Below are 288358 nucleotides of genomic sequence, written 5' to 3' on the forward strand. Positions count from 1 at the left end.
AAGCATTGCCGCGTTAGCAGACTCCTCGCTGCCTCCGCCATTGCCCGCACAGGAGCAGCCGCGGCGGGGATGTTGCTTTATCTCACTGCGCCCACAGCGCTTGTCCAAACCTTTTCCAGCTTCGGTGGCCTAGATCCACGTAACATCTGCAGCCATTTTATCTGCTGAGATGCATTACACTGCTGTATGACACATGCCTCTTCGCAGGTGCCGGTACGTTGATGAAGGCGGCAGGCCGAGGAGGAAGGAATGAGGGGTACAGCAGGAAGGCAGCTGGTGAGGATGGCCTCGGTGCAGTTGAGCTCCGGGGTACTGCTGCATCTTCAGAGCTGAACAACTTTGCACAGTGCCACTCACTGGAGGGCCACAGGCTTCCAAGCAGAAGCGATGGCTGGTTTTAGCAAGGCTGCAGGACTCCATTCACAACTGGTGGAACGGAAGGCCATCCATGCTTCCCACGGCTGCCACCAGTGCACCTGCACAGCCTTCTGTTCCAGAGTGCAAGGCCAGGACTGGCCTCCCGCTTGCTGCTCCAACCAGTGAATGAAGATTGAGAATGCGAATGAACATGCGGAGTTATCTGCTATTAACGGCTTAATTAAAGGGGTTTCACATAGAGCTTCCCCAGCCCCAGCATACACGATGAAGTTTACATCACTGCCATTTTCACATCCTGATACATCTTTAGCAACTCATGCAAAATAAATGATTTATCATGATACCTACATTTCTTGAGGGAAATGAAGTAACTTCCTTGGAGTCACTCTTTGCCCAAAAAACATTCCCTTCAAGTAAATGCTCTACCTTCCGTGTTGGAATCTGTACAATCTTGCATTCTGTTTTATAGGTGTTACATGACTGCTTGCTGTTTGATCCACTGGCTGATGAGTGCCCATTAATTACTCTGAATCCTAGGTGATGGCTAGTACTCAGTCTATTTCATATGTGCTGCATTGATTTAGAAATCTGTAAAATTAAACATTACTAAATAAAAACAATTACTTTAAAAGAATTGTGTATCAATTGTTAAGAGACTTACTGAAGGGGACGGTAGACTTACTGAAGGGGAAGGTAGACATTTGATCATGAGTACCACAAGCATAAACTCTGTGGATTGTGAATACCACATATATGCACTGAAAGACTGTTCAATAATATTTTACAGATGAGAAACCTGAAATTAGTTGCTAAGTAAGACACTGGGAATCAGTAACATGCCCAGGAATCTAGCTTCTATCACATCTAGTAATGGTGGCTAGTTTGGACAATACAAGCAAGAGAAATTTGTGTCATGAAAGATAAAACAATTTTTCTGAATGTACATACCAGCTGTAAACATTTCTGGTTAACACTGAAAGTCTGAATTCAGGGTAGTTCAAGAAGAGTTACATAATCAAATAACATAATTGTGGTGTTCCTGATTTCAATTTTTAGCCCTCAGTTTGCAGGCACATTTTGGGAACTAAAACATTCAGGAATGATACAGGTTTGATAAAGTCTTGAGGCCACCCATTCAACATATAAAATGACTGTTCCTCAGGTCTCTGTGCCCATTCACAGTTATCAGAACACCTTTGCCCTTCTAATTGTCATAGGGAAACTACCAAAATCATGTGAAAAGATTAAAGAAAAATCTTCAGACTTCTTTTAAAAGATACTTTGTCCAAGACACCTCAACTTCTGATTTTCTGCTGCTTTTATATCATCCTTTTTTTTTTTTTCAAAGAGATGCCAATAGAAAAAAAGAGAACCCATACTCACAAACCAGAACACTCTTCATTAAGCACCATTAAGGGTACTAAAATAAAGAGTTTGGAAGCTCATTAATGAATTCCCTACACTAAGACCTGCACATTTCATTCATTCAGAAAGACAGCACACTGGAAAACTTTTCCTCTAAGAAAATAGACCGAAACATCATCAGGAGAGAAAGTCAGCAAAGAAGAAGAGTTAAGCAAGCTTTTCTAGTGGTTAAGTGGTTAAATCCCTGCTCTTTTCATTGGAGATTGCTGATGGCATGTGTATGATTCAAGCTTGCCATTCAAATATAGTAATCGCTGTAAATTTAGTTTTACTGAAACAGTAATGCAGGCAATTGGCTCTTAGTGAACAAAGCAATACATGGGTAATGTCAAGTTAAGAGGGGTGATGCTTGTCTCACTGCCGCAGCTACAGTAGCTGTGATCACCTAAACTCTCCCAGCTGTTTGACTGAGTTAGGATACAAGCTGAAAAAATGCAGCTATGTATGTAGTGTAGCTGGTAACGTTCCGACTTTTGTGAGAACTAGTGCTAGCTCTAGTATGGCAGATAAAGCATTAACCAGTACAGAATCTGAGGGAGCAAAAAAAAAAAAAAAAAAAAAAATCAATTGTTTTGCATCAAAGAAATAGTTCTCCCAATAATCTAAGCATACTTTTAACACTCTTACAAGCCTACCATCATCATATGCTCAAAACACTGATTAATCTTCACACCTCTGGAACATGTAGGCAAACCTTTTTATTGAAGTCTTCAGAAAAAGGAAAGGCGTGAAGCACTCAGTGGTGGAGCTCATGTTAGAATGCAAGACTGCCCGAGAGCCAAATGAGAATTGTTTTACTCTAGGTAGCACAAATTATTCAGCAGGACTTTAGAAAATAAAACTATTACTGAACCAGATATTCTGGGGAGGGCAACAGAAACAAGTATTTTACTAGAAACCAAACACTGACTGTTCTTTCTCAGCAGAGACAAGAAGCATAACAGTAAGAGCATATATAAAACAAGATTTAAAAACTCCAGTTTAAAAGCAAAAAACACCTCCACAGCCAGAACTCCAAAACATTACTTGGGGAGGGAGCTATAGGCAATGGGGTTCCACAGCATTCATTTGTAATTCTTCTATTTTCTTCAGTCACAGCAAGAATTATGACTTACACCCTTCTGCAGACCAAAAAAAAAAAATAGGGCAAAACCTTTACATGGTCAGTGTTTTTAAGAAACATTACATGTGGCATGCGTTTACATTATCACCTGCACTCAGACTGTAACAGTGAACAGGAATGGTAGAAACTGGTCAAATGCTAGGCAGCCCAAGTACACCTGAAGGCCACAGTTAGCGTTATTTACGTTCATTCTAACAGGCAGTTGAACTGCACTCTAACTGCTTGGCATCGCTGCTTTTAGAATTACCATTAAAGGGCCAGGAGAATTAGAAGTATCATAATAAGAATTGAATGTTAAATGCAAGACTTCCAAGATATTATTTAAAAAATTCCTGCATATACAGGATCTGAAGTATTAAAATCGCCAAGAAAATCTGGTTTGCAAAACAGTCTTTTATTGTATCCGTGCCACACATACTAGTGAAAAATAACACTCCTAAAAAAGGAAAAGAAAAAGAATGCTACCTTTCCACAACATTTCTTTAAATAAAACTTCAAGTACTCTTACATTAGTACAAAAAAAAAATAAAATCTGATCTATCTGCCCAACAGGCCACCACAACACACAGTAGATAAAACACAGTGGTTACAAATGTCTTTTTTGTTATTTCTGTGGCAAGGCAAATGGAGGGAAATGTTTCTATGAAAAAATACTGTGTGCGTAGGAAATTGTCACAATTTTATTCCACATGGATACAAATGATTATACTTGAATTTGAGGCCGTGGTGGCTTGAAATCATATAACAAAATAGAAAAATGGAAAACTAATATCCCCTACACCCTGTTTTAAAGGCAGGCACTACCAAGATTAAGGAGACTCCACAGTGTTGGTAGAGGATAATTACTGTACAACCCATATAGCCATAATTACCTTAAGACTAAAATAAAATGCTACCGTCCTCCTAAGGCATAAACAATAATGTCTGCAAACAATATGTACACATCATACATATTTAAAACAAGACTTAATATAAACAATAATGAACAGTATATACATGTCTCAATTCTTCTTCACTGTCTTGAAATACAATTTAACTACACAAGTGATGCAGCAACATATATATAAATGTACTTGTAACTCTACAGTAAAGTTTAATTTTTAGTGCTTTTACAGCACATCAGTGTAAACAGTTTCACTTGGCTTTGTTTTATATTTTAAAACATTCCTTGTTGTATTTTCAAGATTTAAAGCAATTTTCTAGTTCTTCCTTTTCACAGAAAACGAAGATTCTGAATGCTGTATAATCATAAATAATTCATAAAATTAAATACATTCACTAAAAAATAAACTACAAAGTAAAAAAATGAAAAATAGATATTTATTGAAAGGGAAAAGAACCATTTCCCCTAGTAGAGCTCTGGTGGTTGAATATTCAGTGCGTTTTGATATATTTTAAATTGCTATTGCACTATAACACCCCTTTCTTTGAAATTCTTTGGGTGTGCTTCCCTGTTCTACCTAAATTAGTTTGTTAAAACACACAAACCAATAACCAAGGGGCCATGGTTGCTGTAGGAGTGAAGCCTTTAGAACTAGTATCACAATTGTGATATTTTAAAGGAAAAAAACAGTCATTAGTTATGCATGTGCCTTGCACTTTCATGTAAATACAGTTCACATTGCTGGTCTCATCAGTCCTCATTTAATGACAAAAAAGCAATAGGGAAAAAAAGGAAGAAAAAGTTCTGGTAACTTCAGCTCACGTTGAAAATCTCTGTCCATTTTTTTTCAAAATACTTCCTCATGTTGTGGCCAGCCCTGCCTATGTCAGAATCATCTTCATTAAAGGTTTCACAGTTGTCAAAAACAAGCCTGACGTCTAGCGAAAATGCTTCAAGATTAGGGTACCTGAAAGAAGAAAAAGGTGAATGATTTCTGGAACACTGAGAATCAAAAGGAAAAAACACTGTAACTGCATGAGAATGAACTACCTTAACATCAGTGAATTTACAGCCAGCCACAGAATATTCAATGAATGCTTTACATGTTAAAGTTTTTAAATTATAATTTAAACAGGAAATATCCTACAGAATTTGCTTTGTGTGGAGCTGACAGACACTGAAGTGCGTCAGTCTTAACAATCAAGGACAGAATTTTCTGTGGTGGCAAGCTGTTGTTAGAGCACAGAGATGTAACCAGGAGGAAAGGGGAAGAGAGGCATATAGTGTCTTTTTCAAAAAGTTGTGCAGTCTAATTGTAGGACTATAAAATGATTAACCACCATTAGTGGAATATTACCTGGCCTCTCACAACCAATTAACTCCACAGCTACATTATTTACAGGGACTCCATCAGATTAAAGCCCACACAGTTGGTTCTTGCTTATATGTAATAACACTGAGATGTCTCGATGAGACAGGATGAGGAAAAGAAGTTTTTCCTGCTGATTGATTTTGTGCATTTAACCTGCCAACTTTATTGTTCTGCAACCAGTTCCACAGGTTCTCCCTCCTCACATGCTATTTCACTTAGATACGAAGTTTTATTTTGACTGTAAAAATAATCATAGAGGTGCCAGAGCAGGCAGGTAAAAACAGTTTAACTCATTTAAAAAAAAAAAAAAAAAGTATTTCAATGTTTAAATATTCTTTTAAATGTAAAGTAAAATTTACAACAGGTTTACTTACTGTCCACTACTTAGTTTGTCTCTAATGGTGGAAAAGTCCATAGGTTTTTTAATAACTTTCTTATAACCAGGAACCAGTTTCAAGTTCACAGGAAGTAAGAAAGGCCAGGCATCTTCATGAGTTTCCAATTCCGAGAGAATCATGCTGAATAAAATAAGGTTTTAAATCAGTATCTGAAGTTATTCACATATTTACAGAGGTTTTTCACTGTTCCATAAATTCATGAACCTATCCACTTTATAAAAGGAAAGCACTTTATTCTGTGCCCTGTGTAAGGCTGAGAGCAGACAGACAGCTGAGTATCTAAAATAGCATTAATTTCTCACCAGGCAACCTATGTGAGATGAAATTCTCAACATTCTAAAAGAAAAATTTGGCCCTGCAACTTGAATACTTTGAACCTCAATGTAAATCATTTGCAAACCTGTAAAACCGGGTTTACTGGGTTTCCAGTAAAATACTGGGATAAAACAATTTTCAGTGAAAAATACTGGCTTCCCAAAACTATGATAAGGCTAAAATGTGCCACTTTTGAGTGACCAGCAATACTACAAAGGAAGATGCATTCCTATTGCTGTGTCTTCCTCTGAAATGCAATGCCTTTTGGATATGGCATATAATCATCATTTGAACGCTGTCAGTGCTACCAAGTTTCACAGACAACATTCTAACATTTGGTACATTGCCTCTTGGGCTTCATTACCAAATACAGCAATTATTCCCATCATGCACACATTAATCCCTTATATATACACACAAATTATCGCAATCTGTATGGATACATGACAAAGAATAAGTTCCTATTCCCAGAACACAGACAAAAAAAATCAGGCAGTACTTATTTCAACAACACTTATCCAAGTTTAGAATTTTTACTTTACCTGCATATAGCCAGATCCTTAGAGTCATCTCTTTTAGCTTTCTTAATAGCAGTGAAATTTTCTTGCTTTAATTGGCTTACAGAAACATTTTCATCCATTTTTCTTTTTTTAGGTTCTGTTTTTCCTCTTTTTAAGGAGGCGCTTGTAGTTGCTGTGTCTTCATCCTCTGTATCTCCTGCTAATTTCCTGCTTCTCTTTTGTTCATTACTTTTTTTCCCTTTGATTTGAAGTTTTTTTATTTTAAGAGTTTGACCACTTGCCTGCAATAGAGAGAACTGAAATAAGCAATAACCAAAAAATTACAGAAATCTGTTATGACTGATAGCAATGAAGATCAGAGACAAACAGAAGCACCAAACCAGCTGGCAGAGACTATTCACTTTTTGCTCTTCTCTAAAGGCAAGTAATGGTGCTTTAGGCACCTGACCTTCAGACTGGTAAAAAAGGATCTCCTAACAAACCAGGCTGGCGTAGTTTTAGACAAATGTTTGTCTATTCCTAAAAGACTGATATAACTGCAGCTGTATTATTTGCAAGATACAGAAAACTGGAAAAGAGTTTTTTGAAAGTCTTGGATGGAATCAACTGATATAGAAAGTTTGATATTGAAGATATAGATAGCTTGGCTACAAGACAACTACAAACATAACCTGAGTATGACAACAGAAGAAACGGGGAAAAGGAACATTATTTAATAAAGTACCACATATAGGCAGTAAAATGAAACTAAAGGATACATTTAAAATGAAATTACGATTATGGGTACTGACAGCATCGTAAGACAGCACAGTGAAGTAATCCTAATTATTAGAATAGGAACTCTGCAGCATGTCAAGTCAAGCACATGATGGCACTGAAGACTCACTGACAATCAAAGAATGAAAATATAGAAACAAATTTCATGAAGAAAGAACAGCAGCGTCAAAAGCACTAAACTCTGCCTGTGCTACTAAGACTACATTAGATAGCTTGAACAATTTTTAAACTGTAACATTTTATATTCTCCTATCAAAATACTTTTTAGTTTTAAAGTTGTCTAAACCTGCATTTTTACATTGTATTTTTCCAGGTTAAGAATATGCAGATTTCACTACCTACTGTAAACCACGGCAACACAATTCCTTTATTTCACAATGTCGTCAGTAACTTTTTTAAGCATTTGGCACTGATTGTAATTAGCACCCAAGCTGAATTAAACTATTAATCTCTATTTAACGGCAGCCCAACATAAAACACACACAATTATTTTCATGGAAAAAAGCACTGGTAGACCTGTAACTACCATCTATACAAAGGTTATTGCACCTTTATGGTTAGTATTACCTTTGCTATGCAGGCAGGACAGAACCAGTCACCATCTGGTATGGTAGTTATCTTGGGTCTGTGGCAATAGGTGTGACAGCCTTTATCACAACCATCACAAAGGAGCAGCAGTTCCTCATTATCTCCCTTTCGACAAATTTGGCAGTACTGTATAATAAATTAAAAATAGCTTTAATTCAGTTTTTCACTCTCAAAATTATTTTCATTTTAGCAGTCTGCTAATGATCACATTTGTAAAAGAATACATGTAAGGAACTAATCTAAAGGCTACATTTGGGAACACATCTGAATATTGTATATGCAATATACAAGTTGCTATTTCATAAAAATAATTTGTATTTCATGACAGCATTTTAAAATAATAATCAGTAAGGATCTTATCCAAAGGCCACCATGAGCAAATTCCAAAAGGCAAAATAAATGGTCCTAGCACTTCCCAGAATTCACACTAATTTAAAAATATCTAACGACTTACTGATTTTCTTATATACACTGTGCTATTTTGATATGCTTCTATATCTGGATTTCTTTTTCAGGAACTTAAAGACCTCCATGTGTTTTCACCAAATATTTACATTTAATGTGTAATTAAATGCACGGAACATTTCATTCAAATTGAGCAACACACTGTACATTTTTTCTGGATAACAAAATACTACCTTGAAACATTCAAATGCCTTTTCAGTTGCTCCTACTAAATTCATAAACTTTTTGCTCTAAAGATAGAGCTTTAAACTTAGAGCTACATAAATTAAATGTACAGCCTTACACTACAGTTTTTATTTAAAACATCCTTTAATTGTCCAGACATAATTAGAAACTGTATAGGATTGGCAGAAATAAAAAATTAGGGAAAAGACCACTAATGGAAGAATCGCTTTAGCCACCCTGTATGTAGCACTGGCCATTCTTAACCATGTCAGAATCACTACTGCTGCAGTAAAATTTTTGTTTTCAGAAATTTGAGATTCAGAGGTCCATGAAAATTTTGATACATGCATTTTGCATTCCTTCTATGTATATACAGTTAACACAGATCTACATGTGAAGCGTACTAGGAAACGGGTATTTCAGCCTATTTGCACCCAGTTTGTATGTTCAGTTGCAAGAAGTGCACATGCAAAGAAGCCACACATTTGGAACATCTCAACTTTCTGAAAAAGTAAGTCCTTAACTGGGGTATGTGATGTTGAAACTCCATAAAGTTTATGTCACAGATGAGATCAGAAATATTCTATCAGATAGAGCCAGATATGACTTTTTTACCTAAATATTAACAATAAAGAGTAATTACCATCTTAAATAAAGTAACCAGTTACAGGGCTTTTTATCTTAAAAGGTCCAAGATGCTGAATTTGCTAAGCAAGAGACAATTTTTTCCATTAGGCTTACATTTTTCTATGCACAATATGGTTAAACTTAATAAAGTTTTACAAACAGTAATAAGAAATGCGTTAACAACTATGGTATCTTAATGCCTTAAGAGGGAAAACAGGATACAGCAAAATAGTTTAGTTACAGTATTATTTTTTTAAATTAAAAACACTTACAACTTTCATAATAGATTTTTCCCATGCTATTGATTTCTGTAGCTGCTGAATGCACAGAGCTACCTGCGCAGCACTGCGCGCTTCTGATAATGCCCTTCTCCATACTCTTAGCCCCGGAGCAATATCCTCTTCAGTTCTGCATTGAAATACACAGTAATTAAGTAGGTCACATTCGTGTTTGCTTATGTTTAAATGTGGAACAATCATTGTCACATTGAAAGCCAAGCAATGACAAAACATACACAGCCAATAAGTATAAGGTTTAAGCAACTAAATTTCATGTAGTGCACAGACTGTGGCTACGTGCCTCAAAGCTTAGTCACAACCAGTTAAATGTAAGATAACTTTGCGAGATTATCAACAAACGTAACAAAAAATATCTTTACAAAGCACCATGCAGAATAACAAGATCCGTATGGATCACAGACATACAAGAAAGTACATAGATAACAGGCAATGAGAAAATAGGCTCCAATTAGCAAAGAAGCACAATAATTTTTCAAGTTAATCTCAATAACCTACCCGTCACCATCACCACTAATGGATGGTGCAGGAGCAGGGACAGTAACTGTGCCCACATTATCCAGTTTGATCTGAATGGTGGTACTTAAGGGGCTCTTCAGATACCTTCGCTCTATGTTCCGCTCCAAGTCAGCAAGCCTGGTTACAGCTATATCTAGAGGGTTGTCACTCTTCCGCTCTAGAGAGCTTGTACTGCTTTCTCCGCCTCCAGCACAATCTCCATCGTGCTTCTTGTGCAATCTAGTAATTGACTTATGTTCACGATATACCAAGTCGTCTCTCTCTGATGCAGGTTCAGGACACAGCCAACCCTATGTTAATAGAAAGGTTTGTGCATTTATTGGTTGCTGTTAACTTAGTGTGTAAACAGAGGAACTGGTTTATGGAATCAAACTAAGTAACTGAAGCGCTGTTTCCAGTAGATCTTGGTTACTTGTAATCCATCTGTAGAGACAGTTTCCAAAATATCCAGAGAACTAAAATAATTAATCAAAAAATACAAGCATTACCAGACTTTCTGAAGGAACCTTTCTGCAACAGTCTGAATTTTTTTGTCCTTTTGAAGTATCCTGTTCTATTGGTCAAAACATCAGAATAGGTCTATCTGTCCAACAGGCTCAAGAAACAGTATCAACTGGTCACAGAAAAAACACCCACCCCTGGAACTCACTAGATCCCAGATGCTACTACATCTGTACTATGCATAAATACATGCAATTTGATATCCTTACACCACCAAAAAATTCCAAATCATAATGACAGCCAATGAATTCCTAACTTATTCACACTCACAACCATCCCATGTTCTCCATGACTTTACAGTACTCAAGCAAAGTATTACGATGTACTTGAAGGCTTTTCTGAAAACATTAACAGCAACAATCATGCAAGACAGGCAGAAATGTGGCAAAACTATCATTAAGCACTGTAATTAAGCAGTCTACATGCAATAAAATCTTAGCATTCACAGGTTAACAAAATGTGCAGGGAACTGCACACTGTACAAGAACTCTCCAGAACTGCCATTCTGAGCATCTTCAGCTGAAGATTGAAGCGCAGTAAAAATGTTTCAAACACAAACATCCGTGATACTGCTGCGGTGTATTTGGTTTATTTGCAGACAAGTAGAGATAGAATAAGAAGACACTTACCAAGAGCAAAAGGACTGCTACTATCTACTTTAAATTCTTACCACTTAAAGAGACATTTTACTAAAAGTTGGTTTTACCTTAACTTGTAAACTAGCTGATGCAACTCTCCTCTCTAGATCTTCCACCTGCTGAAGAATAGCAAGATCCGTCTCCATTGCTTGTTCTTCTACTGACCAGTTTTCCACAACATCTCGAGTTACCTGGTTATCTTCATTTTCATTGATATCAATAATTGCAACTGTATTTGAGAATCACATTATTTTTATTAGCATTATAACTTCTCAGAGTAAATTCAAACTGATTTTCCTGTCACTCCAGTCAAATGTTGAAGAACTGTTGTAAAAGTGTACTACTCTTAATATACCAAATAGGGATAACAAATTCTGCAAGTTTTCAAACTCGAAATTTAAAGGCAAGAAGGGGAAAGAGCTTAAAGAAGTTAATGACGCTTCTGCCGCTAACGCGATTTATATTAAACAGGATTTCTCCATTTCTATAACCTTCCAGAACAAGGCTGGTAAAAAAGCAGCTACAGACAATGAGACCTCTATCTTTCTTCTCCAGCCACTACTCTATATGTCTCTAAGAGCTCTATGCCAGTCGTCTCATGCCCCAACATGTGTAACATAAATATCAGTTACATACCATCCTTATTTTTGATGCAGGCCAGAGTGATATAATCCATGTGTTTCTGTATTTGCTTTTGTAAGGCCTTTTCTCTTATTCCCCTGAGATGCAGCACTTTAAGCAAAGATTTTAGGTCCTCTGGATCAGTAATCCTCCACCACCCATACTGCATTTCTAAATCAAGAGAAGCATATACATTGGAGGCATTTCTTATGTGATCACACACAATCAGATTAGAGAAATTACCCAGCCAAATTCAACAGGCAAATTATTTAAAAAAAATAAACTGAATTGTAACATTGTAGTGGTACTGTAGAGATTACATGTAATTCCATCTCACTGTTGTGTACTTACCTTCTGGTATAGGTTTTGGGTTAGGATAATCTACTGCCTTGGCTACTTCAGTTGTCATAGAAGGGGCAGAAGCTATTTTTTCAGTCTGTAGTGCTGGTGATTCACTTTTACTTGCAGGAACACTAGATGCCAAGAATGAGTTACCATTCACTTCTGATAATCCCAACCCTGATCCAAGAGCAGGTAAAGGAGATGGAAATGGAACATTTGAAGTAAGAACTCCTGTAGGCCATCCACAAAACTGAAGTCCCATCATAGGTAGTCCAGTCTTCACCTGCTATATAGAATATGTTGTTAACACAATCACAACTACTGTTATTATTACCAAGAAAGCTGAATTGTGATTAGGATGCTTTATGTTTAACGATAATCAAAACATAAAGGAAGCCATTACACAGTACTTTGATTAGTTTAATAAAAACTAATGTAACGCTAATGTATAATACTTTTTATGGTCCTGTTAATGATTAAAAAATAACAGCTGTTAAAGGGAGGGTGTGATGTGTCACATTTCTGAAAACTAGTCTGCTTTCAATTTAATACCAGTTGCCAACCTCCTAAAAGCAAAATTAGATTACTGAACCACAAATACAAAATATCATACATTGGCTCACCTAATTTTACCTATCGGAAACTTTTTTTAATCAAAAAAAATACAGTATTGTAAAACTTCTGTAACATGGAATTAGGTATTAGAAGAAAAAAAGAAATTTAAATAAAATTGTAACACTTCTGTGAAGTGATTTGTCTAAACAGAAATTCTGCCCAAATAAGCATAGCAAATTCAGACTGTTCAAAAATGTATTTATTTCCTTACCTGCAGTGGTGACAATGCAAAAGGACTTAATCCCATTGGACTCTGTGCAGAAGTTGAGCCCAGAAGAGGTGATGGAACAGGTGAAGGTGACTTTGATGGTGGATGTGATTGAGGAGTAACTGAAGTTGTAGTAGCTGGTGTATCTACATGGGTAACTGACATATCATCACAGGGTGTTCTCGGTAAAAGGCTGAACCACTGTCTGCTCTTTTCAGTAAGAGTCTTTAACAACTGATCATTTGGAATTAGTGGAGAACCATAAAACTTTCCTGTCCCACTTGCATGAGGACTGAAAAGATTATTAGCATCAGACTTCTCAATGGTGCTTTGTGATACAGTAGGCTGAAGACTGCAGAGAGAGTTCTTTGAGCTACCTGGATAAGATAACGTGCAGCCATTTGCTGCACTGCCATTAGGTTTAGGGGACATAATGTCAGATTCAGGTGGCATTTTTGCAACCTCTAACAGTTTGCTTAGTTTTGAAAAAGACCCAGGCTTCTGTAAAAACAAATTAGTGTTGTCCTTCTCTTTCAGATCTTCCTTTTGCTCACAGTGAGTTGTATTCAAACAGTGTAATTTTTCTTCTGCCTCAAATTCTTCTTCCTTGATATGCAGGCTTTCCTCCTTTTTTAACTTCTCTTTTTCCTTCGCAATTTCTTCTAGGCCTAAAAATATAAAAGAAACACAGATGAAATATAACAGACCAACTAATTTAGACCATTTTTATTACAATCATTAAAGAATTACTTCATTTTTGGCTCAACACATGCTAGATCAATTATTTCCTTTCTTTTTGGTCATGTCCCTTAACCTGCTGGCCATGCTGCTGGTGATGCAGCCCAGGACATGGTTGGCTTTCTCGCTGCAAGCACACACATTGCCAGGTCATGGTGAGCTTCTCATTGACAAAAACCCCAAGTCCTTCTCCTCTGGGCTGCTCTCAATCCATTCTCTCCCCAGCCTGTATTTGTGCTCGGGATTGCCCTGACCCAAGTGTTGGACCTTGCACTTGGCCTTGTTGAACGTCCATGAGGTTCACACTAGCCCACCTCTCAAGCCTGTCAAGGTCCCTCTGAACAGCCTGGGCCAGCTTCCATTAAAACTTCAGAATGTGCCCACAACTGTGGCATATGTCAAGATAGAAACAATTTGAGTATCAGCGCAAGAACCAAAATGACTACAAGATGAGGGAAGGAGAAGTATTTTTTTAAATGGACAGATCATCCAACATTTCATATCTCACAATTCCAATGTTTAGATAAAGAATTTAGGAGTGGATAAAGTGTAGAAAGGCAAACTAAGAGCTGAGGGGAAGAGGGAGTTAGTTGAGAGCTTAAGAGTATGTCCATTTTGTTATTCAGGGAAATTAAACTTTCATTAAAACGATACATTAAAAAATATGGGTTTCCACAAGTTTTTGGCTAAAACTTCTGTGTGTTCTTTCTTTCGTTTTTACTGTCTTAAGACAGAGTTGTATTTCAAAGATTCTTCTGTGCGTACAATTTCTGAAGCATTTGGGAATTCATTGGCTTGAAATAAGTAAAAAGTGAACAAAAGGAATGCAAGCAGCACAGCATATAACAATTTACCTTCTGTATCCAGCTATTCATGTGCAGAACAGTTCATAACATACAGCACAAAATAATGCAGAACAAAAGACAAATTCATTTTTATGTTGCCCATTTTTGAAAGTTAACTTGAAAATCAAGATTAGATCTAGGCAAAGTTCTATGGCTTACTTTGGAGGGGCCAAAATAGGGCTCAGATTTCATTCCATTCTGTTACAGTTATTTTAATTAAATAGCTCTCTAGAATTCTCATGAGATTACGTTATTCTGATGTGTATCAGATTTTATTTATTTTGTTATCCTGGTGAAATTCTAAGAGTAATGGAGCCTTGCTTCATTGGTACCAGAATTAGAAAGGATTTTTCTGTGACCAAATGCATGATTATGTTTAAAAATGTTAATACCTACTAAAAGGTCAGATTAATACATATTTTATGCATCTATCCAATTTAAAGTGTGTGAAAAAGTTCAATCACAGTTAGTATACAACTGTCACAACCACAAAATTACATATTAATTTTAGAAAACAAAAAACCAAAAAAAAAACAACAGACCTTCAGTATTTGCTGGATTGGAAGAAAGATCACTTGGTAAAATAAAAAGATTAAACCATACTGTTCATCAGAAAACACAGTACTCCAATGAGTGAAAATAATTTTCGTATTTTTTTCTAGACACATATCAAATCTTTAAGCACACAATAGCCTGTATATTTGCACAAAATACCACAATTGAAGATGAAAAGTTTTGGGGGTTTTTGCATTCTATGGCCATCCTAATTTTCATATGCATAGTTCACCACCATAAGGAAATGTAAATAGTTCAGAAAGAGCCAAAAAAGATCGCATGTTGATAAAAATTAAAAAGCATAACATATAGAACTGTAACAGCTGAAAACTTCCAAAATATTAATCTTCAATTTGAAAGATATTAGCTGATGTTTCATAATCAGAGAGAGCAGAAAGCACCACATGAACAGACACACCTACTGACATCAGCCTGTTTAGCCTCTGAAGTTGAAGCCTGAAGACCTTGCTACACAAAATTACAGCCTACACAGATGCACAGGATACCCTGCCAAAGTATGCCCTGGTGTGATATTATGCCTCTATGTTTCTTACCTTCACCGCTTTCCATGCCTTCTACAAAAATACCACCACACTGGGGCAGAATCCAGTATCGGCGCCTGTAACGATCTTGACCAAACATCATTGAACGCAAACAGTGCGAAGCTTCAAATAACTTCTTTCTGTACTGGCTCTGTTGCTGTTTTGAAAAAGGTAAAGTATTATAATTCAATGGGGGCAGAAGGGAAATTGGTATAACAGAAAACATGTCCTGGCTGCCAGACTGAACAGAAGTTCAAGAGTCACATGATGAAGCTCTCTTAGGAAATATTTTCTCTCTGTGTTATGTGAAATTCTACTCTAATTGCTGCCTTCATTTTACTTATAGAGCTCCCTTAAAAAACAAAAACAAACCAAACATCAGTTCAATCACTTCCTGGTTCAGCTTATCAGTCTTCCTTTAAAAATGTATTTTGCAATGTTGGCTATCTTATTAACACAGAGCACTGAAGACAGCTGACACTGCAGCTTCTGATGGGAAACTAATGAGATATTTCAACTGGTTCATCAAAGAGTGAGAACAATAATGTCTGAAAATAAATTCTGTATTCAAACACAAACAGTTCTCTGAAGGGGGCCAACAAGAATTTCAGTTTGTTTACTCAATTCTTGCTCTGCTAAATTGACACTGCTGGAAGTCAGATCTAAGTCTGAATTGTTAATTTATTGCAATTTGCAATGTGAAAGAAACCAGGAAACAAAGTCTTAAATGACAAATTTTCTAATAAGAAGAGTAAAAGCATGGGCCATGAGTACCCCATCTACTACATTCTCTTTCTCTCTCATTTACATTTCTCTTCCTATTGCACTGTTTCTTCCTTCAAAATCTGAAGCAAAGATAGCTCCCTGTGTCGGCTTGGAACATGGTTGCAGTAGTTAGCCAACTGTAGGAGGGAATGAGAACTGCAATCATTTGTATAACAAAAGTCATTGCTTCTAGTACACAAAATTTACCATCACTTTCTAAGATCAACTAATAAAAGTACATCAATAAGGTCTGGATAAAAATTATATTACTTTTTATTCTGAGTTGTGCAAATACATTATCAAGAGCTTTCTAATTGTCTTTTGAATCGTAACAACTTTGTGCTACTAGACTAAATTCACAATTCAGTAGCATTATTCATATTTTCATGAAACAAAAGCTGACCCTTATTAAATTGGAGCATTGAAAATTACTGGTAACATTCTAACTCACACCACCCAGTGATCAAAGCCATAGTGTAAAGACAAACGACCCCTCACCTTTGCCAATTTTTCAATCTGCTTCTCTAGTTCTTCAACACTTGCTGTCTGGTCCCCATCATCCTGTAAGCACCAAAAATATCGTCATGCCAAATTTATTTCAGGATAAAATCACACTGCCATGTCTTATTAATATTACAGTTAAAAGATGTAACAGAAAATGAGAGGTAAATTCTAAGGGTAAAAAACTTCAAATTTTGTACTTCTTCAACATATCTGACTAGGAACAACATAACTGGAAAAAGATTTATACTGAATCTTTCCAAACCATCCCACATGCATACAAAGGAGAAAGCTTGTGGCCAAATGTTCACTTGAAAACATTCATTTTCTGGAAGAAATAATTCAGTTTCTGCATGAACACTTAGGACTATCAAATCTAATCTTCAGTTTCTAGGAAGCTTTTTTGGATATTCAAATTAATTTGTACATGGTTTTCATGCATGAAATAACAGAATCTGTTAAAACCTTATTAGTCTTTGCTCATTTTATTCCAATGTCTACAAGAAACTGTAGAGCCATTTTAAATTACAAGTCTCCTATAGAAGTTCCAGTATTAATCTTGCTAATCTCTGAAGAGAAATGCACCCGTGATTAAGTCTATAATGTCCTCCTTCTTGACACAGTTTAAAAATTACAGTCATTTCCATAAAGAGAGTTTTAATTTAGTTCCAGAAAGTCTTTGGGGGTAACAGTAAGCTTCCAAAAGAATACAACCAAAATCCTAGGAGCTACCAGTCGCTTGCACCAGAAGATACTGGTGGTGTATTTTTTGGCTCTGTAAGAGTGTATCAGAGTGAAGTCTTCTGAAATAACATAAACGTACAGCATGAATGCAATGAACTTCTGTCTCCACTGGAGTTCCAGGACGTTTGTCTACAAAATGCCCAGTACACCAAAACAGGAGACTGTACTAAATGGAACCAAAATGTTATTTTTAATTTTGAAATATGAATTTTTAAGAGCTTTGTGTTATGCCTCTAAAGTATTCTCTTAAATTCATACACATTACAGTATGTAAAATAAATCCAGAAAGACAGCACGAAGGGCTGTTCCTAACCTAGAAATCAGTTGTGCCTAATGAAGAGTGTTCACGAAGACTGGAGTTCACATACTATACTGTATAGATGCACTGCTCAAGCAGCCGCATCCACCACACCCATAAAACCTTACTCTGAACTTCAGTAACCCTGCATAAATGGATTATTTTCTAAAAAAATAATCCAAAACTCAGTGCACTAAAATCTAGTGCTCAGTATTGCTTTACTCCTTTATCAGGTTTCAAGAATTCTAGAGTTCTACATTAGAGTGCATCTTACAGGCCTGTAACACTTCTATATTAAAAGAAACAAAATAAATACATTTTTGACTATTGTAGATAGAATTCAACTTAACAAGCTAAAAAAGTTTCAGGGATCCTTCCTGTATCTTATCCGATATTGACTAGTAAAATTTATCATCTTGTGATCAAATGCAGTTGGGCAGTGACTAAGCTATAAAAGTCATGGAAAAAAAACGACACAGGAAGGTCAAAGGTAAGCTTCATAATAGATAACTTTACACTTCTTTCATACTTTGTTAACTAGTCTAATAATAATAGACCTTTATTCTCCTAAGAGAAAGCAACAGTTACGCTTATCTCTTAACAAAAGTGTAGCTCTCTGAACATGCTACAATCCTTCAGAACTTCAACAAAATTAAGCCAAGTAAGCAGGAAAAAACAAACCACCATGACAAAAACACCATGACCCATACTACAATAGCTCCCCCAAAAAGGGGGGGGGGGGAAATATCTGGAATATAAACTTACTCCACAAACCAAAAGATACTGGAGATAAGTTATTCTTCCTTTTTAATTCTGAGATTTTTTGGGAAGCAGTGCCATACTGCAGAGAAGCAGAAGGAAGCTAAGTTTTAATTTACTAGGTGAAGTTTCACTATATTAAAAATCCCCCACCTCATCCTCACAAACTTCTGCCTTCTTTCCTTTTTTATCTTCTTTGTCCTCTTCATCCTCATCATCCTCATCTGCCTGATCATCACTGTCGTCATCATCATCATCATCATAATCACTGTCCCCTCCCTTTCGTCTGCGTTTGCGTCCTGCTGCTGGTGTTTCCAAAGAGTGCTGCTCCTCTCCTATGTCTCCACCTCCTGTAGCATCTCTTTTGCCAGTTTTTTTTGCATGAATGATTCTAAGCCTTGAAACACATGACAAGGGGTGAAATTATGGAGTATGTCTCTAGCATAAACATACCTTTCTTCCTACGTGACTGAAAGTAAATCATACATTTTAGATTCAAATTAGCTCTTCTGTTCTAATATGACATCATATTTTCTCGGTATTTATTGCCATTAGTCAGTAAGAAAAATTCACATAATGAAACCCCTTAAACCTTTTTACGCAGTTCTGAGTAGAATTTCTGTTTCTCCCAGGTGAATTTTACTGCACAACTGTTTAGAAGAAATGAAACAGAAGAGGGAGTTTGGATAGTCAGAAAGACAATTAGAAGGAAGAACCATTTCAACTTCTCTATCTTTGGTTTAATGCATTTAAGAATACGATCATAAAATATCTGTGCCTGGGGTGGGGAAAGGGAGAAAGGCAAGAATCCTCAACTGGAAAAATGAAATTGTTTACATCTGCACAGCAACAGCAAGGTTGGTTTAAACTATTTTTTTTTTCCTTTTCATAGTCTTACGCGTTTTTAATTTAGTATTATTTATTATTTGACTTTAGTCTCTTGGCTGACCTCTTCTTCTAGGACATACTTTCTTTTCTGAGACATCTGAGCTACCTGAACTACCAGGAGATTACTCAAACTCTCATTTTTCCTTTTATAAAAGAAAAGGGAAACTTACATACCAGTAATTATGGTTGTAGTAGACCTTCTTCTTCTATAAAACCCCTATAAGACAAGATTCCACACAGCAAAAATTACAGTTCCACCTATCGGGGAGCTAGCAGGCAAACATGCTGAACCACAGGAGGTGTAAGTAAATAGCCAGCCCTAGCCAGTCACTTGTAATGCAGACCAAAAATGCAACTGTCTCAGAAGAGATTCATAAACGTGTAGAAAAGACAAAGATTTTTGGAAGAGATGACTGGAAGAAGGCAGGATGGGAAAAGTAGAACGGTAACAACAAACACAATTACCAGTACGTAATTTTTCCTTGTCTTACTTCTATCTCTTCCCATCCTACAAAACAATATTCCATACAGCAAGTGGCTACAAGTATGGCAAGTGCTGTAGAAGTATTGGCTTCTGGACATACAGACAAACGTATCAGCCTTCTAAATACCAACATACAAAGCCAGTACTCAACAGCACAGACTTAAATGAAGCTGTCACTGCTCCATTGGTAGCAGCACTTCTTAAAAAGACTGGTAGCAAGAAATCATCAAGGGGACTTCGTTTGCTTGACACAGTTGCCCTGGGGCTTTTTTTTGTGTGTGTGGTTTGTTATTTTGGGGTTGGGTTTTTTTTTTGTGGTTTGGGTATTTTTTTGGTTGGTTGGTTGCTTGTTTTATATGCAGTGGCTAAGCCACTGGAGAATTTAGAAAGATTTACGTTATCTTTCTAATATAAACAAATTTTTAGCTATTTTAGCAGCCAATTTTTTGTTGCTGTTGTTTTTAATTAAAAAAAATAATTCTCAGGCCTTCTGGTGAATTTGAAGCAAGTAACATTTTCAGGTCTGGTGCAAAGAGCCTTAGTATGGCTGAGCATAAATACTACTTAGGCTTCCACTGAGTTAAGTTTCCTAGACAAAAATTTCCTTTTTATGAAGACAACTTCAAACCATCAAATCCACTTCATCTGGACTGGAAATTCCAGTCTATATACAGGAATTTACTCCCCAACAAAGTCACTAGTCAATGATTGGATTGTCTGCTGCAAGAAAATTTTGGAGACAAGTTACACTAAAATTATCTTGAAGACAATAATAAAGCTGGCAGGTGGAAGTGCAACAACTGGCAAACACAGCTTTCATATATCTAAAAGAAATGAAGAGGAAAAGGCTAGTTTTGCTGAAAGCAAAAATAAGAGACATAATGCTGTCAAGCACTAAAGGAAGCCTGCATGAGAAATTGCAAGGATGGAGATGAATCAAAGATGCTCTCTTTTAATAGCACCATAAGAAGGTAGCAGTCTGTATCCAAATGAGTGTAGAGGCAGAAGTCAGTAAGAGAGTAACTTAAGTACTCTCCAGGTATTTCAAGGGGTAGCATACTTTTCCTGCTCCTACTTAGACATATGGCTCATTGAGAGAAGAAAACCTTCACTCAGAAAACTGTTTCATCTTTCTCACTTTCACGAATACACTTAAGCCACACAAAAATTCAACTTTTGACTTCATTCTCATGCATTCCTTATAATTTTTGCACACAAATATTAAGCAACTTTAACTTCAGCCTGCATCTCAAAAAATAAAAGCTTCCCAACTCAACATTACCACTTCCTGCCCAAACTTGGGGTGTAAATTTGTCCCCTTATCATCATCACTTACAGTTGAGATGGTCTCATTGGAAAGAAATCAACTTACAAGGAGCATGCCATAATATTGGCATCTTAAAAAGATCACCACTGCAGTGAAAAACCTTGTTCTGCAGTATTGCAAGTCTTTTAAAGAAACCGTACCTAATCCTTCAAGTAGCTGTATTTCATTTTATCCCTTTTTATACTGATAAAATACGAAAAAAAATGCCAAGAAGAAGACATGTAATGGAAAAGGAGATGCTGAGATTATGATTACCTAGTTAAAAAAATAAATAAATAACTGAATCATCTCAGGTGAGCCTTCTGACTATAATTGTGATACAGAAAGCACAAAGAAAGAAGACTTGATTGTATGAGACAGGTGCCTTTACAAAAATGGTGATTAGTATCAAGATTCACGCCTAGAAGTGATAGAAAAGGAATAAGACGCAACCTATCACAGACCATCAAGTGTAGCAGAAACAGTCCTGGCAGCTCAGAATTCAGTTTCCAACCATATATATTACACTTATCAAAGAATGTTGGTTCGGTGTCCTCAAGAGGAACAAACCCCCCCCCAGAAAACTCAAAACCAGCAACAACCCCCCAGAAACAACATAAATAAAAAATAAACAAACAGAAAACCCAACAGAGTTGTTTGTTTAAAAAAAAGGCATCCCTATAGGCTTTTACACAATGATTCCTTTTTCCAATCTGGGGTTTTAACGTTGCTTTTTCTCTTACAAACACAGGTCCCTGAAATCCAGTTGAGGAACTTGTAAAAAAACTCATAAAGAGTTCAAGACAGTCTGGACACAGTGGTATGAAGATTTACCACAAAGAAACACTGGCAAACTGAGAAGAAATAAACCCATTCATCTGCATCCATTGTTCTACCACTATGCACTTCCTACACATGATGGGCTTGGTGCTGAGGGTCTTGTCAAGGTCTGTAGGTATGTGAAAAGAGCACACATCTGTTGAGCACATGGCAAGCAGTCCAGATACTCCTATGCAAAACTCTTTGAGACTTGGATGCTTAAAAACTAGACCGAGTTTTCAAATGGATGGGGATGATAACATGGGAAAGAATAAACTCTGGAAGCAATAAAAAAAAAAAGACCAAACAGAAGATTGAGATGGACAGATTCTTTTCAGAGAAGCCCCAGAACAGTTCTGAGAGCTCATGTCAAACACCAACTGATATAATAGGAAGAAAGCATTGTTTAAAACTGATCAAAGAAGGCTCTTCCAAAAAGATTCTTAGAGTTCATCAGAAAAACTGTGGAAAATCAGAAGATTTTCAACCAAAGGTGAAAGATGATTGAATCAAGTCCAGTGAATTCAAAGCAGCAGAAGAATAATGCTGCTGAGCACTTCTGCATTACTTACGCTTGAAAATAAAGACAGCACTACCACAACCTGAAATCCACACGCCTGGGGGAAACCCACAGACATGGAGAAATGACTTTTGGAAGGAAGAGTGGGGCTTGGGACTTCGGGGTATTTATGCCCACTCTTTGAAAGGGAAGAAAAGAGAGATCATGAGGAAAAGGGAGGATCCTACATCTACAAGTACTTACAGTTTGATGGAGGGAGAGAAAGACTAAGCAGTCCCTAAGGAGGCAGACAGGTAAGGGTTCCATTCCACTAATAGACAGTTGGCTACATTAGAACTTCAGAAACACTTTTTAAACTATACCCTTTAGAGGGGACATAGATGAAGATAGGAAAAGGTATTTGGATTCTCCTAAAAGGTAAAATACATTAACCCTGTGCAGATTGTGATCTCCAGTATTAGCAGAGAATTTCTTTTTACTGGTCTAATTTTTTTCTCTACCTCCCTCTTGTCCTTCTTCCTTACTTCTTTCCTTCTTCCTTTCGAGATATATTAAAGGAAAAAAAGGGAGACATGAGATTAGAAACACAAGTACCTAAAGCAAGGACTAAGAAAGGATTTACCATTCCTAGGAAGAAGTAAAGATGACTAAGTAAAAAAAAAAAAAAAAAGAAAGTAGAGTCTGGCCATATATTTTTACCCCCTGTGATTCATCAACTTTATGCCTTCTAGCTTCCTGGTAGCTGGAGCCAGTATGCTTGCTGTATGGAATTTTGTCTTGTAAGATTGGGGAACAGTGGGTATGAAACTGACAACCCTTTAAAAATTCCAATTTTACCTTAAACAGAAATATAAAAAAATATCTCAAAGTTTGCATTCTACATATGATCTCTAGTTATAGGGAACAACGCAACACTGACAGATGGGAAATACTATGATTACATAATATAAATTAACAAAATTTGATTGGTAACTGTTGCATGAAAATCACATCATCTTAAAATGCCTTATAGAATGAACATTGGTAATTATGGTAGCTACAAATAAACTCTGATAACATCAGCAGTGATTTGAGAGCTCCTGTAATACTCCAATTAAAAAATCTTTACCTTCTATCAAGGAATACAAAATGGACTTGACTTTGCTCCACTTCTGAGGGACACTAACCCCTGAGTCCCACAGATCTTTCACAGATTGTCAAAGACTGGCGCTGCACATTCTAAATCTGCATCCACCTTAATTAAACAGTTCAGTTACCAATTCCTTGGTGAACCTGTAATTGCATCAGTTAACTTCATCCTCTGAACCAATTGCCTATATAGCAGCATACCTAAATGCAAAAAAGCAATATATCGTAATATTTAAGGAAACAAAACTTACTTCCGAAGTTTGCCTTCAACCATCCATTTATCTCTCCTTAAGTTTGACATGTAATCAATGTTTTTATCAATTTCACTGTCAAAGACAAAATAATCCATCAATGGTGAACTTACATACCTTTTTCTGACAGACATTTATGTACAGATACTTTGTCTCAAAGAACTATGTCAGAGGAATGTTTAAAATTCAAAATAAGTATTTTTAAAGCCAGGAAATTCCAGTATTAGGAATGCAATGTAGTGTGCTGCTGTACCTATGTGAGGTGATCTTTATTCACAGTATCACATAAGCTTTCCTTCCATAAGAAGCATGTCATTCAAAGAATTTGATGTTTCTTTCAATAGCTCTAATTCAATGTCAAGCCTCCACAAAGCACTATTTGCTACCAAGCAGCTAGCCCTCATCTGCAAAGTTATCACTGGTACATCCATGGTATTCTAACCAGGATCCACATGATCTACAAACTAATGTTCACTTTTCACTGAAGACATTGAAGAACACAAAAAAGTGCTTCATTGCAGTGACCATCCACTTCTGAAACATCCCAGTCTCAACAACTTAACAGGTCACAGTTGCTTTTATGATTAAAATAAAGAAACAAAAGTTCTGAATAATTGTTTCTACAAATCTGACTTAACACTTCATAACATGTAATAAGACAAAGTTTCTTACTATGAGGGATTTGATTAATGCACATCAACCCTCTTGCACAGTACATGCACTGCACTTCCACTGCCAACTTCTGCTATTCTTCAACTTTGCAAAAAAATGAAGCACCTCTTTCACTTTTGATTATACAACAACCCTGATTGCTTTTGCAGCACAATATAACAAAAGCAGCAGAAATCACCAGGGAACAAAACAGCACAATTAAATGATAAAAGACGTAGGAAACTTCAGCTTTCCTTATAAGAACATCAAGAAACAGAACACAGTGTATACAGTGATTTTAAACTATAACGTTTTTATAGTTTCTACAGACCTTTTTTTGAAAAATCTTACCTTACTACACTTTTGCTGCATGCTAACTCATTGACAAGAAAAGCAAATACTGATGCTTTCTGAGCTGGAGTATGTGCCTGAAAAGATTTTGTCTTCAAGCTCTCCGTCAGCTCAGTTTGCCCACAGTGAGCCTCCATGAATATTTGCAGAATCTCGGACACATTATCTCGATTGATACCAACATTCAGTAAGTGTTCTCCAAGAATAGTTTTAGCCTAAAAAGAATAAAGACATTTTAAGCAATCACATCTTAAGATATTATCTTCCTCTGCAGGCTCTACTATTGCTTATAAAACAGTGGGGCGGGTTTGTTTGCATTTTCACATAAGGACTGTAAATCAGAATTTTTTCTTTAAAATTATTCAAATGTAAATCTTGATTACAGTAATAAACTAAAATGTCTTCACCACTAAGTTTTTAAGAACAGAGATAATATTAACAAAATAAGTTAAATGAAAAAAGGTGCACTGGAACCTGTTTTGTACAATCATGCTATGTAGCATTCTGGAGTAGACAAGAGCTATGTTGGCTCAAAAAAGTATGATAACAAAAAAAGAGAATCATGAATACATCAGAGTTTTGATGTAGACAGCAGACTTTGGAGAAAGAAACAGCAAGATTCACTGAGAATATAACACTAGGGTAAGAATGAAAGAGGGAAAAAATAGGGGGTGGAGGTGGCATAAAAGACGTGGCTTCAGATGTGATACTACCCTCCAAGAGGTCCAAGTAAAAATGGGGATGGGTAGAGAAAATGCCCAGAAATATGTAACTTCTGGGAAGGCTGACAGGGCACAGACAGTCTTTGAATAACATTAGAACAGCGACACCAAAGAGAAGAATTAGGAAAGAGAATCTAAATGCAAACAGGGGGGTGCCAAAGACACATTATGAAGAATGCATTCATAAATACAGGGTGTTTACTGCAGATTTTATATACTATTTTTTTTTACCTTATAACCTGTAATAAGTCCTGGATCACAAACAGCCGCAGAGACAAGCTTTACAAGCAAGTCTTGTACTTCTCCCATGCTGTCCCCTATGTTTAGCAAACCCTCTTGAAGAACGCTCAGGGACGGGACATCCACATTCACATCAAAGCCAAGAACTTTACCAAAGTTACGTAGGAACTGCACTACCATGAGACAATCGGAAAATGTGCTACCACTGAGAACAAGGCCTGGGATGCGAGGCAACTCTGGCAAAGGCTGAAAAGTAAAAAAAAAACTATGAAAGATTCAGTAACATTTTTTTCAACAGAAAACTTTTTTGATACTAGATAAGGAAATTGGCTGATACTTCCATATGACCTACAGCATGACAATGCTAGACGGCAAAGGCTATAGAGAAGCTGCTCCCTCACATTCCCATCAGTAAATTTAAGATAAAGCTGAAGCATGTTTACCTTTTAATAAATTACAGGAAGGAAGATATTAGTAAATACTTTTTGGCCAGGAGACACTCTCAGGCTCTATTCTGAGCTAAAATACTATGTAAGGTGGTATAAAAATACGTTGGGGACATAGGGAGAGGAATTCTCTGGAACGGAGAGAGCTCAAAGCTGAGGTATGTAAAGCCCTGACGGACAAGAACTAAGAACACAGAAGACCGGGATAGTAACTGTTTTGCGTAGCAGTTTAGAATAGTTGCATGTATGAGAAAAGCTCTATATAGTGCCTATGAACTGAGACATGATGCATGTTCCTGCTGTAAAAACAAGTCATAGTGTAATTGATTTATTTTTTAAGCAATTAGTGCAAGCACTTTTTGGGAAGCAGGTCACTTTTCAACAAATCACTTTTAATGAACAAAACATACTCTACTTCAGTGTTTGCAGTATCTTGTATTTGCATATATTTTAAATAGTTATCTAGAACAATACTTGAATGCTCTGAAGTGACTGCAAGAGAATAGAAGTTATTGTCACAATGGCGTAATACAAAAACAAGAAGCAAGAAAATAAGTTTACATTAATTCAATTACCTTCTGGTCTGCTAAGCACATATCTTCATTAGGTTTCTTTAGTTCCTTTGCCATTTCTAATTCCAACCTGCGTTGTTCCAGTTTGCGTTCTTTATTTAATCTTTTCTCATCACGTTTCTCTTGCTTTAACCGCTCTTTTTCCTTAAACAGAATTAATAGGGTAGAAAATAAAATACAAGTCTTGTACTTACAATGGAACAATTTAAGAATGTGAAAAGCACAACTTACGCAATCTTAATAATTACCACAGCATTAAGGAATCTGCATTCAAGTAAAGGAAAGGGGGAAAGTACAGAAATAGAACAAAATCATAGAATTTGTGAAAAAATCTAAGATTCACTTTTTTTTCCTCTCCTGTCCACATGGAAATAGGTATTATGCAAGACTCTGTGGAAAACCATTTCACAAAGATGACTGAGTAAAGAGCTGCCATACACTCAAGGCATCCAAATTCAAAGGCCCCACTTACACACTAGTATCATCAATACTCATCTGGCTAAAAGTAGAGACCACTTAAAAAAGCAGTAGCTGGAAAAACCCCTGCAGACAACACATGGTTTAAAAACTCCCATTAGACATATTCTGGATATGAACAGCTTACAAAACACAACTGATCTTTTCATGACACATAGCTTCCGGCCTTGAACTACCACACAATTTAGAGTTGCCTGCTCCTGCGCTCTTAAGCGATGGCTCTTAAAAAGTGACCAGCATCCATGTATCCCACTACCATCAAAAGTGGATTCCATGGGGACCTTCCTAACTAGCTCCTTCAGCGGCCATAAGTCTGCTATTCCCATATCTTGGGTTGAAGTCTTGCAGGTGGTTTTTCTCCTATCACTAATGATTTGAAACTTAACTAGTTTGTCATTGCTGTGACCAAGTGTCATTGTTTAAGCCCAGCTGGTAACTCAGAACCACTCAGCCGCTTACTCACTCCCCTCCCTTCTGCCTCCCTCCCCGCTCCCACTCCCAGAGAGACGAGGAGTAGAACCGAAAGAATGTGACTCCCATGGGTTGAGATAAAGACAGTCCAGTAACTAAGGTGTAACACAAACCCATTACTGCTACCACCAATGATAATAATAACGATAAGGGAAATAACAAGGAGAGAGAATACAAGTGCTCACCACCCGCTGACTGATACCCAGCCTGACCAGAGCAGAGACCTAGCCCTTCCGGGTAACTGCCCCCAGTTTATATTCCGGGCATGATGTGCTGTGGTATGGAATACCCCTTTGGCTAGTTTGGGTCAGATGTCCTGGCTCTGCTTCCTCCTGGCTTCCCCTCCTCCCTGGCACAGCATGAGACTCACAAAGTCCTTGGTCAGAGCAAACATTACTGAGCAACAATTAAAAACATCGGTGTTAGCAGCGTTGTTCCCAGGCTGAAAGCCAAAAACACAGCACTGCACCAACTACTAAGACAGAGTAAAATAACTGCTACTGCTGAACCCAGGACACCGAGACAGCCCCCAATCATCACTCACCCGTGAGTCCCTCTCTCTTTAAAAACAAGAAATCTAGGTGGGCACCTTTTTTTAGTCAGCTTAAGAATTAACCCTAAAATTCTTCCTTGCACTGAAGTATTTTTCTTTTTTTTCTTTTGGACTGTCACTTTCATTTAAAGTTAAACTAAGAAAAAAAGCTGTCAAAACAATTTCTTTGACAACTATATGCTGTAATGATGGTTATTTTATCTGAATTTCTTAGCTATCTTTATTTAGAAAAGTCTCAGGTTACAGAGATTAAAGGTGTTTCAGGATATAGAGATATGTATAAAGTAAGGTTGAAGAAGTGAGCAATTATGTTCTAGCACTGACAGACCCCCTAAAGATAATATCAGGGTTAAAAATTAAGACAGCCTCTGGATTAATTAAGATGTAAATCAGTTTATCATGGTCTAATGAAACTTTCATCAATCATACAGTACAGTTCTGGTTTTACCATCAATGCTATTCCATTATGTACTTTTTTTTCAGATAATCTGACAAGTCAGTATGATAAAGTCCTTACTCTATATACACATGAACAATATGAACAAAAGAAAATAAAGCTTTTTTTTCCAGGAAATCCTAAGGACTCTGAAGTGACTATGCAACTATCGGCTTCTTGCTCAGAATCAATGATGACAGAAGGGACCTCTTGAAATCACGCAGCTCCCATCCTCTTGTGTGTGCTGTCACATCATCCTCCTACCATCACCCCCCCCACCAGTAGCATCAGCTACAGCAGGTCGTGGCTCCACAACCTACCTGGGCAATCTGTGCCATTCAACCATTACCCTCAAAGTAAAAAAGGTTTTCTTAAGTTTAAACAGAATTTCATGTATTTCAGTTTATGCCTATTACTTCTCATCCAGCCACTGCCACGTATAGGAACGAAATTATATGTACAGGTGCACTGAAGACACTTCCACAGATCACAGCAGACTGAAACCAAAAAAAGTTGAAACTTGCAGAGGTTAATACTCACTTCAGCTTTTTTACGTGCTTCCATGGCTTTCATAAGCATCATATGCTGTCTTCTCCTTTCTCGCTCCTATTGAAGCAGGTAATATTAGAAAAAAAACTAATCCACATTTTCAAATCAGTAAAAAAGCTGAGTAACAAATTTAGCATTAATAGACAAGTCACAATAAATACTAAATATAGGACAAGAATGGCCAAGTCTGTGCATGTTTTAGTTCAGGTTTAGAAAGCAAATACAGGAACAATCAAAAGCAAAAAGGTAAAGCAATGAACATGGAGACAGTGTAAAAAAGAAGCATACAGATTTACTTATGGTCAGTTGTGATGCTCCTTCATAAGCTGGCAGAACAAAAAGCATAATGGTTGGCTGGAACAGGTCAGTTACTTTACATCTGCTATTAGGGAACTTGCAATTTATTCCTTCAATAGCCAATTCAGCAGAAATTTTAAACTGGTCATTTTCAAACACTGCAAATACTAACATTTTTGTAACTAGCAACATATTAATAGGATTAATTTTCTCAATCCTAGATCAGTTTCAACCAAGCCAGTGATGGTGCATATACATATGCAACAACACTTGCATTTACTGATGGCTGTCCCTCAATAAATTATGTCAGTAACTCCAAATGCATTAAGGAGCTGTACCATAGAGCATTAAGTATGGAGATTTTGCCTGAAAAACTGTGGAATAAATCTTGGCCCCAGTAAAGGCTAGCGAAATTTTATCATATAATTCAGTGAGGCTAGGATTACATTCTAATGTTTCATTGTATACTTATTATGAATTTACCACCGTCTGAAAGCTAATTTCCTCAGTACCTTACAAACTTCGGAAAGACATCATTCTGATTTCCAGAACAGGTTAATTCAAATTGTATTTAAAATGTTTGGATTCATTCCCAGTGAATGGGACAAGGCTTGCAAAAATTATCCAAATGCCTACCTATTAATTTTGTATTTATTAATCCCTGATTTTATACAGTAGTCCAATTCCTATTGGGACATCAGTAACATAGATTTCTGGTTACAAACCTCATTTATTTATTGCCATGTTCAATTTATATACATGTTCAAGACATGTCTTTTTTTTTTCCTTAACAGACAAGACAAGCAGATGTATGCAATGCACTGTGCTGTAAAGCCATGCAGCAGTATGTAATATGACAGCAGCCAGTGCTACATTTTATGCATTGCTATGACAACCATATCACAACCAAATCACAATGCGGTGTTAGATGTACAAAAATAAACATACCCATACCATATCTAGTCTATGCCTCTCCAACTCCTGGTAGAAAGAGTTGGCACAACATTATGAAACAGAAATTACAAAGTCACAAAACCACTTTATAATCCCCCAAAAGACCCCAATACCAAAGCAAAGCAACAAATCATAAGGTGAAAGAAAATTTGTGCAGGAATCAAACCCAGAAATTTAAAAAGGGCATATTTTGAAGATTCCACCACCCCCCCCATACAGCTTAAGCAGTATTTCACAACTGGCATTCCGTTGGTCAACCGAACGTATACGAACCTGGTGTTTCAGAAGAACAGCTTGTTGCCTCCGCATCTCTTTTTCCTTAAACAAAAGAACAAAAAAATATTTTAAATATCTATCAAAATTTACTTACCAAGTTGTATATTTCTACCACACTAAAACATGCACATCTGAATTAAAATTCTTAATTCCCAAACCCCCCCCCCAAACAGACCACAGAGAAGTACACATAGTATACATGAAAGCAATCTATTGAGTTGGGAGTTCCATGTTAAAATACACCAGGAATGCCAAAGCAGTAAAAGAAGTACATATACATATACTGTATTTTCCAACATTTGTAAGAGTTCTGTAGTCTTATACACATACAGCCTAGAAAAGACTACGCTTGTTAAGAAGCAACAATTTTTTTTTTAATATGGCATGCTTAAAAGAATACTGTGAATAATTTTATTGCGTAAGGACTGTAAGTTATGCAAACCAAGCATCATGAAAGCAAAACTCATCATAATGGCACATTAAAAATTACTGTCTCCCAACATACTGTATGTATGAATGTACGTATGTCACATGCACAAACTTCTCTTCATGCATGATTCACAAATTTCTACTATCATATGTACGTTATCATATTTCTAATGATTTCTATTATCATACATTATTCGTATGCTGTTTCAATTTATGTTTCATTATCTATTAATCATATTTCAAATTTACTGCTTTTATTCATGAATGCGTATTATGCACAGTAACACAGTTCTTGTTTTTAGAGCTTCTCTAAACTAACCTTTATTCGTTTTTCGGCCTCCAATAATTTGGCATTTGCTGCTTCTTCCTTCTTTTTCTTTTTTGCCTGTGCATGCAAAACAGGTCACACAACAGCACCATCACAATTTTAAAATAATCTGACTAGAAATACAGTTATGTGCCTTTAAAAGTTCAAAACATCATTACATATCATGTACATTGGAACAGATTTTTTCCTCAAAGCAGCTTTCATAATCAATCAATCCACAATCCACTTTTTAAAAATTAAGACAGAATTTCAAGTTCCACTCAAAATTAATACAACTGGCTATTAACTAAGTATAACGGAAACAATATAAATTGCAAAAAGATCACCATTAATCTTTCTGTGAATGGAGACTTGAAAATTAGCAATCTATCTTTACTAATACATTAGCAAACTAGAATAGTATATCAGTACATTCTAGCATATATATAAACGTAGTATTTTAAATCCACTGCACTTCACACAGAGAAGCACATGCTACTATTTTAATAACCTATTACTGAAGACTTGTTTTCCAACATAGGAATAGCTATGCTATTAACTTTAGCAAATACAAGACTACCTGTGTAGAAAGTTGGGAACTCAAGTGAGCACTTGCAAGTTTAAAGGTCACAGTTAATATAGATTTTTTTAAGAAAAATATCTTTAAGACACAGTTTTGAACTGGCCATTGGAAGTCCAGACTGTCAGCCTGTTATATTTAGTTACATTCCTAATTGCATGTGTGATTATTGAAATACAACATCCTTTCAAATGTCAACATCCTATTTGAGCCATTATTTTTACCTCTAAAATTTGCTGAGCTCGAAGTTCTTTCTCCATTCTGATTTGTTGGATTCGCTTTATTTTTTCCTGTAAGAGGAAGAAAGTTATTTTTAAAAAAAAAATTGATAAAGTAAATTTATATTTTTAAAAAATGACCAAGTTTATACATGTATTTTTTATCATCAGGTCTCACACCCTACATAGTCATTTGTTTTCATTTAATAATGTATGTTTAGCATTTTTACTAGTATTAGATGATGTCTGGTGTATCACTGAAGGAACCAACAGTTATGCACAGGCGCTCATGTTTCAGTTGCTGGAAATACTTGCTATGACAGCATTTAACCATACTTGTATGTTTAAAAGCATGTATTAATTCACTGGCACACAGAGATACAATCCTTCATGCACAACCTAAGACACTCACAGTGAGCCAGAATCGCCCAAGAAGCTAATTACACTATTTCAGTATTTACATAAACAGACTTAACACTGTTTTCACAGAATCAAACACAGGAAGACAGCATCACTGTGCTTCAGTAACAGCTTTTTAATTTCTTTCTTACTGATACTGGCAAGCAGTTATTTATGTTGGGTGGCTTAAATCCAGACAAGACAAAATTGGGATGTCCTGACACAACTATGGAGTTTAGAATTTTAAGTATATACACTGCGTGCTCTTTAAGACTAGATTTAAAACACTCACTTTGTAATTAGCATATTTAAGACCCGAGTTAGCAATCACAAAGTTTACCTGCTGCTTCATTATCTTAATCTGCTCCTTTTGCTTTCGCTTTTCTTCAGCTGCCATAATAGCTAACAAAAAAAAGCAAGCAAATTTTAGTATCAACAGAACATGACAAAAGCCAGGTAACTTTTCATTAATACTTTTCAAAATAATCTGCTAGCATGCGCAAACTTTCACAACTAATACTTACCCTGCTGTTTTTTCGCTTCTTTGGCAGCTCGAGCTTGTTCCTGCTTCTGGAGTTTTCTCAGTAGCTTTATTTGTGCTGCTTGCCTAGCTATTTCTGTTTAAAAAAAAAAAAATAAAAATGTAGAGTTCATAAGTAGAGTTCATAAAAACAGTGCCATCACACAATAAAGGTGCAGCTCATATTCCAGACATTTGCATGACATAAAGATATCAGAACAGCAGAAATTAACATGGGTATTTGCTACTTAAAAGAGTAGGAAAAAGGAGGAAAAAAATATCTAAGTGACAGCATCAGGGCAGTAATGCTGATTCATTCAAAATAAAAAATACAAGGTAGCTACCCAGATGTGTCCACAGTCAGCACATGAAAGACAGTCTTAAGTTAAAACAAAGATCCTGACTCCTGGGCTGTAAGAATTTTTCATATTGAATTAGATGCATTCAGAAAATCTGATACACTTATGGACTAAAGAACTGAAATTCAAAAGTCATGTACCTGATGTTTATTTAAAACCAGGCCCTCATGGCTTTGATATACAGCAGTACATGATAACATTGAAGTTCTACTCTCAGCATTGGTGCTACTTATTACAGGGATTTCCCCTGGAACAGCAAAAACCTTCACAGAAATGCTAACTTCAGTGTTCTCAATTTTTAAGTCCATTGTTGTTTGAGTTGATACAAGGAAAAATAAAGATCTGTTAATTTTTGCCAATTTGAAAATACATCAGTGGTAACCAGATTACTGGATGTCTGCTTTTATATATTTTACAAATCTAAATAAAGTAACTATAGAGTAAGCACTTAAGACACTTTTCCCTTTCTATCATATATACATCTACTGATCTCAAGAAAAAGATTTCAATAAAAGCATGTGATAAATTTCCAGCATAAAATGTTGTATACTAATATGCTAGTAAAACACACCGCTCCTCTTAGAAGAGGCATTAACTCTCTGTGTACTGATACCCTTTGTGAAAACAGTAACGTAATTACCTTGAGCCTGAAGCTTTCTTAAAAGCTTTGCATCAGTGTTGTCTAGAAATTCAGTGCTACCAACATTTGGAGGGCGGCCTTTGCGTCGTCTCATTCTTGACTCCTCTCTAGAGTGCTGTCTGTCTGGATTTGGTGGTCGTCCTCTACGCCCTTCCATAGCTCTGATACGGGGAACGACCTCCTCTTCCTTCAGAAGACACCACTGCACACCCTTTTAATGGACACATTTCACAAACAGGTATTATAAACATCAGTAAAAAAAAGGGAAAAACAAATCTAAGATTCTTGAGAACATATACAGAGAAAGAATTTTTTTTCAAAATTTTATATATAAATTGTGAGACCTGTGATGTACCTTTGTGTGGTACAATCACAGTAAATGCTCTGATGATCCACCGAAGCTTTATACTGAGAGCTTATCATTACGACCTTTTGTAAACTGTACTGCTATGCAAGATTTTTAAAACTACTCAGTGATGTACGCAGTTACTACCTAGCAAGTATGCCACTACTGCATTATTTTTGGTTATTTCTGACCGAATAAAATTGCTCAACCCTTCTTAAAAGGTGAAATTAAATTTTCCCATATTATGTAAACTAAAAAATAACTACTCTGCTTTCACACAACCCGCTGATCAACTTGAATGAAAAAACGTGTCAAGCTACAAGTCACTGTCTTCCAACTGTGTTTACAGAAATTTTGACATACACAGCAAGCAACTGCAGTAGTGTGTTTTCAGACACATAGAAGTGCTGTAGATCTCAACAACTGAGTTGAACAAACAGACTCATTTTAATCCTGAAGGTTTTTTAGTACAATTTAGTTCTCCATCATCCACTGCAAGAAAATTAATTTCTGCACTAACTTGATGCAATCAGAAGTTACACATTTAAAAAAAAAAAAAAAAGCTATCTAAACTCAAAATTATGTTAACTATGCTCTCTAACTAAACAAGTTATACAACAATACAGTCAGCTCTTTCTTCCACTGTTACTTCTGTTTTTTTGTGGAATATCAAAAACAGATACTGAAATACTTGGTTAATACAAATACCAAAGTTAGTCCTCACATGGAAATAGCTTTAATTTAACCGATAAAAAGTAGTTTCTGTTCCTACTGAGCCGAACAGGAGCATAGTCTGTCTGATCCTGTTTGACTGTACACAAGTATTTCAGAATTGTAATATCTCCTACCATTTTCCCAAGTTTTTTAAAAATGCAGAGGAAAAAAAAAAATATATAACCTTGGTGTCCTTCAGGACTACTTCACAATTTGCCTTAAAAGGTTTGCAAAAGATTTTCAAAATGTCCGCTAAAGCAAAAATGAAAATTGGTAACCTATAAAACGCACTAATTAAATAACTGTTCAGAAAAAAACACATTTTCATTACCAAAGTTTTCACATTTATATGTACATAGATATGGAAATAACATTTTCTGTACCATAAACCACATTCATATTTGCTTATTGTGACAATTTCTTTTAATTCTTTCTGCTCCTCCTTTATAATTACAAATGTTTCATAAGAATCAAAAAAAGAAATGGTGTTTTGCTATCAGGCGTTCAGATTCCAAAGAAGCTGTCTGTATCTGCAGAGTAGCCTTTTCTGAAGCCTGAATCACTCCCAGTTAAGACCATCCCAAGAGTACACCTCGCGCTTAGTTTACAGACATTCCAAAAGGCTCTGTTATTAGCGTTGTTCCTAAAAACAAGTTTTTCAGAATCATGACAGTATGTGTAGAGTGCATCATCACTAAGGACTTTTTAATGTAAACAGTTACCTCTACCCCTTCAACAGAGTGGGTGTGCACACACAGGTGAGCACTTTCGATTCACTAGGTTATGTCTTACAACTTACCACAGATTCAGTTTGTTGAGCAAAGTAAGCTAGATTGAATATAGTACTTATCACCTACACCAACTTTCAAATCTTATCACATAAACCACAAGTGCCGGAGGTGGGAGAAATAGGATTCCCCCATAGGGAGGAATAGGGAGAGGCCACTGTATCTCGAGAAGCACCTCAGAATGTGCAATGGCGATTGCGATTGCTCTGTACTGCCATAGTTAACAATATTAATGGTGACAAATACACGGCGAAAAAAATAGATCGAGGTCTACAAGACTGTTAGTGCCACAGAGACCATGGATGTATACTATGTAGTAGAAGGTTTAATAAGCAAAAGGAGTTGACATTTCAAGAAATGTGGAGAAGACTGCTTAATGTCCTGTCAAAGAACATTGTGATGCAACAAGTTTCCACAAGTTTAAGAGAGCACAAGACAGAAACAGTCCAGAACAGATCCATTAAGGATTATACAAGGGTTAATTGATCATCTGTATTTTGTGCTTAGGTACCTTTTAAAATGTGACCCAAAATACATTTCTACTAAAAGCATGTACAATCTGATACTCCATGGATTTTCAATATTCCTAAGAAAACATACAGGGATTGTGTCCCAACACAGGAAAATCAAGGGCTTCCATAAAAATCTATGCTTCACTATACAAACATAAGAGAAAAAATGGAACATTGTGAAATGTTGGGTTTTATTGCTGAAACTAATCAAAATAAAAACCAAATTCAATTTCTCACCTTCAGATGTCTACCATCTGTTGCAATACTGTACTGTACTTGGGACAATGCCCAAAAAGGGGACCAGATAACTCATGCAAGCATAATCAAGCTCAAAGTCTGTTAACCAAACTAATGAACAAAACCACAGCCACTTTGCAAGAAGCAGATATCCTCATTCTCATTAATTTCAGCTTAGATTTGTGACAAAAAAGGCTAACAACAAAGCTTTCTGAACTGCAGAAGTCAAAACATGATATTTTGAATTGCAGTTTCTAGAATAGGAAGCAAATAATTATTACTACATTACAAACACATATGACAGCTGATTTTATAGTTGGCTGTTCTGTATGGTGTTTCTTTGCATCTGTAATAAACATTTGAGACTTCTAAATACTTATTCACAGAATAAGTCTTACAAGTAAAGAACAGTAAGCTGAAGAAATTGGCTTAAAAGAACTACTTCACACCTTATAAAGATGCACTGTATTTGTTCTGAGGTAGCATCACAACTGCATACTCTGAGAAAGACTACCATACATTGGAGTTACTTCACACTAAGGAGATGCAAAAAAGTACTTCAAGCACTTTCTTCCTTTCCTGTTCCTGAATTCAGCTGCCTTTGTAGGCAAGCATTCAGACTCACTGGGAAAAAACGAAACCGAGAACCAACCAACCAACCAACCAAAATTACATTATTTTTCCCAGCTTTATGCAAAATCTTATTAGGAAAAAAAGTGCATGCCATGTTTACCATGACTGAATGATTACTCCCAGAGTTAAATCCAGGTTAAAAAATTCTGTATTTTGCCATTACTGATACTTCATCTTCAACTAAAATTAATCTGAATGGAGCTGCATTAAATCAAGTTTTCTCTAACTACATAATGTCCACAGAAAGGGAAGGTTGAGAAAGCGGGGCTTGCCTCAGCCTCGAGAAAGAAGACTCAGGGATCTCACCAATGCATATAAATACCTGAAGGGAGGGTACAAAGAGAACAGAGCCAGGCTCTTTTCAGAGGTGCCCAGTGACAGGATGAGAGGCAACTGGCACAAACTGAAACACAGGAAGTTCCCTCTGAAAATTAGGGAATGCTTTGTGACTGGCAGTGATGAAGAACTGGAACAGGTGGCCTAGGGAAGCTGTGGAGTCTCCTGCCTTAGAGATTTTCAACAGCTGTCTGGACATATTCATGGGTAACTGGCTCTTAGGTGATACTTCCTGAGCAGGGGGTTTGGACAACATGACCTCCAGAGGTCCCTTCCAACCTCAAACATTCTGTGATGGATACCCTTGCTGTTGTATATTAATCAAAGCCAGCAAGATGCAATCTGAGGGCACAGCTCAGTATCAATCCACACAACAATCTCCCACCTGTTACGTGGTTCAGTATTCGTATCCATATTACTCAAATTCATAAGGATCTGTGTACTCTCACCATCACCCCAAATCACATTCACACTAATCTTTGTAAACCACAGCAGGTTAAAGCCTCCAGGTCGGGTCACTGAATTTCCACATTTGCCAAACTTCAAACATTCCTCTAACCCTAATATTTCATGGCCCACTTGTGCCAGATATGCTGCTTCTTTAAAGCAGTTAATCACTGCTTTGAATAAACTATAATATCTGGTTGCTTTATTTAAGCACAAGCACTTTTTTACAGGCACTATCAGAAGTGGGTAATCCATACATTTTTGGCTTGCTATGGGTAAATTCTTCACTATAACTGATTCAACCCTCAAATAGTTTTCTTTGCATCTTGTTCCACCTTTGAGTTTTGTGAAACTTACCCAGTCAATTTGGATGCATGCTGCATGTCCCAAAAGATGACATAAATACATAACAAAGAAAGGGAACAGTAACCATGAAAGGCTATATGCAATAATTGAAATTACAACAAAAACAGAAATAAAACTCCTGGAATTACCTCCAGATATGAATGAAGATATTATTACCGCATAGTTTGGCAGCTGGACAATTAAAAAACTTTCAGTAAAAAGGGTGCAAATTCTCTTCATGAAGTATCAGTATCATATACTGTGCTACTAAGTGGGTACTGTCAGCCTGAGTGTAGTTCAACTGTTTACATTATAATATCCTCATTCGAAACCTCATACATACCATTTTTGCACATCTGAAACAGCTACCCTTAGGCTTTTTTTCTTTTAAAACAAAAAAAAAAAAAAAAAAAAGACAAAAAACCCCCACCAGCTTTTCCTTTGTCTAACCAAGTCTCAATGGAACCTACCACAAACTGGACAAGTAGAAACTCTAGTGAGTTGTACAGCAACTTAATATTCATATTGCCAACCCCATGTGCAGAAACCTGCCCTCCCAATGCCTTTATTCTGAAGTGTGTTAGTACTGAAGGGAAAAACCTGCAAATCAGCTCATGAATATAGCTAGAGAAGGGGACAAGACTAATGAAGTAATATGGGCAACAGACACAGAAAAGGTAACAAAGTAAAAAGCAGGCACCCTGACATTACATTATGTTCACAGTATAAGGAATTATTAATTATAATTAAAGGAATTATTTTTATCAAGCCATTCAGGTATATAATGAAGTTCACACCACATGAACTTGCAACTGTTGTATTATGAAGGCCAAACATGAAGAGGGTTTAGCAAGGTTTTACTCCTGGTAAAATCCAGGAATCACAAAACACTATCTAAGAAGTAGCTGCTTACTATGAACACAGCTTTCAAATTTTTACTATATAAATACCATGTATTTCTACAGAGCATCACAAGGACACATAAGGCTTAACTAGAGCCTGAATTCAAGCTTGCTGAGAGTGATGTCTGTCCACATTCCTGTAGTGACATATTCAAAATACTCATATTTTAAAGAAGCAAATATATTCACTGATAGAAGTACAAAAACTTTCATGCACATCCTGAAGTAACGGCAACGTGACCAAAACACAGTAACATAGTATGGCAGAAACTCAGTACTCATTTCCTTAAAATTCTTATTTTATTTATCCTTGTGTGGTTTATCTACACAAAGTGTAACAGTTCTACTAATGTAAAGAGTAACTGGCATAACCCAGCATTTTACTTCCTGTAAAAATATGCTTCAGGAAGCTCAGATGATACTAGCGATAAAAGGAAACACTTGTATTTAAACACGTATGTATACGCACACACACACACACACACATATATGTACTACGCACATGAACACATGAAAAGAGTATGATTTGAGGCATACACATAAATTACTATCAATATTAAGTTTATACAGTAAAGGAAGAAATAGTGTTTTAGTCAGAAAAATCTGACCACTATGATAAAATATGTAGCTCAGAGTTCTCTCATCCCAGATAAATTGAGGCTCAGAGCTGATCATAAGGCACGCCGAACTCCTGCAACCTCCTAATAAAATCACTGAAAGGCGTGGTTTTCAACACTGCCCAGGATCAAGCTCTTGGCATCTCAATGTAACTACTATTAAGAAATACACACAATTTTCAGAAAGAATTAGCTAAAAAACAGGTAATGCTTCAGACCGTGGCAAAAATTACTTCACCTAAATGTAAGTTAATGTTCCTTGGATCAAAGACTTTACTTTTTAAAAAGTGGATACCTGCGGTCCATCTCTGGCTTCATAGAAGTCACCCACTCCTATTTTTGCACTGAAGCTGAAATTGTCCCTTGAGATATCCATTATTCCATTTCTGCTGAGATACTGAAAAAATCACATATTTTTCCACTTCAGCTTGTAAATAATTACAACCCAGCTTTGATGTACAGCTAACTGTGATTGTAATGTTTTGAATATTCTATAAAAGGGATATGCATTTATAGGAGATCAAATCAGTAACAAACTGAGATACATTACACCTCTCATCACAGGATATTTTGAAATATTGGAGGGAAAAAAAGCATTTTTTTAATTGTAAGCATGCTTAGTAGCATTAGAACACAGAAGTTAAAAAAGGAATGTACCTTTACTACTTCTGGATACTGTCTCAGCTTCTTTCCACAAGGTGCAAAATAGGCTACTTCTCCTTGAAGACGACCACCGAGGTTTCTTATTCGGGTTTCTCTTTGCCAGCTACAGTAATATGAAATAGTTGCATACAACAATACACTTGTGGGTTTTTTTTTAATCAAGCAATTAATGTCAACTAAAATTTTTTACAAAGAAAGGAAAACGGCACATATGTAAAATGTGTCAAGCATATCATACATCAAATAGACAAAATGAGAAGTTATTATGTAGTTTGTCCAAACTGACTATATATGGATTTATTTACATCAAGCTACTTACATATTACTACATTTTAAGCAGCTTAGTACTACAATTCAGGGAGTTATGCAGAGTCTATAGTTCAGATCTAACCATCAGGATTAATTGCTGGTGGCAAAAATGCCAAAGGACAGGTCATGTTTGCAAAAGAGCAAATTTGATGCACAAAAATTAACACATGGAATATGTTTACACTTTAAAAAAATCCAGTCACTGTGAGCTGGAATCTAAATCACTGAAACCCTTCCCTTATTAAATAGCCTCAAAAATATTTAAACTGTCATTTCTTTATCAACTGACTTCTGAAGGTATTACCTTCTTTAAAGGAATATCAAGTACATACATACATAACCTACCCGTATTCGAGAGGAACACGCAGCTCCCGCTCATCTGCTACTTTTCGTCTTTTTGAAATACCTGAAACAGAATTTCTTATTAACACCTAAGAGAAGGTACAAAATGAAAATAACATATACCTAAAATATCCTTTTCATCCTTATATCCCCAACCCAAAAAGATAAATGTTTTCATTCTAGCCACTACATACCTCAAGCACCAAGAAAATTAATGTAACTATTCTCCTTCTGAAATGCATTTTCCTCTAAGTTTCTTTTAAACTCTTCTTCTAAAATTGTAAACAAACCTCCTAATTATGCCATACTTAACTGCTTGCCTTGTTTGGCACTCTATTTAGATATTGCTAAAATAGTCTCTTTAGACCTTGCCAAACTAATTCCTTGCACATCTGGTTTTCTTTACCAGAGTGTCTTAAATATGAGTTTCTTTAAAATCAATACAATAGGCTCAGCCTTCAAAGAGCACTGTGTACTGACTGCAGTCAACTGCCAATGCAGAAAGTTTTCAGAATTCCAGCTTTTCAAATAGATGTGTTTGGTGCTAGTCAGAAGACTGAATCAATAATATGATAAATGCCAAATGTGGGATTTTACCCAAATGTGGGTAACCCATGGGAGTGACAAAGGATGATGATTTTCTCAGGCCTCCAAGAACTGTAGGACAGGAACTATGAACAGAGACTTTTTGGAAGATGCCTTTCTCAAAAAGGTAGTTTGGACCTTGTGTAGTTTCTCTTCCCGTGGAAATGGACATGAGTATCATTATCAGACTGAATACTTGAAACTAGCTCCAAACTCCTACAGCCAGAGTAGTGCCCTATGATGCAATGGCACAGGTTTCCAACTGAGATGCCTGATGATCTGGATGCAACTGTTAATAATTCTCTACAGAAAGCACAGAAACTGCCCAGGCCTCGATGCCAAACTTGTTGGAAACCTCTGAAGTCTTAAACTAACATGACTGACTATTTTGCTACCTCTAATAGTCACAGTGGAGGGAGGAAAACTGCTTGTCCAAATAAAAAGAGGGTGGATGGAAGGGGGAGAAGTTGCCCAGTGAAAAAACAAATACAGAGAAGAGACACAAGACCTCTTCAGTGACTGCCTAGCTTTAGGCAAAACGGACACAAAACTATTTTAACTGTATTACAGTGATTCTTACTGGGAGGAAACACTACACCTAAAAAAGGACACAAAGTAAAATTCTACCTCCCACCTCCATAAACAGGCAAAATCAGCCTTTCCAAGGCATCATAAATCAACACAGATTCCTGAGCAAAAAATTAACTATTTCAACAATTTGGATTACAATCTACTTACTTGTATGTCCACTAAATATCATGGTTCTAAATCAAAGTAATAAATATACAACTTAATTACCATGCAAATTGAGGAGTGTTATTTCAAAAATGCATTCTTTTCTGCAGCAGCAGTGATTACTAAATCTTACAAACTAGCAACCAAGTGAAGGATAATAAATACTATATAACAGCAGGCAAATGCTAAATGTACAATAATTCCTTGCATGTAATCCATAAATTCTACTGAGATTTTTGAAAGAATAAAGTTATATTTTAACTAAATATAGTTATTAAATTTGTCAAGGAAGGGGCAGAAATAGAAGATTCAGAATGCAAACTACAATGCATAGAAATTAAAAATAAATAACTAGTTTACAATAAAATGGTAAATAACAAAGACTAAATAACAAAGAGTTTTTATGTAATAAGTATCAATTCTTGCTATTTCATCCTACCTTCTCTCAAATAATTACATGAGCTAAAATGTCCTGGACTAAGTGGAATGTTCAGGTCTTGAGAACTTGCATTTCTGCTTACTGATTTTAATGTCTCTCACAGAAGCCCATGAAAAGATCACAGAACAGCCCAGGCTGTTCTAGGTCCCCAGGAAGTGACCTAAAAAAAGACCACCTGGCCCAACCTTTCATGGGAAAAGAAGCCTAGATAAGATTATCTAGCACCTTGACCAACCACATCTTGAAAACCTCCAGTGACGGGGTACCAGATTCCTGGGGAGTTTGTCCCAGTGAATGCTTGTTCTTACTGTAAAAAATCTTCTTCTAATGTCTATCACTAATAACAGTGTCTAAACTACTTTTATAACTACTTTTACAACACATGCCAATTAGATGTTACACTATACTATAACAAAAGACATTCAGATACCACAGTGTGTACTTGGTGTAAGAGAAGATGGTGCTGTCCCAAGAAAAATTGCAGGCTGGGACTCGGGACATAAGGCAGCTGGTGCAGAGCTTGGGGCCTTTGCTACTTGGAGATTAAGCGGGGTAGAATGAGCTGCAAGACCAATGGAAGAGCTCTTCACAGAGGATGAAGTTTTGTTCAGTTTCAGTGGAGGTTTTTCTCCCTCAGTGTCGGTATCCGATTCATCTTGATCTTTATCATCCTCATCATCTTCATCCTCAGACCCTTCTGTATCTGACTCAGAATTAGTGTCAGACTCTGTTTAAAAAAAAGGGTGGCAAAAGGCACATTATGACTTGATAACTAATGGCAAATACATTTAAGTTCTAACACTTGCAAAGCCTTTTGTCTTTATTAAATAAGAAGCTTCTCTGACTGAAATTCTTTATTAATAACATCCCTTGGGTATAAATAGAAGGTTATAATTAACTAACTAAACTTTAAAATTACTACAAATATGACAGCATAAAGTAATTACGCATGATAATGCAATGTTGTTTCGGATGGAATTTTTTTTCATGAGGAGATGAGAGACAGACACTGCAGCATTTTCAGAGACTCTTTACCCTAGAATGAGCTACAGCTAAAATACTCCCTGTGATCCAGGAAGGGCACTTCACAGGATGTGAAATCTAGCATGAAGACGAAGCAAACAATGGAACTGGGTACAGACTGAAAGGTGTCAGAATTGGAAGTATGGCAATCTGGGCAAAGGAAAAGATAGAGAGTAAGGGGTAAACAGGATAAGGAACTGAAGATGGACTACAGCTGAGACAAAAAGGGGAATAGTACAGGGTGTGTGGATGAGAGAGGGGAAAGAGAAAGATGAAGGTGGAGCTGGACCCAAGGGATATCAGCACACAAAGGAGGAGAAGGGAGTGGATGGGCATACAATTGACTCTTTAAAGGCCTTGCCTTTCTGAATAGGTTAAGAGCCCTTGAAACAGTAGTCTGAATGCTAGCTATGAACACTGTAGCCCTTTAAACTGTCCTGGTACTTTTCTCTAATCTTGCTCATTGACTTACTGTGCTCCTGAATGAAGCCTAGAAACATGTTCTTGCCACTTGACAATTTGAAGGCCTTTACTTACTTAGTCCCTCTCTGGCTGGGGAAGCACACTTGCAGATGGGCTCTGCTTGCCAAATTAATTAAATATAAACCAGCCTATTATCTCATCCTCCTCCTGGGCACCTCGCCACACAAGCAGTATATGAGCTGCAGGCAGGGTGATTGATCTGGAAGGCAGGTCTCTTGACAGCCTTTCCAGAAGCCTGTGGAGCAGTCTTACCAGGACAGCTGAAAGTAAACATGATTTTGGATATGACACAGTGGGGGAGTGGGAGATATGTGCTACTTTCCATGATATCTGCAGGACACCCTGTGGGCCATGCTGCCCCAAAATTTCCTACCCCTATGATAAAATATGGTGGGAAATGCATGTTTTCAACACTCAAAAAATAAAAGTTTCTGCTTTTCCTATTAAAAAGGTTAAACCACCTGATTGGCTATCATCAGAATCATCATCTTCATCATCCTCATCTTCATCTTCATCATCGTCGTCATCATCATTTGAGTCGTCAGAGTCCTTACTGCTGGGGGCATCTGAGTCTACCCCTCTGAACTGCTCCACCACCAGTTTTGCAGAGTGAAGGCGGTGTTGTGTTTTTACTGCATTTACTGCATTATTGCTGACTGCTTTATCCTTTCCTGAACCAGGTAACACAGGAGAGGTAGAGGGCACAACAGGTGTCCGGTTACAAGTTGGTTTTTTCCCACAAGCACTCAAGTTTACTGGCAAAGAAAAGGGGGCACTACTAGAAATGGCTACACTTTCATTGATCTTGGTCTGGGATTTCAGTTTCGTAGTAAGTGCAAGAGGAACCTCCTGGATGACGCTCTGAGTAACTCCATTGGGTTGGTGATTACCTAAAAGTGCATTTGTCAGGAATGGATTAGAATGGTTGTTTTCCAGGGATGTGAGTTTTTGATGAGCTGGTGAATTAGATGTTGGTTTGGGGCTTGACAAAGCTGCAATAACTTTCTTCAGGTTCTTAGACGACTCCTGTTTCTTTAGCTGTACTGCTGGGAATGTCTGTTTATATTGTTCCTAAAGAAAGGAGAAGACAAAGGAATAAAATGTGGTGGGTGGGGATTATTTTGCTGTTTGGGCTTTTGTTTTTTTTTTTTTGATTCAGGCTGGTGAACTCTATGAGTCAAACATCTGCTAAGCTATTTTTAGTAGGTCAAAAGTAGGTGCTAGCTACAACAGAAGGGTTGAGTAACTACAAGTTATGCAAATCTTCTGATTTTCACTATAAATCAAGTAGGAAAAGACAAACTGAACCCAAGATGAAGCTGTTCTAAATTATGTAGGACAGCTTTTTCACTTGCTACATTGCTCTAGACTCATTTTCATAAAGATATTAAACATCTTGAAAAAAGAAATCTTTAAAAAGACTACGCATGTCTTGGTATAGCAAAAACCATCTTTTTACTCATTTCAGCATATAAAAATCTCATTAATGAATGTAAAAGTAGCGTTAATAATTTGTTCATACAACACAGTAATGGCTACAATACCAGCAGAAAACCAAGAGAAGGCTTTTGGCTTAGAAAAATTCTATCAAAAAAGCATGAGGAAAAAGGCATTACTCAGAAGTACTGTGATATGCTATGATTTAACTCTGAAGAAGTAGTACTTGAAAGTCCTTCTAGTAAAACTTATTCAGTAGTTGCACAGAAATCCATGTAAAGCTGACATTGTTTTTAGTTTCAAGACTCTTGCAAGGAAAAAGAAAATACATCATCTTTGATGGGGAAAAAAAAAAAAAAAAAAATCAAATGGATAGAGACAGTAAATTTAAAATCAATTTTTAAATACCACATCAAATACTAGTAATTTCAGAATTTTACTGTATTTAAAACTGAATATGAAATTATAAAAGCCTATAAAATATTCACACAGTACACGTCTCCAGTAAAAGTTTGAAAGAAATCAAACCACTAAACAGGTGATGTATCATTAGCCAGAGACTCATAACCTAAATTTGACAGCAGAAGCCTCTTCCAATGGCAAAGACTTATGTTTTCATAATTAAAACTTATTTAACCATTCCAGGTAAATTACTATCTTATTTGAATTTTACAAAGTAACTGGGAATCGAAAGTAAAAAATCATGTTTTCCATCTGGTCTAGGAATAAAAATCTATGTGATACGAGTATTTTACAATCCTCACTGAGGACTGCGAGTTAGCTGTGAATCAGAGTTCAATTTTCTCTTCACCAGTACTACTTAGTTTGAAACAGATTTTGTTTTCATAATGAACCTTACCTTGGTAAATTTACATATATAGATTTATATATGCATATATAAACACCAACATTTCTAAAACATTAGATTTTTATTCTCTTCCAATCCCCATTCAGATCTAACTGAATAGAAATTACAAACTACTGACCATAATCACTATTGACAAAATAAACTAAAAGAAATTTTTGTAAGGTACAGAATTATTAAGACAGACACATGTAAACATTGTAGATTCACAACTGGCAAAAAGGAAGATCAAATTTACTGCTGTGGTCATAGTGAGTTTTAATAGCTCAATGCATGAATATTCTTCTGTGTTTAAAAAGCAAACAAAACCCAAGATTAAGTTGAACATTTTTTTTAAAAAGGCTTTCAGCTACTTTGTTTAAAATCATGGTTAAAATAGGCAATTTTAATTACCTTGACTTACAATTAGCCAACTTGAAACAAAGTGGAGCCATGCTTATGTACCAGATACAGAAAGTATTAAATCAGCATTTTGACAAAAACTAAAAGCAAAGGAAAAATACCCCAATTTGCCCGTGAGTTCTTCTCTTATTTTGATATTGATTTTAGCTGCTTATTTTCCTTAAGCGATAGATGCATGAGAAAATTCTTTCTTTGTACCCATTACTCTCACCAGTACGCTGACTGCTTTCAGCAGAGCTGTAAAGTTCCACTATGCAATAAGCATGAAACTCAAATTTGGCATTATATGACATTAAGTTGTGTATAAAATTACGTCATGTATGCATCAGGGTATGCATACAGGCACATGCACCAACAACATGACTTTTCTCTGAGATAAAGCGTTCCTCTGAGATGAAGTGGAATAGTTCAAGACACTTGCAACATATAGTGAAACATCTTTAAAATTAAAGCATATATGCTGCTCTTTAAAACAAACTACCACACAATTTCATTTACATCATCCAGAAACCCCTATCAACTCTAAAAAAAGGTATGAAAATAAATATACATACAGTTTTAAAGCATTATGTTAAAAAGAGCTTGATAGCACAATATTGAGTCTTCTTAGGCAGACAATGCAGGTCACAAATAATAAAAAAAACCTGATTTTTTTCACTCACCCGTTTTGATCTGACATCGCTGGTCAAAGAAACAGATTCTTCAGAGGTATTTTTATTCCCTGCTTTGAGTAGATCAGGGGAAGGAACTATGAGTTTTAAATAGGTTTCCTTTTTGGCTTGATGTACCAGAGACAACGGTTTCACATTGGGAACCAATCCCGTAGACTGTATTACACTTGTGTGTTTGTTCACAGATTCCTCCTTTGCCTGAGAGCTTTGGAAAATAAATGGAAGCTGCTGTGACAAAACCTGAGGCTGCTTCTGCTGGGACTGGAATGACGAGTGAGTCTGGGAATCAGACACAAGAGGTATCTGCTGGTGTGTTCTTTTTTCTTGGGACTTTTCATGCGATTTTTGTCCATCGGTTTTCGTATCTGTTATGCCACTATGCATTAGCACCTGCAAAATACGTATTTTTGACTGTTTACATTAGATTAAAGATCCTTAAAAAAAAAAAAAAGTAGTGCATCATCAGTCCCCATGGAACAATTATACTATTCTTGGCAGAGGATGAACAATAATAATTATAAAATCAATCTTGTCATATATTTATTATTTTGAGGGGTTTTCTTTTGCTCCAGATAGTTTCAGCATGTCAAGACAACGCTTAATAGGAAGGAAAAAACCTAAACCATGGTTGTTTTTTTATGTATTTTTGACTGTAAACCTAACAGGACACCCAAGATTACAATCTTGTTCTTCTATTGGCAACTAGGGAAAGTAACCACTCTCCCAGGAAAAAAGCAACTGCCAAAATGATATCCATAGAAAGTTGTATTTCCAATACACTATCAAGCCACAGCACTTAATTTCTTTATATTTCCCACTTTATAACAAGATGAACAGTCTATCAACAGTTAAACTTCTAGCCCATAAAGAACAACTAAAAACACGCATGCACAGAAAGGAAGAAAAAAAACCAAAAACCACGAAAACCACCACCCCCCCCAACCCCCAGAAAACCCTGAAACAAAACTAGAGAGAGTATTTTTATCATTCATTAACATTAGTTAAATAATGGCTCACTGGTACAAACATGAACACGTCAATGTTTCATTAACAGCTTTCAGTGACAAGACTGTGAGTAGCAGAGCATGGTCTTATACCTTGTTCTTGTTTTTGTGATGTGCTTCATTTTCAGAATCTGATTCATCATCTTCACTCTCTTCAGCACTCTGGTCCTCCTCCTCTTCTTCATCTTCCTCTAAATCATCAGAGTCACTACTACTTATGCCTTCACTTGAGGTGTCTGAAGAGGAGCCTGAATCGCTGTCACTATTACTAGAGCTTTCCACTGCTTTTTTTCTGGGCTTCTACCAGGAAAAAGAATGCTCTATTAATGGTTTAGGCTTAATCTGTTATATCACCTTTTTACTATGCATAATATTTAAAACAAAAACCAGTGAGACTTTGGAGTAAAGTGCTCTGCAACCCTTGAACACAACCAACTCTATCTGCAGAAAAATTACCAGAAAGAAGAGCTTCTCTAGATTATGAAAATTAAAAACTGGACACAAGTCTCTGCCATTTTTCTGACTACACACACTGGCAGAACAGTTGGCATCACTGCCTTTCAAAGCAACAGAACAAATTCAGGCTTGGAAAACTGGCCTGGGATTCAGGTCTAGCAAAGTACACAGAATGTACTGCTTCAAAACAATTTAAAGCCAAAAGCTTTTTTGCAAACCAACACAGAAAGAACAACACAGATTCTTATAGAAAGAAAGGTGTAAAAAAACCACAGGAACTCCAAAACACTGACACTGCAAGACCAGATTTTGAAGGGCAATAGATGAAGAAAGTTGGCTTCTTAACTTTCTAACTAAAACAACTTAGCTAACTCAACTTCTAACATAGCTAACTAAAACAAACGTGTATTCTAGAAACACATCTGAGAGAGGTACAAGTGGACTCCAGTGTTATGATGCACTATGTGGGAGAGACATGGAAATATGTATTACTGCATTAAAGTATATTTAATCATTAAAGAGAGTATGCAGAATGATGTTGGAAGGCAGAGAAACATGTGAAACAGGATTACAGATGTCAGGCAGCAGCAGGAAAGTCTTACACAGCATCTAAAAAGGGAATGTGGAGTCACTGAGGGAACTGTAAGGTTTAAAATTAGTCAAAAGGAAGACAGGTATACAGAAACAGCAGGTAACTGTAGGGCAAAAAAGTTGCAGCAGTTCCAGATAACAACGCAGACAGGAGAAACAGAGAAACAGTTCTTTATAAATATAGGCTTTCTTAACAAAACTTTCCATAAAAGTTTACTTTTCAAATTTTCTTCCCATCCCATTGGAGGGGGGCAACTGATCAGCTGCCTTGGAATGGGATTCCATTTACTTTGTGAAATAGCTACAAAACATAGAATGTGTAGGTGGATTAAGTCTCATCTATTTATCAATTGGCTGGTATCTGTACCTTGTTTTTTTGAACTACGCTCTATCTGCTGTGATGAACACAGTAACACTTCACATCATCGTATTTTATGCGTAAGTCACGTACATTGCTCCAATATTAGGAAATCATAAGAATTAAGTTTTTATTGGGATTTATTGTTTCACTTCTCAATTCAGAGAGGTGTCAGTTAATACTTTACGTGAAAGACAACGATCTGAATGTATGCAGACACTTAAAAAATAACCAATCTAAATAACTGTGCCAGTCTATGGCATGTTTTACATGTTTTATTGCTGATGTGCTTTACATCATTTTTAAGCATCTTCCTGTCTAATATTTGGCACAGATGCAGAATAGTTCTTCATGAAGGTTGAGATTATAAAATGAAATACAAGACCATGATCTGAAGCAGTGAAATTAACAAAGCCTCTGAGAATCGCATCTCTAGGATTCTATTCTAATTTTTCCCCTTCATTGTTCTCTATTTACCTCTCTACGTGGAAAAGGAAACACCCAAAACACTACAGTAATTTTAAAATCGGAAATACCCTGTTTATTCACAATGCTAATGAAATACATATTTCTAACATCAGCTTCTTAAGAGATTAATGGAACGGTCTGGAAAAAGAAGAGTATGTCAGATAAGCTTATTAAGTGATAGTGTCTATTTCCACTCATCAACACTTAAAACTTTTGCTGTCCATCTCCTTTACAAAATCTTAAAAATCTATCTTTCCATACTGCAAACAAGAACATAAGAAATTTACAATGCAAAGAACAGAGTCAGGCATATTCTTGCGGAAAAAAAAAAAAAAATGCAGGCGGTGAGTGGCAAGCAAAATCTGACACGCAAGCCTGATTCACAAAGAACTACTTCAAGTAAGAAGAGGGACAGCTAATTTTGATATGAAATTTAGTGTAACTTGTAAGCAATCAAATGCTTCAAAACAAATCAGGTACTTAACTACACTGTGAAACACAACGGCTTCCTGGGGAGCTTTTACTTCATAAACAAATAAAATCTTTTGACACGGATAAAACCAATAGAAAGAAGTTGGATTAGTGGGATTCCACAAGCAGGGACGGCAAATTAGTAGCTTAGAGAAAATGTAGTAATGGAGAAAATTTAAACTCGCGCATTTAGTGGATATAAAAGGATTAATCTTGATGGATAAGCTTCTATCAAATCCAGCAAAAAAGATAAAGCACCTGGTGGGAAGGAAGTAAACTGCATAGAGGAGAAATAATTCAGACTAAATGAAATGATGTAAGACAGAATGAGAAAGAGAAGATTAAAGAAAAATCTCTCTGTAAAGACATCTGGAACAAAAAAAAAAAAAACTTGAAATTCTAATACCTTGTTGACACAAAATAAGAAAGAGAAGGAAAAGTACAGACCAAAAACTAGGTACTGTTTTACCCATATGAAATAGATTTTTGATGTAATATGTAAGACCAAACACATATAGAGTATTCAAAAAATGAATTATTTAGAAAGAGATAATAAAAGACTCTTCAAGAAACACAGTCCATTAAAAAAAAAAAAAAAAGCTGTATCAAAAGAGCAAATTTCACTTTGACTAGTTCCCTTACTGGCAACAACATAGTTATAAAAGTTGAAGTGAGTTCATAGAATCATAGAATAGTTAGGGTTGGAAAGGACCTTAAGATCATCTAGTTCCAATGCCCCTGCCATGGGCAGGGACACCTCACACTAAACCATATCACCCAAGGCCTCGTCCAACCTGGTCTTGAACACTGCCAGGGATGGAGCATTCACAGCCTCCCTGGGCAACCAATTCCAGTGCCTCACCACCCTAACAGGAAAGAATTTCCTCCTTATATCCAATCTAAACTTCCCCTGTTTAAGTTCAATTAAAATAAAGTTCATATTTGATTTTGGTTCACTGACTTCAGCAAATCTGCTGGATAGTTATGCTAATTGAAAATGTCCATAGTTCAGAAAGCAATAATCTAGACTAAATGTAAGTACCAACAGAAGACCTTAATGACCCAATGGGACAGTCAAGAAATAAAAGTATTTTAGCCTAGACAGCTGCCACTAGGCAAGTGACTCCCTTAGCTTCTATTCTAACAGTAATCAATTTCCCAGTATCCCATTTCCAATTTTGACAAAGTAGTTTTGACTATCAAAGTTCTTCAGGAGTGCTTGGGTCAACATACACTGAATCATTTTGTACTGGAAGAGAACATTTAGAAATGATGCTGCTGTGCACACAGGCACACACTTACCATGCCAATCTTTTGTTCGAACCTTAGTTTTTTTCCCCTGTATATTTACCTTATCTTTGATTTTATCAGCCCTGGTGTCCAAAAGCTGAACTTTGCTTTGCTCCTGGTTGTATTTGCGGCCTCCTGCTCCTGAGGTTATAGCTTTCACTTGTCCTGCAGATGTTGCAATGCTAGTGGATAGTACAGATGTGCTGATACCGGATACTGCAGTGGTACTGTTCCCATTCAGTGATCCATTTATACCTTATGATGACAGATTTAGAAAGCAACACTTAAAAAAGAAAAAGCTGAAGTAGCAGATACTTTCTTTGAGATGTTGCAGTCATAGTAACCCAGTTTCCATAAACACATTAGGAAGATATTTGACTATTTACAGGTTACTCTCCACATACATTAAAAATTTGCCATCCAAGAGTCACTTTGATGTGCTCATGGACTTACTTTAATTAAAACATATAGAGCTCCCATAATCTAAAGGACAAACACATTTAACACTGTAAGGAGAAAAATAAAAGGACAAAGCCAAAAAAATTAAATCTGAAGTTGCCCACTTTTAAGTCCAAACTATCCTTGAGTTTAGTCAGGGGCCAAAAAATAAGATATTGAAGGAAGAGGATATATACAAAAGGAATGCATAATGTATATAAAAATATACATTCCAGTAAATATTTCACAGAATAATTTGTTTACAATTTTGAAGTATCAATAAGCTATAAAGAAAACAACGTGAAGCCCAAGATATGAGTTTCGCAACGTGTAAAATGAGGCTGGGGGAAAGCTGGGGAATGCTATGTGAATTGACATCCATGTTCAAGCCTGCCTACGTATCTGTCATGACAACTGCTGTTTTCTAAGAAAATACCCCTAACCACAAAAATTTACTACTCTGCAATCCCAAGGCTATTATCAGATTGATTCTGAAACACACATCAGGTCCTAAACCATGCAAAAACTGTATTAAAAAAAACATACAACTAACAAACCAAACAAAAAAAACAGAAAAAAAAACCATCATAGAATAAAGAACAGAACATCCAAAGTTGGAAGGGATCCACAAGGATCATCAAACCCAACTTCTGATTTCGCAGTGCACAGGACAACCTAGAAGCTGAACCACAGCTCTAAGAGCACCGCCCAAACGGTTTTCCAGAGCACCGCCCAAACGGTTTTCCAACACAGACAGACTTGGGGCCATGAATGTTTCCCTGGCAAGCTTGCTCACCCCCTGAGTGAACATCATCCTTCTAATATCCAACATGAACTCCTCCAATGCAGCTTTACGCCACCCCCTTGTGTCCTGCCACAGGACCCCAGAGAGGAGAGACTAGCACCTCCCTCTCCACCCCCTTCATGAGGAAACCAGACAGTAACAAGGTCACCCCTCAGCCTCCTCTAAGCTGAACAAACCTAGTATCAAACAAATGTATCTTACATCTTCAAAAGGCGTGCAATGCCACCGCATAAAAATACAGTCTGAGATGCAGGAAAATTGTTCTAACATAACTGGGCTGTTTTCTCTGAGATCCTGTAGCTGTAGCCATCCCTCCCTCCATGCCTCCCAAAAACTACTGCCTTATGTCTTCTGCTTATATGGAGGAACAGCATTCACTAGAGAAGTAAAATGCCTCCTAAATCAAACCATAAACCTTAAATGAAAATTTTTCCCTACTGTTGTAGGAAAACTGTTGTCCCGGACAACTATGTTTTCCCTACTGTTGTCCCGGACAACTATGGAAGAAAAAAACAAAAGGGGGGGGGGGGGAAGGGGAGAACAGTTAGTGTTAGTAGAAAGAGCATTTTTATGGCCTTTATTGAAAGCCCATAACTGTATGGCTCATGACTCGCTAACAGAATCTATTTTGACAAAACTGTTTAGGAATGGGAAGAATGATGAGGTGTAAAACTCAAATTCCACATCTTTCTGCCTATGCAGAAGTTCAATGCTATTATTCCCTCCCCATTACCTTTTTCTGTACTGCTCCGACTATTTTTTCCTGTACCTCTTGAGTGGAATGAAGCAGAATCATGATTCTGTGAAGGAGGTGCAAACAGTGGTGGAACTCCCAAGAGAGGTGGGAAAAAAGCTGCCCCGGGACGAGAGTGCGTGTCTGCTGTTCGCCACCATTCTGCACAGCAAAGGAAATAAAAACAAACTTCAGTTGTTCTAATAATATATTTAAATACTTCTGTAAGCATGTTGCTGTGCAGAATCTAGAGCAGATTTACTAAATCCAGGAGTATGAAGAAAACACAACATTCAGGAACTTAAGTGACATGAATTTCCTGGAATTCTTGTCTTAAGCCACTGAAGTCACTCTGGTACAGATTTCAATGCATTTTTAATTTAAACAATCTGAAAATAAATACTGCATAGAAGGCTATGTGACAGTGATCACCCTAAAATAAAACTGCTTGTCATTAAACGGGATCAATATTCACAGGTCACTCTTGAACACTATTACCTCAGCAGCCTTTCTGTATCAGAACTATGAAAAAGTACAACAGGTTGAAATCACCTCTATAATCCCAGTCTTGGAATATTCCAAGACCTCCACCACAAATACATATCTGAAACAGTTCCCCAAGAAATGACGTATTTAATATCGGATTCTCTAGCTACAATACAGTAGTGGAAGTGGAAAAAAGCAGTCTGTATTTTTCTGTAACATCCCTATTAAAATGGTTGTTTCACAACAAGAAACAATGCTACTCTGTGCTGCTTGTTGCATAAATTCAAGTGGTTTAGTAAGAAATAGTTTCTTATTTAAAAAAAGCTAACATTCTTTTTTGTTTTGTCACTATTTTAAGCTTCCATCTTAAATGGTAATTTATTTCCTTTTCTCAGGAAAATGAACTCAAATGAGTTAACGCTGTCCCTACAACTTTGAACTTTTAACATTCTTGACTATAGCAGAAACTATTTAAAATATTTGTGCAACCCTCATGCAATCCTTTTTTAAAAATTCTTTAAGCTCTGCAAGACCAAACTGTTTTGGGGTTTTTGTTTTGTTTTTAATAAGGCACTGCTAAGCTTAAGCAGCCCCATAAGAGGCAAACATCCAATGCACTGCTCTTGTCATAATGGTTTCTGCGTGTAAACAAGGGCCCAGAAACAGTGTGCGTATCTGCACAGAGGAATCCCTTGTAAGTGTCTAGATCATCTTTTGTATCTGTTGAAATAACAGCTACAACATATTGTAACACATTTATTAGTCAACAACTGAAAAAAAACCCACAAAGCATAATTAAGGAAGAACCTTTCATATCCCTCTTATGGGAAAGAAACTTTAGAAAGAAGATCTTATGTTATATATATGAGAAAGGAAAATGTGTGTCTTTGAAAAAAGATGCAGTCATATTTTCTCAGGAAAGAAAAAATTCTTCCAAACTTCTCTCAAAACTACCCCTCTCCACCACCACTAATGAAAGCAGAAATGATGTCCCATTAAAGAAGCAGAAAAATCAGAAACATGACACATAAATGCCCTTGTGACAAGGGCTAGAAATGTAAAACCTAAACCTAACGAGCAAGTGCACATAAAATAATTCAACTCATGCAAGAGATGGTTATCTCTTAGCCAGGTCCTATACTAGACATGCAAATCTATGAAGGTGTTAAAAGGGCAGCAATGATAAGTGGTTTGGTACAGTTGATTTATACAAAAAAGCTGTTGAGACACAGTGCTTTTTTATACTTAAACTACCAGATCTGTGCATATACTTCCCAGTCTTATAGTGAAAACTTCCTTATGCAACACCAGGCAATAGAAATACATCAGAAGGTGCAATCTACACAAGTAATAGGATGGACTAAGTCTTTTCTGACTTCTGTGATTGACTGCTTTTCTTCTGCTTGAAAATTATTTCTTTAGGGCTTAAAGTGAAATTATAATTTATTTTTTAATTTTTAAACCCTGAAATATAGCTTAAGTTGGGGCATACATTCAGCACAAAACCAGTTTTGCATAATATCCCTGTGAAGAGCTGAGAGCAAAATCTGCGGTTTGGCTCACAGGCATGCTTCATTTCTTACCAAAAAAAAAAAAAAAAAAACAAAACACCAAAAAAACACCCACCAAAAATCTAGGGTTTTTATCATGCATTTCATGGATGATAACTGTGCTGTTATGTATAGAACTTCTGCCACTTTACACACATAAATTACCAGTGTAATTAAAGGAATTAAACCGTATAGCTGAGCAGGATTTAGACTAATGCATTTTTCAATTTTTTTTTTTCATATTGCTATGAAATACATTAAGTTGTTAAGGAAAGTAAGAAATAACTACCTAGGTAATTGAGACTCTCAATAAATATATAAATTAAATTTGAAAAACACTAATAAATTTTAACCTGCTAGTGTCAACAGACACTGAAACTGTAGTAAGAGCATACATCACAGCGATTTTAAAATGTTATAAAGATTTTAATTGCTAAAACCCCACAAAATATGGCTAGAACATCAGCAATGAAAAAACGGAAGACTGGACAGACCAGAACAACAATTCCAAAACTTTCAGCATGGTATGGTAAGCAGTCTGTAGCTGATCTGCAAAAACTTCACATTATCTTAAATTTGGAACTTGAGCATATATTGCTATATACAGTAGTTTTGCGTGCACTGAGTGGTCCCACAAATTTACAAAATTATTGCCTTGAAATGTACTAGCCGAAAAATGTAAAAACAATGGTCACTGGACAATATATGAGGCAGTACACATGAGACAAACTGCAACCACATTAATGACAAAGGTGCTGTGCAAGGGCTTAAGCAAGATTGTAATTACATACAGCCAGACTGCCTAAGGTAACTTCTGAGCTACTTATTAGATTATCATGATCTATGGACAGAATGAGACAGAAGAACCAAATTAAGATTATTCATTTTACCCACACACATGTATTTAACCAGGTACATGAAAATAAAAAGCTGCCTTTACAGACATGAGTGACCAACTTCAGTTAAAACTTCTAAGAGCATCAAGAGAAGATCAGAAAATTGTCTAAGGTTAAGTGCAGAGTTCTTTCATTCCTTCTTCAACAGAAATAAAATCTTTACAATGTAGAAAAGTCTCTTGCAAAATGGAATAAAGTCAATGGAAGCTATGATAAACAACTACCACCTCTTACAACAATGCTTAAAATGAGCACCTGTTAACTGCTGTACTAACATGTATTAGATGGCTGTTACAACTGAATGGATCTTTCATACAAATTAAAAAAAAATTACCAAATGAGAACATTACAAATGAGTCAGTATTCACTGCTTTGTAAAGTATTTTACCCCTCCTTATTTCACCTCTACATGCTTTTCTTTTTGCAGGTATATCAGCTTTTACTCCTCTGGCATTAATAACTAATTACTATTAATAACTAATTATTAGTAGTAATAATAATAAGCCAAAGCTGTCTTATTTATATCACACAAAATTTTTAAAATACCTCAAGATCTCTTTGCAGTATTTCCTGTGGGATTTTACCAGTATTTAATCTGACACTCCTAAACTCTACTGGTGGTGAAATCCCACAGTCCTGAATTCTACCAGGAGGCTACTGGAGGGATAAGATGAACATGCAGGGCCTGACCAGGCTAGAAAAGGAGAGGTCTCTTCAAGAGTCTCACTTCTTGGCAGATATATCTTTTCTTCAAACTACAGAAAAAAATAATTAATAAGCATTTTGACTTAACTGCACACTTTGGAGAATGCATTACGGTATTTCGTTTACTTTATTAAGCTTTATTCTCAGAGGTAAGATCTACAGAGTACGGAAAACACTAGCTAACTGACATCTTACAGTGGAAGTAAGATGTACCATTTTGTGTTCATCTCTCCTGTGCAATCTGTTAATATTCTAAAGGGCGGGAGACTACTGACTTCACAAGATGCCACCAAAAAACCTGACTTCTCAGTACTGCTTTCAGATTTCAGTATTGCTTTCAATTTCTGATTCTCTTCTTTGTGCATGTATTTGAAGTGGAACAGGTTGTCCCAAGCCAGTATGCAGTCCCAGTCTTGAAAGTTTCCAAGACCAAACCAGGTGAGGCCCTGCATGACATGGTCTGATCCCGTAGATGGATTCTGCTCTTCGGACTAGAGGCCTCCTGAAGAGGCCTAGACTAGAGGCCTTCAACCTGCACTTTCCTATGATCCTACAAACTTACGAGCGCTTCTCCATGTAAACTCAGGACAATATCCAAATGACCACGCATTCCGTGTTTTCCAAGCAACTCCCTTTATCACCAAAGGCATCTGCACAATGCACTTTTGGGGGACTTTGTACAAAGACACCATTACTTGACTGTGTCTGTTAATTCTTTTCCTCCTCCTAGATTTTTTGAATTATCTTATTGTGTTACTATATACAATGAGTAATTTTGGAGTGATCTCCTGACTCCAGTATCTCATCATGTTAATTGTTATGAACACAGGTGCATTCCCTATGATTTTTCATTTATTAGCACTTACAAGGCAACATAAGGCCTATATTGCATACACAATGTAGAGAAATTCCTCTTACCAATTTCAAATTTCTGGGGGGTTTGGGATGTATACAGGGAGTATTTCTTCATACTTTCAGCCCCAGTTTAAAAACACTGTATTTCACTTTGCTGAACTTAGTTCAAATGTCTTCAACCTCAGTTAATTAATTAGTGCATTTAAAGAAAAAAAAAGGCAAAACAGAAACAAACCCCATTTATGTACCTTCTTCCAAGGCACAAGTGATACATACGGAATACAAGTGATGTCCATACTGAACTAGTAATACTACATGTTAGTTGCCATCTGCTACACAGTTCAATTAGGAAACATGACAATGATGCTGATGAGCAGTAATGCACTGTAATGTTTCATAATACTTTTAAGACAAGTAATGTTAAAATATCCCTCGATCTTAAGTTTATCAACTTTCTTCATCATGCAAAAAAAAAAAAAAAAAAAGTAGGTGACTTTACACAATATTATGCATCACCTTGGCCTTTAAAAGAAAACAGCTGCATTGTGTGCTACCTAAGCCATTATCTAATACATCCAGAGAAGAGAAGCCATTAATTTTTAAATAAGCATTTAGAAACATGGAATAAAATAAAGGAAAAATGGAAACAAAGTTTTTTAACAATAAACTTACCTGTAATGAGATTTTTTCTCTTTCATACTGGTTAAAAACATCAACAGTCCATCTCGCAGTTAATTCTAGTATTTTCTATTTTAGTGTTCACTCTTCAAGTTACTAACTTACCATAAACACTTTCTGCCTTGCAAAATTTTGTATTAAACCACACTCCTTAACATTATTGACTTACTTCAAAATAGGTTAAATATTTTTGAACACAGCTTTTGAAATTCTGTTAACCACTAACACAAATAAATGATTGAAAGCATTACTCCAAAGGGCAACATACAGTTCAACAATGCTGGTCTCTTAGTAACAGGGAATGATAACTGTGAATACCTTTGTTAATATTAATGAACTTCACGGTGTTATATGAGGTTTTCAAAAGAGCTAAAAAGGAATAAATGCTTAAATAATGCCTTATAATACAAAGCACCAATGCACAACCAGCAGAAATACAAAAATAACATGGTATTTCTAACAATGCTAAGGACATTCCAACTTACACAGCAAATCTAGAGAACTGCTTAGGTTGACAGAAATTAATGTGTATTTTCCTCATTTCTGTGTTGTTCTTTAATCATTACAGTGCTAGCAAAGTTTGCCTTCTATGTTCCTCCCACCAACAGTAAGTCTTTCAAAGAACTTCTATGCACAATTTCATAGTAGCGGTGAATGTCCCTCAGTGTAAAATGCTATTACAATCACATTCTCCCTCAACATTTGCAACTGCTGTAAAATTCCACAAACCGTAAATCACCACTTTGTTTTTAAGTATCCATTTCAATTTTGCTATTGTCACTTAGCATTAAGAATCCTTAAAATTCAAGTCAATAAATATTTACAAGCCTCATATGAAAATTCTGATAAAACCAAGGACTACAAAAAAAAAACCACAAAAGACATTTGTTTACACAGTTTTACAATATAGGCACTAAATCTGATCTTTCTCAACATTTTTTCAGAAGCCAGAATGCCATTTTTATAGAAAGTCTGAAACATAAAATAATAGTTGGTATGTAAAAAAAACCTGAAAATTTAGTGGAAATTCAGAGACTTTTCTGATTAAAACAACCCTTTAGCTTTGTGCATTTATGTCCACAATTTTTAAATCCCTGTGGGTGAATTCAAGGGGAAATAGTGGACTACAAAAAACCTGAAGATTTTTGCTTTGATAGAAGCAGCATCTGGTTTGGGATTTTTTTATTTATTTTTAAATAAAAAGTTAATGAACTTCCTCCTCTTTGAAATTTTAAAATAAAAATCCCTTCAAGTCTGAAAATATCAAAGCAGTAAGACTTGATTGTTCAGCTTTGAACAGTTTCACACTTTGGTATTATCAATCCTCATGAAGACAAAACATTGAATTATGGTATCAATTACTCATGTGAGAAAAGGCTGTTCGATTTATATTTTTCCAAAGTTGCTAACACTCTCACGGGAATGAACTGAAATCTTTTTCCAGAGCCTATTTTCTTTTACAATGCACCTTCTTATTTTCAGCAATGGTTGAAAAAGACGAAAGCAAATAAAGTATCTCTTTACTTGACTGGAATGCTTTAATTATTCAGGAACTAGTGCTGTATTAAGCAATTATACTAACAGTATGTGATATATTTCATAATGGTTTCGCACAGGTGCTTTGTGTATTTGACCTGGGAATATGCCAAAATAATTTATTTGTAGTGTAATCTCCCTGGAAAGCATAAAGACTCCCAGTCCTAACCCACCGTGCATCGCTGGAACCTGACAGGGTATGCAAATCAAGTTTATTGTAGAGACTACTTAACAGACTATTGATTACTGAAAGGAAAATAAATAGATGAATTAGAATAGAAAGAACCTCTCTAATCTAATGCATGGATTAAGACGCCTTGTTCATTCTTAAACTATTTTATTAGATGATAGAAAATTTAAATGTGAATATAATTAAATTGACAGACATCAGGGTTGGGGCTTTTTTTTCCTTTTTAACATCACAGAAATGAATAACATTTCAGTTTAGGAACAGGCTATATACTGGTCTGTCTTGACTACACAGTATCTTGTACATTCAAGAAAGTTTTGACTCAGTGAAGTTGCTCTTCCAGTCACAGGTCATTCACTGATAAACAAGTCTGCGGGTGGTTGACAGCCTAACACTTCAGTCAAGTTTCTCTAGGACAGTGTATACCTTTTCAGAGTGGATGCAATAGTAACCATAGTGTACTGTGTCAGATAGAGAAATGGATATACTCATAAATAAAACTGATGGGAGCATACTGACAGTAAACTACAATCCAGCTTGTTTTTAGGAATCTGAAGTGTCCTTGAGAAAATATATACATTCTTAAAGATCAGATGCAGTCACGCAAAGAAGATGACATTAAAAAAAATCAAAAACGGAAACAACCCGTGAATACTGATAATTACTACGAGTCCCTATTAGCTATCAGACAGAAACTAAGCTTTTTAAGTAAAAGTTGAGAATAAAATTTTGAAAACTACTGAGTACCTGGATTTTGTAATGAAGAAACTGATGGTGTAGTATTTTTATTACATTATTCATCTGCTTTAGTCTTATTGTATTACAACAGATCAAATATACACCCTATCATATACAGGCAATGTTACAGGAGACACAAAATTACATGCTGTAATATCTACAAAGCAAACGCAGCAAGGACAGGTAAACTAGTCACATAAATCCTCACTTTGGGGCTGTACATCTATAGCCACATGTAAATGAACTACTGCATTCTGGGAACCACTATAAAGAACCAGTTTGAGTGGCAGAAGCTAATGAACGCAGACACGGAAGTCTTCTGGAGTCGAATCTGTAGCAAAGTAAAAATTTTATTTTTATTGAATAATAAACCACGCTGCTCACTCTGGAGCAGTTTTAGTTAAGAACTTTTCTGGCTGATTTGAAAGTAATTAAAATAAATAGTTGAGACATAATTCTAGGTATGCAGATGTTCTGAATTCTTTTTCTTTCCAAAGAAGTAGCAAATTAACAAATGCAAGCTGTAGTAGGGCACTCAGAATCCAGCGGTTCTATGGTATCAGGGCAGAATAGATTTTCAGTTTGGAGAATGCACACTTGCTCACTCTATTGAAAGAACCAAATTTGATCTGAAAGCAGTGGATTACCATGAATTTAAGACTATTTACTGTACACTTTATAAGAACCAGTAGCACTCAGACTAGGAAAAAAAAAAGAATATCTATGATCTGTTCTTCGAAGCGAAGAAAGAAACAGCAGGGAAGAGTTATTTCCTACTTCTTGTTCTGTTGATGAAATAATATGCAACCAAGCAATTGAAATGTGAGTTTAATTCACAAAAATAATATTCTTGCATAGAGAAATCTTCCATATAAGTTTCTGATTCGAGGCAAGATGTTTGACTCTAGTCAAGACTTATCTAAGACTATGACATTTTGAAATTCACCCTTTCAACCTCAAGTTCCATTAGAAGAAGCTGTTCTCCAGATACAAAAACACAATAGGGGTTGGGTTTGACTGCTGAGAACATGACATATATTCAAGAAGCTGATTGTTAGATCTTAATCTGAAAGTGGCACAAACTTTGACAGAGCAATCCTTAATTTTATCCTTGCTTCTGAGGATTACATCTGAAACATGCAATTTCAAATTAATTTCATTCCTTCAGTAAACAAGTACTATGTAAAATTTATTCACATGATATGTCACTTAGAAAACAAGGAAAACCAAAATGCAACATTTTTCTTCGATGTATCTTTGCAACCTCTTTACATTTCACTTGTAATAACAATTACAAGTGTTGACAAACACTAAAAATCATACTGCAATATAAAATTGAGTTTTTTACCGCATGTGTTGATTGTGGAACTGAGTGACGCAGCTCCAGTGGAAAGGCCACCTTTCGATACAGCTGAAGCTACAGATGTTGTAGAAGATGCTGGAGTCAAAGCAGCTGCAGTAGAGGAGACTGACGATGACGTTAACCGCTCTCCAGACTCCATATCTGTAAGAGAGAACATAAATATTTTCTATGGCAGGAAATTAAATTCAGTAATTTAATTTACAGGAGCACCTGTGCTGACCATGTCTCAGAATCTGCACTCGATTCTGGTGTAGTTCCTACAAGATGTTCACCTGAGAGGTGCATCACATGAACAGTACCCAGCCATTAGGGGAATCCAGCACAGTAAGGGAATCAGACAGTGCTATCAAGAGCTACATCGTATTTTGATTTGAACACAGCCTCACCTGTGATCATCACACCCACTGCTCAAGAGCTGCATTTCAGCTCAGGCTGGCATCTTCAGCCTTTGCCTGAATCAGGACATCCTGGGCCGTGCCCACGGCTCCTGGCTAGGCCGCAAGGCCTGCATCAGCTCCTACCTTCTCTACTCCTGATCAGACTAATGGATAGAACCCAGGCCTGACAGATTCCTTTGTTTTTTCTGGATCCTGTGACCAGCACAGCATTCACATCGAGAGAGACTGTGCCAGGGTCAGGAAAAGCACTGCCTGCATCATCCCTGACTGCAACCTTGTCCCTCCTTACAAAACAGTCCTGCTCTTGCTGCTCCCTGACAGAACCCAGCTTTACAGAACCTGCAATGCATCCCAAACGGCCCATATCTACTCTCTTCATTTAGGAAAAGACCCAGCAATTACGGTGAGATAGTATCAACATCAGAACTCCTGTAATCTGCTAGCTTTTTCTTCCTGGTAAGCTTTTTATATAAAATAAAACATCACAAGTTACCAGACTTACTTCACTGAACAAGCATCTGCACTTCAAAAATAAAATCACACAATAAAGTTGTTACTAAAAGTAATGCTACTTGTTGAGAAGTAGCTTCTCAAATACTTTAAAATTCCAGCCAGGCAAATGATGTCTAAGCACAGTGGTAGCAATGTCAAAAGACTATCTGGCTCAATCTGCCAGGACCACAGTTGACCTGAGTCAGTATCAGAGTATAAGGTGGAGAAGAAATCTACAAAAGAAACAAGACTAGGCATAGTTAAGTCTTAATAGGGAAGGTCCTGAGAAACTGGTCCTTGTCCTGCAGCTCCTCTTCAGCTACAGTCAACACCCTTTCTCAGCCCTATCACTGGAAATGTGACGAGGCCAGATGATACGCAGAAGTCAACTGCTGTAAAATCTCACTCCCCGACTCTATAAAACAGAATGCCAGCTACACAGGGACACATTTTCACAAACATTAGTCAATTCAGAAAACTGATGTGTTAAACAGCAGTTGTGATCCAAGTTATGTTAAAACAGCGACTTCCCAAATACTCGTTTGGAAAGCCAGCGTAAGAGCTGTTACCTACTTCTCAACAAAGATGCAGCACCCTTGCTTTCTCTCAGCCACAAAAAATGGCTGAAAGGCAGAGGAAGTAAAAAAGCAAAACTTACACAGAAACACACAAAATATATGGAAGATACATTGTGCCTATCTTAACTAAGTCATTAATTCCTTATCACAAATAGTTTTCTATGTGGCAATTTCTATGTACCAGCTAAAATCTCCAGACTCTTCCCTCTATCAAAAGTGACAATTCTGCTACAAGGGAACTATGGCTTACCGTACAGAACTGCCTACCCTTTACATAAACTACAACCAACGATCCTGCAGAAAACAGCACTGAAAGACTTCATTGCTTTTGTTCTTTACAGCTCCATTTATCACATACAATTTTCATGTAGAAGAAATACTTTTTTTTCTGCAAATACAGAAAAATCAACTACACAGATATAGTACAAAACAGCATCTACTGCTATACTGAATATGAGGGATATGTATTTTTTTCTTCAGAATAGTAGAAACTACAGAAACTGTTTCCTACAGAGAATTTATCACGGCAAAATATTATTAACCATTTTAAATTTTTAATTCAGGACTCCTAAATGCACACTTTTCTCCAATTAAACATTTTCTATTTGTGGCTAAGGAATACTTCATTGATTTTCAGTAATCTTTGACTATAATTCAGCTAAAATGCTACTCACTGGAAGCAGACCACTGAAAAACGCCACACATACTGTAGACTTTAGATGTTATATACGTCGAATCAATTTTGTAATTATTCCTATGGATAATAATTAATAGAAATCCCTTTCATAAGGGATTATGATTTAAATCTACCTACAGATTTCAGTCTATTTGCAAACACATGATTTCACACTACAAAAAAAAAAAATCTATCTTTAGTATACAGAGATCTACAAATTAATATAACAAAGTACATTTCATTTAGACATTATGAATGACTTAATGTAGGTGAGGCTAAAAAGCAGTTCTTGTATAAAAAAAAGTATGGTTTTGTTGTATTTTGGTATTCATTTTTGTAAGGTTGTCCACAGTGAATTTACTGCAGATATGGATGGTGTAAGAGAAATTATAAACACATCCTAATGGTATTATTACAGTAACCACTTTTAAAAGGGAACGTATTTCTAAGCTTTAATGCACTGCATTAAAAACTCAGGATTGAAATTTGGTATTTTACTTATGCTTCCTGACAAAACATTCAGAACTCTCCAATTTATTAAGAAAAAGAAAACGAAAAAGAAAACGGAAAAGGAAAAGGAAAAAGAAAAAAGAAAAAGAAAAAGGTATGCATTAAAATAAGTCTTTACCATCTGTAAATAAGCATAGTTAAAAACCACCTATAAGCAAGCCACACTGCTGTCATGAATGGGAAGATATCCTTGGTAGATCAATACCTTTTTAAATACAGAAAAGTAAATTTAGCTATACTTGCAAGCTTTTAACCAACCTAAGCCATCTGCTTGAACTGGTAATACAGCATCATCAAACAAGAACTGGGAGAATAGTAATAAACTGCCCTTTCAAGGCTCCCCTCTTCCCTCACCCCCTTCCCACTCTTTTTTTTTTCCTTTCAGTTTGCATGGGGTTGGAGGTTGGTTTGGGGGGGACTGCATTTTCAACCTTTCGTTCAGCTGCTTGTTTAAAGTCATAAATAGAAAACTAGAACACTGGTGTTTCTGAATGATTCTGAACTGAAGAAATCATATTCTTTTCCTAGAGACACACATACTTTTGCTGTTGAACTAAGTCAACCCTTAATTATGTTTAGTTAATTACTCTAACCACAGCAGATGGCTGACACCAAAAGAGATAATCCCCAAAACAGTCATTAGTCAGGATCAGCAATAATCACATTGTAGACCTAATGCTTCTGTGACTCAGAAAGTCTATTCCAGCTACAGCAGATTCACATTCTTTTTAACCTCAAATATATATTAGTTATTTGCTTCAATTTAGTGTATTTTACCACTCAATACTTATATAAAGTCTCAAGTTTGTAAAAGAAAAATTGAGGTGGGGAGGATATACTTTTTTTTATTTTCCATGTGTACTGATTTGTGTCAATGCTTTGCCTGAAAACTCCAGTTATATTCCCAGACTTTTCTATAGTGAATAATAATAATGAATGCAACTGAACACAATGAAAACAGAAAGCAATCTCTCATTAATGTGGAACAAAGCGGGAAGTATGTGCAGTTTTACAAAACCAAAAATTTTTTTTCTGGGGGGGGGTTGGGGGGGGGGAAGAAAAAGAGAAAGAGAAAAAGAGAGAAAAAGAGAAAGAGAAAAAGAAAAAAAGAGAGAAAGAGAAAGAGAAAGAGAAAGAGAAAGAGAAAGAGAAAGAGAAAGAGAAAGAGAAAGAGAAAGAGAAAGAGAAAGAGAAAGAGAAAGAGAAAGAGAAAGAGAAAGAGAAAGAGAGAAAGAGAAAAACTACTGATGTTTAATAAAAATAAGAACACTACAAATATGAGGGAGTTTACTAAAGGAAACAACATTCAAATCATTTTCACATTTTAAAAGGTAAGATTTCTTTAAATTACCTACCAAATCCATGCTCAAAACCTTCGCTGAAATGTATACTAACATAGAAAAAAAAACATGTGCTTAAACAGATAGTAACTCCCTTCATGGGGTATTATCACAGACATAATAGCATACCATCAATGTCAGTTGGGATGTGTGAATACTATAGTATATAGCATATACTATATACTATAGTATAAGGGGTCTTGAAAAAAATCTGAAGAGTACGTGTAACTCCAACTTCCAGTTTAACCTTTCCACTCGCATGTATTGCTTCATTATTGCAAAGATTACTTTTAACACAGTGAAAAAAGAAGTTGAAAGTGGAAGTGTAAAAACACGCTTCAGTCTTCCTCAGCGACAAAGTGAAAACTTGTAACAATTATTTGACTGTCAACTGGAGAAGAGCCCCACAGCATTTGGTGTTCTCTTGTCTTACAGCAAGTTATTTAATCGTACTGCACCTGAATGGAACCACACGATAGTATCTCAGAATTCAGAGTCCAGCACAGCAGAGTTCATTGAAAATCTGAAATGCAGGTTCATTTTAGGAAGTAAAACTAAAGATCTCGCTCTTTTCCTTCAAAGTGGGGCAGAGCCCAAAAAGGTCAGCACACAAAAAGTAAATGAAGACTCTGAGTGCTGGCCACGGAGGTTACCCAGCAGGCCAAGCAGCACTCATGGGTTCTGCACCATGATGTCACAGAGGCCGCGGAACCAAGGCAGAGTGGGTGTAAACGCAGTGGTATGCCCAAAAGTACACACAAGCAAGTACCCTGACCAAAGCCTCACAGGGAACTAAGCGCAGTGCTCACAGAAACTGGTGCAGTTCATTACAGACAAACTACGGTCACAGGAGGCTCCCAGAGATGCCCCCTGCTCTAGCGACAAAGTCTGGTCATACACCTTCCAACATGCAGTCTACTACTGCTACAATGTTTTAGACATCTGAGATTTTTAAACTCAAATAAAAGTCTCGATATAACTAATGAGATTCCCTTTATGTGTCTCAGATGCTGTACAAGCTTTAAAGGCCAGGTCAAGTGCTAAAAATTTCAAGTTTTGCAGAACCTCATTGTTATTATGTCACTTTTGATAATTTACTCTAAGCACTTCACATAAAACTCTCTAGGGAAAAAAGCCACCACAATAAAACTTTTTTTTTTTTAGTAAATCAGCAGCATTACTGGCTTGTGTTCTTGGGTGTCATACCAACTACAAAGACACTTCTATCCACAAATGACCTTAATATGTTACTGTCAGTTACTCTGTACAAAGCACCCGGTGCATTCCTGCACCATGCTCCAAGCCCTCCCTTTTCTCAGATCAGGCCATATTCAATTAGGTATAACAACACACTGTTGATTGCAACAGAATCCATAGCAGTGAAAATACTCATAAAATCACAAATGTATCACATCACAGTTCTACAAATTTTACTCGCATAAGGCGACTTACTGAAAACCACTTAAAAGTAGATCCAAGGCTTATGTTTGACATAACTGAGTCAGGACTCGCTGGGCAAAAAATGGAAACAAGGGAATCAGTTGCTCATCTACTGAAACCACAGAATAAGAGTGGTTTGGGTTGGAAGGGACCTTAAAGGTCATCTAATCCAACCCTCGGCTATGGGCAGGGTAACTTCCCACTAGACCAGGTTTCTCAAAACCCCATCCAACCTGGCCTTGAACACTTCCAGGGATGGGGCAGCCACAGTTTCTCTGGGCAGCCTGTGCCAGTGCCCCACCACCCTCACAGGGAAGCACATCTTCACAATTACCTAATCTCAATCTCCTCTCTATCAGTTTAAAGCTATTCCCCCTTGACCTAACCCTGCAAATCCTTGCAAAAAGTCCCTGCAATGGATGGCCATTTTAAGTAGCCTCAGGATAAAATATGACATTTTAAAAATGTGCATCTGTTTTGACTCCATCTAACAAGATAAACTCATCACTAAATGATACATGCAAATTAAACTGCAACTCAAGATCGCATTCTCTCCTACCTTGTAAGTAATTGTGTTATTTTTAGTTAGAAATAAACCTCACTTTGAATACTTCTGCATTTATATATTTCATGATTATGCTAAGGAAAAAAAACTTGGGCATGACAAACGACATGATTCAGTTGCTTTACATTCCATGCAAGGAGGATGGGCATACAGGTCAGGTTAAATTACAATCCCCCATGAACCTCACTTCTTGATAAACCTCAGAACACACTCCTGAAAGCTGCATAATGGTGGCATGGAATACGATCTATCTGATTTGTACCACAAAAAGTGAATGGCCACGCCAAGTACCTATCAGGCAACACAGCACTGCTGGAGTCAATGCTGAAATGACCCAAGTCTACTTAAAAGAAACACTTCAAACCCTAAATATCAATACTGAGAGCCTTATCTAAATAAATAAAAATAAAATAATAAAAAACCCACACACATATATCTATTATCTGTTATTCTGTATGGGATTAACAACTTTACACACGTATGTTTTGCAGTCGCCGCTTTTATTTTAAATAAGCACCCCTTCACCTTTTGTTGTTTTCACTTCTATGCTGGGTTAGGACAGGAAAAGCTGACACCACCAGCCTTAAAACACAAAAACAGATTACTGGAGATAGCTTCTTACACAGATGTAAACACAATCAGGATTGCTCACCCTGCAAAAGCAGCCTACTAATACAGTTAATCTGCACAAACCGCTCCTTGCAGAGCAGCAGATTTTAACCAGGTGACAAGAAAAGGACCCCATCATATAATTCACTTTGACCAATGCAAAGGTGTGCAATTCATCCAGCTGAAGGAGATGAGTGTTCATGCTTTAGATAGCAGGATGAGAATGGTACAGTACAATTCTGTGGAGACCACATTAAGGCTCACAGAGACTTAGCTCACAGAGTGGAGATTAACAGCGCTAGATACCTGTACTGTAACGCTTCCAAGCAGATTCTAAACAGCAAGTAAGTACTGGCACTGCATAAAATTGATGCAGAGCCTGGCCTCTGTCTTGACTGCACAGGCTGAAATAATAATATCTGTAGAACATTCAAATGTAAAGATTGGGCACTTACCCTGAGTTTGGGAAGTGCCTGAAAGAGTCAGTTCTGCCATTCTGTAATCAAATTAATGTTTCATCATTTCAGAAGTGACATTTCACAAACTCTTCCTGTTCTAAGGGCAGAGGGAAATAATAACAATTATAACAACAATAATAATTCAATCACTGAAATATTTTATACTGATTTAGGATGAATACCAGTTTTTAAGGATTGTATTTTTGTGCATGATGATTCAACTTAGGCAAGTTAAAAACCTGTTTCAAGTTCTCTGTAAAAAGTTGATCTTTCATTCTCTACACAACTACTTTTTTTATATACTGATTACAAGACTTTGATACTTTGTTCATCTGCACTAGATTCTAATACAACTACTACATCTTACTCTACAGAAGCAAGACTGATAGCATTTTATGCTATTACTTAAGTTTGCAAGGACACTGAGCAAACTGTATCTAAACCTACCTCTATGATTTCAAAAATCAAAGTATTACTCAATCTACTACTCAATATAACATTTTTTAAATACATTGCTGTCCTGGGTACAGCTGTAGCAGTCGTTTTTTCTCCTTCTTAGTAGCTGGTGCAGTGCTGTGATTTTGACTTCTGGCCTGGGAACAGCGCTGATAACATCAATGTTTTTAGTTACTACTCAAATGTTTTAGTCTGACCAAGGACTTTCTGAGCCTCATGCTCTGCCAGGGAGGAGGGGAAGCCAGGAGGAAGCAGAGACAGGACACCTGACCCAAACTGACCAAAGAAGTATTCCATACCATAGCACGTCATGCCCAGGATGTAACTAAGAGTTACCCAGAAGGGCTAGTTAGGTATCGGTCAGGCTGGGTATTATCGGTTGGCGGATGGTATTGTATTCTCTTCCCTTTTTATTTCCTTTATCATTATTATTATTGGTGGTAGCAGTAGTGATTTATGTTATACTTTAGTTACTGAACTGTTCTTATCTCAACCGATGGGAGTTACATTCTTTCGATTCTCCTTCCCATCCCTCCAGGAATGGGGGGAAGAAAAGGGGGGGGAGTGAGAGAGAGACTGCATGGCTGATTTATGGCTAACTGGGTTTAAACCACAACAATCGCGATTTTTTTTTTCTTAGGGTAACTCTGAAATGGCTACCAGAAACCCACATCAGAAATCCTACTCCAATAGTACTTTGAAAAATCAGTCATTAAATGTTGAAGGAACATGGAAAATAAAACTACAAGCATGTGATTTCACTAGCATGCTTTTTACAGAAATTACTATTTCGCTGTTTCACACAGAATCTCAAATTTTAAGGTTAGCTGCAAAAACAATCAGAATATTAAGATTAAGAAGTATAAAGATTATCTGTAGTACTTCAGGTATTCAAAAGCCCACATTTTTATTCCTTTTTTATTGTATTCAAGAATAAGATGTTAAACATTCTATTTCCTCTCAATCTGAGATACCCAATAGATTTGTTCCCAATTTATCCAGTCATTTTATAATCAGGTAATTTTTAACACTGAGCTAAAAAGACAATGCATTGCTTCCTTGTTGGCAATACTTTGTGAATATGCCTGTTTCATTGCAGCTTACAATACAGGAAACTGAACTATATCCATAAATAGACATGTAAGTAGGTTTCCTATAGGAAATCTCAAGAAAGTAACTGACAGGGAGGAGGGCTAAGCACCCTTACAAGGTATTCCTTGAGAAGATAGCATAATTTATGTTTAAGGACTCTAACGAATTACACTTTGTTCTACAGTCTTACAAACATAATTGTGTGCTAGGGCTCACAGTATTATGAACATCAGGCCCCCCATTTTCCAAACATTATTAAGAAGACTAGTTGGTAATACATTGTCTGGCCACTACCTAGTCTAGCGCTCTATGACTGTGATCAAGCTTCATCACCTACTTCTGCGGATACTTGTATCCTGTTCACCTCTTTAAATAATGGACTTCTTCAGGTTCTTTTCCTGAGAATCACTTGGTTGTCTTCCCTTCTCATATCTAAAGCTTTATGTTATATTTGGAGCAAGTATTCCTGCGTATAATTACCCAAACTATCCTGTTTACTCCTTAGTATGCATCCAAACTTTTTGCCTGCTGATATCTATCTATCAAGCTAATCTTTTCATTCAACTGTGCACTACTTCTGCACAAAATACCTAGATACTGCACAGAGGTAAAAAAATTAATTTAGAACTCATGAAAGTGTAAATGCACATTTATATTATCCTTTTCCTCATCAACCAAGAAGGGACAAAAAAGAGTAGCATCATTATAGAAACTAAGGTACTGTAACACTCAGTGAAGTGCAGCAGCAGAGCCTTTTCTGACACACTTCTTGAGAAGGTCTTTAAAGCAGGGAAACTTGAGTGCCAAAATAATACCACAAAGAATTGCTTTGCCTGGGCTGTAACAGGAAGGAAGAAGAAAACGGTGTCTGAACAGCCCTGTGGCAGACAAATCCATTAAAATCAGGAGTGTAAAATAAAAATGGATACTTTTATTTACCTGTTTCAAATTCTCACCACCCTTGCTTTAAAGACATCAGACGTTCTAACAGTAAAAGATAGACATGGTGTCCTGGCAGCTCTAGGTGAAAGCTCCTGGGTCTCACATAACTAAAGACCTGGACTTGCCACTGAGAACTGCATTAATGAGTCTTTTTTGCACTTTAACATGAAAACAGCTAACCAAACTCCTCTGCTACTGTTTTCCCTCCAACTTCAAGTATCCAATAAAATCATGGTCCAGGAAGAATAAAGGGAAGAACACTGCCCTGAGGTAAATGCTTTGTCTTGTTTCATTAACACCAGCAGAGGCTCCTGAAGTGTTAATTTTCCATAGGATACAACAGGCCAGCTGTGAAAAAAAAAAAAAGCCCAGCTGTCTGAACAGTAAAAACACCAACTTTTTCTGCAGCAAAGCAAGCCAGTTTAGCAAGGTCATATACTAGATTAAGATGTCTAACTTCTACTGAACTAATGCTATTTTAAAGTCATCGTGGTCCACTGTACTGGATCACAGTGACGCTACCTCCTTTCCTAACTTGCCAGAGGTTATGGGATCATTCATGTGCTAGAAAGCACAACAGCTGGATTTGGCTTTTGCAACTCCTCTCTATCGGCACATCATCTAACAAGATGCTACCTAAATAAGCAATGGTAATTTCTTGCACTGTCTAAACAGGTAGGAATGATTTCTAGTAGCTATTTTGTATCTGACTTTTCAAGAGAAACAGCTAACAAAAAACAACAACCCAAATCCAACCCCAAACAAGGAGAAAGTAAGATTCCAACATTTTGTTCCATTTTATTTTATTTCAGAGTATTTGTACAGCAAAAGAACAGCTGTCCAAGGACTGGGATTCTAAAGCAAGCCCGCTTCTTTCAGCAAAGCACTTCAATTAAACCTATCTTACAGGAATAAGCCATTTCTAAATAAACACAGAATTGACCACTGAAGTCTTCACATGTAATTCTAAATACTACTGACACCTGACTGAACCCTAAGTGTTTTATTTTTAAATGCAAGTAGAAACAAGTACTTAAGGTAGCTAGCTACCCTAAGTGATCTACTGAGCTGAATTAGTGCTCTTCTATTTTTAATTCTTCTTTTGTTCTCAGTGTTTATAAAGCTGTGTGCATGGTATACAACATTTATTACCTAATAGTCCATTATCCACACAAAAAGTTTAACAGGCAGTGAAAATATCCAAATGTTACATTGTTATGCTCAACTGAAAGGAGTTCAAATAACAGATAACTTAATGGGAACCTTCAAGAACACAAGTTTAGATTTCTCTTAATGAGTTCTGAAAGCCTATTGGCAAATGATTACACTAAGAAATGGCACGAAAGGAAAAACGTCACCTTTTAGACTAATACTCCAAAAGAGGATGGCGGCGCCACAGGATGCGGACTGGGAGGGATGGAGTGGCCAGTATATTCTCAAACATATTATTTTGATTAAACATGAATAAGATTCAAGTTTGAAACACAAAATACTGTCTCTTCCAATATTTTTAGAACTCCTACAATTATAAAAAACTTCCAGCTCAGCTATATTTAAATAAATTCTCTGAACAACTGCATATCAGCACCAAATCAACATGATAAAATAGACTGTTTTGTAAATCAACTCAGTAGTTATATTCTGAAACCAACTGTTTATGTATGTAGCTCTCAACATTAACTTCCTTTAGTATTATGCAATGGCATTTATTATTAAAGAGACAACAAACAGGATGAAGCAGTGTTGCTTTGCAGTTGGGTATTCTTGACCACTGCGCAATTAATCTACAGTTCTATTTCATTTCTGAATTCTTAATAAGCACTGTAGTTTATGAAAAACAGCAAGTCTCAAAAACATTATATTAATTGAATAGATAATGTTCAAAATATCTGTTAAAACTCAGCCTGCATTACAGAAAAATCCCTAAAAAAACCACGCTTTGACAGAAAGATGGTTGTATATTTATTTTAAAAATTTCTGCTTAATAGCTCAGGAAATCTTTTCAGTCACAGAACTTGTTCTTCATCTCCCACCAATAAACATAAAGCAATGCATTTGCACAAGACAGTAATTTCAAGCATTTTAATTCTCTAAGAAATGTATCAGAGAAGATACAGAACTAAATGGGAAATATAATACAAAATAGAAATACATGCTGTGGCCAAGAAGTTCAAAACTGGGACAGCTGAAGTCAATGCCTTTTTTTTTAATGCTTTTCCAAAACCTGACTTTCCATCTCAGCAGTACAGTTTCAGCTTTTTTGCTGACTTTTTGTCATTCAGACTTGGTGCCAGATTAGCCATCGTATTGTACACCTCTTCCCATGTTTCAAAAGCCAGAACTTCAACTCCTCAAGCTCAAAATCCAGGCTTAGCTCCAATTACAGGTACCAACAGAGCTTGAGAAAAAGAACCAACAGAGGAAGTGTCCTGCTGAACCTTTGATGGCAGAAGCTGGCACAGGTTTGTCTGGCAACTGTTCAAATTCTGAAGTCCTAAAATTCATGCTTGTGCCAAACATACTGGCCAGTATTTCCATAACTGAACTTTGCTTATTTTTGTGAAACTTAACATATCTGTTTTAACATACATATACAAAAAACTCACTACAAAACACTTTTTCCCATTTTGGTATTATTTTGGTACATGTTGAGGGGAAAAAAAAGCACATATTAAAAAAAAAATAGGCAGAGAAAACATGAAAATATCCATTGAAACAGTTAAACTTTAAAAGAATAACCTAAGGGGAAGATAATTTGGGGAAGAAGTAACTACAAGCCCAGGTATCTATGTGTATGTATGAACTCCACATTAATCAAAGTAACCAACTTGGAACTACTCCATGGGCACACTCCTGTAAATCTTTCAAACAATAAAGATGCAGAGAAAAGGATTCCTTTTTACCTTGCAGTCCTAAACTTGCAGACTACCATAACAACTCATGTATTTCAACATGTAGGAAGGGGCAAGGATGTCAATCAACTCTATAATAAACAGTCTGGAGTCTGCATTAGTTGCTACTTTTTTTAGAAGTTTTTCATCATTAACAATTTAAGATACTATTTTACACCTTCAAAATTGCTAAAATTAAAACAACCGGCATACTCTGATGAGAAATGAGTTCTTGGATACTAAATCAGAGTTCCAGAAAAGCACTCAGGAGAAAAAAATCTTTTGAATGTGTACCTGTACCAGTCCCACGCTTTGTGCTGGGTCCTGATTTTGTTTTACAGTAGCACCAAACTTCAGTCTCATTATTCTAATACTAATAGTTTTACATTTAAACAAATAGAAAAATCCAAACATCTGAATTGTACATTCAGTTCTCCAATGCCAGCAAAGACTACTTTTAGCCTATGTGATAGTGAAGAAGTGTATTAGCTTCTCATGTCATTAAGTGACTTCTGGCACCTTGATTAAAGAACTTTATCATGAGGAATGCTAACTCCTCAGCTTCAAACTCTTAAAGCATCTTGTGGTGTCATCTAGCAGGAATGCAATGGTTCCCACTAATAGTCTGAAGCAGCAAGTCTTGAGACAGAGATAAATGGTTTCCACATTAACACTGTTCCACTCACGTGGTTCTTTGGAAACCCAGAACCAGTTCTAGAAGAAACTGTTCTGTACTACCCATCGATTTACATCAGCTTCATCACTGGCATCCACCCTCATTTCCAAAATAGCTTTCTGATTTGTTCATTGTTTCTTTAAGGCATTATGATCTTTACAGTAACTGAGACATTTAAGTAAAACAAACCTAACAACAACAAGAAGGGAGAAGGGAGTCCACTGGAACTGAAGCTTACCTTAAAAGAGTAACTAGAAGGAATAATAATGGGGTTCTTGAGATACAATGAAATAAAACCGAGCCTCAACAGGAGCCACAACAGTTATTACCACGTCACAGAACACTATCCTCGCTGACTCCATTCACAATATTGTTCTTACAAACCAAGCAGATGCAGATCTGACATCTCAAAGTTATTTACACATGTGAAGGAAGTGGTTAGACATAAAGAACCTGACAGATTGCATTTTTATTTCCACATACTGGTGAGAAATGAGATAATAAACTGTCCATACTTCCATCTACAAAAACAAAAGTACTGTCAGAATACATATCTAGATCTCAGGCTTCTACCAAAGCCACTGGTAAACATTACATTTTCCTACATTATTAAAGAATACTAGATTAAATACCAGAGTCCGTTTCAGCTATATCAGGTGTTGTTTTCTTGGCAAAGCTTGGTAATAATTTAAAGATTAACAGTGGTACACAGTATTCCCATAAACCATTCTTTCAGAATTTAAAGGCACTCTGCAAAGGCAAGCTGGTACATCATCGTCATATTTGACTAAAAGTTAAAACCACAGCTTGCCTCTTTGGCAAGATGGGGAAGAAGAAGCCTAAGCAGCCCCCACTGCTGTAAAGAGCACTCACTTCTGAGGACAGCAACACCAAGTGCAGAAGCGACAGCTTTTGGCTGCACCCTGAAGTAGGATCTGCCCTTTCCTGTGCAGCAAGAGCAGCTGCATCCTCCACTTCAGCTGCCCCCACCACTTCCCTCTCTGCGGGACACAGAACTGACAGGCACAGAAAGGCAGCACCCATCAGGGCTGCCCCTCCTGTTTTACAGGAATCCAGTTTGGTTAAGTAAGCTAAGCTGAAGCTTTGAGCCAACACGTTCAGCTGTGACGCACTGAGCTTTGAGTTTAAGACACTTTATAGAGACAGAGCATGCAAAAAATAAAAATAGCAAGGGAAATGTTTTTAAAATGCCAGGATTGTATGTATTATGCTGGAAAAAACTGAAAGGGGTACAAGAAGCCAGTTACACAGTGACGGAGTGCAAGCCTGCCGGAAGACAACACGCATGTTTCACTGGCACCCAAATTAGGACATTTCTTAGACACTGTCAGTATAGAGCATTACTACTCACTTAGAACATGAAGTTATATAGAATTTTATCTAGTAACAGGAGAAGTTCAGTATTTTGTTAAAAGATTTAAGAGACTCTTGTTTTGTAGGAAAGTTTTGAAATACCAGGTCTTCACCATCACTTGAGAAGAGGAGCCCTTTCACAAGTTAATGTAGGCTGTATCCCTCTTCTTTTCTTCCCCATGACATTTTACTGCTTTGTTCCCCTCAAAGTAGACCTGTATTTACATGTTCTAGCCACTCTATTGTCCACACCCTTTTTTCTATATAGAACAGTCCACGTAAACTAATAGGTCAAGCATCACCAAAAACCTCTTTGTACACCAACCTGGATAAACACACTGTCTCCTCCTTACCTACTCATTCTTCTCAGTGTGAACAAACATTTATTTCTCATATCTACTGTCTACAAGCTCTTTAATAATGGCTATTCAATTTGAAAATATATTTTAACTATTACGAAAATACCTATTTGTTTTAACTGAATCATATTTTTCTTTAGATTTCATTTTCAGTTCCAGTATCTGTCAACACAGTGGATATCTCCTGTTACTAAATGAAACTATATAAGATCCTCTTTCCATAGTAAAATAAGATTCATAAGCTACGGTAATAGAAAAAGTGGACATTTTGAACAACAACGATTTTAGTTAAGAATTCAGTACAGGTTTTTTCGCACTTTAACTAGCTTACAAAAAAAAAAAGACACAATATTACTTTAATATGAATTTATATTGTTACTGAAAAATTTTACTTAGCACCTTCATAAATTTTCATGAAATAACCAAGAACATGCATTGGTTCTGTAACATTAATCACTGTGCATACAGTGCCACTTATTGTAAATTCTATGTCATTTCTAGTAGTGTATGATAAGACCAACATTTTAAAAAAAAAAAAAAATCATTGTAAACCCATTTAACCGAGCACAGTAAGACCAAAAATGCACTGCAACCATCAATTACAATAACAAATCTGTCAGACTGATACTATGGAGCAAAATAAAACCGGACTTGTGCACTGAGTGATAGCTGTCACACCCACCTAGTCCTCATCAGCAAGAGCCAACAGATTACTTGCAGTAAAAATAACACATCAACTGTAATAGAGGAAAAAGCACATTTCCTGTGCATATAAGGAAAGCTAACAAAAAGGCTGTTTTGTTTTGCTTGAAAAACAAGTTTGTCAGACATTAAACAATTCTGCAAGTGACAAAAATAAGCTATGAAATACCAGTACTTCAGCATGTGCACAAAACACATGCAATTTATGTCACTGTAATTGTCCAGTGAGTATTCATCAGAATTCTTCTTAAAGTTAATACCAGTTGTCTAGCACCTAATAGACTTTAATGGTTTGGGTTTTTTTACTCTCATGAAGATCAGATATATTTGCTCATCACTACATTACAAAGAAGCAGTATGTCTGTCTCAGAATACTGAAAAACTGAAAGTTGCAACTCTATATATTCTTCAATCTGTAAACATTTCAAACTATTAACCTGGGGAAGAGGGAGGGAGAGGGAAGGAAGCACAGAAGAAAAGCACTGAACACTTGGCATGACAGAAGAACAGATACAGAACATAAACAGCTTACTGTGGAGAGTGGTTTAATCAGGAAGTAGCCATTATCCTGTCGCTAGAGACAGCACTCCAAAACAAGAAGCCGGGGTTTTGGTGTTGGTTTGTTGCTTTTTTTCCTCCCTTCAAGAAAGAAGAAAGCACATGCTATCGTGCCGGAGCTTTGCTGAGCCCAAAGGTCGCCAGACGTTTATTGTCAAAAGCTACCCTGAGAACGAAACGCAAGCAAGCATTTCAAAGCTGTATTTGAAGAAGCATCTAAAATCCACCACAACCTCCCCTCTGCGTTACACACAAAACATGGCTGTCTTATTCAGAGATTAGCAATTATTGTAATGAGATACTGTCGGAGAGGGTCAAACAGTACTTCCTGCAGTTTACACATCTTGATTTCCTGGTAAACAAACTGCAAGGCAGGTGGAGCACTCAGATCACCAGTGAACGCTCCCGCACGCATCACCAAAGCCAGCGCAAGCAGGCAGGCAGCTTTAGCCGCTCTGTAATTACGTGGGGCAACAAGGTAACAAAAACCATAAAAACAACTGAACCGTGAAGGACATTCTTCCCATACTCATCAGTGCCGTACTTGGTTGTTTTCTTTTTTCAACCAAGCCCAAGAGAAATATTTTATTTTCTTTTAAATGATTCTTATGTACACACACACACACACCCACCCAGCCAGAGCAAACTGCTCTCAAAACTGTTTTGGTAGGAGAAAGTGCTAGGGTTGGTAACCTGAATCAACCCTTGAAAAACCTGAAACTGAAAAAAAACAAATGCTGTGCTCAGAATTTAAGCATCAATCTCCAAAAAGCACAGTTAAAGAAATGTACTAACAATATTCAGAAATTATAAAAACTGACTTACAGAACGTAATTTTTAAAGGGGACCAAAAAAAAGAGCGCCTTTTTTTAAAACTGCCTGACACTTTTCCCCCTCAAGAAAAATAATCACAGATGGACTAAATACACAGCAGTGAGAAAAGCTAGTTGTTTCCTACCTATAATCTTGCAACTCCTAAGCAACTAGAATAAAGCATATGGTCCACTGACAGAAGACAGAATTTCTTTACAGGATAAACACAATCAACTTATTACACAACAGGCTGATGCAAGTGAAAATGCTACAGTGCCCGTAGCAGAACAGCACAAGGGCTTGAACTTTAGCGTGAAGTAAGATGAAAGATTACTTGCATACTAGAGGGAATATGCAAAGACAGGGGAAGGGTGTGGATCAATCAACTGATTAATTCTCCCTCTCTCTGAAAAACAGCAGCATGAAACAAAGCGACCCAGGGAACACACCAAAGTAACATGTCTGAAGAAACAAACTTAGAAACAGAACATTAAAGGTTCTAAATAAGGATGACATAAATACATTGCAGCTATTTTTCACATTAAGCTTAAGAAAGGAGCAAAGGAAAGCTGTGAGAAAAAAATAAAGCATTAATGGAAAGATTATGAAATATGAAAAGATGTATCTCCATCAGCAAAGCCTGCTACTGAAGATGTAGCTTGTGCCACCAGAAACTCCCAAACAAGGTAAATATATTAACAAGAGGGATCTCTGCAACCAAAACAATACCCAAAGTGTAACTTTTGCAAGCTGTGCTTCTTACAAGTAGTACAGCCACAATTTCCTAATCAAACACCTGGATATCACGCATTCCCTTAAGTAAAACCACATCAAAACTTCAGCATTTCACTCATCTTGTTTTCTACTGCTACTCATCTTAACAAAAAAGAGAAAGCAGTCTTATCAAACAATATTCAGTGCTTCTGAAGAAAACAGTAAAAATCCAAACCACCAAATGAGAAGCCTTCTGCAAAGACAAGGAATATTAACAGACTCTTCTCAGTAGATTCAGTTTTAAGAAGCAATGTATGTTGTATATAATGAGGACAAGTTTGGTACTAGTATCACTGCAACCAAGCTCTCACAGCAAGATTTAGGAGATAATGATATAAAATCTCAATCTAGGAATTGCTTTTAATTCCAGAAACCTGCACACTGAAATACAGCCACCATGACTTGGAGTCTTATGAGACTCTGGGAGATTCATGTACAATAGTTAAAATACTAGCTTACAAATTCTAAAGTTATTTCAATCCATATGGCTCATAATGGGAAAAATATTTACTCTGGAACAGCTGTTTTGCATTGAGATAGCAGTGAAGGAAAGGGAAATAAAATATTACATTGGAAACAGCCAAGCAGAAGGCCCATACTTGGTTCCTGAACTCCAGGGTGAGTAAGACCCTAGCTGAACTATAATCTGTGCAAGATGTTAGAAGCAGGGGTTTGTTTTCTACCAGTACAACCATGAGAGAACCTAAATACACTGAACTACAACCCACTACTTCCATGTTAAGTCAGCAAGAGAGTAAGAAAAATGGTTCAGCAATTGATGCTCTCAGACAAATTCTACAGCAACAGGTGTCCAACACGTCAGGTCCATGAAAAAAATTATGTTTATAAAACAGGCCTAATGTAATACTGAAACATGAGATAAAAAAAAAAAAAAATCACTGCTCAAGCTATGCCTTAAACACTCATCAGCACCTGCCCTCATAAAATGTCAGTGTCAACCTGTGGAGCCAAACTGAACAGTTAGTGTCTTTCTGGGATTTTTTTTTACGATCATCAGTTTTCTATATAGCAAATTCTAACTATAAATACCTAATATGGGTCTAGGTGTAAATATGGGTACTGAAAAATAAATTGTAAAGTATTTTTTAAATAATACGTACAATAACTGTCAGTAAAATATTGAAGTGTTCTTTTATTAAGATTGCAAACATTGTCCAGGGGAACTAAATCTATGGTCATAAATACAAAATACTGAAAACTTTACTGTACTGTGAGTTGTTTGTTGGTGTTTTTTTAAACATCAACAGCTTCTTACAGATCCTGGTATGCTACGATTCCTGCAAAGAACTTTCAGAAAGAATCTCACCACACCAAGTATAAACAGCACCTCTACACCGAGCAGGAAAACAAGTACCAACCCCCAGAGAGAGATCTGAGCCTCTCTAGAGCTATCTATATCATTCAGGTCGCTCTATTCCAAATGAAGTTTTTGTTTAGAACTTCGTATCTTACCCTGTGATAAAGAAATATAAAACCAGCTAAGCCATGAATCTTGCTTACGCTCACCTGAGAACACATAATCTCTATGCAACCCCAAGTGAATACCAGCAAAGCCAGAGATCAGTATTTTGCATCACACCTTGATGAGATCACTTCACTGCAAAAATAGTCACTTAAAATAGTAAACATTTATGAATATAAACACAATACCTAAATCCAGCATCACCTGTGAATATAACCTGCAGCAATAGCTTGGGAGAGTATTAACTCCCTGCAGTCATCTTTGTAGTGCATTAAATAATAAATTTATTTCTAAATGTTTAACATGCAGACACTAGCTGCACGGATGAATAAGGAGGGGAAAAAATGGGTAATTCATTACTTACAGAAATAATGGGGGACACCAGAACTCCTGGGGTGGCACACTAGAAGTTCTAAATCATCTTTTTACTCAAGAAATGCTAACAAGTTGATAGAGATGAACTCCAACTAAACTACAAAGGGAGGGGAGGGCAGGGGGTAACATCAACCAACCAACTTTCCTCCTTATACTCAGCGTGTGCCAAAAGACTTTTTACTCCTGAGAGCCTTTTACACAACAGCATGCCAAAGCAAGTGCTATTTTTGTCCCCATAAATTAGATTCTGACAATATTTACAAGCCTCCGTATAATTTTTTCCCCACATATGTTATTGCACAGACCATTCTTGGGTTCCACTGTTACACAGAGAAACACTGGATGTTGAAACTGGACTCCACATCTGGAAAAATTAAGACACATAAAGAAACAGATTATCTCATTCCAGTTAGTTTCTCACCATCAAAAAACAACTAAACCAACTAATCTTCAAAAGCCATCAGCTGCCACTAAGTAATTTACATCCTTATAGTGATTATCGCCCTACCAAAGCAGAGGGAAGAGGCTTGCTTTCCCAACTGGAAAGAGAGGCAACTATCTTCAATTTGTTCTACTGCCTCTGTGGTCTGCTCACATATATTGGTCATACTGCTAATGATTTAGCTTCATTTTAAAGGCCCTTTGGTCCTCATTGAACTATCTCCCTAAAGCAAGGACCCTTCATCTATCAATCTGATCCTTAAAATGGTATCTTGGAAATGGAATAAAGACAGGAGCCACTACAGAAATATCACTGAGAAAGAGGCAGCCATAGTCACTCAAATGAATGTGACCAAAAAAACCCCAAAAAACTAGTGTGTTCTGTACATTACTACACTGCCCAGAAGCATTCTTCATGCTGGCTCATTAACTAGAACCAATCACAAAACTACTCAAAATCCTAAGTCATTATTTCTTTAGTAGCATTTCATACATTTGCTACTAGATTTTTGACCCCACACAGTTTATATAGGGAATATTCTGGAAGAGCATAGGAAAATTCCTGAGTTGTATAATTTCAGTGCATTTGCATTTTCCTGCATCAAAACCTTCTCATATGCTCCTTCTCATTTTGAACACTATTCATCAAAATGTCTTAATATTACTGAAACAGTAGTTTTAACTAGCAACTTGGAAACAAAAGAAACCAAGGCACTTCAGTATCTTAAGTACCCCACTGTTGTATGTACCAAAATACGTCATTTCATAATAAACTTCATAATAATTGTTATCTTACAATAAACAGGTTTTTAATATTTTTCAGTATATCCTAACTAAAGATTTGCGCTTGATGAGATTTGAGACCAAGGTGACATTTGTTTCGATGCTCTATATGCATTACTGACATCCATTTTAAAAAGCATTACAGAGACTAGTAGTCTTAAGAGTTAAATTTTAATTTTTGACATGGTGAATTCAGCATTAACTATTATTTAGTCAAACTGAAGGTTTGGAGGGAAAGATAACAAAGGTAGCAAGCATGGCAAAGAAATGCAGGGTAAAACTGCTTTTTTCCATAAAAATTTTCCATAAAAATAAACATTAATTTACCATTTTATCAGGAAATTGAAATATAACAATATTTTGAAAATATAAGGATTCTTCAGAAGTTTTGAAATGTTAGAACTATATATATTCTTTATCATCATAACACACATACACTCACAGACCCTCTGAGAATACAATATTCATTTTGCTGCAGAAGAACAGGCATTGCATAACAATGAGATTTGCTAATGAAATCAGCCATCAACCTGGAATACATATGTATCAAACCAAGACCTCAGTGTCATTTTCTTTTTGCGTCGTTTGTTCTTTTTCTCATTTTCTCTCGACCTTTCAGTGTCTTGTCCTCCTCCTGGTTTCACTGACTCAAGTACAGCAATATTGCAAAATATTTTGTTAGCACCATACATACAACACTTTATTTTACAAAATTTATTTCTCTGTTTATTGCTAAATGTAGATTCTAACTGCATGGGTTCTGCAGTATTGTTAACATAGCCTTGAAAGAAAAATCAATGGGTGCTAAGGAGACAAAGGAGTTTCATTCCTCTGCGGAAACAGAAGGAATATCTAATAACAATTGTGTGTCACTTGGACAAACTATACTTTCAGAGCACGCCAGTTAATACAAGGATTTAATATAGGAACAACACATTTAAAAAAATCTTCTCTACATTTATCTAATGATTATACAGAAACAGAATTTAAAACCATTACATGAATAAAAGTGTAACTGCTTTGCATAAACATGCAAAATCATCATGAAACCAAATAAAACAATCCAGCAAGTTCAGTAACAGTATGTATAAGTATGCAGTATATGCAGTTATACAAAACACTTCAGTGAAAAAGAGATGAATAGTGAATGGAATTACTTATTCTACTACTCAGAGCTGACCATAAAAATTAAAACATTACAAAAGTCTTTCAAAAACCCTTTTTTCTCATTATACTAATACCATATTTTGGCTTTTTGGGATATACGCTGCCTTAGGTTTCATAGAAAAAGCAACCTATTTACAGCCCTAGCTACATCAGCATCAAAACTATGTTTTGAATTCACCCCTAAACTATAAAAACTAATAATAAAACCCACTAGTTTTTTCCACTGTTCTCATTTTGAAGAGTTCATTACTATAATGCCACTATCAAGTTATCTTTATTGTTGGTAAGTTCCAAAGTCATACCAAAAAATACAAAACAGTAGAAAGTAAATCTTTGCTGGCTTCTTTGGTAGGGTTGTGTTGTTTGGTTTTTGTGTTTTTTCTTCTCTCTTTTTCAACTAACACTCCAAAACCCTAATTCCATGGAGACAAACCACCAATTTGTTAGTTTCAGTATAGCAAAACTGAACACAAAACTCCTTTGGAATAAATAAAAGTAATTTGTAATTTATTTTCCAATTTTATCTTGACAACATAAGGAAGTCATTCAGTCATTCATTCTATAGTTACGATGGCCATCGCAACAGGAAACAGAACAGGAGGCACAAGAGGCCATTTAAAAATAAGAGGAGAAAAATCACAAAATCTCTGAAAACGGATTTAAACATCCCCAGAGCCAGTCATATCAAATCATCAGTATACAACCATCAAGGTAGTGGATGTAATGAGCTACATAAGTAACTGAAAACATAAAAATTTCCATAAACTCTCTTCATATGTGCTCTGATTCTAAGTTAACAAGCACTTATGTCATCGAGAGCTTTGAAAGCTGAAAGCATGTAACACATGGCCTTATTTTTCATTCTATTTCTCTCACTTTTAAATATATGCAACTACATGATATAAACATTGAGGCATATGTCATATGAAGTGGTCTTACTCTCATTTGTGCATTACCAGGTCCTAATAAAAAGATGTAGGAAGACTATTTTTAATCACACGCTAACAAAAATGCTGCTGGTTCAATTACAAAGCATTTGTCCTTCTGTCAAAAAAGCCATCCATGTTACACCTCAAAATGACTGAAACTGAATAGATTGAGGCACAGTTAATTATAGTAGGCTCACCTGTAAAAGCAAAGACTATACAACCTCCAGGGTTTGGAAAAGAGACACTCTAATGCAACAACCTTGACCCTTGAAAGCGCTGGGTCATTTTCTTCTGTGATGAACAGTGATTGCTTTCTATAATTCTAACAATTGTCAAGTAGGCTAAAGAGTATGGCTGGCAGGTGATAGTTGTGAAATGCCTGCACTTTTAACAATGACTTATTACCCTGTGATACAGGTCAACTTTCCAATTGAGCATCTTCTGCAAGGTGCTATAGGCTCTTGATGCTATATACTACAAACAACTGACAACAATGGTTTTACTAGGGATCAAACTAGCATATGTGGTACCTATGAATATAGAGAATTGTTAAAGGATATAGCCTTAATTCAAATTATTAAACAAGAAAATCTCTAAGATATCCACACCTACTGTACATATGAAATATGTGATTTCTGGTACATAACTGTTGACATTAGGCAATCATGCATATATATCTTAAGTACAGGACATCAAATTTCATAACTTGACACAATCTGGCACAAACTGAGTTAACAGGAATGAGATTATAGAAAAGTGAACTCTCACTCTATAAATATAGCCTCAACCTCATAACAAAATACAGATGAAACCGTATCAACAGTACACAGAATTAGATGCTGCCAGGTACTAAAAGATGTACACTCAAATACTTATCAATAAAGAAAAAACATGAACCCAGAAGTGAGACTGAATTTATCAACCATATTTATCCTTTCTGAGCTAATCAGAAATAGCTTCTTCAATATATAGTCCAAAATGCTGCATTTTGCTGGAATAAAATAAATACAGATGTCCACAGTATGACCATATTCTAAAAATTAACACTCTCCATTTGACCATGTTTTTTTGTTGTGGCATAAAATCATATTCCAAAGTATTAACAGTTCAACTATACAGTTTTAGTATTGTGCTGCACTAGTAGTTGTATCTGTGCACATAAACACACATGCCTTCATTTTCAGTAACACACAATGCTTAGTTAAAAGCTATTTCTAGCACTTCATGCAGAAATTGCAAGCATCCTTCAAAGCTTACTTTAAAAAAAAACAGCAATCAGGTGTGCTTATGTTTTTTCATCATGAAATACCCCAAATTATGCTGAATTATGATGACTACTATTTATCTACTTTTAAGAAGAAAAGTGCAGGACAGTTTATTAAAGCACAGGAGGAACTCCTTAACACTGGAAGGTCACAGCCTATGTGCTGAGCTGCTAAGCAAAAACATCTATGATGTTCCAGAGCTGCCATTTTTCTTCCTTGACAAAGACTCCATCTGCCACAGAGCCATTTACAGCCTCAGAGTCAGAATATCAATGATTTCCAACCATTCTGCAAGTCTGCTTTCACCTTGACATCCCCTCTCTAATACATCTAAAACAGACGATACACAGAACCTCTCTACAAGCTCTAAGCCTATGCTTTATTCAACTGGTATGCATTTAAGCTGTGCTGTAACATACCATTTCTTTACTTCCTCTGAACAGTACAAGAATACTAAAAACTCTAAATTCTACATCTTTTTCATTGCTGTGCTTGCTTTAAACAAATTACCTTCAGAAAACCTATACAGAAAACCTTTCAAATATTAACAAAACATGTGAAAACAGTTAGAAAACATATGGTCATTCTAAAATCTCTATTTACATAATATACACACACACAAACCATTTTTTCTTTTCCAAATAAACATGCCTAGAAACATCCTTATTAGAGACCACCATGCAGAATAAACTATCACAGCTTCATTGAGACTAACAAAACTACATTCAGCTCTACCTTGCTTGATGTATATACTAACTGATTTTAAAAAATAAATAAATAAAAATTCCAGGTTAGAGGTGGGACAAAAAAGAAAAGAGAGTGTTGCCTTGCTGAATGAATACTTAAAGAATTAGGTTCTCGGGTTAAAAAGATTATACATGGATCAAGAAAACCAATTTTTACATATTTAAATATATATATTCATGTACATACACATATACGCGCATACATGCTCTCCTTCAAGTATGAGAACACAGTCCATCAAGCTCATAACAACAAGCCTTCAATTAACGTATTCCTTGATAGCAACTTCTGGGGTCTTGAAATTCAGGTAGATGTTGGTACTCCAGAATAATTTTTAAACATGCAAACTTGTGGCTTGATTTTAAAGTGAAACTGGATCACAGGAGGAACAATTCTGTGTTACAAGTATGTATGTAAACACATACATACATTGCATAGCTAGATGTCCAACTATTGCTGTACAAACCTCCATGATGTTAAATACATGGGAGGAAAATATTTGAACACTGAACAAAGCTTGCAACCAACTTTACGAAAATCTACTTCATGACACCTGTAAAGTAAGTATTTCACAACCTCAACTTTGCCTCCCATCCTTTCTTCTCATTGTCTATCTTTACTTCTTCCTGTTACAGAAGTAATAGTATCAGACATTTGATAAATTGAATCTGTTCCATTTTACATGCTCTCTGCCCACTATTCACTTTATTCAAGCTATTCTTCATATTCCAAACATAACCAGAATTTAAGCCAAGAATATTTTTCTAAATCCCTAGGGGGGAAAAAAAGTCTGCTCATCCCCCAAAATACACTGGCCCTTAGAATTTCTCTAGCTAAACCAAACCGGGGCTTGGGTAGACTGCAGTATAAGGTTGTACAAGTTCAGGCATTACCTTTGTGCTTGCCTTAGAAAGCGTAGGATCAAATATACACAGATACATATCCAACATGTTTATTTTACGACTTAGAGCTATCCACCTGACACTCTCATATAACATCTCTCACAAAAAAAAAACACAAAACCAAACAACAACAACAAAACAAAACCCACCAAACTAGTTCAATTTTACACCTATCAATATACATTTCAGTCATTTCTTATCTCACCTGCAATTCAACTACCTCTACCCATCTTCTCATTACCACTAGCTAATTACTTTGGAGTTTTAGTGGTGTTAAAGTGTTTGGCAAACTACAGAATACAAGGGAGCACCTGCACGAAACATAATTGTCTCAAGTCAGATACGGAACAGAAATTTCTTCACTGTTTTTTGCACCCAAGAATCAAACCTGAAGAGCAGCACCAATGTGCATCCAAATTTAAGACAATTTTTCCCAAACTGGGAAAAACCAGGCACAACAGAAAAGCAAACACATCTTGGACAGGATGTACTACAATGCAGCAGGGCTAAGGAGGTGACCAAGGTAAGGTATTCAGCATCAGATCTGGGAGACAACGCTGTAAGAAAGATCTCACCAAGGATGTGGAAGGACAGTGCAAAAAACAAGAGCCAATGACTCTTAGAAATCCAATACTCTCACAGTCTTAAAAAACAGCAGCTGTCTTATACCACATATTCCCAGCTATGGCATACTGACTTGATTCAGCAGTTCCTCGATGCTACTCTAATTCTACCTTTCTCCCTTAAAAATCCTTGGAACAAAAAGACAAAGTTGAAGAAAAAGATAAAATTTCTATTTAAGATAAAATAACATTGCTTATGTTGCAAGAATCTTACAGGGGTGATCTGGTCCCATCTCCTGCTCAAAGCCATCACTGCAAAGATTTTTTCCTTGTGTCCAATCTAAACCTACTGACTCTCTTCAAAACCACTGCCTCTTCTCCTGTCACTACAGACACTGATAAAAAGGCTCACTCCATCTTTCTTGTGATTCCACTTTATTGAAAGGCCACAACCAGGTCTCCCTGGAGCCTCTTCTTCTCCAGGCTGAACAACCCCAACTCTCTCAGCCTGTCTTCATAGGAGAGGAGTTCCAACCCTATGATCACTGTTGTGGTCTCTTGTGGACCCACTCTGATAGGACTATGTCTTTCTGGCACTGGGGATCCCAGAAGTGGATGCAGTGCTCCAGGGAGGATCTCAACAGAGCCGGTAAAAGGGAAGAATCGCCTCCTTTGACCTGACAGCCCCCCCCTCTTTTGATGCAGCCCAGGATACAACTCATGTTCTGCACTGGAAGTGCAAATTGCCAGTTCATGAAGTTTGATGACTCTCATTGTCAGGAAATTTTCCCTTTTATCAAATCAAATTTAACCTCTGAATAATTTGTGTCGTTTGCCTCTTCTTTTCATTGTACACTTCAAGAAGAATCTTACTTTTCTTCTAACACCTTTTAAGCGCCTCAAGATAACCACTAGCTTCCCTAAGCCTCCTCAAGGCTGATGATTCCAATTCGCTCACACATCTGAATTATGTCATGCACTCTTGCTCCCCATTCCCCTTGGTAGCCAACCACTGGACTCACTAAAGTATATCACTATCTTTCTTGTACTGAGGACCCCAAAAATTAGGATACAGCTCTCTAGATGTGGTCTCACAAAGGCTAAACAGGGCAGTGGGACTCAATTCCTTCACACTGCTGCCTACACTCTTGCTAATACTCTCCATAATGCAGTCAGCTTATTTTGCTGCAAGAGTGTATGGCTAATGTTCAGCTTGCTGTCTGCCAGAACCCCAAAGGCCCAATGGCTATTACTCCCAGTCTGTCCTGCTCTGCAAAAGTTTCCGAAAAAGTTATTTTATTCTATTCACTTACTGCTAAGATAAATTTGTAAACAGTTTATGGCCTACCAATACTACAAGAAATGAAAGAAGAGAGCTTGAACCACAAATCAAGAATAAACCAAGACCTTGTGCCTTTCACACATGGTTGAAGAGAGGTGCTGATCAATAGCTGCTCCATTACAAGCTGCTCCGTTTTCACATCAGTTTCTCACCTAACAGCCATCTAAGCTCTTCCCCTTGTCAAGTTTAAAATAAAAGAACTCTCATTGTTTGTTTAATTAAGGGTCCCAGTTGCCTGCTCAGTTTTGACTCTTTTGATTCCACTATTTCATCATTACCATACCAGGATTTACTACCTTCCTCAGAAAATAAAAAAAACTTAGTTTTGCCTAAGGATTTTTAAGACTTCAACAATATAATCAATTATCAAATGACTCACAGTAATATTACATATTCTGGTAACAGCAAAATAAAAATAAACCATGTACAATGCACCTCCCTCCTTGAGCCTGCAACCCTTACCCAAACCACACTTCCTGGAGTTTTCCTGCAGTGAAGTCATACCTAAAAGCAACTTTCTAGTTGAAAAAAGGAACACAGTGCTCAGACTAGCCACCAGCAGAAAAGCTCCTGAAGACTTAAATTCAAAAGGTAAGGTTGCAACAACCTACGTATGCAAAACTATCTTTTTGATGGCTGACTAGATATATCTTCTTAACCTGTGCATCTATATTATACAGCTACTTTATATTAAGACTGAAATTCAACTAGAAAAAATATTTATTTCCCCGTGAGTGGCCAAAGCTTTGTATTTAAATGCTAAGAACACTGCTTTCTGTAAGAAGTCCAAAGCAAAGTGAAAACTCTTATTTAATCATATGTACATTTCTGAGCTTTTAAACTTTTGAAGGAACTGTAAACAAAACCAACACTTTTTTTTGTGAAAACAGATCACTGCTATTGCAAAGATAGAATCAATTTGCCTTAACAACACAGTGATACTACCAAAAATTCAATTTACATCTGAGCTCCTCCAGTTGCCATCTGTACATCTGTACACTTATTCCTCCTAACAGATGCTAATCATGGATTGACAATACAAAATCAAAATCTGCTCTTTAACCCTTTCAATAAATAACCATTATTAAATCTGGTTTGCAGCAGCAGCACTGAAAGAGCTGGGAGTAACTCCTCCAGATGTTTTGTCAGTAGTGGCTGCTTTTTGGTTGGTTATTTTTTTAAACTGACTTCCTATTATAAAATGAAATACATCAAATGTAGTCTGTTATTTTAAAACAAAACTGCAATAAAACTAGGTATTTCACAGAGAAATACAGAGTTTATTATTTCCTTGAACCTTTCAGTTATTTTTGTAATTTCAATCCCATAATTGCTTTCTGTTGCATGTTAATTTGTTTTCGTTGATAAGTCCAAACACATACAAGCATATAGACCTACACATGCAATGACCATATTTGCAGACAAATCAGAAACATGCAGCCATAAACTACCTTTATTTCAATTTTTAATGAGATGATTTTCTCAAAATAACTGAGATGCAAAACTAAGACAAAAGCGTAATTGCCTTCTGTCTTTTATTTACACTCTGTATAATTACTGTAAGCACATAAAACTTAAAATAGTATTATTTTTAGTTTCTTAGTCAATGTTAATTGTTGCTATTATACTGAAGTAAAGATATAATTAAAACTGCAGGTGTTAGACATGTATGAACCAAGTAAATTCTCACGTTCTTTGGGTGATGGGCTCTTTTGGAAGCTTTTAGGTTTTTTCTGAGCTTGCTAAATGTACATCCACCTACACTGTCAAAAAAAATCAAACTGCTATTTTTCAAATATTGTTACTATAAGAAATTAAGAGAACGATTTCACGATTCCATAGAATTACAGAATGGTTCAGGATGGAAGGGACCTTAAAGATCATCTAATCTAACCCACGCTGCCATAGGCAGGGACACCTTCCACTAGACCAAGCTGCTCAAAGCCCTTGAACATTTCCAGGGATGGGGCAGCCACAGCTTCTCTGAGCAACCTGTGCCAGGGCCTCACCACCCTCACAGGGAAGAACTTCTTCCTAATATCTAGTCTAAATCTCTCCTCTGTCAGTTTAAAGTCATTCCCCCTCGTCCTATCACTACAGGCCCGGGTAAAAAAAAATATCTCTCCACCTTTCTTATGATCCTCCTTTATATTTTGAAAGGCCACAGTCAGGTCTCCCTGCAGTCTTCCCTTCTCCAGGGGGAAACGTGAATGTTCCTCAGCCTTTCTTCACAGGAGAGGGATTACAGCCCTCTGAGCACTGCTGTGGACTCCTCTGGACTTGCTCGTACAGGTCTTTGTCTTTCTTGTACTGTAGGCCCCAGAAGGTTTTGGGGAAGTATAAAAAGGTTCCTTTTCCATAACCAAATGCACCTTCACATTAAATCTCTGCATAATTAAAAAGGCAAGTACAACTATGTATCTAGATGCTTAACCTAAATTTTATCTTTACTGACTGTAAAGTTACCTCTGGGGTGAGGACATTAAGGTCCCTATGAAACATAAGACTCCAATATACCACACAGTATCCTGTCCCGGACCTACAAGGCTCTTGTTAATCAAAATATATATCATTACTGTACATAAACTTACAATATGTAATTACAAATTTAAGTATGTTATTTGCTATTTTCAGAGCAATATTATCGCACTTGTATAAAGAACGGATGGTTAATATGAGTAGCACCAATGCTAATAAACTTGAAAAAACATTTCAAATCTGTTTCAGATCTTCCTCCCTTATTTTATGTACCTGACAGACAGTAAATACAATAAACGTCAAAAAGTGTGCCTCTAAGTTGCATCTGTGAGCTAAGCAAAGCCAGTCAGGCTTTCTGTTTGAAATCCCTTATTTCAGTTTTCACTGTTAACTTTGTCCAAAACAAAGTACTGGAGTAAGACACAAACACTTTTTTTGTTTAGTTATCCTGAAAAATACCAAGCAGATTGATGTGAATCCAGAACTCTTCATTTCCTAACAGTCTAGGAAATGTAAATTCCTAAACTGTATTAATACAATACGGTATGCTCATCACATAGCAAAATATCACATATTCTCTGACTATTCAGAATACCTTTCAGAGCTGCTATTACTGCTTTTGGAATCAAAACCCCCTGCACAATCTCTTAGTTCATTTTAAATATTTCCTAAACTGTATAATGTCAGGCATCAAACTACTAACAGTATATTGAAAATGTGCAACACATTAAAACTACATTTTATAATATTTATATTTCAAGCCACCAAAGAAATCTAGAAATAATTACAATAGTATTAATTGTTACAGACCTACTCAAGAGTTGCACATGTGGACTAGGGAACCTAGAAGTCTTAGTTAGGACTGTGCTTAATGTCTTGCTGAAATCAGGACCTGGATGAAGAATTTAGCACTAAGTCATACAGCAGATAACATTTTCCCTTTCCCTATACAATTTATGCTTCTCACAAAATTATCAGAATGCTTATTGCTATGGCTTACTTACTGTGATGAATGTGGTCAGTTCTGTGACATTGCTGTTCTGCAAGCTGCAAACACAAAACAAAGTAATGATCACTTGAGCCATCTTTTCATCAAGTAATTTTTACAAGGCAAAGAGACTTCAAGCAGAACAGCAGCATTTCTCAAAAAGAAACCCCACCAAACACAGCAGTGAAGTATTTCTAGTGTAGTGAAACACTTTGTTTCCCACAGCCAGGTATGAAGCTATTAAAACAAGAATAGTTTAAGCCAAATGTTATATAATCACATTTTTGTTTCCAGCCAGCTGTTTAAATACACATACGCATTTTACCCTCACTAAATTGTGAACTGTGTTCCCCTTTGATGTACACAATAAATCAAAGGAATCTTTCTGTTAAAATGCAAAAAGAATTCTGACCTCCCAGAAATTAATGTGAATTTTCAATTTTTATTACACAGAACCAGAGTTTCATTCCTTACACATGCTCTCTAGCATGAGTATTTCAAATGCTCATGCTATGAGAATTCAGAAGCATCTCTATGTCAGTACAAAATCCCCATGTATTTCACTGAAAATTTAAAAGCTAAAAATAATTTTTGAACACTTGAGTGGATTGTCTTCTTCCAAGATCTTTTTTCCCTGAGAAGATCAAGTTTTTCTAAACACAGAGCTCACATACACTGTGTAGGAAGAAAACCAGCATAACAGATGTAACATTTGGAATACAACAATTTTCTTACTTGCTATAGTAGTAGAAATCTGATAATGCTGGGATTTTCTAATTCAATAAAGAGTCAGTGAAATTTCACAGTTTGATGTTTTAAAAATGTCTTTTGCAGCATTAAACATACATTTGCTATACAAAGTTTGTAAATGCTCTTTTCAGCTACATTGACAGACAATTTCAACTAAGCATAGTTCCTCCATAGCAGAAAATGCCACGGTAGAACGGGAAGGTAGAGAGGGACTTACTGGTTTGTTTGAGGCTTTTAGTTCACACTGAACAGTTTCATCCTTTTTTTTTTTTTTTTTTTTAGAAAAAAAAAGGCAAATGTGCAGAAACATGGATGGGTTTACTCTGGAATTTTTTCCTACAATATCACAGTTAAGGGAGCGTAAAGCTGGCTTATCTCACAGTGGAGCAGTGACAAAACTGCTTTCGTGACAAAAGCATACTAATAAACTCACACAAACAAAACTTCAGGCATCTACATGAGCAAGAACTTACAGAGTTCAGTAACTGGAGTAACAATTTAAATCTAGGTAGCTAATTACGTCAATAACAGCCATTATTTTTTAAATTAAAACCTGTAAACATGTGGGCATTAACACCAACAATTTTTTGTTTGTTACAGACACTACTGTCACACTAGACACACTTCCCAGGCCTACCAGGGAAAGTCATTTTTCGCCCTTGCCAAAGGGCAGCAAGGAAAAAAATCATTCCTCAAAATGGTCAGTGGCATTATCAACCTATACAGGAAAGGAATCACCTGTTTTCCCAAGGAGAAATCAAAACATTACTGTTTACCTTCTCTATCCTATTTCCATGCTTTGACAATACCAAAAGAAAACCCCAACCTGCTAGACCAGAAACAAGAAAGAAAAATCAATGGAAGGAGATGTGACACAGAAACTAGCCATTTAAAAAGTGGGAGCAAAGATTTTGAGAGGAAAAGCTTAAGGAAGTATGTATTTTGCTAATCTCTCAACAACCATTGTGCTGGCTAACTAGAACCCTGAACTGTCCTTCAGGAAGCAGAAGACAAAGTCCTATTTCTTCTTCTAATTTGGAAACATGCTATATCCTGTACTAGCTGAAGCTCAAATACTTGCTGCCTGTAGTAACTTCACATACACATTCTACTTGTAGCCTCATTTATAGCTGTGCCACTGCTAAGTTTTGGTTTTGGTATTAATCCTGAAGGCACTGAATAGCCTACCAAAACCTGTAAACCTGACTAAATAAATCCAGTTTTTAAGAACAAAAATGAAGTTGTCTATTATATTTATGCAAGATCAAATCTAAGTTCCCACTTCTTATTCAAGTAAACAAATGGACAGGTACAAAATGCATCACACACTGTTCTGGTTCCTTCTCCCATAAGCTGTATATGTTTACAATAAACAAACTGCCAAGTTAACTAAAGACCACTGTCTGTTCCTTATTAATAACATATATTTAACGCATGGTCTTAGATTACTGAGGTTGTTCTCCTCCCAAAGACCAAAGATTTAATTTTACAGAGTTTTATTCACTTACTACAGAAAGCTACCTCAATATATTAGGAGCACTCACCACAGTCAGTAAATGTCCAAGACATCTAAAATAGGCATAGCAACTAATTTTTCTTTTGAAAGGGAGAAAAAACTTGTATATTGAAGAAATCTCTCCCGCCACACCCCGTCCTCCCTGCCACCAAAGAAACGTTAAAATTTTGTGTTGGAATAGTTTGGAATTTGCCTCATGAATTTTTCTTAAATACAACGGCACTTTAAGTAGACATAGCTAACCTCCACTTTATCCTCAGAATAACTCTATACTTCTTTTTTTAAAATAAGATGGGTGCCATTCAAACCCTCCGAGTCCCACGATACAACAGTGTCATTTAGGCTGTATGTTCTGTATTTCTATCACAAGATTAAACCAATGTTACGCAAAATGCATTCATTACTTTGAAACTCTTCTTTCTGGTTTTAAACATACCATTCATTTCAAAATGGTTACAGTATTCTCTTAAACACACCATCATGAAAGCACAAAGAATGGCTTAAGCTGTGTCATCTAGTGTCACTTATCACTTCCTGTTAAGTTTCCCTGCGACTTCTGAATCTACCTTTATTACCTTAGCAAATCTCAGCCACACACTGCCCATTCCAATAACAGAATTTCACCTTCCTGTAACACATTAACAAAAAAACTGTACCTTCTCTCCCTTCACAGCAGCTGCAGAAAATAAACTTTTGCAACTCTAATAATTATTTTATTTTAAACAGAGGAACCTTACATTTGCCATCATCTGTACGTTCCACCTGTCTGCCAGATACACACGTAACACATTCAATTAGCTTGACTTCAAAAATTATCTGAAGGTTACATATGAAGCAGAATTCATGTCTTCCCCTTTTTCCAGCACTATGTATTTGGTGCTCCCAAGAGACTCAAATGATGATTATCAGTGGTGCAAACCCATTATTTCACACTTGATCTTGGAAATTTGCAAATAATAAACCTGCTTTGTTTGAAAGACATGACTACTCCAAGTAGATGTAGTTGTGCATTTCTTCCTAAAGCAAAGTAGCACTCAAGAGCAAGATAATTTTCTGGTTAACAAACTAACACCTAATTGGACATTTGCATATTATAAGCAAACACATGAGGAAGTGGTGAAGAAAAGGTCGAGGGCCTTAGTATAACGAAGTACATTAAATATGACAACATAAGAAATACATAGTGTGGGGCACTGTGAAACCCTCCAAGTCTGTACCCTATAAGCTTAAACTGGGCTACCAGAAACCAAATGTTCAGGCTGCTTTATTTGAAATTTAATTGTAGTGAGACTTCTAACTCATGAAATCAACGATAAAAAGAAACAGATCTACCACAGCACTTGATAGATTCTTGAGAGGCAAAAGACTCTCCTGTAAATAGGATATATGCACACTACTATCCCACTGTGACTGCGTAACAGGTTTTCAGCCAAGGTTAAGCTAAGCTAAACAATACAGCTATTTTCTTACAGCACACAACACAGTGCAGCTCATTTTCAAGTATTTACTGCTTTTCCCTTCAGTCCATGAGCAGCTGCATACTACTGCCTCTACACTGTTAACTAAGACATAAGTTAACCAGTCCAAAGCTGGTTCAGGATTCTGTGTGATCTACTTCCATTACGAATATGTTAGCCCCCAGAGAGGTGTACAAGTTTCCAGGAAAGAGATACTACATCTTCCAAAATTATTCCCTTGTCTATTTATAGTTTTTAACTGACAGTACTCCAGTTTCTCCTTCTCATCCCATTGCTTCTGGTTGCAACTCCTTCTAAATAAACCATCTATCCTGACACTATCAAAACCTGTCTCAAGGTACTTCTGAAATGCTCGGGATTTCAGCAATACTGCTCCTGAACAGCCTGTTGTAACAGAGTTTGAGATGTGCTGCAGCAAAGCAGCCTGCAGTCTACTGACACACACAGACATCTTCCAACAGATCAATTCACCTCACTGAGCAGAGCAAGCAGTACAAGCCAACGTAAAACAGGGTAAGGATGCAGCCACAGCAGTGGGACTGACTCCTCCTCACAGCAACACCTCAGCACAAGTTAAGACCAAGTAAGGCATGACAGAAAATTGTACCAACCACATGGTTGACTATAAATTGCTTTTTCTAATAAAAGTGTAAAACAAGAAAATTTTGATCATCACAACCAGAATGCATTAAACAGTGCAAACAAAGGTAAGCATTCACGTGGAAATAACAGCACATCCTTTCGATAGCTGTGGGCCTTCAGTACCTTACAGCTGCCTAGTGCACATTTCTACCATTCACTTTACAACTTACTGAGATCTGAGAGATCCAACTGGATCACCAACACAGATGAACTAACAACTAAAAGGCACACATATCACGGCAAATGTGATTCAGATTGTAAATTCCTCTAGAGTCCATCCTCATGACTGCTTTACTCAAAATTTCATCTGTATTAGCTATGTGAGGGTTTGCACTACAGGTATAAAATTTACACGTAAAAACTATTTTTAGAAGGAAGATCAAGGAATAATCCAGATTTCTATGCTTACTGAAAGTTTTTTAGAGACATAAAAGAAAAAACAAACATATACAAAAAAAAAAGAACAAATAAAAAGACATTATCTACAAAAAGATCCAACTTCAACTTATAGGGCAAAACTAGGGAAAACATGACTACAACAAGAGACTGTGAGATTTCAAAAATCATACTATTCCCTGCAGATATGTATATACAAAGACTAAAGCCTTCAAATTTTAAAACTGAAACCTAAGGAAGCATCTTCTTTTACAAGTAATATGTTCCTTACTCATTTCAGTATTTTTCTTCTCCCTGATTAGAAGCACGCAGACTAATTTTAGTCCAGCATCCAAAGTAGAGAGCAAACAGGTACTTTAGGTATACAAACACTGTACACTAAGTGGAAAACTAAGCTAGAACTCAACCTCAAAGATGATTTGACATGAACTTCAAGAAGTTACACAACACAAACTTCTCCATCCATAAAGAAAAAATAACAAGGACCAAAGAACATTGTTTTCACACTAAATATTCTATTTCTTGACAGAACTGCACATACACACAAGCACAGAAAGCTCCAGACTTACCATTAAATTGTGCAAAACCGCAAGTCCCTGCAAGTAGTTTCTTTTCACTTTCAGCACTCAGATATTCCAGTAATAAAGCCCAACAGCAAAGCATTTTATTGTGATTAAATTTTTTAGACTTTTTAGAACTAATTATTATGAAGCATAAAACAAAGTATCCTTAAATGCAAACAAAATCCCAATGCAATTTGAAACTAAAAAGCCAGAAACAGTGGACATTCCACATTCAATGGACACAGGTGGAAGCTGAATATTTAAAAGAACAGAAAGAACAGAAAACAGAGTGCCTGGAAGAGGAGACTGTAAGCTTTTTTATGTTTGTATTTCCCAGTATCAACACAGCATAGAACAGAATCATAGAATCATAGAATAGTTAGGGTTGGAAAGGACCTTTAGATCATCTAGTTCCAACCCCCCTGCCATGGGCAGGGACACCTCACACTAAACCATCTCACCCAAGGCTTCATCCAACCTGGCCTTGAATACTGCCAGGGATGGAGCATTCACAACCTCCCTGCGCAACCCATTCCAGTGCCTCACCACCCTTACGGTAAAGAACTTCTTCCTTATATCCAGTCTAAACTTTCCCTGTTTAAGTTTGAACCTGTTACCCCTCATCCTATCACTACAGTCAGTAATGAAAAGTCCCTCCCCAGCATCCTTACACACCCCTTCAGATACTGGAAGGCTGCTCTGAGGTCTCCACACAGCCTTCTCTTCTCCAGGCTGAACAGCCCCAACTTTCTCAGCCTATCTTCATACTGGAGGTGCTCCAGTCCCCCGATCATCCTCGTGGCCCTTCTCTGGACTTGTTCCAACAGTTCCATGTCCTTTTTATGTTGAGGACACCAGAACTGCACACAATACTCCAGGTGAGTTCTCACAAGAGCAGAGTAGAGGCACAGGCAAAGTGCTGAGTTGCACTGCATTATACAGGCACAGGGATGTCATGGTTGCTTCTCAGTTGGAGAACGGGACAGCTAATGTGGACACAAAAGACTGTATTCTTTTTATTTTCAGATTTCACTATCAATTATGTAATGCTAAGGTAACCTTATCTTTTCTTCCTGCATTATTTCCTTATTGTGTACAAAGTAAAGAAAAAGGAAGTTTCCTATACTTAGTATTAGCATATAAATGGAGCTAATGGAGCTATCTGAGGTTTGACTTAAGTGGGAAGACAGGGTGGGGTGAATTCCCACCTTTGTTACTGCTATCATTTTGCAAGATGTTTTTTTAAGCAAGACTAGAATAACTGGTTTACATTCTCGAAATGGCATCTTCTCAATTAAATCAAAACTTAGAATCTGAAAGCACTGCAGAATGCAGCAAAAACTGCACCATTTTCATAAAGCTATGAGGCAAGACAATTTCTTTCTTGACTGCAATCTGCTTCCTTCTCCAATGAAAACATGCTACAAAAGTACGCCTGTCTTTCAAAAAAACGACTTGGTGCCCTTTTTAATTATATTGCAAACAAAGGTTGAAGGAACATGAGACTTCAAGTTATATTCTTCCTGGTTTTCATTAGTAATTCAGGACTTGTCTGTTCTGGAAGTTTACTGAGATGGGAGAGCTAACAAAGTCATGGCATTATAAAAGACTGAAAAAGTGAGATTACGGAACTTTGCCCAACTGTTTCATACTTCTGTTAACATTTATAACTAGTAGTTCTCAAAAACCTGATAGAAAGAACATTTGATAAATTGGGGGCAGTAGTTCCCTAAAACTTACATAAATATTTGAAAAATCTGATGCAACTTTCTCTCTGAAAGACAAGATACACCATTAGTGATACTTTCAAAGGTTTTAGCAGAAAAGTCATTGAAGACTAACACATGACAATCTGCTTCTTGGAAAACCATTCAACCAGAATAGCTGAACAGAATTGAGAAGTCATGGCCCTAAAATACACAGTTTAGGAAAGCAAGGGTTTTACGTTCTTTGAGAAATTGATGTGTGGAGAACAAATTAAAAATGTGGATTTAGAACAAAAGATTGGTCAAAAAAAAAGGATCTCCACTGTGACCGTACAGTTCACATTAAAGCTTTGCGTAAATATGTGATGCACTTTCAGAAAAATTTTAATCTGCCAAAGCAAAATTATCACTTATGATTTTGGAAACTGGAAGCTCCCCAAGAGTTTAGTATTTCAGCAGCATATTTCAGCAGTGTGCATATTACTGCTAGTAAAGACTGGGCATCAGTCAGTATGTGTAATATTTAAGAACCAGTAATCACATGCTTTCCCCAAGAGTTTGGGTTCTGGGTTTAATTTCTTCTAGAAGACTTATGTAGTTGGGTTCTACCTGCTTGCAATTCTTCCCCCATACCCTGAGAACAACACACCATTGGAACAACCTCTACAGGGAAGCAGTGGCCTCACTAGCATTGAGCAATTTTAAGATTCTGCTGGACAAGATGCTGGGACATCTAGTCTAGGTCATGCTTTGCCAAGAAAGGTTGGACCAGATGATCCTTGAGGCTCCTTCCAACCTGGTGTTCTATAACCAAATGTACTAATACCAAAAAATGCACACAACTGGAAAGACTTCCCAGATCAAATCTCCTTCCTTCCCATCCCACATCATACAATCCTTCCCATAAAGGATCCTTCTCATAATGTCACCTTAAAATTTGGCTTCCTTCTCCCAACTTTACACTCCTCAGGTTTCCAGCCAAAACAAAACATGCTCTTTATCAGTTTAATCCCATTCACTTGAATCCCACAGTTTTTGTATTCTTTATGCTGGTTTCCTTGGAGTTTGCGGCCCTATAGGGCAGGACTATGTAAATTCTCAGGTTTTTCATTTCAGTAAACTAATCTAGTCCAAGTTCTTTCAGACCCTTCTGTAAATCCCCAGATTACCCTCAGGATCCTAGTTCTTCTCGCCTTAGTTTCAAGTTCCTTGAACATGAGTAATTGTTCTGGAACAAAACAGAAATACGCTGTATTTCAGATAAGACCTTAGCAGGAGATTCCCACTGAAACAATGATGTAAGAGAATCATTAATGCCACTGCACAAAATGCCTCCCACCCAGAGATGCCACATTCACCCCTGTGAATCACTAGACTATTGGCCAGCACAGATACAGCAGTAACCTGTATCAGTCACTCATCTGCTGCCATGCACAGCTGTTTATTGGTTAAGCTCTTTACAGCTTTTGCTGTACCTTCTAAACAGGAACAATGCAACTGGAGGAGGGGGGTGTACTAAAAAAAAACAAAACAAAACCCCAGAAACCCCCAAAACCAACACATTAACCTGTCTTGAATATTATCGAGCTTCACTGTGTCTCTTAATTTAAGCTTAAGACCAAAAATTTAAGTTCATTTTGTTTCTTCCACTCATTTGCAACTGTACATTCCTCACTCTATGAGGTATTTGAAAGGAGAAAACCAAATGGAACTTGTCTTCCCTCAAAATACCTGTTTTCTCACACTGTTACTTTATATCATTGCTCAAATAACTAACCGTTTTTCACTTACATTTAATAAAATTCTAGAGGTGGCAGGAAACTGAGATATTTAACATCTCAACTTTGTAAGAACAGAAGGAAGGTAAGAAATGTTCATTCAGTTTTACTGTACTAAGAAATCACCTTTTGAGCAGCAGAAAATGTGAGTTATCCATTTTTATGACAACTGTCCTAAATTCAGGAATTATTATTGTATGTCAGCACTGCTTCATGAAAGCACAAGCAACACATGATCACGATACCCTTCCCCCAAATCTTCATTAATTTAAATTTGATTTTTTGTCCATTTTCAAATATTTTTTAAAATACCATTACTCTCATACTAGATCACACATAATCCGATTTCCAAATGCTGAAAATCTCATACACACTGTGTGAACAGCAAAGTGTACCCTCCTTCATGCTTATTTCTCCTTCAGTACAACAGGCCACGTAAGCTTAAATACTGATCTGAGGCTTTATTTTTATTTCAGTAGTAGTAAAAAGGTATACTACTTCAAGTCATTTTTGGTTTTTTTCATGTGAAACATGCCAGTTTTGTAACATCATTTTCCTCCCACCAAAATCAAACTCAAGCTAAAAAGTGAAAGACTTCAGAACGCTGAGGCAGGGGGTTTTTCATTCACAACACTGACCATTTCACGCAGCTTGACAAGGTGAGATTCCTAGACTCAGCTACCACGTTAAAAAAAAAATCCTTTGGAAGAAACAAAAGCTGCACAGATCGCCAAAGCTCTGTCAGCACATCAGACACCTGCGCCATGAACCTTTCTACATCAGGACCTTTCACTGTTATGATGGATGAAAGCAGTGATGTCAGCAGTGACAAGAACATCTACATCATGATTAGGTATTCTGATCAAGATTCAAGACTTGTGAAAAAACAATCTTCTGGCAAAGCTTGACTAAAAGGGCTGAAAGGTTTTTGTATCACTTAATTAGTTTTCATCGACTCCCACGTTCTCAGACATGACAGAATTTTTCTCTGACTCAGCACTTTCAGGGATCAGCAAGCACATTTATGACTAAAAAGCACTGGCCATTCTATATAGCCTCCCCTGTGTGTCACTTCTGTACATTTGATAAACAAGAATGATGTCAAGAACATTCTCTAACAAGTGGGGACATGCTGATTAACAACTTTATCATGCCCATATAAATTGAGGAAAGGAACACTGACAGTAAAAATACAATACTGTTCCTCCTGCCATCATCATCAGTGGGAGATGAAAGAAAAATGTGAAAATTACTAAGCTTTCGTTCCAGCGAAGGTGGCACAATTTAATCCCTTAACAGCCATTCTGAGCTGAACAACAAGAGAAAGTCTGAACATTACTACATTGAATCTTCATCCTCTGTTTAGACTGACCATTACCTTGAGACTACGCATTTCTCTGTATGTTGTAACCTCTAGCAAAGGAGGGAGCAGCAAGATGTGACTTCAGCATTCTTATTGCTGCTCCTGTCTGCCAAAAATACACAGTAACTGTCTCACATATTGCCCTATCTGCCAGAAACCCCAGTCACAAATGAAACTCCACTGCATTTTGCATGACTTGGGGAAACATGCACAGTATGAAAGACAGACAAAACACAGCTGAGAAAAAGAGAAAATAAGGATTAAAAAGCCAATCAGGGGAAGAAAATAAGAAAAACACAAACCTATGAGAAAGGGGAAAAGGGGGGGGGGGAATTTTATTTTTTTTTTTTTTAATAAAAAAAAATCATCTAGTTCCACTCCACTGCCATGGGCAGGGACACCTTCCACTAGACCAGGTTGCTCCAAGCCCCATCCAACCTGGCCTTGAGCACTACCAGGGATTGGGCAGCCACAGCTTCTCTGGGCAACCTGTGCCAGTGCCTCATCACCCTCACAGGGAAGAACTTCCTAATAACTAGTCTAAACCTATCCTACCAGCCACCTGCCATTTAGAACCTGAGGTATCATAGGAGAAAAAGAACACCCATAATGTGTGACACTGAAGAGTTAATTTAGACCCAGGGTAGAAGTAGTATTTTAAATGCAGAAGCATGGGTACTTTCTACCATTAGTTGGAACTGTTCTCTTGATGTGCAACGCATTAAAAAAAATCATTTTGCAGATTAAAATACACAAGAAATCACATGACCTGAAGCAGGTAGGACATGTTTTCATAAAACAAGTCACAAGCAGAAATTTGGGAGGGGGAAGGGAATAAATCCTGTGCAGTGTATTTGAAAGCTTATTTGGCAGGGGACTACTGAAGAACCCAAGAACAAAAACACTTCCAGAAAAAACAATCTTATATAATGCTAAGATTATATTACTTACTATGTATCAATACGTATATTTTATAGATACATCACAAAAATTCCAAGAATAGATTTAACAGTAAGATCATTATAAAAATTGTAATTCTAATTCACTCCTGACCAAGATAACATTATCGTCTTTAAGCATAAATGTGTAATGCTTTTAGGCACTAGAATATTCTGCTCACAGGGACCAACAGTTTCCATCTACCCACAAACCAAGTCACCATAATACAGTGTGTTCGAACACACACACATACCCTTCAGTAGGCCAAACATCTACGGTTTAAAGCTCTTGCTTTTTGTTCCAAGATAACTACCATAGGCTCCTGTACTGGCATCTTGTCATAAAAACCAGATCAGAGAAATACTTATTTTACGCCTTTAGTAATATCACATCCCCTCTTCTGTATTTCACAATGCATGCTCCTCAATTCTGTCCTTGAGAATGACACAGTCTGCTGCTTTTAGGCTACTAGAGAAGCAGCACATATTCAAATCTGAGTTATATAGCCTTGTATTGCGAGATGCCATTAAAAAATACCTAGTAAAGTAAGGCAAGTAGCAGTAATACATAAAAAAAAATGCATCAGGGTATGAAGAAGCTGTGATAACAACGAACACCATTTCTGGTTCAAATACTGCATCTTCCTTCCCGTTTAATTGTGTTAGTAAAATATTTTAATTAAAAATCTTGTAGTAAACTTCATTGGTTTACATCACTCCCGTACATTTAGATTGGAACACTGTTCTTCCTAAGCACAGTGAAAATTACAAGATAATGGAACATAAAGTATGTTTCCTAGTTACATGTATAGTAAAGGCAGCATTACTTTTCTAAGTAACCAACAAAAGATGTAAAAATTAAAGTCTGTTATTATGGACAGGGGTTTTTTTGTTTGGGCTTTTTTTCAAGTATTTTTTTAATCTCTTAGGTTTACTGCCTTACCAAAAAAAGGCACTGAAGTTGGAAAGCTAACTTTAGCACAGCAAAGAACATGGGGAAAACACAGATTTTTCTAATTTTCAAAATCACAGTATGTTTACATATTACCCTTAACATCGTCATGTTTGCAGAAGTGGGGAGTGACTACTAAAAGGTCAACTTCTAACTGTAAAAAACTTAAGCTAGTGAACATACTTTAACAAATTAAAGCAGTTACTTTAAAGTAACTTATTACACTTCGGGAGCACTAAAAGTTCAATTGATCAACATGCAAATGATTATATTAAATGGCAATATAAAAGCCTGAATCATAGAAAAACAATTGTACAATGGACACTTTCATCTTTTTATCCCTCAACTGTCAATACACATTACATGAGCCATATGACAGGCATACATAGTTGATTTATCATATCACACGAGAAGTACAGGTATAAAACATGCTAGCAACCCACTGGTTGGATGAAGACTGTTCCACAGAGTTTCCTAAACACAGAACTACGGAAAGATCATTTCCCTGAAGCTGACACTACCACACAAATCTCCAGAATAGAAGTTTTGTTGCTCCCTACTAGCATGCAAAATAAAGGCACTGAGAAAGCCACAAAGCAGATATAAGACTGTCAGATGAAGGAGTCTTACACACTGCACAACTATATTCCCAGTAAGAGGAAAATATTTTCTCTCAAAGAGAAGGTAAGTACTGTTTTAATTTATACCCATAGTGTCATTTATACCACAGCTCTGTGATGCCGGGTTAAGGAAAAAAAAAACCAGATACAAGCGATTTACATGTAGTGGGACTTGGCAATTATTGTATTATAAGCATAGTAGCAATTTCTTCAGTTCTGTCTTTGATGGATTACTGCACATATTTAAATTGCACATTCTCCCTTACCCAAAACCTGAGGTGAGAGGGAGAAGGGTTGATTTTTTTAATTAAAATTAGCTCCTTTGTTTTCCCCTGAAAACAGATGATTAATTCTGTTCAACTTTATCTGTGCCTAAACTAAATACACAACTTTATTGTCTGTAGCTCCATTCTGTCAACCTACAACATTTTATTATTCTGTGGAAAAGCACAAAAAGAACAAAAAGGTTAACCTATAATGCTCAGGTTTCACTGTACTCACTCACACAGTTTATCACAAAGTTACTAAGATCACCTGTGTTGTGATCTCTCATACCACAATCTAACAACAGGGCAAGAAAAGCCATTTTGTAATTTCCACATATGTCCATTTTTTTTAAGGCACACTTTTATGAAGTTCTCAATTCTCGGAACACTGTGCATTAACTGTCAAAAGAGTATAAACTAAGAAATAACAGAACAACAAAGTTATTTTTTTAAAGATCACATTGGGTAGACTGTACTTCAATCCTCATGCATCTCATTCCAATGAAACTTAAAGACCTCTGAATTTTAGAAAACATTACTTCAAGACTGTAGCAATATCCTACTCTTCTAGCTAAAACCTGCAACTCTGCATGCACTCCTAGTATTATTCTGACACAAAACTAAATTCACCAAAACACCCTAAAATATAAAATAAGTGACACACAGAGTGGTGGAGATTGTAAGGGAGGTCATCTCACCTAATGCCCTTGCTCAAGCAGAGCCCACGACAGACAGATGTCCAGCACTGTGTCAGTACAGAACAGGCAACTCTGGAGTATCTCCAAGGGAGAAGACTTCACAAACCTCCCTGGGCAACCTATGTCAGCACTCAGTCAACCTCATGGTGAAAAAGTGTTTCCGGATGTTCAGGGGGAACCTCTTGTGTTTCAGTTTGTGCCAGTTGCCTCCTAGTACTGGGTACCTCCGAGAAGAGCCTGGCTCTGTCCTCTTTATCCTCTCTCCAGGTATTTATACACATCGGAAAGACCCCCTTGAGCCTCTTCTTCTCCCGGCCGAAGATTCCCAACTATCTCTGCCTTTCCTCATAGGAGAGATGCTACAATCCCTTCAACATCTTAACAGCCATTTAGTGGTTCTCGGTAGCTCCATCTCTTCCCCATAACGAGGGGCTCAGAACCCAACACAGAACTCTACACTTCTGACAAATTTCACTTCTATCCTTCAGCATGTATTTAACTGTATTTCAAACAGTGAAATGGGATAAAGAATTATGGTAACAGCTTATGAATTATGGTAATTCTTATGGGAGAAAGAATTATGATAGCAGCTAGTTCAAAGATACAATACAGATGTTTCTCCATACTACTGGAAAACACAGTTCTATTATATTAATGAAAGACTTGACAGTGTTGCAGTACCAAAACAACTGACTACAAGACATCACTGGAAGTTGAAGCATAAAGCAAGATGGCAATTTAACCTCTTACTAGTTAGAAGAAAATTGAGAATGAGGTAGGAGCGATGGATGCTGGTGCCAGGAGTGACAGTGTTTTCTCTATACTGCCCCTTCTTTCCTATGAGCCAAGTCTTGCTGTAGTGATGATGTAAATCTTGGCCATATATAAGGAGAACAAGAAAAAAAACTGAAATTAAAATTAAAATAAATATATGCACAGAAAGTAAGTCTAAAGAAAGTAACTAGTGGTAGTCATAACTTTTTTACTTCAAACCATTCATATGTATTAAATTCATTCTCCTAGCAATGAGCCTAGTACAACAGCTTCTGATGATGACAGTAAGTGAACAGTAGCATCAATTACATCAAGCATGAAGATTTTTTCAATAGCTACCTATTGAAAATAACTACAGCTTTGTGTTTCAGATTGTTTGCCTTCTGCTTCCCTTCTCTTTCTGGGCAAAAATAAGCTTCTGAGTTTTCAGGTTCAGGGTATCACAGTATCACAGTATGCTGGAGATTGGAAGGGACCTCAAAAGATCATCTAGTCCAATCCCCCTGCCGGAGCAGGAACACCTAGATAACGTTACACAGGAATGTGTCCAGGCAGGCTTTGAATGTCTCCAGGGAAGGAGACTCCACAACCTCCCTGGGCAGCCTGTTCCAGTGTTCTGTCACCCTCACTGAGAAGAAGTTCCTTCTCAAGTTTAAGTGGAACCTCTTGTGTTCCAGTTTGTACCCATTACCCCTTGTCCTATCATTGTTTGCCACTGAGTAGAGCCTGGCTCCATCCTCGTGACACTCCCCCTTTATATATTTATAGACACTTATAAGGTCACCCCTCAGTCTCCTCTTCTCTAAACTATAGAGACCCAGCTCCCTCAGTCTTTCCTCATAAGGGAGATGCTCCACTCCCTTAATCATCTTGGTTGCCCTGCGCTGGACTCTCTCCAGCAGCTCCCTGTCCTTGAACTGAGGGGCCCAGAACTGGACACAATATTCCAGATGGGGTCTCACCAGGGCAGAGTAGAGGGGAAGGAGGACCTCTCTCGACCTACTAACCACCGCCCTTCTAATACATCCCAGGATGCCATTGGCCTTCTTAGCCACAAGGGCACAGTGTTGGCTCATGGTCATCCTGTCGTCCACTAGGACCCCCAGGTCCCTCTCCCCTACACTGCTCTCTAGCAGGTCGTTCCCCAACCTATACTGGAACCTGGGGTTGTTCCTGCCCAGATGCAGGACTCTACACTTTCCCTTGTTATATTTCATCAAGTTATTCCCTGCCCAACTCTCCAGCCTGTCCAGGTCTCGCTGGATGGCAGCACAGCCTTCTGGCGTGTCAGCCACTCCTCCCAGCTTAGTGTCATCAGCAAACTTGCTGATAGTACACTCAATTCCCTCATCTAAATCATTGATGAATATATTAAATAATACCGGTCCCAGTACTGACCCTTGAGGCACTCCACTAGTTACAGGCCTCCAACTAGACTCAGCCCCATAGACTACAACTCTCTGGCTTCTCTCCTTCAGCCAGTTCGCAGTCCACCTCACTACCTGGTCATCCAGTCCACACTTCCTCAATTTAGCTGTGAGGATGCTGTGGGAGACTGTGTCAAAGGCTTTGCTGAAGTCAAGGTAGACCACATCCACCGCTCTGCCATCATCCATCCACCGTGTTATTTCCTCATAAAAGGCTAAGAGATTGGTCAAACATGATTTCCCCCTGGTGAAGCCATGTTGACTGCCCCTCATAACCCTCTTATCCTTGATATGCCTTAAGATGGCACCAAGGATAAGGCGTTCCATCACTTTCCCAGGGATGGAGGTGAGGCTGACCGGTCTATAGTTACCCGGGTCCTCCTTCTTGCCCTTTTTGAAGACCGGAGTGACATTTGCCTTCCTCCAGTCCTCAGGCACCTCTCCCGTTTCCCAAGACTTGGTAAAGATGATGGAGAGTGGTCTAGCAATGACTTCCGCCAGTTCCCTCAGCACCCGCGGGTGCATCCCATCTGGACCCATGGATTTATGGACGTCCAGATTGCTCAACTGGTCTCTAACCCATTCCTCATCGACTAAGGCAAGTCGCTCCGTCGACCTGACTTCATCTAAGGTCTCAGGGGTATAGGGCTCTTCAGGACTGCCTGCAGCAGAGTAGACAGAGACAAAGAAGGCATTCAGTAACTCTGCCATCTCTGCATCTTCTGTCACCAGGGCACCCATCCCGTTCATCAGTGGGCCTACATTGCCTCTGGTGTTAGTTTTGTCTGCCATGTACTTGAAAAAGCTCTTTTTGCTGTCCTTGACCCTTCTTGCCAGGTTTAATTCTAAGGAAGCCTTAGTCCTCCTAGCTGCCTTCCTACATCCCCTAGCAGCAGCCTTATATTCCTCCCAAGTGGCCAGCCCCTCCTTCCATGACCTGTAAACTCTCCTCTTCCACTTGAGCATACCCAGCAATTCCCTATTTAGCCACACAGGTCTCTTGGCCCTCTTCCTTGACTTCCTAAAGGGTAAGAACACAGGTTTGCCTTGGGTTTCTGCTAAGACAAAGGTTGACAAGGTAACTTATGAACCTGTAGGAGAAAGTTCTCTGCCCGATGATTGAAAGAGAAAATACCATAAAGAAAGGGCACTAAAACCCGGGTGGAAGGGACCACTGCAAATCACTATGGGGCAAGAGCCCACAAGCTAGCTGAAGTCTGAATATAGCAAGTGTTTCTTGTTACTAGAATATCCGTCTTTTCATTTCTTAAGGACTGGGGGAGCTTCAGCTAAAGAATTAAACTTCCACCACTTCTTAGCACTGATTTAACTCTGCTACTAATCAAGTCCAAAGAACATCTAGCCAGAGTATCCGTAGCTAAGAGAGATAAAAAAAAAACTAAGCTTTTTTAAATATTGCTTGAATTATCAATGAATATCTGAATACCTTGGGAGGGGGAAAACAAACAAAAAACCAACACTAAAGCAAATTAGTGTTAATCCAGTCTGGAACACTTTCATTAACAAACTATTGTTTATTTAAAAGAAAAGATGGTAAAGATATACATTTGTTGTAAACTTAACATACTTTCAGTTTGCAATTTACGGACCCCTGGTAACCTGACCCCTGACTGCTTCTTGATGGCCCATTAAAAGTAACAAGGAAAGCAAGCCACAGGGAAGTTGAAAATCAATCAATCAGAGACCACACTCTTTAAAAGATGTGTTTTCTGTGCAACACAGTCCATTAAAGAAAAAAAAAAGGAACTTAAATGTATTGCTAAAAAAAAAAAAAAAGTTCTCCAAGTCTCATAAAAATTGTCTTAAAGTTTTGCTGTTCAAAATCAGTTAAATTTATACTGGTCTAATGGCACCTAACTTGCTAGCCGAGAAAAAAAAAACATATTGAAACCTGTTTTTCAGCAATGACATGACAACTTCTTTTCTGACTTGAACAGAAGTTAATTACTGCCACATGCACAAACCAGTGTGATTTATGTAACAATAAAGCAGCCATTTGTGCAGGCTTTTTAATATCTGACAAACAAGTCTGACTCTTGGTAGTCTGGTTTACAGTATGGAAGTGAATCAGTGACCTAAGGCATCACTGAGATCCAATCCACAAGACTTTAAAAAAAAAAGGGAAAAAACCCTTCACTCACATTAAAAAATAGCTATGACTATACTTTTTGAAACCCTACGCTTTTCATTTACATTTGACTAAATAAAATGGCAAGTCCTGCTTTTACTGATGAAACTGCTATCAGTTCTCCATAAGCTAACCATCCACACAATCCATTTCACAGAACACTGTTAAGCACACAGACTTCGGTTCTGAAAAATCCCCCACTAAAATGAAAGCTCTGGAACACTGTCTCTTATGTGCACGTATTTCATAAGGACAAGGTTTTGTTTCATACATCAATGCAAATTTTCGTTCTCTCCTGTAATACTGGAATGAAAAGATGACAAATTAGCATGTCACACATTAGCATATCTGCACCCTCAGTAAGAAACACTTATGTGTGCACATGGGAATGATTCAAAGGTATTTTCACCAACAGAAATAACTGGACATCTTATTGTTCATAGTTACAGACGTAAACATTGTTCTATTCGTGTTACTTAAAAGCGACCAACATTTTCTAATTGAAATCATACCAAATTTAGTCTGAAAACATAATTTTGATCCAAAAATTAAACCTTAGTATCTGGAATCCACATTCAGTTTGTTATACCCACAACACATGTAAGAAGGTACCACACAAAAGCTTTTTACTATAGGTTTCCTTACGTTCATGCTACTTTTGAGATGGCAGAAAAAAAATTCTCTTGTAAGCAGCATTATGATGGTCTTTTTATTTTCCTACTGCCATAAACCAGATCCTCCCCAGGAAATAACAAGCCCACTTGAAAAAACCACTTCCCACTTGGCAAGGACAGTGACAACAGTGGAGATACACTTGCTGGACAGTGTGCACACACAGAGACACCTGAGAACTGCCTGTGGCAGTGGTGAGGTAATGCTAACACTGCCTACCATTTCCTCAGCTGGCAGCTCTAAACTGTCCATCTTCTTCAATGCTGTAATTGATTTTCACAAAATGTGGAAGTTTTTCTTTGAATGTCTAGCCTAGTCTCAATTATGGCTGAAAAATAATGGCAAACAAAAGTTACTGCATGGAATGGACAGGCACACGGACAAACAGGTGAACAGATATGGTGTGGTCATACTATTACAGGTGTTGACAACAGGTACTTAAAAGGGAAAGAGCCACAAAAGACCCTCCTTCATAATTAGCAGTAACCAGAAGCATTCTAGAAGCAGTTATCACTAATTACTTGTTCCATTTCATAAGCAGCATTTGAGTTCAATCTCTGTTTATAATAGTGTGCAAATATAAGTCAACCTGCAACTCCAAGGCTAACGAGGCTCTGTGTCCATGACAGTAACTATTTTAGGTTTCTCAAAAATCAACATTATGTAGAATCAGTATTCAAAGTATGTTTTGATTTTTAACTAATGCCACTCCATGCATCATGGGCAGCTTTTTAACTGGAATGGTACCACATCATTAAGAATCAAAACGTGAATAGCATACATGCACCCAAGCCAAACTTTTAAGTACAAAGCTTATTGGCTTTAGTACTACCCTGTTCAAAACACTGTCGTATTTACTGGATGTACAGCCACATATACTACTTTCCTTCTTTCTCTAACAATTGTGTCTGTAAAAGGTAGTTACATTTAAAACGCTTAACCAAACTTGGAACATGCCTAAAATTTTTTTTACAGCCTACATTCTTCTGACTGTGGCTCAGCTTAAGTAGGCTAAAACATTTGTCATAGTAAAGAAAATGTCAGCCAGTGATCTGACAAATAATCTGATAAATGGTTTTTAGTGAGAAAAGTGTAAGTATTATGTTTTGAAGACAAAAAAAAAATACCTTGAGTAATTAAAATAGCATTTGTGTTATTACTGAATCATGGAAAGAGCCCAGTCACTGACCAATTTTAGGCTGAAATTCTGCCAAACAATTTTACACGCTTAGCTCCTTTAAGTGTCACAGGTCAATGCCTGTTCATGAACACAAGCATGCACTTAAATTTTAAGAATTAAGATGTACTGGCTTAATCTAACTTCATCTGAGTTATGATAGGTGCACTACACCCAATGGTAAACTTGTGCAGTGGGGTCACCTGAGATCAATATATACTGCTTAAGTTTTCTTCTAGCAGATGCACACCCCAATTCAAGGAATATAAATGACAACTAAAAAAGCACCTTTAAGAGTCACAGAATAATTCAGGTTAGAAAAGACCCTTAAGATCACAGAGCTGAACCATTAACCCAGCACTGCCACATCCACACTAAACCATGTTCCTAAGCGCCACATGTACATGTCCTTCAAATTCCTCCAGGGATCGTAATTCCACCACTGCCCTCAGCAGCCTCCTCCAGCGCTGGGCAACCATTCTGGGGGAGACACTTTTCCTAATATCCCATCTAAACCTCCCCTGGAACAACTTGAGGCCATTTCCTCTTGTCCTATCACTTGTTACTTGGGAGAAGAGACCAACCCCCACCTCACTACAATCTCCTTTCTGGTAGCTGTACAGAGCGAGGTCTCCCCTAAGCCTCCTTTTCTCCAGGCTGAACAACCAGAGTTCCCTCAGCTGGTCCCCATAGGACTTGTGCTCCAGACCCTTCACCAGTTCCACTGCCCTTCTCTAGACCTGCTCCAGCACCTCAACACCTTTCTTGAAGTGAGGGGCCCAAAACTGAACACAGTATTCAAGGTGCAGAGAGGAAGACAATCACTACACTAGTCATGCTGGCCACACTATTTCTGACACAGGCCAGGATACCATTTACCTTCCTGGCCACATGGGCACAAGCTGGCTCATGTCCAGCCACTGCTGACCAACATCTCTAGGCCCTTTTCCACCAAGCAGCTTTCCAGCCACTCTTCCCCAAACACGGAGCACTGCATGGGGCTGTTGCATGGAGCTGTTACATGGGGATCTGGCACAGCCTTGTTGAACCTCCTACGACTGGCCTCAGCCCATAAACCCAGCCTGACCATATCCCTCTGTGAAGCCTTCCTACACTTACCAGATCAACACTCCTGCCTATCTTGGTGTCATCTGAAAACTGACTGTGGGTGCACTCAATCCCCTCATCCAGATCATCAATAAATACATTAAACAGAACTGACTGAGCCCTAGGGACCACCACTTATGTCTGACCAGCTGCCAATGGGAATGGGATTTAACTTCATTCACCAAAGTATACCTGACCAAGCTGTGAGCAGCCAGTTTCTCCAGAAGAATGCTGTGGGAAATGCTGCTGAAGACTTAACTGAAATCCAGGTAAACATCCACAAGTTTCCCTCATTCACAAAGCAGGTCACCCTGTTATGGAAGGCAGTCACGTTAGTCAAGCAGGACATGCCTTTCATAAACCTGTGCTGACTGGGTCTGATCACCTGGTTGTCCTGTACATGCTGCATGACGACACTCAGGTGCTCCATAACCAGCACCAAGGTCAGACTGACAGGCATGTAGGTCCCTGGATACTCTTTCCAGACATTCTTACAAACGGGCATCATATTTGCTAGGCTCTAGTCAACTGGGACCTCTCCAGTTAGCCAGGACTGCTGATAAATGATTGCAAGTGGCTCAGTGAGCACTTCTGCCAGTTCCTGGACAACACTCTGCCCTATAGACTTGTGTATGGTGTAGCAGGTCACTAACCATCTTCCCTTGGTCTACAGGGGGCTTCATTCTGCTCCCTGTCCCTGTCTTCCAGCTCAGGGGGCTGGATACTATTAAGGACTGAGGCAATGAAGGCATTAAGTACCTCAGCCTTTACAAGTATGTTTCCCCCCACATCCAGTAAAGGACGGAGACTGCCCTTAGCTTTCCTTTTGTTACTAACTTATTTATACAAACATTTCTAATTGTCTTTTACAGCAGTAGCCAGATTAAGGGCTTTGGTCCTTCCAATTTTCTCCCCGCATAAACTCGTGGCATCCTTGTAATCCTCCTGAATTACCTGCCCATTCTCCCAAAGGTCGTAAACTCGTATTTTTTTTGTCCCTGAGTTCCAGCCAAAGCTCTCTGTTCATCTGTTCAGCCAGGCCAGACATCTTCCCTGCTGGCTCATCTTTCAGCACATGGGGACAGCCTGCTCCTGCACTTCCTGGACTCCTATGTCTTTCAAGAGTGTTTCCCAATGGACTCTGTAAACCAGTCTCCTCAACAGGCCAAAGCCTGCCCTCTACAAGTCCAACTCAGCAATTCTGCTGACTGCCCATCCTTAGTTCTGCAAGAATTGAAAACTATCCATTACTCACAATTGCTATGCCCAAGATGGCCTCCAACCACCACATCACCCACAAATCCTTCTCTGTTCATGAACAACAGGTTCAGCAGGAGCCTTCCCTAGTTTATCTCCTTAACTAAAACACAATTTGGGAATAAATGCATAGCCTCTCGTTGAATCAAGGAGCAATGTCATAGCAAGTATAATTCTGAGGTATATTTCTTTTTAAAGCTGCATTTCAGAGAACAATTACCCCCAAAACATGGTTTGTTAGTACTGTGTCATTCACATTGACAGCACTGATAGGTTACCTGCCACACTAAAAAAAAAAAGACAACTAAGAGCAACATGTTTACACTAGTTTCTGACGCGTTTTAATGATCTCCTCTCAAAGGTGAACCAGAAGGAAAACAGGCTGAGAACCGTATATAGCAGGTGGCCTCTTTTAGCCTTTTCTTAAGGACAAGTTAGAACAGGCTTCCTCTAACCCAGATGCAAACTCTATGCCTCAGCTACTGTAAGCCCCATGGGACACAACTAGTTTCAACATTTTTATTTATTACTCCAGCCAAACACATTAGCAAATTTAACTCCAACTTACTAGCAATGTTGTGTAAAGTCTTTAGGATAGGACATTTTTCATTTCCATTTAATATAATGCTACCAGCATGCTCTTCGAGTTGACACCTATAGTGGTTTGTCTTTCGGGGATTTTCAGATCTACAGGAAATCGCTACTTCTCACCTAACAGTTCTGTTGTTTACTACACTGCTATCACAATGTTTTCCCATTGAAAATAACTTCTATTGGCCAAGTAACTAACCTGTATCATATAATCACAGAATAGTTAAGGTCGGAAACGACCTTAAGATCCAACCCCTCTGCCATGGGCACAGACACCTCACACTAAACCGTGTCACCCAAGGCTCTGTCCAACCTGGCCTTGAACATCACCAGGGATGGGGCATTCACAGCCTCCTTGGACAACCCATTCCAGTGCCTCACCACCCTAACAGTAAAGAACTTCTTCCTTATATCCAGTCTAAACTTCCCCTGTTTAAGTTTGAACCCATTACCCCTTGTCCTATCACTACAGTCCCTAATGAAGAGTCCCTCCCCAGCATCCCTATAGGCCCCCTTCAGATACTGGAAGGCTGCTATGAGGTCTCCACACAGCCTTCTCTTCCCCAGGCTGAACAGCCCCAACTTTCTCAGCCTGCTTCATACGGGAGGTGCTCCAGTCCCCTGATCATCCTCATGGTCCTCCTCTGGAATATGTACAATTTGTGATGTTTTTACTGGTAGTTTCACATTATTCCAATTTCTAAAATTCTGTTCAGTTTTGAAGACCTTTTCAGAAAGTTCATAAAGTTTGTTCACATAAAAACATATTTAACACACGTACAAGACATAAAGCCTTATTCTAAAAGAGCTTCTTACATATAAAAAAAACCCTCCTTTTTAAACCAAAATCCTAACATGCTGCAAAGTCTTAATGAAAATTCTCCTGTAAAAAATTCATTCCAGCACTTCTGACATTGTTTCAGATGAGACTTTAACTCTTGTGAGGAAAATTCAGGATTCCAAATCTACAGAAGAACTGGATTTTCTTGTTATTTTTCTAGTATGTGCTTTTAACTTCTACCTCTAATATGTAAATTGTTACATCACAGCTGTGATATGCATTACCTACACTGAAAATGTTGTATTTTGTAATTCTGTGGTCCAAATATTTAAATGTGTATATGTGGCAATACACAGACACAAACACCCACACACAATCCAAAGCTTAAATGAAGGCTAAGTTCCAGTTGTCAAAGAGAAATATTCAAATGTAACATCTATTCAAATGCACCAAAGCAAACAGTCTATACTTTCCAAAGTTCTCCAAAACAAAACAAACAAAAGAAGCCTACAACAGAACAGTGTAGTCAGTGCTCTTAGGAATTAATAAAATTAGTCTAGGGTTAACAGTTGAGGCCTGTAGGAACCCAGTCCATTCACAAGTGGTCTTTTTCCAAGTCAAATAAGTAACAAAAAGGTAAAGCAGAAGTTGCCAGAGTAATTTAAGTATTTACTTTATCCTTCCCTATAAATCATCTGTTCCCTTGGAAAGAGAAGGAGAAACTTAAGTCAGACAGTTCAGTTGCTGACTGCTAGCTCTCCAGTTCTGTCTTTGCTCCCATGGTAACTGATGTGGCATCAGGAAAAACAAATAAAATAAAAAGGATCAACAACAACAGAGGACAGAAGTGCTATTTCACAATAAAAAAAAATAAAAGCTAGCACATAAATTACAATGTTAGAGGTCCTGTGTTAGAAGTCAAAAACAAGTCTGTGAAAATACCCATAGAAGTATGCTCTGAAACATCAAACTCTTCATTTATAAAAGAGCCTGCACAGCATGAAAACTCTTCATCCAGCAAAATCCTTCTTCCTTCCTCCCCCTTTGTATGTAAGAACATATATATATATATATATATATATATATATGATCTTAAGGTCCTTTCCAACCCTAACAATTCTATGATTCTATGATATAGATATACATATACTGCCATACACATAGTTGCCACTTACTTGATCATGCACATCTGGCACCATAACAAATGAGCTTGTCCCACACTTACTTTAGAACAGAAATAGCTTCTGTTTTCTCCGGGTCTTTTTTTGTTTGTTTGTTTCTGGGAAGCTCAGCCCTGAATTGCCACAAGCAGCAGAGATTAAATCCAAAGTATTTTCAGCAAGTACTACCCAGTCACAGTTACACCTGGCCACCATCTCAGAGAAAACAGAGAGGTTGCTGATCAGGCAAAACTTTAATCATGTCTCTCTGCCAGCAAAATTAAGGGATCCCTTTGGTTTATGCATTTGGTCTAAAGCATTTTTTCTGAATGCTTTTCTCCTTTGACCCTGGAAATTCCAGCCTACAACCTTCGAGGATTCTATTTTTTTCCCACCATGTTTCCAGCTAGAAACTCTAGCTCTAGAGAGGATTACATATACCAATATTTACTTAATATTAGCAGTTCACGGCTGTTTCTGATCCGTGTAAAATATACACATTAGGGCTAAGGACTAGGTATGGAATGTGCTATCTTCATCCCTCCCCCTCCAATTTTGACAATATTTTGGGATCTAGACTATTTTAGAAACACATGGTTTAAACCACGACACTCATCAGCTATGGCGTTAGGAGAACTTCTTCAAGAAGCAGAACAAAAATACCTTCTTCCGCAGAATTTCCTAGAGCTGGAGAGAAGGTAAAGAAATACTTAAATGGCAGGGGTTAGGTAAAAACTGAATTTGCAAATATCACACATTATATACCCAAAGACTAAATGCACACACGCAGAGAGAGAGAAGGAAAAAGGGATATGGAAAAAAATCTGTAAGACTGAAAATAAGTACATAAAGTTATTCTCTACTGCATTATATTAATGGAAGAACACACATTAACAAACTCAATGCAAAAAGAGCACCGTAAGGATCCAAGAATAAAGGACAGGATAATCAGTGATGACTGAAAAAACTGTGGCAAACAATCACAAACTAAAGCTGATTACTTCTCAATCCCTCACATAACTCTGTATTAATTCAAGTCTTAGAAGAATGTTCGTATTTGGCATCCTTATTATTCCACCTACATATCAAAGATGCAAAACATCAAATATTAACAAAAATGAAATCAACAGCAACTAATTCAGAAAAAAGGACCATCTACACAAGTAATAAACATTTTGAGAAAGAACAGAGGTATATATCCTTCTCTAAGAAAGCAGAGATATGAAGATTTAATAAACTAACACTGCATTTCAATCACCACATTCAGCAGCCACTGATAAACACATCTTCTATTAATGTATCTAATCATTCGAAGTGTGTTGTAATTTTGCCCTCCACAGCATCCAAACATCATTCCACAATGCAGCCCACCAGAAAGTGAAAAGGGCTACTTCTTGCTTTATGTTAATAAACCAAATTGGTTTTGTTCGTTCCAGTGTTACATTTCAGTCACATCTGAGATGCAAGAAAAATTTGTTTTCTATTTACGTTACTATTCCAAACATGAATTCACAGCACTCGGTCATAGCCCAAGCTGAAGATTTCTATATACTCTCATCTCATAATGGAAAGTGTTCCAAAACTGATGATTCCTTTCAGTTTTATTTGCTTTTTATTCTACTTGACAAGGTGCCCTGAATTAATATGTCCTCAATATTTTCTGGTTTGTCTTTTTATTTTTCCTCCCCCAGTAATGTGTCAAACTTGCATTGCAACTGCTGCTGAACAGATGTTTTTAACAGAACTATGCATTATGACTCCAATATCTCTACGTGATGGCAGGTAATTAATTTAGAACCCATTACAGTGTATGTTTATTTCATGCTATTCTCCCTGCTCCTCTCTGCTCCATGTGCATTACTTCAAACTCATCAGTGATTAATTTCATACAGCCACTTAGTTTCCAAGACACTTCCAGTTCAGTTTGATCTTTTGTAAGCATGGTGGTTTTTCTTTAACAGATAAACTCAGCCTGTACCCTATAAGCTCCTGTCAAATCACATGCTATTAAAATAATTTTAAAAATCCCGCAACATAACCAAGCAATCAAAAAATGTGACATCACTCATTGTAAAGACAAACTACCCAACAGCAGAAATGAACATGTTCCATGAATTTGAAGTACACTGTTTGCAACAGCTCAAAAGGTCTTAACTAGTGTGAGATCTTAACTCACTTCTAATCTGCATGTGGTTGCTGCACTTTCGGAATAAAATTTACTAAGTCAAATTTTCAGTTAACCAAAATCTACACAGCATTTGGTGAAATGTTAATTTTTTTACAAAATTGCGCATATACATGAAGTAATCTGATGCCCTTCTGCCTACATAATGAAATATTTTAGAGTCAGTTTTGCATTTTTCTGTTCATAAACACTAATATGTATATTCAATAAACTTTTATTATTATACTGCAAGGTTACAGCCAATGGACTCAGGTCTAGACAGACCTGATCACCACACCAACTGCAAAAGAAATTGAAGAAACACAAAATGAAAGGCCCATTATGCCCTTTTTTCAGAGCAACAGGTTAAGTTTGAATACTTCTGACCTGAAAAATAGGCATTAACGGATTCTGTGAATGTCTTTCCACGGCGAGCAAGACAAGCAAACAACTCATAAGTACCAGTCATTTACTTGCTGTCACCCTACATTTTTTCTCCAAGCAGACCATCATCAAGTTTAGAATTAAAAAATACCAATTAAAAAATGTGACAGTAAGTCACATGAGCAACTACCCCTTCTTAACAAGCCAGAGAAACCTTTCAACACAGTACTAGATCACTGCACATCCAAAATGACACATGAATCTTGATTTCTACCATTAACATTCTGAGATCATAAGTAACATAACTAACACAGGTAACTTCTCCAAACTGTGGTTTTATTTCCATTAGGCTGGCAAGAACTACCTACCCATCTAACGCTGTACTCAAACAGGGGTCACTGTGCATCTCCAGGCTGGCTAAGTCCTAGCATAATAAAATGCAGCTTTTACATCTAAGCATCAACTACTGCATACCTCAAACATTCTTCTGAAACACCTCTGACCAAAAAAAAAAAACAAACAAAAAAACAACATAAAAAAAACAAATACATTTAAGAGTTTGTCACTGCTTTCCTCAATCAGCAGTTCTTGCTAAACAACATATTACAACTTGCAGCGCTATTTTTGACCAGGAATACTGATTTACTATTTCTGGATCACCTTCTCTGTCATGGGTCTCCCCCAAAAGTTAGCATATGGCATTTTCCTAAAAACTCTGAAGTGACTATTACAAAGAATCAGACTTGAAATCTGGCACTCAAATAGATCTTTAAATATTAAGCAAAATTTTGCAGAAAACTACAGGTTATTGAGCTATGAAGCACTCAAATTATATATAGAAACAGACATTTGTAAGGGTCTGTTAAACAAAAGAACAGGATTCTGTGTACAAATATAATATAATGAACATCAAGATTTACACATATCACCTCACTATCCTAGCACTCAAATTATCTGTATTATTGCTTATGCTGCTGGACGCAACAAGGATAACAAATACTGAAGAATGAACCATTCTTCAAGTTTTATAAAATTAACAGAATACAGGCCAGTTCTGTTGAGGGCAATAGACTAAGGAAAAAAAAAAAAACAACTTGGCTTTACCAAGCATATTGGGAAATGCCACTTGCCTGCATTCTAAATGTCTCCTACAACATTTTACAACTGCTTACAAAGGCCTGTAGTGATAAGACAAAGGGGAATGGCTTATAAACTCACAGAGGGGAAATTCAGACTAGGCATTGGGAGTTTTTTACTGTGAAGGTGATGAGACACTGGAACAGGCTGCCCAAGAAGCTGTGGCTGACCCATCCCTGGAATTATTCAAGGCCAGCTTGGATGAGCTTGGAGCAACCTGGTCTACTGGAAGGTGTCCTTGCCCATAGCAGAAAGGATGGAACTAAGATGGTGTTTAAGGTCCATTCCAACACAAACCATTCTCTCATTCTACGAACATATAACACAGATCATTTCATAAGATGATTGCTCATTTATTTAAAGCACTTCACAAGATACCAAAATTACAATAATTATATAAATTAAGCATTCAGAGGAAAAGAAAAAGTGACTGTCCCCCCTTCATGCCTGTTTTATTATGAAGTCTTTACACTATTAACAGATCTCTCACAATACATAATTCATTTCCATGACTGCAAAAAGACTGTAGGCTACATTTAAACGATACTCTGTATAAACCACTTATATCAACACAATAAACTTTGCAATATGCTGTGTATCCATTACATCACAATTGTTAACACTGAAAATTTATGGCAACTGTAAGAGTCAAAAGATTATAAATTTACCTCAAAGATAATCAGAAACAGCTTGACACACAGAAAACATCTCTCAAAAAAAAAAACAGGAAAGTATTTCAAGCTGCTCTGTATCATTATCACATACAAAAAAAAAATAAAAAAATATGACCTAGCGTAATCTGTTCCTTTCAGTTCCTAATGCCAGAAGGGGCATTTTATAACTGATTGCACTTAACACTAGTTCTACCCTAAAGTAAGTGAATTCCTTCTCAGGAACTTCTTCATGCAGCCATAAAAGACTAGTCCAAAACTAACCCTGTGGACAAGGCTCAACTATGGAATATTTCCCACTCCTGTTCAAAAACACATCGCGTTCAGTGAAGACAACTTTTAACATTTAAACCTTAGGGGGGAAAATAAGGCTTGAAAAGCACTTCTAGAAAAGAAAATAAAGATGACAACTACAGAAAAATATAGTGCTAATATCACACTTAAATGCCAAACAATAAAGCACCTTCAGTAACAGTCGTCATTTTAGAAATATATTCTTAGAATCATAGAATCAGCTAGTTTGGAAAAGACCTTTAAGATTATCAAGTCTAACTGTTATCCCAGGACTGCCAAGACCACCACTAAACCACGTTAAATGGTTTTTCAACACTTCCAGGACAGTGACTCTACCACTTCTCTGGGAAACCTGTTCTCCCCTTAAGCTTCTTTTTTTTTCCTAAAATGTACTTCTTCAAAGACTCTTACATGTATTAAGTAGCAAGTAAGTTATAAAAAAACAGTATTGGTTTTATTTGGTAGTAATTGGCAAGTGAAAAAAAAAATAATTAAAAACCAAACAAACAAACAAAACCTTAACCTCCAAATCCTTCTCCAACACATTCAAGGTATGACTATGACTAAATCCAAGTGTTTCCTCTACTAAGTTGCCAGAAAGATGAAGAACTGATGGAATGTTTTACTTTTCCCCCCAGTAATCTACACCCTTTGCCTTTTATCAAGACTCTGAATCTCAACTTTCTTCCTGTTTCTCAGGCTTTCTTTGGAACCGCAGCTTTTTAACATGGTCTATATTGTATATTGACAATACGATGGAAAAAAAAATATTCAATCACTGTCTGCTGTGGTCTGATGTTGTCAATGATTACTAAGCAGACTATTCCCCTTCAGTGCTGGGGGCATGGGGGTGTTAGCATTTACTTCTTTAGATTCTCACTTAAAAGTTGTTTCCCTGAAAGAGCTAAATAGGACTCTCTGTTGTTTCTAATATTAGCTTGGGAAGTGAAAACGAATTCTCCTTGCTTTGGAAGCTCCTGTAACTGTGATAAAGTGTATGTTTCTGGCATTGTAGCTGTTGTAGAGGTTGGGTCCTCAGAAGATCTAACTACTGAGCTCTCTTCTGCCTCACTTTTCTCCTAAACCATACAGTTGTAGCCTCAACTATCATCTCTGATCTAGCTCTTTCATCAACACTGAAAAGTAGCGAGGTGCTTACGGGTAACTCCAAGGATGAAAACTCATCAGAGCTGCAATGGAAAAATACTGGTTTGCATTTCTTAACAGTTGCTTAGAAAAGGCCACAGCTGTAGGGAGTGACAGTATCTTTTATTAAATCAACTGATACAACTTGGAGAAAAAAAAAAAAAATAACAAAACTTCACACATGCATGACTTATATTTTTAACTTGACAACTAACATAGTAAGGAACTTTCTTTAATGGCTTCCCATCTTCTGGATCCATATATATGACGTAAGAATTTATTTACAATTTTTCTTTTGCCAGGCTATGAGGTAATAACTTACAACATACTGGACCAAAAGATGTGCGAGAGTGGGCATTTTGGGCTTTCATTCCCACGGGATGTTCAGAAAGCTGATTTTTACAGTAAAAAGTATAATTCTCCTTTTAGAAGTTCCAGTCACTAGTGCAAACAAAGATACAGAAAAGTTACCAAAGTAAGTGTATAAACTAGTAGAAATGCTCACTTTATTTCTAACCTGGAAAAGCAAAACTGAAAAGGGGGATGGGAGGTGTCAACTTTAATAATACACCCTATATGTATTACTAACCAATATTTCCAAGTATGTATTTTTCACATTATAATGACAGATGACTTCGCCATGTAAGAGTACCGTCATTTCTAATACATCCACTATTTTCCCATATGATGCTCAGCAAGATTGTGCTTACTACTACTTTAATACACCATCTTTTCGTGTAATATAATCACATGCTACACCCAAGTTTTCTTCCAAAAGCACTGGGCATACAATACACAAAAAACCTACAAATTTCAGCAACTATTACAAGGCAACCCTGGGTAAACCTCAAAAATATTTCTTACTCAGAACAACAAAAGCTACCAAAAGACTACAAAGGTTGGTTGATGTTACTTTTTTAGGCTGCTTTACATAACCAGATTTTGTATTTAAGATGTATGTTGCTGCTCACCCTTACACTTTGTTTCTTCTAAGCCCGCAGTTTATCATTTTATTCAGCATTTAGTTAAAACTAAGTATTTAATACTGAAGCTGTTCCATGATGCCATTACAACTAAAATGAAAGGCCTGTGTGGCTGCAGTGACCAGATTTCAAATGCAGGTAGATCAATAAAAAAAACAAACGAAAAAAAGAACCTTAAGCACAGCCTCCATGTGTGAGTAGAATGGTTTATAATAGCTTGCAAATGACTGTGTGCTTGCTGTAAGCAGCTGTTCTTAAATTATGAATATGCAACCAATTCATGTTAAAGCCAAATCCCAGCACTATTTCTACAGGGAAATCCCAGTAGTTTTTGCTTGTTCTACATGTTAGCTCTGTTAAAGATACAAATAGCAGTAAGCTTCAGAACACACAGGACCAAACTATCGGCATTTCATGCACTCAGTCCATTAGCACAGCAGGGGTTGTCAATCTCTAGAACTTTCCTATAACAGCTCAAGCAATACAACAATGATCTCTCAGCCAAAAAAAAAGAAAAAGAAAGCCCTCTACAGCATAGATGAAAACCCCTCTGCCAAGCTAACGCTTTTTTGCTTCAGCCAATCAGATGGTCAGCCCTGACCCGCTTGAAGGCTTGCATCAAGCTTCAAACACTTAAAAGCATCCATCATAAAAACAAAGACAGGACATTGAATTATGCAGTATTAACCTCCAGGGTTTCCATGCAAAGACCTTAGATTTATTTATGTCCTAGCACGTTAAAAGCGTCAGTACACTCTTCCTTACACCAAACTGGCTGCCAATTTGATGAACCTCTCTGCCCTCAGCAGAAGTACAGTGTCTTTGATTAACGAGCGCATGCTTGTGGAAAAGTGTGAGAACAGAAAATGGGGCAAAATCCATACAATTATGTCCTTATCACAACAGACCACTGCGATAATTTTTGGCAAACTGGTTTTCTTTTGTACAAGAAAAGCCTGAGGAGGGGGTTGTGGGTTATCTTGCTGATTATATTTGGACAATACACACCACTGTTCTAACATAAGTTTCTGATAAAATGCAATGCATTGTTTATTAAATGATCTTTCAAGGATTAAAAAAAACATTAATTCACTAATACAAATTGATTAATAGGATCACAATCCAAAAAAACAGCTACGTATTCAAAGTAAACGAAAAAATACTCCCTAGAAGATTTCAAACTTTTACCTTCTTGTCCAACAGCATCACAACTCAGATTCTAGCTCAAAAACAGCTAGACATAGTACTTTGTATCTTAAAATCACCATACTTAATAGATACTCTAAACAAAATCTAGCTTACACTTCCTGTAAGTTGCAAGAAAACACTGGCAGAGTTCTCCATTATCAAAAAAGGAAATTCTTCATTATGCCTTCCAACAATTCCAAAGGAGAACCAAGTTCTGTGTAAGCCTCCAAAAGGAAGACCACATTATCTGATGGTTGCTGCATTATTTCTAAACCTAATGTTTTATACTGCAAACATTACCTGAGACAAGACTTTAAACCGCTGATTTCAATGAGACCATTACTAATGTAAACAGTCCATCAGGTAGACAGTTTTTCAGATGGTGCCTTTACATTTTTAGTAGCTTGAATGTGAATGTTTTGTGTGATTCCTCCTTCAGGGGCTGGAAAAATCTCTGCAACCTCTTTTTGCAAACTACCAAGGCTTAACCCATTCAGCTCTTTACAATGCCTGACCTACATCAAGTGAAAAGAGAGTCTTATGTCCTTTACACAGAGAAAACAAGACATTCGTGAGGCCCTGACTGGGCGTGAGTAGGAAGGCAATGGGAGAGATTTCACATTAATGGCAACAGGCATCATCCTGAAAGAAGGGAATGGACACTGACAAGCCCAGCACATCTTTTTGTAAGTCCATACTTTCACAGACTTGTATCTGAGAGCTCATCTGTCACTAGCCAAGGTTTAAAAAAGTATACTTGCTTTTATATTTGTCTTTTCTCCACCGAACTGAAAAACATTCACATAAATAAAGAAATTTGTATTACAAATTTTGTCAAATCCATAAATTAATTGTTAAACTAAGCATGGGAAAAAAAAAAACAAAAACACGCATCAGCTTTTCTTTGTTGCTACATTAAAAAAAAAACTGAAACGAGCACGATTTCCTCACTTGCTGAATGTGTTTCTTTCACTTGGTAATCTAACGAAATGCCAATACTCCAATAAAATAAATCACAATTTCTCCTCCCTCCCCTGAAAATAAACAAAAAAATCAAAATGTTACTGTAAAATTAGCACTTTTGTTGTTGTTATTTCCATTTAAATCTCAAAGGGACTTCTGTATAAGGCTTTTAAAACTGAATGGCTGAAGACCATGGCATTATGTAACTGTAAATTTAGGGCAGTAAAGAGATAAAAGAGTAAGCAAGAACTTAACACAGCTAATAATTGAAACCATGTACTAATTGGATTAAAATTTTAACTTTTTTTTTTTTTCTCTCCTTAAAATCCTATGATTAAGAAACAAAGTAACAGACAAACACTACATCTTGCTTAGCCTTTCTGCAGAGGCTGGCTGAAAACCTGGTCCCAATTTCTTTCAACAACAATGTACATTCAACTTACCTATTTGAGTAGTATTACTCTTTGCAGAACAATAAACCACACATTTCAGTTTTTAAGGAGACATTTACCGGGAATGCTACAAACTAAAGTCAGCATAGGCAGCTTTTCTTTCTACCACTACCATCAACTTCTTGTTATGTTGTTAAACGACTAAATCCCTCTGCACATCAGTCTTTATCTGTGTAAGAGCAAAACTAATATATTCTTACCTTCATAAAATTACCAAGAAATCACGCACACACACCCCCAAGAAAATTATGCAAACCTACTGTTTTCCTTATGCAAATCTTCTGGTTACTCCACATTAAATTGGTTTTGCCTTTTTCCTTCTTTTTTTTTTTTTTTTTTAAAGCAGGCTAAGATTGGGGGAGTAGGATGGGAAAGGATTTATTTTCTCTAATCTTACTAACACAGCATCCTTGTTTCTGTTCCTCATCAGCAAAGAGTAACCAGCAAAGAACTCCTTAAAGATGCACTTTCATTCTAGCACTGCACAGAAAGATTACAATGAAAATCACTTTAAAAGCAAAAAATGGAGTATTAGAAACAAAAATTTTTTCTAAGTGCAAATGACAGTCACAAAGAAGATGTTTCATTTCCTTCTTTGACGCGGTGGGGAAGATCATCTGTACCTAAATTCTGAATTCTGCACAATGTTATCTTCACCACAAGATTTCAATTTCTTGGAAATATGTTGACCAACACACATTTACAACATTCTGAGCACTGGCAAAATATAGTAAACTATACAACAATCACAAAACCACTGTTGCCCTTGATACCTGTGTGTTTCTTCTGATGCATTTTACAATCAGGAACTAGTTTATAATGTGGTATGACATAATTTGTACAGCATTAAACCAAAATTCACTCAAAAGTTGAACCACACTTGAGAGAAAACTGGCAGACTCCGGGAATCTTCATTGAACCAGATTTTCTAAGTGATAAAAACACAAAGTACCACTCTTCTGTGATTCTCTATTAGAATAAGAATATCCTATTAGAATACTCTATTCTATTAAAGAAAAAAAAACAAACTTATCTGATTTAAAGACACCCATATTAGGCACTGGGGGAGGACTCAGGGGTGGGCATCACAATGAAGTAATTTGGACTGTGGGACACTTACTGTGTCAGGGTGTGTGTAGCAAACTGCATTTTTGGTTACGCTAAGTCTACAGCCCAGCAGCCAAGATCTCTGAATCCCAAATATGCCATTCTAAGAATATTGCAAAATTAATGCCTCCTTTCCCTAATTCACAGAGATGAGACAGGGAACACAAACTTCCTTTTCTTTGCTGCTGTGATATTCCCCATCTTGTGTAGGAACAGAAAAGTAGCAACAAAGACATTAACAATTGCAGTTCAAGCTGGGAGTGACTGTTCTGTTTCAATTCAATGACACCACTAATGGCTTCTTAGCAGTTCCATGAAATCAGCCAGCTGTCAAGTCGATGCATCAGAAGGAACAGTTATGCACTCCCATAAGAAAAAACAACACATCAGGATGTTTTGCAAAACATCTGCTCCTTTACACTGTAGTTCTACAATAAACATTCAAACAAAGAAAATGAGAAGAAGGGCAACAGGACCTAAAAAGAAAGATTTCCATTACTTTGTTTGCATTTTCAGTGTCTCCTAAAAAGACTAAATAATAATAAAAAAAAAAAATCCAGTCTTGTAGCATTTTCTTTTCCTAAGGTCAGTATACAGATCAAATATATGTACAGTGGTAAGCCAATGCTTATTCCCTCCATAATATAAAAATATTGCTAATTTATCTTTTGAAAATGCATAGCATCTTATTGCATGAAATTAATATACACCTTCATGAAAATCAACCATTTACCACCAAAAGGTACAAAGCATGTATTTAGTTATCCTTTCCCTAACAGTATTCAAATAATTTTACAATGTTATTGACAGCCTACATTAATCTAAATGAGCAACTCTTTAAAAAAAATATTTTGTGGGAACACTGACTTGTACAGAATCCAGCACTGTGGCATTTAGATTAAAAAATAAAAATTAAAAAAAAAGAAAAAAGGAAGAGAAACACCAGTACCACGATTCCAGTGTATTTTCCATATCCATTTAATGTCAAAACCTTATTTAGTGCCATTCAAAACAGACTTCGGGTCAGTAGTGAAAAGGGAACATTGCCTAATCCTCTGAAAAAACATTTTTTACTCTCCAGAGAGTTCTATTTATGAAGAAATTCATCACAGCCTGATATTACTACTCCACTGCTTCCAAGGAATTGGTACGATCTATGATTAAACAAATACCCCCTGCTTGGAGTGAACATAAAATTTCTTGAACATCAAAGAGATCCCTTAAATTCTAATCTTCCCCTATACACACTTCACAAAAATTACCTTGGCTACCATTTTCTTAATACCATGCAGTTTACTGATTTTGCAGCATTGTGACAAAAACATGTATGTAGTTTATTATAGGTATGAGATATCAAGTGTACTATCATTTTCTGAAACTACTTATCCTCTGTTGCTCACCATTTATAATCTGTCAAATCTTCTAGACCTTTGTTGCATATATAATTTAGAACCATCTGTTGTATGTGTTTTCAACTATTTAAACATTTTCATCTACCTCATATTCAGTAGCTAGCAAATAATTCAACCACACTTTCTGATGCATTTAGGGGAAAACAAATACACAAAGCAAAAAAAAAAAAACAACCACCACCCCCCTTCGAGGTAAGTATCTGACATTTGTTCCAACATAACCTTAAGGACGCTTTAGATATCTCATTCGGTACTGACTTGGATAGCAGAAAGTCTTGATGTACTAACAGCTATTCCTATTACTTTCTGTGTTAACTGTTGTCAAAGTTTTTCCCAACCCTGAAGACAAAGAAAATGCTAATTAAATACAGGCAGTTTCATGTTCTCATCAGTGTGACTGTAAATATGCAGCAAGTAAGATGAGTACAGGAAAAAAGAATGGAAAAACAGAACCTTACCTACAATAGTTGTTCCTTATCAAGTACCCCGTGTTTCCCTAAGTCGTATCATGTGAACAGAAAAACTTCTATGAGATTAAAAAAAAAAAAAGTGCAATTGAGAAGTAAATTAACAGAACAGAACCTTTTATTGTTTCCTTTTCACAGCAGCTGACACCGAGCTTATAGCTAGAGGTGAAGACTTCTTTTTTTTTTTTTTAACGAGTTTAGCATAGTAACTGGGTTTTGCCACCCACATTATAGTATCTGGAACATAACCCGAACTACATGTAAGACACAAACAGGTACTTTCCAAGCGGAACCTTTTAACAGTATTGCTTAATAAATCTGTTGCTTCCAAATACGTCCCCCAAGCCTGTCATTCAAAAATGGAACAACTGTGTATTTCCATGTTCCTCATTCCAAACAGAAACTGTTTATTCCTCAGGGAAGATTCTGTACCTAGTGTTTCATGTACGCTTCACATTAGATTACTACTTTCTGTAAACAAAAATAATGCGAATCTCCAGATGATTCCTTATTTAACCTAAGGACTTTGGCATGTTGTTTTAAACGGCCAAACAGTTAAGCAAGCATTACGCAGTAAATGCTGGGGGGGGGGGGGGGGGGGGGGAATGGAAAAAAAAATTGCTGCCGGTGGAGGTGTAGAATAATCCAAAAGCACGATTATTTCCCTACCTGTTACAAGACCAGACACCAGATAAGCATATTCTCAATGTTCCCTAAACGTGCAGTCTCAGCTAGGAACCCTTCTCTTTTAAAGCACGGTTTTACAACGCGTTAGATCAGGAATTCCAGGGGAAAGCACACACTCTTGGAAAAATTCCCCTTAAACTTTACATGACGTCACTGTCCCTGTAACATTTCCTAAACTTTTGAGTCTTATCCAAAACGACTTTCAGGATTTCCACTCATCCCCTCCTAAACCAAGACGGACAGACTTCGGAATAAAAATTTGCCCAAGATGGCGAAAGGCTCGTTGTTTAGAGGGCAGAAAAATGGAGGATATTGTAATATACACAAAGGGATAAATTTCCACAACTCGGCCCAGGGCCGCAGCTGCTTGTTCCTCTTCACAAGGAAGCACAAAAGATGAAGGCAGAGGGCCCCGCTCCCGGCCCGCCCCGCCGCACACCGCGGAGCGACGCGCTCCTGCGCGCCCGCGCTCGGGGCCGCGGATCCAGGAGACGCCCGTGAGTAGCCGGCACCCACTCCGCGCAGCCCCGCCGAACGCCGCTCCGCGCCCGCGCACTGCCGGCTGGCGAGACCGGCCGCCCTGACAGCCCCGGCTGGCGCCGGACGAGGGGAAGGCGGCAGCTCGGCGGCGGAGCGAGAGGACAGCGGGGTGTGCAGGCGGGGGGACAAGCCGGGCGGGAGGGCCGGCGCGGAGCACACCGCACCGCGCCACGCCACACAAAAGAGCCGCCCAAAAGGCTGCGGGCGGCCGCCGGCAGAGACGTGACCGGCGTCGCCCGGCCAAGGGACGGGCTTGCGGCCATGAGTAAAGTTTAATACCGCTTGGGACCCGCGCCGTCCCGTCTGCAGACACCCCGGCCCCGTCCGCTTCCCCAGGAGTCGCTTCCCCGCGGCCCCTTCGCCTCCTACCCGGGCAGGGCCCCACCGCACGGCCAGCGCTCGCGCCGAGGGACGCGGCCGGCCCGCCACAACAAAGGGGCGACACGCACCGGCGGGGAAACGGTCAGCGCCGCAGACACAGGCTCCACTGGGAAACCCGGGCACGAGCTCAGCGCGGCACAACGCCGGAACGGTTCAGGCGCTCTTCCTGAGGGAAAACTAGCCCCCCCCCCCCCCCCCCCCCCGGCCCCCTTCCAGCTCTGTCCGCGCGGCTCGAGAGGAGCGGTTTAACTCACCTCCGCGGCTCAGCGAGAGCGCTGCCCACGGCTCAGGTGGCGGCGGGCGGGGTGGGTGTGCGTGCCGGCGGCCGGCCCTCCCCGCCGCTCGACAGGCTCCGACGCAGCTCGCCGAGGGGGCGGGGGCAGCGGCGGCGCTCGGTGCTCCGCGCCGGCCGAGCCGAGCCGAGCCGAGCCTATGGCTCCGCTCCTCTGGTTTGCTCGGTTTCGGCAGCTCGAGTGACGTCAGCCAGCCCGGCAGCGCACGTTCGTGTGAACGGGTGTCGTCCGTCTCGCTCCAGCCCCGGTGACAAATGGCCCGTGGGCTCGGGAAGCGCCGGGGCGGGTGGCGCCGCGGGCACAACCCTCGTTCGCTCTGCGCAGTCGTTCCGCGTCCGGGAAAGTTGCGAGCGGCCCCGGTCTGCCAAACAGCGACAGGGGTGTAGATTTGCGTTTGGCCGGTTCTAACCGTGGCGGGAGAGCAGGCAGTTGCCCATCTTAAGTATCTAATTCTTGGACTGCAGATTAAATTCAAGTAAAATAATAAATTGTAATATAGCAACAAAGAGTCTGTGATGCAAACGATATCCATCTAATAGGAAAAAATAGATAGAAAGAAAAGGTGAACCATTTCCAAAAAAAAAGCAGACATTTGAAAGAAGCCCAGCAAACCAGAAATTCCCAGTGGAAGCAACGTTCAACTTTTGAAGAACTAGATAAATTACATCTAAGTAAAAGGGGCAACAAGGGTGGGGGAATTAAGTGCAAGTTATGAGGAAGTATTTAATTTCACCAACTATTGACACAATATTTTTTTCAATACAGTTAATCTTTTAAATAACCACATTCTCGTCTTTCCTGAAATAATGTAGACAGGTTATTTGGAAAAACATAAAGCTGTGCTTCTCTACAGCAACCCTTCAGACTACGTGCATGGTATCCTCCTTTTTTTCTCTCTCTCTTTGGCATAGCCTCAGACTCAGGCAGGGTTAAAGTACACTTCAAGAGACAAACGATTACTCCCTATAAACCCTAACCCTATAAAGTTATACCACTGCACAGTGAAGAAAATCCACATGATTTCAGTGTGATCTAGTAAAAATCATACTTGTAGAATTCAAGAATATGTGCAGCTTGTTAAAGGTTACATATAAGCATTTTTAAAATCAACATTATTTCTAAATAAAGCTGATCTCAGCATAAAGGAATATGCATATGTAGAAAGATGCCATTGTTTTTTGTTTCCTCTTCAGCCACTGGCTGTGATTTTAATTGTGCTGGAGGATCTTCATTAGTATTAACACATGGGGAGATTTCACAAAGCTGCTTCATTAGGAAAAAAAAAAAAAAAAAAAGAAAAAAAAAACCACCCTTGGCAGACTAGCTCTTTTTGCATGCAATGAGAATGTCAGCCTTACCTCGGTCATTTGTAACATAATAAGTGCAAGCACAATGATTGCAGTGCAGGAACATGGGGGGAAGGGCAAAAATGCTGCCTAATACGGATATGAGAAAAAGAAAGCTTCTCATTACACAGTAAAATGTATGCTAAAAATTAGTGAAGATGATCTCTCAAGAGACTCATGCTAAATACATTAATGTGCCGATATGTTTTTAATTATTATTTTAGCACTAGTTTATTTCATTCCCAGGATTCATATCCAGCAGTAAAGGTTTGCTAGCATTTATTGATTTTTTTGTCCGCCACATTCCCGGAATACTGATTTTAATCATTTCACTACACCACATTCAGTAATTTCATTAAAAAATGGAACCTTCCATCCCCAGAAAGGCATTTAATTTCAATGACACACAATTTCTTTTAGCAGAAAACTGTCTCAACAGTAAAAGCTGGCCTAAGATTCAAAAGCATAATTTAGTCCTGAGTTCTCCATGCTCTGCATTCCTTTGAAGCTATAATTTGACTAACTACCTAATAACTGTAATAAGGACAATGATTTCCTTATGTTATTAACCCATATTTAATTAACTCAGAGGCCAAGCTCTGTACATGTTTGATTGGGTCAGTACCTCTCTAACCTCAAAATTTACTAATAATGGCCTTGAAAAAAGTGTGGGATAAGAACAAGTATGGGTGCAATAAAAAGATGTTTTGCTCAGAATGTTATGCATCAAAAACTCATGCATTTTCCAAGAAAACAATATTGTCACTCAGGAGATAACAGCATTTTATAAGGGAAAACAAACAATAGATTTAGATAATTCACTGTCAAATTTACTAGCTCTTATGTATATATTGCTGCTTGTAACATTTAAAATATCTCTGCTTGTAACATTTAAAATAAATTCTAGTACCTATTATTATTACAACTACTCTAAATAACCATTCTGAATATATTTCTTGCTGTTAATAAGCCAAACCATAGTACCTTGTGAAAAATAAAGAAGTGTGTATGTTTGGACAATGTTAAGTAATCTTTATTTTCTGTAGCATTCAGCAGGACAGAATTTGATGAACTTGAATACAAAACGACAAGCCCCAACACATACTTTTCCTCACAAAGTTCTGCATCTAAATTTAAACCACTGAGGTATACTTGTCATCAAAATATGAACATCTTTCTCATTGCCTTCAGTCAACCATTTGAAATAGTTTTATGTAACTATATTGTACTTTTTAGTCTACACCAAAATATGCTTTAAAAGTTAGTGTTTTTCTATTGGCCCCAAACAAATCAGTTCTACTACTGTAAAACTTACTAAGGTTTTAAAATTGTATTAAGAATTCCTTCATTTTAATATGCTTATTCAACAGAAGCTATTGTTAGTGGATGCTACTGATGCATTTAAAGTGATTAACTATTACATCGGAAGGATTCCTAGCTTTCAAATTTGGCTGTTCTCCTCTAGGCAATATTAAATCTGTAATTCTCAATTTTTAAAAATGCTAATTCAGACTGCAGTATGTGTACTACAAAAACAGGGGTCTTGTTTCTTTTGCTTTCTTTGTGTGATTCATTAATCCCAAATACAGTTAACCTTTTCTACAGTTAACAGCATTCTTATCAGGCTTCCAGTGTAAGTGGCAGAAAAAAAAATATATACCATGTCGGAGTATTGTTTTGTAGTTCTTTTTGTCTTTTCTGCTATGCTTATTGACCCTATCATTAATACTTCTTCAACTAGGTGCACCCACCAATGCATTCATAAACTTAATTGCCAAATTGGGAGAAAACAGAAATAAAATCAAATAAGCTCTGTATTTATAGACCTGTAACCTTCACATTTGAATAATCATAGTGATGTCACTAGGACCATTATGTACTATACATAAATGCCTAGAACATCAAGCCCAAAATTCCTATGGGACTATGTAGGTGGAGTTCACTGTAATGATCTCCCCAAAGGCAAAGCCATTTTAAGAGGTTCGTCTCTTCCCCACCCCTACTCACAGGTCAACAGCAGAGGTTTACAACCCTTCATTTGTAGCAATTCAGCTGTTTGTGGGGTTACGCTCTAAGGTCAGTGAGTAAAGTTAAAACTCACATAAACATTTCCAGACTCTGATCTTGTGACATGGTCTGTTCCAGACAGACCTTCTTTTCCAGTCTTTCACAGTGTTTTAAAACATTGCAGTATTCACTAGAGGCTAGAAACCGTACTATACACTTCAGTTATAGTGTCCTAGAATAGTGTTTGCAAAGCATGTATTTTCTTCTAATTAAATATATTAAGACAGATTTGACACACAGTAAGGACCAGAGGAACATTACCACCAAAGAAAAAATACCAGGCTTTGCAAGGTTAGTAGCACTAGTCAGTCCTCTGATCAAGGTTAGAAACAGGTAGCATTAAAGATGCTATTAGTAAAAAAAAATAAATAAATAAAGCCCAATTTTTGTTAAAAATTGATATATAATTCAATTGTAATGTGCAATCTATATTTTAAATCATTACATTCAAAAGTAGTAACAGTGTAAACCAGTTAAAAGCATAGTCTTTTTGCTGAATTTACTCTGTGTTTAGGAGACTTATTCTCTTCACAGATACCTGTTGGCATTGCAGAGGCTATAGAATCATAGCATCATAGAATAGTTAGGGTTGGAAATGACCTTAAGATCATCAGGTTCCAACTCCCCTGCCATGGACAGGAATGCCTCACACTAAACCATCTCACCCAAGGCTCTGTCCAACCTGGCCTTGAACACCACCAGGGATGGAGCATTCACAGCTTCCTTGGGCAACCCCTTCCAGTGAATCACCACCCTCACAGTAAAGAACTTCTACCTTATATCTAACCTAAACTTCCCCTGTTTAAGTTTGAACCCATTACCCCTTGTCCTATCACTACAGTCCCTAAATCCCTAATGCTACCACTCTGATGGCTATTTATACAAGTTAACATGTCTAAGTACTCCTGGCTTTATGCTGTTATACCCGTGGTTTTATTATGTCACCCTAGAGTGGTGAAACAAGGATCTACTTCCACTATAATGAAAGATGTTAAAAGTACAAAAGGATAAGCAATCTTTAAAAGCACAAGTGAGTTTATAAGCAATATAAAACAAATGTAACAGCTAGATTGATGTGTGTACCACTAAGTTGCTTCCATTAAGAAATGCTGTCTAATTGCTGAAAATCAGTATGTAGGTAGCTTTTCTTCCAAAGCTTTGTAAAGGTGCTGAGCCAAATGAAACCCCAGAAGAGCAACTCTAGCTCTTTGCAGAAAATACAGATTCAAAGTAAGATGATCTGAACAAGGGCCAAAATAAGAACTTCCAAAGGATGGGAAAGAATCTAGGCTGCAACTTCACACATACTATCAAAGCCTAAAAATCTTCACTAAAGACCTTCTGCATCAGCCTGTGTTACAGACAGCTTACAAATGCACTTACTAGAAAGTGCACTCCTCTTACCACACACCTCACTGTGAAAGAGACAAAATTAGGATTTTTTTTTCTATATTTTTTTAAGTCTCTAATAAGAAATAAGACAGGGAAATACTACCTTGCAAGTCCAGTTCATTTTTATCTTCTTCCAAAAATCAGACACTTTTAGCTACTTAGACATATTTGGCATTTCCCCTTCCATGTATAAATCTACAAAATACCTTATAAAATATTTTGCTTTATTTTCTTTATGCCTTTTTCTAGACCAAAATTAAAGCTGACTTTTCTCTGATCAAAGGATGTAGTGTCTTAGGGTTTTTCCCTGCCTGTTGCTTTTTTAACGGCAAGGTTTCAAAACAGCCCACTTCAGAATTTGGTGTGGATCTGTAGTAATTACGCCCACAAGTGAAAAGAAGCTCTTTTGGGGTGGAGTACAACAGCTGTTACACAGCAGACAAGACTACACAATAGTTTAGGACAGGAAGTGATGGCATCTCTTATTAAACTATAACTATGCAGGAAATAACCTTATGTAATTAGCCAGCTTGGAATCTGTCCAGGTCACAAAGATTAAGAACTCTTACAGAAAGTTCAGCAAAATCTCTAGTGCCTGCAAAACCTTTAGTTCTAAGGCTCAAACTTGCTCATGCAGTTCAGATACTTAGTCTTTTCTCTTAGTCTACCCTTCTTGTGTTGATAAATAATGTTGCTAAAGACATTATAAACACACTTTTATCTTTTAAGAACTTATTGATGCATCTGTAAGATAGAAAATATGTAAAACAGAATAACTGCAAGAATGCTAACCTGGAGGAAAAGTTGCATGAATTTACAAAACCATGTTCATAAAGAAAAAAAACAACATCCTAAAATAAGGTTCATCCAACATACACATGTATGTTTGATCAAATTAACCCCCAGTAACTTCCACTTACAGAAGTAACTATTAACTACTTTTTCCCAGAAAATTATTTAACTTACTCTGATACTGTATCATCGCAGATAGCTTTATTGATTTGATTAAATATGGCCGACAAAATAACTGGTGAGGTCATTTAAGACAAAGTACACAACATATCAAAGTGCTCTGACTCCTTTCTTGAGCCATTGGGATAATGGCTTTTCCAACAATACCATTAAATGAAAGAAATACAGATGTGTCTAATACTAGTCTAAAGAATGTCATTAGCATAACAGAATCAACCAATTAGTATATTTAATTTTTCCCCTATATCATAAGTTCTGTTCTTAGATGGCAGCTAGATTCAAAGGTAAATGTGATCTCTGTTACGTTTACTTGCTCTTTCTTCATTGCTTCACAAACAGTAACCCTTAAATTTGAAAAATGCTAATGATAGTGTCCTTTTTACAGATAATGGTTGAGGTGGACAGAACTGACAGCTGAAATTATAAGCTTGGGATTCTAAGTCTTACAAAGTTCCACCTTCCAAACACTAGGCAAAAACTTCTTAGGAAGAGTTTTGTACTAAGGTTAGCTGTTCATGTTGGTAAACTGTTTTCTGGGAATTTGGTTTATACAGTTTGTAGAAGAGTTGAGAGTATTCTTTCTGAATGCAATACTATTGCCTTTTTTTTTTTCTTTAATGTTTATCCTATCTCCAAGCCTTCAGGAACTCTTGCTAATCCACTATTTCTTAATCTGAGCACATTTTGTGCATCATCAGTTTGATTTCTCAACTCCTGACGCTCACTTGGAACCCTCAGAATATCATCACCATGCATGGCACAACATAACCCAAATACTGATCAGGCTTCTTTCAGGATGGCAGAGTTCTGCACTGCAGATCTAGAAATTACTATTGCAGCTCTCAGAACTTGAACGTTTTTCAAAAGTGCTTCTGAAAGGATGGAAACATGAAGTAAGGAAATTTTATGCTGTTTTGTACATCAGATAACTAGCATTTCTTGATATGAAAGCAAGCGTGGAAAGGGCCTTTTCCTTACTAGTGAAAATTCAAAACACCCTAGGTTTATTGTTATATGTTTGGGGGTATTTTAGGCAAACAATTGTAACAAAAAGCTACTTACTGTAACAAGAAAAGGAGAAAGCTGACCTACACATACTGATGACTCAAAATTTTTACAGTCTTGGCTTTCCTGCTACCTTTTCCCTTCTTCTTCCCCCTCCAGATTATACTGTCTTCCTTTGTTGTAAGTAAAAATGGCATAAATTCATTACTATCCCCTACAGAGAGCTTTTGGCAAAGCTCTACGACAAAACCTTGCCTGAAGCACTTGCTGGCATAGTAAAACAACTGATTTGTGGTTCTATGAAAACACATAAGAATTCTTATAAGTGGGAAAAGTGTATAATGTTTGAACTTTTTATGACTCTAATAGATACTGTTCTCAAATTAAGCATGTCAGTCCAAAGTTTAGCTTCTAAATATTATTTTTCTGGTCACATTTTGATGAAGGAAATCAGTAGAGATTCCTTTGATGCTTGTCATGCCATTATTTTTTTAACATAAACAGAGAAATTCTAAAAAAAACCCAACCCAAATCCAAAACATTCCAAGTGTCTAGTCTTGAATTTTAACATTAAATCTTACTCAGCAAATATAAATACAGATGCATAACAGATAATATAAAAGATTGCATACATTCATGAAATGCAAGAGTTAAAAATAACCTTGATGCTTTCCCCAGCATTTTTAATAACCTATATATACTAATTTTAATCTCCTTTTCTGTGGTACTTCAGCAGTTTATCAAAAGCTTTTAACAGCTATTAAAGAAAGAAGTTAGAGCAAATAGTGGAATCCCTATAGAGTTAAATGCTAGACACTGCACGTTTTCTCTGATTTTACCATATTAATAGCCATTCAGCCATGTTTTTGATTTCTAGTTCTTGAAGACAACACACAAACTAAAGCCAACCTGAGTTTCACAGTCCTACACCAGTACAAGGTGAAGCATCAAGCCAAGGAGCATCTCAGTACCTGAAGCCCCAAGGCTGTTTTCCAGTGTCCACCTCTTCCCTTACACTCATGCATATCCAAACAAGGCCTGCTCTAAGCTCACATAAAACAACAGGGGTTTCATGTAGTTGGTGATGTAAGGAAACAGGACCCTCACTGCACCTTACGCCCATAGTGTGGATATCTAACACCTGTGGTGCTGTGCAACTCTTGCATGGCAGCCCTTGCCTGTCCACTCATCCTCATAGCACACACTCTTCTTCTACCAGGTGTAGCATAGAGCCCTGTGGAGGGATTGGGATGGTGGGGCAGAGCTGCCTTGTATAGTTGGTTAGACATCCAGTAACGTTCACAGTGATTGGCAAAACTTCATTTAAAGTCGGAGAGCCATGCTGGCTGTCCCAGCTGTAAGTGGGGAGGCCTTGCTGCTTGGTTGTGCAGTGTGGCACAGCAGCACCATTGACTGACAGCTCTGGACTTGGCTCACCCTTGCTTTTCCAGACTTTGTATTCCAAACCAGCCACTGAGTGCCTGAAAACACTGGGTCTATGTCCCACCGTGTTATCAAACCAAATCTCTGCTTGAAGTTGGTTTTGCTAGAGTAAGATCAACAGGAGGTGACTTCATACTCAACTGGAGTGGTTTATTGCACAATTAAATTTTCTCAGCTACCTCACTCACTGGCAAGAATTCTTCCAAATACAGTGAAATCCAGTTTATGCTCTTCTGTTTAAAATGCGTGCAGGTGTCAAAAAGGGCAGTGCTTCTGAATGACTCAATTTAGGTACATGAAAAGTGTTAGGCAACAACGAGAAATGTTCAACGTAAAATAAGTGAGTGTTTAGAGCAGGCAAGAGCAGATTTGCACATGGAGGAAAGCAGGCAATGGAGGAAAGGAGTAGCCATCAGCACATAGTTTAGATGGAAATCAAAAGACTCAGTTATCTTCTTTAATTTTTCAAAGCACTTAAACATACAGGTGAGTAGGTGTACTTGCTTCTTAAAAGATGTTATCGTCTATGAAAGGAGTTTGAAAAAGCTTAACTAGGCATATTTATTAGCCTTTTTTCATACATAGCTCTAGCATGGAACTACAGTAAAAGTACTGAAGGTTATGGCAGGAAATTTTCTTAATCTTCATTAACGGTATATGAACAAGAGGCTAGGGAAGCATTTTTTGGGGGGCAAATACGTAAGCTTAAACTTGAAAAATGTCTATTTGGGTGTAGATGCAGTCTGAACTATGAAGCCAAGAACTCTGAGCCAGGTTTGGATCTTTTTCTCTTTTTTTTCTCAATACATACAGAAAGAGAAACAGTTCTCCCTGTGAGATACCAATGACAAAATTGAATGAAGAATCCCAAAGGCAAAGAAGTATAAAAAAGGCTTGAGACCTATTAGACATATTATCTGCTGTCAAAAGTCAGTGTTGGTAGTAGAGGCAGTTCAACAAGTTTGTCCAGTGTTGAACATTGTTTAAGAGTAAGGACAAATTGCCAACAACAGGCAATTTTCCCATTGCAGACTAACTTCAAATGATTTCATTCCAAATACTTCAGTACACATAGAAGACAGCCAAGAAATCTTTAGATACTGATGACTGCAAGAGAGAAGATCAAGGTAAATCTCAGACAACATTAATAGCTAACCTTCATAGTACCATTACATATTACCATTACAGCACTACTGTCAAGAGATCCAGGTGCTGGCAAGAAAACTGTTAGCAAAAAATTCCTGTAGTTATATCTGAAACTTACCACTGAGCAAGCCCTCAATAGTCTGTCTTTGTTTCCGTGGAGCACTTATTAAGAAAATGTGTTTACTAAGGAGACACTGAACTTCTGAACCACGTTCTTACCAACCATTAATTTTCCATCTTACAGGGTACAAAAGCATACACTTCTACTCTAAGACCTTGAGCTATGCATTTCTTTTTACTAATATTTTTCCATTCATCTACTGAAGAGTTCAGATAAAAATAGGGGGGTTTTATTTCTCCCAATGTTAATTCAGTTCTCTGAGACATCCTAACTTCCACCAATTTGTCTCAAGACAAATGAATTGACAAAAGTAATATGAATTTTGATTTCTTTGTCCTTCCATGAAAGTCCGAGTTCTGTAAGCACACCAGTAGGTATTTACTATTAGCCATTAAGTTACCTCTTAAGGTGGTCTGAGACTTACTTTGATTTTGTCCCTTGCAGTCATCAGCATTTATAGATTTCTTGGCTTTTATGTGCAATGAAGTATATGAAATCAAAATAACTGGGGGGGCATGTGCCTTGGTTTAACAAGCTTCATACACAATTTGAGAAAGCTGAGAAGTGAGGCTTTTTGCTCTCAGGTCTCACTAGTTGGATTTCAACTGGGGCTAGGTTGAAAGCACAGCAGAACTAGCCCACTAACAACAACTTATGCTTTGAAGTGCTGGCTTCATGGAGTCAGCCCTGGAAATTCTCTCTTCCGCACCTGCCCATATGTTCTTAATTTGAGTGGAATACAAATCGCGCTCATGAGAGCCCTTTCAATCTGATCTACAAGTGTAGCTATGCTGGCCTCACATTTTGTAGCTTCATTTATGTATTTATATAACAGATATATAAATATTCATATATTCATATATTTATATATTTAAATGTACTCAGAATAATAAATGCAACTGTCTGTCATTTTTTGAATTGTGGGGTTTTCTGACCCAAGAAAATCAAAATTCCAAATACCCCTCTTTCGTGGATGCTTGAAAATTCATACCAGAGGACAGTACTGAGATTGCTGATATGCACAAGATCTTCATCACAAAAGTCAACTATATATTGATCTGTATGTCTATAATAACACTCCAATGTAATAGAGATTTGGATGGCCAAGGAAGAAGTGTTTGGATTCCTAAAACCTGGGTGGCAACTGTAAAAGAAGAAAGAACAGACTTTGGAGGAGAGCACTGGGAACTGACAACTTTGATTCCTATTCCATCGGCTTAAATTTTTCTGTAAACTGCATAGGCAAAGATCTCAGATATAGCTTCCTGGCAGGGACTACAAAGTTGACAGCTATTACATGGCAATCATCGATAAACTGAGCAGGCCTAAGGACCAAAAATCTGCATATATTATAGAAATAATCCTGTACCTCTTCCCTGGCCTTACATTTTGCTGTTATGTAAAAAAGTATTGTCAAGACTCAAAAGACAAGCTCTCTGAGTTAAGAACAAACAGAACTAAATCTTCATGTGTGACATCAGTTTGGCCTCCTTGCGCTCATGAGCTTATTATTCTAGTGTGGTTTGGTAGGGTATCAGGGCTGTACACAAAGGAGGCAGTTGTCTATTGAATTCCTTACTCTTGCTACAGAAGTTGGAGGACAGGATTAGTAAAACACTGAGCTGCTGGTCTTTAAGTTAAGGCAGGAGAGCAGACTTTCTATCTCTACCTCTGACAAGAAATGTTAGTTCTTAAACAGAATTTTCAGAGCTGGTCAGTAATGAATCTTCATTACCTAAATATGCAGTTTGACGACTATTTTCTGAAAGTATAGCGAATTCACAACTTCAACTGACGTAAGTTTAGAGCTGTTGTTTGAGCAAAGATCTTCACAAAATACAGGTGCTTGATCTGAGTAACCAAACTGGTCAGGGAAAGTTAGGACATATGGATCTCAATACGTTACATATGAAAAATGGGGAAATGATTCCTAATACATATAAACTCATATGCCAAATCAGGACTACTTATTCCAGAATAAACTGTCATGTAAAAAAGGTCTCACTCATGGCCTAATCACCATATTATAAAGCATCTACTTAAATGTCTACACTTGTTCCAGATTAATTTTCACCAGTAAAAAAATTATTACTTGTAGCCTGCTTCTTGCCTCTGAACTGATAAATTCCTCATATGCCTTTCTGGTGTGTACATTGTTACAGTACAAGAAGTAGAAGCTTGTTATTCTTCTTCATTTTGTATACACAAGCAATTGCTGACATACCTGGCATTGTAGTTTGACTTTGGTTGCTTTCAAACAGGGCAATTGATACACAGTCAATGCATTAACATACAAACGTGTTTAAAATACTTTCTTCTAATTTGATGTGTACTGCCATTGCTAAAATTACACTGTAGCCATTTGAGACCTGTGACTGGAAAGGTAGTTTCATTGAAGATCCTGCTCTCAGAATGCTGGCATTTCTGACAGAATGATTTTACTCATGCCTCTCAATCCAAAGGTGATTTTTATTGCTGCTGCTTTGAAAGCATGGCAAGTTAAATAAAGTCTTCGCTTTGTGAAAAGGTGGCAAATTTATTTTGTCACTAATTTCAGGAATATTTTTGTCTCCATAAGCTAAACATCTGTTTTTCCATGAGCTTAGTCCTCATTTAAAAATTCAACTTATTCAAGGAAACTGAATAAAGAAATAGAGATTTTAGTCAAAAACTATGTAAATACCTACGCATTGACTCCATGTCCTATCTCCTATTAACATTTTGTTAACTACAGAGGAAGCTGTAATATGGCCTTCTGGAAGACGGAAAGGAAGCTAGGCTTTGCTAGTTTTGCTAGTCGTAGAGCTACTTTAATTTGTGTTTATTGGTGTTCTTAAAGCAAAACTGTTACATCCTTCCCAGAATAGGAGATAACACGTGTTATACTAATGTAAATACATATGAGTCTTGATGAGCTAGGAGGTTTGTTCTAACTAGAACATGCGGCATGTACATCCTGTCATTCTTTTCCTTTATGAAAGTATTAATTCATATTACTCTCCTTCATGCCTGGAAAGATCCAGCCACTGAGGCCTTGAGTAAGTTTTCTTGCTGATTATACCGCTTTCCCAGGATCTTCACTAAGCATCTCTGTCTCAGCAAGCAACTTCTCTCTCCCTCTGTCCACTACCAGATCTAGAAATCTCTGCTGCTGTGCATCCTGGGTTTATCACTAAATGGCTACTGTTATTTTGGCGGTCACCTTGGTACAGGCACTGATTTTTAGAAAACTTGCAGGAACGCAATTACCTTTGAGATTTCTATCCGTCTTTCAAAATGGGTTGAAATTGCTCAAGACATTGAACAATCTGACTAAGAGAGCATGTATATGGGCCTTCGAGAAAGCATGCTGGAGTTATGTCTCCCAACCATGCTGGTTAGAGTATGGAACTTATGCAGGGTTCAAAGTGGCTCCAGTTACAGGATAAGCAGAGATGCACAGTTGTCCCCTTTGAGAACACATCTCCATTATAGTTTATCCATCAGTCCTGAACACATCCACTCCTGTGATTCTACAAGAAGTCTCTAACAAAACATTGGAATACGTATGCTTAATACTTACATTAGACAGATATGTGTGAAAGAAAAAGCAACCAGTAAATGAATACACAATTATTCCTGTCTTTTTCAAGTCCAAAAGAAGGTGATAGCCAGGAATGGCAGAGGAGCAGAAAGTGAACCTTACTGGAAAGGCAGCAGGAGGCAACTGTGCAAGGAGAAAGGAAGAAGGGAGTCAAAACCACATGGGTATTTTTGGAGAGCTATGTGTTCCTGACATCTGCAAAAGATCAATATAAACCAGAGGCATGTTGAGGGAGAAAGATTAATGGCTTATGGCAATGAAAAGGAATCGCTATTAAAATTTCTTTCAGACAAATTTTTAAGACTGATTCTGACCTTCACCTTCAGCATGGGACTAGCTGTTTTGCTAGGTCCTTAATGGATGCATATGGTTGACTGCAGACTCCTCCAAGAATGTGTGTATATTGCTATCTGTATTTTTTTTATTGCAGAGGATTGGAGAAGATGCTGGAATAGATTTTTTTTTTTATATTAGTTTTAGTGCAAAATTGAGGACATTTCCTAAAAATAATACTACTCTTTTTCAGCTTTTTGCATTATTGCTATACTTTATTCCATTAGCTTTTTTTCCACATGATGAACGCAAGTGCCTCATGCTTGTTCTTTTTACTTTCACAACAGTGATGGTTTCTTATGAGTCTTTGGTTGTTGGCTCTTATAGGATGCTCCTTTTTCCCATTATAAAGTACTAGTGGAAAGAAGCATGTATTTGGCAAAAGTGGACAAATAGTTGGTCAAGTATAATGCTAAAAAAGCTACCTTAGTTCCTGTTTGGAGGACTCCCAATTTTACTAACTTCAGAAAGAGATGTGCAGCGGAAGTTGGGTGGAATAAGAAGACTAACATTAAGTGAATTACTGTATTAGTGGTTATTTTTATTCTGTGTTGTACGTCACCTTTTCCTCCATCATTCAGAAGCAGTCCTGACAGCACCATAAACATTAGCCTTCTACAGAGAGTGGACTTACCTCACATTGCAGGACTTGTTTCCAACTGCTGTTTCAGCCAAAACTGCCATGTCTTAGCATGTAATGACAGGTGAAGGTGAGCACAGGAAATCCCACTGATGAATGGTTTTTAGGGATCATTGTCATCGATATATCACACCAGATAATAACCACCCAGCTGATGAAAAGACACTGCAAAAAGCACTGAGCCTATTAGTAAACAGATCTTTGGAAAGCCACAATATAATTTTTATTTTAGTCTTAGAAAACAGCAATTTGGATTCTTGTAAAGCACTTGGTATTATACCAATCAAATAGGCACCTGTGAGCCCAAGGCTTTGAACATCAGTTTAATCCAGACTTAAAAATCCTGTGTGAATCTTCACATGGCTCTAGGCTTTTAAAATTCTAGAACTGTTGCCCAAATGGAACAAAATTGCTAGAAGGATGTAATGTGCAAACCCAGTTCCCCTGTTTTTTTGGGGTGTTTGGGTGGTTGGTTTGGTTTGGTTTATTGGTTGGTTTTGGGTTTGGTGTTTTTTTTTGGTTGGTTTGTTTTATTTCTTTTTCTTTTTTTTTTTAAGGTCAGTAACTATTCAGATTCAGGACCATAATCAACGTTAATTGCATGTATTTGTTTCGGATAATTGCTTGGATGACTGTTTATCATAAAGTAAACATTATCCTTAACTTGTTATGGTAGAGCTGACAATGATAAATACATACTGATTACTTTAACAGAGTATTTATTTTCACCTCTTGCAGCTCATAGAGCTTGGTGATGGAACTAAAATCATGTATTCTCTTTTCCTCTGCATTATCTCCTCATATGAAATTGCCAGTCATGCTTATATATTAAGGCAAACAAAAGAACCTATGGTTTTGATATCAAATAAAAGATATTAAGTGATTTAACAAATTCCATGAATGTGCCCTAAATTATGAGAAATTATGAGTATTTTGTACCATATTTGTTCTTTATATTATTAAGTGACAATAACACAGAGGCTAAATGACACCATCCACACACAACACATTCTAAACTGAATTACGTCAAGTGTAATGACAGAAATATATACACATCTTAGCATAAGAATATTATAATTTTGCACAGTAAATAGAAGTAGATGGAGTTATGTCATTAAAAAATAAGATGTAAGCTTTCTTTCTGTCAGATCCTTAGCTTGCTCTCTGGAGCTAGATTCAAGTCCAGGGTTTTTATCTTCATAGATCAGCAGTGATCCATAATTTGATCCATTCTTCCTCGAATGCAAATATTTTTCTGACTGGATCTACATTATTTAAATTCCAGACAATATTACTTGTTCAGCAATATCCTAAGCTGTTATTATAGCCTGAGCTAATAAGACAGATGATCTTGAAGATGAAGCAGGAGACAGTTAAAAATCCATGACTGATTTCAAAGATGACCAGTGCTTAATTGATTGACACTCAGAAGGCAAGAAGAAAATAATATAAACCCTCATGATTGTAACTGAATAGAAAGTCTCTCATATATTATAAAAAGAATCTTTAACATTGCTAATGACATATAAACAAACAAGATTGATGTGTTTGCATGCATTTACATGGATGCAAGCTTTATTTGTAAGGGAGACAAAGAAAAGGGGTAAATTTATTAAAAGATGCAATGGATATGCTAAAAAATTAGAGGATAGCTTATCCCCAGAATATACAGACTCAGCCATTTCAGTGATGTAATAAGTGACCTTGTCCTTCTCACATTACGTTCAAAAAGTATGCATAAATTACACAACAAAGCAGCAACAAAGCAATTTCTCAAAGGGTATTTAAAAGCAGTTTGAGAGTATTAGGATTGGGGTTTGTCTTGCTGTGTGGTCTTGTTCTCTTTGTACATCACTAAGATACAGTTAATCAATAAGAATTGAGTTATAAAATTGCTTCAGTGTGTAGCTTTTCAGAGCAAGATCTACTCATCTGAATGTTTTTCCTCACAAGGGGAAAAAGAAATAGGAAGATTACATGAAAATCAGTTTTTACTGCAACACAAGGTTTCTGATTTCACCAGTCATTGTTACTGTGTCAACTGGTGCTAATAAACTACTACAACAAAGGGGAAAAAAGCCTTCTGCATCAGTGAGGAAAATGGATACTGAGCTACAAAAAGGGGGGAAAAAAAGGCACAACATGATACCGTGTGATTACACAATAGAGTCATTGAGCCTAGAGTATGTTTTAGAATATGGAATTTGGTATTTTAAGGTAAATAAATTACTATGAAAGCCTTATTTCTGTTTTGTTGGTGTACTATTGCTTGCTTTATTTCCTAGAGATTACATTTTTTTGGCAGTGTATAGTTTCAGTGAAATCTAGCAAATCGAACAAATAACACCAACTCAATACTGTTTACAACCCCACCTAGCGGTCTTAAACCTGAAAGTTTCCAATGGATTTGTGTAGTTGACAGCCTGTATGTTTTAGAGTTCTCTCCTTATTTGGTGCTGGCTGTAGTCTTCTTATTTTTAATCTACTGAAATTTCAGTTAAAACAGAAATGCATTTTATTTACCCAGGCTTTGAAGTATCTCTTTTATAGCCATAATTATTTTACATATACGTAGCAATTTTCATTCTGAAGTGTCAAAATATTTTATAACTGCAACACAACAAGCCAAGATGCAAACTGCATATAAGGATCCTGTCACTCGGTGCTAACGTTGTTGAAGTGGAACTCAGCATCTATTTGACAATATATAGCAGCATTACAGACCATTTCAAACAAAGAGGAATAGTGTTAAATCTGAAAGTGCAAAAGGAAGACAGAGGTTCATGGTTCTTAAATGAGAATATAAGGAGTACACAAGTATCACTATTTTAGCTCTTGCAAATAATGATCTAGAATATGTGATTATAAATGCCAAGGACCTTGGCATTCTCCAAACTGAGAAACAAATAGCCTATCACCTGTAAAATAACACTGTCTCCCATTACAAAACAGGGTATCTGTACTTAAGCTCCTCAGGGGAAAGGGTGCCATCTGCTGAATTGCCATTGTACATAAGCAATTTATTTTCCAGGACAACCTGATAAAGAGAATCTTACACTTAGAAATCTTTAAGCACTTGCATGTTAATCGTCTTTACATCGGTCTCCTGTACATATGGTTTAGGATTCAGTCTTTAAATACATGATCACCTTTCGCTAAGACCACCATCTATCTAGTGAGAAATAAGCTTTCCTTGTCTAGTGTCCTGTTTCCTGTCTACTTACTTTACATGCTAATGGGGTTAAGATCATCTTTTTTTATTCCCCTCCCCCCAACCCTTTAATTTTTAAATGTCTCGGATGTGAAAATCTATATGTAAAAGAAAGATGCAATTCTTTATTGTATACCTAGCTCCTCTTATAGATCCAAGTCATAGTTTGCATTTTTGATGACTTGACATTATTTAAGACTGATCAGGCATTTTTCGGTTTAGCCTAAATAGCATGTTTCCTGAATTCATGACTGAGTATTTGCATTTGTTTTCTTCATTTACTTCTTGTATTCCAGCATGAATGTCTATGTTGTACTTTCAAAGCAATTCACAAAGGCCTTATGCAAACTGGAAGTGCTGATGAGCTGCAGCTCAGTGTGAGCCAGTAGTGTGCCCTGGCAGCTAAGAAGGCGAACTCCGTCCTGGAGTGCATGAAACACAGCAGAACCAGCTGGCCAGAGAGGTGATTATCCTGCTCTATTCAGCATTGCTGCGGCCTCAGCTTAAATACTGTGTGCAATGCTGGGCCCCACAGTTTAAGGAGGATGTGAAGGGTCTTGAATGTGTCCAGATGAGGCAACAAAGCAATGTCCTGTGAGAAGTGGCTGAGGACTTCAGGCTTGCATAGTTTGGAGAAAAGGAGGCTGAGTGGTGACCTCACTGTTAGATAATTGTGGGAGGGAGGTGCTGAGCTCTTCTCCCTGGTATACAACGATAGGAAGCCTGTGAATGGTTTAAAGCTGCGTCAAAGCATGTTCAGACTGGACATTATGAAGCATTTCTTTATTAAGAGGGTGATCAAACCCTGGAACAAGCTTCCTAGAGAGGTGGTCAATGCCCCAAGCTTGTCAGTGTTTAAGAGGTATTTGGACAATGCCCTTAATAACATGCTTTAGCTTGGTCAGCCCTGAATTGGTCAGTTGGTCTGGCGGTTGGACTAGATGATCACTGCAGGTCCCTTCCAACTGAAATATTCTATTCTATTCTAAACCTTTTAGCTGAGTTAGCTCTACAATATCTTTTGAAGATAACTACCATTTTATTACTACCTGGCTGATACTGTATCTCATCTGTTATTAAGTCCAATACTACTATGCAGAAGTTGGTAGATCAGAAAAACTGCATCAGTTGCCATGAACTGATCATCCTACTTGTTCTAGAGCAAAGGAATGTTAGCATCATCCACTGCTTCCCCATGCAGTCTTGAAAATTACCGTAAAGGAAAACTCAGCATAGGGGTGTGAATTTCTAGCTTGCTTAAACAAGTTTACATTCTGTAATTCTTTCATTGTATAGCTGTCTTAAACTAGAAAAGCTTCACTGGCATAAAACAACTTGTGGGCAATAAAAATTTCTTTCTTTCTATTTTGATTAATGTGAAAGCCCATTATGTTGCAGGTACAGGGAGCTTCATCGGAAGGGAAACATGAAACAGAATTCTAAGTTGCTGCAACACAGATGAAAATGGGTAAAATAGCCATGTACTAAAACATATCTATTCTGAAACAGCTTACATGATGAATTCTGTCTTCCCTGAAACACAAAATAAGCTATGTAATTTTGCTACCAGTAGATGTGATTGGCCTTTTATGCTAAATAATACGTTTACTGGCTGCTCTATAGGCAAGCAATATAAGCAGAAACGTTTGCAAGCCTTTCCGTGCATGCCCATATGTCACGTTCTTCTTGTGTACATTTTCAGTTAAAAAAAATATTTAAATTATGATCACAATCATAAGTTAATCTCATGCAGCTTGACTTTCTTTCAAAACATTTAAGATGCCTTAGAATCCTTGATTTTTCTTGATCATAAATATATTAGATGGATATTAATTAGAATGGTACATTTATACAAACACATTAAGACTATGTAGACTTGAAAAAAGGAAATTAAACCGCTTTCTGATTTTTTGCAGGTCTTACTGGAAAAGAGAAATGCAGTACACTTCTCAATCTTTGCAAGACAAAAAAAATGCTGTAGCTGGTCTAGTAGGGTGGCAAGACCTCAAGGTGACCAGTGAGTAAAAACAAGGCTACATTTCCAAACTAGTTAAAACTGCTGTCCCAAAACTGTTTCCAGAGAAAACCAGTATGTTTTCAATAAACTATAAAATACGCTTTTTAATATGAGGCAGTGGTGTCCAAGACCAAGTTCCTATTGCAAATTTATGAACACATTGCTGGTACAGCCAGTATCTCTGTATCAATAAAATTTTCTAGTTTGCTATCCTTAACCTCTAGCATTACAAAGATTTGTGTATGCTAACCTTTAGGGTCTGTGAGAAATTCCATAACACACACAGCATATAAGGGCAGCTCCTTGATCATCAAGCTACAGCTCTAAATATGAACATCCCAGGCTCTCATATAGAGGATGTCAGTAACATCTGTAAATACAAGTTTATTAGTGAATTGTCAGTTACATATACAAAGTTATTTATTTAAGTGAAGTCTGCAGGATCAATTACAATTTATCAGTAATTACTCCACTAGCAGATACTAGATATTAGTTTTTACTAGAAGAGCATGATAAGACGTCAATATGTGCACAAGTGTCCTGGTTTCAGCTGGACAGAGTTAATTTTCTTTCAATTACAGTGCTATGGTTTTGGCTTTCGTCTGAGAACAATGCTGATAACACACCAGTGTTTTAGTTTTTGCTAAGTAGCGCTTACCCTGATCAAGGACTTTTCAGTATCTCATGTCCTGCCAGTGAGAAGGGGCACAAGAAGCTGGGAGGGAGCACAGCCAGGACAACTCACCTGAACTAGGCAGAGAAACTGGGGAGAGCTGGGCATAAGGCACTGATCACTGCTCGGGAATGAGCTGGTCATCAGTCAGTGGGTGGTGAGCAATTGTATAGTGCATTGCTTGTTTTTCTTGGGTTTTATTTCTCTCTTTGTTGTCTCCCTTTTAATTAAAAATATTATTATGCTATAATAATTTATTTAATTTCAATTATTAAACTGGTTTTATCTCAGCCCAAGTTTTACCTCCTTTACTGATTCTCCTTGCCATCCCACTAGGTGCGGGGTTGTGAGCGGGCAGTTGCATGTACTTAGTTACTGGCTGGGGTTAAACCATGACAACAGGTCAAAACCAAAACACGTATCTGTGATTCATTGGAGGATATATGAATAACAAACAAACACGCAAACAAACCCAAACATAATTTATATTCATTTTTTAATAGATAAGATGATAAATATATTATGGTATATAGTAAGTGCTATCCCATTTCTGCAGCAGTGCGGGTAGGAAGGTTTAGACACACGTTTATAATAAAAGTAAATGGGATAGGTCTGTTAATACATATTAACGACAGTTTTTGTAACATTATTTCTATTTGTAAATGGTTACAACTAAAAATGAAGTTATAAATTCTAAGTATGAACTCATAAGAACAAGCTCCTACAACCAAGGGGAAACTTCCTAGAAAAAAAAAGACAAGATTATAACCTTTTCCTAGCAGCCAGCTGATGCAAGACAAATACTAGTCTGCATTTCTTTTCCAGCAGTTGTCTGTGTCTGAATTTCAAACCCATTTGTATGCTGGTCTTTGTTAGGAGCAGTAAATTCCTCCCGGTTGCCAAGAAAACCTTATTTTGCAGTGATTTGTCTAGAGTTTCGTATTGCACATCCCTCCTGTGCATAAAGGAAGTCAGAAATATTGCAGACAATCGTTTCTGGAGATCATGATCTCTGACCTTTATCTGCATTTAACAACAGCCTAAATTCCACATTTTGTTCAGCATAGTATTCACACAAAAGTCTTCTAAATAGGCCTCTACCAGCTGCTATTCAGTGTGTAAGAGCTGCTCCCATTGTAAAAGCCTTTTCTCCCACGTTTCATTGTTTTAGGAGTAAAATGCTACTGGTTGCATTTTTAGATTTTTTATTCTTCACATCTTTAATGAGAAGTAAAAATGCTAATATTCTGCCAGGCATTTTCTTTCTACGACTTTCTGCCAAGTACAGCTAAATCAGCAGTCAAAACACTTAAGGTTTTTATGGTAACAATAATGTGAATAGTAGTTCGAAAAATGTGATTGTTTCACAAATATTTTAGTTCCCATATACCCGACAAACATTTACAAAGAAAGCAGATACTCCTAGCTGTGATAATTTCTTATTTTCACACATTGTGGCCAAACCCACTCCTGGCTTCTTTAGGAAGCAATAGATTTGTTAGTAGTCTTAAACTCTAATAATGAAAACATTAAGAAGTGCTAAATAACTATATTTAGAATATGATTTAAAATGCAAGACCTAATTTTTCTCATTCTGTTTTATAAATGTGATGTTATATATTTGTTATTCAGGCTATAAAGCTTGGATAAAACAATTTTTTACAACACAAAAAAAATGTACAAGGCGTCAAAATGGAAGCTTTCTATATTGTATTTGACATTTAAAATTAAGAAAGAAACAAAAATAAATTACATTACAGTAAGGGAGACAAAGACATTCTTATTTTCCTGAAAAACAAATTATACAGTTAAGACACATGATGAAATAGGAGAAGCCTGCATTTAATTATTCCTGAATATTAGGTCCTGATTTCCAGGATGAACATAGACCTCCGAGGACTACCATGTGACTCTAAATGGAACACAATAAGCAATAAGCCCTGTATTCAGTAAAGACTGTATTTCTCCTAGGACTTTGGCCAAAAAAAAAAGCCTCCAAGAAAATGGCATCTGCAGGGTGGGAACATGCTACCTCACATGTAACAGCGCATCCCGGATAGCCCTGCTATCCTTCTCCCCTGTCTACCATTGGTCAGGCACTAGGTCAAATCTTTTAGGACCTCTCCAGATCACACACTTGTTCTGGCATGCCAGAGAGGACAAAAATCATATTTGAGATTGCACATAAAAAGAAAGAAGGGAAGGGTATTAACAGCTGCCACTTCCTTTATGCATGTGGATAAAGGCTAGATGTACTACAGTAACTGGAACAGAAATTAACACATATAAATTCATTTTTTTCTGGATCAAGGCAGTATGATACCACTACATATGAGATACCCAATGGTTTTAGATATAGTATTAGGAAGGAAATAATCTAATTAATTGGTTTCAGACTTTACAAAGTTCACACAAGCTTGCCTTAAATGGAAAAGCCGTATGTCACTAACTATAGGTCCTGGTTTTGGTTTCAGTCCTTCCAGGCAGATTCAGATTTATTTAGGGGCACATACCTGGCAGTAATAAAGTTAACTATTCATTTGTCTGTAGAGATCACTACCTTTCTCTCCAGCTGAATTAAATTGTTAATGTGCACTATGCTGAATGTATTGTTTGTGTGCTAGGTACGCTGTCAAATCTTCATCATTAGAGGACTTAAAAATGCCTATTTTGTGCACGCAAAGAGTCTTGGAGGTATGTGGCAATGTCTTTAGATACGTACAGTGGCAGAACAGCAAGTGTGTGTAAAAGGCCAGAGGAAAAGACAGACTCAACCACACACAGACGAAAGAGAGGTTAGCTGACTGGGTTTTTTTTTGTTTGTTTTTGCTTTTCTGAGTCCTACTCCCAGGTGTACAAAATTAAATTCCACTTCAGCACCTAAATGTTTCTATACATGGACCTGAGCAAAATTAGTTGCAATTTTGAGTTCACCATGTTCCATAGCTTATTACTTTCAACTTGCTGTACTGAAATATCCAACAGCCGTATAGCCTCAGACATAGTGAAAACAGTAAAAATATTTGCTCCGTGACAGCTATGTGTTATTTGTCTCTAACTCTCCTTCTGTCAAATAACTACCCAGTCTAATTAAGAGACCTCACCTCAAGTTGCTTTAGAGCCATCTTGCCAGTAAAGCTATCAAACTTGCACTGCAAGAAAGGAACAACTCAGTAATTGGCAGAGATTTAGTTTGACACCTTTCCTACTTACAGGACATTCAAAGAATGTGAATAAACACACAAATCTGCCTATCCAGGGTCAGAAAATGAGCATATCCAGGCCAGTATGGTAGGTTACCTTTGCTGGCTGCCAGACATCCACCAAGCTGCTCTCCCACTCCCCCTCCTCAGCAGCTCAAAGGGAGAAAATAAGAAGAAAAAGCTCATAGCTTGAGATAAGGACAGGGAGATCATTTCTTAATTACCATCAGGGCAACACAGAACTGACTGGGGGAAGATTAACTTTAATTTATTGCTGATTTAAAATTGAGCAGGATGGTGAGAAACAAAGACAATACCAAAATCACCCTCCATCCACCCCCATTCTTCCCACATTCAACTTTACTCTTTTGTTCTGACTATTCTATCTCCTCCCTTGTGAGCAGCGCAGGAGGGATGGGGAATGGGGATTGCACTATTCAGCAATAAACCATTCTTGTTATCAACGCTATTTTCATCACAAATCCAAAACATAGGACCATACATAGGACCTATGATAGAGCTGACAGCTAACATTTTATTAACACTAAATCAATAAGAAAATTATTTGCTAAATTATTTAGTCTTGCTTATACCCTTGGAAGATTTGTGTTTAGCATATTTTAAAAAGTGATTGATCACAGTATGTCAGCAGCCTAATATTCAATTTGCAGGAATCTTTCTTTCCCATCGTTCACACTCACATGCATTTCTTTCTCTGAGAAGAAAAAAAAGTGTAGAACATAAAAGAACAACAGCATTGGAAACATTACTTACAAGTGGTTCTCTACTGGAATTAGTGTAGAAATTTCTTGTGTATGCTCCATGTTGGGGTAATGCTGAAGAACTGCAAGATCTGCAAGCTTTTTTGCTTCTTAGTCATGCTTATTTTTAGGTGAAGACAGAGACAATAACCACCTCTGCTTTCTTCACACACTTAGTGACAAACTATTAAGAATAGTACAGCTGGAACACCATAAATATAAAAGAATGATAATAGAAGTAGCGCCAACTCCTGCATTTTTATCCTTGGAAATCCACTTATATGGAAAGTATCAAAAGCTTGCAAGGGGTGGGACAGACTATCTAACTATCCTTGTGTAATGTTAGATCCAGAGATAATGCTAAATCAGACTAGCAGTACACCTCTTTGTATGACCACATCCTTACCTAGAAGCTAATGCCCGTGAGGAGCTCTGATAGACTTTAGTACTAAGTCCGTTATTAGAGTATGCATGTGGAAACCTATGCCAGAGGCTGGTTTTGTTCAAAACTATCAGGTCAGCCCTGCAGCACAGTATGCCTAATTGTGCCAGGGCAAGGACACACACTGCATTTTTATTTCAGTCATACTCATTTTTAGAAACAGATAAAAGTACAGCCCTGCTCACATGCAAAGCATGCTGGGCTTTACCAGTCATGACAGGCAATATGGACTGTAATTGCACAGGTATGCTGCCGCTTAGTATTTCCCATTCATTAGTCACCATATTAACACTCACGTCTCTTATTTATAAATGTCCTTTCCAATACATGCACACACACACCCCCTCCTAGCTCCTTCTCCCTGAGATTTCTTTTAACAGTCATGCAGCAGTCCGCAGTTTTGGGCTCTGATGAGGAAGAGCGTGGGATTGTGGAAAGGAACAGAAAAGCTGATCTTTCTCACAAAGAATGATGAGTGCAGAAAACAGACAAATTATAAAGTATGAAAATATTTTAGAGTTGTATACTATGAAAACATTTTTTTTCTCCTACCAAATGCAAGCAAATTACATTGACCTCACATAAAGTACTGGCAAAAAGCAGATCCAGAAAGTCAGCATATAATAATAGCAGTATGCTATAGGCAGCCTGTTCCATTGGGAGACATAAAAATAAATGAGAACATTTATATGGAGGTCAGAACAGCTTAGTGTGATTCAGCACACTAAGAGTAGGAGAGTGCAGAAGGAAAGGCTGGACCTGCTTACTGGGACTGCACACTGAACTCGGGAGTACACAGCTTCGTGTGCTGTCTGAGAACCCCTTGAGTTCCTGCAAATTAGATGAATGCAGAACCTGCTTCAGGTAACTTGCCTATAGCATGTTCTCAGAAAAAAAAGGCATGAGGCATTAAAACTGGTTATGCTTTTTGCTTGACTTTTAATGGCACCTGAAAAAGAACAGATAGATATCTTGTAGCATCAGTCTGTATCTGTGAGGATAAAATAACCAGTCATCATAAAAATGAAGACTGAAGAGGTGGTTTTGATGCATAGCTCTGGGCTGCAAGCCTGATTTTTGGTGTCTCTTCCCACAGACACCATGAGTGTCCATTATCAGAGTCTGTGAACCACTGATAGTGTGTATCATCACATCAGAGGCAAACTCAACAAAAGGCAACAAAAATGCCTCAGTTGTCCAATATCCCACAAAGTCAAAAAGCACCTTTACTCCCTGATCTGTTTCCAGCATTGTCCATGTTGTCCTCTTGTTACTTCCAATCTTCTCTCTGGGAGGCAAAGGAGAAGATATGCTGTCTCAAGCCCACAGGGGCTTCCCCGATGAAAACCTCAAAAATAACTTACACTAAAAGCAGATGTGTGGCCTCAACTCCTCTCTTCTCTCTTCCTATCTCTCTGACTGGTGGTTCCCCATCCTTGGTCAAAACAAAAAAACCATATTCTTTTCTCCTTCAATTTCTTTATCTTAAGCTATCTTTAAACTTACGATTTATTTATCTCATAGAAAATATGGGGGGTGTGTGTTAGTGCAAGTCACTGGTTTCAGGTAAAGTCTAATGAGGCCTTTGTTGTATTTATGTATAAACCTTTTTGCTTTAAATCAATAATTACATGCTTTTTAAAAATTACATTATTTATCTACCACATCTGCACTGTAAAGCAGAAGAAAGTCAGGCAGTCAGGGAGTAGCTGAGTGGCTCTTCCACAGGTGAAATACACATTCTAGGTACATACAACAGTATGCACTACACTTGATTTATTAAGTCAAATCTTGATATTTATTTTCTTATATGTGTTAGGAACAAGAAAAAGAGATTTACTCTGTTCTTACTAAGTGTATGGAAAACCACAGTTATTCATTTTGACTTCTTCTTAGTTGAACATCAAAAAAGGGATATTTATCTTTTCAACCATATAGCAAGACTAACAGAGGTGTAGTTTCAGCAAGAGTTGAAAAAGTTTTCTGTTTTAATCAGTCATTTGTTCCTACCCATAAAAGTAATGGAGATAATATAAATTAAGAAAACAAGTAAATAAATAAATTCAAGTTGTTATTTTGAGAGGGAGAGAGAGAAAGAAAACCCTCCTGCCTGTATTTCAAATACAGGAAAAGCACAATGATTCCCATGTTGTGTGTACACACGACTAATAATTTGTTATGCTTTGCTCCTCCTACTTCCTTCTCTGCTTTAACACTAAATTAGTCACAGTAACACAATAACAATAATTATGCTGTTCCTGGATTCCAATACCTTCTCATCAGCACAGTAGTAAACCATACTGTACTCCCCCCTCACTTCATACTATCCTCAGTAACAGAGCTCAGATAGATGTCAATAAAACCTTACATCTTGTTCAAAAACTTTTTTAACCACATATGTTTTTGCATATATATGTGTTAGTTTTGTACAATTATTTGATTCTTATAACTTAGGCACATAGAAAGGTATCTTCTGGCTATCCAAGTTTTCAGTAGCAAAAAATTCTTCCTAAATGACAATTAGTAAAGACATTTTCATCTTCAAAGGAGAAATTTCCACTCCTTTAGTCTGGGTTAAGCAAAAAAAAATAACTGCCACCTAGGGTTTTCTGCATCTGCAGAGATCAGGTAATCTGAAATCTGCAAGCACTATCCCTAAACTGAAGACATCATTCTGGATAGGAATACAGAAGAGAACATTGCTGTCTAAACATTCTGATTTCTCTAAAATGATTTGTGACTTTTCACTATTAGCTTCATATATTAAAAAATGTGAATGTGATTTCAGATGAAGAATTCTTCCTATTTATTAGGATTTTTGTATACAAAGTATAAAAATACACAGGGATTTTTCATTTTGCTTTGTTGACATTTTGTTTGTTTGTTTTTTAAAGCATATCATAAAAGCTATTGGAAAGGGGATAAATAGTTGCGATTCCTGTTGTCTGCTGAAGAATATGTTAGTTCTGAATTATTTTTTTTTAAGTTTATATATCTCTGTTTAATATTTGCCTGGGCTTTAGAAAGAAGACTAGTTATTCCACATAAATGAATACGAATATAGGCTTTCTGTGAAGACAAACCATTAGAAGTGTTTTGATCAATGTTTTTAATTCAAATGAGCTGTAAGAATTCCTTGGTGAATAAAACATTACTAAAAGTTGAATTTTGTGACTCATAGAGCTTTAGAGTTTGTTCTGAGTTGCAGTATGCAGTGCAAGGAAGCAGACTTTATATAAAGATTTTAAAACATTTACACTTCCTGTAACATTAAAATTCCAGAAATATTAAGTGCAGTAAAAAAAACCTAACCACCTTTATAAAACAAAACTAAGTAATTTTTAACAAGTCTAAAATATTTCTGTAATTTTTTAAGATGCGTTATTTTACCTTGCAAAATGTACCTGTAGCCAAAAATGACAATTTTAAAAGAAGATATGGGTACAAACTTGGTCCATCTACCTCCAATATTATTACCTGACAAATTTAATCTATCAATATGCTCTAATTGGCTTCTATTTCGCACTCTTTTAAAGCAAGAACAAACACACAAAACCCTCTCGATTAAAATTAACTGGTAACAGAATGAAGTAAATATTTTTATGCAAAAAAAAAAAAAATATGAGGAACACTGGACAACGATTTTTTTTTTTCTGGATACTGAAAAGAAAGAATAGATTTATAAGAGGAATAGTAACAAGAAGAAATAGTAACAAGAGGAAAACTGGTTTAAAATGGGAATGTACCACAGTGTTTTATCTCACAAAACTGGCATCTGTTTGGGCCAGAATTATTTCAGTTTGATTTCAATAAAGTTAAAAAGTCTTTTAGTTTCAAAGTTTCCCATACCAAAATTAGCTTTTATTTATATGTTTCCTATATCGAATAGTTTAAAAGCAGTGATTTTGAACTTGCCTTAAAAAAAAAAAATACTATGTTTAAAATGCCTGTATTATAAAGGGTAGACATATATTTTGTTACATTATTTATTTCTTTAACAATCATACGGTGTTTCTCATTGGCAGTAATACAGTAGTCTTTTTATGGCCTTATCTGTTCTAAATTCTTTTGTCTCTACGATATATATATATATATTTTTTTTCATATCTCTACTGTGTACTTGGCATTTTGGGTGGTTAGAATGAGCTTTTCACAGTCACCATACTTACAAGGTTTGTTTAAGCTGTGTAATGCGATTTGGATTTGTCCTCTGAGGAGGAGTTCCTAATTCACAGTCCACTTTCAAAAATCTTTCATATACAATGTTTACCACAGACATTCTAACATGAACTCTGCTTTTCCTCACATCCCAGTTTTCTCTCTGTAACATGTTTTATAGTTACTTATAGGGTGCAGTGTTACTGTTTAGCAAGTCAAGTAGGGGCAACCCCCACAAGTCCTCCTGGCCAGCTGAAAGCCAGGGAACCTGAAGTACATTTAGTGTCATGCTCAGTAACTATAGTGCATGTGACAGCCTGTTGGTAAAGTACAATACAAAGACAAAAAGGCAGGGGTTATACAAACTGAATATAGCCCTCACAATCTGTATAGAGTAAACTACAGGAACCATCTCCATAGTACTTGTTTTAGTTGATACAATAGAAATAATAAGTTCATGTATAACCTAAAGTAACTCATCACTGCAGAAAAAAAAACAAACCACCATTAAAAGCATTATTTGAGATGGCCCTGATTTTGTCTGTGTGCAAGTTCATCAACCTATTCTTTTTCTGCAATCTAAGCTACACATACACTGCAGGTAATGTATTCCAAAACCTGTATTTCAGAGTGAGTGTTGAATGGACTGACTTTTGACTCAAGGATGCATTTTCCATTTTCTAGGTCACAAGTCTACCCTCCATGGAGGTCTTCCTCCCACCTATGCCCTGCTTTATAAATGTGAATGATTGCTGTAATATTTGTGACCATACGTGTGAAGACATGCCACATCCAAAAACCTTTTCTTGATTTGGGACCTTTTTGCTGTCATTTCTCACTAAAAGGAGAGGGTCACAATTCTTAGGATATTGCCTGAAGTTCTTCATAACAAATGAAAATTCAAGATGTAATCTAAATGGCGTTATAAAAAAAAATAGTGCTCTAATAAAATTCTTGCAGTGTGGTCAGAAATGTTATGAAAACTCTTTGGAAAGTGTCTATCTCCAGATGTTTTTTAGAAGTCAATTTTACTTAAGAATGACTTAGTAGATGGGTAGATTAAAACTAGACTATTTGACAACACGATTCCAAATCATGTTAAAATTTCAGACTATGATCTACTGAAGGTAAGGACACGCTGTATGAAAAGTTCAGTCATTTGTGGAAAAACAGCTTTTCTGCAAGGATGGTCAGTTAGGGATAGTAACTCTGTTAATAATTATCTGACTGGAATCTGCATATTTCCATGTTGTTGATGTGATTAAAGGACATGATGAAGCAGATGACCTCTAAACCTGCTGCTTTGCCATTTACAAGCACATTTCAGCAATGATTCACAATGCAGAGGTCTTTGTTCAATGTGGCAATATTGATCATTATATCTTGACCTTTACCCGTTTTCTATATTTGCAATTAAATTAATTTACTTATGTGGTATTGCATTACTGCAGGGTACATCTCTGATGACTATGCAGATTAAAAGAAAAAAGGAAGCCTATGAGCTCAGATGATAGTGGGGTTTTTATTCTAAGAGGAACAAAGTTGTGACAAGAGTATGGCCAGCAAACGGCTCATAGATTGCTAATAAAAGGGTATTGCATCGACCCTCAAATAATAAAAATTGTGCGTTGTATTGGACAGGGCTAATGTAGTGAATGGTATAACATCTTTCTTAGCACACCCAGTACATCCTCTTCTGATGACAGTGAGACTGAGTTGAAGAGCTCTGAAGTTTTGTATTAAATAGAGCTTACCTTACTTACCTTTCAACTTGTTTTTTTTTTTTTTAAAAAAGCATAATGGACTTGCTTAGTGGTGGCCATGATCTGTTCTGGCTGCAGGAGGGGTGTATGCTCTCTCCTCTACATTCACAAGTTTTACTTGATCTGTGAACTGCAGTTGTTTCGTGCACACATAAAAGACAGAAAGCCTCCTTTATGAATTTAATTTAATGTAGATCTAACTCTTTCTATAAGTGTTCTTGTTTGCTAACCAGGAAAAAGGGCAGCTGCTACTGCTGAAATCATTAATGAAGTCCATTCCCAGCTGTCCTCTTTCCCTGGAGACAGATATGCCAAATAAATGGTATTGGCAGGGGCAGCAGCCTGATTCTGGCTGCTATAGACAAGATTTTTCAAAGTCCAGTAAGCACTGCTTTGGGTATGCTGGTGAAAGGCAACATGCCCATCAGCCTTTCTCTCCTACCAGTTTTTGTTCAATTGCTTCTCTCTCTCTTTACAGCTCTTGCCAGCCCTTTGTCCTTTTCTCCCCTAGTACTTTGCCCATCATTTCTCTATGGAAGAGAACCAGTGAAGAAAACCTGTCACAATCCAAACACATATGGAAAAACACATTTAAAAGCATAAATGTGAAACAGAATCAAGGATACTGCTAAATACATGGCTGTCCTATAATTTAGAGATGCCACCTGGCTAGCTTCTAACTAGCCTGGCTGGTCTTACATGTGTCCCAGATCTGTCAGAGCTATTAGGCATGCACACATTGAATTTGTATCTGCTGTAGCCCTGTGCCAGGATGGCTGGTTGTGTTTTCTGGTTTTGGGGGGTTGTTTTCCTTCCTTTTTCTTTCCTCCCTGCTTCCTTAAAGAATGGCCAGCCTGCTACTACTGCACACCCCTTTATCTGACGTGCAACAATGCAATCCAGGGCACTCACTGTTATACTGGGATTTGGGAAAGCCCTGCTGTAGTGATGACAGATACTGGATCAGTGAAATACTGAGACTTGCGACTGCAGTGATAGAAGCCTAGACTCCATTGTAGTAACACAACTCATCTTACTCATAGCCTGGTTCAGAAAACACTTAACTGAGTGAAATCTCTGCTATGAGTGAGATCTGTGCCATACTGAGTAGGGACACTGGAAACTATCTTTGTTCAGGATTGATGGAAATTTTGCGAAGGTTCCTAATTTCAGAAGTCATGTAAAATTTTCCCATCAAGTAGAAATGTCTGCTAATATCCATTACTCTCAAAAGGACACAACTAGTATGAATATAATTGAAACGAACGAACGGCACTTCCACTGGTGTGCAGATGAGGCAGCTTCCTCCAACACCCTCATCCCACCGTGTCCTTCAGGGAACTGCAATCATACCCAGGCTACGTGCGGCTGCTCACGAGATACGGTGTATGTATTTATAAAACATTAATATTAATTAATAAAATATTAACACTAGGAAGAGTAGGTAGCATAGGAAGGAAACTCAAACCTCTACTTGTAGTCTTAAGGCTGAACGTTGAACTGTGGCTATTGGGGTGTTTCTTCACGAAAAGGAAGGAACTCTATCTTTAATGTAAAGATTGTTCAAACCGCCTTCATTTCACGACGTGCCTCAACTGCATCCTCTAACACCTGAGCTGAGGTAGGCTGAGGGAACCCCACAACACTTCAACACCGCTCACCCCAGGCCCGGGCGGACGACAAGACTGACCCCCACGCCGCCCCACGGCCCTCCCGCAGCATTTCTCGCGAGCGCTGAGCTCGGGCGGGGCGCGGGCGGTGACTGACGGCTGCGCAGCCTCGGCCCTGTCGCCATTGTGTTGCAGGGAGAGGCGGCTGGTTTGCCTTGCCTTGGTGCGGTGGCCTGTGGGCCCCGTCCGATTTGGCCCTTCCGGTGCATCCTTAGCTTCTGGGTGTCTGCGTCGCGAAGGCTGTGCTGTGAGAGTGAGTAGCGGCCGCTTACGGTGTTTGCGAGGGAAGGATGGCTCCATACGGCCCAGCCTGTGCCTGTGTGCGGGGCCGGGGCCGGCGGCTCCGCGCCAGGGTTGGGGGGAACCATTTTGTCTCCGGGCAGGCGCCTGGCTCCGCCGCCTTTCTTTGAGCAAAGCACCTCTGATGGCTTTACTCCTCCGCTCCTTCTCTGGCCGCGGAGCTGTATGATGCCCTGTGTCCTCCAGCGCCTTTCTTCCCGTTGAGGAGCTTTTTCCCCTGTGGGGCTGGGGCAGAGCGGTCGGTGCTTCCGTTCGGCCTGACGTGGGCCTGCAGCGCGGGTGCGGCCGTGGGCTTCGGTAGGGGCCTAAGCGTTTGTGGCAGAGCCTCTGCCTTCCAGCCCGGCGAGGAGGTGTATGGTGCCCTCTTCAGTGGCTCTGTGGAGCGCCCGTTGTCTTGATCCTACTAGCTCCAATATGGGGGAATAGCCCAGCCTTCATGGCATCAGCTGCAGAACCGTAGGCAGACGATCGGCATTTTTAAATATTTTTCTTGCTCTTGGCACTCCTGAGAGGCTGCTGAGTTGGTTTTTTTTTTTGTCAGCCTTCCTTGATTAAAGGTTGAGAAAATACCTCAACAAAGGATTGCACAGGCTGAGAGACTTGTCCCTGCATTCCATCTTGCTTGTCATAAGATCATGATTGTGAGTAAACACTGAGGAGGACACGTGATCTCAAGTTGCTCGGGGAGAAAGACTTGCCAACAGTTCTGTATCAAACCGTACGAAAATCTGTAAACGTAGAAGTGTAAGTCTTAGGTAAAGGTGCCATTGCATAGCTCTAAGATAGAAAACTTGAATTTACAAGCTGGGAGTGAAGTGTGTGCTTCTTTCTGATTTAGGGTACAAGAATACTGTCACCTGCTACTCGAAGAGTGGAAGTTAAAGCTCTCTTTACTGGTAGATGTAACTACTTCAGATTGCCCCTCAATTTTCGGTAGAAGGGGTCAAGGCAAAAGAGAGGAGGGGTGAGAGGTTTTTATTTTATGTATTTGCTGTCTGTGTTATTTTTTCCTTCTGAGATTACTGTGCTTTCCCACAAAGACCTCTTGGACTTTTTTCTCTTGTTATCTCTATCTGTGGCTATGTTAGGCCTAGTTGATCTTTTATGTCATATTTGGAGGGATGACAGATCAAGAAGGGTAGGACATTTGAGCTGTGTGCTCAAAATAGGCTGTTCAGCTCCGCCTCCTGTTACAACTTGGCAGTGTGTTTCCCAGGTACAACTTTAAATTTAAAAGGTTTGATTCCAGAACTCTGTTTTTTACCACTCTGGAGAGGCATCCTATATATTCGGTATTCCAGGAGACACAAGAATTGTTTCCATGAATTTTTGGTTGGTAAGTTGTGTAACATGGCATGAATGGGTGAAATAAATCACTTTGAGTGTTTCTCGCCCTGCTGTTCCCCTTCTCATTTGTTGGATGCTAGAGTGAGTAGCGTCAAAATGATGAAGCCAGAAGTGTGTTTTGTCAGGATTGTGTGTTAAGGTTGCTCAGTGAAGGGGACAGTAAGTGTGATATTTGAGTAATCTGTTCCTTTTTGTGGCAATAACAGGCTTTTAAATCAGTTAAGATTGAAATGTGATTTAGTTGTGTGGGTTTGTTTTGTTTTGTTTTTTTTTGTAGCTGTTAGTTTTGTTGCTCAGAAGTTATTTAAGGGTTGTGGGCTTTTCTTGTTGTTGGTTTTTGTTTGTTTTTTTTTTTTTTCTCACTAACTTTTGTGTAAATTGAGGTGGCTGCTTTGTTGTTATAGAATTCATTACAGCATGTTAATTACCGCTTGGGATTTTTTGAATTCCCGTGTGAGTAAACAAAATGTTCAAGGTTTTAATTTGTGTGTCTTTGTGATCATTCAAAAAAACCTCCTTAAGATGCTGATGCTGTAAAAGGGAACCGTTCTCATTCTGAAATACCCTATAAAAACAGTGTTCCCCTTGCAGACAAGTATTACTGTAGGTTTAATAATAGGATTTTATTTTCTTTTCTGAGACCACTCTTTTGTTTGGTGTTCTGTAATAGCTTAAGATTCTATGATTCTATGTTCACCTTGACCCGCCTCAGTGTGTTACCATGATCAGTGTAAGCCATATTTTTTTTTTTTTAATGAACTTGAATGGCATGCTTCATGCCCCTGAATCTTTGTTGAAATGCAAAGATAAAATCCAGTTTCCCTGAGCAGAAATTCTTTGATTAGACCATAAGGTTTCATCCCCCCCCCCCCGCCCCCTTCAGTTCGTTTCCACCTCTGCATCAAACAAGGCAGGTCTCCTCTTGTCAAATGTCTGTTCTTACCCAACTCTGATTCATCCTTTTAGCAGCTCTGTGTTATTTGCTGGCTGAGGCCAGGACTGCAGGAAAAGTGTATGGTTGTGTTAAAGAAATTAATCATAATATGCAAAATTTAATATGTTAGTTTATGTATGCATTTTCTAACATGCTGCCTTTAACTAAACATCTTTGTGTGTAGTTTCTGTAAGCTTTCTTTCCTTGGATAAAGAAAACAACGTATAGATGGTATCATCCTAACATACTCGGGTTAAAATAGGAACCTGTGCTAATGTAAAAGATTAAGCTGATTGATAGTATTGTCCTCTTGTGGTTACCTCTGGAGGAGAAAATTACTCTTGTGTCTTTTTATGTGTGTTTGTAGAAAATTCACTAACTTTGGACTCTATTTCAGCTTAGAGATAGTTTTCTGGTGTCCACAGTCTTCCACCTTGTCCTTTCCTATCTGAATGCTCTTATTTTGTCTCATCTGTGGATGGTTCATAAGCAATTTTGTTAGTACTAGATGATCTCTAAGTTAGTCTTGAAGTTCTTACAACTTTCTACATGTGTCTCTTCCCCTTGTTCATCTGGCCATGAATTTCTACTGGTAGGAGCTTTCATCCCTTCTAGAACCTTCGTGTATGCTACATGTCTGTGTCTCACGCTTTTTATCAGCGTTATTTAATTTATCTGGTTCCATACCTGTCTGAAGGAAAATGATGCAGAATGATATGTAACAAAAGTGGTCATGCTGCTGCTTTTTGTCAGGTACTTAAAAAATATGATCTATTATTCTGTGTGTCCATCCCTTATTTTTTTGTGTCAGGGTAAAATATAGATAAACAGTGCTTTGGGTGTCAGATCTCATCAAGACTGCTGTCCTGTCCAGCATACGCTTTGGTCTGTATTAGTGTGACGTTAATTTAGCTTCACAGTTTGTAACTTCAGTAGTTACTTTTTTCACAGAGCATCAGATGAATACTAGACTTCGCAGTGCATATTATGGCAGGTTATTCCAAAGATTCATTATAGTGTCTTATCTAATGTTACAAATGTGAAGAAGTATGTTTGTCACATTTTATTGCATGCATTTTATTGCACGCATGATCCACTTGAAGTGACGTGGCTTAGATTATTAGACTTGTCCTTACCAAATTTCTTTTAAACTTTCATGATGGAGCAGTGTTCTTCTGTACTTTGGAACACTGCTTAGAGCATTCTTATAAATACAGCTGTATTTACAACTTTGATAATTGCATACCGTTGCTCAATATTCGTTTAGAGGCTTAAATTTAATAAATTCATTATTTCAGGTTCCTAATCCAAAATTAGGCAAGTGAGAATTTCAGATTCCTGAATTGGTCTTGTTTAACTGATCGTAATAGAAACCAGCTTTTGTTGGTAGGACTATATTGAGTAAACTTGGGAATAGTGATCAAGAGCCTCAAGCATGTCTCTGGCAGAAGTGAATGGGTTGCTAATGTCTGAAGCATGGTGTAAAAGCTGGTGTGCTTCTCCATAATACAACCTAGTAGGTCTTTTGTACAAGAATATAAATGTTCACTTAAAGTTGGTATGGTTCATGTTCTCTTTGGGGATGAAGGTGGTGTTTATTTGACAAATAAAACAAGCAAAGAAATCCCAAACCCACAAAATTTCTACTTGCAAGAAAAATTGAGTATTAAGGCTACTTTGTTGGTAGCTCTATGACACAGCTCACAATGGAGCATGCACCAGAACAGTTGTTAAAAAAGCCTTCTGTTAAGGAAATTAACCTCAGCTGCCCAATCAATCGGGTTCTGTACAAACTATCTTTTACAGGTAGATTACGTAATGTAGTATGACTTTCAGCCAAGATTAAAAGCCCCAAGTATGTGAACTCAACTTGAAACTGCAATCAAACATGAGGTATGTCAGGATTGATGCAGCAGCTTTTCACAGATTGTATTACTGATGAGCATGGCTGATGCGTTGGAAAAAATGTGCTTTACTGAGTGATTTTCCCCCTCCCCCCCCCCCCCGATATAGCTTATTCCCATTCCCGGAAAGTTGAAGCCAGAATTAAAAGCAGTTAAATAAAACAGAATGTACCACTTCTGCAAATCACCTTGTACCAGTGGAGTTCTCTGCCATCTGTTTCAGAGTTGCTAGTTATTGTGCTACTCTTTCCACACCATACTACTGAGGATACTGCAGTTCTACTAAGCTTTTTATTTAAAAGCTACCTTTTGAGGTCTGATTCTGGCAATACCATGCTGAGGAGGAAGAATCTGGGGATGTTAGCAAGCCAGTTAGTGAACTATCTGGAGTTTCTGAGCAACAGTAAGTCAGAATATTCTTTCTAGGACAGGAATTTCTACAGGATCACTTCTCACAGAGAAAAGGTACCAGCATTTATCTCGAAATGCCTAGAGATAAGAAAAGAGCAAACAAACACTGTCTCAAAGGTAGGTTTACATATGCGTATGGGACACCAGGTGGTCTTTTGTATATGTTAATTTAATGGGAGTTGTCTCAGAAAAGTTAGATACTTCATTGAGTCAGGTAGACTGAGAATGTTGTTCTGTTGATATTTGTGTGTGTGTGTGTGTTTGTGTGACTCTTTTCACTGACTCCTGGCCCATTTTGTGTTAATACTAGTGTGGCAGAGTTCTTAAGGGCATTCCACTTCTCAGAGAATAGCAAGAATATGCTGTAACATAGCCCCTTTTGCTGTTTTTTATAAGTTTTCTAACATGGAATGGGACAACATGTAAAGAAAAGGTTACAAAAGCTAGAGTAAGAACTCCTTTCACCATTTTGGTGATGCATAGTCATACCAAAGGGCTGTGTAAATATTTGTATGTGTGCATCCTATTCATGATGCACTCAGAATGACTTGTGCATGTTTTGCATGTGGGTCCCTGTTTTAAAAATAAAATTAATTGGTGTGTCCTTTGACAGGATACAAAGAATGGAGTCAAAACCCTCAAGAATTCCTCGAAGGATCTCTCTTCAGGCCTCTGGCTCTTCACTAGGGTCTAGAACATTGACTGGAAACAGTTTAGCTGGTGCATACAGTGCAAGAGAACCTTCATGGAGATTAGAATCTGGATACCAGGTAATGTGTTATGTCTCTTCCTGTAAAGTATAAGTTAATTTAATGTCTGTTTTTCATCAAGAAAAACCCTAAACCCCAGACAAAACAAAAAAAGTGGAAAAAAAAAAAAAACACCCCAAAAAACCAAAGTTCCCCCCCCCCAGGAAAAAGTCCCATGCAGGGCCTTGCATTTAGTTTAATTCTAAAATGTAAGGATCTAATAACCAGACCAGTAACAGTATTCTGCTGTGTGAATTCGTAGTTCTAGGCTTGCCATTTGTGACTTTTGTAGCTGCACCTTTAAAAATGAGCTGTTTTATGAATGAAGGGCATTCTGATACCATGGATCTATTTTGCACTAGGCACTGCAGTCTTAAACCTGGATGAAGGGGGTTTTCTGTTGTGGGGAGGTAAGGATTTTGTTTGAACTTTGGTCTCTATAGGGTGTTACACTTTTGTGGATGATGCAAAAGTTCCAGTAATATGTTGTGGTTCTAAGAATTGGCAGTAGGCAAGAAGATGACCTTTAGGCTTTTATATCATGCTGTCACGTCAATCTGCTAATATAGCCAGGCTTTCTGTGCAATAAACAGGACTGGGGTAAAGGCATTTACTGTTCACATGCAACATTTTTCACTAACTAAATTGTTTTTGTGGGGGAGAACAGCCATGCTTAAGAGTAAGAGCTAACACTTTACAGATACATTCACATTGGAAGAGTATTATGGGAAGCAGAGGTTAAACTACTTGAAAAATTATTCTGGGTGCTGGGAAACAACAGATGGCTGTTTGGCTCAAATCTCTTATTCTGCTCTTGTCAGCAAGTTTCACCTCAATTTTGAGTCTGGAAATATAAGCCCATCTTGGTCTTAGAAATAGTAGAAACTTAACTCTATGATTAAATGTTCGTATTTTTTAATAAAATAGTTACAAGTTTGGTCCCCGCTGACAAGCTATCTGGGACATTGTATTATGTAATGCCTTTTCCAGAAATAGTTTTACAAGTAATAGAGCACTAATTATTTTTAGCACAGTTTATTTTGCCATACCAGGCATATATGTGGTCATTAGTAGAATGGGCAACAGAGAGTACGTAAGGGAAATCTTCAGTCATTTTTGCATTTTGGATTCCTGCATGTTTTTCACTGACTGTCTGCTTGGCAAAATTGACTCACAGAGTCCTACTCTTTTATAGTCTTTTATTGGTCCACACAGTGTACATATCATACTGAAAGCTGTTCATCAGAAGGTGAGCTGAATTGATGGTGTGAAGTTACATGTGTTGCTGCTGTTACCAAATTATAACACAGGAGACTTATGTACTTTACCTCTCTTATTACATGAACTGCAGTATGTTCACTGCACTGTGTATTCATTTCCTAATGAACAAAATATTTCTAATCTGAGAAATGATCTTTGTAACACTTTGGAGTTGAAACAGAGGAGAAAATGATTGTTCAGATTATGTTGTATCCCTTCTATTCTAATTCATAAAGTAGTCTGCGAGCTTGTTACACAAGACTAGTGCTTAGTGATAAATGCATAGGGAGGCTCCCTTCCTTGACTAACCTTTGGTACTTACAGAGCTGTTTAAGACTGCAGGTGGTGAGGGCAAGAAGATACAAATAGTCTAAATAAAGTTAAGTCCAGTCAGATAGGAGTGGAATGGTTGGTCCTTGTTGCTTGATTAATCCTTTAAGAAGCTACCTTAAAATGTTAAGAGCTGCTTCAGTTCCAAGCAATTTAAAATTTGTCATTTTGAAGAAAAAAAACTGTATGGCTTTCAGTAGTGCTTTGGTTATATAGAGGAAAGACAATGGAACTTGGCTTTTTAATGCAAAGTCATTTCTGCATCTGGAGACCATACCTGATAATTGCTTAACTGAAAACAATTCTTGAGACTGCTGTCAGACTTTTGAATATGTGTGTGTATGTCACACATTTTTGAGATAAGTCTAGGTGGTAGCCTCTCCTCATCTGAAGAGGCATAATAAGCAAGCTAATTGTAAATGAATCTGATGAATGCTGAATGACAGCATTTTTTCTGGGTGAGTTACAATACAAAAATAGTGTAATGGTATGTAGAAAAAAAATCTAAAATCCTGTGCTTGGTGATTCAATATTGTTAACCATTTCGCGAGACATCAAGGTGGTTTGTTGGCTGTTATTCTGTTTTCTTTTTCCCGTGTTTTTGTTTTTTTTGTTTTGTTTTGTTTTGTTTTTTAGATGGTGTGATAGGGTCAAATGTAATTTGTAAAAATGTTCTCCTGAACACATTTTTCTGCTACTGAAAGTAGACACCAAAAATACACTATCTGGTGTATTGCTTTAATAGTGAGGGTCTGACAAGGGATGTTAAATAGTGTTAAGATGAACTGAAAGAAAGCAAATGGAGAATTTTTTTTCTTTTTAAATTTCTTATGTATATATATACACACATATATATTTTAATTTTTTTTTTTTAGTTTCAGATATAGTTAGTTTGAGCTTTCCTGACACCATGCCAGATCATTTACTTTGTCTTAAAGCCACTTTTTTGATTCCCAGTATGTTGCTTGTTTTCTGTTTTGGCTTTGGGACATCTGTCAAAGAAACTATGAACACAGTGCAGAGGTGTCACAGCTACCAGACTCTATGCTGGTATTAGAACAGTAGATGGTGCAGTTCCGTTAACTGGCTTTCATTGCTGTGCTAGTGTAGGTATATTGTTCTTGGAGTCAAAGTCTTTACTGTGGTGATTCAGATGTGTAAAATTAAATGAAATTCTCAAATCTTCAGTATCTGACAGGTAGAGAAAAAGGAAAGTATTTCAAGAGCATGTAAGTGCAGGTATGGCTTGTATTAAGAGTGTTTTATGAGAGCTTTATTTTTATCTTAAAGTTGTGTAGTCTTGTACCCGTGGCAGTTTATCCGTATATGAAATAATTGAGAAACCTGATGAATACCACTGAGACTCTGAAATAGGACAGAACTTGCTGGCTGATACTTTATTTTCAGATTTAATTTTGCTTGTGAGAATGATGAGAATTACTATTTCTCCAACTTTTTAAATGGTGACAGAAACTGCTGTAGTTGTAGTATTAATAGTTCCTAGAAAGAGGATGGACAAGTAATCACTTTCTGTTGATGCGGGAGTCACGGACAACGCAGAGACGATCAATGTGATCAAGCGATTGCCAAATTTATTACAAAGCCTTAACTCCTTATATACTATTTCTTACATGCACTTACAGTGATTTGGCATATTATGATTGGATAAATGTCTTGAAGACCCTTAGTGACTAACATATAATTGGTTAAGCACAGGTGTGAGAACTTGACCTCGAAAGCTTGCCAACAGTCCACAGTTCTCATTAACTCAGTGAATTCCAGCTTCTTTTTATCTTGCTTGCTTAAGCTTCTTCAGGCCTCTCATGGCCTTGCTGTATCTTTCAGGATTATTCAGCGTTTATGTACCAATTATGCATTCTCCCGTGAGAGCACTGTCTCCACAGCTTACAAACTCTGCTTAGCTGTAAAAAAAAAATAAAAAGGTTTGATTTCTGTTAATTCCATTAATTTTACCAATTTTGGGGATTATTCTGTGGAGCAAATTAAATTGCAATCTCTTTCCTTAATTATCATCTGTTCATTGACTTTCAGTGAAACTAGTAGTGTAGAACCTCATTCCTTGAGGTTCTCTTAAGGACAGACAGATTTCTGTGTTAAACGGTTCCTGGTTTCATTAGTAGCCGCTTTTGCTTTCACAGAGAATTGTTTTCTACATGTGTAGGTTTTTTTTACTCAACACTTGGAAGTGAGGTCCTTAATTCTCTCCTGTTGCTAGAGTATCTTAAGTTGGGGTAATGCCTCAAAAGCCTTACACTTCAACTTTTTACTGTCCGCAGTCAAATGGGAGGATGGATAAAGGAGCTGATAATTGCTAGGAAGTAATTTAAAAAACCCCTTCTTTTGCCAGTGGTTGTCTCTTAAGACTTTCATTTCCTCTTGGGTATCCCTTGGGGTTTCTCATGAAGGGTTTCCAGATTTGTGATTACTTCCACTTCCCTGTGTTTTCAATATTCAAATTGGATATTAAGTTAGCTTTGAGTTATAAGTTGTGTATGACAGTTATGTTGTTCTTCAGGAATCCAGTGTATTGAATAGTTCCAGTAGAGACTGGGGTATTGGAGAAAGAGACACCCGTGAAACTCCTTGGAAGCTTACAACATCCTCTCCAACTCACTACTCAGGGACACTTGATCATCCACATTCTGGAAGATTTTTGGGAAGCAGGAGCAGATTGGTGAGAGTTGTTAATGTATTATGCTTTTTTTTTTTTTCTAATTCTTTTACAAGGATTTTACCTTGATGCTTTCTATCTGCAAACCTGCTAGCAGGGGCTCACTGTAATCTTTCTGGATAAGAGGGTATTACTAACTCATGTTATAGTCTGATGAATGGCAAAATTAATACCATTTATGCTCAGCTTGTTCTGTCGGGTATTTCTAGGAGGTGTGGGTTTGTTTTTTTTTTTCATGTTACCAGCTTTGTGAGTAAACATAAGTCCATGGTTTTAGAGATGTGATTTAGAAAACTTAGTTGTGGAGTTCATAGTGTTCACTGTGCTTATTTAGATGCTGCTTTTACAGCATATTGTGGAAGAAAATGGAGGCTTAACTGTCACCTGTGATCCAAGACTCGGGCCATAACAGCTTGTCTTAGCTAGGCTCTGGAAAGTACCTTTATAACTCCAAAAATAAATTAGTTTCCTTCTTTGACATGCTTAAGCACTGTAGAGCTTAAATCTACTTCCAATTGTAGGAGGAATACTAAAATGATAAAAGCAGACAACTGTGAAGATACTTGGTGGGAAGACTGGACAAGTGAAAATTCTGCTCACTTTCAAACTGCAAAAGATATTTGGGTACTTGCAAGTGCTACCACCTTAAATACCTGTTTGTTTTCTTACTGTCACTTAAAGGTGATAGTTTGAAATAAGCAGGGGAGGGAGGAACTAACGTGGAGATGATAGCCTTCAAGGGAGGAAGTCACAGTAGGTGTCTCTATTGATGAGATGCAGATGGAGTCTGTGGTTGCAAGTGGACTATGTATCTAGTTAAGTTAATGCTGTAGAATTTGCAAAATTATACTTTTTTTCCCATTAAGGTTAGTTTTTTTTTCTCTTCAATTCTAATGCAGATCAACATTGCTGAAGACACTCTGAAATCTCTGCTTATCAAACAGCAAATTATTAAAAGAGAAGTTGTGTGTTCAAGAGAGAAATGAACCTGGCTTTTTACTTGCTGTAGTTTCTCTGTCTTCCAATCTGTCTTTTATGATGAGATAAGAGAAATACTTTTTAGTTTTTAAAGACTAAAATGTTTTGGCATAAGCTTAGTAAAAAATGTAACAAAAGTAAGACACAACTATAACATTTAATCTGGCTGATCCTTAAAAGATCTTGGCTGTAGATACTATTTGGGAAGACAAACAGTTCAACTGAGCTTTTTGAGCTCAAATTTTATATATCAAAAAAAAAATTTCAAATAGAAAATAAATGTTCTCACTACAAGTAACCAGACAAACAGCCCATTTTTTTTAAATTTCTTTTTTATTTAGTAATAGTTACCGAAAAACTCTCTTTCAATGCTGTCAACTGCAAAAATTGCTTTGTACCCATTCTTTACCCTGAACCGTTTCAGTTACACTTGAGCTTGATATAATAGAAATATTTTTTAAACAGCTTACAAGAAGTTAGACCTGACTCCTTAGCTAAGTGTATTTTGGATTGGCAAAAAAATAAGCTTGATTAGTTAATCTGTTAAAAAAATGAAGGTGATCAGTTTTTGCTGTTTCTGGACAGCAAAATTATGGTTACTCAGAGATCTCCAAAGCTATATTTGATCATGTTTATGGCATCTTACAAGTCAGTAGTATCTTTTTCCCCTGCGACATCTATCTATAAAGGAAAAATAATGCTGATTATAATAGAAATGAGTTTGGTTTTGTTTTTTTTTTTTTGTAAGACTGTATTGCATAAACGTGGGGATAGTGATTTATGCTCAAGCATAAATCCTATGTAGTTATAGATAAAAAGGCTTTTAATCTTAAAATTGTTCTTTTTTGTGAATCTTGCATTATGTATGCTTTTGTTCAGTGGAAGTACATCTAAAATAATGTGTCAATTTTTTTATTTCAGTCTACATCATCTTCCTCTCATTTCACATCTGGGTGTTATGGTGACTCTGAGAGAACTCAGGGAGCATATTCAAGACTCCATGGCCAGCAGCGAGATAGTGATTCAAAGAGACCTAAGCTATCTTGTACATCTACCTCTTCTGTGAGAAATAATGGCTTGACTGCCTTTTCAGGTGAGAGGTTGCTTACTAGAGCTGAGTTACATAAAAATTGTCTTTAGTAAGATCAGGTTTTCTCAAGTTTTAAAAACTTGCTTTGAAATATGTTTTCAGTTTTCCTAAGTATTAAAAGACTGTGCCTAACAGAAGAGTATACTCACACTGATGGCAGTATCTGAAGTTCTGAGAATGCTGCTAATGTGGTCTTTTGAAAACCCAGTTGTACTCATGTTCCTTCAAAACTGTTAACTGTACCTATTCCATTTGCACTAAAGCTGAACTTCATGGTTTAAATGTATCTTAATGGGTTAAGATTTCGAGGAAAGAATGAGTGTAGCTACTGTTATTTCATGAGTAATATGAATAATGAGTAATAACTACGTGTGCCAGGGACAGCAGAAAGGGAATTTTAACTTTACTTAACTCTGTTTCAAGAAGCGCAGTGTCATGGCTGGTTAGAGCACTGTTGTTAGGGGTCAGGGAAGAAAGAACTCTTTTTTTTTTTTTTTTTTTTTTTTCCCCAAGAAGGCCTAAACTCATTCTGTAGGCTAGGTGAAAATAAGCATTCTACACCAGGAGCTCCTTCAGGAGAACGTGAGGTATTCATTAAAGCTCTAAATAAGTATGCTGTACTTGGATAGATATGGGTTAAACAATATGCAAATGAAAGCCTAAAGGTCAGGAAATAACAGTGAAAAACTTAATTGGAAATTCTAAGCAGACTGTTCAATTTGTTCAGATTACCCTTGCAAAGATGCAAGGATGTTCCTTTTTTATATTCACCTATGAAACCACACAGCCATCCCCCCAAAAAAGTAAAAAATTCTTGCTCAAAATCCAGTATTGCTGATGATGGTCATTCGCCAGAAGTAAGAAACCATTAACGTTTCTTGTAATGGTATAGGACCATAGTGTCTTTCCATTTTTAGATTGGTTGTTCGTTTTACTGCTGACCAATGAATGTTTAAATTTGGATTTATAAGTTAGTACAACAAAATCAAGGTGGATTTTTCAGAGCCATTGAAGAGCACAGGTTTTATTCACAGACGAAGTAAGTACAGGTCACTATTCAGTTGTTGGAGCTGTTGGGAAAAAAACAAGTGCCCCTTTGAAGTGTTTACTCTGCAATATGAGCAAAACCAGTATTAGTCATAGTTGTGTCTAAGCTGCATTTAAGCTGTCTTTCTGGAAAAAGAATTTTAAAAGCATCATTAGAATGGCAGCACTTACTAAGTTTCATGCTGCTGTTTTGCCATATTGCAAAGCCTATTAAATAACTAGCTGCCATTAGAAGCAAGATGCTATTTCTCTTCCTCCTCCTCTCCTGTATGAGTGTTAAATGGTCTGACTCTTCACAAAAGTGTTATTACTTTTTTCCTGTTTAGCTTTCAGAACTAACAGCAAGATTAAGTAAGTGCTGTTTACTCTTGTCCACTTGATCAGCTTAGTGGCATTGTAAATTTGCACCTGATATAGTATAACCAGTATGTGCGTCTAAGTTGCAGGTTTAATTGGTGTCTAAATGATTACAGAAACATAAGATTTGCTTACTTTATAGATTCTTCTTGGAGGTGCAGTAGGATTCCTAGATCTTCATCAGTGATGCTTGGTTCCCTTGGAACTGAGCTGGTGAGAGAACGAAGAGAGTTGGAAAGAAGAACAGATCTGTCTGTTAATAATCTGGTGGATCACAGCTACAGAAACAGTGACTTTTCATCTGCAACATGTATGTATTGTACAACTGTAAGCCTGTAAACCCATAGGTTGCATGCTCGTTAGCTTTTTTGTGCATTCTTTGAATTTTTTATTCAAAACACAAAGCCAAAATATCTATTTAATTTTAGGGTACTCTTTTAAATGAAGTTGGCTGGCTACTTTCAGTGGGTTGGCTGAACCATCAAAAGATACATGAATGTTGTAGCTTACAGATGCATTCAGTTATATGAAAATGCTGTTGGTGCTTGCCGCTGTAACAGTGTGAGTAGTCAGTAAGCTTCATGTTCATCTTAAGATTTCTTTAACATTTTTTTCCCCATATGTAAATACAATTTGACTCAGGAAGGGGTTTTAATAAAGGTGCCCATATTGTATGATCTTTTTTCATTTGGGTTCTCTTTGAGTAGTTAGGGGAAACTGCTAGAACACTGAAAATAATGAATAAGCACATACTTCACATTAGGTTAGAGGCTTGTTCCACAGTAACTGCTAGAACTAGTGTTGACTTCTGTACTGTCATTTTCACTTTCTATTCAGTACTGTGGCCTTTCAGAGCTGTCTTTGAGAAAGCTTGTTGTCTGTCTTGATCTGCTTCCTTTTGCAGATGCATTAGTGGTACTTAATAATGTGTAATTAAAAAAAAACAAAACCAAAATGACCGCAAACCAAACAATAAGCCACCAACAAGTAAAAGAAAAAACCCCCAGTGCAACTCGCCCCAAAAAACCAAACCAACAAAACCTACCTAACAAGAAAAAACACTCCCCCCACACCCCCCAAAATACAAAAAACATATGTACAATTATAGGAGATAAACAGAAAAGATAAAAACTAGTTCCACATTTCATCTTGCAGTCTTTCCTTACCACAAGGGTATGATTTAATGTTGTCATACTCTACGCCATTTTAATAAGTGGACAGTTGGGAGTTTACGTGGTAGAGCCTGATGGGAGAGATGGATGGGTGGAGACCCTTGCTTTGTGCTGTCCATGCTGCTTTTCTAGCAGTAGTGACACTGTTAAGTGCTATAAAAATAACTCCTAACTGTGTTCCCAGCTGTGTAATCAAAACCATATGGCAGATGCCTGGCATCTGTGCAGATGTTTCTTTAGTTAGAATCTGCCACATAGTTGCAACAATAGTGATTGCAATGCACAGCCCATTTAAAAAAAAAAAAAGGGAAAACCAAAAAAACCAAAGCCGAAAAAGGCCCAACCAAAAAACCCAAACGCAAACAACCCCTCCCTCCCGACCCAAAAAAGCAACGACATCAAAGCTATAAACATGAAAGGTTTAAATTTGAGAGTACATAGAGAAATCTTCTGCCTCCTGTCTTTATCTTTGCTTGTTACGTAGTTAAAATATTGGAAGTATTTTCCATTTCAGTGAGGTCAGTGGGCTTCAGCTTCTTTCTTCCCTCCCTGCCTTCCCCCTCCTCCTCCAATCTAGCCGTTTGAAGAAGGAGACTAGCTGATGTTAGCCTGCTCAGCTGCTTCATGTAATGTTGACTACAGTTCAGCTACAGTAGAGTTCTCAGTGTGTTGAGGTACTTAACAGAATTTATGGAAAATATGCTTATAACAATCATGGAATGGTTTAGGTTGGAAGGGATGTTCAAAGGTCATCTAGTTCCAAATGCCCTGCAATAAACAGGGCCTTCAACTACATCAAGTTATTTAGAGCCCTGTCCAACCTGACATTGAATGTTTCCAGGAATGGGACATCTACCACCTCTCCAGGAAACCTATTCCAGTGTTAAACAAGCTTCATTGTAAAATATTTCTTCCTTTCATCTAGTCTGAATCTACCCTCTTTAAGATGACAACCATTACACTTTGTCCTCTTGCTACAGGCCCTGTTGAAAGAAATCTATTCTCAATCTTTCTTACAAGTCCACGCTTAATAAGCAGGGGAGGACACAAAAGTGTGGTGATAGTTGTCTATTTGAGTATAGGTAATCAAAATTACTGGGAGAGCAGATGAGATTACTAATCCAGAATGGGTAACTCTGATTTTGCTTAAACCAGTTGCATAGCTGAGCAAGGGAGCTAACTTAGTTGTTGCATTTCTTTGCTAAAAGTTAGATAACCCTTTTAGACTGGAGCAATGGAATTACAGTATTCCTAGGGTATTCTTTTTATTTTTGCATTCTTGGTTTAAAACATTATTGTAGTAAGATACACATCTAATTTAGATACTATTCAGTTTCTTGTTATCCAAAGCCAATAATTTTCTGCTACCTTTAAGAAGTGTTTAACTGCAGCTGTTGATGATTTTATGGTGAGAAGAGTAAGGGTAGCTTGTTGTAATAGATGAGGAATATACTTGGCTTTATCCATGCATTTGTTTTGGGTGCTCTCATGTCTGCCTCATTGCTGAGATTTTGATTTATCTTTCTCAGTCTAAAGGCAGAATGGACCTTTAAGTTTTAAATAGTATTGTGTATAGTGTGCTGTTCTTAATTTGTATGCTATTCTGATATAACTTCTGACAGATGGTCAGAATTTCATATTTGCATATAAGAAAGTGAGATAATCTGAAGATTTGGGGGGATATTAAATTCCAAATGGATTTTCCAGACTAAAATAAGTCTAGGTTTCAGTTTAACTTCAGAATTCTGGTAAGTAAATGTAAACTTAGTATTACTCTGGAATCTTACTTGCCAAATTTGAAACAATTTTGATTAAGGAGCACAGAATCTTGCCTTTTGTGTTTATGCTTTAGAGTTACCCATCTGGAATGTAATAATTGGAACTCTGCAGTTATCCATCTAGAACGTAGCAATTAGAGCACATCTTGTTATACTATTTTCCTCTGCTTTTCTGTAACAGATCTTCAAGACAGGCCTGCCTCTTCGTATGCAGAGGGAGCAAGACCAAAAGAGAACTCAATAAGCACTTTGAGGCTGAATGCATCCATGAACCGCCAGTTGCCTTCTGATCATCAGCCATCTCTTTTCAACAGAGACTCTAACATGAGCTCTTCAAGATTCAGCTATTCCTCAAGGCAAAGGAGAAATGAATTGGAATCTCCCCAGAGGAGCATGCAGCCAGCATTTTCTCTTACTGCCATTAGAGATGAAACTCCTTCTTCAAGTGGTTCTGAAAGGGTTTTATCTTCTCAGAGGTCATTGAATGAGCCTGCAGCTGATGGTGAAGGGAGGCGCACAACCAGACAGCTTCTGTCTCGTTTAGCATCTAGTATGTCATCTACATTCTTCTCTCGAAGGTCTAGCCAAGACTCATTGCATACCAGATCATTAGGCTCTGAAGAGTCAACAGTAGTCCCGAGAGTTCAAGCTTCTGCTCTGTCGAGCAGTAATGGAGCTGCAACTCCAGAAGTTCCAGGACTTCAGACATCTGAAGCTTCTCAGGGATTTAGTTTTCTTAGACGAAGATGGGGTTTATCAGGAGTTTCACAAAATCATAGCTCTGATTCAGATGGGGAGAGTTACAGACGAGACTCTGAAAGCAGGAGTACAGGATCCTGGTTATCATCATCTTTGAGGAATAGATGTACACCGCTCTTTTCCAGAAGAAGAAGAGAAGGGAGAGATGAATCGGCAAGGATCTCGACCTCTGATACAACTGCTAGAGCACAGCATATCTTCAGAAGAAGAGAGTCAGGTGAGGAGACCTCTCTTCAAGCATCAGATATCCCTCCTTGGGCTTCTGTTAACAGACCACCAACACCTGCAGTATCTGGTATTCCTACAGCTACTGCCTCCCCACCAGATTCAACCCACAGTAGGAGAAGTTCTGGAATTCTGCCTGGTTCTCTCTTTCGCTTTGCAGTGCCTCCAACATTAGGAAACAGTCTGTCTGACAATCTTATGATAACTGTAGATATTATTCCCTCTGGCTGGAATCAGTCTGAAGGACAAGAAAGTAGCAAATCTAAAATACCACCATCAAGAGACCCAGAAAGACTCCAGAAAATTAAAGAGAGGTAAATTAGTATGTTCTTTTGAGATAATGAAATGTACCTGACTTAACATGAGTTTTCTGTAATCTTGTTAAGAGGAAACTTTAAGTGGCAGCTCAGTCCTGTGTCAGCTGTGTTCTCACTTGTCTTCAGAGAAATCTGTTTTAGTCCTTGTTGGTTTGAGAAAAGTTTGAATGGAACTGTGATTATAAAAAGTCTTACATACAGTGTGTCACGTTGTTTGTTGATACTCCTATTCAGCCTGCTTTTAGAAGATTCTGAAGATGAGGAGGGTGACTTATGCAGAATCTGTCAGATGTCCTCATCAAGTTCTGACAACCTTTTAATAGAGCCATGCAAGTGCACTGGAAGTCTGCAGTATGTTCACCAGGAGTGCATGAAAAAATGGCTGCAGTCCAAGATTAATTCAGGTAAAGCAGACTCAAGACCAGGATAGACTTCCAGTTACACTGGGGGGCTTATCAGGAGAATTACTCTTCTAGTATCAAGGTATTTATTTGAAAAACAAACAGCTGGGGACACACAAAAGAGTGGCACATACACGCTTATTGTATGTCTGTGCAGCTTCTCATGTGAGTAGATCCAATAACTGTCATGTAGACATTTGCATTTTTGGGATTGTCTACTAAGAAATTAGAATATAACATTGCAGAAGCGTAGCTCTAGAGCTATTCTACAACTTTGTGTGAGTTTGTTCCCTACTCTCTCGTGGATGTGGTTCTAGTTGTTTAGACTTGTAGCCAGGTGACTAGCAGAGTGGTGGGGATTTGACAATCCAAAAATGTTACTGCCTCCTGTTCAGGGCAGCTAAAAACTGTTTAAAAAAAACAAAAACAACTTCAAAGTGCAGTAGAATTTTAAGAAACTTCACAAATGGCACACAGTACAAATGTTTTTAATGTAAAGTTTGTAATGTAAGTTATCTGTAATAATAAGATTTAAAAAAAGTTAGCTTGGTCGAAGGCAGGAAGGTCATGGAATACTTTTTCCACAGGAAGGTGCTAGCATCTTTCTACTTTTTTACTTGTTATTAGAGGACCCACATCAGAGTAGGGATATACTGGAAGTCTCAGCCTGTAGAAGAAATTAGTTTGAGGTATTTATAAGACATGAAATCCACCATAAACTTCCTTTGTTCATCTTGTTGCCTATGGATCAGCTTGCTTTAAACCTGGTTCTTTGAAGACAAAATGCTACTCTGGCCATAACTTTAAGGTATTCCAGTATATTTATTATTACTTTTGTGTATTTTTGGATTACTCTGTAGAATTCAAACAGCTCAAGCAACAATTTTATGCCAGACTTTCAGTAAGAGGCATGAACATGAAACAAAATATGTGGAGCTGGGCAGAGAATAAACATGCTATAGCTTTTAAATTCTGATATTAGCAGATAGAAGCTCTATTTGTATTAGAAGCTTTCTTCTAACCTTGCTCTGCAAAATTAAGTCAAGATTTAATTAGAGTTTGTCATGCTTGTATAATTCTGTCATATGTCATAGATAGTTGTAACTTGATACTGACATTCCCCTGCTCCTCCCCACCAGGTTCTTCTTTGGAAGCAGTAACAACTTGTGAACTGTGCAAGGAGAAGTTGCATCTGAATCTGGAAGACTTTGACATTCATGAACTCTATAGGGCACATGCAAATGAACAAGTTAGTATATTTTGCCTAATTTGGTAAGTGTTGATTTAGTGCTGGGAGGGTGCTCTTTAGAGAGGGCAAATGCATCTCCTTTTCAGAAGGACCGTTATGCATATAGAGTAATGTCAACATGGAACAGATTTTTCTCCTTAATATTCAGACAAATTCTATCTTCCTGCTGTGCTTCCTATAGCTGAGCTTTCAGTAAGTGTAATATATCTTATCCTTTTCTTGGTTGCAGATCTGTCATCTAGTTTTGCAGTCCAGTGTGTCTGCCACATGGGTGCAGTGGGAGTACTAGTATGGTTAGATTTAATTTTAAATTAAGTCATTGTCTTTGTTTTTAGCTATTTTTAACACGCCTTAGTAATCATTTTAAACATACCACTTTTTAAACATAAAACTTTTTATTGTATTCATTAGAGTGGTAGAAACCAGTCTCTTTACTAACAGCTTCTTGGTGCTCCTTCAAGTACTTTCCTAAATTAAAAATAATCAAAGGCCCATTAGTTTTACTCTTGTCATATAAAATACATTCTCTTAGAACTACTGGGTTGTATAGTGTTTGAAAATGAACAAATAACAAAAAGCTGGTGTTATTTTAGTGAAGTTTATTCAGGGAGTTTTTCTTATTCTCTGAGTTATTCTATGAATACAGAAAGACTAATGAAATTTACCTGCCTCAGAAGTTGAAAGAAAATAGTGACACAAGTTTTGAGGGCAAACATCAATCTCTAATTTTTTTTTTTTTTTTTTACTGTTTAGCAGAAGCTGTAACCCTGCTACTCTAGTTTCCAGTACTTGGGCGAGACTGTGAAAAGTCTTTCTCAAGAGTGCCACCATCTTAATTTTTAGCACTGCTGACTGTTACAGTCACTGTATTTCAATAGAAATAAGAACCTTGAAACTTTTACTTAAAGAATTGATTCTAAATGATCAGTTCAGCAGTGGCATTTTCAAAGCTTATCTTAACACGGGAAATAATTTCTCAAAACATTTATAACATCATAAAGTTCTTACAGTATTTCCCTTAATTTGGCTTTCTGTAAAGTGTTGGGAACACTGAAAAGAAACCAGCAAAATTTGTTGCTGTTATCTTCCCCAGTGATACAATACTTGGATTTTCAGATTTCTTTCTGTGAACTTAATCATGCTAGTAAGACTTGAATAGAAAAAGTTCTACAAATAATCTTCAAGGATAACATTAGATCTGGGGTGGGTGGGAAGAACCAGAACTGTAAGTAGCTTTTCAGTAATATAATTTTAATTTTTTTTTTATATTTCCTGGAACAGCTTGATCAAATATATAAAGTTTCCTGTAAAATTTATTTCTTGTTCTACTTCTTGAATACTCTATGAAGACATCGCTGACATTCTGAATGTTTCTTTTTATCTCCTTTAAGGCAGACTATGAATTTATCAGCTCTGGTCTCTACCTTGTAGTGTTGTTACACTTATGTGAGCAGCGCTTTTCTGATATGCTAGGAACAGCAAGTGAGGCCAGCACACGTGTTAGAGTAAGTATGCAGTGTTTTCATGGGTGGAATTGCTTGTAAAGATAACTTGGAACTAGATTGTTACCTTGAGCAACCTAGGAACTAGATATCCAGGAAGCATGCTTATTCAACAAGTTTATGTCTGGGTTTGTTGATGCAGTAACACCGTGTTTTGATTTTAAACTGAGGGTACTACTTTACTGCAGTGTTGCAAAATTATTTTTGTCAAGGTTATTGGTAGTTCATTGCTTTGCTTGTAATCATGGTTATTGTGAATTTATGCAAAACTGGGAGGTTAACCTCCCTCTGTACAAAATATGCGGTTGAGAATGTTGGACTACCTTATTTGATTGATTTTTCTCATTATGCCAGTCTACATTGCAAAGGTCTAGGCCTTGCAGTGCTTCTCTGCTGAACTGTGCCTAACAATATATTCGTATATTACATTTTGAAACTGACTAGCTATAGTATGGTTTTCTGGTGTTAGGCAGTTCTTTTATTGATTGTATGTGATTGGATTCTTGTTACTTAAATGACTTGACTTATAAATACGGTAGGTACATATTTTACCAGTAAGAGATCATCATAGAAAGTTATTGTTGCATAGTGACTCATTCAGAAAGCCTGTATTATACATGTTTGTTTGACTCTAGGTAATTATTTGGTACCCTTTGCCAACTGAGCTCCTGAAAAGCTGGTGTGATTTTTTTTTTTTTTTTTAATTTTTTTTATTACATACAAAGTGACAATATTACCATTTAGCTTGTCCAAGGCTTATTGGAATGGCTGCTATCAGGTACTAGCCATCTAGGATAGAGGCAGGACTGTGCTCTAATCTCTTACTGTATTAGAACAGTGGTTCTCTTTTCCATACACATCTAACGTAGAGCTTGTATTCCATGATCCGCAAACAAAATGTCTAGTTTTACTCTGCTACAGGTTTAGAGATATAGAATATTAGCAAGCATTCTGTGCAGGTTATTAGCTTGAGTGTATTGCAGAAATAAGATGTTTTTACTGGTAGGAGGCAAAATTATGCAGTTGTGTGACACTGCATTTGTAAACTAGTGAGAACACCAACGTCTGATGCCAAGCATACAACTTGAGCTATGGGAACTGTAGCATTATATTCTTGTTTCATTTTGTTTGCTGTGTCTCAACATCTAGACTGTCACTGAAACTGTCATGTAGATTGTCACATACAAAAAAAAACCCCACCAAAACTAATGTGGCTGAGACATTCAAATTTGCCTGAAGAACTTGCGTTCCTAGGGATTTTGGCTTTGATTTTGATACTACATCCTTGTAAGATTAAGCTGCCACCATTGTCCAATAGTAATTGTGCTCTTAAACTTCTTATTTACAGTTAAAATCTTAAGTGTATTTATGTATTTTTCATTAATCTCATTCAGAGGCCTCTGTTTTGCCGTAGTAATAGTGAAGTAAATGAAATGGATCCAAATAATGCAGTCCTTACAGGTTATGTGATTAATTTTTTTTTTTACAATTTCTAGGAACAGTTTTCATAACACTGGCACTTGTTTATGTATTTTACTTTCAAAATTGATCTATTTTACAGACTGTAGACCATGAAGATGATGCCACTAACTGCTACCAGAAACATTTGACATACAGTGGAAACTGAAATAAATAGCAATTTGAAGCCTAATGTGTGGGATTTATATTAAATTTTGCATTGATTTTTTTTATTTTTTTTACAACTGGGATGAGGTTTTGGGATGTGAAAACTAAAGAAAAAGTGAAGAAAACTTTGTTAACTTGTTGCAAATTTCTGCAGATAACTTTGCAACTTTTAAACTACTTTCTCTCTGCCTTGTTTCTAGTTTATTAACCTTGCAAGAACTCTTCAGGCACATATGGAAGATATTGAAAGTAGGTGCTTCCCCTCTTCCTCTCCCCTCCCATTAGATCAACTCAGAGCTAAATGAGTACAATCCTCCTTGCCAAGATTCATAATACTGAACTTAATTACTGAAAACTTGATTTTACCCAGCAGTGCTTTTTCCATTATCAGTAGAATTATTCCAAGGTTTTAATTCTCCATGATTGATTTCCCAACAGCATTCTGTTTGGACCACAGAAGCGTTTTCTGCAAGTGTTAACAAGATTCCTCACTAGTTACAGTTTGGTTATTGTAATTCTAGGAATACACAGTTATGGAACTGGTGGTGACCTGCGGGTTGTAGCCATTTACACAAGTCCTAGTAGAAAAGAAATGTTTGAAGTTGAGTTTCACTGCACTTAAATTACCATACTTCTCTTGCCATTTCCTCTTCTCCCCCCCCACTTTTTTTTTTCTATCCACACTTAACAGCTGTATGTATTCCCTGGTCTGGCCTACCTACTTCAGGAATGAAATTTAACAGTTGCCAGTTTTGGCAAAGGACTAGCTTACTTTTTGCCAAATAGCTTCTTCAGTGTGTTTGAATTCAGAACTATATGCTGGGCACAATGAATATGCAGTAGAAGGGTAGCTAGTTGATCTGCCGTTGTTTGTTTGCTTGCTTGCTTTTTTTTTCTTTTTCCCTAGTGTGCATGTGAATGTTTGAAAACATACAAAGCTTGTATGTGAATTTTCAATGCACTGGATTTAGACTGTGATAAGGGATATTGTGTGTGTGTCTTCAGTTTTAGTTCAAGGAGCAGAAGATGATTTGAAGATTATTATTTCTGCATTCAGAGCAAAGGTGGACTTAAGTTTGGAATTTATTCCTGAGTTATGTACATCCTTGTTAGAGTAAAAATTAATGTTGTTATGTGCCATTTTACACAGTAATCTAATCTATGTTTGATTCAGGCCTTAACTTGCAGTTGAGGAATACTGAGGTTTAGATTTATCATTGATGGTACTTTGGTTACATTTCTCTTTGAAGAATTGGAGAAATGTTTTGTTTTGTGTACAGAGATGGAGCAAGTTACTTGAATATAAATACTTCATTGCCTGCAGAATTTGCAGTATGTGTTTGTTTTGAAGTATGTGTTTGTTTTATAAGTCACCTTGCAGCAACAAAATTCTGTGCATAGGTGGGCTTTATGTTCATTTTGCATATGCTGAAAGAATGGGGTTGGAGAGAGGAGCTGTTTGCAACTGGGCCCGACTTAATTGCATTAAGCAGTATATATACATTAAACAAAAAAAAGTTTGGTTGGACTGCTGAATCTTTGTAGGTATTTTAGTATCCAAATTACTAATTTCAAGTCATTTCTTTCCCTTGTGTTGGGTGCTGCTGTCATGGATTGAATATATTCTCCTCTACTGTTGGAATTAGCCACTGTAAACACTACACAAAACTTGAATCTCTGGCGTAATTAAGTTTTCTTCCTTCTATTTTGAGGAAGAACAGCAGGAGGACGCTGCATTTCATAATGTCAAGATTTGATTTGAAAATGCTGTAATTTTCAGATGAGATGCATTTAAAAATTAAGCGGTGTAATTACACAAGGTTTAGGCAGGTATTATAATCTGCTGTTTAATATTATAAAATTAATTTTTATCACTCAAAGTAGTGGAAAAAAAGTCACAGGCATTTGCCAAGGCTTCTGATTATACTGTGTTGTTCCGACAGCTTCTGAGGACGATTCTGAAGACTGATGCTGTTAGAACTTTAATACTGCAAGAGACAAATGGAATTGCTGCGGAAATGCTGAATTGGCAAGAACAACATCAACATGCATTTGCATTTTTCCTCTCCTTAGTAAAAAGTGTATTGAATATTACTGTAGGTTTTGAAGCATTGTTGAATTCAAAATCGACTGCTGCACAGTGGAACTCAGTGGACTTGAGGACTACTCAGCATGTGCAAGGATTAGATATAAAGCTTTGTTTTGGAAGACATCTGATTTTGAATATTTAAGGAAGCTATATCTCCCTCTGTTTCCTTCTTCCTGTAGTCAGATTTCTGGTTTTGTCTACCGAGTTTTGGTCCTCTCCAGGCAGTAAGTGGGTTTCAGGGTGAGGGTGGGCAGGGAGGGTGGGGATGTCCATGTACTTAAATAAGTTTTTGTTTGGTTTTGTTTTTTTTTTTTTTTGTTTTTTTAAATGCCTGTGTTGCTGCATCATATAATAACTGATTGCTTCCAGTGTTAATGAATGAACAGGAGGATGAGCAAGATACTGACGAGATTGTTTGTTTGATTTTGGTTTATTTGAAGATTATTTAACTCAAAAAGCAATAAGAACTTGCAGAGGTCTTCTCATACTTAGTGATGGTTTTTTTTCTTATGTATTGGTTTGGAAATTGGAGACTATATTTGATATTATGTGGCTGTTCCATTATGAAATATTGCAGGTGTAAACTCTTGCATTTCAGCATTCCTGGCAGATATGCAACTTGATAAAGACCTAAGGTTGTTTAGTTTAATCAGACTTTTTTAGATCCCACCTTCACTGTTCAAAGCACTGGCTATCAATGTGTTTTTTCTAGTGTTGTCACTTCTTTATAAATAAAGGTGATAGAGGTATGCATCTCTACTGGTATTGTCCATTTCATTTAAACATGGATATCTACCAGAACTTACACTTGAAAACTTAGAAAGCTATAGTCTGTGGTATATCTTTACTAATGTTTATAAATTCTTATGCAGGTGTTTAAGATTGTTTCTGACCATTTTGGATTGAAATGCTTTATATGAATAGTGGTACAATAAATTGTTGTGTATTGGGGTTGGTTTTGCTATGCATATTTGTTGGGGGTTTTTAATTACTACAGTAACAGTGTCTTTGTGAAGAGCACAGTATGTTGAAATAATCTTCAATTGTCGCAGCATATGAAACTAACTTATATGGAAGAAAGGATGTGCCTCAGCAGCTTAAATGAGCTCATGTGATTTTTAGTTTGGTAGCATTACATGAGATGGTCTGTCACTTTTAAACTTGAAAGAAAATGAAATGCTAAGGGAAGTGCACCTTTCTGTGCTCATTCTGGTAACCTTAGGCATTGGCTAAGTTTCAGTGCTAACATGTGCAAGTATAATTCTAGCAATTAGCTGAAATACAGCTCTCTTTCAGACCTTCATTTGAAAACTGAAGGTGTAGGTATATGTGAAGATATTTCTATTTCTGAAGGAAGTGAATTGGGTTTATAATAAAAATAAAATGTTTAATCCCTTGAGTCAGTTGGTATAGCTTAATAAAACCATACACTGAAGCAGACAGTATTTCATATGCACTTTCTAGATTTAGAGCTACACCATGAGCTCCCCTAGCCTAATGAATTGATGAGTTGGAGGATATTCCTGATTTTTTTCTGCCTTTATAACACATAGCATTCTGTGGATGTGTAAGCAACTGTGGTAGCCTTGTTGGGCTCCACTGTGAATGAAGGAGTAACACTGGGGAATAGTGTGGCGGAAGCAGTGAGGAGTAGAGCATGCTGTCTCCTTTTTGCACCATATTTCTCCCTGGGTTTGGAGACAGAGGGCATGGCTACAGTTCGTTGCTGATTCTAGCTGTGCTCAGATGTGCGTACCTGATCCTCGGGGCTGTGCCTAGAGCTGCAGGTGTAGCATCGTGATGCTGTTGGGAATGCTGCGGTGTGGATTGCCTTATCTCACCTTAGGGTTGGTATGGACCAAGGGTGGTGCTCGGTGCCTTTAGCCCTGTGGCTGTCTTTCGGATGTGTGCAAGCACGCATTATCGAGATGCAGAACCTCTTTCGCTTCAGTAAGAGCCGCCCGCAGCAGAGGCTCCTATCGCGAGACCTGTGTGAGAGCGCATGCACAGTGCCACGCTCGCCGCTGTCGCGAGGTTCGGTACTGCAGCTCGGTCTCCGCCCATGCGAGGTGTGACGCCAGCACCTGCTCACTGCTGCCGCCTGGCGAAAGAAAACTGGTACTGCAGTAGGCGCCGCGCCTAGCACGATGCTGCCGTGCCTGCGAGGTGATACCTCCCGGTGGTGAAACTCCGTTGTCGCACGATGTACGGGCTACCGGGGGCGTTCAGCGCGATAAGCTAAGTAACCGCGCCGGTGCTGCCGCCTCGTGGCCGAAGTGCGGTACTGCAGCGTCGGTTCCGCGTAGGAGCGCAGGTTGCCTGTGCTGCCGCAGCGTGACGGCCCTGGTTCCTAACAGGATTCTTCACCCTGCCGTCACTTTGCTGGCATTGACTGTTTTGCTCTTTATTCTGGTGATTGTAATGGTTGTTAGAGTCTGAATTATTATAAAACGATTTATTGACTTCCTCCCTTGAGTGTATATGTACGAGACGTTCCTACATCAGACGGAGCATTATGACCTTTAGTCACGGGGTGGAGTATGTGGAATAATGGGGGAAATCACAGACCACCGCTTTCGCCCCCGTCGCCAAACCACGCTCTGTGCACGGTGTTTGCGGTTGCACGGTGTTTGCGGTTGCCCGTGTCCGCACCGCCCATGGGCGGGGTACGTCCCCGGGTGGGGGCGTGGCGGTGCAGAGGTGACGGCCCCGGGCGTGCGGACCGGACCGGACCGGATCGAGCCAGGCCATGTCGCGGGTGCTGGTGGTGGGCGCGGGGCTGACGGGCGGTGCCTGCGCGTCGCTGCTGCGGGGGGCGGGGCTGGGCCGCGTCGAGATCTGGGACAAGGCGAGGGGCGCAGGTAGGTCCGGCAGGCGGCGGGACACGGGGGGGGGGGGCGAGCTCGGCGTGACGTAGCGGTTTCTGAGTGGCTGTCGCGCAGGGGGCCGCATGAGCACGAGCCGCGGTAGGCGGGAAGCTGCGAGCACCGCCGACCTGGGCGCGCAGTACATCACCTTCGAGGCGGAGCGTTCCGAGCCGCGCCGCAGGTGAGAGCCGGCCCGGCCCGGCCTTGGGCTGCCTCCCACCGCACCCCGCCCCTCTCAAGTGCGAAGTGGGGTAGGGGAGGTGGGGGCTGGTACGCGGGGTCGGGCGGGTTCGGTGGCCGGGCGCCCTGCCCGCAGGTGTCGCGGCTCGGCTGTTTTCAGCAGGGGTGCAGATCTGCGTTGTGGGGAACGCAGGTGCTGATGGTCCCGCTGCTTAAAACCAGAGATCTTTGCTTTCAAGAGCAAAGAGTAGCCTGAGCGTTATGTTGGAAAACTAGGTATGAAAGAAGCGTGATGTGTCTGCCCCAGAGAGCAGTGGTGGCTGGCTGCAGGGATAGGGAAAGGTTGCATTGGCGGGGCATGCTTGTGCTCGCTAGGTGTGTAGGCTTGTTTGCCTCAGGCTGGGGCAGGGGATGGTGATATAACAGTGTTACACTGTAAAACGGCAAAATTTCTGCGGAAATCAGGGGGAAAAGAGCTGGTTTTTAGGCACCTGCGTCCAGCTGCTGGACTATTCCTGCTTTCCATGGTGGCAGTGCAGTTTGTGCTGATACCCAGAGCTTTAAGTAATTGTCGCTTGTGCTCCTGCCTCGATTAGTCTTGAAAACCTTCACGTCGGAGTGCTAACAGTTTCCGTTACGGGCGGTAGGTAGCCTTGGTCTTGTGTAAAAGCTCAGCCACTAATAAAACAGCATGCTAGCTTGTTGTTTTATAGCTATGGTTCTTACTCTTGCATAGCCTCGCTTGAAATGCAGGTTGCATGGGATAGTTAAAAATTGTTCTCTAAATCTGAAAGTTAGGTTGTCCTTAACTTTAATTGTGAAAAATAATGACAGCTGCTATGGCTTTACATGCAGCATATCTTTATCTTTGTGTTATTTGCTCCATTTAAGCTTCTACGAGGAACTTCTGTCTCATGGCATCTTGCAGCAGCTGACTGCACCCATTGAAGGAATGGTAGTGAAAAAAGGCTCGTGCAATTATGTGGCACCCCAGGGGATCTCCTCAGTTGTCAAGTATTATTTAAAGCAGTCAGGTAACTTTTTAGATGCCATTGTATGAAATGAAAGGTTTTAATGGCTGTGGTTTTAATGGTATTCTTGAACATTCTCATTTGAGATTTAAATACAAAAAACAGTTCAAGTTCCTTTTTTGTTTATTATGTCTTGAAGTTGCTGATACGGACAAACATGTCTGGGAGCCCTGTAAATTTCTAAGGCCTGCAAGCTCTTCACTGACTTTGGCTGCACTGCTGGCATATAAGCATCCCTATACGGATTCTCTGGAATTCCCTGTTACATGTATTTAACTTATTCTTTCTCCAAGCAGGTGCAGATGTCTTCTATGAGCAGCATGTAACTCACATCTCTCTCCGAGATGGGAAATGGGAAGTCTCCAGGAAAATGGGACCACCAGAACTATTTGATATAGTTATTCTCACAATGCCTGTTCCACAAATTCTTCACCTGCAAGGTGACATTGTAAACAGTAAGTTAATACCTCAGAATCACAGGTATCTAACCTAAAATGGCAACTGAGCATCTTGTATAGCGAAGAAGCACTCATCAGTCTGTTAATAGGGTGAATCTGAAAATGATAGGAGGTGGATAATTTCAAGGTTGTACATCTAGTGTGTGAGCTTGATAGCAAAAATGTCTTAATAGATGGGTCAATTTTCAACCCAGTTTTTAATTTTTTTTACTTCTAAACCAGGACTTGTTTTTCTGTAACTTGAAAATATTTAGTGAATTGGACGAGGGCCTCAGCTGGTCCCCATGTGTTAATTTCCTTGTCACTATCCTTTTGTTGACATGTTATGCTGATTTTCAGTGCTCCCTTTGGTATGCCTGCAGTAGCGGTGACCCAGAAGAGTAGGACTTGAATAACAGCTGTGCTGTAGGGAAAATTGTGAGGGCATTGTAGTGAGTGAGCCTAAAAGCATATGAAATTCAGGGAAGTAAAAAGTTTGGTTTGAAGCTCTTGGTTTCTAGTTTATAGGATGAAAGTCTCTCAGACCCTCTGGCTTGTTTGCTGTTTTTGATTGTCCCATGAGGGTTGTATTCCTCAGATGTGAGTAAATTTCAGTTATCCTTTGGTGATTTATTGGGGTGTATATATAACAGTGCCTGATGTCTGATTGCAGTAATGGAGAGAAGCATTTTCATTACAGCCTTGTATTTTAAGCTTTGTGCCTAGATAGGTGAATATCCTGTAAAAACAGAACTTCTCTGCTATTCATTGTTTTCTGAGATCTCCCATTTTCCTTGTCCCTTTACGATGGAAAGTAAGAATATCACCACTGAATTTTCTTGGTTGGCAAGCGTGCTCTTTCACTTCATACTCTGAATCATGTGAGTGGGGTAAATGTATAGATACCCTTTCCATAATTACACATTTTCCTTTTGATAGCCACGTGTGTTCTGTTCTGCTACATAAAGATACAGTAAATTAATTTTGAAAACATTGGTCACTAACTGAAGCATGGTTTTGCAGGCGTTGGAAAGTAGGAGGAGAGTGGTGTATAACAACTACAATGGGTTGGGCCATTCCCCTGTTTGCAAGAGACATCAGCTCAGAGCAAATGGGAAACCTCAACAGCCCAAACTGTACAAGCATGTGGGGTCAGGTGTAATGAGGTGACTGATTGCTCACTGGTGTCATTACTGGAGTAAATGACTGAAGGAGTGGCTCTGTCCCATCCTGTCCTTTCTAGCAGTGGTTGATAGTGAATATCCTGGGAACAGAAGAAAATGAGAGGTAGTGTAGTACTGTTTTCTCCAAGTCTTCCTGAGGTTCCTGTAGTCTGCATCTCGAGGCCTTCTTCAGTCAGTTGACACCTTTGCAGATTATTTTATTTGGGCTGATTAAGTCCTTTCATGTTCAAGAAGTGGGCAGGTTCACTTCAGAAGATGTAATTAAGGTTAACAGTTCATTTCAGTTGCTTGTGGAGTGGTAGAACTAGCAGATGCTTTCCATGACATACTTTTCTTAATCTACTGTATAATTTCAGGGTTACCTTTTATCTGAGGGAACTGAGCAAGTTTTGTCTTTTCCTCCTCTCCTCCCATTTTCTCTCCCTCTTTCTGCCTGTACCATGTGTGAGACTGGCTTCCAGATTCCCAGCCAATTGTTAATTCTTTATCTTGGGCAACAGGGCTGACTCCCTAGTCATCCTAAAGGATTCCTTAGCATTGGAGCTATTGACTTCTTTACTACTGTTCCTTTGAGGGAAAAAGCAGTGGGACAGTAGGTGAGGAGAACATGAGGAAAATGTTTCAGAACTTGAATAGGGTGTAGATGTCTGGTCCTTTCTGACTTTCAGAGGGTCAGGGTACATCACTGTATCTCTAAATCTCAACCTTATATTGATTGCATGTTGAAGAGCTGAATTTTGCTGACAGAGAAGGGTGCTTTCCTGGATCCACCTCTTTCAGGATTTAAGATGCAATTTCACATTGAGCTTAAGGTAATTAGCTGTGGACAGCTACTGAAAGGAATAGTTGTCGGCTCCCCACCACAGTGACACTGTCCTTTTGCCTGTTCTGCCAGCAGTACTGTGTGGGTACCATGCTGGGAGTCAGATGTGCACCCTGTTTTGACGCAAAACTGACTCTGGTGCAGATGAAATGTTAGTTTTCCCTTGGCTATGCAAGTTGATCTGACTCGCCAGCTGACTCCCTGGTTGGTAGTATTAGCCTGCACATATGCTGAAGCTGCTTCCTTACTTTTAAAGCAATTTAGTCATCTGTATGCTTTGGTCTTCCAAATCCAGAGACAAAAATAACGTTTCTAATGAAAAACATATTTGTGCATTCCTTGTATGCAAACTAGCAATTCCAGCCGCTCCTGGAAGGAGAGGTTCCTGCTCCTTGTTGAAGACTTCCCCCTTGCTGTCACTCGGAGTGAGAGGAATCATTTTGCTGCTGTGCTCATGCTGCAGCTAAAATGAGGGATGTGCAGAGTTGGAGGAAGGGGAGGGCTTTCTCTATCTAGCAACAGCAGCCTGTGTGGCTAGCTCAGAGGTCACGTGTAACTAGCCTGAGGCTGTAGGTGAAGGGCTTAAAGTGAAGGAGGGGCAGGATTTAGGAGCACAGCTACCTTAATTGCTGATCTTGCAGGCCTTTATTATATAGAAGGCAGATGCTGAAGCTAAATGAAGTGCGACTTGGTGCCTTGTGGTAGTATTAATCTTGGTCACTGCTGTGGTTTGTGACGAGCAGTGTCAATGGAACAGGCTTTGTCTGTTTCCCTAGCAGTCTGTTTTTGACTGTGACATCTTTACTGCATACCCTCCTTTACTTCAGTGTATCATCCTTACTTTGACAGCTTCTTAATTAGAGGCAGCTAGTTTAAAGACATTCCATATCTGCCACAATTTTCCTCTGCTTTCTCTATGGGAGATTGTTCTCGGAGATGCATTTTCAGGTCAGTTTTGCTGCACACTAGAGATTGAACTGTAAACTGTGGACCTGTGCCAGGTTCCGTTTTAGCCACTTAGGTATAATTGGATCTCTCAGTTCAAAGCCAAATGAAGTTTTAAATGGATTATGATGAGGGATTGTTAGCATTAATGTATAGATAAAGGCTGTAAAATAAGGGAAGGTGCAAAGGAACAGCTGTGTGGAGTAGGTGATGCTTTGATCCATTGGCATTAGCCTCTGGTATTTTCACGTGAAAGAACCTGAGCTGGAGAGTTCAAATGACTAACCAGAAGTGGTAGTTCACCTCTTGCAGGAATTCACCATTTTCCTATTTGAGCCTTAAGATTAACTCTGTCATACTGGTACTGGTCCTTTGCTTGAGAATATTTAAATAGTTGAGTGTTTCTATGCAGTGGTCCCATAGATAATTGCCATAAACCCGCAGTATGTTCCTTCCACAGCAAACCAGTTTGGACACCTATGACTAAGTTTTCAGAGATGTCTCCTGAAATTTAGGCTCCTGTATTTGTAGTTAGATGCTTCAAGAAAAGCATTAAAGCAATTGAGTTTTCTTAATGTAGCTGCCTTTGGGTATGGTGGCTGATTTGCTCTTCCATTTGCAAATGCTAACTTGTATCTTCAGTGTCTTTAGGACATCTTATTATTATTGCCAGTCTTTTTAGATTTATTTATCTTTATTCTTCTTAATTTTCAACCTGTATTCATTTCTTCTATAGCTATTGTGCTCAAATAAACTCATCAGTTGCTGGAAGTCCTAAGCTTTGAAATATCTTAAACTAGTAAAGTTGTTGAACTGGTAGTCTGTGAAACAGGCATTCTTAGGGTCCTTTGACACTGGTATCTGGTGAAATTACCCTTCACTGGTTTGATTTGGTTGTTTTTCATTCAGAAATCATGTTTGCCCTGTGCTTACTTGAAGTTACAGCAGAATTACCAAACAAAATTAATAAAAAAAAATAGTCTTTTTGAAATGTATTAATTTTCCACCACTTTCATTTCTTTAGGTGACATGCTGCATGTGAAGAGTTAGTAAATTTTAAAGTTTTTAAAATAGCAGAGTATTGGTATAGGATAGAGGCAGAAGGGCAGAAGGGTGAGGGTTACCTCCTTGCAACATGTTTGGAACAGCAATAGGTGGCAGCAGTCAAATGACGTTTAGGACATCTAGCTTGAATAAATAAATTAGATTTAGTGTACTTGTTTGTATTTGGTAGTAAGTATTGTGATTGCACAGAAGGTTAAAGGAAAATGTTTGAGTTTTGTCATGCAAATTTCATTTTGGGAAAGGAGCAGGTTTGCTTCAAAGTAGGATCTTTGCAAATGGAAGGACTAGATTTTGCTAATGTTCATCATCTAGTAGTATTTCAGGCATACTGGACTGTTGGTTGCTGATGTTACAAAAATCCTAGATTTATATACCAGATTCCATACGATCATTAAGCAGTATATTTTCTGTGCATTTTGAAATCTGATTGACAAACTTTATTCTCTTTCTAGTATAACATTTGGCAACATGGCTAATAAAGATTGCAGCAATTTACAGTAGTTTTTATCTGTGTTCAGAATGTTTTCATTAAGTTGTTTTACTTAGAATTTAAAATAACAGTTCTGCATGTTTAATCTGCTAATGAAACAGAATGGCTTGGCTTCTGTTTCAAGCCTGACCTATTTTTTTTTCCATCTCTGTGAATGTCCCACATGTTTTAAATAATACAAGCTGACAAGAAGATAGGAGCAAAGCAGGCCTGTATTTGCATAGGGAGGCTTTATAATATGAATTAGGAAAGTACAACTGATAATTTTTCATGAGTCCAATGTGGTTGCTGAGTGTGTGTGTTTGGTTTTGGATAGCATGATGACAAATTCTGAATTTTGTAGTTCCATTTCCAATCTTAACAGGGCTTATCCAGGCTTTGAGTCTGCTCTCATTACATAGCATATCTGAAACATCTAGTGTAAGCATGTACACTGATTTGTTAGTTACTTATCAGACCTTAGGAGCTGAGGTCACACAGTGCAAATATTTGTGATTTCTGGAAACAGAAGTTATTAGCTTTGCATTAGACTAGCTGTTGATATTAATGTGGTCTTTAAAAACCCGTCACTCATTTGACATGGAAGCATCCTGGTACTGACTGAGGTTGTGATGTTGGAAGGCTCTGTGTTGGTAAATTTGGGCAATACACTCTGGATTATCAGCGCTGCAGCAGAAACCTAGGTTGTCTTTTGTAGTAGTGAAACCCTCTGTCCTTGCCCTTGGGAGAGCTGTTACAGTTATGATGAGCTGTTCTCTGTTTTGCTTCTAGCTGTGAATTTCACCTGTGATTCAGTGAATGGCATCCTATCCCTACCTCGCACTGCTGGTGTCTGCTCCACCTCTAACCTTCCACTGTGGTGTTTTGTACCTTCCTGCTAGTTGACTCGATGCACGGATCAACAAGGATCTCTCCTTCTCTCTCTCTCTCTGGGGGTGCTTTTGCTCAGTCAAGGAGTTGGATTAGCTTGTGGAATGATCTTGCAGGCATCTCTCAGGCAGAAAGGAGAGCTGGAACTCTCTCTCTCTCAGCAGCATGCTTGTCTGTTCAGCTGCACTGAAACCACTATGTCAGTCTTTAAAGCAGCTGCAGTTGTTACGTGTTCTCAGCCTTCTGCAGCTAAGGTATAGCCTTCCTTCTAAGGAAGTATTTTTCTAAATGGTTACTGGAGCTGAAACTGTAGAGAAAAGGTGAAGTAGGCATGTGTATTCATGAAAGTATGTTTGACTTACCCCATTTCTAGGTGTTTCTTTTTATCTGGAGTGCTTATAATAGACTCGTTCTGCAGTTGTTAGTTGAACACATTGAAAGCCTCTCAAAAATCAGGCTACCACACTGATTCCAGTGACTCTCTTTGTCTGAGAAGTGTGAGGATTAAATCTGGTGTGTGTGAGCATAAGAAGTTTGAAAAGGAGAATGAAATAGAACATTTATTATAAAAAGAGCTACTTTGCATTTTATTGTCAGTCAACACTTCTTGCCTTTGGTGGAAAGCTGAAACTTTGATTTGGCAGATCTCAGAGTAAAACAGGAGATAAAAAGCAAGATACATTGCTGGAAGACTAAAGTATTCTGCCTTGTCTCAAGACTTGGAGGGAGTGTGGCGACTGCTTCCCACTCCAGGGAGAACTTATATTAGATTCTTTGGCCAGACCAGGATGACCTTAAAAAGAAACCTTGTAGAGGGGGGGTCTCTCTCTATCACAGCCACTATTTTATTTTTTTTTCCCTTTTTTGTGCCTAGTGATGTTGCAGAAACATTTCTTCCAGCAGTCCCTATTACTTGCTCTACCCTATCTCCAGCAAGTGGGACAGCAATAATGCAGCTCCCCCTGTCCTCCCCAAAATGTGAAGGAATTATTTTTAGCAGTCGCGTGATCATCGGTTCACCATGTGGCCCACAGACATAATGGCACATTATACACTATTATGCATTTTTCAGCAAGGATAGGAGAGTAGCACAGGGGCTGTGCGAGTGAGCAAAGAAATGCTCATGAATCTGTGGTTTGAATTCTAAACTTACGTTTCCTGTGTAGTCCCAGGAGAGATTCAGAGCACCTGCACATTAAACTGGCAGAAGATTGTGCTGATTTAGTTAAACCATGTTTTAAGAAACATTAACTTCTGACATGTAAGGCAGTGCTGCTTTTCCGTGTTAACACGTTTAATTCAGCCTAATTTGGCTACCTGTAATTACGGTAACCTGCATGTGCTTTTCTTCCTGTCCCCAGTGCCTGTGCTGGTTGGCGGAGTGCTTCAATACCAGGGGACTTGATCACAGAACTTTAATGCTTATATTGTCTCATTACATTATTCCAGTAGTGTATCTCAAAATAGAGAATGGGACCACGGGAATATTGGATCAGCTAGACATGAGCCCATGTGTGTATGCACATGTTACATTCCTTTTCTAAATAATAAAGGTGATGGTATTTGAACACAGGACATACTTGGAACAGAACAAATAAATGTTCTAAAATTTGTTTATCTTAACAATAAGCACAGATACCTCTCAGTTTTTCCCAACAGCACAGTCTTTGGTACTGTCCAAGGATTGTATTTAGATGGAGAAATCTTTCCAAAGCTGCTTTTTGCCATGAGTCTAGAGGTGGGCGGTGGTGGTGGTGGTGTAAGTTCCCTGCCAAAAAATGTGACCAAACTGAGCAATTTTGAAACTTCTTTATTTGTGTCTCATGGGAAGAACATTTAATGAGCTGATGCTTTCTGTGTTCTAAGAAGCTTGGATGTGCTACTAAAAGCTTACTCTTCATGAAGTCTTAAGTCATTTGTTTCAGACTTGAATTTTTAGATCCAGAATCTAAACTAGTTTTGATGGTTCATCTTGGGGAAACAATAATAATCTACATTTTGCCTCTCCCTTTGAGTAAAATTCTTTTTTGTTTTAACTTCTGCCCTTGTGTTTTGGTATGTTTTGGGTTTGTTTTTTGTTTTGGGGGCAGGGAGAGAAGATGGGGAAAATGCATTTAGAAAAGCTCTTTGTCCTTTTCTGTTACCACACCTGCTCAGCATGCTTGGGAAAGAAACGTGTGAAGGTGACCATGGGTTGACTTTGACTTTATAGCCTTTGTTTTGATGTGAAATATGCAGCTATTGTTTTCATAGAGTTGAAAACCTTTAAGAAATCTGGTGCGGGTTTGCACACAGCTTTAACATTTCATTGCTTGCTTTGGGATTTATTTTTTTTTTTATTAGTGCTGCAATCAAATAGGCAGATACAAGTCTTCACTGGAATGCATTTTTTTATGCTATATTCTCATAGCTTAGGCGGTGCCTCTAGACTTGATGCAGTTTTGTGGATTTTTAGGTTTTTTTAATTGTTGCTGGCCACTGACATCACTGTAGTTGAGACTGTGCTTTATAAAGATTATCTTTACATCCCATGGATACATATGCAAACTTGTAAATTATTTTTGCAGTCCACAACTGGATTAGAGCAGGAAGAAGAAATTAATATTAATTTTAAACAATGAGATTTTGGCTCCATTTACTCAAACATAAAATATGCATTGATTTTGCAGTCAGCTTTTCATACTTGGCATCATAACTTCCAAGAATATATGGTATGCTCTTGTATCAAAAAAAACCTCGGCAATAATTTAGCCTCGGGCACTTTCTGTAGAAACTAAGATCTGTTTCTTTTCATGTGCCCCCAGGTGAGATGATGTAGATAGTAAACATTTTTACTTTGCAAAAGCCTTGTAGTGCACATTGTCAGCCTTAAAGGTGTCAGGTGTGTCAGCTCACTGATGTAGCTGAAAACTAGCACTAGGAGAAAAATTCCACAGCTAAAAGAGTTTGTGTTTGTATGAGCAGGTCAGTCAGGTTTAGTCTGTGGCTGTGGGGGCCTCTAAAGCTGAGCAAACCCGAGAGATGTGAACACCCTTCTATTTAGCAATTTGCATCAGTTGAAGCTGACTGTGAAATGTAGGATACAGGCATGTTTCCTTTGTCCCCTCTCTTTTTGGCTGCTCTTTGTTCCTTAACCAGTTTAAAATCTGGGTCAGATCCTTAATCCTCTTCCCTGTATGGCCAGCAAGCAGCTGTGTCAACCGAACTGAAATTAGGCTGGGGGTGTAGTAGCAGAAAAGACCAGACAGCGCTGGCAGTGGCTTATGTTGTCAGAGAAGCTGAGAACAGTGGCCCTTTCATAATTTCCATCTGGGATATTATCATAGGCTGTTAGTATTTTAGCTGTGTGGTGTTTTGGAATTACCTTCATTGCCTTAGAATCGCACTTGCTGCGGTTGTGTTTACTGTGGTCGCCTTGCTCTCTCTTATGATTTGAGTTCCCTGCTAGGTTAACTGTTGTTTCCAGTATCTTGTAACATGAGTTATCTTTAAAAAGTTGGTTCATGTTGGTGGTGTGTTTGACAGAATGAACCTTGTTCCAAGACTCGTAATCATAAGACCTGCTCTGCTGTTCTGACCCACATGGCTTTCCTGAAAGCTAGCAGATGACCAGGGGTGTTCACTTGTGCCTAAATTAGATGACCAAGAGTGGATGTTAAAGTCTCTGTGAATGAGCATGCTGTGTCAAATGGTGTGCCTTAAGGTCTTGTGTTTGTCATATACCTTAACAATGTGTTTGAAAACCATAAATATTGCCTGAGCTTTATAATAAACATCACATGTGAGACTTCCCAAAGATCTTTGGGTCTTAAGTGAGTTTATCTGAATTTCTGTTTTCTTTAGCAGGTGTTTTACTATCTGCCATAAGTTCTTCATCTCATGATTTTTTGAGGGGTTGAATGTTTTTCACATGGGGTTTGCAGAATGGCTCTAAGTATGGCTTAATTTTTTATTATTGTTGGGTTTTGTGGTGTTATTTTTGTGTGTGTGTGTGTGTGTTGTGTTTTTTTGTGTTTTTTTTTTGTTTGTTTGTTTTTAAATTCATATAGCTTGTAATGCCTGGACTGAATAATGAAAATATAGCAGTTGAATAGTAAACTTCAAAAATATCCTGTTTGCCCCAAGGATGTGTTAAGCTTTACTTTTGTACCTTATTTTATTGAACTGAAGTTGTAATCTTTGAAGTGCTGAGTTATCTCACTCCAGATGAGAAGTCTTCACATATGTAAAACTTGAGAGAAAGAAGATTTAAAACACTAGTTAGTAGCTTACTAGCAGCTGTCTGGTGAGTCATTGTAAGTGTTTGGATTTCACTGATCAGGATTTGCTGTTAGGGTGATTAGGGAGGGCTTGAATGTTGGTTATGTTTCAGGAAGCATCATGTGTGTAAGTGGATTTCCCATTCTACTGCTAACAGAGTAAGCAGGGCAGTCTTGCAGTCCCAGAGATTATTTAATTTAGGAAATGGAATGGGCTAGGTAAGAAACAAAGATGTGATTCGTTGACTTCATTAACTTAGTTGATAAAGCACCCTATAGTATAGCAATGGTCTCAATTGCTACAAATTATTAAAGATGTAAAGAACTCACCGCCTTATTTAAAGGGATCAAAGCTGTCCTTTCACTTTATTTATTTAAAAGAATAAGGGACATGCCAATAGTAGCCTCCAAGTCTATTTCCAAAAGTAATGCTTTAAAAATACAACTGGACTGATATGTGGGTGATTGGTGCTCCTCTGTGAAGACCAGGTAAAGAGGATAAGTATATACCTCTACATAAAGGATTACTTGACCTCTGTTCATTGGGATTTATTCTTGAAGTGAAACAGGGTAGCTGCTTGTGGAAATTTTAGCAAAGTAAATTTTACTAATTTAACTATATGCAGTTAGCAAGTGGTTCAAGCATCTTGCAGACAGTAAGTGACTGCAGAACAAGAAAGTGTTATATGACTTGGTAAAGCATAAAAGAAATAGATTTGCTGGCTGTTTGCATATCCTTTTCTCACCAGCACAGTAGAAAGTGTATTTTGGAACATTGGTCAAACCCCATTTCATCTATTCTCATTAAGGCATGCTTGTTGCAAACAAGTTTGAAACCAACATTGGCATTTTATAATGTGTTGTGCTTAAAGGCAAATTAGAAACAGGAAAAAAATAACTTTGAAACTTGTTTTCGGAATAGCTGAACTACTTTTAGAATTTAGAATGCCCAGCTCAATTGGAAAGGTTGGTTGTTTCTGTAAGATAGAATCATCCGAGTAAAAACTTAATATTCTACTCTGAAGGAAATGCTATGTAGTTCTTACTCAAACAGTGAAAGTTGCCTCAAATTTGGGTTTTGAATATTTTTAGTTTATCTGCAAAGGATCACTGGAAGAATTAAGTACTGACTGAATTGAGATTCCTAGGGTTTCAGTGTCTTTTCCCATACTTATATTTCAGCTTACGTAAATTTACCAAGTAAATCCTTGCTTAAACTTCAGAAATACAATTTTCTGGTAACTTTTAGTACTCTGTATATCAATATTCCCTTGCATTTACAGAGGGCTGTCTCTTTGGGATATGGTATGGAAACTTAAACTTTTTAAAGTATCTCATATTTGAAAGTGTAATTTCTCCTGGGTATAAGAATTAACATTTCTAAATCTCTGTATTGTTAGCACTATATAGGTACTTTACATAGCACTTCCCAAAAATATTTATGTGGCATCGCATAACAGATACCTTTAGATGTCAGTGTAAGTCTGTTTGCATCATGCTTGTGTTACAGTACCCAGGGATGGTTAGCATCTGTAAGATTGGGAAAAGGTAGACTAATAAATTATGTATTTATGGCGCTGTCAAAATGCTTCCAGGAAGGCATTTTAGTCTTAGTTAGTGTACTGCTTAAAACACTGTGAAAGGTCATATTCTGGCAAGCAAAGGACATAGCACTTTACAAACTTCAATCTCTCACAGTTTTTGTCCCTTCATTCTTTAGAAGTATGTGTGTTTTTTCTAGCTCTTTCCTCTCTGATGGTAACTCGCAATGCCATGTTTTCTGCTTTGGATGCAGTGGAAAAAGTAGAAGCACCATCAGATATTTGTTTTTTTGATTTTTTTTGGTTGTTTGTTTTTTTTTTCTCCTTTTTTTTTTTTTTTTAAACACGTAAGAGGTGGTAAAATGATATCGTAATCCCATGGGAAAGAAGTCTGGTAGTTCCTTATGAACAGCTTCAGTCTGAGGTTTGTTAAAGTAGCCTAGGGTTTTGGAACCCCTATAAGCAGGAATTTTGGGTGGCTTGCTGGCCTGAGCGATGTTTTGTATTGATACCAGTTTTAGGGGCTTTGGCTTTGTATGTTTTAAGCCCTCATAAATATGCTGGTAATAAAACTGCTGCTGATATGCATGTGCTTATAGGCAATGAGATGCATATTTGGTTTCTTTCAAATTAGTGTTTGTTCTTTTCTGTCATTTGCCTTTATCCGTAAATGTTACCTCCCTATTTAAATTTTTATTTGGTGCCACCCCAGCAGTACTTGTGTTTTGCTGTAAAGTCAAATGTAAGGATGCACTTTGTGGGGTTTAAGGTTCAATTTTCAGTGAGTACCTGCATTTTTTTTTTTTTTAAATGGGATTTGGAGGGAGATAAGTCTGGCCAGCAGTCTTTGTCCGATTTAGATGTTAGAATCGATAGTCACCATTAATAGTTGAAAAAGGTATGAACAATTTTCCAATCAATGGTTTGTTGTGGCAGCAGGATGGGAGAAATTGATTTTTCAATACAGCATTTGGTATGATGTAGTAATGGCAGGGATTTTATTTTATTTTAATTATTTTTAATTCCATCTGGTTTTGTGTGGATTTTTTTTTTTAATCCCCTTGTTGGTTGCAGCTGAACTGTCAGTAACTTTCACAGAGCCAGTTTCTTTTTTCCACTGTTACATTTTGAGCATTAATACTTTATAGCAGTAATAACCTTACAAGTAAAAGAAGAGACTGGGTAACCGGGTTTTTAAGTTGTATGCTTGATAGTATGTCTAAATCCTTTGAAAAGTCTTGAGATGAGACACAGGATGTAAAATAAAACAATGTGTGATAAAACAAAAGAAATAAAATGGGTAAGGCATCCAGAACGTGTGATATGGTTGAAGCCACATGAAACAATGTACTGGTTGTGGGTGAAGTGTTAGAATGTACACAGCTTTATTTTTTTTTTCCATTTCTTGCTCTTTTCTGTTAGTGATTATATTTTAGATATATTTGTCTACAAGTCATAGAATCATAGAATTGTTAGGGTTGGAAAGGACCTTAAGATAATCTTTGTTTAAGAAACAAACCACTTATTAATGGAACAGTATTCATAGGTCCATGTTCTGACAACACTTGTTAACTCTGTAGTGTGAATGTGGTTTGTATGCCAGTGCTGTTTGCAGCTTTGAGGAAAGCTTAACTTCTCTTTATCAGTATCTCAACCTGTGCAAGTGGAGGTTAATGCTTACCACACAGATGAACACAGAGGGTAGGATAGGAAGGTTCAATTAAGACTCAGTTTTGAGACAAGGAAGCCTGTCTGGTGCTTTTCCACTCTCTAGCTCTGCAGACAAACTCAGTTATAGATGGTAATGAACATAGATATGCAGCATAATGTTTAGTAAAATATACAGTGTTTTCTAAATTTATTTGTATTAATCTTTGCCCTGTATAATGCTGTGACTGTTTGTTGTCAGACTCGAGGTGTTTTCCGCTACCTCTCTCACATATTTGAATAATCTGATGTTTTAGGCTTGCCTGTTTGTGTTCCCAGTATTAATTTTTCCATCGCTAGACTGCAGCATTTATGAAGTGTTGCTTTTATTGTTGCCCCTTTTATTAAGGGCAACCTTAATAGTAGATGAGATTCAAAAGGGTAGAAGGAAACTCAACATGGTGGTAACACATAGATTTGTATGTCTGCATATTATGTAATATTAGCCAAAGAAAGAAAACTGCTGACAGGAGAGATAATTGTGTAACTCAAGAATTGAAAATTAAATAGATTGAAAGGAATTATGTGACTTCCCCTTTGGCATGTTTTGGGTCACTAAAAGAACTCATGTTGCAAGAGAGAAATGAGCTAGTTTATCTTCGTTGACCATGTTCTGTGTTTGCCTTCCTGTGTCACGAGAGCATGTATTTAAAAAAGGAAGGAAAAAGAAGAACATGGTTTCAGTAAAAGAAATCATTACCATGCCATGTCAGAGGCATATTTTGTGAAGTGCTACAATGAATTAACAAAATGGTTTGCTGGGTTCCATAGTTTTTCTGCAGAGTGCTACACAGGGCATCATTAAAGTTTGTGTCTGGTAGGTCAAACTACAAAACTTTCGAACCAGTTCTGGATTAAATCAGTTATTAATTCACTTATTTTAGCAAGCACAGTGGATTGATGCTTTTCTCTCCGCATCATCAGGTACGTGCTCTGAAAATCATTGAAGTACTAGATATTGAAACATCAGGCATCTATCACAGGTACCAGTTAACACCATTTCATAATTGTTTCAAGTGAGAAAATAAGAGGAAACCAAATCATATCATTCTTGTTAAAATTGTGTGACGTACTCACCCTGCAGAACAACTAGAGAAATTATTCTGTTGTCAGTTTCTCTGCAAAGCTTAGCATATGTGTGTTTGCAGGTCCTCACTCTTGCGTTGAGGTCTACTCCAGCACTTCCTTCAGCAGGCAGCAAAAGGGAGGATTGAAATTTCATCTAAGAGCATATGGTTTTAACATGTATCGCAAGTGTGACATTCATAGAGCTTTCTTGTGTACCAAACTCCCATTCGTTCACTTTGCAAGCAAACAAAAACTTCTAATACGGGCAGTCACATTTTTAAGAAAAACGGCAACAAAAAAAGTGCATGAAAGTAGATGGAACTTTATTGTATCAAACTGAGAGTGCACATTACTTCATTAAGGTAAGGAAAATTAACTTTTGTATAGTGGAAAAAACATGTGCTTAACTGACAGTATGCTGCTTTGTATTTTAGCAGGTAATTTCTGTCTGTGGAATAATGCTGTGTTTTCATCAGCAAATTCACTGATGACTGATATGGGAATGCTTAGAGAAGAAGGAAGAGTGATAGAGACTAGTCCAAACACAGATAATACAGTGTGTGTGTATGAATATAAAAAAATCTGTCCTTAAATTAACATATTGCTTGCTTGCATTTTCTGCCTTATGATGTTGACTTAAACACACTAATAAACTACAGCTTCTTTGTCTGATCACATCCAAGTGAATAACAACATCTCTTGGCACTTTTAAAGCAAGGTTTTTTTTTGTTTTGGTTTGGTTTTGTGGTTTTTTTGTTTTTTTTTAATTGATGATTTCAGAACTGTTTGATTTTCATGTTCCCATTTTAGCCTTCTTCAACATTTATGTCTGTGACAGATAGGATATAAAAAGGGAAGTACAAATATTTCAAATATAAGTGTTAGTCTTAAACCTGCTAGCAGTTTTTTCATGATGACTGTTAGCAGTATTGGATTGCAGTAACAGCACGGGCTTTGCCCTGTACCTGTGTCCTCTTTGGAGTCTTCTTTCTATTTTAATTTATAAATACAGGTATTTGCAGATTCATTAAGTGCAAGTAAGAAACTGAATTCTTTCAGCTATGACCATCACGCTCATCTTTTTTTCTACAAATTTCTATTTTTCTGTTGACTGCTTCTCCATGCTTACAGGAAAACTAGAGTTTTCTAGAGGACCTTATCATGATCTGATCAGCTCATGTAGAACAGGGTCATGGCATTGTTTCTATAAAGCTAGGGACTTTTTGTGATACGTCCCCATGAAAACAAATGGAACTGTGGTCACATTCCAGACAGCAGGTCTTGTTCCACTTCCTGTGCAATATGGACTCTTTCTAAAAGAAGACAAAAGGCTTTGTTCTGCTGAGTCACACTCCAGAAGAGTAGACAGCTACAGAAAATTGGCACACTTTGTTTCTAGTTCCAGTTTTGACCTTGAAGTTCTCCCCTGTACTTGCTTCTTGCTTCTCTCTTTTTTTGGTAGTGTGTTTTGATTTGTTTTTTTTTTTTTAATTTTTTTTTTTAATGCTAGAGTTGCAGTATTACTTAGCATGCATGTTCCTGCATGTATTTTCTCAGAACTCTGTTACTGTATTTCTCCCTTTTTGTTACAGCAATCCCATTGACTGTGAGCAGCCCGCAGGTTTTGTCTATTTCACATAAAGCTGCTTTATGAAAGAGGGAAGTGGAAGACAGTTATCAGCTTTCATGAGTCCAAAGCATATCCTCTCCCAAGGTGATGAGTAATAATAAATTGGTATGTTTGAGGTGCCTTGTTCACTCTTTGATTGCTTTGAAATGCAGCTGACAACTCGTTGAAACATATTGGAGGGAGGCAGGTTCACAGCCAATAGGGTGTTATAGTAATAACAGGATATGATCTATGAAAAAGGCTGTATAACATAGATGTTATAATATGCCTGGAGCCATCATGAGCAAATGCCATTTGAATATTTTGCAGTGCTGCTAGAAATCAGTCGTTAGAATGTCTAGCATTAAAGCCAGTGAAAATGACAGTAGGTTGGAAAAGTGTGTAAATGTGATATTGTGAAAAGGGATGGAAGTGAAGGAAGGCGAAAAGGAAGGCCCCTGTAGGTGTCATCTCACTTTTGCACCAAATAACAGTGAGATAGGAGGACCTGCCATCTGGTAAAGCAGCAGAGTCCGAACTTTGGTTTTAGAGAGCATGGTGCGGACTGATGCTATCAACAGGATTGCAGGCATTCGTGAAATTTGTGTGATGCTGTGATCAGTTAAATCCTTCTTCCTCAAAGTAACAGGGCTGCTGGTAGTGTGAAGAAAGTGCTTCTGCTGAATCACTTGAAATGGGAGGATTGAGGGGAAGGAAACACATAGTAAAATAAAATCCTAGATTATGTTTTACACTTAGATGCTTAATCCGGTGTTTGCATGAAGTAGAGCAGATTGCAGATTATTCCCAGGGGGGATTTTAATGGACTCTTGACGGTTTTATCAATTTCTTTTTGAAACTTCTGGCACCTCCCTTTTTGTTACAGCAGCTTTATTATAGTATATGTTTAGCTCTAGGAAAACCTATACTTTGAGAGTTTTTTTCCTCCATTAACATTATTGGTGGAGTTTAATAAGAGTGATCGCTAATTTTTCATGAGACCGATAGGCTAAAATGATTGAAGCACTTGGAATCAAAACACAAGGTGTATTTTAGACTGCAGTAAAGAACTGGGTTATGTATTCCTGTGGGAAGGTATTTTGAGTCTCTTCGTTATGTCTTTGTCACCTCTTCACACTTTATAGCATGTCCTTCACTGAAAAAGTGCACTGCCAGGTTTGGTACATGTGTATCTGCAATTCAGAGATATGTATTTGTTTTACTCAAAAAGTAATTTTAAACTGAATTGCCTTAATTGTACATGGAATGTTTGAGGTGAAATTGATAGGAGGCAATACTCACTGAGTATGAATTTCTGGGTTTAGGTAATTATCTTGGGGGAACTTTGGTAAATGTGAAAAGTAAAAAATTCAGGAACTGTCCACACAAAAAAAAGTCCCAACAGAAAGAAAAAGAGGAAATAAAATGTGGAATCTCTGAACTCAGGACAAGAAGGAAGAACTGAGCAGCAGTCAGCAGAAGAAATGTTGGTTATTAAAATTGATGGAAAATTTGAGCAGCTGAAAAAACCCAGAAGGAGTTACGAGCATGTGCTGGATATTTGTATGAATATGCAGTAATGCCTGCTTTCTCAGAACTGTGATAAATCAGGGGTAAGAAAATCCTGTAAAAGTACATAGAAAAACTAAATTTACTTTAAAAATAATACTGTGACAAATTAATAATGAGAAAAAAAGAGGATACTGGATCTGACAGTTTGTTCAACTCCTCCTGGTCATAGCTGATAGCGCAGTTTCTGTTGACTCTTTTATCGTTACAAGATTTTGCCTTTGTTGCATTCTTCAGTCATACTGAGTACTGAAGGATGCAATTGCCTCTTTTATCTAAAAAAGAAATTAAGAAGATGAGTTTTGCAGAACTGCTGAGAACAGGAAAGGGATAAATCCAGCTGAAGGTGGGGACAGCAAAAGGTTTTGATTTTTTCCTAGGAAACAAATGGCTAAATTATAGCCCAAAGGCTGTGTTATCCCATTCAGATGTGACTGAGGCACTTGGTGCCGTTTACAGGATTCATCCACCTTGCACTGTGGAAAGTATGTCTGAAATCCCCAGGCTGCCTTGAAGAACTTGGTTGTGCTTGTTACAGCAGAACACTAGAAAATTAAAACCAAACCTGTGTAACATCCTGCCTAAGGAGGCACAGCTGTATTTCAGTCAAACAATATGAAAGAAAAGGTAGTAGATGCCTGCGTAGTAAAAGGATGTTAGCGAAGAGGAAGATGATGCATGCATTAGTCTTGCAGAAAGGACAAATAATTATCTTTTTTTTTTTTAACCTAAACTGTTCCTAGATTAGCATAATCAAGTTACAATCAGAACAGTTGCTCTCAATTAGTACTTAGTTTGACAATTACAGCTTCTATTTCAGACTTGATAAAAGCAGGCAAGGTTAGTGAGCCTTGGAAGTATGTCTGCTTTTTATTGTGCTGTATCTGCTGAACTAATAAGAGGCTGTGACTTCTGTCTACAGCATGTGTCAAACTTATGCCCTTAAATGATCAAAGGCCCAGCGACAGTTATTTAAGACACTTCCATGTCTAAGAAGACTTGGCATTTTTATTTCTTGCCTCAGTTTTAAATCTTCCCTAAAAAGACACTTCAGAGTAAATAGAAAAAGCAAATTTAGTAGCCTGACAAAGTTGGTTCAAAAGATCATACAGCTGTGAACTGATTTTGAAAAATCCCTTAAAAAAGAATAGATGCACACTGTAATTCTGAATAATTATTAGAACAATGGGGTCCCTTCTATCTTTTTCCATAGGAAAACTCCTAATGTGTCACCTGCTGCTTATTGGCTTTTTTTATTTTTCACATTGGTTGAGTGAAGAGCTCCCCATCCATTTCATAATCTTATCATCAGTCTTCAGTGCAGCCTCACCCAATGGAAGACTGACTAAAACATCTCCAGCAAGATGTCTATCATCTTGGCTTTATGGAGTGCTATGGTTGACCGAGACTTCTCCAGGCTCATGAAGCTAGCCAGGAGTCTTATCCGTATGTCAGTCTTGCTTTCTCGGGCACCCCTCTGGTCAGGTCTAAAGTATAGCTCTGAAAGATCAAGCCATCTACATTTCATCTAGGAGTAAACTACTGCTGGGTGGTTGTGGTTGTTAAAACACCGTCCTTTCCAGGGTCAATTTGGTACTCTCACTGCTGCGGTACTATGACTTGATGTTTACAGAATGGTCTGGGATTTTCATCTGGTCTTCTGTCCATTCCTGCCAATGTTGGAAGCACAGTGTGGCACTTGTTCTGCAGATCTTCATCTCTGCCACCATTGCCTTGGCACCAAGAGATACGGTTCCCATGTAATTTGAGTTGTCTTTTGCAAAGCATAGTAATGAGAAGATGCATCTTCTGCACTTAGGTTTCCATAACGATAGTGATATTGCTGTTTTTCCTTTAGCCTGGCCTTGGCATTTTCAGTCACAGGACTTGTTTTTCTCTCCATGCAGAACCTGCTTCACCTTACCTTTAGTAAAGGTTTTTGTGTTTCTGGTAACTTTTACACCACCACAAGAGGAAGACAAATAATAATTCCATGGTTAGAAAATGTGATCAACTTTTGCTACTAACACTGTTGTTCAGTGTCCAAATTACAGTTAATGTTTCTGTGTCTGTACTAAATGTGCTGCACCTAAATGCTAGCCTGGGTCAAAACTGCTTTCTATTTCTGCTTATTAAACAGTCTCCAGCTTAATAACCAGTCTTTTAACTTGACCATAGTGCTTTTGTTTCTGTGCTAGGTCTCTTTACATGTCTTGCTCAACCAGCCATACTTCTGATTGTACATGCCACTTGATTTTGAGAAGTAGTATTCTTTGTCTCAGTTATTACTGCTACTTGTAGTACATGATTGGCAGAAGCTTATAGAATTTAATCAGAATTTAAAAATACTTCATATGACTGGGTTAGCACCTTCTACAGAGGAAACATTTGTGCTGTTCTGTAAATAGTTGTTTTTCAGAGTGAACCTGGAACTGAGATCTTTCAGTCAAATAGACCTGAAGTTCTGCAAAATCTGAGGGACTAAGATTTTTTTGCTAATACAATGCCTACTGTTTAGTGAAACGCCTGTGCCAAGAGAGTAGCACTTATCTGTCCTCAACAGCAAACAAAAAAAGTGGAGGTGGAAGAATGAAATGAAAAAATACATATTGTTCAGTCAAGTTAGATTAATAGTGTTACACGCAAGCCACACTTCCTTGTTGGTTATATCAGTTCTTTGTATTTTTGTACAAGCTAAAAATATCTTTCCTTGCTTTTTTTTTTCTGTTTGGGGAAATTGGAGTGAATGTTCCCTTTCTGTGGGAACCAGTTGGTACCAAAAATGCTTCATTTTGGCATGTTCATTTCAGTGTGGTGCAAATATTGCTTTCTGTGGCTTGACTAAGTTTTTGCACTTTATGAGAATTTTTTCAAAGGTGGTGATATTTATGATAGAGAACAGTGATCTCTAAGGCAGCATTAAACAGCTCACTGAAGTTTGCTGAATTTTGCACAGTGGCCGCTGTAACAAGCGCCTTTAGGAAATGAAAGGTTTTGCTTTTCCGTTATCTCTGCTGTCTGTGTATAAAATGAAGCTGTGCATGCAGGTGTCTGCAGGATGAGTCCTGGGTGGCTTGCCAGAAGTTTCTGCTTGAACAGTGTGATGGGAGAAATGGAAGGAAGGTGGGAGAAGTTCAGAGGAATAAGCATGATGGGAATATGGGGTGTGGAGCATGGGGGCATCAGCAGTGTGGGATGTAGAATGAGGAGACCATAAAGAGAGGGAACAGAGCTCTGAGTTAGAAGGCCTTTGTCCTGCTTAGACAGCAACATCTCATCTAGAGCACAAAGTGGAAACTGCTGCCTTGATGTTTCCCAAACTGGCTCATCCTAGAGCATCTGAAGATACTATAAAAAGCAGTGAAAATGACAGGTGATATCCAGCTATTGTAAGCCCGTATTATTGTTGTCCAAATCAGGCAGTAGCAGAAGAGATGTGGACTTTTGGAAATGGGAGTCCTGGGGATGTAAGAAAACTAAGGAGATTAAATTAAACATCTTTAATGCAGAAGGCTCCAATGCATAGATGCAAGATGAGGTCCTTGCTGAAGGAGTTAAGTTTGCATTTGTGTTGACCTCCAAGACTCATCTACATATGGGCTACAATTTTACATATTTACATACAATTCTGCACTTTCTTAGGATGCTTTCTAATAATGTAGGAAGTAATCCAGTACTGCACACATGTGGTAAAAGCATTTTCATAGTAATGGTTATGTGTAATCTGACCAGCACTAAATTTTAAATGTTTTTACAAATGCACGGTAATTAATAGTTCATTATCAGCTGAGGCTTACAGTGGGTTGTACTTCAAAAGCTCTCAGTACAGTTTATAGTATGTATCTTCTCTTTACAGATGTCTGATCATTGTGATCAGTGAATGAGATGTGCTTTAGTTGCAGTGCATCTCATTAAAGATAAAGTTAGTTGTAAATCTTCGACTCTGAACAAAGGACAGAACTGCCAGGCAGGAAGTTTTTCACAGGCTCAGTCATTAAATTGGAGTTTTAATACTCTGAACACTGTAAAGACAATAATTTACTAGCATGCTTGTAGTGGAGTAGAAACCTGCTGAGTTCTCCTCAATTATTTATTTATTAATTTGTTAATAATACAGGAACCCTGGTAATTCAGACACTTCTAATTAGACCTCATATCTCTGGTTCTATTTTTGGGAGGCATTTGGCTAGCTGACAGTTAAGTGAACATAATTATCTTGCCAGCTCACAGTTGGCAATGATCTTGATGTCAGCAGTTTCACTTACTGAGACTACAAATCATGAGTCATCAATTGTATTAGGATTAGAAATTTTGTGCAAGGCTTGAAGATGTTAACTGTGTGATTTGAAACTTTGCCTGTTTTTAGAATCGTGATGAAGAGAATGTTGTGTGTTCTTCATGTGCACAAGCATAATAGGGCGTTACGCATTCTGGAAGATAGGCAAATACAAATTTCTGGTTATTTCTTTCTTTTTTTCTTTTAATTTTTTTTTTTTGGTGGTAGTGGTTTTGTGTTGTTTTTTTTTTTTTTTTTCTTGTTTCGGGGATCATTTTCATGTGCTTGTGTCCAGGCAGTAGCATGTCGGGGTTTTGGGAATAAAGAAATGCTTCAGTAGTCTTTATTTGTGAGCATGGGAGTGGACATCTCTGTTCCTGTCTCTCAGTGTTTTCAGATGTTCTTTGAGTCTTGAGGGTTTGATTTGGTTTTTGGTTGTGTGTGTGGGTTTTGTGTTTGTTTGTTTGTTGGATTTTTTTGTGTTTGTTTTTTTTTTGTGGGGGGAGGGTAGTTTTATTTTTTATTGCATGTTCTGATATGGGAACTAATACTACTTTTTTGCAAGTGAGGCTTGCAATAACTTCAGCCCTCAGATGGGATGAGCTGTTTTGGCTACAGTGTTTTGCGTTTTGCTGTTCACTGTATCAGATAGATACTTACTGACTATTGCTTCTGATCTGTAGGCTATTTTAAATGAAGTCCTGCCTTAACATCCACCCTTATTACAATGAGCAACATTAGTGACTTTTGCTGGGTAGCACAAGAACAATACTGAGCTTAGATTTTGATATCTACCTGTGGCTTTAGTTTTTACTGGGCCTTTGTTTTCATTCTTTTAATCAAGTTGGTAAAACACAGCTGTAGGCTAAATCAGATGTGATTATAGCGAGCTTCAATTTAGATAATTTTGAACAGACTGCCTGAAATTTTGGAGTGAATCCAGTGTGACAGGTTAAACAATACAGTGATCAGATCACATCACGATGGAGGTTTCGTTTTAGAAGCAGCTAGTCACAGTACATATAATCAACATGAGACTTTTTTCATTCAGCCTTTAAATACAGGCCTGTTTGGGCAAGTGATTTGAACTGTAAACTGCCTCACTGTTCATCCATCATGTGTACGCAACTTGATTTTTAACTTGAAAATTGTCAGTATGTGTGTGATCTTTCAGATGAGATACTGCCAGCTGGCATGCTTAGTCTGATAGTACCAAAGCTGAGGTGCAGCAATGTTATCTGTGAGTGCAGGCCTTAAACTTAATTTTCAGTTGATGATAGTACCATCAGTTGCATGAAGAACTGTTGAGGGAAGCCCATGGTGTTTCAGGTAGCCTGGATCAACTTCCTAGTTACCTGGTTTTGTGCTTCTGCAGTCTTGTTCATAGCCAGTTTGAAAACTGCATCTTAAATGCCACCCCTTTTAAGGTAAAAGGAATTCTATTAAGTGGTTCATATTTGTTACTGGTTAATGTGAATGCATGAACTATTTGAGACTTTTCCCGCTGGCACCCTCCATGTGAGTATACATTTTACAAATCGAGGGACAGAGTACAAGTCTTTATAAAAACCTTAAAATCAGTGCGTGTGGGTTGTTTGTTTTGGTTTTTAATTTATAGCTCTTTAAATGCAGATATTTTATACAGCGTAAAAATAAGGGGGCATGTGGAAATACTTCAAGCCCTTCAAAACAATTAAGCAGAAAACTCATACATCTACCATGTTTTAAGGGAGCAGTGAAGTCGTGGCCTCCAAACTACAGTGAGGCTGGTGGTTTGACTTGACAGACAGCTTCTCTGTCTGGCAGACATCCTGGAGCTTCTGGAGGCTGGGGGTTGTTCAAACAGACCTTTGCGGGCCCATTGGGCTGAAATGCTTGTTAGAATAGACTGAGACATCCTCAAGCATCTGTGCAGGAAGCCAGTGATATCAGGGACTTGCCGGAATGAGTAGAATAATAGAATCATTTAGGTTATAAAAGACTAAGATCATCGAGTCCAACCGTTAACCAAAGATAGCTCTTTGCATCTTATCACTGATGCAGGACAGGTATTCTTGGAGTATCAATAACAATTTTCAAAAATTCAGTTACGATTAAAATGGAATGGCAGCGATAGAGAGTACTACAAGCAGTGATTTATTATTCAGCAGTAGTTTTATGGCTGGCTCTGTCCTGTGCCAACGGGTGTCACCAGCTAAAACTTAAACAATAAAGCAAGCAGAGAAAGCACATCTAACTTCAGGTACAGACTAGGTCCCTTGGAAATGATAATCACTGTAATTTCAACTGATGAAACAAAGGATGCAACACTATTTTAAGAGGTTCCTCTGCTGCCACAGGTAACTGTGGATCTTACAGAGATGCCACTGGGCATTTCTGTCAATGGTTTTATAAAAGTCAGCAGTTATGTTGTTTGGAGGTACATTTGATTTTGAAGCTGGTAACTATATCAGTTTAAAATTACTGAGCAGGTTTTGTACTTTTGTTCATTAGAGATACTTGGTTCAATTAGGAGCATATTAGGTATTACAGTAGCTGGATATGCATAAAGCTGTGAGTGTGCTCCCAGAGATGGCACAAAGGTGTGCACTAGGGGAAATGAAAATTAGCTTCTACTTTTCCCCATTTGCTTCTGTCATGGAGGCCCAGAGGATGTACTGTATTTTGGTGGTCCTTTTCCTTTGCAAATGTGGGGGAGTTTCATTACGCTTGCTCCTCCTGTGAAAAGTTCAGCCACCTACCTACCTATAGGGATGGCTTTAGTGGGTCAGCTTCTAAGGGCTGTTAAGAGATGCAGCTGGCACAAGGAGAGGGACGGTGAGGCCACCAGCAGGATTGTACTGCAGAAGTCTTTTTCAAAATCTCAGAAACATGAAGTCTGTGAAACAGAAGGACAAAACAAACCCTGACCAGCTGAGTTTCCCGTGGGGAGGTTGTTCAACATTTTAGCATAGTCTGATGGTGGAATCCCCCTCCAGGGTCTTTCCCAAATCCTGCAAACTGACAGCAAAAATACTCCCTTTTCAGCGAGGCTTCCAGGAAGCTGGGAACAGCAGGACCACCCCTGTGATGGCTTACCCAGGATGGGCCTGGCCCTGTGCACAAGTCCCAGGTTTTGGAGGTGCAGATATCCACAGTTCTCTCTGTGGGCTGACAACGCTGCCTGGTTTTCATGCTGACATGCTCCACACACACAGCACTCTGGAGGAAATGTAGTGAGGGTGATGCTGGCATTTTTACTTCCTTACTTAATGAAATAGACTTATTTTAAACAAGGCGTCAGAGTGGTTAAACAGCTACATTTGCACTTCTCTGTGTTGAGGAGTTATTAATTTTTTTCAAAACTCTGGAATTTCTAATATAATGTGAAACAGAGCCCATGAGCCTTAAATCTACTGCAGGCATGGAAGTGTGCTAAATGCATTGAGACTTAACCACAAAGCAGTCAGAGTGTTCCTGTTTCTCTCATGCTAAATGAAGTGAGAGAAAATAATTATGTAGAATTTAAACTACAGTGGAGTAATTATTTTCATTTTCCTTTTTCTCAGACAGATATGTGTGTTGGGGAGATATTTGCATAATTCTTGGTTTTAATTTCTCTTAGTTACAGTGGAGGAAGTTTGTCATATAGGGGAATCCCAGGTTGAGTGAGTAAAGGGTGGGTATTGTTGTCTGGTTACAGAGCTGCATGGGACTTAAACCTTTAGGGCAGACAAAAACATGGGACATCATGAACTTCAAGTTGGGTTATTATTCCAGTCCACTAAGCTATTGCTCCAAAGACTCGATGGTAATCAAGTCATAATGTATGTTTTCAGTTTGTTAAAAATGTGTGTGACTTTTTGAACTTTTAAATAACACACACACATGCTAGACAAGTCTTTGCTGTAATATCACAGTCTGACCTCATTGAGCTATTTATTGTTTGTCTGGCTGTGAATATGCTCTTTATGTGTGTATAGTTCTTTCATGTTAATTTTAAAGGAGCTCCCACTCATAAGCTCATAAAGTACAGACATCAGTGGATTAAAAGAATGACTGTCTGTTGAGAACACTCCAGTGCTGCCTTCCAGAAAAACTTAAAGTAATTGTATATACAACTCCTGTGAAATTAAAATTGGCTACTTGATATTTAATAAACAGGGATCTGCTTATCCTACAAGAAGTAGGAGGCTACTGATTTCAGAGCAGTAATGAATCATTTAAGTTATACACAAAAGATAAGTTGCTCAAGATTTGGAATTAAATTTTTTCCATGCTTATTTAGGCTGTGAAATGTACTCTTCAAATGTTCTTTAATATGTCTTTTCCGGAGCCCCATTGGATAAACAAAGCAAATGTTTATTTTTGTCTGTTTTTACAAATGACTTTGATCATTTCACTGTTCCTGCAGTTTTCCACTGGGCTAACTTTGTACCAGTTAAATTTCTTTCTAATTACAGACATTCTTTTCAAAGCGAAATGCAAGATAAGAGCGTTTTTTGTCTGTTTATCACGTTGAGAATTGGAGAAAGAATAGGGCACTTACTGAATAAAATGTATTCTTGGGCCAAGTAGACTTATTATTTATTGTAAAAATCTACCCAAGCGTTTGGCAGACCTGGCCCTGCCCCTGTTGTGCCAAGTGTGTTGAAATAGTGAGCAGCATAGCAGTCTTGCGCAGGTAGAAGAGCCACTTGGCCACTTCCGCTCTGGCAAATCCACAAAGAATTAAAAGTGATCAGAAGCAAGCTGGAGCTGGTTAAATGCTAAACATAAAGACTGTACTCAGATATGCGTATTTTTCAGTTCTGTTCTCGTTTCACACACCAAAATTTGTCAGTGTAATAGAGAATGTATATGTTCTTAAATGTGATGTCACTAAACCCAACATGAATAAATACCTATTTCAGTCCCAGGCTTTGGAGGGAAACTGATGAATGGAAAATGAAAATCTAGTGGCTGTCTGAGGGGCAGGCCATCTTTACTCCTAAACAACTAGAATTAGTGTATTTTCTCAGTAAATCTTAATTGTTTGATCCTGTTATGTGCCTTTTGCTGTGTTACCTGATGTATGTTGTGAATTAAACATAGTACATTCATTTAAATTGCCCACAAATAGTCTTTGCACCATATCTCATCCCAGCCAGGTTTAAAGATTAAGTGCTGTGTGTTTTTTTATTTACCACATCCTGCACTGCATGGCACTTCCAAGGATGGAGCCAACGAAGAGTATATAATAGTGCAGTTCTGTGACTGAAAATCAGATTACAGATTAGAAAGCCCAGAAGGACATCTATGACCAGATAAAACAGTCCCCTGAAGGCCATAATACTGTTTTAACTGGGGCCAGTCTAGAAACAAACATGCGATCTTGGCATAAACACTTTCAGTGATGGAGGATCCAAACAATGCTTGGTGTGTTTTAGTAGGGTTTTCTCTGGCTTGTGATTTTCCAGTTTTTGGGAACGGCAAGAGGTCTTCCTTTCCTTTCCTTTGATTGATTTATTTCTCCCTTTATGTCATGCTTTGAAATGAGTCTAGATTTAACTAGCCATTAGATCTTACTAGACTAGTGTATGGCAAAGTGTAAAGTCCTCTATTAAATGTTTGTTTCCCATACTTATGCAATCCCAGTGGGATTAAGTTATTCCTTGGCCTTCTCTTTGTGGGCTGGATAGAGCACAGTCTGTGAGCTTTTCATTAGCAGACATGGTTTTCAATCTCGTGTCTTCGTATATTCCTAAACAGGGCTTCTTTCATGTACTAGCACTGCATTTCTTTCACTGAATAACCTGAATGTCAAGGCATGCTTTATATGATTGTGGCGTCCTGCACACACCTAACACTTTTTTTTTGGGAAGACCAAATGCAAAAGGAATTTGGCCATGGGGACACTTGTACTGATGCCCAAGTACATTTGCAAAAATTGAGGGGAGACTGTGCCTGCATTGTACCCTGGAAAAAAAAAAACCCGGCAAACAAATAAAAAGCCTGTGTCTTGGGACACCATCTATTCAGACAACCTTCTGCATCCTCCTGAAACTAGTCAGCTTGTACAGCTAACAGCGTTAGTTAAGCCTGGAAGCAAAAGCCCTTCTTTCTCTCTCTTTCCCTGCAGTTTTATAGTGGTACTGAGGATGTGGCCAGAATCGCTGGCGTGGTGATGCAGTGATCTTCCCACAGTTTCCCTAGGGACAGACAAGTTCTTTTGCAATTAACATAATTGACTGGGAAAGAATCCTGTTTGCCTCAGGATAAGGAACTGTGGGATTAAACCTAGACACATGGTGCGCATGTTGCAATGAAGGCTGTAGTAGGATGGGAGGCACTGTGCTCTGGGAACATTCTTGCCTGGGACAGGCACACTTTTACAGTCAGACTCTGAAGTTCTTTGATAGAAGGATACTGAGGTTGTCTTTACATTTATCAGACTCTATCAGTCTTGATCTATTTCATCATCATGTTATGAATTTCTGTCATTAAGCATCATTTTTCTAAAAGCTTTTTTTTTTTTTTTAATGAGCAGGTGATTCTCTGGTTAACTTTGGGTAAAACTTGGGCTTTAAAGCCATTAGCAAAATTTCCTGTGACTTCAGTAAGGCCAGGATTTCACCCTTTATGAAAATTTAAGAAAACAAATATTGTTGACATGGGAGCACAATTCTTTGTGACCCATGCACCAGAATTGAGCCGAAGTTGAATTAAGTATCAGACCTGAAAGTGTGGTTTAAAGGTCCTTTTTCATTTTCCAGGCAACAGCGATCCCTTAGTTTGTTGTGGGAGACATATGCACATTCATGGTTTCAAACTGCTGCTAGTGACATTAGCAACCGTTTCATCTCTCTCGTTTCTGTCAAGTGCTCCATGGGCTGTGCAGTGGGATGTATGAATGATCTCATTCAGATGACTGTACCGACAGTGCCATTTGAAACGGTGGGCTGAAATAAAAGCACTTAGTGCAGCGGTCAGCATGTGCCAGATGTTCTTAGCAGCATCCATTTGTTGTGTAAGCAGCTCTACTGTTGTGGCGCCTACTTTTAATTACGGCTCTGACAGTATTTCCGTAATAAACCATATTTTAAAAGGGTTTATTACTCAACTGCAAAATCTGCTGCAGGCTGAGACTTGGACTAGGAAAGCTTCAACCTTAAAGTGTTTTCTTAACTTAAAAAGCTTTTTGTTTTTTTTTTAAGTATGGCTGTAAAGAAATGTCAATCATATAGGTAAACATTTTATTTATAAAAAGAAGAGTTTTCTGTTTTATAAACAATACATATTTAAGTGGCTGATACTGACTGTTGCTTAGGGTATTTCTTACCATGAAATACCATTATGGTCATTCTGTGATTTGATGTAATTTGAATACTGATGTCTCTTTTCTTATTTGTGTGATGGTATAAAAAGCCTCATTTAGGACTTGGACCTTATGTACTAGATTGATTTCAGACATCAGAAGAAATAATTCCTGTACTTTACTACCCTTCTCATAAATCAAAACAGAGCAAGGGTAGGAAGGGGCATGTGTTAATGCTAAGTGAATGAGCATGAGAGATAAATTGCAACATCTGCATGTTTAGGATCTACTTGCTCTGCTTTGTTTTTAGCCAAAGATATAAGCAGGAAACCTAGAATAATGTGTTTTAATTAAGCAGGTGCATTATGTATGAACTAACAGGCAGACCATCTGTTAATGTCCAAGATATGATTACATGATTTTTGGAAAGAAATGCTTCCACATAATGAGAGAGGTTTTCTTGTGGTGGCGTTGGTTTTGTTTGTTTGTCTTTCTGACTTCTGGTTAGTTAGGTGAGAAAATACTGGATCGGTTTCCAGTGGTAAGTTGGTTGTTCCAAGATTCTTGTTGGACAAGAACCTATGCCAGTTGGTTTTCATCAGAATGCTCTGAAACATAACAAAGTTTTCCTGGCTATTTATTCTTCAAAAAGAAGTTTCCTATTTTGGGTTGTCTGTTTAAATTGAAAAGCGCTGCTGTTATTTACTATTAATGTGATAACATTTAGCTGCTTATTCTGGATTACATTTGAACATACACAAGTTGATCCAGGAAAGGGACATAATACTCCACAAAGCCTGGACCACTCACATAGTGGGCTTTTGTTGCTTTTGTGGTAAGTCCATGTTCCACAGAATGAAGGGATTTGCCAAAAATAAGTCATTTCCAATCCTAGTGATTGAGAGCGAACCTTCTAAACAGTAGCCTGAAGATCTAGTGGCAGTTTTATTCAGCTTTAAGTGTGTTAATTGAAGGCCTTTTAACCTTTGTTCCTTACTAGATGTGAATTAACAATGATGCAACACATAATAAAAGGGCAGTGTTAAATGTTGCCCAGGAAATGATCAGTATCATATTTTCCAATGAAGTGGTGCATATTGCCACGGTTACTTTGCAACCTACATAGTTTTTCAGTAAACACTTTGGCCCAGATAGACTTCCCGTGGGCATCAGTGGTGTTTTTGCTGTGAGTCGAGATATTGGGTCCCAAGTTTGTATTGCTTGATCAAGAGCTTGCTCTTTGTTTTGAAATGTAATTCTACTCCACAGAAGATGTTATTTGGGGTTTGTTTGTTTTGTTTTGTTTTGTTTTTTAAATCTCACAATGTAGTTCTACTAACACTTTTAACTTTTTTTTTTTCTCCCTGAGTGTGTTGGGGGGAGCGTGGGGTGGCAGGAGTTTTCTCTCTGGCAGTTATTGGCAGAGAGCTTTGATTGTATCATACAACTATTGAGAAATAGAAATACTGTTTTTGCAGCTATCATGGTAGTACTTTTTTCATGTGGTTACAGCAGTATCAAGTTTATTCTGCAACATACAGAAAAAACAGGGGGGTTGGTTTTGGTTTGTTCTCTAAATCCAGAGTTAAAGAGTCACCTTACAGTCTAAACTACTTGGACCATGTCTGAAAATTTATTTTTATAAATTTATTTTTACACTTTGTGTAACTTGTGAGAGAAGTTTGAAATATGGAAGAACAAAAAAAACAACAACCCAACAAGCCCACAAAACAAGAAGAAGACTCAGAAAGCAAAGAGGCAGAGCCCTATACTTCATTTCAATGCCTGACTCGGGAGCTGGAGGTGCTGAAGTTCGATGCTTACATAATGCTTCACACGGCAAAGACGGTTGCCTTTAATACCTTCCTACGTGACCATTCATGCCTAAGGACGGAAGGTGCTTTGTACGGCTGTGTTGCAGCGATGCCTTTGGCTGACGTTCAGCTCTCTTGCAGCAGATGGCGGTGCTACCAGTGCTTTGTGCGCGGCTGTACGCGGGCCGAGGGACAGATCCTGCGTCCTGTTTTCTGAGCTCGAATGCCCGGCTCCTTGTGGGCTCTCGTCTTCCTCTCATAGCCACTCATCCAGGTCGCAAGTGGTAAGGCAGAAGGGCTATGTGAATCAGTCCCGGTGAAGAAGAGAGAACCATGCTGTCTGGGCAGTGAGGCTGCAGTAATGCCAGTGGGACAAGCTTAAGTTAAGTGGCAGGGCCACAACAGATTGATGCCAGTTGCTGTTCACCTCCACTCTTCGCATCCTAAGACATTTTCTTACCAAGCAGGCAATCTGAGATACACTTGGGTGTTTTGGTTTTTTTTTTAAAAGGTATTTCCTCCCATCTTTCTCCCTCCCCCTCCTTACAGAGTTTTATACAAACTTAAGATTTCTTTTCAGCTAAGGCTCTATTGCCAAAAATGGGAAGTTTCCTTGGCCTGTCCATTCATTAAGAATTATTCAGTTGTGCCAGACAGTTACTGTCTTGAAATGAGAGACTTTTTGATAACTGTTCTTGAAAGCTGTTTTGTTAAATAATAGCAGCTATTTGATCTAGTCAGTAATTGAGTACTGGGTTTCCTCTGTCAGACTGCATACAGTATGAAGAACCAGAATCACTAAGAACCATGTAATATCTTTGGTACAAAGTCAGTTGTTGTATGTGCAGAAGTCACGTTTTGATCTTGACTTACATGAGTCATATGGGCTGATGCAGTAGGGTGAAGGAGACAGCTCCTGTCTAAAGGTGTGGTTGAAAAGGCGCATGCAGCAAACTCCCCTTTGCTCCTCATCCGAGTTCCCTTTCTTTATGAGAGCACATTCTATATGTTTCCAGAGCATAAATCAACCAAGCCTTTGGAAGGAAAGCCAGACTTTGAGTGCTTGCCCTTCCGTAATTCATTCCCTGCTTTGATGAGGAGCAGGTTGTACCTAGGAATAAACATGAAATTGTTTTAAACTCATTGACAACTGTGGATTGACACCAGACAGGTCTCATGAATTGCTTAAAGTCTGAAGGATCAAGCAGATCATTCGATCAGTGCCTGTTTGCTGGTATGTCACAGACAATCATCTTTCATCTATATATTAAGCTCAGTAACATAGATGACAATAAAGCATACTTAGGTTTCCCTCTGGCACTTCAGCATTCTGGGTTTGCAGAAACCATCGAAGATGAAGCACCTGTTAGCTAACTGTGCTTTTGAAATCTTTTTTGTCTAGTTGTTGCCTCTTGAAGTGTTTTTTACGGGGCTGGCTGCAGATCTTCCTAGTGATGGCAATTCTCGTTCTAGAGAAGTGCTGAGCTTCTTTAGTTATCCCACCTAAGACATCTTCCAGATCCTTTTAAAGATCAAAATTGGACACAGCATTTCAGTATGCATCTGATAAGTATTATACACAAATTTAAGCTCTCCTCCTACTTGCGGCTTTAGCTTCCTGCATGGTGATACAGATCATGCATGGCTGCCCACTCAGACTTTGTGCCATTAGCAAATTTCATTGCCGTTAATTTTTCAACAATTAAATTGTTTGTATACTTTTAAGCTTCTTACCAGTCTCTGCAGAGATCCACTGACAGCTGCTTCTCAAGACCTGTCAAGCCCACCAGTTCCTAACCTGTTTAGCATGTGCTTTAACACTGTATTATGGTGCTCTCTTTTAAGCATTATGACATAAGGGCTAAGTTGTATACCTTACAGAGATTCATGTATTGCCTGCACGTACTTATTTTAATCAACCAAATGGGCAGTCTCTCCAAAGAGACATCAGGTTTGTTCAGGAAGACCTATTTTGGAATCATGTTGACCTTAATTCTGTTGTTTCTAATAAGTGAGCTCCTTATCAGATTTCACTCGCTGTGCTTGGGGACTGATGTCAGCTTTTGCACCCTACCTGAGTCACTTCTTTTTGGCATGATATTCAAACCCTTCCACATCTCTGATTTCCCTAGAATTCCAGGATAAGTTAAAAATCTGCATCAGAGGCCACTATTATTTGTTGCTAGTCAAGTCCTTGTAATAGTAACAGCTTTCTCAGTACTTCTATATTTCTATATTTGAAGATGCTTTGTCATCTGCCCTTATGTGATATAAGTCTTCTTCCTGTTCTGTATTTGGACAATAATACAAATGAACATTTCTGCATTTGTTGTATTTTAGTGTATTTTACCACTGCATCTACTGGTGGGCTTGAAACATTATTCAGGTTTATTTGTTTATTCTCTTAGCCTTTGGTTTGTTTTCTAAAATTGTAGAATGAAATTGAAACTTGTTGGGTCTGGTATTGGTACTGCACACTCAGTTACAGAATATAATTTTTTCAGGTACTTTATGATAGAGAGATCTATTCTGGCATGGTTCTGCAGTTCAGAAGAGTAAATAGCAACTCGTCACATATCTGGGGGAAGAAAAGCAGCTCCCTAGACTATTCTTTTCAGGAGTTACAGTGGAAATCATGAAAGAGGTGTCTTTAAGTTCTGACAATGTCTCCTGGAACCTGAGATATTCCCTGTTGGAGGATGGGTGGGTGGGTGGAAATTTTAATTTATATTTGGCAACTAAATGCTAAGTTATGGAGAGTAATCTTTAAAAGATTTAATCTTCTAAACTGGTAGCTGTCTTTGCTTCAGTGAAGTGTTGGTAACTGCAAAATGCAGGTTTCCTCTAAACTACATCAGTAAGCAGAGATATTTAATTTAAGACAATAACATCAGTTTTAACCCTGAACTCTAAAGGTAACTATGACAGCTGCTGCACTAAGCTGTGGTTGATAGGAGGCATCCAGTATAAAGCCCCATAAACTTATTTCCCATTTGAGCTCTAACACATGAAGTGGTGCAGGCAAAAGCTGTCTGGGGAAGCAGAGCAGTCCTCATCATACATACTGATGTTAGCAGCAGCAGCAGCATGGCTGCTGTGGTCCACTGAGAGCATGATGTGTAGTTTTCTGCAGTTGCAGGCAATCCTGCATTAAATGTTGAGTTCACTGTGGTCAAGTGAACTTGCCTGAATTGTGTGAGACATTTTAAAAGCAAATGCTATGGATTTTTTAGATTAAGTCAACTGCAAAAACAAAATAAGTTCCAATCATCCTTTTTTTTGTAACGAACCAGTGACATCTGTAAACCTCACTTAAATGTCTCCATTTGGATGGACTCCTACCGATAAGAATCTCAGGAGTGTTCAACAAACTAGATTTATTCCACCAGTGCATCTTTTGTGTCCCTTGTATCAACATTAAATTTATGTTTAAATTTCAGTGGGAAAGAGCTTACCTATTAATGTGGCTAAGGTCTGGACCTGAAGAAAGTATGCAGACCCTCTAACTGGTATGTGCTGCAAAACACTGGGCAGTTGAAGAAGAAAACAGTAAAATTAATTTAGCAGAAGCAGTATCTCCAAAACCCACATTGTCTACAGTGAAGGTACCAGAATATGGTTGAGGCTTTTAGACATTTAGTACCCGCCAAGGCAACTTTAATTCTTGAGCCACATAATTGAAAATGAAGTACCTTGCCAATTCGCAAAAGGATTCATCACATTGTCTCTTCTAAATTTAGGGAGATGAAACATCTGCCATGGAAATGCACAAAAGTGTCTGTTAACCTCAGCTGTGAGCCTTCATTCTGGTCTGCCTCTCTCTTAACTTCAGTTCTAAGTTTTTCTCATTTAGTTCACGTTTATCTTGGTTCATTCTTTGCTTGCTTTTTGAAAAGTGATATTCCTTAAATGTTTTTGTTTGTAAATGTTTTTGTCTTCTCAGACCCTATTGCCTTGTATTTCATGTTGTCTTACTTCTGTACATACTGCCTGGTACCTTGATTCTCATCTGCTCTTCTATATTTCTTTATTCAGCCCTGGTTTCTTCCCTTTTCTCTCCTTCATATCCCTTTCTATACACTGCATCAAATTCTTCCATTTGCAGTGCTGGAACACATCAGAAGCAATGTTTTCCTCACTCCCCTGCCCTTTTAGTTACTGAAATATGCACATAAGAATTCAAATATGCTTCTATAAATAGTAAAAGGATAAAACTGTTTCAGCTTTTCAGTCTTTGCTTTATTAGAACTTCTGGGAGGAAGGCCCCATAAACTTTATATATAACTAATTCAGCTGCAGGGGGGAAAAAAAGAAAGCAAAATAGAAACCAGAAAGAAATATAGCCACAATCTATGTGATTCTTCTTCCCAGCAAGTAGATTTTCTGTATCTTTCAAGACTGCTTAGCTATTTCTCAAATTAAAATAAATGGATTTGATGTTTTTTAACATTTTTTACACAATATTGTGAATATTAAGCTTTAAATTCTGTCAAAATTTGGATCTGTAGATATTAATGACATGGTTATATAAAGATCATCAGCCCTGTGACACTCCAGTATTATTTAGCTTTATCTCAGGATATGGATTCCTGAAACTGCTTGTCCCAGATTCTGTTGAACTAATTATTACAGTGCAGACAGGTTCTAAAAATAAACTTTCCCATTAGATATGTTTTATAATAAACTTGCTCTTCAGGAAAGTTTTGTTTTCCTTTAGAGAGAATAAAGTTTCAGCTTTTCTTTCCTTCCCCACAGTCCCCTAAAATCCTAGTAAGTTAGGCAGGTGCATTTATTGGCTGCTTTTAAAAAATATTTTGGGTGAATTAAAGGCTTCATAAAAGTCCTCTAATACAGGGAGCATTTGGATGTGATTAGGCAAAAGGCTGATAACTGGAAAGCTACTAGTGCTGCAGGTGTGTGCGTAAGGTGAGGTGAGAAACGAGTGTCTTTGACTTGTGTCATCTTTCTGTCTCTCACTTTCTACCTTATGTCTTCCTCTATTCCCGTGAAACCTATTGCATCTTCCTACCGTTTGTCTTATAAGTGTGATGACAAACCAAGCACAGTTCTCTCTGTCTTGTTGTAGTAGAATACAAGCCCATCCTTTGAAATAATTTGTATGCCTTTGAAAACATCGACTTGAAAGCCTCATTGGCAGCTTAAATTACATTTAAATGTATTCAGTGTTTAAGCTTGTGATGAGATTTATCCCAACAGTAGAAAATCACAGACTTCCGCCAAATATAATTTAGTCTTTTTTTTTTTTTTGCAAATATTTGTCTGTGATTTGCCATGAATTTTCTAGCACCTCAATACTTGCATTACTCTGTGCCAGTGCCATTCTTCTACTTCTCACTGGTAGCTTTCTGATCGTGATCCTTTTGCTTTTTAATTAGCGGACACTTTCCTCAGCATATGGTGACATGAACAGTAGGATTCAATATTTCTTGCTCACTGATTTTCAGCTCAACAATCTAAGGGAAAGGACAGAACCATCTAAGAAGTTTCAGGACTTGTCTTACTAAAACTAATTTCAGAATCCCTTTTCACTTTGGGATTGGTTCTATACTGCTTTTTGTTTGCTTCTTTGCATTAATACTGGTCTCAGCTTTGTTGTGGTGGAAGCAGAATAGATTAGGCAGCTGGTTCCTATTTGCTCCATAAGGGAATCATTCTTTGCAGATCAAAAAAACCAAAACAAACCCCAACCAGGCCCCCCCCCGAACACAAACCACCCACCCGTACCATGTGATGTTCATAGTTATGTACAAGTTTGACTGTACAATCATGGCTTATATCTCTTAGAGAAGTCAGGTGTCCAAATTCAAGGTATTGCAAAATCTGGATACAGTGCAATTCACATTTCTTCAGTGAAGTGACCACACAAGGTGAGTGTGGTTGGAGATGTGCCTAGGCATGTGTCAGGAGAGTAATTCTGCAGGAGCACTATTCTTGCTAGGTCCAACAGTCTCCTTTACAAGAGATGTATGCAGTGAGGTTCTTGTCAATAGGTCCAGGTTTATTGCAGTAGAAGAGAGTAGAAATTAGCAGAGGTGTTAGATGACTTATCTGAGGATTATAAAATACATAGGTAGCTTCAGGCCAAACTAATGAACTGAAGAGGAGCAGCTTGGAAACATTTAAGCTAAATGATGTGGCAGATGGAAATTCATGGCCATTAATAATATTAAAAAATTGTGACTATTTGTGATGAATTGAGAAAACAAAAATATAGAGAATTAATTCTAGTAAAAGATGTTCAAAGATTCCCTGCAGACAAGTAAGGTCATTTAGTTCCCCAATAACCATTTTTCTTAAATAGTTAAAACCATAGACGGATCCACCAGTATTTAACACAATTTTTCCTTACCAATATAAAACATGGAAACTATAGCTGTACTATTACAGGGGAAGGGACTGGCAGCAAACCACTTCTTGTCTACATCTACTTCAGTTCTACTACATCTGCTGTCAGTGAAGGAATTTGATTGATTAATTCCCACAACATTATGAAAAAGATCATTATAATTATTTTCATTTTAACACTAAAAAACCTCAGTGTAAGAAGGCTACATGATTTGCCCAAGACAGGTCATTGTCAGAGGCTGAGGATGTAGACCAAAGCTGAACACTCTGGCTACTGTTCAGGTTTCATTAGGCTGAGCACCTCCTGGTTTTGTATTCCTTACCTAAATGTGTGGAAATACAAGGTATTATTAAACTTGCAGTACCAAAATAACTTGCGGGAAAAGTGCTGATGGTGGGCTGGGATGCACTCAGACCTGACATTGGGTCTTCCTTGTGACAGAAAGCCAGGTAACTGTTAGCAGAAGGGATGGGAAGGGAGAGACTTCTTTCTCTAGTGTTTTTCTCTTGGTTGTGTAATTGTCTAGTTGGCCTGCTCAAGTAGGATGCAAGTTGATTGCAGCATCTTCTGGAGGTATTTCTCCACTCATTTCCAGGATTCGTGTCTGCACTGCTTCCAACGCTGCTGCTTCTCACCATAATCCACCATCTCCATTCAGATACTGGTTTAAGTTAATACAGGTGCGAGTCTCTATAATGTGTTCTGTTTTTATTTGCAAACGGCAGTGTTTTTTTTCTGTTCCCCTTTCATTTTATGATCAGAAATGTAAATGTTTAAAGTGATTGAAAAGAACAATCCTAACTTCCTGTATCTGATGTAGACACGTAATCTGACCAACTTCAGTGAGAACTTGAGATCTGATGAAAATATAAGCTTATCTCTCCTTAGGACTGTGAAAGAAAATGAATGTTAAATATGAATTAAATAGAAAACAGAAGAGGGGGATATCATGATGCTGCTAGATACGTTCTTTGTGTGTCTGCAAGTTTGATATTGTGTACAGTTGTGGTTTTTGCCTTTTGCCTTTTCCTGGTAACAAAGTAGATGTGTTCCAAAAGAGAAAAATATGTTAATTTTTTTGGTCTTAAGTAGAAATTTCCAGTGGTCAGCTGAATCCTTCCTCAGTAATTAATACAAGAGAGCATTTTATCTAGTACTTATTTAAATTGAAATAACTGTGTTGTCCCTTATTTAAAGCTGCGTTTTGATTCTGTGAGTGTGCATTACCACTGGGTAATACTGCAATACAGGTACTGACTTCAGTTTAGTAATAGGGAAGCATTGCAAGCAGTCTCTACCGAGGCCTTGTGGATGAGCCTCCAATTATCACGCTTTAGCTTTCCATGCCTTTAGTGTCTTCCACTGTAGTTAGTGGGGAGCTGCAGCCCAGTAGCCAGAAAGGTCAGGTAGATCTAATTCAGTTTATTTATGTGTTTATTCTGCCCGAGTCAAAACACAGAGCAGTAAGTCAACATCTTTCTTTGTTGTCTTGAAAAGCTTTTAATGCTGTTTTGGCAACTAGTGTCATATTTAAATAAAATATATCCTCTCAACTTCATTATTCAGCTCAGTGCTGTGTACAGTAGGTGCATAAGTTATTTGCTAAATGTTTTATGATGCTGATTATGTAAATAATGAGCTTTTTACATTTTGGCACCAGAGAGTAACAGAACTGTGTGTAGTACTTTGTAACTTGATGTAGGAAGGAAGCTCTTCTAAGTCCTAATTAATTTGCAAATTAATCCAGATTCATCTTCCTGCTGTGCCATGTCGTTACAGAGGACTTAGAAGAGCTTCCTTCCTACATCAAGTTACAAAGTAACTTTTGCAAATTAATTTGCAAATTAATCCAGAGGAAATGTGACAGTGAGCTTTAGTAATTTTTTTAGCTAAGATTTTCCAAGTCTCTTAGCTCAAAGATGGGATCTTAAGTCTATACAGAGGTCTCAGGATAAAATCAGATTTTGTCAAAGATGTCTTCAGCTTCTGTTGTCTTCAATCACAGAAACTATCAGGCTTTGCAAAAGAGTCACACATAATAAATGTTGCTCTGCCTATAGCATGAAAACTGTATTTGCAGTCATGCTACTGAGCATTATATGATAGCTGTCATACATATATATTCTATAGCATTACCTGTGAATGATTGCAGACTAGAAACTGGAGCGTACACGTGTGCTATATATTTTATTTGGACTTTTTTGACTAATTTGTTAGGGTTCTTTGTACGGGATTCTAATTTCCAAGCATGTCCAAAATCCCCTGGATGATCCTGGGTGGTTTCATTCCTTTGCTGGAAGGAGTCAGTCTGTCCTGACCTGTCCAGTCTGTCAGGTATCTCTTCTCACTCCCAGTCAAAACTGGAAGAAATTTCCCAGCTAAATCATAGGCATTTTGAACCATTACGAGACTTTCTTTCCCCAGTGGTGGTGTAAGTGTAAGAACAGTTTCGAATGTGAAAAATCAGTTATTGTCTTTTCCTTTAGTTTTATTTGCTTCTAATGTCATATCCTATTCTTTCCAAGGTGGAAGCTTAACAGAGATTCGTATTTTAAACCAAGATGTCATTAATTTTGAATCAAAACCATATATACAAAAACCAACAGTGAATGGAATTTCTGTGGTGTGTTGTGTGTGAACATTGCATGCTCTTCAAGTTTGTGAGGCTAAAAAAGTTATGTGCTGTCATTGTACACATCTTCAGGGGCTGTGTTGCTTCTGATGGCATCACCAAAGCAATTACTAGATTTCTGGTTGTCAGCTTCTGCACTTACAACCCAGTCATCCAAATAATGAGTCTGAAAAGTTCTCCATAAATAAAAACACAAAAATTGTGAATCTAATGTCAGTGCATTAAAGCCATCTGCAAATTGGACACCAAGAATATATGCTGAAGAGAACAGCATGGAGCTCCTCAGCTGTGTCTAATTGAGCATACAGGTTAAGAGGAAGCTATGGAATTGGGGAAAGAGGACAGAAGACTGTTAAATTTAAAAATTGAATTATATATTAAAAGTAAAAAACAAATACTGCTTTGGACCAAGGTTGGTTGTTTTTGTAAGAAGTATGACCTGAGCAGAAGTAATTAAAGGGAGAGAAAGCAATGATAGCTTTGCAGCATGCTCATATACCAGTCTCCTACAACAAAACTCCAAGTTATTTGCCAGTTTGGGCTGGAAGAGGCAGGCACTGGGCTTGGCCTTTAGGGTGATGGCAGGGTGCATGCACCCAAATGCATCAGCTCTTAGAGCAGGATGGCCCTTTCAGAACTGCTAAATGAATGTTAGCACAGCAGCTGCAGCACAGTCCAGTGTTTGGCCAAGATCTTCCCTGGTTCCTTATCTCTCCTGCTTTCTCATCTGCCCTTCATCCAGGAGGCTGGACGTGGTGGTAGCTTGCCAGCTTTGTCCCCAGTCCTAGTAATGGTGCAATTTCGTTTCTCTGATGACAGCAAAAGTTGACTCAAACAGAGTGTGTGGTGGTGTAGGAGACTACTGTAAATGTTTCATGTGAAAATTGATGGAGGTTTTAGTGTAGTAGTGAATTGTTAATCATCTTGTCAAAAGCTGCTGGTGGACAGGTATTCAAGCTTAGTTCTCAAAATCATAAACTTCATAAAAAAACTTGTCTTTTTTTCCCCAGCGTCTTTCTTTTCCATTTAATCATTTGTGTTTCTAAACACACCTTACCTTCATGTGCGACAAACTTTAGATAAAGATTTGTGTGAAGTCAGCCAGGACTGCAGTGATTTGAAATACATTTTAGTTTGAATGTTGCATACACGCAGGAGGGAGCATTGCGTTGCATCCAGGCAGGATTATTCAAACAAAAGTGAGCATAATAAGCAAAGGAAAAGTAACACATGGTGTATTAGTGAGTATTTTAATGCAGGTGTAGGCGTGGCTGCATTTAACTGTTATAGTGCTTTTTAAATACTCTTGAGCTGTTTGATAAGGAAGCTGGACTTAAAACTGAAGACTTTCTCATAACCTCTGCTCCCTCCTACGCAAAGGCAGAAGCAGGAACAGTCTGCATCTTGAAATGGACATTACGGTGGCAGAGGGCCAGCGTTGTGGCGCAGTGTCAGGGTTGATGACTGTGCAGAGGGGGATTGCCTGAGAAATCTGTCCTTTGTCACCACTCAACTAGAGAGAGCTCAGGGCAGTGCCTTCTTGCCCAAGAGAAAAGGCCTGCACAAGACAGCTAAGGAAAAAGAGGTTGTCATCCAAGGAGGCTTTGTTACATGAAGGTTATGATAATGTGCCATCCTGAATAATTCATCTCCTGAACAGAGCTATGGCAGCCCTCTGTCAGCTGTAACAGTAAACTGTATCTCCAGGTACTTAGCCGAGCTGCCTATTCTGCTGGGCAAGAGTTGTGTTAAAAATCTCTTGATATCTAGGCTAAAAATATCTTTGTTGCAGTTTAACCACAGTTTCCTCTTGAACTTTTAAATCGTGGTGATCACTAGCCACTTACAAATACTCTGTCACCAACATCATCTGGTTGATGCGTTTAGACTCGCTGTCAGCGTGTCGCTGTCAGTTGCTGCAAGTAAAATCTTAAGCAAAGCAGTCTAAGGAAATAATGAAACCTTTGGGAGGATAAAGTCAGTGGCAGGGTTACTGACAATGTAGCTGTGAGAGAAGCGTGCGGGCACAGAAATAAGGTATGTAAAAAATGAAGGAGGTGGAGAGAAACCTTCCTAGTCAAAGGCTGAGTTGAGCACTAGGCGTTAAAGGGGGCTTGTGCACCAGCTTATCCATTTGCTGGAAAATAAGCAACACCTACCACAATCCGTCATGAATTTGTTAGATTTTCTTAAATCTGTGTGTCTGACAGAATGTTCCAGAAGGTGGGAGAGAAAACAAGAGGAAATGGACAGGACATTTTCTTTCTCTTTGTGTCATCCCATGGCAGGTTGGCACTTGGAGTTGTACAGGGCTGATTTTGTTTTCAGAAGAGGAAGCAAAGGCCCTAAAAACTGGGGCGGCTGGGCAGTGATAAAAGCTGGTTTCCTCCCAGGTTGTAGGGACCTTTTGCCATCCAGCCTTGATGGTGAACATTTCTAGGGATGAAAGGAATATTTCCTTTTCAAATATGACAAAGCGGAAGCTGGTTCTGAGGCACTGCATAAGCTGTGGTCACTGGCAAAGCTTCAGCTGAAGTTTTTGCTTGCGAAAACTCAAGCAGGGAGGAAGCACGCAGGGTGACTAGAAGAATCTTTTCCCTCCTGTAGTCCTTGTGGACAGATACAGGGGGATGTGACATCCCTTGATACAAATCACAGTATCCTTCAGAGTATTTTCATTTTTTTCTGATTTCTTACAGCCCCAGCAGGGCTGTTGTGCTTAGCAGAAACTACTAGCACCATCATACACACCTGTGTCAGACTGCTTGCTAGGAATGTCTTAAGAAAGTGCTGAAAACAGGCCCACAAGGAGCTGGAGTTACACTGAACTGGGAGTATACTCTGGAAAACTCATGAAGCTCAAGCCAGGCTCTAATGCTATTACAACCAAAGCTGAAGCTGTCAGATTAGAAGATTAGGAGCTTCCAGTAAAAAAAGTTAAGACTAAAAAGGGCAATTTTTTCCTGAAAAAAAACTGCAAGTCCAGCATCCTCATATTTTGCTACTTTGATAGCACTATCATTCCTTTAAAGTACTGCTGTAAGTTTTATTTTTTCAGTGTTCAGTGGCTGGTAAAGTCTAGGTGGTTCTACCTTTACAGTTACCTTGGCATACCTAGTAAGTGATTTTGAACATATCAAGTGATAGGTGTGTGCATTAAAACACCAGCAGTATCTGGCTGTTTGTTGTCTTTTCTGGAGCTGCTGGTTGTCAGGATACAACATCCTCTGTACCATCAGGACTGGATGGTGGACCAATATAAGAACATTTTCCCTCTCCATTCCTGGAAGTCTTTCAAACCAGGATCTCAATTTGTTTACCCAAGTTTGCCTACAGATCCTTATGTGCATGCAAGGGCTGGATGCAGGCATCCCAGCTGAGCTCTGAAATCATGTGGTGGCTTGAGAGAGGTAAGTATCCACAAGCTTTTAGAAGTACTAAACTAGGAATAACAAAACTTTCCAAAGCAAGTATTATTTAAAATGCATCTTACATTGTAGCATCCGCCTTTACTTGCAATTCTGAACATGATTTCTCCCTGTACCCAGCATCTGTGACTTACAGTGACAAGTACATAGGACTTTGTGTGAAGTATGTGTAACCTGTCTGCTTCAGTTACCAGACTGACCTGAATCCTTTACTGACCCACCATGTCTCTTTACCCATCTCTGCTTGCTCAAAGTTGCAAGGCCAGTCCTTGCTAAAGCTTCTAACAACTGCTAGTGGTGAATGATAAAGGTGCTTTCTGGCTTCTGCAGTGCCTTTCTCCAGATAAAGGTGCATATTGCAGTACCCTCCCTTACTTGCTGGGAAATGACTAAACATTGAGGGTTAAACCTTGATCATCCTAGTTGGTTCTTAGCCATCAGAGCAGCTGGGTTTATTTTTGCTTCCCTGGCCTCAGTGATGGTAGGCAGGGCTCAGTTCTGGACTCCTGAATGACATGGTGCTTGTGCTCCCAGCCTGCCAGCTGAAGCCTCGGCTCTCTTGCTGGCTCTAATGGGATCTCTTGTCTTCTCCTTCACACACCATGAGTGAGGCAGCAAGGTGACATTAAAGTACAGGAACAGTAGATAAAAGGCCCTTACTGTATTTATTGCGTGTTACAGATAAGTAATCCACTCTGCTGTCAGTGTCTAGAGAAACAGCAAATAAAGTATACATGCCCCTTGCTTTGATGTGATGAAATCTCCAGAGGACATTTACTTCAGTGGCATTTGCAGTGCAGCTGTAGCTGAGTCTTTCAGTGGAAAATAAAAGATTTTCATGCCTTCATTCATTGCTTTAAAAATACCAGTATGGCTGATTCTTATGCAGACCACTTCTGTGGTCTGAGAGCTGGTTGGTTTTATTTTTCCAAAATGTTATTAAAATAATCTTAACCATTTCTGTTGGAAAGGGAAAAAATAATAGTTTTGTGGCTTCATACACAATATTAAAACAGCAGTCTGGTTTTCCAATAAAAGTATGGAAATTCAAAATGAAGGCTTACTTCATGTCCTGAGAGCAACTTGTTGGCCTTGCTAAAATGCATAATGGATGGAGTAGGGGAAAAACCTCAGTCTTACAGCTCTTAGCATACAGTTCAGCTTTTTTGTTGCTGGATTTCAAATTTGACATCACCATCTTACTTGTCTAATCAAGCTATAAAAACTTACTTGGTTTTATAACTTTGAAGCAGGTTAGAATCCAGTAAATCAGACATTACTTTAAAAAAACCTAAACAATAATTAAACAAGTTGTTTAGCAAAGGTACATCAGTAATTCTTGCACTTTTAAATTTTGAGATATAAACATGACTGTTTGGGACAATGGGTATTAGTCATTTCTGGTTTATTGTTTGGTCAGAAAGAGCCCAGAGGCATCAGCCAAGCTGCATCATGGGAAACTGTCCAGCCCCTGGGAAGCATGCTTTCCTGGTGTGAGCAGGGCATCCCTACGACAGGGCCAGAGCAGCTGGGGATCCCCATCCTCAGGAATGTCCTGACTTACCCTTATATAGTCCCCGATGACTTACTGCAGCTGCTTCAAACCTAAGGCTGACCATGAGTCCAATGCACTTGTGTGTGGGGTGGCCAGCACTGCGACGCTGCCCGTCTGTTTCTACCCTGCAGGTTTCCCTCCAGCTCTGGCTTACCCAACAACAGGGCAGGACTGAGTGTGGAGAGACTCCTCAGTGTTTCTGGGCTTCAGTTCTTGTCAGTGAGCAGCCTATCACTGTCACTGAGTTGCCTTCTGCCACTGACCAGTATAACCAGGTGTCATTACTCTGTACGTTATTCAGTCTCCCCAAGGCTTTGGAAAGGAACTTCTTCCCGAAGCTGTTCCTTCCCTCTCTGCTGTGAGCAGCCTACCCTAGCTGTTTACAGCCCTTTGATCCACTAAGTCACAGCTCTGTCAAGTCTGGCTGGTGCCCACACCCTCAAAGCGCCTGCCCTCCCTCTTCATCCCTCTCCTGGGAGGGAAGTTGCTCAGCTGGGATCGTTGACTTCCCTCGCCCACTTTCGCCAACATGCCCCAGCCGAGCTCCCTGTGTACCTGTGTACTTAAAGCTGATAAAATTGTAACTTATTTTTGATTACCACAGTGCTATTCAGCATCCATCTCCAGTGACCTGTAACACCTTCTGAAACTTTAGAGCTTGCAAAGATGGGTACATAAACCAATGTTAAGTCTTGAAAGAGGTACTTCAGAGCCAACTGGCTGGCTTGGCTTTGGTGACACTTAATGTTGTGAAGGTTGTACCTGCTGAAGTGCTCCATGTAACAAGCCAAACTGAAACCCGCCAGTCCCTTTCCCTGCAGCAGCCCATGTGTGCTGCGGAGCAGAGGCCACTCTCAGTCCCCCCGCCAGCTGGGCAGTTCATCTCAGATGCATTCCCACAGCGCAGAGGTTCCTGGATGTTGAGCTTTGCTGGGGGAATTTGCTTTGGAGGCTGGAGGAGTTCTTGTTTATTTTCTTTTCCCTGAGGGGAAATGAGTTGCCGAAGTAACCCGGACAAAGAGTAGTGTTTTAGATGGGATATTACAGCCTCATATTTATTTGCTTGTTTATAGGACTTTTATGTTCTTTTGAAGCACAGCAAGAATGCATAACACATTGTGATTATTTATTATAGCTGTAAGAAGGGGGCCTGGTGGTGATGAACATCTCAAAACCCAGCTGTGCAGAGCCCTTACCTGAAAGAGGACAGGGGGAGTTTCTGGATGAGATCTGCCCCTTCTGCCAGGCATTGTGTGTTTAGCAGCAGGTCTGTTCCCTGTCCAGACTCTTGTGATCTGCCAGGAGGAACTGGAACAAGCACTGCTGAAATCGCTAACATCATGTTCCGATTTGGCAGTAAGGATCCCTCGGGATGGTTCCTGGATGCTGGCACTGTATGCTTGTGGTTTTAAATTCATCGCTCGAGTAGGAAGTTAACACAGGCCAGGGAGCTTTTCTAGTGGGGTGGGATGTGTGACGTCCTGTCACGCTGGTATCCTTTCCTCCAGGACAGACCTTCAGCCTGCCCTGCATCCCTGCTTAATCACCTCCTCATCACAGGCTTTGCTAAGCAGTGGTGCCACACCATGAAATCTCACAGTCCTGGGTGCTTGCAGAAGCTGGAGAGAAGCTGTGCAAGAGGGTAAGAATGGAAGATAGAGATGACAGCTTGCAGGAGACTCATGGAGCTGGGGGAGTCCTGCCATTGCCCGGGTCAACACAAAACCTTTGAATGGCATGAAAAGCTGTGATGAAAGCACTGTCCTGACACAGCCTAGGGTGGCCACCCTGCCAGGCTGCTCTGGAGGTTTGGCATGTGGCCCTACACACCCAAGAGCCCTGTGCCCCAGGGGAGCAACCTGGCCCAGAGGAAGGCAGACGCAGGGGCTGTGAGAATGAAGACCTTAGGCCCACTGTAGGAGAGGACCTGGTTGGAGACCAACTTAAGAATCTGAATGTGCACAAGTCCATGGGACCAGATGAAATCCATCTGCAGGACCTGAAGGAGCTGTCAAATGAAATTGCTAAGCCACTGGCCATCATATTTGAAAAATCATGGTAGTCAAGTGAGGATCCCAACAATTGGAAAAAGGGAAATATAACCCCATTTTCAAGAAGGGGAAAATGGATGACCTGGGGAATTACAGACCAGTCAGTCTCAACTCTGTGCCTGGCAAAATCTTGGAGCAGATTCTCCTGGAAGGCATGCTAAGGTGCATGAAAAACAACAAGGTCCTTGGTGACAGCCAGCGTGGCTTCACTAAGGGGAAATCCTGCCTGACCAATTGGGTGGCCTTCTATGATGGGGCTACGGAACTGATGGACAGGGTTAGGGCAGTTGATGTCATCTACCTGGACTTGTGTAAAGCATTTGACACTGTCCCACACGACATCCTTGTCTCTAAATTTTAGAGACATCAATTTCATAGGTGGACCACTCAGTGGATAAAAAACTGTCTGGATGGCCGCAAGCAAAGAGTTGTGGTCAATGGCTCAATGTCCAGCTGGAGACCAGTAATGAGTGGTGTCCCTCAGGGATCAGTGTTGGGACCGATCTTGTTTAACATCTTTCTTGGTGACATGGACAGTGGGATTGGGTGTGCCCTCAGCAAGTTTGCCAACGACACCAACCTGTGTGGTTCGGTTGATACGCTGTCGGTGAGGAATGCCATCCAGAGGGGGCTTGACATGGTTGTGAGGTGGGCTGATGCCAACCTTATGAAGTTTAACCATGCCAAGTACAGGGTCCTACACCTGGGTGAGAGCAATCCCAGGCACAGCTACAGGTTGGGCAGGGAAGAGATTCAGAGCAGCCCTGCGGAGAAGGACTTGGGGGTGTTGGTTTATGAGAAAATGAACATGAGCCGGCTTCAGTGTGCGCTTGCAGCCCAGAAAGCCAACCGTATCCTGGGCTGCATCCAAAGGAGCGTGACCAGCAGGTTGAAGGAGGTGATCCTGCCCCTCTACTCTGCTCTTGCGAGACCTCACCTGGAGTATTGTGTGCAGTTCTGGTGTCCTCAACATAAAAAGGACATGGAACTGTTGGAACAAGTCCAGAGGAGGGCCACGAGGATGATCAGGGGACTGGAGCACCTCCTGTATGAAGACAGGATGAGAAAGTTGGGGCTGTTCAGCCTGGAGAAGAGAAGGCTGCGTGGAGACCTCAGAGCAGCCTTCCAGTATCTGAAGGGGGCTATAGGGATGCTGGGGAGGGACTATTCATTAGGGACTGTAGTGACAGGACAAGGAGTAACAGGTTCAAACTTAAACAGGGGAAGTTTAGACTGGATATAAGGAAGAACTTCTTTCCTGTAAGGGTGGTGAGGCATTGGAATGGCTTGTCCAGGGAGGTTGTGAATGCTCCATCTCTGACGGTGTTCAAGGCCAGGTTGGACAGAGCCTTTGGTGACATGGTTTAGTGTGAGGTGTCCCTGCCTATGTCAGGGGGGTTGGAACTAGATGATCTTGGGGTCCTTTCCAGTCCTAACTATTCTATGATCTATGAAGGCAGAGGGAGCCTGAGCAGTGTCCGTTGCACATTATGGTTTTCAGAGCCAGCCGTCCAGGTTACAGACACAGACAGAGGGTCTACATCATGTCTTGAATTCCTGGGGCAAGATGGGAACCAACAGTTCCTCATCTGGGACATGCTCAGGATGAAGCAAGAAGAGATGACCTTGAAGAGAAGTTCTTGCAATCGAAACTCTCTGGTTTTCTCTGGAACATGCTGTACAGGGTTGTTCTTCCATAGAGAGCATGTATGTGTGGTGCAAAAGCCTGTTCAAGGCAGTAGTGTACCACCAGCATTCTCCATGCTATACTGTTACTGGATCTTGGTTGCAGACCAGCAGTATAACAAACAGGAACCCTTCTGTGCTATAACTTACATGGAGGCAGCTTTGCCAAGGGAAGGTGACAGCAGAGGTCTAAGGGTCTTTGACCCAGTGCTTGGCAGAGTTCCTGAGGTCCCTGGAAAGGAGTTGATCTTCCTTGGAAAGATGCAAGGGCAAGGTGGGAGGCAGATGGCCTCAACACCTTCTCGGAGGGGTCATTGGACTGGAGAGGGAAAGGGAGCTTTTTCAAACCCCATCATGCTTGCTCAGCCAGTCCTGCTCTCCTGGGATGGCCTGTCCTCTGGCTTCCTCTGTCAGGCAGCTCCAGCACCACCCCCTAGTGCAAGATGTCTTATTTCTTCTTCTTTCTTCTCCCCAGCTTTTTATGACTTTTATGAGGCATTTCAAGCTTTATATCTGATGGGATTTGAGATGGAATCTAACTAGTGATCTTCTCATGTGCTGGTGATTAGGTAAGGCTGGTATGGGAGTGGATGTTATGTGGGGTGGGGGAGACCAGTCAGTAACCTCAGTTAGGAGAGCACTCTGTACCTGAGGTCACTGCTTCAGGGCAGGAGGCAAAAAGCAGCCTCTGAAATTGGTCTTCTCCATGAAGTACAGAGGAATAATGTGGAGAGACATCTTGGAAAAAATCCACAACTAGAGAAACAACAGGATGGGGCAGAGACCTAAGAGTAGACTGGTGGGTTTTTAGGTGAGAGATTGTGAGAGTCTGCAGACCACGCATCCTCCTTTCGAAGGCACCTGTCTGTGATGAGTGGCCTCAGTATCCTCAGTGAATCTTCTCTGGTGGTTCACCAAGGCTTCTGAGACATAGTAGACTTCATGGCTTACATAGTGAGACTGTCAGAGGTCCTTGAACAGGGACATGAGTTGTGTCCCTACATATGTTGGAAGGCCACATGGAAATGTTGCCTGACTGGACTAGTCATGGCAAAGACTTTGAACTCAGAACCTGTAGACTGAAATGGTCACCCACAGATTGGTAAGATCAGTGTTGACACCAGCCCTCCTCTCCACCAGGATGGACTCAGGGGTGACACTCTCCCCTGCTTGTTGTCATCGGTATGTAAATAGACTAATAATACATGCAGCCTTGGTGCTGTTTGAGAAAGCAGTATACCAGTAGTGATGGTGGGAATGGAGCTTGATGCATATTGGTGGTAGGTAGGTTTTACAGGTTTGTGGCAGTTGTTGAGGATTTCAGCATAACTGAATGTGCTCTCAAACGTGTATCCTGCTGGAAAATGCTCTGCCAGTGGTTCTGGGCTCCTGCCCCTTGCTGGCACTGCATGACTCAGGAGTGCCTGCATCCTGGCACCATGAACAGAGGTTTGATTTACAGCCCTGGTTCCCAGACTCTCACTTTGGCACAGCAGGAAATACCAGTTTCTGGGGAGAGAATGTGCTGGTGGAGTGACTGTGAGATGAAGATTCTGAGGAGCAGCATTAGTCATGACACGGTCACGTCACACCAGTGTTCTTCTTCAAAGCACATTAACTGCAATCAGATAGAGGTAACTGTTGTGTGGGTACGGTACACAGAATCGTCCAGTCCCACCAACTCTGACTGGAGACACCAGGGCAGGGGTCTTCAGCCTAACACTGCTCCCAGCAGGTGCAATGCTGCAGCTGCAGCAAGTTGTTTGGGGCCGTGTCTGGCTGATCTCCTGGGAGTGGACAACCCCTTTAGTGGACCCTGTTAGTGATCCTGCAGAGGATTTTATCCAGTTTGTTGTTGTCTCCTTGTACTGGGGGCACAACAAATTGCAGTGTGTCCAGGTGCCAGATGTGGCCTTACCTGAGGGGAATAATACTTTTCCCTTGACCTGCTGGATGCTCTTGCACTGGGCTAGTTGGCCTTCACTGCTGTGACTCCTGGCCAGCTTGGCGTGCATGAGTCTGCAGATGCCTCTCACCTGTGGAGCCTTGCATGGAGAGCTGCCCCCTCCAGCCCACCTCAGCCTGTCCCACTCATGAGGCTGGACTGTCTTGGGGCAGGACTTCTGCTGAAGTCTTTCTGAGGATACCACTCAACACCTGGCCTGCTGCCTGTGGGAAGTGCCATGGTAGATATAGCCGTCAGCTGCTCCTTTCTTCATACAAGCTATTCATCATGTCAGTTAAATTTTACATAAAACAAAGCACCTCAGTTATTGTTCTTTCACCTCTCAATATCAAATCTCCAAACAAGCCCAACTGAGCATGCAGTTTCACATACAAGTGGGACACCATTGTGATTTTTTGTCTTTGCGCATCCTGCTCCAGCTCACAGAAGCACTGGCCATCCATTCAGTAGGAAGAAGAGATGTGGTACCTAACTCCACAATTAATCAAACTGTTGTACTTCTCTTTGGCATGAAATAAAATTGGATTTGAACGTGCAGTGAGGCTAATGCTACTTTGTACAGCTTTTTATGAAGATTATAAAATTGAGGCAAAAAGCAGATCTTACTGTAATTAGAATATATAAGAGTTAATCATAGGGAGGAGTGGATTCGTATTTGCTCTGAAATGTTTTAAACTGCTGCAAAGTACCTTCAGCTGAAGGAACTGAACTTCACTATGAACCCTTTGTGTACTGAAGTGTTTTCTACATCCATTTGAGTTGCAACACAGAAGTTGCAGGGCTGTTTTCCCCAGAGGTTCAAGAGTCCCATGTGTTCATTTTGTTGATATGTGAAGTCATTTGAGGTTTTGAAGAGTTATACAATATTTTAGTTGATGTGCTAGAGGCAACCCAAGCCGCTTATTCCCATTTATTCACCCTTTGAGAAAAGATTTGGAAAAAAGTCACCCATAATTGAAATTTCAACTCAGAAGCAACTAGGGGAGAACTGGGAGATAAGCTGTCACCAGATGGGGGAGGGTTGCATGTGGAGGCCATACTCTGCATAATGCGCCATTAAAACTTCATGAAGAAGTGTCCCAGAAAAAATGTTACAAAGCACTAGGCTTAATATTAAATTCTTCGTAGCAGTCTGGTCATTTTCAGGAAGGAATAATCAGCTTAACCACAGCATTCACATATTTAATGTTCTGAGAGAAGAGAAATTGACTTACTTTTTTTTTTTTTTTCCCCCCAGTAATTAATGAAAGTCAAAAGCAGCAACTGGAATCTGTGAGCTACTCCTCCCGCTACGCTCTGGGACTTTTCTATGAAGCCGGTACACGGATTGATGTCCCCTGGGCTGCACAGTACATCACTGATAATCCCTGCATACGCTTCATCTCCATCGACAATAAGAAACGCAATATAGGTCAGTGCTCCCATTATTTCCCCTAAACACAGTGACAATAGAGGGTGTAGATCATGAAAAATGCTGTTTAATTGAGTGTTGCTATTCTCAACAGAGCAATTATTTAACTCCGCCACAGTGGATAGCATTTCATGTCACATTTGGCCTATAATAAAATACACAATGAAAGTGGGAAGGTCCTCAGAAAATCACCACCCAGCACATGGTTTACATTACTGCATTTATAAAACCAGTGCCAGGGGATTTGAGACATCAAAATATTGCTATTCCAAGAAAGAGCTGGAGTTCCTTTTTTTAAACATTGATTCACACACATGCCAATTTATCTCCCATTATCTATTACAGTACAACTCCTGTCTGTTCTTTCCACAGAGCATGCTTGCAAGTAGTAATAAGTTATATAATTGAGGCTATTCAGTCTAATTTAGAGTTAGCCAGTGTGCTTTAATAATCACGGAGAACCCTTGGAATGGTTGCACCATTACAAGTGCAGCTTCTCAGTAAAGCTTGGAGACCAGCCCACAAGGCAGACACATCTCATCTGTTTCTGGAAGATGGCACTTGAGAAAGTATATGTTTTATTTATTAAATGTATTTCATATACCATGAATGCGTTGGCACAAAATAGCTAAAGAAAAAAACACTAGCATTTGAGTTTAATCAAGTTCATTAGGAGCTGAAACTGCTTCCCAGTTCTGTTACTTGCTCATGTTGCAATGATGCCCAGATTTAACCACATCCGTGAAGTAGGGGTAAAAGCCTACCCACCTTTGTGGTGACCTACAAAGCACTGTTACTCACTGTCCCAGAATAAGGAAGGATTTTCATAATCGACTGCTGCTAAATATGTAATTATTGCGTATTACCAAATTCACCGTGCTAAAGCATGTTGAGGTTCAGACCTGGAAGACTTCTGTTTGTAGTCTTCCGTGTTCAGCTGGGATTCGTTGTTTTCTGGCCAGTCTGCAGACATCAGTTATGTTAGAACCGTCTGGGCAGGGCACTGAAAACCTTGCCCATCACCCTTATATCTACACACTGTCACCGTGCTAGAGAACAGCTATAAGGTTGAGCATGCCTTCCCTCTTTTTACCGTAAACATGCAATTTGATGTAATAAGCTATCATAAGGATGTATCACAGTATAGCAGCAGTCTAGTGGCCAGGACCTCCGAAGATCTCTGCTTCAGCTCCCATTCACAGCAGGCTGTGCTAGCACAAGGTCGGGGCAGCTGTTCTTTAGTCTATCTGAGCTTAAAAATAAAAAAAACAGAACGGAGATCCCCCACATTGCTGGTGACGTGTCCCATGGTTGCACCTCTGCTGGAAGAAGGGATGCTTCTTGATCTTCAATCTGAACTTCCCAAGGTTCAGCCTGTGGATATCGCCCCCTGTTCCATTGCCTGCCTCTACCAGTTGAAGACTCACAGTTCTTCAGGTTGGAAAGGACGACTAGAGGTTGTCTGGTCCTATCCCCATGCAAAGTTTGAATTTAGATCCAGCTGCAAAATTCTGTCATGTTGTTCAAGGTCCTGATGTGATGTGATTTGCCGCCTTCGTACTGCTGGCTTATATTCAATGGTTGATCCACCAATAACCAGCAGGATCTTTTCAGAAAGGTCTGTTGCTTAGCACAGTTAATGCATAGGGTTGTCCTGTGTCAGACACAGGACCTTGCAGTCCTTGTTGTGGTGATTGCAAAGTTCAAGTTGGCTCTTTCAAATATGTCCTTCTTTGCACCAAAGCCAGCTGGGTAGCAATAGCTCTTGAATTGCCTCCAGAGACAGTAGTTTATGCTGGGAGCAAAGGTGTTGGAGAGATGAATCAAGTCACCAGTGTGGAAGCCCAGTTTTATTATTTTTCTTAAGAATTTAGCCTGTTGGTCTGAAAAGAAGGAAAAGGTTTTGAAACAAAAGAACGGCTGAACTGGGCAAAATAAAGATGCAGCTACCCTGATATGCTTTCTCCAGGAGGGACCAATAGTGAATATGTAAAAAAAAGTCTAAGAAAAGCCAAATACAGAGTGATTTTATTTTTTCTCTGGCATTGTTTCCTTGTAACTGACAATACGCAGCTGGAGATTTTCTTGCATGTAAGATTATATTGCCATTGTTGTGTTTGATGATAAGTACTTGATAGTTGATAGCACCTACTGGTGTTGTCAGTCCCTGCTGCCTGATTCTAGCTGTGCCGAAGAAGACAGCCCAAGGGAGAAATTCACCTGTCCTTTCCTCAACTGCTTGCATATATTAGCTCAAAGTGCCACCAACAAATATGGAATTATAATGGAATTATTGAATACCGAATATGGTGTCTTTGCTGTCTCCAAATGCAGTTTAACCAAATAGAAAGTGTATTATTTGTGCCATATTGTTAATATATAGAAACAACCAGAACGTAAGTGTTGACACATACCTTTCTCACTGCAATTTCCCTCGTATTGTGGAGGGATCTGTTTATATGAACAAAATTTTCCAAGAAGAACAAATTATATGCCTTCACAGGGCTGAAACAAGCTGGGGGCCAGCAACTGAAGATGGGTTCTTTCTGGAAGGTCTCTCCTTCTGAAATATAAACAGTCAACCAGCTGCCTTGACTGTGCTCTCTTCCAATGAACTTGCATTTTGCAGATTTACACTTTGTTCCAGGAAAAGTAGTACTTGGGAGACAGCAGTACATGTTAGCTGCAGCAGTATTTCTGGCTGTGAGCTCTTGAGTGGAGCACATGAGGGTTGGAAGGCATGCCTGTATTGTGTTCAGTAATGCTGACATAAAGAAGTATAAAAATCAGAAGTGATCACCAAGCGATTCACTTTAAATGCATGCACAGCTCTGCTGAAAGTAGAGATACACACACACATACATACTTCAAGAAGTCATGGGCAAGAGGAGCTGAGTGTGAAATTTATTTACATATGTGGAGTGCTGCAGCCAAAACACTTGAATATGAAGTTCCTTTATGCTTGTTCTAGCACATATGCAAATATTTTGCATTTGTATTTTTCTTTCCATGCTCGTGACCTCCAGAACATTTCAGTGGGGGGTACAGCAGCACCTTGCTGTCCTTTGTTCACCCTTTTTTTTTTTCTTTTTGGTGGGGGAGGGGGGGTCCCATTGCCCCACTCATCATACTTCCCATTCTTCCATTCTTCAACCTTGATTGGTTGTGATTCATCTGAAGAATATGGTGGTGAAAATGAAAATGTAAGCATTCAGAGAGAGACAGCAGAAATGCTCAGGCTAAGATTTATGTTGGATCTCCTGGGTGAAGCAGCTGAGATCTTTCAGGGTAGTCATCCTTCCCAAAAAGCCATCACCTTCTCCAGCTGATTTCTTGTCCTGGGTTCAGCAGTAGCAGTCATTTTTCTCCTTCTTGGTAGCTGGTGTAGTGCAGTGTTTTGACTTTCGGCCTGGGAACAGAGCTGATAACAAGAATGTTTTGGTTTGGCCAAGGACTTTGTGAGCCTCATGCTCTGCCAGGGAGGAGGGGAAGCCAGGAGGAAGCAGAGACAGGACACCTGACCCAAGCTAGCCAAAGAGGTATTCCATACCGCAGCATGTCATGGCCAGGATGTAACTGGGAGTTAGCCAGAAGGGCTGGGAGACTGCAGGGTTGGAGGAGGTATGGGTCGGTGCTTGGTCGGGCCTGGGGAGTGAGTTATCGGTTGGCTGGTGGTGAGATGTTGTATTCTCTTCCCTTGTTATTTCCTTTATCATTGTTATTATTGGTGGCAGCAGTAGTGATTTGTGTTATACCTTAGTTACTAAACTGTTCTTATCTCAACCCGTGGGAGTTGCATTCTTTTCAATTCTTCTCTCCGTCCCTCCGGGAGTAGGGGGAGGGAAAGAAGGGGGAGAGTGAGTGAACGAGTTGCCTGACTGGGTTTAAACCACATGTCTGAATGGTCCCACTTCCACCATTCCTCCCCTGTGCCATATACACTGCCCCTGTGTATATTCAGTTGTATATTATTTCTCAAGCACCTGCATGCATGCATCCCTCCATTGCAATAATCTTAAGAGGGAAGATTGCTTTGCTGCCCATCAGATGGGGCTGCAATGCCTATCACATGGTGTACATCCTCAACAGATAGAGGAGCATGGCTGCAGTTCTCTAAGCACAAGTAAAACTGACTAATGGATCAGACACAAACTGAAATTTGATTTTTCTGGTGTTTCTACACATACTTTGATGTATCTGCAGTTAAGGAGATTTATTTAACCCTTGTTACCACCTCAAATACTAACATTTTAGTTAACAGCTTTGAACTATAGAAATCCAAATGAAATAGCTGTAGCTTTCTGATAAGGGACTCTTCATTAAACACGTAACTATCCAGAAAAATAGCTCCATCTATATGGAATCTACCTAAAGGCAAGTAGTGTAGCCCTCAAAGAATAAAAGGGAAAGTCTAGCCCTCACTGTGAAAGTCCCAACTGTCCTTTTCATTTCTGTGAGATACCGTAGTCCGTTTTGACTCATTTGTTAAAGCAGAGAATAAAACTTTCTCTTACACAAGTTTCACGTTTTATCAGTGAAATACCTGAAACAGCCTTGTTGATATAATTATACAATAGAATGGGTTTGTTAGCAGAGCTGGTGAGTTGCAGTCTAATTCTGTAGAAATCTCAGCCTTTGCTTGCTCTTAGAGTTGCACACTTCCCCCAGGACCACTGGCACCTTGCTGTGTTGTGATGAGCTGCAGAGCTCTGAATCGCTGCTTGTTGCATGGCACTTGCAGACTCATAAGACCTCTTCTGGCTAGGATATATGGCAGCATCCCCTCTATTTTTCTTTTCCCCTTGATTTCTTTATGCAGACTGCTCAAGGGCTGCTGGTTCTTCAGACATCTAATGTGTAATGGTATTCTTTAAATCATAAGTTCGCATTGAACGTAACTCTCATCAGCATGTCCTATGAACTTCTGTAATGGAGAACAAGCCATCTTTCTGATAGTCCAGGGGGGTGAAACAGAGCAGCCTGACTTCTCAGAGTTTTGTCTTTGTTTACACTGTTAGAGAGGAATTGAATCTTCTGTGATGGACTAACCCTTGCTGTGATGGGGAGGAGGTAGTGTGCCTGACCCTGGCACAGCTTAGTCTGCTGGGTGGGGAAGGCACCCAGGGAAGTCCCTGGCAGCTCTTCTTGGCAGCACATTACCACCATTAGTTGGCTTCATTGTGACACAGCCTAGTTCCTTACAGATAACTATGGGTGACATCTGTTTTCTTCTCAATTTACGTGGAAGTATCAATAGTGAAGCTGTTGTTTCTGTTTTCTGTACTGCTGTTACCACTGTAATCTGGAGCGTGTTGATCCTCTGAGAAGGAAGGCTTTTTGCATCAGCTGAGGATCTCAGCTGCTGTTCTTAAAACTGCGTCTCTGTCTGCAGAGGTAATGTGCTTAAGCATTACTTAAGAAAGAGCCTACAAGAGCTGTATGTTGAATTCCCTGTGTGGTATGAATGAATAGTAAATATTTGTGTGATTGGCTGCCTCAAACACCCCATAAATATTTATAGCTGGTCATTGGGACAGTGGGAATTCTTCAGTATAAAATATTTCAAGCCATATCTAAGTAATACTGCAGTCTCTGCATCTCTTTACATTCTGGAGACTAAAGATAGATGACAGATAAAGACGGAATATTTTGCTTCAGGATTGCAAAGTTATATAATTTAAAGGGAAGATTCGTCTTGCAGGTTTTCAGGATCAGTGTAATTCTTGAGTATCCTTTTTAATTTTAAAATACACATGCCTTTATCTTCTCAGTACTGACATGAGAACTTTTAGGAAGATGGAAGAGTTATAGAGTTATTTAGGTTTTCACCTCATTACATGGCCAGTTTCTTCATAATCCCCTGCCTGCACTGCCTTCCTTTTAGAAAGCTAATAATGAAGCTGCCTGTAAGGATAATGGAATACCCAATTTGTGAATATAAAAAAGTTAGTGCCGTTCTTTACATGGAGTCTTCCAAAATGTGCTTTGCAAGACAGAGCAGATTTTATTCCAGGGAGAATACAGGACCTTATGAACCGCAAGAATTTCTGAGGATAACTTGGAAAGCTTGCTAACTGTTTTGCTGAATAGCAGTATGGCATTTTGAAAGCAAACCTCTATCTCGCTTGCTTGCTTGCTAGGTGTGGTAAAGTTAATCCTGTTCTTTCTTTTATTTTAGATACAGTTTTATAAGGCCTACATGCATGTCTTTTGGCAGCTTGCTGACCCCTTCCAGGGAGTAAGGATACAGTTCCAGCATCTATGCTGCCCTCCCTATTAACCCATCAGTATTTCCTTTACAGCCTAGCTTCGAGGGTTTGTTTGATGTGGCAGTGATGAAGCCCTTCCCCTTCTCTTCATGCTACCCAGGACCAGAATGGGTTTTGGATGGCAAAACACATCTCCCCAGTAAGATTCAAAAATCCTGAGGGGCAGGAAGCAAAACTATCTCTTGTTTTTTTGTCAATATCTGTTCTGACTTCAGGTTTTCACAGAACCATAGAACAGTTTGGGTTGGAAGGGACCTTCAAAGGTCATCTAGTCCAACCCTCCTGACCTTGGCATAGATTCACCAGGGAAGAGTAGCTTTTACATTTTGCAAGGGCAAAGATTTTTGTGGACAGAAGTTATGTTTTGTTTTATTGAGGTGTTTATCCTTTGGTGATCTTTCCTTCCCCTTCCTTCCCTTAGACTGATGGTAAGGAGGACATGGCCACCACAGAAGCTGACTTTAAACTGACTTTAAACATCTGAGAACTTCCCAGGACAGAAGAAGGTCCTCATGGGAGAACTTGGCACCAGGGGCTGTTCACATTGTCACTGTCCTGCAATACAGAGTGTGTGGAGGAATTTGCCCACAAGTCTTTTTATCTCACCATAACAGTGACAGCTGCACTTTTAGCCCAAGCACCTTTGCTGAGCAGCTTCACCCAGGACACTGTGCTCTTCTATCCTACCTATTATCCTACAATAAATGTGTTATTCAAAGCTAGGAGCCACCTTTCTGATGCCAGATGCTCTTGAGCCACAAGCCACTATGCTGAAGATGCGGCCCTGGGCTTTGTTCTCTATGCTTTTCCTCAGGACATCTTTTAGTAGCCCCATCCTTTTCCTGAAAGCTAATACTCCTAACAGGCTTAATCCTGCATAAATTCTTGCTGTCAGCAGTGTGTCCTCTTTTTTACCCAGGCTGTGTGATTCTTCTAGCTGGGATTTAATGACGAGTGTTGAGACAGTCCCAAAACATTAAGAAGCTGATGGCCACCTTCTGCTTACAGTCCAAACAGCTTTCCCCTCATTTCCAGGTTGTAGGTTAAAATTCAGTTTCCCCAGAGAGTTCAACATGGGGAGACTTTGCCAGTACTTAATTCAGTTATAACTGGCTGAAGTGCAGTGTATGGTGAACTCTAATTGCTTTCTTGCTTTGTGTCCTTGACACCCCTTCCAGATAGTTCATACGTCTTCTACCTGTGACAGCTTCTCCTTCACAGTACTCAGTGTTGGAAGTCTTCCTTGTCTGTTTTCATGGGCTTATACAAACCTACCAGGCCCCAGTTGGAGGCAGCAGGGTTGGGGCTTCTGGTCTGACCCTGCTCCCAGCAGAGCAAACATCACAGCTATAGCAGGTGTCCAGCTGAATCAGAGTAGACCTCAAGGATGGAGACCCCACCACCACTCAAGGCCCCATCCTAGGAATGCCCCACTCCCATGGGAAAGGGCTGGATCCTCATGTCCAGTTGGGATTTTCTGTTGTTGCAGTTGTGCCTATTGGCTCTTGTCCTGTTGCTTTGCACTTCTAAGAAAAGTCTGGCTGTGTCATCTCTGTCACCTTCCCTTTAGGATGTGGAAGATGTGGTTAGAACCTCACTTTTCAATTCCCCACTTACTTAATTCTGCATTTGTTTTATTTCCTGTATTTTCAATTCATCCATTTCCTTTTCCATGTATGTGGTTTCAGACTTGCTAAGAGGGGAAGACACTGCTGATCAGACTGACAGTGCAGCTGGACTTTTGCCCTAAGGTGCTTCAGCATCTCCCATAAGGTCTTTGTGAACTAGACTTTTCTGTGGGGGAGTGGTGGAACTTCATACTTTGAGACCAAAAAAAAAGGGATTTATTCATCTCTACTACTTTGCTTAGCCTTGCAGGCTGCTCAGAATGAGCCAAGACATCCCAAAGATAGTGGCCGTGTTAAATCTGGGGCCCACATCAGAGCCTGACTCCACCACTCTTCCCATCCCCATGAACAAGCTATTCCACGTTCTGCAAGGTCTGCACAGCCTCAGCTACTGCTGCTGGGCCTGGCAGGGATGTAGCAGCTGCTGTGACACCTTCCCTGTCACAGAGTGGATGCTGGGCTGGATCAGCCAGAAATCATGCAGTTCTTTTCTGTTTACATGGACCTTGAAAGTTAAGTGTTTATTCTCACATTTCTCGCTTTGCATCTACTATCCTGTGTTGGTCATGTGCAGTGCAGCAGAACAAAAGAAATTAACAGTAGAATGAGGAAAGCTTAATGCAGAAGGGAAGGAAATCTGTAGTTAGGGTATTGCATATTCCCTGTGCCATGGAGGAAAGTCTGAAGCTTGGTCAGAAACTATGTCTGCCAAACTGCTGTTGCTGCACAGAATGATACCAGCACTTTCCTTCCTGGCTGCAGCCTCAACAAGGTCTCTGCACAAAAAGTCACTTTCTTCCTGGTGCAAATCAACAGGCAGACCAGAAGACACGGGGTAGGCACCAGTGATGCAGCTCACAAAGGAAGGAGAGCCAGGCACAAGTTTGTTGCTTGTAGTTTTTCACTGGGGTCCCTCAGCAACTGCTGCCAACTCTGGCAAGGTGGCTCCTTGCTCATTATGCAAGTAGGTATAAGCTACAGCCAACTCTGCCATCTCATTCAAGGTGTGATCTACCTGGCATCTTATGCCTTCCACCGCATCAACTGATCAGACTAATTGCCATGCAGCTGGGAGAAGTTGAAAGCTCTTATTCTGCTTCCATTCACCCTTAGATCATTACCCCTCACACTGCCAAGTGTTCTTGGGCATGCCACATCTCCCATGCTACTTTGTCATCTACTAGCATGACTGTAGGTGGCTTGCATTCTTGCCACAGATGAAAGAAATTAAAATCTCATGACAAGCCCTGCCAGAAGCTATAATTTTTAAGCTAACTGTTGCAGCCTAGGGAGAAAAATGATGGTTTTATCTCTGCCGTGGCTGAACAGTCGCTCATACCCAGTGGATCAAGGGTGAGATACACCCATTGTTTTCAGGGAAAAGTGTATTTTAAACTGCCCTCTAAGCCAGTGTTTTTGCAGGAGAAAGAAAAGGGCTTCAGGCTAAACTTGATCCTTGCAGGCTGCATATTTCAGTACTGGAAGGCTGTGACTCAGTGGCCTCTGGAAGCCCTCCAAGCTATCAGTAGCTCAAAGGAGAAATCAAAAACTGAACGAATTGCCTGTTCTCCTGAAACTTGTTTTGTACATGCTGTGGAAGAGATGAGAGATTTGAAAGAAGGCGGCCCTGTCCAAAAACCATTGGCTATAGCAAGTCACAGCAAGCAATGAGTATTTATGTTATTAAAAAGTTAGATGTCTTTTAGTGAGCCTATTTGCCAAGTTTATGTGGAAGAATTTGCCAGAATACCATGCACACTGTAATAAATTCCAACACACCTAATAGGCTTCCCTACTTGGTCTGCTGTCCCTGAATCTGTATGTAGGAATGTCAGAATACCTGTTTTCTCCCCCAAAATGGGAAGGAGAGACTGAGTAGCATTTCTGGTGCTTTTCCAGACAACTGGAAAAGCTGTGTGAACACAGATATGCCCTGTGCTAGCCTGTGAAACCAGGCTTTGGGATGGTAGGAGAAATCTCAGGAAGATGAGGCTGAGGCTGAGGCTGAGGCTGGATGTTAGGCAATCAGTTAATCAGAGCTCAGGGAAGAAGGTGGCCTGTTTGATTGACTCTGCTTCTAGACAAGAGTGATCTTTGTTTCGTAGTACTTAGTCCCCAGATCTGCCTTGCCTTCATCCCAAATCCATTGTTGGGTGGGTATGTTGGGCCTGTCCATCCCCAGTAGCTCAGGCTTTCAAGCCCAAGATACAAAGAGCAAAATCAGCACCTCAGATTATAGGAAACAAACTCAGTTTTTAGACACTTCAGGAAATCGCCCAGGAAAAGAGCTGTAGTACTTGCTGAAAACAGAGCTTGCAAGCCCAGCCCAGGGAGTGAAGTGAATGATCTTCTGCTCTTAGGAGTGCCTTATGTAGAAAAGGAGAACTCTAAGAAAAAGCAGCACCATGGCTCGGTGCCTGCAGACATGGGCTGTAAGGGTGCATTTCTGAACACAACCAGGAAACATCTTCCCGCCTTTTTTGCCACATTTTCACAGTTTTTGAGAGCAAGGGCTGACTGAGCTGTCAACCCAAGAGACTCATTAAGGGATCCTTCCTTAAGTTAAGGACGTTAAAGCCATTTCTTTCATGCTTGCTGTGGGTGCTAGGACTCGGTACTGCTGCACCTCAGTAGTGTCTTCTGAAGTATCAGCCCAGGACAGAAAGCTTATCAGAAAAAGGCATTTTGGTTGCCTTTGAAAAGCTGGAATTTGTCATCTTCTCAAAGGGAATTTCCAGCTGGAGGAGCTGGAGCTGGACATCACCAACAGAGAGATAAAGAGTTCTATCAAGGTTGGTATCTGATGGCCAGAACTAATCAGAAAGTGTTCAGCTGCCTCTTTCTTTGTGGATCCTTTGGTCATAAAATGCTCATTTGCTGAAACTAAAATGTTTTTCTAGGAATGTGCCAATTCAAACATTTAGCTTCCAAAAGGTGAAATTTCAGTTTGACGGCGTGAGAGGGAATTGCTTAATTTAACAACCAGCTTGTCGAGTTTGAGCTCTCAGCTGAAATACAGCAGACCCAGGTTGTGTCCTTGCACCAGCAAACGCATCCTGCTTATTTGAAGTGAAACAACCCCAGTAGGAGTGGCTCACACAAGAATCTTCTGGGTCCTCATCATGCTTTGGCACAGGGAAATCACTGAGCCTGAAAATCCCCTATTCTGGGCAGTGTCTCTGGCCACTGGTTGTTGGCTCTCCAGGTGTCTGTAAAGTGCCAAGCCAACATGCCATCAGGGACCAAAGTCCCTTGCTGTAGAGCACCTACAATCAGCCCCAGTCGTAATGAAGCTTGACTAAGTCTGTTGGGATGAACCCCAGCACTTGAGGTGCCTTCAGTTCCTCCCCTGACACTGCAGCCTGGTTGATTTTTAAGGGACAACTTGTTCTATTTTTTAATTTTTTTTTTTTTTTCTGTTTTGCTCATTTGCACGTATGTGCCTGAGGGCAGAAGTTATTGAAAGTTCACACTCCCCAACACGTGCATGTCGACGAATGCATTTCGATTTCCTGAAAGTTGCTAGAGCAGCAAAATTTGAGTTGTGTTCACTTGTGCAGGACAAAAGGAAGTGCTGATTTCTCAATCTAACCTGCCCTGGCTTCTGTTCCACTTCTTCCCTTCCATGAAGATAAAGTATTGGTTTTGTTCTAGTCTTTCAACCATGTAAACACTGTTGCGTGTTAAATGCCTTAATCTTACCACACAGCTGGATGAGCTTCAGGCTTTTTTAAAGGGTTTCCCCTTTTCCATTGCCAGTGATGTAATGAGTTCCAGATGCTAGTGTAGCCCCTTGAGAAACCTCACCTCCAACCCAACTACGTTGCAGATGAGTGGCAGCAGCCACATGCCTCCAAGTGCACTGCTGTTGTAGGGGCAGCAATTCTTACTATTTGTAAACCTGGATGGAAAAATGTCTACAAATTGCATGTTTTTTCTTGTTGTTCTCTTTTGAAAGTTTGCCACGATTACCAGGTGGTTGCCCTCTTTGTAGAGCCTGTTAAAATGCTTTGGAGGAAACGGGAAGAGTTGACTTCCAGTGTGTTCCTTGCTCCTTCCAGCTGCTACTTACAGGGTATAGGAATGCCTTGAGGTTCCTCTAGGAGATGTGTACAACTAGGGTTATTGCAATGGGAAAACCATCACAGATTTCACAAAAAGCCTGTATTTCTTCACTGTGCTTCTTGTCAACAACTTGTGTTGTTACTCCTTGTGTTTTTTTCCAGCTGGAGGAACACAGTGGTGCCACAGATATTTTTGTTCTTGAGTCCTGGGCTAGAGGGACATTGTCAGCATGCAGGGAAGGCAGGTATTAATAAGTAATCTTTTGAAAACATCTCTCTCTCTTCTTTATTTCAGAGTCTCCTGAAATTGGGCCCTCAGTTGTAGTTCACACAACTGTGACGTTTGGAAGTGAATACCTGGATTCAGACCCTACAGAGGTGCAGCAGTTAATTCTCAGTTACCTGGAGAGGATTGTGCCATCCCTACCTAAACCATCCAGCATCAAGTGTCAGAAATGGAGATACTCCCAGGTACTCTCAGGTGGTATCAGTCAGCTGGGAGGATGCTGCTGGGGTAGTGCTGTAGTACAGACTTTCAGGGCATCGCAAGAAACAGGGCATCATACAACTCAGTGGTTTTCATCCTCAGTGAGCAAGAGGGAACGGGATAGTTGCTTGATATCCATAATACATTCTTCCACGTAGCCATGAACAGCACCTAAGGCTGGCCAACAACAGCCAGATCATTTCTAGTCATCTTTTTTATGTAGTGGACCTTGATCAAAGGTACATTGCAGCACTCCTGGCAAGCAGAGACAGGAGCAGTGCACAGGAAGTATATCCCACATGCTTCAGTGGGATTTTAGCTGATGTTTAAAAATACGACTTGATCTGTCTCTTCTGTATATGAAAGTACGTGGCATTATTAGCAAAATTCCCAGTTTACCGCAGAGTAGCAGAAGTCCTTGCATTCAGACGTACTAACTGTTATTGTTTGATTTGATCCAGTTCAATTTAATAGTATGTTATGCAAAAAATATTTTAAAGTAAACTACTTAAGAGTAATAATAGCAAAATGTGTATATTTTACAGACTTCTTTTAGAAATCCAAGGGAATTGTTGGCAATTTTCTAAAGTATTGGAGTGTATCTACGTGTTTACCAAAGCCTCTTAAGTTAAATTACATTGGTGAAATTCAGTGTGGAAGTTGATGCAAAATATTTACTTAAAGCAGTCCCCTAAAAATTTTTCATCTTATGAAATCTGGAAAAGTTACTGGAGATGACTGTTGTGAAGTCTGCTCATACCCTTTGATCTGCATCCAGTTTAGAAACCTGGTCTCATTAACACAAAGTTTATTTTTCTGACTCATACAAAAATCGTGGTGTGTTTTCTATGTTGCTCTTTATCAGTTCTCGGGGTTTTTTCGCTAGTAACAGTATCTTTGTACAGTTGTCACTCTTACATTATCTTTTTCTGGTTGTGACTTCTGCTCTTTCCTTCTGTTCTGTTACCTGCCTGCTGCAAACTACTTGTGAGGACAAGTATCTTTCCAATAGACAGACGTTTGGTTTACCCCTCTGGAAAGGGAGTACTAAGTAACAAGTATTTTTAAACAGAATTAGTACACCCCAGATACTGCTGCTATCACAGAGCTCTATCATAAAATTTGTCAAAGTCAGCTGCTTTGTTTATGTCTGCAATGAACGGGCTTAATCTGTGTTTTCCTTGCCCTACTTGCACTTTTAGCATAGTGTCAAAAGTGACATGTGAGCATATGCATCATATATGGCCCATTCTGATTCATTTCACCATGAAAATATAGAATCATAGAATAGTTAGAGTTGGAAAGGACCCTAAGATCATCTAGTTCCAACCCCCCTGCCATGGGCAGGGACACCTCACAGTAAACCATGTTGCCTATGGCTCTTTCCAGCCTGGCCTTGAGCACTGCCAGGGATGGAGCATTCACAACTTCCCTGGGCAACCCATTCCAGTGCCTGACCACCCTTACAGGAAAGAATTTCTTCCTTATATCCAGTCTAAACTTTGCCTGTTTAAGTTTGAACCCGTTACCCCTTGTCCTATCACTACAGCCCCTAATGAAGAGTCCCTCCGCAGCATCCTTATAAGCCACCTTCAGATACTGGAAGGCTGCTATGAGGTCTCCATGCAGCCTTCTCTTCTCCAGGCTGAACAGAGTAGAGGGGCAGGATCACCTCCTTTGACCTGCTGGTCACACTCCTTTTGATGCAGCCCAGGATACTGTTGGCTTTCTGGGCTGTGAGCGCACACTGAAGCTGGCTCATGTTCATTTTCTCATTGACCAACGCCCCCAAGTCCTTCTCCGCAGGGCTGCTCTGAATCTTTTCTCTAAATGAATAAAGGAAAATACAAGAATGGCAGTTAATTTCTTGCTACTGAATAAAAAAATACTGCATTCTCAATTGCATTCTACCAAACAACTATGCTTTTTGTAGCCTTTCAAAATTATGGCCATACAGGATTTATTATAATCAAATCTTTTGCTTCATCTTTTAGAGGCAGCTGGAACAGTGACTGTAGGAATTAACTCTGATTTTCCACAACTGCTTCAAAACTATTCTCTCCCTAAATCATTAGGTGTGTGTTCTGTTTATCTTTTTAAAAATTGCATCCAGATATGGTACCGCTGAATGATACTTTATTATTTTCTCTAACCACTGTGCAATTTACAGCTCGTCCCACCTTTTTCTCCTGCCTCTGTGCCTGCTTTTGACCATGCTGCTGCTAACCAATACCACTGACTTCAGCAGCTGCTTGTGCCTTATGGCTGTGTCACAGGAGGAATTATCACCAGTCTCTAGTTCAGTGGATCAATGTCAGTATGTCTTAGATTGCAAACAGGTCAGTGTAGGTCAGATCTGTTATCTCAATAAAGAGATCTCTAATGCCACCCTATAAAATAATCACTACCTAAATTAAATATCTGGGACAGAGCTCCCTCTTTCTCTTAAAGCTATATTTGCTTTCAGTTATAATAAGCTGTTGCCACAGAAGCAAAGGGAACTGATAAGATAGGTGGATGTTTCCCTTGACTCTTAGACAGGATTTATCCTACTTGTTAATTAAATCTGCCTGTAACATCCTTCACATGGCCAAACACAATCCTGGGATTAAAATGCAGACATTATAATTATCCATGGCAGATGAGAGATTAGGACTTCCAGACTTCTACTGCTGCAGTTCTGGATCCTCTGCTTTAATTACACTACGACACTATTAGTATTCAGAGCCAACAGTCCCAAACCCATCATGTTGCTTTGGCAGAGTCACTTTATATGTATAAGGGATACTGGGAAAACACAGAATCATGGAAATTTGACCTCTTCAGAGGGGATGCCAGAAGGGACCTCTTCATGTCTCTAGTCCAACCTGTTGTTCAAAGCAGAACTGTCATCAGTACTAGGTGACCTCAACCATGGCTTTGACTAGCTGAGTCTTGAAGTCTTTAAGGATGGAGATCCAACAGGCTGGGCCATATGGCTGAGGGTAATTTGGAATTTATGTTGAACAACACCTTCAGAAAAACTTAAAGGGTAGGATCATTTTTTTCCCCAGTCCCTATATTTAGAGTGTGGCCTTTACTATATTTGAGCACAAGATCTTCCACACAGTCAAGAAGATGCAGGCTGAGATGTGAAAATACTCATCCTGTGGTCAAACCAGTATGACAAACCAGAAGCTGTTTGGTACAGTCAGCATCAAATACGCACTGGGTAGTCAAGAAGGAAGGACACTCAAAAAGCCTTTTTCTGCTAAACCTTTCTTTGTTGTTTATGCTTAGTGACCTCAATCTGGAAGAAAAAATCGGGAATAAACTACTGACCTAAAATTAGTGCTGAGAAAGACAGTCTCCAGCTGGATTTACCATACATGGCTAGATTCTTCTGCTAAGTTAAATAATGGAGAATTGGTTGCAACTGGCTGCAACTTAATTTCAGATAATTACCTCCTTTAGAGGTAATAGAGATGCTAACTTGCCAGTAACACAAAATGCAGCCAGTAACATAAATGTGAGTGTTTTGCAGCTGACCCATACTTGGAAATGGCAGATAACAGAATGGTACTGGCTAGCTTAGTGTACATTTGAATCAACGGAAAAATTTCTTGGACTGAACAGGATGCCTTGGACTTCAGGTCTTGTTCACCAAAGCTGGCAGTTGTATGATGGGATACAGTAATGGTTTACTGCACAGGAATCCAAAACATTTCTTTGGACCAAAAGATGTGTTTGGATCTAAAACATATCTTTGGATCAAAGGCAGAAAGTCAAGAAACAACTGAAAAAAATTGTGCTCATCACTCTTTATGATCTTTAGGGTTTGATCACTGTTGCTGGTCTCCTGCTGTGCTCCTGCTCTTTCATCTGTTTCTTTCTGTCTTTCTAGATGTTTTTTCCTCTTTTTCAGTATTTCATCCTTATGGGTCTTGTTGGGTTTTTTTTTCCTTTTCTCAGACTATTTCTTCACACCTTCCTCCTCTCATCACTTCATCATCAAGTTGTCCCACATTTTATTATCTTTTTTATCCTTTCTGCCTGAGTTTGCCTTGCTCTCGTGTTTATCCTTAGGCCATTGCTGCTGCCTTATCTCCATTCTGAGATTCAACAGTGCTGCTCTGGGATGCACTGGTTTAGTGCAGTGTGGACACTCAGGTTTGAAACAGGCTACAACAATGTGTGACACAGCCAAGCATGGTAAAAACACAAATGATGTATACTTTTATTCTGCCATTTGACATACTTTGGTATTTGTCGTGAAATACAACATCAAAAGGTCTTGTTCTCCACATGAATTCCAGGTATCTTCAGATTAATAGGTACTGGCCAAAGCAAAGTCCATACCCTTTTAGAAATATTATACAGAACTGCTCAAGAGCTGCCACTCCACAGATAAAAGTTTAATTGAGGGTGAAGTGCCAGGGAAATTATATTGAAAATGAATACAGTACATATATTGAGAATGATATTAAATATTTGTTAAAGCAACTTCATTCAGAACTTGTCCCATGCTACTTACAGAGAGGGTGTTGGTTGTATCTCTAGCAGTGTCTAAAATTTGTTGTGCTACTCAGATGAAAAAGGAGACCAGCATAACAGAGCTGGAGACAGGGTGGGTTGTCCCAAGGCTATGTGTATGCTTATTCAGCAACATGGAGCATAGGCAGGTCATCATGACAGTTATTACAAGCCCACCTTTACTGATGTGAGATCGTTTATCTTCATACCTTTTGGCTTAGAGATCTCCATACCTCATTTATCCAGGGTCAGGCAATTCATTTCTGCTGAGACCGATGGAGAATGAGACAGGGCAGGGCTGTAAAGTTTCTAAATTTCCACATATAGGAAAGCTTTATTTTAATTATTTAACTCCAGAAGACAAATACCATATTTTGCTATGGTATGCTGATCGTTGATGCTTGGACCTACAGTCTGGGGTGGAAGGGGTTCTTTCTTTGAAGGCATATTTCTCAGGAATACAGACCTTTCTGGTGTGAAATTCAGGTAAATAAACCACTCTATTTTCCATCTCCATGTATGCTTTTCTTTTGCAGGTTACAAAAGCTGTGCCAAATTCTCTGGGACAAATGATTCTTCATACTCAACCTCTCCTGGTTTGTGGGGGCGATGGATTTACTCGTTCCAACTTTGATGGCTGCATAGATTCTGCTATGAGTCTTGCAGAGGTTGTGAAGTCTCGTTTATAGCAATTACAAAGTCAGCTGCTAAATTTAGTCTAGATTTATGATGAACTTTACTATATTGGATTGAATTCTAGTTTGGTGTTAACATTACTGGCCTCTATCTTGCAAAAATAAATAAAGGAAGATCTATTGTTGTGCTTTAATAATTATTGGGATGGAATTGAATTTAATTTTATGTGGTTACTTTGCTTGAAGTAGAGCTTTTTCTGGCTCTAGTCAGAAGCACTGAGCTTCAGACAATCTCCTGATACTTTTACAGCCCCTGAAAATTATGTCAAGGAGGGGAACCTGAATTAAAACAGCACAAAACCCCATGGAGCTGCAGAGTTTACTCCTCCAAGCATTTTGAGCCCTGGAAGTGACAGAAGGAACATGCACTATTGATCCCAGAGCTTTCATGCGTACATGCAGGTATTTCTTCTGGTGCAGATCAGCCTTGGTCATGGGTTGTGTTAACATGGTGTTGGCCATGTGGAATCAGTGATGGGGCATACCTTGCTATGCTTTTCAAGTTGCATGGCCTATGCAAGGTCTAACCATGTCTCCAGGCATGGACAACGTCTAAATGAGGGATAGTAGTTTTCTGCTGATCAGCTTTCTTTGCCCACAGTTTTCTGGAGTCCTGATTGTAGATTGCTGGAAGAGCTCATTTAAGAGTTCAGTGGTGTTACTGGCCATGGTGTGCCACTGAAATATGGTGCCTGTCCTGGATGCGGTCTAAACAGTATCAGCCCAGTTGTGCTCATAAAAGCAAGAATGTTAAAGAGAAGACATGCATGCTTCTCACAGCAACAGAACTGCTATCCCAAAGTCATCTTGGGAATAGACACTGACATCTGGGCTGTGACATGAGCTTAACACAGTAAAGCAGACTGGCCAGGAAAGTGGGTGAACTTAAAATAATTCAGTATTTGCCAGTGCATTGTAGCTCTTTGCTGGTCCAGGTTTCCCTAAACAAATAGCAGCCCTTTCCTCCTTCCAGGTGGTGGAGGAGTCAGGGTATGAGCAGCCAGTATGGAAGCTTTTTGCCTGGCAAATGCCAAGAGGAAAGAGGAAAAGAATTGTATCTAAGCATGGTCAATGGCAGTGTGTTAATATGAAAACTGGGCTGACATATCAGGCAGTTACATCATGACCCCTTTGAGTTTAAACTAATTTGAAATAAACAGCCAGTCTGAAAGAAAGGTGAGTTCTAGACAGCTCTATACCTTGTCTTGGCAGAACAGATGTAGAAAGAGAGGGACAGATCCCGGAAAGATATAAATACATGTGTGGGTGAATGAACAAGAAATTTGATTTGAAATACTAAAAAATAATCAGCAAGTATAATGGTGTTCAAAGTGCTACTGGTCACAGTTTCAGGTATTTCTAAGGTACTAAATTGTGTTTGTGAAGTAAATTTTGAAATTACTCAGAAATTAACTGGGAAATAATTTATTTATTCTAAATTTGATTTTAACTTGCCCCTCCTCTTAAATCATGTGTCACAAGTTTAGTACCTCTCTATACTACAGCGCTAAAAATAACAAAATGCTATTTTCAGCAGACAGAATTTTAACCATTAGAGAAGTACATTCAGCCTCTTCTACCCCTCCATTTCACAAATATCTGACATCCTGTATTCACAGTAACTGAACACTGTTGTCTGCTTCGTTTGACTGTTTCTAATGCAGTATTTTAAGTGACAGTAAGAACTTTAAAACTTAAATTAATTTTAAAACATCTTTGAAGGACATTACATGACACCATACAGTTTTACTGATGTTTTTTTATTCTTTCCATGAAGACCTTGAGTTTAAAATTAGGTGTTGCTACTGTGTCTGAACCAACCAGCTTCAAACCCTCAGGTTTCAATCACTGCGTGTTGTGGAGAAATGGGGAAGATTGGTGCTCATGTATGTGCACAAGTCTTTTACAAAGGCATGTGAACTCCTGCCTTCCATGGATCAAAGTATCCATGAAGAGCCACATGGTCATGGAATAAATCCAATTTGGTGAAGCATTTAGCATTGGCTTGATTTAGCACAAGTCCAAAAGCCACCAAAGTCCCAGCTGAAATAGGGGTTTATGTTGCAGTGTTGGAAAGCCTTAATCAAAGAGCCGTACCCTGCAGAGGGTGGCATAGGGAAGCATCCAAGCCCCATTTTTCATATGTGCTCCTCAGTTTCCATCCAGACCTGGCTGTCCTGCAGACCCCCAAAGGAGTAACATGCTGCACAAGAGAGTTTTCTGCTGGATTATCAGTTCCCTTTGAAGATGTCACCATGGCAGGCAGAGGACCCATCCCACCAGTCTGCCTTCATGCAAGCTCTGCCTTAGTGCACAGGGAAGGATGTGGGTCCTTTTCCTGCAAGGGTGAAGGAGCAGGCTGTAACTTTAGGGTATCTTTACAGACTCTTTGCTTGTGCTGTTTTTCTTATCATCACTGTTTGTTTTCTGCTCCTTTCTGCAAAGATGGATTTTCCACTTCCTTCCTCTTTCTTCCATTTTGAATGGAAGCAAGCCAAGCCACTAAAACTCCAAATAGAGATCAATTCTGAAAGCATGTGACTTGCAGAAAACTGGAAATGAGACATCTTTGACTTAATGCTTTGTGTTGTTCCTCTCACTGCCTCACAAACAGGCATGCTCTGAAGAGCTATGATGCTGTCACAGGGGCTTTGTATCAGCAACAGTTTTCAATACCACAAGTGACAGATAAGTGGAGATGTCTCTGACCCCATCCTTTCAGCAATCTTACAGCTTTGGTCTTGTGAGACCTCAAAATACCCGTTAATAAGCAAATCACTGATTCAGAGATTTTTTGAACTACAAGATTTTCAATTCAGAGGTTTTCAAATGTGAATCACAGTGAGTCTCAAATTGCTCTCATCCTTCCTTCTATCATTGCAGTCTATCAAAATGCCTTTTTCCTATAGCTTCCTCCCAGATTAAGAAGATTTAAACAAAACCACCTTGTTTTTTTAAGGTGGAGTAGAAAAGTTGATGGACATGTTCCTCTGGACACGCTCCAGACAGCAGGCACTTAAGGTCTCTGTGGGGTTCCTGTGGCGATACCTCATTTTCTAGATGTGAACAGGGAGACAACAGTATTAACTTTCCCATGCAAGGCGGGTAGTGAGTGGTGATGTTTCAAAGAGTCCACTGTATCCAAAAGGGTGGCAACAGAGGAGACTTGTCTGGTTTATTTCCTGGGCTTTTCTCTGGATGGACGTAATTTTCGATTAACTGGCAGATCCATCAATTACAACTACTATCTCCTCATTCCCAGACAAGGGTGACAGCTGCGTCTGATCTCCTATATGTCACAAGCCACAGCTAGAGCCCAAAGTTGAATTAAAGCATTTCAGCTCTGAGACGATGATGTTGTTGTCTTCCTTATCACAAGGAAAGACAGGCCCATAAATGCTCAAAGACTTTAAACTCACAGTTGTGTTAACTTCCACCTGGTGAACATTGCTTCGAAGGGCTGGCCCATGGCATCAAATGCTTTTGTAATGTATTCAGGTGCGTGAGATGCATTTTGCTGATCTCTGAATGTTTAACTGTACCTTTAGGTCTCTAACAGCAATCTTTCCTTATTGGTTACTGTCCTACCAAGACTGGCATCAGCTGTGTGTTTCACCAGGAAAGATTTTATATTGTTCACCAAATAGCAGACTAGGGGTTGTCAGGAAGGGCTGGTAGACACAAGTACACCTTGTCATCTCCTGCTAATAGAAACATCATGAGACCTGTGGCTCAGCCAGATATGATCCACCCAACATTTGTCTCCATGTAAGGCAATTTTTGCATCATAGCTGTTGCATGGTCCTCAATCATTTGAGAAAGCCAAGCGTGCTGTACTGACCCATCAGACCCCTTACTCTGCCACCTCTTCCACTCATAGGCCATCCTTGGTAATCTTTCCAGGCCTTTCTTCCTTCTAGGAGGTACATCCACATGCTTCTCTTGCAGAGGTGTTTTTGGAAACAGTACCGACTGAAATCTCTGGCATGGGCAAAGAGATGTTTGGTGCTTTTCAGCGCAGTGGGCAGAATATGTGGCACATGTCCATGCTGTTGACACCATGTCAGGGGTACTAAGGTGGAGCTGTCATATCCCATGCCATCACAAATTTTGGAGGAGACCCTGGCAGAGATGGGTTTGAAGTTGTGGCACACCCTCTCCTGAAGGGCATCCTTCTGGCATAAGGTTAAAGTCTATGGGTAAGGATCCCACCCTGCACTCTGGGTAGAGTGGTCTCTACCCACTCCTGGCATCTGACCCTGCTTGCAGATCCCTCAGATGGACTAAAAGTACTGTGAACTAGATAAAAGTCTTTTAGAAACCAGGTGTTAACAGGAAGCCAAAGGACACTGCTGAGAGCCCATCAGAGCCTTAAAGCCTGACTCCAAAAAGTGCTATTAATGATGTGCTTAAAGAGCTCTCATTACCCTCAGTTTTACACCTGCAGCCCCAGCAAGGACAGATCTGCTTGTCACGTGTCCCACTGTCAGAGACCTCTCCCTTCCCAAGGCAAGGAAGATACTGAGTGTAGATTCTCATCATGTGAGTTGCAGTGCCTTGGAAGAAAACATTCCACTCTAGGCTAAGCTAGCTCTAGGTGAGCTGCAGGGTAAGCAGCTGTGGCTGTATATGATAGCCTAAGTCCATAGGCACCTTCTCAGCTGAAGGCCAGGACTCTGCCATGTCCAGTGGACATATCCCGTGTCATGCTTGCTTGGGGGGAACCCCTTTCCAACCCCTCCCCAGCCCTTCCATCCAAACCAGGGCTGCTCTGCCCATATGCCAGGCTGCAGAGAGGATGTCTTGTTACGACCCTGCCTGCGCGGGAGCATATTGTAGCTGTTAGTTGGAATAACTCTCTGTCGTGGTTTAAACCCAGTCAGGTAATTCGTTCGCTCACTTCCCCCCCTTTTCTTGCCCTCCCCCTGCTCTCGGAGGGACGGAGAGGAGAATCGAAAAGAATGCAACTCCCACGGGTTGAGATAAGAACAGTTTAGTAACTAAGGTATAACACAAATCACTACTGCTACCACCAGTGATAATAATGATAAAGGAAATAACAAGGGAAGAGAATACATCATCTCACCACCAGCCGACCGATAACTCGCCCCCCCAGCCCGACCAAGCTCTGACCGATACCTCCTCCAACCCTGCAGTCTCCCAGCCCTTCCAGCTAACTCCCAGTTACATCCTGGGCATGACGTGCTGTGGTATGGAATACCTCTTTGGTCAGTTTGGGTCAGGTGTCCTGTCTCTGCTTCCTCCTGGCTTCCCCTCCTCCCTGGCAGAGCGTGAGGCTCACAAAGTCCTTGGCCAAACCAAAACATCGCTATCAGTTCTGTTCCCAGGCTGAAAGTCAGAACACTGCACTGCACCAGCTACCAAGAAGGAGAAACATGACTGCTACTGCTGAACCCAGGACACTCTCCCAGACCTGTAAAACCATCTGCACACCTCTTGGTGTGCTTAGTGCAGTTTGTAGGAATTTGGTACATTTCTAGAAAGAGCTAGGAAGAGGAGACAAGTGCCCAGCTCCTCAGTTCACGTTGATTTAACAAACTGCATGTCTCCAAGGTTCTGAGCCGTGTTTTTGTGCAAGCATATGAAAATAAGAGATTTTATTTTATTTTTAACTTTTTAAAAGCAGCTGCAGATGGGAGGTGCTGCCCAGGTGAAAATACACGACAGGTTTCCATAGCACTGAGCTGTGAAACATCCCAGAAGCCAAAGCTACTGGAGCCAGACCTGGTCTCCCAGAGGCTAGGATTTGCTAGAGATCTTGCTGTCCTTGGGATGTGCCAGCATCATCGTATTTGGCTGTTCTAGAGGGCATGTGTGACTGAGAACGAAGGCCTCTGGCCCAACCTTGCTCCCAGCAATGCCACAGCTACAGCAGGTTGCATAGGGGCAAGTTGTGGGCATCCCCACCCTCCACCATAACCACACTTCTTGATGGAGTGAACAGCATTGTACTGGCCCAGCACCTGCTCAAAAGCAGACATCGCTAAGCAGCAGCACCAACTTGGCATGCAATGCTGACAGACAAGTTCCTCTTTGAAATAATGCAAAGAAGAGGAACCTGGGCCCATACCAACCAAATCATGCAGTTGTGTCTGGGTCATTACTCCTGACCTCAGCTGCAGACTGAGTTCTGGCACTGAAGGGCTTTGTGGGTGCCTGGGCAAAGGTAGCATTTGCTCGGCTGTTCCATGCTGCACAATTCAGTGTCACAAACTCCAAATGGCTGATGACACACCATTAGGAGGCTGGTGCTGGGATCAGGAGCCCAAGGTCTCTCAGAGGTGATAAGGGCACTCCCTGAGCTGCCCAGCAAGCGCCTTGAGCTGCTGCACAGAGATTTCCCTGGGGCCAGAGCTGGTTTTGCCTCTAATCCAGATTCTGTCTCGGATGTGCCATCTGTAAGCGGCTTTGCGTGGCAGAGCTGAAGCCCTGAAATCCTGGAGCCTTCTGCAGCTCTGCCTGTCTCAGCACACTGCCTCACTATTTGCTTCCTTAGGGGTTTTTTGCTTCATTTTCACATTCAGGTGGCACCTTCAAGATCAGCCAGTGATGACACTGCTGCAATGATGCACAACGCAGCCGGGGCTTGCAGCCACTGTAGAGGAAGCAGCTGTACATGACAGTGAAACAGTCTGCCAAAGAGGAGTGAGAGTGACTGGCTTTCTTTTTGGAAAGAGCTGAGCAAAGTTTCTCCTCTGGAAGCAAATGAATGAAACCAGGTGAGAAATAACCCTAGGGGAGCTATTACCAAATTGCAAGTGGAGAGATTTAGCGCTGAGCAAAGAAGGTGTTCAGCAGATTGCTGTCATCTTGGAGGTTGTGGTGCTGAGGTCTGCAAAGATCCTTGAAAAGCCTCGTGATTCTTGTCATTCCCCAGTTTTCATCCCATAACAGCTGAGCATCACTGTAAGCTTTGCACATTGTCCCAGTGGGGGAAGAAACCCAGGTCCTTGTGAACCACACAGTGTGTGGCTGTCACCCTTCTCCCTGATTCCTCTGGAAATCTGGGGAAGGGGGTTTAATGCGCGGGGGTTTCATGCAAGCTGGGGACACGTGGGTGGGCGGAAAGCTGCTGCTTTGCCCCAGCCAAGTACTGACACATCTGCGCAAGGACCTGGCTGTGGGAAAATGAGTGTGTCCCCCACCACCCCTGCCACCCAACCGCTCAGCCGGTCACAAGGACGCTGTGGTAAACCACAGCTCAGCTTGAAATTATCTCTTCAGCACAGGGTTCCTGTTGAGCTGAATGGCACCTCCTCCCTCACCTGTGCCAGTGCCAAAACATCCTTCCTTTCTCAGCACTATCGTCCACTCAGATCTTCCCTCCAGGATGATCACGCACATCATGATCTTTAAAGTGAAGCACGCCCTGCTGCAAGGTCTGAGGTCTTGTTTCCTCTGGCTTGTTTCAGGGCATGGAAGGGATGCTCGCATCATGCACAGGTTTGGCCATCTCTGCCTTTTTAACCCCAGGCTGGGGGGGATGGGAAAGTGGTGACCAGTGAGGCACCATTCAGTACTGGAATATAGGTCAGCCTCTGTCCAAGCAGCTGCTTTCCTTGCCCAGAGCAGAGGGAAAGGGGATGAGCTGGCAGGGGAGGAGGGGTTCAGCCACTCTCCTTCACCACCTTTTCAGTGCACAGAAAATCCCAGCTCAGTACCTCAAAGCTTAGTGAAACACAGCTGGCGTTTCATTTGCAGCCACCAAGCAGTGAGCATGCATGTGGCCATTCCCCATCACAGGAGAAACGGAGTTTCAGAAATCCTCTAGAACAAAGAGATTTTTGTTCTCAAGCTGCTCACAAATGTGTTATAGAAATAGGCATTGGCTGTGCATGATTAGTGCTCTTCATAGGGAGATGCTGGAGCAATTCTGGTCCAAATCCTGGACTATCAGCACCCTGCACACCCTGGTCATTTTGGATTTGCTGCCTCCCTCAGCACACCTGCACAGTGCAAATCCCACACTCCTTTTATTTCAAAGACAGTTTTGGAGTCCAAATAGGGAATGTGAGCCACAAGCACAGTGGGATTGGAGCAAGTATAAGTAAAGCTCTTAACTTATCACAGGCCAGTGTTTAAGCTAGTACCCTGGCCCTTGCTGAAGGACTTACGAAGGGATTTTGGAGCAGGACACAACTCTGGGTTATGGAGAAAGCTGGGGTTTCTGCCCCAGATGTGGTTCCTGGCTGTTTTGCCAAGTAAGAGAGCTTGTCACATTTGCAACCTCAGGACCAAGCACTGGAAAGTGGAAGCAAAACAGCAAATGAAAGGGACCCATCTGCTTCTTTGCTGCTCTGCAAGGGGGAGCTGACTGCTTTTGGGCAGACGCTCATGAGGAGGCTACAAAGGGTGTTTACAAGTCAGCTCCCACTCCCAAGGACCATGTCCTCTGCTTCACATGTGTCCCCACTACAGCAATGGACACAGATGCCATTCACTGACACCCTCCTTGAGTATTCACCATCCTAATGTGAGGCAGACCAACCTGCTACTGTCCTGGCAGAGTGACACCAATGCAACCAGTACCCCAGGTCTTTTCTGGCATCAGTAGCAACACCTCAAGGGAATTGCCCCCTCCTCTCTCTGCACCACCCAGAGCCACACCAGGACCAGGGATGCTCCCTCCCAGGGGCAGGGGAGCTTCCCACAGGGAAGCAAAAGAGCCCATGAGAGGACACAGTCATGCATTTGCACAAACTGCAGCACAGGAAACCCTGATGGGCCCCAAGAAAACAGCCTTTCCCTGTGTGAGCTGGGTGTCCCTGGGACCGGCCTGCTCGCAGCTTCCTGGCCACCTGAGTTGACTTCACCCAGTGGAGAAGATATTGGGGGTGGGGTGGGGCTTACCTCTCTTTGTGGGGAATCACTGCGTGGGGTGCATTTGTGAGGATAAAGGAGAGCTCTGGTAGATGATGTACTCCCTTGTCCTGTTCACTGAGAAATCTGGAGCAGCAGCATCAGTTTTCTGCCAAACCCCTCCACACGTGTGCACCCTTGCAGACACATGTTACAGCTGGTCTTTGACAACCCCCCATTATTAACCTTCTGATCTGGGATGGATGTTTCTTTAGGTGTGAAGTGTTCCTGAGTTTTTCCATTAGTGCTAAACTTGCAGGTAGGACTCATGCTGTGTGAACAACTTAGCTCCAGACAGAGGAATTTGATTGTGCAGAGAGAATTTCAGGAATAATTCATGCACCAGCCACATGGCCAAGTGATGCATGGCTGTATACAGGAGGGGATGTGGTTGGTCCTTGTTGCTGCTGGCATTGCATTACTCTGTGGTTGGGCCTTGTCCTGCCAAGCCTGAGGAGGTGGATGTGTGCCCCAGGAAAACACGAGGAGGTGAACCTCCCTATCCCCAGTCACTGGTGTGCTGCTGGAGCATGGCTGCAGAAAAGCAGATACACGTGGTTTGTTATGGCAGTTATTACAAATTATAAGAGCTAGGGTCAGCTTTTAGGCAGAATCTGGTCATGCTGAATGAGAGGGAACTGCACCAGGCTAAAATCAGTGTTGCAGTGAGGGAGTGTATTGATCTCCTCCTCTGAACAAATAAATAGTATAGGCAAAGATCCACCAGTTGAAGTGGTTTTGCTGACAATGGTAGGAATAACGGGATGAAATATAACAAGGGAAAGTGTAGAGTCCTGCATGTGGGCAGGAACAACCCCAGGTTCCAGTATAGGTTGGGGAACGACCTGCTAGAGAGCAGTGTAGGGGAGAGGGACCTGGGGGTCCTAGTGGACGACAGGATGACCATGAGCCAACACTGTGCCCTTGTGGCCAAGAAGGCCAATGGCATCCTGGGGTGTATTAGAAGGGGGGTGGTTAGTAGGTCGAGAGAGGTCCTCCTTCCCCTCTACTCTGCCCTGGTGAGACCCCATCTGGAATATTGTGTCCAGTTCTGGGCCCCTCAGTTCAAGAAGGACAGGGAGCTGCTGGAGAGAGTCCAGCGCAGGGCAACCAAGATGATTAAGGGAGTGGAGCATCTCCCTTATGAGGAAAGACTGAGGGAGCTGGGTCTCTATAGTTTAGAGAAGAGGAGACTGAGGGGTGACCTTATTAGTGTCTATAAATATATAAAGGGGGAATGTCACGAGGATGGAGCCAGGCTCTACTCAGTGGCAAACAATGATAGGACTAGGGGTAATGGGTGCAAACTGGAACACAAGAGGTTCCACTTAAACTTGAGAAGGAACTTCTTCTCAGTGAGGGTGACGGAACACTGGAACAGGCTGCCCAGGGAGGTTGTGGAGTCTCCTTCCCTGGAGACATTCAAAGCCCGCCTGGACACATTCCTGTGTAACGTTATCTAGGTGTTCCTGCTCTGGCAGGGGGATTGGACTAGATGATCTTTTGAGGTCCCTTCCAATCTCCAGCATACTGTGATACTTTTCTTTGCTCAAATCTACCTAAAAATACCCAGGTGAAGTTTTCCCATGGGACTTGTTTTCTTTTACCTTTCTTGCCTGCAGGTATTTTTTCATTTGGTCAGTAAGAGAACGATCTATTTCTGTATGGATAATTCTGAGCAAAAAACCAACATTATTTGCTGCTTTTGATTTTCCCTGGATGTCATAACTGCAGATGAAAATCCCAAGCTTTATTCACTGAGGCAGTGTATGCACAGAGGACTTCATGTGGGGGTGCTCTATCTGACCTTGGTCCAGCTAGTCATTTTTGAAGGAATATGATATTCAACCCCTAAACTAGTGAGAGAAACAGGGACAGGAGACCATATGACAGATTTTCTGCATGCATGTGTGAGCACAGGTGTTTAACGCACGGTCATTAAAGAAATCCCTGCTTCCACAGAGCGAACAGAGGGTTAATTTTGTCACTCTCTCTCGTTTACTTTATTCTTCAAATAATGAAATTAGTTGTTCCATAGTCTTTTGAAGGGTTGAGCTTAGCCTTCTTGTAGAACAATACATGCTGTGCTCTCAATGTGAGTGCACTTACGGTGAACTTTGAGCTACACATCTGCTGTAAAGAAGTAACTCTTATTCCCAGTTGGCCATTGCCAGCAAAAGATCCAGTCTCCATCCTATGCCTCAGCATAGTTTTTGTTTGCTGCATGTAAGCCTGACATGCAGGCTAGATGGATAGAAACTATTTGCAAACCTTGTTAAATTACATGGGCACGCTTAGCCCTTTCACTGGGGGAATGAGAGCTGAAGATGAGCCCTGCAGAAGGTGAATGCATGACTAATCTGCAGCCCATTACCAGCAAGCCTCTTGAATCTGTGCATTAACTTCCCAGCTGCACTAGAAGGCTGCATGAGGAATTTCCTCGGGATGCTTTCAGTTGGTGTTTCCAAACCAAAACATATGCTCTGGGCTGATTATAGATGATCTATGGTAAAGCCGGTCCTGCAGGCTTCCCTCGGGACACTAAACCTGCACGTTTTCCTAACCCTGCACTGCTGGAGATAAAGGATGCCCAGGATGGGGTGCAAGAGAGGGAATTTTCACCTCCCTACAGTAACATCTCTCATCACTGACAGAAGAATGAGGACAAGTGGAACTAGAAATGCATGTAGGCATGCCACTGCATTACAAAGAACCACAGACAGGAAATCTGGGGTCTAATCTCAGTGCATGTGAACTGTTCCTAATCTCATTCTTAGTCCCAGGGTCACAGGAGGAAAACCTTTGCAGAGAGAGAGTGGTGCAATGAAAATAACCTCCTCAAAACTGCCTGTAAGGATGAGACTACTCCAAAAATTAATCCACCCTTACACATTGCTGAGGTGCCAGGCTGCTAATTGCATCCATTGCTTTGACTCCCCTGCACTCAGGCTGTGATTCGGAGGTCCCCTTAGACCACTCTGACCCACTGCACAGGTCCTACCCCAGTGGGCGCTGGCAGGGTTTAGCCCCTGCAAACTCAGGACACACAACCACGCATGGGATGGCCAGGCCAGACCCAGAGGGGATGGAGGAGAGGTGGGCTCCCCTTTAATTTCTTTTATAACAGCGGTTCTCTGTGCCCAAAGAGCCTTATCTGTATAAACCAGACAAGGTAGGACAGAAGTGTAGGAAGGTGACTGAAATGGCAAAAGCAAAAGGTGATTTATGTGATGGCATCTCAGTGGAGGTGTCATCTCAGTGGACATGTCATTTGTTAATTATTGTAGACAGCATTGGTTGCCTCATTTTAAACCACTGCTGATCTTGTACACCTGGTGGAAAAGCCAGGGGAGTAGCACACAGAGGGTGTCATGGTGCCGTAGGAAGGGGTGCATGGCACAGCAGGTGCAACTTCCCCTCTCACCATGGTGAGATGGTGTGGCATTTTTTGGCTTCAGTAGCTCCTTTCCCTGCCTTCTGGAGAAATAAAATACCTCCCAGTCTGGCAGTGTGGTGTAAGATCATTTGAAAATACACCAGAAAAAGCAATCAGATCCCACTTGCATGCTTCTGCAGGGCAATTCATGTAGACAGCGCATGCAGGCATGGAGGGAAGACTGTGCAGCAAAAATCTTTCAACATAACTATACCATGAGTGCCAGATCAAAAATTCTTCTTCCAGACATCTTGGCTGATGGTATGTGCAGAGCTGAGGCTTTCCTTTTGGAAGCTGGGTGCATTATACTCTTCATGTTGTCCATCGGTGGATGGAACTGAATCCCCTGCTCCAGCCCAGAGGTCTCTCAGAAGGCATATGTGCAACAACCACAAAAGTGTTATTACTAAATGCAGTGCATTATTATTATTATTATTATTATTATTATTGTTGTTGTTGTTGCTGCTGCTGCTGCTGCTGCTACTGCTACTGGTAGTAATAATAGTAGTGGACTAATTACTATTAATAATAACATCACGGACAGTGGGATGACTCGACAGAGAGATGACCTACACACATGGGGCGTTCTCTGATGGGTTTTCGGTGAGGACCTTATGTGAACATCTTTAGCATCACCAGGAAGATGTGTTTGTTCGGGATGATTCTTCTCACCTGAAGTAGCTCATACAATAGTTGACACATGAACCTTCACAAGACAATGTGCCTTGTCCCCTTGGATGGGATCTATCTGCAGGTTTAATCAAAAGGATTTTCACTGCAGTTGCACTGCTGGGTAAAATGTTTACAATGAAAAAGAAGGGTGTATCTTCAATGGCTAGGATAATAGAAAGCCCTCCAGTAACCTCAGTAGTGTCAGGGTAGTTCTTCAAAAAGAGTCAGTCACTCCTTCAGTGTCAAGCAGCATTCAGAAATGCCACCCACGTCCTCCAGCCGTGTCCTCCTTCCACTGGAAGATCTATGGCTTTTGCTTTTGCTTTAGACAAGGTTAGATGTTTATTTCAGCAAACTAATTCCTTGGAAGACAATGTTGTTTGCTATCTTATCCCTCTTGTAGTTCCCAATCCTATGTGCTTCTCTGAGCTGATGACGTGTTCTACCTATGAAGCATATGACTTTACTCCTCTCTGATCTCAAATCCACTAGCTGATAAATGGTAAAACTAGGACTTCGTTCAGCTACCTGCTTCAGTTCTTGTTTCACTCCTGGGTCTTTTTCAAATGGGACTGTCTGCAGCTTGAACCACTGGGACTTGGTAGGCTTTTATTCGTTGCTCTAAAGAGCCCATTGGTATGCAATAATTCCCTGTCTAACACATGGCAAATAAACTGCTTCATAATCTTCTTTTGAAAAGCAAAATAAGCCAACCATCTTGATCCTTTCCTTTTCAGCCTGGATCATTACAAAGATACTGGACATGGTGGCAGGGTTCTGTAATCCCCTGGGCATGCACAAGAGCATGCACCCTTTGCTGTGCAGGCTCCATGCACGAAGTCAAGAGGTACAGCAAGTTCCCCCAAGGGGAGAGACCTGAGTTTGAAGGTCATGGTCTGAAGGGGGTCCAGGATCTGAGCTGCCTCAGTTTAAGCAAAGTGACCAAGCAGGTCTTCTTCTCTAGCGGAAAAACTACTGGAGGTTGCTGCCTTGGAAAAGCAGAGTTATCGCCAAACACAGAGATGTTTCCTGATCTGTTTACTAATATTTGGTGCTCCTTTCTGGACAGTGTTCAAACTGAAATCCAACCACACGCGTCAGCAACTTCCTGCTCTCCTCCCTACCCTCTGCTCCTGCACCCGGGGGAAAATCAGGGATGGGAAGAGCTGGTGAGAGGCAAAGAGGGAATAGGGTTGCTATTTTAATCTCACAGAAGGGTTCCTGGAGATACTGGAGCTGGGCTTGCTTGGAGTGGCAGAGCAAGAGCACCAGAGGCATTTCTCTGCATGCAGCGGTCCCTGGTGCTCTCATGGGTTTAAGAGCAAGCCTCAGCCAGGTCGTGGCAGGAGGGCACAGAAAGACTTTGCTTGCCCAGCCCCTGGGGCCACCTAAGCCTCTGCTGGGCTGGTTCTTAATGCAAAATAAATAGGATATTACAATTGTCTCATTATTATAGGGATGTTTACAGCTGTCCCAGCCTGTGGGGGAGGGATGGGAGAGCCAGCCAGTTTGCAACTACTGAAAGGTCAGTGCGGAGCATGGAGCTGCTGTAACCCTTCAACTCTATGAGGCATTGAATTGTCTATTTAATTAGTCATCTGCAGTTCAGATTTAAGAACATTAGACTGATACATGCATGTTATTCTTGGCTAATAGCAGTCATTATACTAAAACCAGGGTCTTTTGCACAGTCTTCAAAGACATTGCCTTTTATTGCAGGTTCTTTGGTATTTGAGGTTTCTTTGGGCTAGTTGTGAGCAATTAACATTATTCTAACTGGTTATAAAGCAATGGAATCCAGAGTTTTACTTCCCTACTCTGCATGGAAAGTTGTGTTTTAAGGAAAGACAAGTTGGATAGGAGTGGGAGCAGAAAGGTTCCCAGCATGGAAAAGAAGAAAGCCCAGTGAAAGAGGTAACATTATCCAAACAAACTGAAAGCAAATTAAAACCCACCCAAGCCGTTCCCTGAAATGCCAGGCAAGCCTCAGCCACACATCACTTACTTTTGCCACTGCCCATCCCATTTTTGAATCATGGCGAAGGCCGCTCCTCTTGGTTTGGGAAGCTCTCTTTCTTGGAGGTGCCCATGGCAGAGGCACCACAGGTTATACCCTTTCTGTGCTGAAAATGAAAGACATTAATAACTACAAGCAGCTGTGGTCTTCTACCACAACAAACTGGCTTTTCTCATTTATTCCTCTACAAAGGCATAACTGCCCTACTTTCCCCCCTCTTCCTTAAAATGCCCTTCCTGTGGTTCTGGTGCAAATGCCTAGGTCATGCCAGTCTCACCCAAAACAGATGTCAGGTGGTTTTGGTTAAGGTGGCTGCTCTCTGGAGACATTAATTTATCTAGCAACATCCTCAAACTTGTTAATCATTCAACTCCCAGCTAAGGGCTTTGGGAAACGCAGCAAATCCTTCAGTGCACATTTAGAGATGGGCTTGGAGAGATGAGGCTGGCTTAGGGACGTTGCAGCCAAAACCAACCTCTCCTGAGTTTCAAGCCTCCTTGTACAGCCTTAGGAGAACTAGAGACCCATGGAGAGCTCTGCCCAGCCACTAAAAGGTATCTCTCTCTCACTATCGTGTGGAAAAGCATATGTAAGTCCTACTTAAAAGAGCACGGGGTCATTGTTTTTCATAGGTCTAGAGATAATTCACTTTATAGACTACTTTACACTAGCATGTGGGAAAGGAAGAGCTGTGCAAAGTGTTCGACACTGTCCCACACGACATCCTCGTCTCTAAATTGGAGAGACATCAGTTTGATAGATGGATCACTCAGTGGATAAAGAACTGGCTGGATGGCCGCACACAAAGAGTTGTGGTCAATGGCTCAAGGTCCAGCTGGAGACCAATAATGAGTGGTGTCCCTCAGGGATCAGTGTTGGGACCGGTCTTGTTCAATATCTTTGTCGCTGACATGGACAGTGGGATTGAGTGTGCCCTCAGCAAGTTTGCCAATGACACCAACCTGTGTGGTTCGGTTGATACGCTGGAGGGAAGGAATGCCATCCAGAGGGACTTTGACACGCTTGTGAGGTGGGCTGATGCCAACCTTATGAAGTTTAACCATGGCAAGTGCAAGGTCCTACACCTGGGTGAGAGCAATCCCAGGCACAGCTACAGGTTGGTCAGAGAAGAGATTCAGAGCAGCCCTGTGAGAAGGACTTGGGGCTGTTGGTTGATGAGAAAATGAACATGAGCCAGCTTCAGTGTGCGCTTGGAGCCCAGAAAGCCAACTGTATCCTGGACTGCATCAAAAGAAGCGTGACCAGCAGGTCGAAGGAGGTGATCCTGCCCCTCTACTCTGCTCTCGTGAGGCCTCACCTGGAGTATTGTGTGCAGTTCTGGTGTCCTCAACATAAAAAGGACATGGAACTGTTGGAACAAGTCCAGAGGAGGACCACGAGGATGATCAGGGGACTGGAGCACCTCCCATATGAAGACAGGCTGAGAAAGTTGGGGCTGTTCAGCCTGGAGAAGAGAAGGCTGCATGGAGACCTCATAGCAGCCTTCCAGTACCTGAAGGTGGCCTATAAGGATGCTGGAGAGGGACTCTTCAGTAGGGACTGTAGTGACAGGACAAGGGGTAATGGGTTCAAACTTAAACAGGGGAAGTTTAGATTGGGTATAAGGAGAAGTTCTTTCCTGTGAGGGTGGTGAGGCACTGGAATGGGTTGCCCAGGGAGGTTGTGAATGCTCCATCCCTGGCAGTGTTCAAGGCCAGGTTGGACAGAGCCTTGGGTGACATGGTTTAGTGTGAGGTGTCTGTGCCCATGGCAGGGGGGTTGGAACTAGATGATCTTGGGGTCCTTTCCAACCCTAACTATTCTATGATTCTATGATTCTATTTTAGTTACTGGTTGAACACAAAGACCAAGGAATAGTCTCAGGAACTTGACAAGACAGGTTGGTGTGGTAGGAAAGAGAGCAGGACAGATAAACAGGTCTCCTGAAATCTATTCCTGAGAAACCTCTGTATCAAAATGCAAAACCAGCCAGAAGCACTGACTGCTGCTCTGCCTCCAGTGTGGCTGAATGTGACTGCAGCATGTGGAAGAAAACACATCTTCAACAAACCATGAAGACTCTTTCCCCAGCCCCTCTGATCTTTGATTCCCTTGGTTTTGCTCCAAAACTGGGGAGTGTGATTCCTCTAACGTTTTGGGATCCCAGGGGGTGGAGGAGATTTGGGGGTGTTTGGTAGAAACCCACCTGCCAGGCTTCCTGGGAAGCCACCCGTTTCTCCAGCACAAAGTCTGTTGAGATCTTCACTCTGAAAATTGTCTAAAGTTCATCAGGTTGCAATTTTTTTTTTTTTTTTTCATAGGAAAAACGTCCACTGGAATATTTCTGATAAGTCCTAAGTAACACCCTGAAACCGAGCTGCATGATCACTGTCTTTACTTGATCTGAAGACAGAAACGCAGGCCAGGGCATCCTGCCTTGTGACTTGCACTCCATGCTGTGACCTGCCCGTGGAGTAGTTGAGTAATTTTGTTGGGTCATTTTGGGGGATATCTTTCTGTTATTTCCTCTGCCTGGGTATTTTTGGGTTTTCCTTTCTTACTACCAAAGAAACTTCGGCAAATGCTTCCATCTTAATCCAGGGTTTGTGTTGGACCAAAACACTGGTTTGCATGTCAGAAGTAGTATCTTGCAGCCTGAAAAGGCAGCTTTAAAAGGTATGCATCATAAACTCAAGGGGCACCAATTTAGAAAGAGATACATATGCACTGCGGCAATGAATTAGCCTTAACAGTGACTCTTTAAAAGCCAATACTGATTATTTAATCTCAAAAAGAAAAAAGAGCAGAGAGGGATTGCTCTTCCAGTGCCACAAGTGGAAATCAATGGCTTTGACTCAACCAAGACAAGAGCATCTTTTTTTCAAACAGCTCACAGAGATCACAGGGCATCTGACTATATTTGGGGCAAACCCCAAGCAGATGGTGCATCAGATGCTAGAGCATCTTTCATTTCAGCCAAAGGAGGGATGGGTCCTACAGGAGGTGACCATCAAGAAGAGCTTACACCATTGTGCATTGAAGATCTCCTTACCAGGAGATCTATGTAATGCCAGCTGGACAAGATGATTTTTGAAGAGGCTACTCTGAGGCTGGAGCAAGGACTTAACTTGCTTCTGATTCATCCAACTTCTGTTTGTTATCAGTATGCCTCCTTTTAGGACCAGTTAGTCTAGAGGATGAGGGTTCATAGGGACCGGGTTCTCCATGGGTGGTGTTGGCAGATGAGCTCTGAATTTCCATACTTCACCTCCCACAAACCTTTTTTCTTATTCCAGCATTAGAAGTGGCTGTTTATTGTAGGAAAGCTGTGAAGTATTGCAATCATTGCTGCCTTGGGATGGCAGAAAATTAAACAAGTCACACAGCACAAATTGTAAACTGGGAAGTGCTGCCTGAGATCAAAAAGTGGACCACCACATCTGGCCAGCACAAGGATGGTGGCTTGCTTGGTGTTTTAACTATTATTTTGCACTTATCTGCTGAAGGATGTGAATGTAGAGCCAGGGTTTATTCAGTGCAACCTCCAGAAACAGCTGTCTCCCCTATAAGATTTCTCATACAAGCTGAAAGCTGGGTTTGCAGTGGGCACTGTCTTTATCTTGCAGATATAGTTGCCGCTCTTGTGCAGGCACCAGGTATTCAGGTTGTCATCTTGCAAACTTACTTACCTGTGCAGCTTAGGTAAGTTTATGAAGTAGAGCAGATGTGAGTTTCTCAGGAATCCAGACCTTGGGGTTTTCTGGTTTATTTTTAAGATTTAAATTTAAAATATAGAATCATAGAATCACAGAACAGTCAGGGTTGGAAAGGACCCCAAGATCATCTAGTTCCAATCTCCCTGCCATGGGCACGGACACCTCACACTAAACCATGTCACCCAAGGCTCTGTCCAACCTGGCCTTGAACACCGCCAGGGATGGAGCATTCACAGCCTCCCTGGGCAACCATTCCAGTGCCTCACCACCCTTACAGTAAAGAACTTCTTCCTTATATCCAATCTAAACTTCCCCTGTTTAAGTTTGAACCTGTTACCCCTTGTCCTGTCACTACAGTCCCTAATGAAGAGTCCCTCCCCATCATCCCTACAGCCCCCTTCAGATACTGGAAGGCTGCTATGAGGTCTCCACGCAGCCTTCTCTTCTCCAGGCTGAACAGCCCCAACTTTCTCAGCCTATCTTCATACAGGAGGTGCTCCAGCCCATGATCATCCTCATGGCCCTCCTCTGGTCTTGTCCTCTGGACTTGTTGCAACAGTTCCACATACTTGATCAGGTCAAGAGTTAACCTTAAGTCATGCCAAACACTTTTTAGTTTGGAGGAATATTTTACAGGTATGAGCACACCCTGATTTGTTCCTCCTAACAAGGCATTCAGACTCACTTTGATCTGGCAAGGACATCCTTCTCTGCAACTTCGCTTGTTGGGCAGATCTGCATGAAAATAATCATTCAGTTACTGTGACCAAACCACTCTGGGCTGGTCTTGGCTGGAGGGTTTGGTGGGTTGCAGAAAGGCAGAGCAAACACAGCCAGTTTAGATGGGAGGCCAAGGATCCACTCCTAGGTCCCAGCTGAGCCCCTCTGTAAAATTGAGATGGCGTAAGAAGCACCAAAACCCAACGGGGATCCTCCAGAATGAAGCTATTTGCAAAGCTCTCCTTTCACCTTCTATTTTGCAGTGTTGGGGAAGCCCTCCATTACTAGAATGTGTCCTCAGCGCATCTACCTGTGTTACCTTGCCTTAATTGTTTGTAGGTGACAGCCTCAGAAACATGAAGAGCTGCTGAGAGCTGGCCAAGTTTTCAGATGAAGATACCCAGCTCTGCAAGTACATACAAAGTACATTTACAGGCTTCCCAGAAACTTCACTGCCCATTTACACTCCTAAAAGTTGCAGCTGACTCTGGGGCTCATCTGAAAACCTGACATGAAAATGGTTAGGGGGGAAGATGCCTTAGCTCAAATCTATACCACTGTTAAACAAATTGTCCATGTTAAACATGTTGAACAAACTGTCGTGGTTTAAAACAAGCCTGCAAGATGAGCAAAGAGCAGCATTTTGGTTTCAATGGCTTTAGGTCTCTGGTTTAATAACTTATACCTCACTGTGTGCATCTCATGTTCTTGTTTATTCCTGGCTGAAAACAGCATTGAGTCGCTACAGAAATTGTTTACTTTGCTGTTGTCAATAGAAACTAGAGGTCAAATAATCAGAACTGAGCCTGTGGATATAACTCAGTATCTGTTTATGTTTTTGCTGATGAGTATTAATAAAAATATTTGTTTGGCCAAGGAGGCTCCATGGAGCAAACAAAGGTGACCATGTAGTTGAAAGGCCTACTCCCAGCAGAAACACAGAGGCTAGGAACACTATCACCAGGAGTCCTACATGGGGCAAAGCCAGGGCTTTTAGAGAAACCCGTGAATTCTTGCAAGAACTGCTCTTCCTCCTCACTATCCAACAAGAGATGGCTCCAGTGCTGGGAGGAGCAACCTGTAGAAAAGATGAGCCTTGCACTGCCTTAGAGAGTTTTGGTTGCATCTGGCCAGGAGGCACCATCCATGAAGATAACGTTAAGAGCAGCAGTAGCATCCATGTTATGACCTACGGCAGCCCAGACAGTAGGTGCAGGGCAGGCAGGAGATTTGTTCAACCCACCCTTAAGCCTCACGTTCACTGCTGGTGAAACACAAGTCAATTAGAGGAAACCTGGATGCGCCTGCTTTGCTGTCACCATGCCTCTCCACCCCAGGAGAGAAGCACCAGGCTGGTACATTCATGCAATACACCTTGAGGCTCGGCCTGTACCCTAGAAAGCAGAATTTGGCTTGGCAGGGAAGCCTTGGGTGGCTTCATAGTCACAGTCATTTTGTAAATCCATATACATGGAATGAGATGCCACTGAGTATTTTTTACTACAGCTCCCAACCTTGCAAGTCTGAGGCATTTGTTGCAACAGGATCCCCACTATAGTATCTCTTGTGAGCCCTTCTGCTTCTGCTGGTGGGCAAAGCTTTACACCTTTAGAAATAGGTCTGTGTGGGGTGCATTGTAGCTTTTTAATGACAGACCTATGGAAGGAAAAGGAATACATATGTGGGCTTTAAAAATAACTGTATATAGCGGAACAACAAATAATTTTGTCTGGCTTCCAAACTTCCCTGTTGCAAGTGTTTTAGATACATGACTTAAGGAAAGCTTTGTTGGGTATTTTTTTGCTTTTTTTTCTTTGGTTCTTTCGTGTCAGATTCTAGTTTCAGCACAAGCATCATGCTTACACATATGTAAATGCAACTCCAATGTGAATGTGCACTGAGCTTGTGTTGGACATGTTGAAGATCACACAAAACTAGGACTACTTGGAATGGCTCTAGGCATTTCAAGATTGTATAAGTCATACCTAGATAGGTATCTAGGGAAAAGACAAACTAAACACAGAGTGAGGAAAAATATTCTGTGCAATTACAGCAACTTAAACTTAGTGGTTTTCAGCTATGATTCTATGATTCTATTTTACCCCACTGAAACTGTACCTTATCAATGAAGTTACAATGCTGAGCTTTGTCTGCTCCAGTACAGTGGAGACTGGATCTTAGCTCTCTGGTTGAAGGATTCCTAGCCTTGCAGAGCTGAAGAGACACTCCTATATTCCTCTGAGTGAGAGAGCTCTTAAACAGGTGTTTCTAATACTCCTGGGTCTGACCAGCTACAATAAACCTGGGTTTGTTCTGTGCAGAGTTTCTACATACAAGCATTAACAACTGGGCACTGAATAGTCCAGCTCCTCCATGACAGGACTATCGCTTTTTCCTATTTCCTACCAACAAATACATGTCCTTCTCATTTACTACTTCTCTTTCTTGGGGAAGAAGTTTGGGTAGGGAAAAAGGCATCTATAGAGTAAAAAGAGGATTATACTTGTTAGAAGCTGAGCTTTCTCACTCTATGTTGCCCCATCTCTGCCAGATCCTGCCCCATGCCAAAGACACTGTGCACCAAAGATTTTCCTTCCTTGTATGAGTTGTCTTAGAAAAGAGAGGCTTTGATACTATGGAAAAATCTTTGTGATGCTTGGATAATGACTGTATCATCAATGATGAACCCACTTCTCTCTTTACAGTGAAGTACTGAAGTTGTTTTGTTGAGTCTTCATTAGTGTCAGCCATGAGCAAACCAGTATGTCTAAAACAAGGACTTGCTTAAAACTGGAATAAAACTTGCATCAAGCTGGGAAAGAAGATAGTAGTGAGGTCTCATTTTTAAGTCAAGTCACCTGCTCAGTACCTCTTGGAGGTTCAAAGGAGGCAAAACTGCAAGATACTTCAGTAACGTTACATGGCTTCCGATTCGTTAGCATGGGGCTGTGAGTAATTTCGAAACCTTCACCTCTGAAGTGGAGCCAAATAGCAGTAAGTGAATCACCCAGAAGTCTGAGACCCTTTTCTGCTGGCAAAATAAGCCATGAACACACTGCAAATTGCATAGGTTTCTTTGCTTATTCAGCATTTTGGTGCAAGTGGCTTTTATCTTGTCAATATTGCTTACAGATTCAGTTCATGAATGACTGAATGATTGTGAGATATCCTGTAGTTCTTTTACTCAGAAACCTAACAACACAAGTTTATTGAAAGAGAATGCTTTTTCACCCTTTCACACATGCTTGGGCTTTTTATTTATCCATCCTTCAATCTCTGAATTCAGGGCTTCATCATTAAATGTTTAGCTTGCATCATGAAGTAAAGCAGAAATCACTGATGCATGATGGCTTGCTCATTACATCCTCTTCGCAAGGGTACCTCTATTTGATTTCCTGTGTCAGAAGAACATGAAAATGGTTCTATTGGCGCAAATCCACTAAGCCCAGGATCCTGTCTGAAACTATAGCCAAAAACCTGGGGAAGGGCTTAAAAATAAGAAAAACATGCATGGAAATTTCACCTGGGTGCTCTCACAGTTTCTGGTATGTTGCTGCTCAGAGATTTTATGGAATAGATCATTTTGGAAGTGAGCAGTACCCTTGAAAAAACTCCTCATTTATGAACCTCTTCATCACCTTTTTAAACTCACAAAACCTCCTCACATCCCCAGAGCCATGCATGATGGGACCCCGCAGGGGAAGCACAGATCCTGAGAACAACACCCTCCTCTTGTCCAAACTGAATCTACCTCCAGCTGAAGTTAGTGCCATCTGATTATTTAGTGCACTCTAATTTTTTTATAGCCAGAGAGGTTATATACAACCAGACAGGTCTAGCTTATACAGTCCCTCCTACAGAAGCCATTACAGATATTTCATCCTCCCCAAATATTTCCCAGGTCTGTTGTATCCCTTTTGAGATGGGAAGACTAAAACCGCCCCCAGCATCCAAAACATAGGAGCATGGTGGATTTGTGCTTTAGCATTGTGATGCTTTCTTTTCCTTTCCTGGTAATTCTTTTGGCTTTTTTGATGCTCCTGAGCAACGGACTGGCGCTTTTCATGGGGCCATCCATCAACACACCGAGATCTCATTCTGCAGTGCTCATCATCAGCCAGAGCCTGCTATCTCATACGTGGCATTTGAGTTATTTTCCCTTTGTGCATCAATTTGCAACCAGTTAGCGAATCTCCAGTTCTCCACCATTGTCCCTCAGCTTTACCATTCTGCAAAACAGAGCACCAGGTTGCTAACAAATGTGTTAAAAAGCCTGGATTTCAGTTACAGAGGATTTCCCATGCTGCAGCTTGTGCTGGTGTCTCGGGGGCTCTTTCTGCACCCCTTTGAGCAGAGTCCAGCCCCAAATACCAAATCTCACTAGAAATACTGAAATCCTTACTGAAAGCAGAGGCTCTTGGTGTCCCTGGCACACATATTCTCCCCATGCCTGGGTTTGTAAATGGAGATGGGGGCACCTCTAGCTGACTTTTTGGTTTGCCTTTTCACAGAGGCAGCAAGCCGGGGTTTTAACCTAGTTAATGAGCTAAATTGTAAATAAGGTAAATATGCTCATTTGTGCAGGATTCCTCCTATTTTACACCAGGGCCTGTTTGGTCTCCATCACTCAAATAGCTATAAACCTGTTAAGACTAAAATAACCAAGGCAATCATCAACTCAGGGAGATTT

The 288358-nt window shown here is 39.0% G+C and overlaps 3 protein-coding genes across 27 annotated transcripts; 2 read left to right on the plus strand and 1 right to left on the minus strand.

The window, feature by feature from the left end:
* Window positions 1-3299: 3299 nt before the first annotated feature.
* Window positions 3300-134118, minus strand: BAZ2B (bromodomain adjacent to zinc finger domain 2B). Of its 20 annotated transcripts, XM_062637892.1 has the most exons (39): window positions 133964-134093; window positions 132093-132160; window positions 94989-95031; window positions 79900-80091; window positions 63795-63950; window positions 54813-54974; window positions 52898-53091; window positions 49296-49502; window positions 48190-48588; window positions 45285-45894; window positions 43748-44044; window positions 41562-41622; window positions 40902-41010; window positions 40540-40641; window positions 34368-34578; window positions 33373-33465; window positions 33189-33250; window positions 32456-32521; window positions 31664-31729; window positions 30913-30957; window positions 30634-30666; window positions 29380-29445; window positions 26906-27046; window positions 25876-26130; window positions 24923-25137; window positions 23921-23995; window positions 18678-18921; window positions 16721-16783; window positions 15470-15614; window positions 12781-13445; window positions 11964-12240; window positions 11628-11783; window positions 11060-11220; window positions 9832-10142; window positions 9310-9445; window positions 7760-7906; window positions 6437-6696; window positions 5556-5699; window positions 3300-4776 (listed from the first exon to the last, which is right to left on the minus strand). In XM_062637892.1, exons 5-39 carry the CDS (start codon window positions 63946-63948, stop codon window positions 4623-4625), a joined length of 6486 nt encoding a protein of 2161 aa, XP_062493876.1. In that variant the 5' UTR covers window positions 63949-63950; window positions 79900-80091; window positions 94989-95031; window positions 132093-132160; window positions 133964-134093; the 3' UTR covers window positions 3300-4622. The 20 variants fall into 20 exon arrangements, with proteins under 20 accessions (XP_062493876.1, XP_062493874.1, XP_062493880.1 ...); XM_062637890.1 differs by lacking the exon at window positions 79900-80091; XM_062637896.1 differs by lacking the exon at window positions 132093-132160 and having other exon boundaries at window positions 133964-134087.
* A 31942-nt stretch (window positions 134119-166060) lies between these two features.
* MARCHF7 (membrane associated ring-CH-type finger 7) lies at window positions 166061-190470 on the plus strand. 4 transcript variants are annotated; one of them, XM_062637869.1, is made up of 11 exons: window positions 166061-166201; window positions 171458-171614; window positions 175720-175878; window positions 177775-177946; window positions 179490-179657; window positions 182479-183595; window positions 183833-184002; window positions 185139-185248; window positions 186640-186753; window positions 188577-188625; window positions 190320-190470. In XM_062637869.1, exons 2-11 carry the CDS (start codon window positions 171468-171470, stop codon window positions 190343-190345), a joined length of 2232 nt encoding a protein of 743 aa, XP_062493853.1. In that variant the 5' UTR covers window positions 166061-166201; window positions 171458-171467; the 3' UTR covers window positions 190346-190470. The 4 variants fall into 4 exon arrangements, 2 of the variants coding, with proteins under 2 accessions (XP_062493853.1, XP_062493854.1); XR_009968334.1 differs by lacking the exon at window positions 188577-188625 and having other exon boundaries at window positions 185139-185271; XR_009968333.1 differs by lacking the exon at window positions 190320-190470 and having other exon boundaries at window positions 185139-185271; window positions 188577-188631.
* Window positions 190471-193199: 2729 nt separating this feature from the next.
* On the plus strand, window positions 193200-264364 carry RNLS (renalase, FAD dependent amine oxidase). Of its 3 annotated transcripts, none has more exons than XM_062637871.1 (7): window positions 193200-193326; window positions 193408-193513; window positions 194404-194546; window positions 194837-194998; window positions 246399-246572; window positions 258829-259004; window positions 264069-264364. In XM_062637871.1, exons 1-7 carry the CDS (start codon window positions 193215-193217, stop codon window positions 264219-264221), a joined length of 1026 nt encoding a protein of 341 aa, XP_062493855.1. In that variant the 5' UTR covers window positions 193200-193214; the 3' UTR covers window positions 264222-264364. The 3 variants fall into 3 exon arrangements, with proteins under 3 accessions (XP_062493855.1, XP_062493856.1, XP_062493858.1); XM_062637872.1 differs by having other exon boundaries at window positions 194840-194998; XM_062637874.1 differs by lacking the exon at window positions 246399-246572.
* Window positions 264365-288358: the final 23994 nt, after the last annotated feature.

The sequence above is a fragment of the Pezoporus occidentalis genome, unplaced genomic scaffold (assembly GCF_034315485.1).
Source record: "Pezoporus occidentalis ecotype Australia unplaced genomic scaffold, CSIRO_AGI_Poc_V1 ctg54, whole genome shotgun sequence".
Lineage (NCBI taxonomy): Eukaryota > Metazoa > Chordata > Aves > Psittaciformes > Psittacidae > Pezoporus > Pezoporus occidentalis.

Excerpts from the sequence above, each read along its gene's own strand:
- BAZ2B (XM_062637875.1), bottom strand. The coding sequence starts at position 63,948 with ATGGAGTCTGGAGAGCGGTTAACGTCATCGTCAGTCTCCTCTACTGCA. Across the intron at positions 13,446-15,469 it reads AGGCATGGAAAGCGGTGAAG|GCCTAGAAGAAATTGCGAAG; the intron begins GTAAGAAACATA and ends TTATATTTTTAG. Across the intron at positions 11,784-11,963 it reads CCCAAAACCTATACCAGAAG|AAATGCAGTATGGGTGGTGG; the intron begins GTAAGTACACAA and ends CTCTTGATTTAG.
- MARCHF7 (XM_062637869.1), top strand. The coding sequence starts at position 171,468 with ATGGAGTCAAAACCCTCAAGAATTCCTCGAAGGATCTCTCTTCAGGCC. Across the intron at positions 171,615-175,719 it reads GATTAGAATCTGGATACCAG|GAATCCAGTGTATTGAATAG; the intron begins GTAATGTGTTAT and ends GTTGTTCTTCAG. Across the intron at positions 183,596-183,832 it reads CTCCAGAAAATTAAAGAGAG|CCTGCTTTTAGAAGATTCTG; the intron begins GTAAATTAGTAT and ends ACTCCTATTCAG.
- RNLS (XM_062637871.1), top strand. The coding sequence starts at position 193,215 with ATGTCGCGGGTGCTGGTGGTGGGCGCGGGGCTGACGGGCGGTGCCTGC. Across the intron at positions 193,327-193,407 it reads GGACAAGGCGAGGGGCGCAG|GGGGCCGCATGAGCACGAGC; the intron begins GTAGGTCCGGCA and ends GCTGTCGCGCAG. Across the intron at positions 246,573-258,828 it reads CAATAAGAAACGCAATATAG|AGTCTCCTGAAATTGGGCCC; the intron begins GTCAGTGCTCCC and ends TCTTTATTTCAG.